At 31.9% G+C, this 285079-nt stretch overlaps 32 protein-coding genes, 3 long non-coding RNA genes and 3 pseudogenes across 54 annotated transcripts in view; 14 read left to right on the top strand and 24 right to left on the bottom strand.

Annotated features, from left to right (window-relative positions):
- Positions 1–9531: 9531 nt before the first annotated feature.
- Positions 9532–22609, top strand: LOC101257081 (zinc finger CCCH domain-containing protein 34-like). The gene is made up of 11 exons (XM_004241110.5): positions 9532–9661; positions 9738–9837; positions 9959–10104; positions 10364–10429; positions 12323–12442; positions 12590–12916; positions 13010–13410; positions 17127–17241; positions 18818–19064; positions 19291–19506; positions 21137–22609. Exons 1-8 carry the CDS (start codon positions 9620–9622, stop codon positions 17176–17178), a joined length of 1254 nt encoding a protein of 417 aa, XP_004241158.2. The 5' UTR covers positions 9532–9619; the 3' UTR covers positions 17179–17241; positions 18818–19064; positions 19291–19506; positions 21137–22609.
- Positions 21126–22282, bottom strand: LOC101256494 (zinc finger CCCH domain-containing protein 32). The gene is made up of 4 exons (XM_026031521.2): positions 22130–22282; positions 21773–21979; positions 21265–21568; positions 21126–21169 (listed from the first exon to the last, which is right to left on the bottom strand). The coding sequence occupies exons 1-4, from the start codon at positions 22280–22282 to the stop codon at positions 21126–21128; spliced, it is 708 nt and encodes a 235-aa protein (XP_025887306.2).
- Positions 22610–23735: 1126 nt separating the features above from the next.
- Positions 23736–25611, bottom strand: LOC101268287 (uncharacterized). 3 transcript variants are annotated; one of them, XM_010323972.4, is made up of 2 exons: positions 25495–25611; positions 23736–24300 (listed from the first exon to the last, which is right to left on the bottom strand). In XM_010323972.4, the coding sequence occupies exons 1-2, from the start codon at positions 25559–25561 to the stop codon at positions 23957–23959; spliced, it is 411 nt and encodes a 136-aa protein (XP_010322274.1). In that variant the 5' UTR covers positions 25562–25611; the 3' UTR covers positions 23736–23956. The 3 variants fall into 3 exon arrangements, with proteins under 3 accessions (XP_010322274.1, XP_004241074.1, XP_019070088.1); XM_004241026.5 differs by having other exon boundaries at positions 23736–24313; positions 25495–25608; XM_019214543.3 differs by having other exon boundaries at positions 23736–24360; positions 25495–25577.
- A 795-nt stretch (positions 25612–26406) lies between these two features.
- On the bottom strand, positions 26407–29768 carry LOC101268001 (uncharacterized). Its single transcript, XM_004241024.4, has 5 exons — positions 29326–29768; positions 29033–29170; positions 28838–28895; positions 28440–28675; positions 26407–27322 (listed from the first exon to the last, which is right to left on the bottom strand). Exons 1-5 carry the CDS (start codon positions 29640–29642, stop codon positions 27253–27255), a joined length of 819 nt encoding a protein of 272 aa, XP_004241072.1. The 5' UTR covers positions 29643–29768; the 3' UTR covers positions 26407–27252.
- Positions 29769–30907: 1139 nt separating this feature from the next.
- On the bottom strand, positions 30908–31423 carry LOC101267713 (monothiol glutaredoxin-S4-like). Its single transcript, XM_004241023.5, has one exon. It carries the CDS (start codon positions 31340–31342, stop codon positions 31031–31033), a length of 312 nt encoding a protein of 103 aa, XP_004241071.1. The 5' UTR covers positions 31343–31423; the 3' UTR covers positions 30908–31030.
- Positions 31424–36012: 4589 nt separating this feature from the next.
- Positions 36013–46463, bottom strand: LOC101267413 (ISWI chromatin-remodeling complex ATPase CHR11-like). 2 transcript variants are annotated; one of them, XM_069299246.1, is made up of 26 exons: positions 46333–46463; positions 45394–45832; positions 44820–44945; positions 44624–44730; positions 43769–43872; positions 43051–43148; positions 42762–42941; positions 42453–42674; positions 41921–42055; positions 41398–41680; positions 41225–41298; positions 40885–41105; positions 40714–40801; positions 40523–40616; positions 40241–40429; positions 40126–40157; positions 39948–40024; positions 39767–39856; positions 39526–39595; positions 39382–39433; positions 39210–39268; positions 38966–39131; positions 37096–37274; positions 36801–37016; positions 36622–36723; positions 36013–36537 (listed from the first exon to the last, which is right to left on the bottom strand). In XM_069299246.1, the coding sequence occupies exons 2-26, from the start codon at positions 45595–45597 to the stop codon at positions 36520–36522; spliced, it is 3186 nt and encodes a 1061-aa protein (XP_069155347.1). In that variant the 5' UTR covers positions 45598–45832; positions 46333–46463; the 3' UTR covers positions 36013–36519. The 2 variants fall into 2 exon arrangements, with proteins under 2 accessions (XP_069155347.1, XP_010322273.1); XM_010323971.4 differs by lacking the exon at positions 46333–46463 and having other exon boundaries at positions 45394–45891.
- LOC101267124 (lipase) lies at positions 46450–54206 on the top strand. The gene is made up of 10 exons (XM_010323970.4): positions 46450–46654; positions 47540–47613; positions 47988–48053; positions 48170–48217; positions 48300–48367; positions 51153–51225; positions 51319–51480; positions 51874–52068; positions 52472–52560; positions 53784–54206. The coding sequence occupies exons 1-10, from the start codon at positions 46588–46590 to the stop codon at positions 53995–53997; spliced, it is 1056 nt and encodes a 351-aa protein (XP_010322272.1). The 5' UTR covers positions 46450–46587; the 3' UTR covers positions 53998–54206.
- A 2042-nt stretch (positions 54207–56248) lies between these two features.
- Positions 56249–61171, top strand: LOC101266831 (E3 ubiquitin-protein ligase MIEL1). 2 transcript variants are annotated; one of them, XR_011221766.1, is made up of 13 exons: positions 56249–56506; positions 56740–56827; positions 56930–56986; positions 57070–57102; positions 57192–57269; positions 57409–57452; positions 57539–57579; positions 58947–59029; positions 59114–59205; positions 59306–59375; positions 60002–60043; positions 60302–60482; positions 60850–61171. XR_011221766.1 is itself a non-coding variant. In XM_004241020.4 (12 exons), exons 1-12 carry the CDS (start codon positions 56457–56459, stop codon positions 60425–60427), a joined length of 804 nt encoding a protein of 267 aa, XP_004241068.1. In that variant the 5' UTR covers positions 56249–56456; the 3' UTR covers positions 60428–60837. The 2 variants fall into 2 exon arrangements, 1 of the variants encoding a protein (XP_004241068.1); XM_004241020.4 differs by lacking the exon at positions 60850–61171 and having other exon boundaries at positions 60302–60837.
- A 163-nt stretch (positions 61172–61334) lies between these two features.
- LOC101266524 (uncharacterized) lies at positions 61335–64721 on the bottom strand. Its single transcript, XM_004241019.5, has 9 exons — positions 64429–64721; positions 63651–63763; positions 63234–63406; positions 62657–62750; positions 62311–62421; positions 62129–62218; positions 61928–62013; positions 61778–61842; positions 61335–61691 (listed from the first exon to the last, which is right to left on the bottom strand). The coding sequence occupies exons 1-9, from the start codon at positions 64469–64471 to the stop codon at positions 61582–61584; spliced, it is 885 nt and encodes a 294-aa protein (XP_004241067.1). The 5' UTR covers positions 64472–64721; the 3' UTR covers positions 61335–61581.
- Positions 64722–70166: 5445 nt separating this feature from the next.
- LOC101256187 (3-hydroxyisobutyryl-CoA hydrolase-like protein 5) lies at positions 70167–75533 on the bottom strand. Its single transcript, XM_069299245.1, has 15 exons — positions 75358–75533; positions 75141–75227; positions 74700–74768; positions 74541–74604; positions 74159–74232; positions 73924–74007; positions 72632–72716; positions 72378–72463; positions 72069–72196; positions 71693–71753; positions 71492–71590; positions 71114–71215; positions 70932–70973; positions 70680–70786; positions 70167–70546 (listed from the first exon to the last, which is right to left on the bottom strand). Exons 1-15 carry the CDS (start codon positions 75388–75390, stop codon positions 70429–70431), a joined length of 1239 nt encoding a protein of 412 aa, XP_069155346.1. The 5' UTR covers positions 75391–75533; the 3' UTR covers positions 70167–70428.
- An 8405-nt stretch (positions 75534–83938) lies between these two features.
- On the top strand, positions 83939–88021 carry LOC101266230 (acyl carrier protein 1, chloroplastic). 2 transcript variants are annotated; one of them, XM_010323969.4, is made up of 4 exons: positions 83939–84184; positions 85650–85760; positions 86846–86968; positions 87687–88021. In XM_010323969.4, exons 1-4 carry the CDS (start codon positions 84134–84136, stop codon positions 87810–87812), a joined length of 411 nt encoding a protein of 136 aa, XP_010322271.1. In that variant the 5' UTR covers positions 83939–84133; the 3' UTR covers positions 87813–88021. The 2 variants fall into 2 exon arrangements, with proteins under 2 accessions (XP_010322271.1, XP_004241066.1); XM_004241018.5 differs by having other exon boundaries at positions 83958–84193.
- Positions 88022–92690: 4669 nt separating this feature from the next.
- Positions 92691–96009, top strand: LOC101255893 (peroxidase 24). The gene is made up of 4 exons (XM_010323968.4): positions 92691–92995; positions 93591–93782; positions 94258–94423; positions 95502–96009. The coding sequence occupies exons 1-4, from the start codon at positions 92783–92785 to the stop codon at positions 95906–95908; spliced, it is 978 nt and encodes a 325-aa protein (XP_010322270.1). The 5' UTR covers positions 92691–92782; the 3' UTR covers positions 95909–96009.
- A 1216-nt stretch (positions 96010–97225) lies between these two features.
- LOC101265933 (probable prolyl 4-hydroxylase 4) lies at positions 97226–100148 on the bottom strand. Its single transcript, XM_004241017.5, has 7 exons — positions 99863–100148; positions 99730–99787; positions 99534–99638; positions 98882–98939; positions 98099–98274; positions 97818–97887; positions 97226–97723 (listed from the first exon to the last, which is right to left on the bottom strand). The coding sequence occupies exons 1-7, from the start codon at positions 99985–99987 to the stop codon at positions 97428–97430; spliced, it is 888 nt and encodes a 295-aa protein (XP_004241065.1). The 5' UTR covers positions 99988–100148; the 3' UTR covers positions 97226–97427.
- Positions 100149–103649: 3501 nt separating this feature from the next.
- On the bottom strand, positions 103650–107727 carry LOC101265650 (receptor-like cytosolic serine/threonine-protein kinase RBK2). Of its 3 annotated transcripts, none has more exons than XM_019214161.3 (9): positions 107591–107727; positions 106775–106869; positions 106222–106653; positions 105715–105966; positions 105470–105624; positions 104989–105068; positions 104768–104903; positions 104499–104648; positions 103650–104299 (listed from the first exon to the last, which is right to left on the bottom strand). In XM_019214161.3, exons 1-9 carry the CDS (start codon positions 107647–107649, stop codon positions 104102–104104), a joined length of 1557 nt encoding a protein of 518 aa, XP_019069706.1. In that variant the 5' UTR covers positions 107650–107727; the 3' UTR covers positions 103650–104101. The 3 variants fall into 3 exon arrangements, with proteins under 3 accessions (XP_019069706.1, XP_019069708.1, XP_019069707.1); XM_019214163.3 differs by lacking the exon at positions 107591–107727 and adding an exon at positions 107396–107555; XM_019214162.3 differs by lacking the exon at positions 107591–107727 and adding an exon at positions 107361–107499.
- Positions 107728–110249: 2522 nt separating this feature from the next.
- On the top strand, positions 110250–110801 carry LOC109120477 (uncharacterized). The gene has a single exon (XM_019214302.1). It carries the CDS (start codon positions 110250–110252, stop codon positions 110799–110801), a length of 552 nt encoding a protein of 183 aa, XP_019069847.1.
- An 8120-nt stretch (positions 110802–118921) lies between these two features.
- Positions 118922–120538, top strand: LOC101265343 (S-adenosylmethionine decarboxylase proenzyme 4-like). Its single transcript, XM_004241015.5, has one exon. It carries the CDS (start codon positions 119235–119237, stop codon positions 120249–120251), a length of 1017 nt encoding a protein of 338 aa, XP_004241063.1. The 5' UTR covers positions 118922–119234; the 3' UTR covers positions 120252–120538.
- A 97-nt stretch (positions 120539–120635) lies between these two features.
- LOC138349155 (uncharacterized) lies at positions 120636–125415 on the bottom strand. Its single transcript, XR_011221765.1, has 3 exons — positions 125277–125415; positions 124212–124320; positions 120636–121787 (listed from the first exon to the last, which is right to left on the bottom strand). It is a non-coding gene; the product is annotated as an uncharacterized lncRNA (long non-coding RNA).
- A 51-nt stretch (positions 125416–125466) lies between these two features.
- Positions 125467–127755, bottom strand: LOC101265037 (uncharacterized). The gene has a single exon (XM_004241014.5). The coding sequence runs from the start codon at positions 127672–127674 to the stop codon at positions 126808–126810; it is 867 nt and encodes a 288-aa protein (XP_004241062.1). The 5' UTR covers positions 127675–127755; the 3' UTR covers positions 125467–126807.
- A 1380-nt stretch (positions 127756–129135) lies between these two features.
- Positions 129136–140228, bottom strand: LOC101264732 (F-box/LRR-repeat protein 4). Of its 2 annotated transcripts, none has more exons than XM_004241013.5 (8): positions 139746–140228; positions 134421–134666; positions 133876–134282; positions 133308–133493; positions 131842–132034; positions 130705–130781; positions 130094–130244; positions 129136–129777 (listed from the first exon to the last, which is right to left on the bottom strand). In XM_004241013.5, exons 1-8 carry the CDS (start codon positions 140010–140012, stop codon positions 129481–129483), a joined length of 1824 nt encoding a protein of 607 aa, XP_004241061.1. In that variant the 5' UTR covers positions 140013–140228; the 3' UTR covers positions 129136–129480. The 2 variants fall into 2 exon arrangements, with proteins under 2 accessions (XP_004241061.1, XP_010322268.1); XM_010323966.4 differs by having other exon boundaries at positions 130109–130244; positions 139746–140219.
- A 4353-nt stretch (positions 140229–144581) lies between these two features.
- Positions 144582–149393, bottom strand: LOC101264433 (uncharacterized). The gene is made up of 6 exons (XM_010323964.4): positions 149069–149393; positions 146957–147193; positions 146231–146342; positions 145970–146144; positions 145437–145677; positions 144582–145091 (listed from the first exon to the last, which is right to left on the bottom strand). The coding sequence occupies exons 1-6, from the start codon at positions 149241–149243 to the stop codon at positions 144796–144798; spliced, it is 1236 nt and encodes a 411-aa protein (XP_010322266.1). The 5' UTR covers positions 149244–149393; the 3' UTR covers positions 144582–144795.
- A 4220-nt stretch (positions 149394–153613) lies between these two features.
- LOC101264129 (IAA-amino acid hydrolase ILR1-like 3) lies at positions 153614–158179 on the top strand. The gene is made up of 5 exons (XM_004241011.5): positions 153614–154481; positions 156379–156504; positions 156597–156911; positions 157020–157148; positions 157394–158179. Exons 1-5 carry the CDS (start codon positions 154110–154112, stop codon positions 157766–157768), a joined length of 1317 nt encoding a protein of 438 aa, XP_004241059.1. The 5' UTR covers positions 153614–154109; the 3' UTR covers positions 157769–158179.
- Positions 158180–158203: 24 nt separating this feature from the next.
- LOC101255599 (eukaryotic translation initiation factor 5B-like) lies at positions 158204–165869 on the bottom strand. Its single transcript, XM_004241106.5, has 12 exons — positions 165637–165869; positions 163118–165323; positions 162923–163030; positions 162733–162836; positions 162555–162641; positions 162357–162471; positions 162193–162258; positions 161030–161089; positions 159565–160122; positions 158933–159052; positions 158637–158756; positions 158204–158519 (listed from the first exon to the last, which is right to left on the bottom strand). The coding sequence occupies exons 2-12, from the start codon at positions 165248–165250 to the stop codon at positions 158454–158456; spliced, it is 3537 nt and encodes a 1178-aa protein (XP_004241154.1). The 5' UTR covers positions 165251–165323; positions 165637–165869; the 3' UTR covers positions 158204–158453.
- A 3899-nt stretch (positions 165870–169768) lies between these two features.
- On the bottom strand, positions 169769–174407 carry LOC101255304 (DUF21 domain-containing protein At4g14240-like). Of its 2 annotated transcripts, none has more exons than XM_004241105.5 (12): positions 173908–174407; positions 173592–173752; positions 173385–173498; positions 172990–173073; positions 172816–172887; positions 172372–172439; positions 171318–171405; positions 171166–171239; positions 170713–171076; positions 170580–170626; positions 170408–170489; positions 169769–170090 (listed from the first exon to the last, which is right to left on the bottom strand). In XM_004241105.5, exons 1-12 carry the CDS (start codon positions 174149–174151, stop codon positions 169980–169982), a joined length of 1509 nt encoding a protein of 502 aa, XP_004241153.1. In that variant the 5' UTR covers positions 174152–174407; the 3' UTR covers positions 169769–169979. The 2 variants fall into 2 exon arrangements, with proteins under 2 accessions (XP_004241153.1, XP_019070117.1); XM_019214572.3 differs by having other exon boundaries at positions 173880–174048.
- Positions 174408–175276: 869 nt separating this feature from the next.
- Positions 175277–177936, bottom strand: LOC101263820 (organelle RRM domain-containing protein 6, chloroplastic). Of its 2 annotated transcripts, none has more exons than XM_004241010.5 (4): positions 177529–177936; positions 176071–176139; positions 175731–175837; positions 175277–175654 (listed from the first exon to the last, which is right to left on the bottom strand). In XM_004241010.5, the coding sequence occupies exons 1-4, from the start codon at positions 177770–177772 to the stop codon at positions 175568–175570; spliced, it is 507 nt and encodes a 168-aa protein (XP_004241058.1). In that variant the 5' UTR covers positions 177773–177936; the 3' UTR covers positions 175277–175567. The 2 variants fall into 2 exon arrangements, with proteins under 2 accessions (XP_004241058.1, XP_010322265.1); XM_010323963.4 differs by having other exon boundaries at positions 175277–175647; positions 177529–177892.
- Positions 177937–179058: 1122 nt separating this feature from the next.
- On the top strand, positions 179059–182987 carry LOC101263522 (stem-specific protein TSJT1-like; annotated as a pseudogene).
- A 1421-nt stretch (positions 182988–184408) lies between these two features.
- Positions 184409–186969, bottom strand: LOC101255004 (uncharacterized; annotated as a pseudogene).
- A 2082-nt stretch (positions 186970–189051) lies between these two features.
- LOC101263034 (uncharacterized) lies at positions 189052–195087 on the bottom strand. The gene is made up of 4 exons (XR_742003.4): positions 194836–195087; positions 192053–192183; positions 189413–189481; positions 189052–189201 (listed from the first exon to the last, which is right to left on the bottom strand). It is a non-coding gene; the product is annotated as an uncharacterized lncRNA (long non-coding RNA).
- Positions 195088–196601: 1514 nt separating this feature from the next.
- On the top strand, positions 196602–207686 carry LOC101262727 (3-dehydrosphinganine reductase TSC10A). 2 transcript variants are annotated; one of them, XM_010323960.4, is made up of 4 exons: positions 196602–197232; positions 200374–201010; positions 205803–205950; positions 207011–207686. In XM_010323960.4, the coding sequence occupies exons 2-4, from the start codon at positions 200474–200476 to the stop codon at positions 207301–207303; spliced, it is 978 nt and encodes a 325-aa protein (XP_010322262.1). In that variant the 5' UTR covers positions 196602–197232; positions 200374–200473; the 3' UTR covers positions 207304–207686. The 2 variants fall into 2 exon arrangements, with proteins under 2 accessions (XP_010322262.1, XP_004241056.1); XM_004241008.5 differs by having other exon boundaries at positions 196734–197232; positions 200434–201010.
- Positions 207687–208144: 458 nt separating this feature from the next.
- Positions 208145–208699, bottom strand: LOC101262426 (dirigent protein 22). Its single transcript, XM_004241007.5, has one exon. It carries the CDS (start codon positions 208697–208699, stop codon positions 208145–208147), a length of 555 nt encoding a protein of 184 aa, XP_004241055.1.
- A 4339-nt stretch (positions 208700–213038) lies between these two features.
- LOC104647983 (uncharacterized) lies at positions 213039–220952 on the top strand. Of its 8 annotated transcripts, none has more exons than XR_741995.4 (9): positions 213039–213262; positions 214762–214847; positions 218359–218450; positions 218698–218761; positions 218841–218939; positions 219230–219416; positions 219488–219625; positions 220268–220395; positions 220566–220952. It is a non-coding gene; the product is annotated as an uncharacterized lncRNA (long non-coding RNA). The 8 variants fall into 8 exon arrangements; XR_011221761.1 differs by having other exon boundaries at positions 218698–218767; XR_741993.4 differs by having other exon boundaries at positions 218578–218761.
- An 8689-nt stretch (positions 220953–229641) lies between these two features.
- On the bottom strand, positions 229642–230253 carry LOC104647982 (protein FANTASTIC FOUR 3-like). Its single transcript, XM_010323959.4, has one exon. It carries the CDS (start codon positions 230251–230253, stop codon positions 229642–229644), a length of 612 nt encoding a protein of 203 aa, XP_010322261.2.
- Positions 230254–247022: 16769 nt separating this feature from the next.
- Positions 247023–248550, top strand: LOC101254700 (2-hydroxyisoflavanone dehydratase-like). The gene has a single exon (XM_004241104.5). It carries the CDS (start codon positions 247305–247307, stop codon positions 248334–248336), a length of 1032 nt encoding a protein of 343 aa, XP_004241152.2. The 5' UTR covers positions 247023–247304; the 3' UTR covers positions 248337–248550.
- A 974-nt stretch (positions 248551–249524) lies between these two features.
- LOC101254393 (2-hydroxyisoflavanone dehydratase-like) lies at positions 249525–250527 on the bottom strand (annotated as a pseudogene).
- Positions 250528–251276: 749 nt separating this feature from the next.
- Positions 251277–253596, bottom strand: LOC101254100 (uncharacterized). Its single transcript, XM_069299244.1, has one exon. The coding sequence runs from the start codon at positions 252161–252163 to the stop codon at positions 251468–251470; it is 696 nt and encodes a 231-aa protein (XP_069155345.1). The 5' UTR covers positions 252164–253596; the 3' UTR covers positions 251277–251467.
- Positions 253597–265004: 11408 nt separating this feature from the next.
- STP11 (sugar transport protein 8-like) lies at positions 265005–267169 on the top strand. The gene is given in 3 exon segments (NM_001302914.2): positions 265005–265354; positions 265425–265744; positions 265874–267169. Coding segments are annotated over 3 exon segments (1470 nt in total). The 5' UTR covers positions 265005–265245; the 3' UTR covers positions 266915–267169.
- A 2836-nt stretch (positions 267170–270005) lies between these two features.
- On the top strand, positions 270006–270817 carry LOC543978 (photosystem I reaction center subunit II, chloroplastic). The gene is given in 1 exon segment (NM_001308951.1): positions 270006–270817. A coding segment is annotated over 1 exon segment (627 nt). The 5' UTR covers positions 270006–270046; the 3' UTR covers positions 270674–270817.
- Positions 270818–271875: 1058 nt separating this feature from the next.
- Positions 271876–277691, bottom strand: LOC101261826 (uncharacterized). The gene is made up of 10 exons (XM_004241005.4): positions 277238–277691; positions 276127–276221; positions 275324–275388; positions 274335–274378; positions 274067–274144; positions 273821–273974; positions 273279–273461; positions 272622–272681; positions 272419–272534; positions 271876–272097 (listed from the first exon to the last, which is right to left on the bottom strand). The coding sequence occupies exons 1-9, from the start codon at positions 277375–277377 to the stop codon at positions 272448–272450; spliced, it is 906 nt and encodes a 301-aa protein (XP_004241053.1). The 5' UTR covers positions 277378–277691; the 3' UTR covers positions 271876–272097; positions 272419–272447.
- Positions 277692–281519: 3828 nt separating this feature from the next.
- The window catches only part of LOC101261528 (uncharacterized), a 4579-nt gene continuing 1019 nt past the window's right edge, over positions 281520–285079 (bottom strand). The window contains exons 3-9 of one of the 2 annotated variants that reach the window (XM_004241004.5): positions 284397–284461; positions 284067–284110; positions 283593–283679; positions 283358–283511; positions 282177–282365; positions 282001–282063; positions 281520–281917 (exon numbers count right to left, since the gene is read on the bottom strand). In XM_004241004.5, coding sequence (XP_004241052.1) covers positions 281798–281917; positions 282001–282063; positions 282177–282365; positions 283358–283511; positions 283593–283679; positions 284067–284110; positions 284397–284461 — 722 coding nt within the window. In that variant the 3' untranslated portion in view covers positions 281520–281797. The remainder of the gene's footprint in view (positions 281918–282000; positions 282064–282176; positions 282366–283357; positions 283512–283592; positions 283680–284066; positions 284111–284396; positions 284462–285079) is intronic. The other variant, XM_010323958.4, reaches the window with a different exon arrangement.

The raw sequence follows: 285079 nt of genomic DNA, 5'->3' as shown, positions 1-285079 counted from the left end.
AGGCTAACTCATAAGCCACCTCCCCTACTCGCTTAAGTATTTCAAAAGGACCAATATACCTTGGGCTTAATTTTCCCCTTTTACCAAAACGCATCACCCCTTTCATGGGTGAAACCTTCAGCAAGACCTGTTCACCCTCCATAAACTCCAAGTCTCTAACCTTTTGATCTGCATATTCCTTTTGCCTACTTTGCGCCGCTAATAGCCTTTCTTGAATAGATTTCACTTTATCTAACGATTCCCTCAGAAGGTCAGTACCCCAAGGTCTAACCTCAAATGCATCAAACCACCCAATGAGAGACCTACATCTTCTCCCATATAGTGCCTCAAATGGGGCCATATCAATGCTTGAGTGATAGCTATTGTTGTAAGAGAACTCTGCTAAGGGTAAGAAGCTATCCCACTGACCACCAAATTCTATCACACATGCTCGAAGCATATCCTCCAACACTTGAATCGTTCGCTCAGACTGACCATCGGTCTGAGGATGGAACGCAGTACTAAGGTCCAACCTAGTACCTAATTCCGCATGCAATATTTTCCAAAACTTAGAAGTAAACTGCGTACCTCTATCTGATATGATGGAGAGTGGAACCCCATGCAACCGAACAATTTCTGAGATATAGATTTTGGCTAATTTCTCTGCGTTGTAAGTCACCTTGACCGGAATGAAATGAGAAGACTTAGTTAACCTATCAACAATCACCCAAATAGAGTCATACTTACCCATTGTCTTTGGAAGACCAACCACGAAATCCATTGCAATCCTTTCCCACTTCCATTCAGGAATGGGCATTCTCTGAAGTGTTCCTCCGGGCATCTGGTGTTCATACTTTACTTGCTGACAGTTTGGACATTTGGCAATAAAATCAACAATATCACGCTTCATTCTACTCCACCAAAAGTGTTGCTTTAGGTCACGATACATCTTGGTTGCACCAGGATGTATAGAATACCTTGAACTATGAGCCTCTATCAGAATAGTGTTGATCAAATCATCGACATGGGGTACACATACCCTTCCCTTGATTCTCAAAACACCTTCCTCATTGATTTGTGCTTCCTTAGTCTCTCCTCGCAATACTTTATCTTGAATTCTGCATAGTTTCTCATCCTCAAACTATTTTCCCTTAATCTTGTCAAGAAAAGAAGATCTCGCCTCCACACAAGCCAACAATCCTCCCTTCTCATTTACTTCTAAATTCATCAAGTCGTTAGCCAGAGTCTGAACCTCTCTAGCCAATGGACGTCTAGAAACTTGCAAGTGAGCTAGACTTCCCATGCTCCCTGCCTTTCTACTTTAGGCGTCTGCCACAACATTAGCCTTTCCCAGATGATACAAGATAGTGATATCGTAGTCCTTCAGTAGTTCCATCCATCTCCTCTGTCTCTAATTCAAATCTTTTTGAGTAAAGACATACTGTAGGCTACGATGATCCGTGTATACTTCACACTTAACTCCATATAGATAGTGTCTCCATTGCTTTAAGGCAAACACTACCGCAGCCAATTCCAAATCATGGGTCAGATAGTTACGTTTGTGCACCTTTAATTGCCTCAAAGCATAAGCAATTACGTTCTTCTCTTGCATTAGCACTGCACCCAAACCTGAATAGGATTCATCACAATAGACAATGAAATTCTTACCTTCCACTGGCAAGGTAAGGATTGGTGCGGTAGTCAACAAAGTCTTGAGCTTCTGAAAGCTTTCTTCACATTCATCCGACCATACAAATGGAACATTCTGCTTAGTCAAGTTCGTCAATTGGGAAGCAATGGAAGAGAATCCCTTGACAAATCGACGGTAATAGCTAGCTAAACCAACAAAGCTCCTTATTTCTGACACATTAGTGTGTCTTGCCCAATTCTTCACTGCCTCAATCTTAGAAGGATCTACCATCACCCCATCCTTCGAAACCACATGCCCCAATAAGGACACTGCATCTAGCCAAAACTCACACTTGGAGAATTTGGCATAAAGCTTTTTCTCCCTCAACATTTCCAATACCATTCTCAAGTGCTCCTCATGTTCCTTCTTGCTCTTTGAGTATACTAATATATCATCAATAAATACGATCACAAATAGATTCATATATGGCTTAAAAATCCCGTTCATCAAGCTCATGAAAGTAGCAGGGGCATTCGTAAGACCAAAAGACATCACTACAAATTCGTAATGTCCATACCGGGTCCGAAAAGCAGTCTTTGGCACATTCATTGCCCGTATCTTCAATTGATGATAACCGGACCTCAAGTCAATCTTAGAGAAGACACAAACACCTTGTAACTAATCGAACAAGTCATCAATGCGAGGAATGAGATACTTGTTCTTAATAGTTACCTTGTTCAACTGTCTGTAGTCTATGCACATCCTAAAACTCCCATCCTTTTTCTTCACAAATAATACCGGAGCACCCCAAGGAGATGCAGTTGGTCTAATAAAGCCTTTGCTTAGCAACTCTTGAAGTTGTGCCTTTAACTCTCTTAACTCCGCGGGAGCCATTCTATAAGGGGGTATAGAAATGGGGCGAGTATCCGGTTCAAGATCGATGCAGAAGTCAATATCTCTATCCGGTGGCATACCCGGAAGGTCTGCGGGAAACACATATACAAACTCACGAACTATCGAGACCGACTCAATTGGAGGTACTTGGGTAGTATCATCCCTGAGATGTGCCAAGAATGCTAAACAACCCTTACTAACCATTTTCTTAGCACAAAGAAAGGAGATGATACGAACCGGATTGGAAGTGTAGTCACCCTCTCACACTAACGGATCTGTCCCAGGCTTGGCTACCGTCACAGTTTTAGCATTACAATCCAAGATCACAAAATTTGGAGAAAGCCAAGTCATACCCTGAATTACATCAAAATCAACCATTTCAAAGATAACTAAGTCTACATGAGTATTGCTTCCCATAAAAGTTACAAGACAAGACCTATACACCTTTTCAACTTTCACAGACTCACCCACCGGAGTAGAAACACGAATAGGCATGTCAAGCAATTCACAATGTAAATTAAGACCATTGTAAATGCGGAAGATACATATGAAAAGTAGAGCCAGGGTCAAATAATACAGAAGCCATACAATCACAAACCAAAAGATTATCTGTGATAACAGCATCTGATGTCTCTGCTTCCGACCGCCCAGGGAAAGCGTAACAATGGGCCCTATCACCTGTTTTCCCGTTGCCCCTACCATGTTGCGCTGCAGTAGTTCCCATTTTTCCGTCACTCCGGCCGTTTTGATGACCAACATTACCTCGGCCACCACGTCCTCCAGAATAACGGCCTCTACCATGACCACCTCTACCTCTAGTTATTGGGGGTCTATAACTCTGTTTTGGACATTCAATCGATTTGAAAATAGCACACTCATCTCGCTTTTCATTCATTTTCGCCACGAAAACATAGCCGCCATAATAAGAAGGCAAATTGAAGGCTTTGGGACAACATATTAGAATAGACAAACAAAGAAAGACAGAGATCATCCGGTTACCTTTGCGGATCTCCGCTGCCTGCTTTTGCGCTATTGTTACTTACGATGTCTCTTCTCTTACGCAATTCCTGACTAGTTGTAGTTTTTCTAAGGACCAAAATAAGAGGTTTCAATTTCTCCTAATGTGTCCAGTCTCCCCACATCCATAACACTCTTTGGAATCAAGCATGGGTCTCTTAGAGAAGTGTTGACCGGTCTGATGTGGACCCCCAACTACAGTCTGTAGTGAAGACTGAATTGGTCGAACTGAGTAACCCCCTGAACCCTGTCCTCTAGAGTAAGAACCATTAAAATCACCTCCCTTTCGAAACCTTTTTGATGTCGATGCCATGGTGAAGTCATCTGGCTTCACTCCTTCCACCTCTATCACGAAGTCTACCACTTCTTGAAAGGATTTTGTCGTAGCCGCTACCTGTAAGGCTGAAATCCGCAGTTCTGACCTCAACCCCTTCACAAAACGGCGAATCCGCTCTTGTGGACTGAAACAAAGTTGGGTGGCATACCGGGATAATGCAGGGAACTTAGCCTCATATGCAGTAACCGACATCCTACCTTGCTCTAGGCTCAAAAATTCATCTCTTTTCCTATCCCTCAAAGTCCGGGGGATATACTTCTCCATAAACAAGCTAGAGAATGATGCCCAAGTTATAGATGGTGCCTCCGTTGGTTGACACTCAACGTGTGACCGCCACCACATTTTGGCGTTCCCTTGAAACTGATAAGTCACAAACTCAACACCAAACCGTTCTACTATGCCCATCTTGTGTAGTAGCTCATGACAGTCAACCAGAAAATCGTAGGCATCCTCAGATTCAGCACCCTTGAAGACTAGAGGTTTCAATTTCAAGAACTTACTGAAAAGTTCATGTTGATCAATTGTCATTATAGGCCCTGTAGTCAGACGAGAAAACGTGCCTATTTCCAATGGAAAATCCATGCGGGGAGCCGCAATAGCCGCATGTTGTACCTCCGGAGCCTGAGGCGCTGGTGTAGAAAACACTGAAGGCGTTTGACCTTGATCAGATAACCCACTAAGATAAGCAAGAACCTGATTGATCATCTCTGGGGTAGGTTGGGGAGGCAATCCCTCATTCTGTACTTGTTCAGTTTCCCCTTCCTCACTCTCTCTTACTACTTCTTCAGTCGGTGGAGGAGTCACTGCCCTAGTATCAGATGGGCTAGGTGCTCGTCCTCTTCCTCTAGAGGACGTCCTCCCATGACCTCTACCACGACCTCTTGCCGCTGCTCTTCCTCGAGCTACAGCCCCAGTGGCTGGCTAAGATGTATCTTGTCTTGCCGATGTTGATGTTGGCGCGGTTGTTGCTCTAGTTCTAACCATCTGCGAAATAGAGTAAAGATGGTCAGATACCAATTTGTATCACCTAGATACCAATTGGATCCAAGTAATAGCATGAAAGAAAAAAAGAAAGAATGGAATTTTCCTAAAGTCTTATAGCCTCTCAAAGAAAAGTAAAGGCGTCCCCCTACCGTTCCTTAAGACTCTACTAGACTCGTTCTTGTGTGATGAGACCAACGAACCTAATGCTCTGATACCAAGTTTGTCACGACCCAAATCGGGCCGCGACTGGCACCCACACTTACCCTTCTATGTGAGCGAACCAACCAATCTAAACCTTAACATTTCAATATAATATCAACAGAAAGTAATGCGGAAGACTTAAACTCATTAATAAAAACCAATTCAATAACTTCTAAAAACTCAACAACTATTATTATCCCCAAAATCTGGAAGTCATCATCACAAGAACATCTACTTCAAATTACTAAAGCTAAGAGTATCTAGAAGCTAAAATACATAAAAAGCTAGTCCATGCCGGAACTTCAAGGCATCAAGACATGAAGAAGAAGATCCAGTCCAAGCTAGAGCATTAGCTCACCCTGAAATCCGGTGTAATGAAGACTGACTAGAGTTGCGGTTGAGTTGAAGACGACGGCACGTTTGCTACACTCCACAAATAACAAGGAAAGAAAACATACAAGTAGGGGTCAGTACAAACACGGGTACTGAGTAGATATCATCGGCCAACTCAAAATAAAAAACAGTATATATCAGATAATATCATAAATCAACTACAATACTCAACATGCGGCATTTACAATTACCATAACCCTTGGTCACAACACCAAGCTCATCAATGAGGACTCACGCCTCCCCATCATACTCATTTGGGAAATAGGTTCATTAAATTGAGTATATTGACATCTTTCAAGATTCATTATCTTTATTTCTCTTGTGTCGGTACGTGACACTCCGCTCCCCTACTACTATGTGCCGGAACGTGGCACTCCGATCCCCTAATTCTACGTGTCGGTTCGTGACACCCGATCCCCTAATACTACGTGTTGGTTCGTGACACCCGATCCCCTAATACTACGTGTCGGTTCGTGACACCCGATCCACTAATTCTACGTGTCGGTTCGTGACACCCGATCCCCTAATTCTACGTGTCGGTTCGTGACACCCGATCCCCTAATTCTACGTGTCGGTTCGTGACACCCGCTCCACTAATCTCATTCTATTAATTCATCAAGCCTTCTTTTATACCAAGGCATCATCAATCTCATTACTTTAGTTCATCAAACCTTCTTTTATACCAAGGCATCATCAATCTCATTACTTTAGTTCATCAAGCCTTCTTTTATACCAAGGCATAATCAATCTCATTACTTTAGTTCATCAAGCCTTCTTTTACACCAAGACATCATCATTAACAAGGGGTTTTCAAGATTTGGGATTCAATAGCTTCATCATGCTTAGTTCATCACAATTATATAATCACATTCATGCAAGCATACAATTAAGCACATAGAAGACTTTACAATACAACCCAACACATATCATTCGCTATTAAGAGTTAACTACAAATAGTGTAAAAACCATAACCTACCTTCACCGAAGATTTGTGATCAAGCAAGCAATTTTTCTCAAGGCTTTGTTTTCTCTTCGTTTTCCTCTTGTCTCGATCGATCCTCTCTCTCTTTGTTCTTTCTATTTTCTTTATTCAAACCCTCTTTCTTTTACCCTAATTAGCATATAATTAAGAATAAAAGATGGCAATAATAACACACTAATTTACTCAAGGTTACCTCTTTTAACCCCCAAGTAATTAGACTTATTAACATTAACCCACTAACTTTATAATTAAAGCAGGAATAGTCCAAAACGCCCCTTAAAACATTTAAAAGAAATCCGACCCAGCCTGGGATTACGCAGCCTGTGACGGGCCGTCGTGCCTGCGACGGTCCGTCCTGCTGCTCCATCACAGAGTTCAAAGACTCAATTCTCTGAAGAGTCTGTGAAGGTCCGTCAGGCATGTGACGGTCCGTCCTGCACTTTCGTCACGAAGTTCAGAGAGTCGATTTCAGGACCCATTTTCAGAATTTCTAAGTGTTTTGAAACGAGACCCCTCGACGGTCCGTCGTGCTCATGACGGTCCGTCATGGCCGTCGTCTCAGCCTGTTTTTCCAGAAATAAAATCTGCTGCTCAAAACGACTAAACAGGTCGTTACAGATACACTTTCAAATACTTCATTTTCGATGTAACAGACTGAACAATCATTGAATAAATCTTCACCAATTGTTTTGCGCATTTCATTTTTGATCTTTTTTCACAAAAGAGAATGATCTTTCCACACTTGCATCGGCAACAACTGGAAGAATCAAAGTCAACTTCAAAAGCAAATAAACCAATGGCCATGTTAAATGGAACTTTTTCTGAACAAACATCTTATAAAGATCATCAAGTCCCTTCAAGTTTGAGAACTTATTGTTACACTGTCGCATATAAACGATGTAATTATCAAGGTGGCAACTCAGTTCTTGAAGTTTGTCGTCACTAAATTCATTTGGATAATATTTCATTCCAGGAATGCTTCAAAACATTTCAAGTTCAACAATACAATAATTTAAATTGATAATTGATCCCAAAAAAAAAAAGAAAAAAGAATCAAGTTCTTTTTTTTACAAGCAGAACTAATGGTAACAAGTGTATTTTGACTAAAACAATGATCCAATCTTCACGGGATAAGGTGTGCATACTCGCTATCTTTCAAAACTGTGAAATTACACTAGATATATTGTTATTGTTGTTTGACATCAATAGAAATACTAAAAAGATGAGATCTATCAAAAACAATCTCGATAAAGTGTGTATAGCCGCTACCTTCCCCAGATTCCATTAGTAAAATTACACCGATATGTTGTTGATGTTGTTACAAATACTGAATAATTTCAAGTTATTTATTCTAACTTTCAGCCTTTACTTCTCATGAAACACATATTGAAAAATACTAAAAAGTCTAGGAAATATTTTCTCCATCTTCACAAGTAGGGATTATGTGTGCATACTAGCTATCTCTTAAAACTTTGCTTATGAAATTACATTAGATATATTGTTGCTGTTAAATGTGTTTGACATCACTTGAAATACTAAAAGGACGAGAGTTCTATAAAAAACAATCTCGATAAAGTGTGCATACTCACTACCTTCCCCAGATTCCACTTATAGAATTACACTAATATGTTGTTGATGTTGTTACAAATACTAAATAATTTCAGTTATTTATTCTAGCTTTCAACCTTTATTTCTCTCATGAAACATATTGAAAAATACTAAAAAAAAGTCTAGGGTCTCTCGGAAATATTTTCTCTATCTTCACAAGTAGGGATAATATGTGCCTACTAGCTATCTCTCAAAACTTTGCTTGTGAAATTACACTAGATATATTGTTGTTGTTAAGACATTACTTGAAATACCAAAAAGAGATGAGGGTTCTATCAAAATCAATCTCGATAAAGTGTGCATGGCCACTACCTTCTCCAGATTTCACTAGTAATTTTGGGCATTGAATAAAAGTCCCGCTTCTATGCAATAACTTACAAACCACATAGGAAAGGTAAGCTGTACTAGACAAGCCTGGTGCAACAAACTTGACCCAGAAGGCTAATCCACTTGTAAAATTACACCTATATATTGTTGACATCGTTACAAATCCTAAATAATTCCAAGTTATTTATTCCAACTTTCAGCCTTTACTTTTATCATGAAACACAGATTGAAAAATATATATCCTTTAATAAGAACGACAATGTAGAATAAAAGAGCAAAAAAATGGTACCAATTCGAGCTCGATGGTCGAAAGAGAACTTTCGTTTGCTGCTTCTCTTTGACGCCGTTGTGCGTCTATTTTTCTTCTTTGTTTTCCTATTACTATTTTTCTTTTTCCCCTTTTTGTCCCCCAATTAAAATGTTCAGATTTCCACTTGAACAAAAATACTATAGTAAAATTAACATTATTTGAAGTTAAAAAATAAAGACCCACAGAAGTGCTAAAAAAATACTAATGGATGTCGTTCATTGTTACATAGGACCGTGGGTATAATTTTTGAAGGTATTTTAGGAGTTTTTTTTTTTTTTAACATCTGTTTGGCTGTAGAATTTAGTTTGTTTAAAACATAAGCTAGTACGGTTTCGTATTAATTGGTTCGATTCGGTTTTAAAGTTTATCGGGTTATTAGCTATCGATTTGTAGAGATGCTAAACCGTTGTAGAAACATTAAGATATTGACTTATTGGTTATTGATTTATCGGTTTTTTATTGTTATGAGTTTAACTGTTAAGATTTGACACAAAAACACACACATTGAAAATCACTTGGAAACAAGATGACAAACCAAATAAATCATGCACTTGTGTTCACAAGTTACATCTTTTTCAAAAGCAAACACTTTTACATTGTAGAATAACTAAAAAAAGTCTGAGACAACCAAAAATAAACTAGAAAATCAAACTTTAAGTCGTAGACTTTATATACAAAATAGTATAAATATAATTATTTAATTTATTATCCGATTATTGGTTAACTCATTAAGAAAAAACTTCAAACTTTTAAGAACCAATAACCCGATAACAAATAAAATCAAAACCGTTATCAAAACCACTAAATCAATAATCCAATATTATAAACCAACAATTTTTTTTTTGGTCAATTCTGCTTATCAATAATATGGAACTTACACAGTATTTTGGTAAAAGAAGCAAAAGCCATTAAACGTCCCAAATCAAACGGCGCACACAGTATTCAGTAACTGACTGAATGAGAGAGAAAAAGATTTTTGTCATATTGCCAAAAGCTAAGGTCTCTTTTTTCCTCTAAAACAGAAGTGTAACGTATGAAATATGGTTTTATATTGATAAGTTTTTTTTTTCTTTAGTTCATTTGGGGGAAAATGGAGATGTTTAGAAGAGATCAGTCGACCGATGATGTTCCGGTGACGGAGCAAGCTTCTTCTAACGAGGAAACTGGACTGGAAGGTGAGTAAACTCTTACCTGTATCTTCTAATTTCATCTGTATTTCGCCGGAATTTCAGGACACTAGTTCATGTAATGTGGACTGTATCTGACTCAATTTTTCCCTCATTGGCTGTAATGCAGAGCCTATGCGGCAGTTGTCGGTTGGCACTGAAGCAGGATCTTACCCTGAACGGCCTAACGAGCCTGATTGTATTTATTACTTGAGGAACGGAATCTGTGGCTATGGCTCTCGTTGTCGGTTTAATCATCCTCGTGATCGGAGTTTGGTAATTTTTGTTATAAGCCACATAATAATCGTGTAGTTTTAGGGTTCATTTTGAGGTATTTGTGTTTATTATGATGTCTGATCACTTGATTTGCTTTGTTACTGTTCAATTAAGATTGATCTATTAAGAAATCATTTTTTTTTCAATCGTCAATCTGGATTTTTAAATGTCTATAGTTAATCCTTTAAAATTGCACTTCTTATCTTTATTGAAGTCAGCATGAAAGATTTGAAATTTCATGTATCTAAACTGATAACAGGCTGTGGGAGAAAGAAGAGCTACTGGAGGAGAATACCCTGAGAGAGCTGGCCAGTATGTTTGCCAGGTAGTTCCAGTAAATGTGATAGAAATCAGTTTGAAATTTGGTGTTAGTTTAATGATCAAGTTTGAGAGAGAAGATGTGTTTTTGGATTTGACTATCTTTTGTAAAATAGTTTTTTTACTTTATTTGCTGACCCTGTACTAATGGAGCTGCCTTTTTTGTTAAGAAATCAATATATGTGCTTTTCCGTTGTATCATATATCTAATATATGCTGAATGACATCAAATGTTGTCCTAGCATATAAGTAAGTGGCTTATAAAAATAATCATGTTTTAGTATCTAGTATGCTATTTATGATGTTGATCATGATGAGATTTCTCATCTTATCTTTCAAATGCTCTATGAATTAATCAGATTTGCTAGACTCTATCATACTATTCTTCATTTTTCTGTATCTTGTAAATGTTTCATCTCAGAAGTATTTAGCAGTGAATTATCTTTGAACCGTCCATTTTCCAATTTCATTGCTTATACTTGTATCATTTTCTTCCAATTATGATCGATCATTCTTGTACAATGTTGGTGCATGTGATGAACTAAAATAGAAAAATATGGTCAATATGAATTCATAGCTGACCCCAGCTTGAACTGAGGCATAGAAGTTGTTGTATGATAAATCACTTTTTTTTTTCAGAAGCTATGATTGATTACTATTTGGCATGTATCTCTTCCTTTAGCTCCCCATCTTATGACATACAAAAGCTTGCAGTTATTTGTTATCTATATTTCCAAAAATTTCTTGATTTCCCAGAATTGGGCACTTGGTTGACTCAGCCCTCTCACGAGTCGTCTGTTTGCTGTCTGCCCAAAGAGAAAGACCTCTTTCTCTGTTTTAATCTTGCGTATTCTTCCAAAGTCACTGCTAGAATGTTATAAGTTAATTTTTGGCATTCTGTTCTGCGTTCAATGTTATGTTACTAAGTTCATACTTCTGTTTTTTAATAATTATTTCTTTTGGTCTTTTGGAATAGACTGTTGAATTGGGCTACTCGTAAGTGCTTCAGTTTAAATAATCGGATTTAATTCTACTTTTTATCATGGGGATTCTAGTTTCAAGCTTCTGAGACTTTTCACCTTACCTTGATCACTGTTCACTTGGCGTGAGGTTATGATTTCCGTGTAGTGAATCCAGCACTTCTTTAATTCTATCTATTCAATTCTTAGTGGAAGTTTCCAGTGTCTTTATCTCTATTATGTTTAGTGTTCCAACACATGAAATGTTTGGTTTTGACGAGTTCATTTGTGTACAGTCCATTTTGAAAAGCGTTAAGTCTTCTGTTTCCTCTTCTAGTATTTGCACTAGGTTTGTCTGCATATGTTATATTTTCTAGACCCTACTTGTGGAATTACAATGGATCTGTTGTTATTTTTGTTGTTACCATTTTTTCATGTTATACGCTGAAGATGTTGTTCTTAAGAAATTTTTCCTTCTACTTTATGATTTAATTTTTAAAAATGTGAATGCTATTTCTACCTGAATGTGTGGTTTAGATAAGTATACAGTTGAAACCTACTATATTTTTTCTGATCTGTTAGTTGTCTTGATTTTAACAGATTTAGCTATTTTTTGGATTTTGCCTTGTATGTTACCTGTTGAAAAAAATTCCTCTGGTTTACTTTAATCACTAATCAAAGACAATAATGAAAATCATTCGTCTGCTATAATATTCCATTTCTTATCTTGTACTGTGTGATCTAGCATCTGAACCTATTTTATTCCGAACTGTGATTTACATTCTGAGGCTTTTTCTAATATATGAATTGCTGCTAATTAACTTAAGTCTGTAAAGTTAGATGGCTATATGTCATGCATTTGAAATTCTTGCAAAACTTTCATGTATAAGACTGTAATGTTCACTGTTATAATGCTAGTTGTTCCTGGTTATGATTTACAGTACTATATGAGGACGGGGATGTGCAGATTTGGTGCTTCCTGCAAATACCACCATCCAAGACAGGGAGAGGAATCTCCAAGCCTGGTGATACATAACATTTTTGGTTACCCGTTGCGACCGGTCTGTCTTCTTTTCATGTTCATTATGTTTCTGTCTCCTTGTATCGCTATCTCCATTCGCTTGTGTTTTTAATTCTTTTGTTGGTCTCCGTTGAAATGTTTGACCCTTAAATTATCTTTCTGATTTGGTTCATTGAGTTCGTCACAGAATGAAAAGGAATGCGCACACTATATGAAAACAGGGCACTGTAAATTTGGTATCATTTGTAAATTTAACCATCCACAACCAACTGGTGTGCAAGTTCCAGCATCAGCAGCTGGACCTTTTCCTTTGCCAGCGGTTGTTCCACCGCCGGCCACTTATCCAGAACTGCGACCTCTTCCTGTTGATTCAGCTGAACAATATGGAATAATTACTGGCAACTGGCCAGTTATAGGGCCTGCTCTGCTTTCAGATTCCTATACTCCTGACACATATGGTCCTATGTTTTTCCCCCCTGAAGTGGTTCCCGTGTCGGATTGGACTCATTATCTGGTATGTATATTATTAGTTTTTGTGGCAGCTGTTGATATAGATTTTTTCTGAAATGCATTATTTATCGGGCAAGTATTAAATTATCTGGTGCAGGGTTCTACTAGTCCAGTGCAATACCAAACTACTCAGTCTGCAGCTGGAGCAGGTCCAGTGCCATGCCAATCTTCTCACTCTGCAGCTGGAACAGGTCCAGTGCCATCCCAAACTACTCAGTCTGCAGCTGGAGCAGGTCCAATTTATGGTCATACTGGACTATCTGCTTCAGCACCTGCCTACGCAAGCCCATATGCATCTCTTACTGCTTCTCGTGGTGCGTCAAGCAGCATCCAGGATGGACTTGCATTTCCGGAAAGACCTGGGCAGCCTGAATGTCATTATTACATGAAGTATGGGGATTGCAAATTTGGATCTTCATGTAAATACCAGCATCCACCTGAGTCAAGTGGATCAAAGGCAGCTCTTATCCTCCGTGCTATGGGTCTTCCTCCTGACCTGTAAGCAACTTGCCATCTATTCCTTAGATTGAAATTCTTCACTGCAATTTAATGCTTTATCTTGTGGTCTTGCTTGTAAGTTCATATTATAACAAGTCATCTACCTACATTCCCTTAGTGTTTCTAAGTACAAATTTGCAATTTCCTGTTCTATTGGAAAATTATTGACAATGAAAGATAACTCAGATGTGCTCCTTTCGAAGTACAAATTTGCAATTTCCTGTTCTGTTGCGTGCAATTTCTGACAGTTGATGCAGGAGTTCTCTTTGTCAGTCTTCTGTCATTTTTATTGTGTTTATGATAGTGGAACCGGGCATGTGCTTAGTCCGGGCATAAACTACTTTAAAAATTATATTTGCAACTTCTTTTTGATAACATCAATGAAGTTAATCTATAAATAAAAATAGCATTTAAAATTAAATAATTAAGTCTTGACACAATACAAAAGGAATTGAAAGGTTAACGAAGTTATTTGTTTTTCTTACTTTAATCTTTCCTTCTCTTTAAAAAGTGCATGTTATGATATGATGTAGTTTTTAATTTTTCTTAATTTGATTTATTAAAAAGAAATCAATATTTTATTTCTTAAATGTGCATGGAGCTTTAATATTTTCATGCTTAACCATTTTTTCCTGAATTATATAAAACGTTGGAAATCTCATTCTTTCCTGAATTATATAAAACGTTGATTTCCATCTTTTAAAAACATTTCAATATCCAAAAGTGTGAACAATTGTTGTCGTTTGCCATTATTTCGTATTATCCTATTTGAAGAGTTAAATTGTAGTTTATATTTAATTTTTAAAATCATTTTTAGCTATTTTTAAAAAAAATAATTTAATGATTAAACATGTACTAAGGTAGAAACGGAATGTCTCCATAACTATTTTACTTGTCTATAGTAAATTTCTTAGGAAAAAAGACGATTTGAAATTAAGTTTAATAATCATTTCTATATAAATGAAGGACAACAAACTCTTGGAGCAATTTCAAATTTGGTTGTATAAATAGATCTTTTATGATGTCGCTATCCTCTCTTCCATAGCATCATCACTCCTTGTCTACATTGCTTGGATTTGTCACTTTTAATATCACACCCGTGTTGACACAGCTTGGGTGCATGTGGGATCCGTACCTGTTCTAGTCAATCGATTTTGGGTACTTTGTGCCATTATTCCAATCCTACTCATATAATTTTTCTTTTTCAGTAGGGTCGTGCCATCATTCTAACCTTACCCATATTATTTTTTTTAATGCGGTCGCTCCATCAATTTGAACTATTCTAAATAGTTTCTATTTTCAAGTTGGATCGTGCCATCATTTCCACCATACCTATATAATTTCATTTAGCCATCAAATCTAATACTCCGGCGTATTAGCATGTTTCGACAAATTTTTCGATGACTTTCTTGTTTAATATCGAATCATCTATTTATTCCTTACATGATCCATATACTTCATACTAGATTTTGAGCACTTTGTTGCTAGGGGGAGTTTAGTAGCCTTGTATGTCGATTGTGTAAGTCACTCTATAGTCTGAAACAGTCTTGGCAAGTTTGGTTCGGGAAGTTCAACACTGTAAATTGAGATTGACTTCAATTTTTTGAAGTCGACTGATCAACTTGCTGATAACTCACCAAGCCCCTCATCGGTCCTTGTATTAATTACATTTGTTACATGCTAGGTACATGAATTGTATGTACTAGTTTGCGGGGAAGTGTTAGAACATGAATAGGTTTATACAATCCTATTAGAATAGGAATAAATTTGTATATAATCATATTAGAATAGAAATAAGTTTATACAATTCTATTTGGAATAAGAATAGGAATACAAATTGAAATAGGGATAGTACATAGTATCTTGCTTGGAAAGGATTGTATTCTAATTTCTATAACTAGGGTCTCAATGTAATAATTTAGACACGACGACAATGCAATAATATTCTTTTTCAATATTTCTCACAAAAACGACAAAGAAAAGACCACGTGTCGATCAAAAACTAGTCAAATTTAGCTAATGTGAATCCTCACGGGTCATTTTCACTTCACTTGGGCCTATTTCATTCCAATATACATCATTTAGGTTCTTTAATAACTATGGTTCTCTACATTTTCCATTAATATAATCTTTAATAATACACGTTAATCATTGTGTTCTATGTTTTTGCGAAGTGTATAGATTTGAAAGCTTGTAGGTCCTTTGAGGCAAACTTCCTTCCTCGAGATTCTAGGTCTAGATGGTCCTTTTTTTTTTTTTTTTACATTTACCTTATAAAAGAAGGTCTAGCTCGTCTACACTTGTAACACTTTCAATCATCATGACTTCGCACAATAGATGGATGCATTTGTAGGCATACATAGGATGTAACTAAATCATATTGAGCGACATTTCCTTTTATCTCACTTATTGTCTTGTTCTCTTTGTGTATTTTTTGCACCTTTTATAGGAGGTAATCATTACAATATTGTCTAATCTTGTATTTGTGTTCATCCATCTCAACATTCTTATTTTCACATTAATGATCCCATTACAATGCCTAACAAAGTTATTTTTCAAGCAATAAATACTTGTACATCTTATTCTTCATTTTTGAGTGGCTACCTTGTCCATGAATGTAAAATAATGATATCTTTCTAAATTTAGAAAGCCTTACGCTTTACCCTTTGATGACATGATTTAATAGCCACAAGAATGTGTATGACATGTTTTAGAGCACAAATTTTAAAAATCAGTTTTTCTTTCTTAAACTTTGTGCTCAACCAAACACATAACGGTATATGCGATAGAGGGAGCAATAATTTTTCCGTGAGAATTTGTGCATCTCTTTAATGCCTAAAAATACCTGAAAACCTGGGAAGAGCTTTAAATGACCCCTGTGTTGTGGTCGTCTCAGGATTTTTCTTTCCAAATACTTGTTCAAGTGCAGAAAAAATGTTGAAACTTCGCATTTCTCGTAAAGCTAGACTAAAATGCAAGATGATATCTGTAAATATGTGATGTTATCTCAAGTTTCAGTTTTTTTTAGTGGCTTCTCTTTTGTTTATTGTGTTAAGAGAGTCAAAATTTGTATAGTTTGTTCAATATGTAAACTTGGATTATGGACTATATTTGGACCCTTCAATGATTAAAAAACATATTTCCTAACTTTATGATGCCATACTGTCTACGTGTACTCGATATTGGAACTTAAGAATGTATGTATCACTTGAAATCAATTAATTAGAAATTCAGTTGAAATGACGAAAACAAATTAATCTTTTTTGATACTGCAGATGCATGTTAACTTTTGAATTTTTGGTGTCAAATTCTGTAACAGACAGTATTATGCTATTACTTCCACTTTTGCATGAATTAATTGATGTGAGATTCTAATTTTTTTGGTACTTTTGCTTTTATTTACTTTCAGACATTTAATTTAGAATAATGAAATGCATTAGGGCCATCCTAATGTATATAATTAATAAATCTCAGAAACAAAAGAATAAACAAGAAATATGCCTGACATTTGAGCTAGCTTACTTTCAGGCATGTATTTCGATGGGAGGTATTTGTATCTTTTTTTTTGAGCAGACAGAGTCCTTGTGTGATTTTAGTTGGACGTTCTTTAAGCTATCGTTTCATTGTCACCATTACATTTTTGGATCTGATTTCTTTATTAAGTGACATTGCTTAAATACTTCTAATATTACTTACTATTATTATTCTTATGGCAGAGAGGAGGTTGAACATGTATTTTTAAGTCACTGTATCAAATATTGCTTTTAGAAGATCTGACACGGGTGCAACAACTATATTGGAGAGTCCGTGTAACATAGTTCATCAAGTCTGGTAAGTTTTTCTCTCCTTTTCGTTCTTTTTGCACTGATTTCTGGCTTATGGGAGGCATCTAGCTCAACCCAATTCCAAGGAGAGGTTCACTATGATGGGGATATTCTTTTTTGACCTTAAGGAAAAAATGAAATGCAAAGGGGACCATCCTTTTGTTGCAGAATGTTCCTCAGATCTATGAATTTGTAGGGGCCCTCGAGAAGGATTTATTATAGAGAAAATCTTAATAGTTAGTCCAATCACAACTACACGAAAGTTGTCCCTTTTTTATTGAGATTTACCCATCTAAGAGATGCACAGAGGAAGAGAACGATATTCATATATCCCTTTTCTACTCTACTCCTATTCTGGTTGTGCCATTACCAATCGCGGATAACCCCCTGGGGTCTGACCCCTCCAGACCTAAGAAGAACTACTATCCTTGTGACCAAACACTGATCAGCTTCTTACGTCTAGAGCAATAGTTCCCACGATCCCGACCAACTTCTTGGGAGTAGGGACACTTGATATCTTTGAGAGTTCATCAATTTTTGGTTCAATGGTAGTTTTTCATACTCTTTTAGAAAATTTGAGATTTTCATTCGGAGGTATCAAGTAATATCGATTCATACATGAAATAGACAATCAGAGGTTAGACAAAAGAGTTATTTTCATAACACCGACACCTTTTGTAGGCATACGCTAGAATAACATGATAAAAATTAAAAATTGTGTCCAATTTTAAATGATGCAAATTTTTTATTTCTATTGTTATGATGTTGCTGCTATATAATCTCTCAGGCCCTAGCTCCCTTGTCTTCCAATTCTTCTCCTATATTCTTTTTATTTTTTTGCTCCTTCTGGTCTTCACTTTTGGGTTTTCTTGTGGAGTTTCTCCATTTTCTGTTAAATTTTTTTCTGGTGGATCTTCATTCAGTTTTTGATAGTGAGTTTGGTTGGCGTATGTATGTTTTCTCTCTATTTTTCATGAATGTCATGATCTACTCATGCATGATTTTAGTAGTTTAGGTTCAAATAAATTGCAATAGATATGTTGGACTTAAGATTGGCTTGTACTGCTTTTTGCGTAATGACCTTTCCGTGATTATTGACTTCATACTATTAAGCAACGTAGAGAACTCGGGATGGTACTGTTTTGACAATGCTGTACTTCATGACACACTGACAACCTTGACATTGTTGCATTATGGCACTTCAGATACGCTTCTAGCCTGCTACAACCAAATACAGAGATTTTAAGAATTTATTAAATAATTTTTACCATGCATAAATGGCAGGTGATACTTCTTGTAGCAATCAAAACGTCAAAAGAAGATTTTTACATGTGAAAGACCTTAATTTCATGAACAAATAACAAAAAAATTAGCAAGAAGACACTTTAAAAATATAGCCAACTATGTATTTTGCAAGTTTGTTAAATTTTTCATACGTAATGCATATAGACCCCTTGTCCATGTCTATCCCCTTGTGACGTTTTATTGTTTTATGTACTCACTCTTAGAAGAGGCATTCAAATCTTACAATTTTTTGGTAGTTGGTATTTTTATTATGTTTTCATATTGGATATTTCTTGCAGTGTACAAGTATGGCAAAGAATGACATTCCATGTAGTTGCGTGCAGTGGTGGGACTGCTCCACCCTTAACAAGAGGTCTTGGGTTTGAGCCTATGGAGAAAATCCTATTGGGAGCATACCTCCGAATGAGCCCTGCAGTGCATCATCTGAATTTAGTCTGGGCTCCAATGCAGGCAGCGGATACCAAGTGGAAACAAAAAAAAAGAGAATATCAAAACTCACTCTCTTTTAGAGATATCTGATATACGGTAAGCTTTTGCTTTTCATGTTTCTCTTCTTTGATCATCTATTCACATCCTCATTTGAACAAGAATTTTAAGATTTATCATTTCCTACATCGAAGGAACAGGAAACAACTTAAAGGATTATACACACCTTACATGTGAGAAATAAAAAATAAATATAATGAAGAACATGTAAAAAAATGATAAATTAATGTGCTTCTTTCTCATTTTTATCGTTGCCTCATGACAGTTGATTGTTGAAGACATCTGTAGAACGAAGGGTTGTCCGTTCACCGTATGGACCGATCTAGATCCTGTACCTGATCCTGATGAAATTCAGGTTAAACCATGCTTTCATTCAATCACTTTGGGCTCATCATCTCAATGAAGAGGTGCTACTAAAACTGGAGCAAGTCCAAGAAGGCAGCCTTTATGGAATACTCCAAGAAATATGAGACTGATGAAGGTAAAAGAGATAACTTAGTTTTTATGTTTGTGTTATTCGCGAGTTGGCTCATACTCAGGTACTAAATTTGAATGTCATCCTTCATAGATTTTTTTTTTTGGACCGTGACTTGTATCTGCTCGCACTCCATATATAAAATGTATTTTTACAAAATAACTTCCCTTCTATCTCCAAAATGTTGTTTAGACCACCGTTCATGCTATGAGATACTAAGTATCTATATGCTATTTATGATGTCGATCATGATGAGATTTCTCATCTCATCTTTCAAATGCTCTATGGAGGAATCTAATTTGCTAGATATGCTTTGTCATAAGATTCCTCATTTTGCTGTATCTACTCAATGTTTTGCCTTAGAAGTATTTAGCAGTGAGTGAATTATCTTTCAACTGTCCATTTTCCAATTTCATTGCTTATACTTGTATCATTTTCTTCCAATTATGATTGATCATAGTTGTATAATGTTGGTGCATGAGATGAATTTAAATAGAGAAACATGGTCAATATAAATTCATAGCTGACCCCAACTTGAACTGAGGCATAGTAGTTGTATGATTGATCTTTATTTTTTTGCATAAGCTGTGATTGATTACTGCATGACATTTATCTCTTCCATTAGCTCCCCATTTTATGACATACGAAAGTTTGCAGTTATTTGTTCGATATATTTCCAAGATTTTTGTGATACTCAAAATTGCACACTTGACTCATTCAGCCCTTTCATGAGTCGTCTGTTTGCTGCCTTCTCAAGGAGAAAGACCTCTTTCTCTGTTTTAATTTTGCATTTTCTTTTAAAGCCACTGCTACAATGTTATAAGTTAATTTTTGGCATTCTGTTCTGCGTTCAATATTATGCTACATTGCTACTAAACTCATACTTCTGTTTTTTTTTTAAATTTCTTTTAGTCTTATTACTCGTTAGTGCTTCAGTAAAATAACCGCATTAATTTCTACTTTTTATCATGGGGGTGCTAGTTTTGAGCTTCTGAGACTTTTTACCTTACCTTGATTCATCTGTTCACTTGGCTGTCTAGAGTGAGGTTATGATTTCCTTGTTGTGAATCAATCACTTTATAAAGTCTGTCTATTCAATACTTAGTGGAAGTTTCCAGTGTCTTTATCTCTCTATTATGTTTAGTGTTACTTCTGATGCATATCAAATGTTTGGTTTTAAAGAGTTAAACTGTGTACAGTCCATTTTGAAAAGTGTAAAGCTTCTATCGCGTTTTCTAGTATTTACACTAGGTGTTCTGTGTATACACTATCCTTTCTAGACCCAACTTGTGGAATTACAATGGATTTGTTGTTGTTTTTGTTGTTACCATTTTTTAATGTCTCATACTGAAGATGTTGTTCTTAAGAAAATTTTCCTTCTACTTGGTGATTTAATTTTAGAATGTGATTGCTAATTCCTACTTAAATGTTTGGTTTAGATAAGTATGCAGTTGAAACCTACCATATTTTTTCTAATCTGTTAGTTGTCTTGATTTCGACAGATATAGCTATTTTTTTATTTGGCTTGTTAGTTACCTGTTGAAGAAAATTCTTTTGTTATACTTTAGGATCACTAATCAAAGAAAAATATGAATATCAGTTCTTTTGCTATAATATTTCCTTTCTTATCTTGTAGTGTGTGATCTAGCACCAGAATTCATTTTGGATGCTGTTCGAAGGAGCAAGAGAAGCAGTAAGAGACACATATGGCCCCGCGTAGGCAGGTGCTGAAGCAGATAGTTGTGTATGACCATAAAACTGAACCTGCTCCAGCTGCATACTGAGTAGTTTGGGATGGCACTGGACTAGTAGAACCCTGCACCAGATAATGACATTCAGGCTGCCCAGGTCTTTCCGGAAATGCAAGTCCATCCTGGATGCTGCTTGAAGCACCAAGAGAAGCAGTAAGAGATGCATATGGGTTTGCGTAGGCAGGTGCTGAAGCAGATATTCGTGTATGACCATAAACTGGACCTACTCCAGCTGCAGAGAGAGAAGTTTGGCATGGCACTGGACCTGCTCCAGCTGCAGATTGAGTAGTTTGGTATGGCACTGGACAAGTAGAACCCTGCACCAGATAATTTAATACTTGCCAGATAAATAATGCATTTCAGGAAAGATCTATATCAACAGCTGCCACAAACACTTATAATATCCAGATAAGGAGTCCAATCCGACACGGGAACCACTCTAGGGGGAAAAAGCATAGGACCATATGTGTCAGGAATATAGAAACCTGGAAGCAGAGCAGGCCCTATAACTGGCCAGTAACCATTCCATATTGTTCAGCTGAATCAACAGGAGGAAGAGGTTGCAGTTCTGGATAAGTGGCTGGCGGTGGAACAGCCGCTGGCAAAGGAAAAGGTCCAGCTGCTAATGCTGGAACTTGCACACCAGCTGGCTGTGGATGGTTAAATTTACAGGTGATACCAAATTTACAGTGCCCTGTTTTCATATAGTGTGCACATTCCTTTTCATTCTGTGAAACAAACTCAATGAACCAGATCAGAAAGATAATTTAATGGTCAAACATTTCAAAGGAGACGAGCAAAAGAATTGAAAACACAAATCAATGGAGATAGCGATACAAGGAGACAGAAGGAAAACATAATGAACATGAAAAGAAGACAGAGGGTCGCAGCGGGTAACCATAAATGTTATGTATCACCAGGCTTGGTGATTCCTCTCCCTGTCTTGGATGGTGATATTTGCATGAAGCACCAAACTTGCACATCCCCGTCCTCATATAGTACTGTAAATCATAACCAGGAACAACTAGCATTATAACATTACAGTCTTATACATGAAAGTTTTGCAAGAATTTCAAATGCATGACATATAGCCATATAACTTGTATTCAACAGTCACTTGGGTTAATTAGCAGCAAGTCCAATATTAGAAAACCTCACAATGTAAATCACAGTTTGGAATAGAAGACCTGGGCTACCGTCTACCTGAATGTCATTATTACATGAAGTATGGGGATTGCAATTTTGGATCTTTGTGTAAATACTCTTATCATCAGTGCTATGGGTCTCCTGACCTGTAAGCAACTTGCCATGTAATCCTTAGATTGAAATTCTTCACTGCAATTTAATGTTTTATCTTTTGGTCTTGCTTGTAATTTTATATGATAACAGGTTATCTGCTAACATTCCTTTAGTGTAAATTTGCAACGTTTTTTTGAGAATGTCAATGAAGTTAGTATATAAATAAAGATAGCATTTAAAATTGAATAATTAGAAGTCTTGATACAGCAATTACTTCTGTAGATTTCATTCAGATTAAACCATACAAAAGGAATTGGAAGGTTAATGAAGTTATTTTTTATTCTTACTTTAATATTTCTTTCTCTTAAGAAAGTGCATGTTAAGATATGGTGTATTTTTTTTAGTTATTTAACTTCTTTTTTAAAAAAACAAGAAATCAATATTGTTATTTCTTAAACGTGTATGGAGCTTTAATGTTTCATGTTTAACTTAACCATTTTGTCCTAAAATTATATAAAATTTTAATTCCAATCATTTTAATAACATTTCAATATCCAAAAGTGTGTACAATTACTCTCTGTTCACGTTATTTAGTATCATATTATGAGTAATATAAGAAAAAAATATAATGAATTGTGTATATACATTATTTACATAGAGATCCCACTTATAGAATTATAATACAATCCTTTACCATTCTATTACTATTCCTATTTTTATTTCTATTCTAAGTAGGACGGTATACATATTAATAAAGATAAAGAAAAAGTAAACATGAAATACACAATTTTTATTGCATATTATTATGTGACAATTAACAGTTTAGAAAAATATGACAGGTTAAAGCTCACATTTAAAAGCTAATATATCCACTCCTTTTGCTATGTCATCCTCCAACGGTGTAAGATACTTACTCTATCCGGATTTGTTTGTCATGTTGTGTTTATCGAAAGTCAATTTAACTAATTTTTGAAGATAAATTAGATATTTTAAAACTATATGAAAAGTATTATAAATTTCAATTTTTTGCATATCAATATGATAAAAAAATACATCTTAAAATATTAGTCAAGTTTTTATAATTTGACTCTAAAAATAGAAATTATGACAAATAATACCGTATCAGATTTCCAAGTTCAAAGAGAAATTAGATCAAATCTTTTACAAAACAATCGCATCAAACTATGCAGATAAATTCTAGAAAGAATATACGGCAGTGCCAAATTATTTTGGTGCAAAAGACGGTTTAGTTTTACCAAATTCAGTATACTCTATTATGTTGTACACAAGCGGATTTTCACAAAGAATGTGTCAAACAAATGCAAACTGCAGTATGTTATGTTGTTAACCAAGGGGCTTTTTCTCCATCAAGCCGCGATAATTGTGTGACCAACTGCAGTCATTGGTAACTCATTTTTTAAGCAAAATGTATAAAAACACAACTTCAACGAAAAGAGAAACACAAACTATCTTGTTGATTTATCACTAGATGAGGGTGCTTTGGTTACAGATGAACTTGTCGACTCTTCAGCTTGCACAAGTTTGCGAAGTCTGTCTTGAAGGACTCTAACTCTGTCTTCTGTTTTGCGGAGCCTTCGCCATCTATAGGCAAACCAGAGCCCCAATCCTCCGTATACAACAGTATAGGAACCCCAAACATAGGGGTAGGTTTCTGCATTCTCTTTCACTTTCTGGTACTGTTCTTGTATCTTACCTGCCCAAGTAGTGTATGAGTAACTTTCTGATTGTTTGTCTACTGTAGTTGGTGGTTCAATCACTTCACTCTTCTCCTGAGTCGCCATTGTTGGTCCTGTAACTCAAAACTTAAAAAATAGTCTCAATGGAGAACCAACCCCTGTGACATGTACAACTTGGTTGCAGCAAACACAAACAGTCCTCAGTTACTCGGAGCAATAAGAATTAAGATTATCGAATACAATAAAATATACTGTTACCCTAGCTAGGAGGTACATACTGCTCTTTAACACATTTAAACCATTTTTTTCTTGGAGAAGAAAAATAGCAAACATGATTTTTACTATGGCATGTAGAGGCAAATAAGATAACCATCTATCTAGAGAATGAGCACGAGTAATCTTTTGTAACAATGTTTCTAACATATGCTTTATTGATATCAAAAGACGTCACTTTTTGGTAGACAGGGATCCCGTAAAAAACTTCTTTCGAGGAATGGGCCAGACTGGGTCATTTCTCAAGAACAATAGCTAAAGGGCCTGATACTACCACTTGGATAACAGATGAAGCCAGGACTTATCTACATAGAAAATAAAATGGAAACAATCCAAAAGATATATCCTAGACTGAAAGAGTTCAATCATCCTTAAGAACACATTAACTTCAAGAGCTTGCTCCGTATGCTTCATTGGAACTCCAACAAAATCAAAAGGCCTTAGAATTTCTATCTAACTCACAATCCTTAAATCTTCCTCTAAAAATGAAAGGGCAGCCCAGTGCACTTAGCCCCCATTAAGTGGGGGGATCCAGGAAAAAGCTGGACCACAAGGGTCTATTGCGCACACACACACCAGCTCAAACCTGTGACCTTCTGGTCACGTCACATGGCAACAACTTTACCAGTTACACTAAGGATCCACTTCAATCCTTAGTCTGAACAATCAGTAGAACCAAATTAACCTAACCTAACAAACTTACGCATTCAGAATGTGTGTTTGTTTTCTATAAACAAATCGAATTACATTTATCAAAGAAAATTCTAATTGAACAGTAAAACGAAATTGTACATTTCCAGCTTTTGCAGATAATAGTAATAAATAATAAGCTGATAACTAAATCTTCCTGGATAAAGGATCAGTCTCCAATTAAGGCTTAAATATCTCGATCTAATTATCTTCTCCATGGAACTACAATACTACTTGGAAAGCACCATAGAAACTACATCAAAACAACTATTGGCATATGAAAAGTTCTACTTCGTTCTGAGCAATCAAAATCGATAAAAAAAAAAAGAGAGAATCGAACATACCGTTTGGGGGCAGATCCAGGAGGGTCACACCAGTCGTAGGGTTTATCCCGGGTTTCCACGATTGCATTTAAATCCACACCCTATATTCCTTTTATTAACTACAAACTTAAAAATAATGATTTTTAACTTATTTGTTTATATTTTATTTTATTCAAATATTATAAAAATATGTATAAAAAGAACTAATTTAATAAGATTAATTCTAACGTACTCTTGGATCGAAGGATATCAACTTATATTTACGATATTGTGCTCTACATTTTCTTGTGAGATAAAACTGAACTGATAACTTTTATTTATATTAAAAATTATATCAACTTTTGCAGCAACATATATATAAATAAGATTACAGATCAAGTACGAAATTCTGAAGTTAGTAAATGAGAATACGAGAAAATAAGAAGCCTCTTCAAAAAGGAAAAAGGCTTAAGTATGTTATTCAACTTTCAGAAAACGCTTATTTATATCATCAATTAAAAGTTTGACTCATTTATTTCATACCATTAAAGAAAAGACTCATTCATGTCATTATTTTTAATAGTGATTTTACAAAACCATTTTTAACACGTGATCAATTATAATTCGTCTACGTCATCAATTTTTTAATTAAAAAAATCATAATTTTGAAAAAAAAAATTGAATTAATTTTTTTTATTTTTTATTAAATAAATTGATGACATAACCAATTATAATTTGGCCACATCATCAATATTTTAAATAAAAAATCAAAATTCTAAATAAAAATTGAATTATTTTTTTCTGATTTTTTTATTTAAAAAATTGATAACGTGACCGAATTATAATTGGTCACGTGTGAAAAATGATTTTGCAAAATCACTGTTAAAAAGTAATGGCATGATTGAGCCTTTTCTTTGACAGTAATGAACCAAACTTTTAACTGATACAATTCAATGGCATATTTGGGTCTTTTCCCCTGAAAATATATATTTAAACAGTTATATTAATGGAAAATGTCACGTTTGGTGGCTGGTAAACATACATAAATTTTTGTCTATATTTGGGATTGCAATGAATTTCTCTTTTTATGCATGCATAATCTTTTGGTCCTATGTAGAAGAGTTAAGATTTTCCAGAGTCACGCATATCTTAACGACATAATTTAATATCGAAACATGTATACCATCTAATTTGGTACATGACACTGCGCAGTTAACATCTTTCCAACGATGTGCATTTCACACAAGAGATTCGCAACCCTGTACAGTTTCTATTTGAAAGGCTTATCATCCACTTCGCAAACTATCAACACAAGGTTCTTCTTCCTTCTTCAAAATGCGGACTTCACAGAGGATATAACTGGAAAAACTAGGTCCACCAACGTCGAACCGTACTTTTCAAACAGTGTCTTATTGAGCTCAAACAGGTCACTAGCACATCGTCTACCAAATGCTAACTCCTCAGGAACTCCTGTCACTCTTCTACTGTGTCTTGGACTTCACGAAAAAGGTCATTGAATATGCACAACAAATATGCTCATCCCTGCCTAGACAAAGCCAAGGCAACAAGACTTCATCCATAAGGAGCAGTGCATAGTGTGGGCTCTTCAACCAATCTTAACTGGCTATCAAGGAAGAAAAACTGGCGGCCTGCTCTTCCATTTGCTGCAAGAATTCAGATTCGAACATCCTTATGGTCATGATCAGATGACTATGCTGGAACACAACACTATCTTATCCCTCTCAATCCATTGTTATCCCCAGGAGTGTAGCCAACGCAGTGATGATTGGTACTGGTGAATTAGTCCAAGGAGTAGTACTCCACCACAGTATCATATGTTTGCATAGAGAAAGGGCTCTCGGCAAAGCATCTACAAAGAACATTATTTTAGGTCAAAGAATGAGGTATGCTTTACCAAAAAAAAAAAAAGGTCTGAACAGCAATGCTTTAAAGATTGAGAACGAGGAGCAGAAAGAGACTAAAATTTTATACATACAAATTTTTTTTCTTGAAAAGAACAAGAGTGAAACCAAAAGGTGGAAAAACAAACTAAAACAAAATATTTCTTAAAAAAGAAAGAAACCAAACGGCAAAAATAAAACAACAGGAACAAACATATTAGTTGAAAATAGCTACACAAAGAGCAACTTAAAAAATAGTGGATATCATTTCAAAAGAAAATATATTCACAGTTCCTGTTCTACTACTGTTACAATTGCAGCTCTGGCAGTTAGTTTAAACCAGGATAGCAGTTTCTAATTCTAAATAGATCATTGGTAAATATGGCATTGCCGGTATCTAACCTGGACGGACTTATTTAGAGCGCTAACTTGCCATAATCTAGTGAAAGTTTGACTGATAAACCTTGATGTACTATCTCCCTTTCTTTCTATGAGATGAATTCAATGAATGGTTAACGCCAGCAGGTCAGACAAAACTTTCTATTAGCCAATTATATTATATCCTAAGCCTCCTGCCTGTGGTGGCAATAAGTGAACTATACAAATTAGTTCATGGATGCTATCTCAGTATTCAAAGGTGGAAATTCAAAGACATAATCCACTGCCTTCAATGTTCATAAACGTTTGCTAAGACAGTTGACGGAATTGGATCTCACAGCTATAAATCTAGAGCACAAAGAAAAACTCAAAGTCTAACATGGGTTTACCTCGAAAAGGGTATGGCAGAGATTAATAAGATGGATGCATATCCTGGTGACCAGGATTCAAATCCCAGCAAATACAAAAAACTCTGATCACTTCACATGTGCCTAAACATTTATGAGTATGTACATGTGTGAGTTGTGGGTAGCAAGTATCCGGTGTAATAGTCGGTTTGTGCTCAAGCTAGATCCCACATGACCATTATAAAAAATAATCTGAAATTAATCAGCCTCTGCTTAATGTAGGCTTAGTGTAATAAAGTTATAAGTTAAGTATACCTTCGTGTGTTAAAGTAAAGACTCAATGAAGTAGAATGAGAGATACCTTAGTTCATGCCAAAACACTTCTGCACGTTCATGCAAGAAGGGCCGCAATGGAGCAAGAAATTCATTTCTGTCGCACCACTGTGTTGAATGTGTATTCTCAGTGATAAAAAGTGAGGTAGCAACATGGACGATAATGGATGGATCTGGATCACCCAGTATAGCCTGCAGCTCTCTTCTTATCCAAGGTTCTATTCTCTGTAACATCTTTTCTTTGGTACTCCTATTATCCATGTGCTATAAATTAAAACACAGTAATATTATAAGCAAATTTAGTCATCTCAAACAGAACCAATTAAGACAGGCAACTTCCAATCATCTGGTTCTTATTATCAAGATAGTAGATACAACAATAGCTATCTTTAGTGAAATGCATATATCCATTGGGCTAAGCATTACCTGCATAAGGCAATTTTTAGATGAAAAAGGAACAGCCTGCAATCTCTCTTCATAAATGCTGCAACAAAGTATGCATTTCCAGGTCAAACAAATATCATCTATTAGGATTTTCTAGACCAAATTCAGACACCTATAGATAGGTAAATGGAATAGCATATTAAGGAGAAATTACAAATAATTAGTAAGCATTTGTACCTGGAACGCCAGAGAATGATTCTCCTAGTAATATCATCTGGATTCAAAGCTCCTTTGTGATCAAAGGATCGCCGCCTTGGGAACGGCCTCGTTCTGGAGCCAAAAGTATTCAACTCTTCTCTCCTTCTCCTAATCACTCTGTCCAACATAAAAATCACAAACTCACTGGGGATAATTCGGAGCAACTTAGGGATATTTCAAATCAATTAGACTTCAACACTAAAAGTTAGTAGTACGATTTCGTTTTTTATGAGCTAAAACTGATAGATAATTTAAAGGACAAAAAAACTAACCTTCGGTCCGCCAATCGGTCTCTCAGCCTAGAGGGAACAAAACCTGAGTGTAACTTCTTAGTCTCGTTACGAGCTGATAATTGCTCTTTCTGGAAGGTCCGGGAGGAGAAGCTGATTCTGGAGAACCATGAATCAAAGTCGGCGTTGCAGAGAGGGCATTTTCTCTTCACATCGCTCCATCTGCGGATGCAAACGATGCAGTAGGCGTGCATACATGGGATAACAACCGCCGCGCTCCGATGGTGTATCTGGCAGAGGCATATCGGACATGATTGCCGGGCAACGGCAGCGGCAATTTCCTTAAATCTGGAGTCCATAAGAGAGACAATTTCAAGTCGGGTCAACTGGTTTAGACTTTGATGGCAGTTATATGGTTGGGCAAGAATTTATAATTTAAAATAAATTATAATTATTCATTAAAAGAAAAACTAAAATAAAATAACTTAATTACTAGCAAAATAAAAATATAATATTTTTAAAACGATTTCAAATGAAAATTGAAAAAAAAAAAATGTCATACAAATGGAAATTAATTGAGTACTTTTTTAATCCTTTTGTACGGGTTGAGCAAGCTTTGTATATATATATTTTTTTAGTTGGTCATTCAATGACATTTTATTTTTAATATTAAAATTTATTTAATTTATTCACATTACATAAAATTAAAAACTTTATATATGAGTGCGAATAACTCGGGAGTAGCGTGACATGCTGGTTGAGAGCTTTCTTGAAGTCGCTCCAACTCGTAGTGTTATTTCAATAAAATAATCTATAATAATAGTGTCCATGTGATAAAATTCAAAAAAAAAAAAGAGTTCATATGATAGATAAAAGTACTTAAAAATAGTGGCTAAAGTTCATAGAATTTAACTACAAACTAAAATTTCAATATTTCTTCGTTCAGTAATATATGTATTTATGGTGATAAAAATTTTTTTGATTGAATTGTTTTTTTTTCTCATTCAGTATTTAAAGTTTACATCAAAGTTTTAATTAAATTTAAATCGCATATTATATAATTCATTTGAAAATAATATTCCTAATATAATTTTTTTCATATCCAGAACTTAAACCAGAACATCTAATTAAAGATAAAACTTTTCCACTCCATAACTCATGTTGATTTTTTGATTAAATTGTCGAGACTTAGAGTTTATTTAGATTGGCTACGTATCTTTAGAAAAGACAAGGCAAGTAAATGCTTAACGAAAATTACAATAAAATAATAAATAAAATTGATACAACAATCTTTTACATAGTTAGTAGTACATGTAAGTTAGATTCTTACCCATTTTTATTTTTTCCTCTTATCATTTAAAAAAGAATGATTTTATTTTTTTTAGTTTATTTAAAAAATGTGTTTTTGGTAAAATTTAACTTAACTTTTTACATGTGCATGTTTAACATTACAAAATCAAAGAATATTTTAATATGTTTGACATAACTTTAATTTAAAATCACAAAATTAATTTTTTTTAAAATTCTGTTCCAAATCAAATAAAATTATCCTTTTTGAAACAAATGAAATACTTCGGTACATATTATCTTCCTTTTGGAAGTTTCACATTGGGATAAAAACCAATAGTAATAAAAGAGTATTCATTATTTCATTACAATTCATGTCGATCATTAAATGCCAACTAGGAGTATTATTCTTAAAAAAAAATGACCATTATCATTTTGATTATTTATATATAATTAAATTTTAAACCCATAAAGCGCCAGCGGTTTTGAGTTTAGGCTTTAAGGCCCCTTGTAAATGAAGACTCATGACTTCACTTTCTCCACCGACCATTTGGCCGCCGATGAACACCGCCGGCACCGTCGGATTGCAGCCGAGATTCGAAAGCACAGTCTCGATCTCACGGCCAGTTCTTAGCATCTCATCGAGCTCGTAAACTGCGGTGTTAACGCCGAGATCGGAGAAGAAAGACTTAATGGAGTGGCTCATGCAGCAACCAGTCTTGCTGAATATCACAACTGGCTTTTCTGTTACCATTTTGCTTAATTTATCCATAGAAAAATAAATATGAATTTAGAGGTCTGGTGATTTTTGTTGAAAGACTTTTTGAGTTTTTTTAAGGAAAAGGTCCAGTGAGATATGTATTTATAGATTTTACATGCATGTTTAATTTAAAGAAAAAGAATCCAAAAAATTAAAATAAAAAGTAGTACTAGTATCGTGGTTTCAATACGTTGATACAAAATGCTCCTATGGTTATTAAACGGATAAAAATGTCATTTTTTAAATAATATTTTATTTATTTATTTAAACACATCTTGTTTTCGGGTGAGAATATTACTTTTAGGAAACCTTATCCTTTTTTTAAAAAAAAAATCACTTCTAACTAATCGAAAAGTAGGAAATAATAAATTTTTTCTTGATATCATTTTACCAATTAAAATAGAAGTATTCTTTTAAGGATAATATAAATCATATATATAAGAGCCTAGTAAACTCATAATTCTATTTTCATATAGATAATTATAAAAAAATTATAATAAAACAAGATATTTTTTTCCAAATTAAACATTTGCTAAAATAAATATTATGAGGAAAAGAATGTGCTCAAAGAAAATAAAATAATTTATTTAGTTGAAAAAATGCATTTTAACAATAAAAATATTTTTTTATCGAATTATAAATGAAGGATATTTTTATTTATTTAACATAGTTTAAAGATATTTTGATCTTTTCTGTAATAATAGTAATATATTTTATTCCATACTCCATCTGTTCAATAATACTTGTCCATTATTGATTATACACACTTCTTAAGAAACTATAAATAGGAGAGTAATTTTACTATATAACACTTTAAATATAACAAATAAAATATTTTTGAAAATGTTATTGGGAAATGACTATAAAATGTAAGGATCAATTAGGAACTAAGTGTAAAATTATCAATTGATTTTATAAATAGATAAATATTATTGGACATTTTAAAATAATATAATGGACAAATATTGTTAGACATACCAAATTCTCATCTCGTAATCTTCTCTCCCATTTCTCTTTTCCCTGGCCCATCTTTTTAAAAATTATTTCCGCATCCTATTTATAAATATGAAAATTTCTTATATAAATTATTTACACTCAAAATAAATATATTTATTATAAAAGATACTACAAAACCAATTGACTCTATCAGCTAATACTATAACTCAATGTCCCATCATGTATAAGAATCTGAACAATTAACCAAAAACCTCTATAAATCATTTAAGAGCCATTATACTACAAAGAGAATATAATTCAAGTGGGAGTAATTAAACTTTACCAAATATCTATAAAAAAAATTTAAAAAAATGGTTAATTAAACATATGCATGGGTTTTTCATTATAATTAACACATTACACATAAATTGCACAGATATTATTAGACTGTATGATCTTATCACGAGGTGCCTAATTATGAATATTATTTTAAAGCCGTTTCCTTTATTTCGTTTTTCTATTTCTAGACAAATAAAATTAACAACGTAATTAGAAGATATATTTGGGTTGTGGTTGCAAAATTTTGTGAGTGAATAGTTCAGCTGATGCACATATATTAACACTAATGAAAATAAAAAAGTTTCACCATACACGATTAACTCATGATAACTACATATCAAAAATTGTGGTGAGTAAGCTTAGATATAGGCAGGATTTTGAGATGATAAATGTACTATTACGAAAAAGGTGAATTTAAGATATAAATTTGATCGGTTAGATATTTTGGTTTTTATCATTGAATATCATTAAAATTGTAAAATTATAGGTCCAACATCAATTCTTATATATATATATATATATATATATATATATAATAACTTAGGGAGGTATTACCCAATTTTAGAAAGAAAACTAAAACGAAATAGATAAAAAATTCAGATTTCTATCATCTCTTAGAGAGGTGCACCAAGTCATCATTAATTATATTATATGATTTTACGAGTGTGAGTTCACACATATATATTTTAATATTAATTTAAAAACATAATACTACCTATATAATTTCGAAAAAAACATGAGTTCACGTGAACCTAGTAACCTCCTCTCTTTGTGAGTATGTAACTAGTATCATTCCATCATTAATCTAAAATTTCAAACTAGAGCTCTAAAAATAAAATTAAGGATTTGAGATGTAATATAAAATCATGATACTAGATTGATATGAAAGTTGAAGTTTTGCATGGACATGTCATTTGTATTTTTTTCTCATAAACATGAAAATCTCACAGTTATGAAAATCATAAAAAGAAAAAAAATCAATTCTTATACAATCTTACCAAATGAGCAACTCATATTTCATAAATAATATATCCAAATATCCTAAGGCGTCATGGTGATATATAAATGACATATCTCCATGTTTCTTTTATAAATAAATGTTTGTGATTACAAACTTTCAAGTAAACATAGTTTTATGAAGATTCATTTGTCAAACCGTAGTAGAAAATAGTTAGATTTTAATATAATGTTTTATATGGCATAAACCATCGATTAATTTTTGAATGATGGATCTTTTATATATATATATATATATATATATATATATATATATATATATATAAACTTATTGATCTAAGTCTACATTTAAAAAAAAATTTAAAATCATGATTTGAAGATTATTTTTCTAAAAAAATTTTGAAATACGAGATCATGATTCCAAATTATAATATGAAATTACATGTTAAATTATTTTATAGAGAGCATTACTTTTAAAATTTTACTTTTCATGAATTAGAATTAATTAAGCTCTAAAGTCTAAAGTAAGCATAAAATGTGAAATGACAATTTAAAAAATAAATAAATTCTTATGGCATACGGAAAAAGGACGTGTCATTGTACGGTTTTAATTTCTCTTTTATGATAGTTCAGTCTCTCTTTTTTTTAATTTCTTTTATCCTATGGTTATATCATTAGCCATGAAATAAAGGAAAATATAATATGTATAAAGAATCAAGTGGGATAAGGAAAATCTTGATTAAAATTCCCAATTAGAGAAAGCGACTCATGTATCCATCTAGTACGAATTAAGCATCTGATGTGTTAAAAGTCGGACTAAAATCTATTTGAATTGATTTATTTTATATATTTTGTATTTAAATAATTTTTAAATTATTTTATTATTTAAATAAAATAAAAATAACAAAGTGATTCGAAATTTTTTATTTTTAATCTAAATAAATTATAAGTTAAAACTTATATTTATAATTTTTTAACTTATTAAACAAACTCTTATCCAATCAGGATATTTCTGTGGTCCAATATATAAATATTCGTATTTCATACAACCACGCAGAAAGGTAATTAGGAGAATGAGGATATAGAATTTTTGCAATCACTTTTATTGATAAGCACATGCTTATCTCTTTTGAGGACATCCAATAAACAAATAAATACCCAGTAAAATATAGAGTAAGTATTTTTTTAAAAACATTATCAGATCATATAAATTGAGATTTAAAATCTTAAAATTAAAATATACATACCAAAATAATACGATGGTGTAAAAGATCACCTGTTACATATTTAAACAGTTGCTGACAACACTTATCATGCACTTAGAGAAAATAAGTGAAGTGTTTGTTCCAGTTTTTAAGAGAAAATTATAAGTGTTTTTGTAAAGAATAGTAGAAAATTGTTTTCAAAAGCTTAAAAAAATATATTTCTTAAAAGCGGTCAAAGAAAAGAAAATCATACTTGAAAACATTTTTAAAAAAACTTAATCAGATACTAATTGATGCTTGAAAGTATACTTTTTTTTAAAAAATAATTAGTAAAGCACAAATAACACATCGCCAAAATTATTTTTTCAAAAAAATAAGTTAAAGGGTCACTGAACTAAATTTTGGGCAACTTACTTACTACCCATAAATGACCCTAGTACATTTCCAAAGGTCAGATTTTACCACTTGCTTGCTCGCAATGAAGTTCATTTTCATTTCATATCTATCTATAAAGAAATAATATTCCCTCTATTTATTTTAGAAGGCAGATAAAATATAGAATTTATCTAATTAAAAAAGATCTGATCCCAGTAAATATGATTCGTCATTTTATATGGTAGAAAAATTAACTCAAGTGACTAAAAGTGTGATACATACACGTATTGAAGTGCTTTCGATGCTCGAATAGAGGAAAACTGATTGGACATTAATTATCATCTCAAGATAAAATACCACCAAGAAAAAGGAAATTATTAAGAGATAGAACAGATGGTTTGGATCGGTTTTTCTCTAAAATAAAAACTAACTTAATCGATTTTTCATAGATTTAAATCAGGTCAATTTTTATCAGATATTTGGGTTTTGTTGGTTTATTTTTTAATAAATACATGATAATATTCTTCCATACACATGTTAGGTTGATTAATTTCAATATAACATTTCCAAATCAATCACTCGTTATGAAAAGAAGATAAACAAGACGTACCACTTTTTTAATCAAGTTATATACGTAACTTCCTCCAAAAATGACTTGAATGCATTGTATAATAATGTTTTCATTTTCAAGTGATATAATAATTCTTTGAGCAAAGACGAAAAAGTCGAAGGTATCTTGACTATATTTGAACTAAACAATGATGACTAGTTGAGAAACTCAAAAGGCAGTTATTTTCAACATAAAATTTGGCTATGACAACCTACAGGACACAATCACAAACTCATGAACTGCAAGAGAGCACCGATAAATGAACTGGAAAGAGACGGGTCAATTATCAGGTCGGATTGGTGATAGAATTGGTAAGTGTATATATGACAGAAAAGCACATAGATTGTGCATACGTTACATCCCAAAAACTAAACTAAAATTAACAAGTGTACCCCTGAGGCCATGACTATCTGCGTGGTGCTTCCACGAACTCTAGCAGGGATTATAAACGACAAACTGCTAAAAATGTCTCCTTTAGAGATTTGTAGCAGTACAGCTTCAGAAGTTTGGGAAAACTAATTACCTGCAATTTTGCATCGGACTAACAAATTATAGACTAAATATTTTTTCCTTTTTCCGCCAGTTAGCATCCTGGACAGAAAAGCTCAATGCCCTTGAGTCATGATTGGCAGGGCAAAGAGATGGAGCATCAAATGACATTCTGGGTAAAATACCAGATGATTAGATCAGTAAATGAATAAAATTTCCTTCCATTTTGAGGTCCTGACCAGCCAGCTAACCTCATCTTTTTACTCCAATTTCGAATCTCATTTTCTCCTCTTTCCCTGGAAAAAGGAACAAATTATGATTATACGCAAATCTGGAAATCATAAACGGTATTGTAATCGGAAGAAGAATGAAATACTTACTGAGCTGACATAGTCATCCATTGACAATTGCTTCCGCTTCTTCAGAGCAGAAGGGCTTTCAGCTGCCTGTCTTGCCAAAGTGCGCTTTGATGGGGTCGTGTTCTGTTCGAATAAAAAACAATTAGCATCACACTCTTATTTGTACCTGCAATACACGAGTCAAGAGATTGCTATTTAACCTTCGCATGCTTCTTTTCTTTGCGTGCCTGCCTTTCCCTCTCATCATATTCTTGATTTTCCCTCTCAATCAACCGAATAAGTGCATCACATCTTCTGGCAAGTTCTTGAGTGGTACGAGACTTCACAAACCAATCAAATTTGAACAAGGTTGATTGGCGAAATGCAGCCTTCAGCTCATCCCAATTTCCATGGCCAAGCTTGTGAACCATACATATCTATAAAAATAACCACGATAATCATTTTACCTGATAGTGGATTACCTATATGTTCAACCTTGAAATTCAGTCTACTCACCATGAAACGATCACACTCCTCGTTATACAGCTTTCCTTTGTTCTGACCATACTGGATCTTCAATTCCAACCATGGATTTTTATACCGATCCAGCTTCTTACCAATTGCTTTCATAATCTCATCTCTCCGCGAAATTCTAGCCTCTCCTCTTTCAATGTTCTTAATAATCCTATCATAATCTGCAGGTTTTATATCCATTAAACTAAAGTACAACTAAATGCTACAGGCTCAACATGTATGGAAACATTAACCCGTAAATAATTATAATTATTTGAAAAAGCCTAATTTTGCATGTAATGCAATTATCAAGAACTTTTTAAACAGTTCTCTAATCCTAGTTTTCAATCATCAATTAGCGGGGAATAATTTTTAAAGCCTTCTCTACCTAAACCAAGAAAATAAATATTACAAACAAACCTTTTATTTTTGACAAAGTACAAACAAACCTATTAATGCACTCACATCTCAAATTACAGCTCTGTACTCTTAATTGTCCTAAGCAGTGTTCACTTTCTTAAAAGGAAAAGCAAGTATTAAATAAAATGATACTAGAACAAAACAGTTGAACTGGACCCAATGACTATCCGATGCAACTCTCTTTTTCAATGGTGTTTGGATTGGACAGCTTCTTCAGAAATCAAAATCAAGTTTTGGGTTTTGGAAACCAACCATAACAAAAAGAGTGTTTCAAACGAACCATTTTCTTCCCCGATTGCCACTAACTAATCAACACTATCACTTCGACCCCTCCTAAAAATTTCATCTAGTTTTTCCACCTTCTCATTGTGACCAATATACTTCTGTTCCACTCATTCATCTTTTGCTATTGTCTCAAGATGTATAATAACTATTTACCTTTTTGTTGGATCTAGTTTTTATATTATCACCAAGGGTGTGGATAAGTGTTCAGTGACACAGAAAGAGAACCATGAAGCCATAGTTCAAGACTCATCGGCAGCAAAATACACTAGGTGATTTCTTTACATCTACTAAAGCCTTAGAAAGAGTTACCCGTACTTGTTGGTGGAAAGTAACAGGCACCCAGTGGGATAGTCAAGATGTGTGCAAATAGGTCTGGGTACCAATTTAAAAAAAACTAGTAGTTTTTATATTGCTATGGCACAATGTATTGTTAGTCCAAATGCATGCGATTCACATGAATTAATACAATATTCATAGTGGAGATGGAATTAATTATATGGCAGTCTGCTAGTTTTATAATATAATATGTTGCATATTGTTAGCTTTTTATTTGGTTGAAAAATATTTTCATGTTTTCCTAGAAAATGTATTTCTGAAAAAAGAGTGATCCTAAGATTGAGGTTGGGAGATCAAAATTTGGGTGTTGGGTTGGGGTCAAGAGTCAAATCCTAGGTCTGGACCCATTTCGGGTTGTGAGGTTTAAGGAAAGTTGAAAAGTATTTTCCTTACTTAATGAATAAAAGACATTTTGCCAGTATTTTCCTTACTTAATGAATAAAAAACATTTTGCCTAAATTAGAGGAATACAAGTACATTTGAAAAAAAAATCTAAACTATTTAAGCCAGCCAAAGTCAAACATGATAAAATTGATAAATATTTTTCTTCATACCAAACACACCCTTAATAAGTGTACTTTTTAGAGGCTCCTGCACCCGTACATACTTAAGGGGAGTGCAGTTTGTGGATACACATGAGTTATCCATATATTATGAGATGTATAAAATATGGGTTGATTCATATTTGACCCACTTTTAAATGGTTGGATAACCGATCCATTCAAAATGGGTTAAATCGAATTGATATCCATAAATACTATCCATTTTGCCAACCCAGGTAAAGTATAACCAATAGTTGTTACTTTAACCACAAATTAACCCACTGACTTACCATTTAGTTCTTTGTATCTTTCTTTGAAAACATAAGCATATCTTTCAACCTCCTCCTCTGTTTTCCCTTCCATTTCAGCAGCAATACTTTTTAAGTCATCGCGGCCATACTTCTCACAAGCCCTGATAAAAGTATTGAAGTCTCTTCTACTCCACATTGAAAATCCCTACATATCAAACTTGTCAACCCCCTCCTATAATAGAGGTAATTACAACCCCAGAATGAGTTAAGTTAGTAGACACACCTCTTCCAAAAGTTGCTCCTTTTCTTCCTGCTCTTCAGCCGTTAAAGGCTCTCCTGCATCTATACACATGAAACAACTTTGAGAACATTCAGAAGAAGCAGACCCCAATTATTTCCCATACAAATTTTTTTAAAAAAAAATTAAGCTGTTTAAAATGGTATTAAGAAAATACCTTCAGATTCTTCCATCTCTATAGTGTCTTTAACCTGATTCTTCTGGTGTGTCTGTTGGTATAAGTAACACCTCTATAAGCCATCAAAAAAACAACACAAAAGAGTAGCAATGGGAAAATTGAGAAATCCAAAACTTAACCAACCATGAGATAGCGCACTTCCTTCTCATACAACTCACTCAGTCTCTGTGTATTGAAGAACTGAAAGTCATGCCTACAAGTGGCAAGGATAACCAGAACTGTGGTTAGGGAAAAAAGTACTAAGGTTGCAGGAGACCTATGGTCACAGAACCTTCACTTTCAGATGCTAATACATATGACCCAATAAAATCAGGAGAGAACAAATTAGTACACAAAATAGAAAAATGTGCAAACAGAGACTTACAGCTGTGGCATCCGAGGAATCCGAGGCTCTCTAGGTCTTGCAGGGGCACTTTGACGCATGGTTTGCTTGAAGTATTCGGACTCTGAATAACTAACCACAAAGGAGAGTCATGTTTTAACTGATGATAAACTAAGTTTCAGTACATAAAAGGTAAAATTCAGCAACACAATATTATACATACTTGCGTTTTCTCTCTCTTTTAGGAGGTTCTATCCAATTGTCACTGACAATCTTCTTGAAATCCACCTTGTTTTCCTCCTTTATTGACACAATGCAAAGGCAGAAAGGCAATTTAAACACACAGATAGTAACTACTGAGCAAGGAGTCACCAAAAAACTGGACAAGTAAGCAATGTTACCTTCTCATCATCGAAGTCATACAATTCAGCAGCTGCATAAAGTCGGGAATCTAAAGTTAAGATGTACATAAGTTACAAAAGTCAAACAGAAATAATCAGGAAATAAAGTGCATACTGTCATCCATCTTAAACTTGATAGCATCTTCTGTAAACTTCTTCATCTTGGCATCAAGTTCAGCTGTTGCCTCTTCTCCTTTAGCTATTATTCTATCTATATCCTCATCAGTAATGGTGCTATCTTTAGCACTGAAAACCATTTCAGCACCAAACCGCACCATTTGCAGCAGCTCATCCTTGTTAACCGCTGTATCATGCATCACATCATCCTCAGTCAATGATTTCATATGCATCTCAAAAGTAATCAAGAGAAGGAATTTGTATGCAAAAATATCCTCACTTTTTTGTTCAGCTAGCCGCCCCTGCTGGATAACCAATGCATCAAGTGCAAGCTTTTTGTAAGCCCTTTCAATCACCTTTTCCTCAATAGTATACTGCATGAATAATTGAAAAGCATGTCTCAGCATACCACGGAAGATCAAAAAGCAGCATCTTTTCAGTGCATGAACATATTAGGGAAAGAAATTGAACCTCAGTGCAGAAGCGGAACACTTGGACTTCCTTCTTCTGTCCAATCCTATGGGCCCGGTCCTGAGCCTGCAAATCAACCTGCGGATTCCTGCAATTTAATCAATGCAAAGACAAGATCAGAAACCATCATGTTTCCTGGGTTTACAAATCTACAACGTTTAAGATCCTCACCAGTCACTATCATAAAGAATGACAATATCTGCTGTAGCAAGATTGATACCAAGACCACCAGCTCTGGTTGACAATAAGAAGGCAAATTTTTCACTCCCTGGTTTGTTAAAAGCCTCAATAGAAGCATCACGATCCTCACCACCAGTATTTCCATCAATCCGGCAATACTGGTGACCTCGGAACAACAAGTAGTCTTCAAGGATGTCCAATAGCCTTGTCATCTGAATTAAGAAATAAAAAAAAAAGAGTTATAAGAGTCTGAAAACTGAAAACTGAAGATCCAGAAAGCTGTTGAAACTTTGGATAGGGACAAGAAATGAAGATAATTAGAGGGCAAAACCTGTGAAAATATTAAAACCCTTGAGCCACGTTCCTTTAATTTAGGAAGCAACTTGTCTAGAAGAACCATTTTCCCTGCATCAAGTTACATATATTCTAAGGCATGTAAAAACTGCTACAGAAAATGGAAATTAGACACCAACCCAGATGTATTCAAAGATATCGAAATATTACCAGCATTTTCTACAAGATGCTCTCCTGTTGTATATGGGGGTCCTGGCTCAGCACCTTGAAAAAGATATGGATGGTTACAGCATTTTCGTAGCTGCATTGCTATATTGAGAAGACGCTTGCGCTCCCCTCCAGAATTGACAACCTCAAGATCTTTCTGCAGCAGAGCCTTGTAGTACTGCTTCTGCATCTGGGACATACCGACTTTAAGAATGGTTTCTTTTTTGGGAGGCAGACCTTTCTCCACATCAGACTTCAGCCTCCTAAGAAGAAATGGACGCAGGACCTGTCCAAGCAACCAAAGATGAAAAGTCGGTTTATGTTTACAAGGCTTCTCCCTCGAAGTTCAAAGCCAGTGTAAAGCTGAAATCTAAAAAAATAACACAGCAACTACTGTTCTATGTTCATCCTTTCAAACATAACCTTATCCTATACCCTTCCTCTATTTTTGAAGGGGGAAGAAAGGCTCAAACCACATGTACTGCTTGGTCTCAATTATAGAAACTACTATTAAAAAGTAACACACCTTATGAAGCTGTTGGACCACTTCCTGCTGGTCAGTCTCACCAGAAATCTGGAACCACTCATCAAAAGTCTCAGCTGAGCTAAAGATCTCAGGTAGCAGAAAGTTCAGCAGTGCCCAGAGTTCATGAAGATTATTCTGTGTAATATCATGGAACTCAAACATCAATTAGACTAAAAGTGCAAACCAAGGACTATCAAGATAAAAGGCTCACAAACATTGCAGCAAAGATGCAAAATAATGGATCAGAAAGTAATTTTTTTAAAAAGGAAAAGGGCTTGACTAGCACAACTAAAAGACATACATATTAACCAGGTTATTTATCAACATTAGTTGGAAATAGTTCAAGTATTCTTTGGTAGGAACAGTATTTGAAATCTGAAAGGTTGGGAGTGGCATTATATCATGCTACTATGAAAATTTTAGATAGGTAATTTGTATTTAGGGGAACTGGAGTAAATTATGCAAAATAAGAAGTCAAGAAAATCCAGAATTACAGCCCACAGTACAAGTAAAGTAACAAAATAAGCATCACCTGAAGCGGTGTCCCCGTGATAAGCAATCTATAATTAGTGTTGTAGAGCCTCATTGTTTTTGAAAGAAGTGAATTTTCATTCTTGATCCTATGTGCCTCATCAATTATGATGTAACGCCAACTAAAGCGTCGTAGAGCAGACTTCTCTTTGATAACCATCTCAAAGCTTGTGACACATACATCAAACTTCCCTGCAACAAGTAGTTCCTCGCGTATGTATCTCTGTAAATAAAAACAACATCATGGTTTGAACAGGCATTACAACGTGCAAAAGAAGAAAGCAAAGAGCCAATATAAGTTGTTGCTTACCCTTTCATCAGGATTTCCAAGGAACTTAACAGCACGTAAAACAGGACAGAAACGTTTGATTTCGTTCATCCAATTGCCAAGCGTGGATTTTGGAGCAACAACCATGTGAGGACCAGTTATTCCTCTAAATTCATGTAGGTAGCCCATCAAGGAGATGGTTTGCAACGTCTTACCAAGACCCTATGCAATATTAAGAAGATTAAATGACGATGCTTCTCCTTAAAAGTCATAATTCCAAAATGTAGGGAGAATGGAGCATCTCAATACAGTTGCATATGACCATACTAACCATTTCATCAGCAAGTATTCCATTTATTCCATTCTCATACAGTCGAATCAGCCAGTTTAAACCAGCCAGTTGATAATCCCTCATCTTCCCTTGAATACCTGACAAAGTATTTATGATGTGATAACCGATGCTTAAAGAAGAAGGAAATATGAAGGGAGTAACAGAGAAATTTGTCCCACATAGAAGCCTGTATCCCAAACTTCAACTGTTCAATATGACGTTATTTTCCGAAATACGCTTAAATTCAAAGCTTTGAGCAGGGCTACGATGTTTCATATAAAAGAAGTATAAGAGAATTCAACAAGTGAAAGCTCACCAACTTGGTTTTCTTTAAATTCACAGTTTTCAATAATGAGGCTCAATAACCTAAGGTGATTTAGAGGTATTGAAAACTCGCTTATTTCTTTAGCCACCTTATATAAAAAAAAATGCTAACAAAAATATCCCGATTCTGTGCAGCCATCAATCACTTACTCACATGTTTAACTAACACTATACTTGTAACAACAACTTGACTAAAGAACCTTGCACAGAGCTACTCAAACTATACACTTCACAGGATTATTGAATAAGTAACTTCTTTTTAAGTAGGAATTACACCCGGGTATCTGATCTCAGCCTTCTCAGGGTGGACCTACCAGTTTAGTAACAACTTCATAATACACAGTTCAGTAACAACATCATATTACAAATACACTTGCATCAAGATATATCTTACAGGAGGGTTGTGCCACTAGCCGTGTATTCCCAGAAAGTTCATCTTCATCTTTGAGATACTCTTCATCTTCTTCCTCTTCAGTTACCTTTGATGCATGACGACCCCTAAGAAAGAAAAGGTCATCAAATGGCCCATAATGAATCCACATACAGCAGTACCTCCAGTAAGTGAAAAATTCTCCTTTATATGAATAACATAAAGCATACTGGGTGAAGCATGTCCACCCAAATAATCATCTGAAATAACATGGTGTCATCCAACTCTAAAACCAAGTTGTATATGACTGTTACTTCAGGGCTTTAGTATATAACTTTATCTTATTATGATTAAGGAGAGCTTTTTATTCAATATTCACACTACAACGCCAGGAACTGCAGAACATGTAAAGAAAAGGAACCATGCCTCGTTTTTTAGATGACAACTCAATGAAGCCCATCAATGTCTCAACATCACTTATGTCATGAAAATGAAGCAACTTAAGAAACAAGCAAACAATATGTAAGTCCTTGCCAAGTTATATAAATAGCAATGTGTATGAATGTTATGTTGATCTCACGTTGCGAACACTTGCACTAAAGTCCCATTGATAGGCAAAGAAGGTCTCATACTATATTGTAAGGAAGAATCAGATAGATAAACTTAAAAAACTTAATGTTTTCTTTCCTCTTGCTTGAACCACAGTTCCATATCACTCACTCCATGCACCTTAACATCAACTATTGAATAACAAAGAAGTTCCAGCTGATTAGCCAAAAACGCACAAGTATTTAAGCTCTATAAGCCTCTGGGATCACAATAACCGCCTGTCATTCAGAAAAAACTAACAAATAAATGTTCAGATGAAGTTGCTCATACCTTCCTTTAGTCTTCTTTGGAGCGGTGGACTGTTCACCTTTGGCAAAATGTGCAAATAACTCAGTTTGCTGCAAGAGATACTTCAATCGCCCCTGTCCCTTGACATTCTGCCACAGATACATCAGCCTTGAGTATACCTTTTATGAACAATTAAACGAAAGAAAAGGGGCACCAACAAGTATTCTCACTAAGATACCATGTCAGCTTCAATGGCAGCATTCTGTGAATCCAACATGTCTTGTATTTTCTGCTTCTTCATCCTCTGCATCTCTTTCAACCTGGCCTTTTCGCGCTTCGAGATTTCATTGACTGCAACCCCTTCCTACAGGTAGTATAGCAGAACTAGTGAGTTGCAAAGTAAATGTCTTAAAAATTCTCAAAACATGAAAGCTGCTAAAACATAAACATTGTTATAGTTTGCTAAGTAATTCAATAAGGAAATTTCTCAGTGTTTCACTATAGTATGCCAGAAAAAAAATATGACTCGGTCCATATTAACTTCAGTTTCTCTGATTCAAAAGCTCCTCCCAGAACATACCCACATGCTTGAACAATTTCAGTCTAAATGACTAAACCCCCAGGCATTACCAACTTGGCCAGATATTAGCACAATGCGACATGCTATTGGCATTAATTCAGCAGAACAACGAAATCCAGAGAAACGTAACCCTAATATTAGAATCACCATAACAACTCCTAGCAAACACGTGAGATCGGCCGCATTACAACAAATTACTGATAAAAACTGACGTAAACAGCAATTAGCATACCTCATTATCCTCATCTTCTTGGTCCGCTCCATCGCTAGGAGCATCATCGTCTTCCTCTTCGTCGGAGTCCTCAGCGGCCCTCGCGACGGCCTGAAGTTCCTCTTCATCTTCGTCGTCATTGACCTGACCTCGAACTTGCTCCTCCTCGGAACTTTCCGATACAGACTCCTCCGACGATGATCTATCTCTCGACGGTTTCCCCATGGCGACGATGCTAGGGTTTCTCAATTGGGTCTCGTAAATGGGACTCGCCTACTAACTAGAGCGAGTTATTAGGTTTGGAATATATAACTAGCTCTCGCTAAAAGAACCAAATTATATGATTTTGCTGTTGATAAATATATATATATGATGAAATGTGAGTTCCCGCCAGTTGTGGGTGATGTACAATTTGGCGCCTTTTGTTATTGGGATGGAGTTTGATAGGTTTCGGGGAGATCTGCACAAATAGGATTATTTTCAGGGCAAGGGACGGAGTAAATATACGCACTTATTCTTAAAAAAATAAAATAAAAATAACGAGTTTTATAAAAGATTTTGAATATCGAAAATTTAAATTTATATATGTATTTTATTTTTAAAAAAATAATTAAACTTAAAAGATAAGAATTACAACTAATGATACTTTATTTAGATGATGATTATGTATTATTTTATAATATACTATTTAAAGGAGTATAACTTTTAAAATTGTACTGTTTTCTATCATTAAATATAGTTACATATAGTAATTTTTAAAAGTTAAATCAATAAAAAATTATAAGATACAATAAAATAAAATTACTTAAATAATAATTCAAAGAAATAATAACATAATAACACCAAATAAATTTTTACATAATATTTAAAATAAAAATTATATTTGAACTAACAATAAAAAAACATATATTCGTTTAAAAAATTAAAAAATATCTCTCAATTATGGTTGAAGAAAATTACCTTAGACCCAAACGGTTAAGGAAGACGCAAAAATTCTGTGGTTGTACCATCGCATCACATAGTTTTCCGAAGGCGACCGAGAAGTCTTTTTTTTTTTTTTTTTGTTCCTCTTCAATTAAAAAGTAAAGAGGAAATCCAGGAGCGCACGAAAAGCACCTATCGCCTACTGGGTCTAAATAATTGTCCTTGTTGACCCTTCTTCCTCGTTCTTTCTCCGCTCTAATTTTACTCCCTGAATTTTTCTCCGTATAGGTTATGGAGGGAAGAATTTTGTTGAAGGGTGTTATTTTTATGTGCTTAATTGCCTGTTCAACTGCTAGAGGTAATTTATAAATGCCATATACTACTATTGCTTGTTTTGGTTTTGCAAAATCTCATGGTAGTGTATTCTATCAGACTGTATTAAGATCATATATAGTTTAAAACTACATCGAAAAACTTGGAAGTTTTTTCAGTACAGTAGCAAGTGGAATTTGAAATTCTGGCTTTTGTCAAGCGAAACAGTTTCTATGTAAATTGTTGATCAATTTTTCTCTCTCTTGATCATTCTGGATTGATGTATAAACTCTAATCGAGACCCTTTCAAACAGTTGCTGTTAGACCAAAGGTTTATATTGCCTTTCATTGAGGTCTATACACATTTTAAGTATTCCTCTGGCTTAAATTAGGGATACTTGAATTTGTTTTCGGCCTTGGTTGTGCATTTTTAACCGAGATGAGACTATTTCATGACTGGGAAAAGAATGGGCTAGGAATGGTTTAGGATGCGAGAGGAAGACAAAACTCTAGTTAAGTTTATGACCAAGACTGATATTTTCAGCTGAGATAGCATTTTAAGCAGCCATATATGGATGTTTCATCTGAGACATTGGGCAAGTCTAAAATACTTTGTAAGCTTATAGTTGTGTTGAGTTATCGAGATGGACAAGGTAGTTCACTTCCCACCATGTATCAACAGATAAGTAGTGCTATCTGTGGATACTTTTTGAACTATCATTATGGACAAATGGAAATTAAAGCTTCAAGTGAAGCAACCTAGATAAGGTTGTACAGGCATTGTTTGCTTTGTTATGTATTTATATGTAATATTTTGTGTGCAAAAATAAATTCCCTGCAGATTCATTATATTTGCAAACTGATAATTGGCATGGTTGTTATGACAACTGATTTATAGATAGCTACTTACGGTTAAGCTTTTTGGCTGTAGAATTCAAAGTGAAGGATCAAGGGGCAATCTACAATCACACTCTTGCCACCATATTGGTGGAATATGCTGCATCGGTCAGTTTTTGTACATTTTAAACAAGCAAGTAGGGTCAGAAATCTTTTAATTGAAGGGTAATTGCTTACATTTGCTGATATATGGTTTATGATTTGGCTGGATATCATGATGGCCAAAAAATTGGACTTTACCAATCAATGGTGGACTGAAATCCCAATTTCCAATTTCTTTCTGTGTAGTTTTAATTTCTGTATTGGTTGAAGTCTTCTCACTCATTTTTGCTGCATCTGATTTGCAGTAATGTGGTTAATATATATTCCATATTTCACCGGTTCAAGCTGTTTTATTAGGGAACCAGTTACATCATACTTGTGATGTTCTTGCTGGACTTTTGTCACCTAGAGTATAACAAAAATGACCTCTGTGTTTGTAGGTCTATGTGTCAGATTTGACTGAACTATTTACTTGGACATGCCCAAAATGTAATGATTTGACAAAGGTATTTTGTTTGGATATGTTGTGAATATATTCTTCAGGTTGAAGAGAAGCCTTATGTAAATTTCATCCTGTGTTATTCTTATATGATTGATTTGTCCAAGCCTTCATCGTGTGCAGGGGTTTCAAATTTTAGAGCTCATTGTTGATGTGAAGCGATGTCTACAGGTGAAAATCAAATAGCACAAAATCGTGTGGTGCTCTCATTTTTAGGTGCTAATTTGGTTCTAACTATTGATATCAATTTCAGGCATTTGTGGGGGTGGCTCCAAATCTTAATGCCATTGTAATTGCTTTCCGAGGCACTCAGGGAACTAGGTTTCTTTCTACTCTGGGCTGTGCTCATCATCCATGTGGTCTCATGTTTAATTTGACTGTATGGTGAATAAAACATGTCTTGTTTTGCAAATAAGAAGTCTGACTAGTTTATTGAGATGGATATCTTGGTAGACATATCAGAGTTTTCATACATAAGTCCTGCTCAAAAAGCATAGAACTTTAGCTCTCTTAGTCTTTTGGTGTAAAAGTGAATATGTACAAGAAGTAGATAGGTCCTTAGTTCTTTTCCATGTAGCTAGTCGTACTAAGCGCATATCATTTTTTCCAATGCAAATTCACATCGAAATGCTTAAAAGGGTTAATTTAGTCAGTAGGTATTGTTTTATAGCCCAAACCATCTTTTTGATCTTTGGGAAGAATGAATCTTGTGAAAGATTTATAGAATAGACGAGATTGAGGGTAAGAATATAAATTTCCCATATTTGTAGGTCTCATTTGGATCTCTTTTAATCTTTTTTTTTGTAAGTCCCTTCTAATTTGATTCTATTTTCAAGGCAATCTCATTTAGAAATTAATATCAGTAATAACATTATCTATCTAAAAAATCAGTACTAGCATTCATCGTTTGCTTCAGCGTATATCCCTTGCATCGTTGCAAGTGAATGGCCTCATTGCACATTTTTTGCCTTTTAAACATTGGTCTTAACAAATTATAAACGGTTTTAAGAGAATTTTATCATTGGTTAAGTTTTTATAGGTTCGACAGCTGTCAATGATCACAATAAGTGGGTATATTTTTGGTACTTAAACGTAAGTCCAGACTGCTGGCTATTTTATGTGGATTCTCACCTGATGGAGCTGTTCGAACATTCACATTTTATGGAGCAGTGGCTTCTTTTGATGTTCTGGTTGAATTATGTGGACCTTATCTCTTGTTTTATCAAGCTTAAAGAATCACAGTGATTAAAGTAAATTGAATCTCTCTAGTTTGAGAAATAATACGGACCATCCCTCTAGCTTCACATGTACCTCCCCTACTTTTTATGTTAGTTAACACGGCCATTGAACTGGATAAGGTATGCAAAATATGCTTTTAAATGACCATTAGTACCCTTGAGCACAATGTCAATTTCCATGATATAATTCTTTTATGTTTTCAATATTATAATAATAATAATAATAATTAATTTTCTGATAACTGTGGTGTCTGCGCTAGCTTGCACACTCCTCCGCTAGTTTCACGATATGCTTGTCACCTCCTACCAACAATAATTACTAGGTCTGTATATCCCTAGGACAGATGGGAAGAAATCACCTAGTGCTTTTGTCTTTATTGAGATTTGAACTAGAGACTTCATGGTTCACCCACTTCATTGACCACTAGGTCACACCCTTGGGTGCTTTCAATTTTGCTTTTTGCCCCCAAAAAGAAAAGCTCCTGCAGTCATCAAGACCACCCTTTTCTTGCCCGTTGCCACTGCCGCCTTCCAGAGGCTGAGCTAGGATTTGAAATTTATGGGTTCCAAATTCTAGGATAGATATTAGGTGTTAGTAATTGGGTTTTAAATTTAAATTTTGTACATATTTAAGGTGTGTTTGGTATGAAGGAAAAATGTTTTCCTAGAAAATATTTCCTCGGAAATCAATTGGATTTCTTACTTATTTTCTAGTGTTTGTTAAGTAAACAATAATTATCTCAAAAATATATTTACATGTAATCTAGCAAACCATTTATAGAGGTGAGATGGGGTGGGGGTGGGGTTTCAAGGGTGACGGAGGGTGGGATGGTCAAGAGGTGGGGGTTGGGGGTGCTGGATGAGTAGGGAAGAGATGATGAACTTGGAATGTCTCTTATGGAACTTGTTTTCCCTACTTCCATTTAGGAAGTCATTTTCCCAGTTTTAAGAAAGTTATTTTCCTAAAGAAAATGTTTCCCAAAGCAAAAATATTTTCCTCCATACCAAGTACACCCTTTGTAAATTTCTTAATACAAATACATGATTTGAATTGAAGTTATTAGGTTCAGCCAAACCTGTACGTGGGCTTGTAGCTCCACCCATGTTGCCTTCCCTTTCCCAATCAAACTCAGCCAAAGAAAAAGGGCCACATAAAAAGTGAAGGAGTTTTTGGTTAGGTGGGCATTTGAAATTTTGCCATTAGCTTGAGATGATTGGGAAGATAAGTTTGTCATCGCTCAAAGTAGAGGAAGTGCATTTAGGTTTGCAAGTAGGCAGAAAGTTCAAGTAATTCAGCTTTCTTTCTTTAATGGAGGAAAATATTGTGAAAGTGAAGAGGCTGGGAAGCTGACCAGACCTTTCATGTCTAATAGCCTATTTGGCCAAGCTTTTGGAAAGCCGAAAGTGTTTTTATTTTATTTTAGGGAAGTGCTTCTTTTAGACAGTTGAGATGCTTGGCCAAGCTTTCATGAAAAAACTTAAGTGTGTCTGAGTAGTAGTAAATGTTGTTTTTTCTGTAGAAGAAAAAGTATTTTCTCCCAAGAAGGATTTTTGGAACCTTGGCCAAGCACAATTGGTGTTGCAACATTGCCTAGAGTGCTTTTCAAATTAATTAGCCAAACACAAACTGCTGCTCTCAATGTATTTCTTCATTAAACACTTATGACAAAAGAACCTTTTAGAATAAGCAGATTTTGTAAGATTTGGTCAGGCAGGCTATAAGTTGTGAAATGTAGCTCAAGAGATTCTTTTTTATCTTGCCTTGTGATTATGCCTAAAATCCACTAAGCACTGGTGGATCTGTTCATATAAAGTAGTATGCATCGCCAACATATGGATGACTAAGTTCATTTGCTTTTTTGATACAGCATACAGAATTGGATAGCAGATCTATACTGGAAGCAGCTTGATATAGAATATCCTGGAATGGAAGATGCAATGGTGAGTGCACAATATTTGGAATCTATTCTGCTTTGTTTTGTGTATCTATCATCTTTTCTGCAGGAAGATTAAAGTCAGTTTTGCATCTTGCAGGTACATCATGGATTTTATTCTGCTTACCACAACACAACATTACGCCCTGGAGTGCTAAGTGCTGTTGAAAGTGCAAAAGAACAGTATGGAGACATTCCTATTATGGTGACAGGACATTCAATGGGAGGGGCCATGGCTGCTTTTTGTGGATTGGATCTCACAGTATGTTTTAAACTTGCTGCTATTTATGACTTCCCATCGACTATATATTTTTGACCTGCTTTTCCAATTAGATAGTTCAGGTTATAGAATAACCTTATAAGCTGTACTGTGTTTGCACTCCCTGACGAATAGTAACATGTTTTAGTTTCCCACTTTGCTTCATGAATCATGAATTTATGATTTGACAACATGCATTTTATATCTCTTTTACTAATATTTTCTATTTATCAGTTGTAGATGTTCATACTTGTGATTAGAAAAAAGTGGAACTGTATGCTTGATTGATATTGTGACATAACAAGGCTTCACCTCTTCCCCATCCCCCCCCCCCCCAAAAAAAAAGAAAAATGAGCTAGTGTTTCTATTGATTTATTTTATGCATGCTTATTCCAGGTAAATTATGGCTCGCGGAATGTTTCAGTTATGACATTTGGACAACCTCGAATCGGGAATGCTGCATTTGCGTCCTACTATAGCAAATGGGTGCCAAATACAATTCGCGTCACACATGAACATGATATTGTTCCTCATTTGCCCCCGTACTATTACTATTTCCCTCAGAAAACTTATCATCATTTTCCTAGGGAGGTAACTATTCCACAAGCATAACTCAAATATTTTGTGCCTAATTTTAATCTGTTTGAAATCCAGCTGTCAATTCAGTACTTGGAAAAATTGTAAGGAATGAAATAGTAACCTTCCGTGTAGTGAATGTCTTGAGTACAGTGATTTAGCTATTCAAAAAAATTATTTATTCAATAAAACAGTGTAACAAATTGAAGAATGTTGACTTGTACTTGAGCTCTTACTATACATCAAAGATAATTATATATTTTTATACATCGTTATGTGTTGCTCGCAATCCCAGTTTCTGCATGAATAAATAGAAAGTATGTTGTCTTTTTTTTATGCAAGTTTCATCAATTTAATGGTTGTTGATATGTATTAATCGTCAGTTTTATTCTTGTATTTGAAATCTCCGATATTGCAGGTGTGGCTCCATAACCTAGGCTTTGGACTTCTTTCTTATACAGTTGAAAAGGTCTGTGATGATTCTGGGGAAGACCCTTCTTGTAGCAGGTAACTTCTCTGTCATGGGCTTATCTGTAATCAATTTACAAGAGAACTGCAGCTTGGTGTATATTAAACATAGTTTATGCTGGTCAGATTAAAAAAATAGAGGAGGAATCATTATAGTAAATTGGTATTAGTAAAGGGCACACTGCAATCTGCATCATTTTCACTATGCGGCTTCCTCCTTTACTTAATGGAGGTTTGGTTCGTTCCACAAAACTGTGTAGAATAAAAATGTAAAGTCTCGGTAAGCTCTAAGCTCTAAGCTCAAGAAGTTCACTGGATTAAAGAAAAAGGGACATAAAGGATAAAACCAAAAACAAAGTAATAAAAGGGTTACTCTTCGGGGTGGCCCAATGGTTTGAGCTTGGGACTTCCATGTTGGAGGTCTCAAGTTCGAAATGCCTTGCCAGCAAAAGCAAGGGGTTTGCCTTTTGGGTCGAACTCGTCGCACCAGGCTTGCCTAGTGCGGGTTACCTCTCCTATGTGGTTTGCGAGTTATTACATACGAGCGGGGTTTTACCCCGTGCGCACCCAAAGGATAGCGGCTGCAGGTTTCCGTTGTCATAAAAAAAAGTAATAGAAGATTTGGTACTTTGTCCGACTAAATTACGGGAAAAGACGGAAGGTTGTAGTTTCTCTGTTGAACAATCATATCTGTAAGAGCTTAATTGATTTTTCTAAGTACAGCTGTTTTACGCATCTCATTGTCAAATTCTAGAAAGAAATTTCCTCATTCTTATTTTGTTTGACCTAATTGTTATATATCTAGTAGATAACATTCTGCTTTCACCATGATCTTTTCAATTTTTCTTTTATCATTCTTTGATTCGATTATTTGTGTTTGGTCTTGTTTATAATCCTATTACCTTTATAGTTTGAAAATAATGCACTAATATCCATAGATAAAATTGAAGATTCATCAAGTCACCCCATTTGAACTGAAGTTTGGTCATACAAATCAGTTAGGAGATGGTAGTTCAAAATATTCGTAGAGAGAAACGAACTATTTTTTTTCACTTTCTTCTTACCAAAGGAATTATGATATCAATATTGATTTGAACTGTCTCATAGCCAAACGCTATACTCATATGTGAAACATGTCCGGTTACCAAAGGAGAGGCCTTACTAGCCCCCTTCCCTTTACTGATTGTCCTTTGTATTGTGGAGAACTCGCGGAATTTTGCTAGTGCTCTTGGCCTGTTTGCTAACTTTCTAAAATACTCCAGGTCAGTAACTGGTAGAAGTATTAAGGATCATCTGACGTATTATGGTGTAAGATTGGGAGGTGAGGAATCAGGATTCTGCAAAATTGTGATGGATGATCGTCTTGCAGCATATAGCAAAGTTGATATTGATGGAAATGTCCATCTATCCAGAGATTTTTCTGCTTCTGTTTTGAGGATGAATGTCGAATCTAATGAGGAAGGGTGGTCGATATAGTGGTTTTCTGGGATTATTTTTCTTGCCTTTGGGGAGGTGAATATAGGTCCTCCCTGGTAAGGCTAAATTTGAGATGTATCCCAATCAACTGTGCAGTTTGGTCATACACTGGGGAGATCATATATTTTAGTTGTTTCTTTTTTGTATGTACATAACATTTATGTAAATAATTCTTACACTATTATTATTAACTAAACCCAGTGAGAATAGTGTGACGTGCTCAACTCTGAAACAGAAGAGACCAAGTGAGTATTATCAATACAGTTCATTTAACCAAAAGTTAATTATTGATCAGAAAGCATGTACAACTCAACAAACCATATAATACTACAACAACAATATAACAAGTGGGGTTCTGGGGAGAGTGAGTGAGGTGTACACAGACTTTATCCGTACCTTATATACGGCAGAGAGATTATTTTCGAAAGATCAAACTGTGCTACAAGAATTATCCTTATATGAAGTAAAGTATAAACATTTGAATTAGTATGCTATCATTATTTAGTAAGAATATTCATGTTTTACACCATAAGGTTGTTTTTCTTCTTATTTTGAGGATAATATCATTCTTAAAATGACCTTAATATAACATATTTCTCAAGTAAGGGACTAAAACTACAGTATTACTTATACACATCGAGCTAAGTTGGTTTATATGATGGTTGAAATGAAAACTTACCAATAATGAGTGACTAGAAGTACAATTCTTCCATCACAGAGTTTGTGCTCCATTGTTTTGTTTTTTTAAATCAAGTGCTAGTAGGAATACAATTTAAATACTTATGCTGCATCGAGTCATATAAATTGATACAAATTATAGGTTCAATTAACGTACTCGTTTCGGAATACAAATTATATGTTCAATTTACTCCCTACTAGCCATTCCTCTTCTCCAATTTAGCTCCTTAATTATATTAAGTTGTTTTTCCAACATTTGACAACATAAAATTCAAAATTCTATAAATTTGTCTCTTCAAGAAAACATTACAAGTATTTTTCTTACTAAAACTATATTAAATAAAATTTCTAAATTAGTGTTACGATAGTTTATCCATCATTTTCCCCACCTGTCCAATGGAGGAGGCTAAAGGGGTTTTAACAAAGAGGGATCATATTCCGATCGTGGATCAACCTACACGAATGATCCATTAAGGATTGCGTAGAATAGTAAATACTTGTTCAGTCTTAAATCTTAATTAATAGCTTCAGATTTGAATGTCATAATATAAAATTGATTTTTTTTAATCAAGTAATCTATTTTTAACGTGAGATTTTCTAACATAAATTTAAATTTAATCGAATCCAAATACATACTATCTCCCCTTCAAAAAAGGAAAATAAAAAAGTAAATCATTGCAATATAAACAAACCATCGAAAAATAAATATTTGCATGCAGAGCTCGTACGAAATTATGCACTTTTGGTAGTATATTATTTATTACTTGGTTAAATTACACGTAATCTTACTTCATTTTAAAATAATAATAATAATAATAATAATAATAACAAGTTGAATCATTTTTTTTTTAAAGTTACGTAATGTCAACTGTCAACCAACTAACATGAAGGTCAAATGCCCAATAGATGCCCATAACGCCGTTATAACCTTTACTATCCCTAAATTAACGGTGCTTATCCGTTTCCTCTCCCATGCCCCACCCAACTAACTAGATCTTATCTTATCTCCCTCTCCCCACCCCACCCTTATACCTTCAAATACTATTTTTTTTTAATTCATATTTACTTGTTTGATATTTTAAAAAATAAATTTTATTTTTATTTGTTATTTTAATAAAATTTTACTAAATTAATAAATAAACTTTGAAATAACATTTTCCTTCAATTTCAACTTGGGTCCGATGAAAAAACTAATTCATTTCCATAGGATAATAAGATAATATATTTTCAGAAGATCGTTATATAATATATACGGTTTCATAAATATTATAAATTACTGATTCTTTAAAATTACAAATATATCTAAAAACAATTTAATGAAATATAATTCATTCTATTTTTTATTAAAATTTAAATTTAATTGAAGTTCTATCTCTAATTTTTCTTATTATATATAAAAGTTTTGATATTGTCTTTTTGATCAGTAACATAAATTGTGAAGAGATTTTCATTAAATGTAACTAGTTTTAAAAATATTGCATCATCTAAATAATTTAATATATTTATTTATAAAAATCAAAATAGATAATTTGAGACGGAGTATATATATCCTTATTTATTTCCATATATGGTATAAGTATTAACCACTCTTATCGTTGCAATATCCTAATGGGGTATGGCTGCATATAAAGATCGTTTGTCCCCTTATTATAACGAAATGTCATATTCACTTTGATTGAATTTTGGGTTTTCAGCCCATTCCCCTTTGTCTCCTCAGCCCTCCTCCCTCGGCTATCTTGGTCCCCGGGGGTGGTGGGTGTACTTTGTTTCCCTGCAAAAATATGGAAGGCTCCTGCAATGAACGCCTTTATTTTGGCAAAATGGGTTATGGGTATGGAAAAATAACGTATATTTATGTATTTTTTATTTATGTGTTCGGATTTAGGATAATGTGCATCTTAACTGTTGGATTAGTGAACTAAATGATGAAATGCCTTATTTAGCTGGTGGGTTTACTTTGATTTTATGTTTTGTTATGTGGGGTTATCTGAATAAGCTTCAAGATTGAAACTTTGTTAGTGTATGATTGGGATTTTAATTAATTGATTTGTGGGTATGTGATAGATGTGAGCACTATAGGAGAAGATGCAGGATTAGGGCGCCTTGCTGTAATGAGGTCTTTGATTGTCGTCATTGTCACAATGAAGCAACGGTAACTTTGTTAAAAGAATTCCCCTTTCATGATCTTGAAGTTACTCACTGTTAATTGTTGTGTTATCAATCTGATGACGATTTGTTGTGTTTGTTTGATTAGAGTTTGTTGCGCAATATATATGATCGGCATGAACTGGTTCGACATGATGTAAAGCAGGTACTGTTTTGGGGATTATTATTCTTTTTGGTATTATGGTTTACAAGTTCTTACATGAAGTATGGGTTGTTTTGGTATATCAGGTCATTTGCTCAGTTTGTGATACAGAACAGCCAGTAAGTGTCCCTTTATTTGGATTTGATTTTTTTCTTGGTTGGTGATATACGGAATCAAGTCTCTGATGTCTTTCTTTGTTTCAATTTAGGTTGCTCATGTTTGTACAAATTGTGGTGTAAATATGGGAGAATACTTCTGTGAAGTGTGCAAATTCTATGACGATGATGTAATCATACGATGCTTCTGCCGGATGAGATTCATTCATTGCCTCTAGCTTCATATAAGCCCAATGTCCTTTGTTCTTTAGGATCTAGACACTTTTATCTTGTATCAATGTATTTATTTTTATAACTCCATTTTTACAGACAGAAAAAGAGCAGTTTCATTGTGATGATTGTGGAATCTGCAGGTTAGTATACACATTGTATTGGTAGCTTTCCGAGAAGACTTTGGTGCTTCTGAAGTCTGCTAATTAGAATATATTTTTTTGTGTAGAGTCGGTGGCCATCAGAACTTTTTTCACTGCAAGAAGTGTGGTGCGCATTACAATTTCCTATTATTATATTTGAGACTCCATGGAAACTGCTCTCTTTTTCTTAAGTTTGTTATTTGTTACTTTAATTTTTCTTTGTTTGCTAAACTGTGAATGCATTGGTGATTCTGTACTATGGGACTCTATTGGATTTCTGATCCTTTAAAATATTCTTCTATTTTTTTCCTGTTGTCGACTTGTCTTCTATAGGACCGAAGAAAGAATTTACTATTTACTAACATCAATTGGGCAGTATATAGATACGTTCTCCTTTGGTTACATCGTAGTCTTAAAGACATACAAGATATGGATACTTCAATCCTGTTTCTTGATTACAAAATATGTTTGTATATTACAAGCATGGAACTTTCTTTTTTACTTTATTGTTTACGTACTTGTAAATTATCACAGTCAGTACAAAGATATTATTTACACATTCTATTCTAGTTGTAAACACAGTTGTACATTCATGGTTCATCGGTCTTATATAGATGTACTCCTTTTTGTTTGTTGTTGTTGCCCTTTTCTCCCTTTCAAAATGTGGAATATTGGAGTTCTGTCCAGTATTTCCTAGAGTTCTTATTCTGAAACTTCATCTAAGTGTGTTTGAGTGGTTGAAGCTTCCTGCTTTCTCATGCCACTGGTTAATTAGTTGGTTGGCAAACCTAGCAGAACAGTTACCAGCTTTTCAAGTTCTTTCCTCTTGCTTATAGCTGCCAAATGGGCCAGGCTGGTCCACTTAAACCCGAATCAGACTGGACCACTTAAGACCAAAAGGGGCCAGGCTTAAGGGGAAGGGTTACGGGTGCAGGAGGGGCTGGCTGGACCAGTTTTGGCCCCTAACTAGATTTTTTAATTTTTCTTTGAACACACTAGCAATTAGCACATTCTATTAAAAATATATAGTAGTTCGAAGTTATACTTGAACAAATTTAAAGCTTAAAAATGTGAGTTTTTTTTAAAAAAAATAATTTTGATCCTTTTGTATTTAACATGTAGAGTTAAATTTGAAGTAAAAGGGAAAATGTCAGGCTCACTTAAAGGGGTCGTGGGGTGGGCTGGTCTCACTAATGTTCCCCAAAACCCGCCCCCAGCCTGTCCTCCTTATCCAGCATCTGACTGCCCCTACCCCGAACCCATGTCCCCCTTCTCCTTGGTTCGTCACAGACTGGACTGTCCTTGTTGACAGACATACTCTTGCTAAGTTGGGAAATTTTCCAAATAAACTGAATATCTTACTTTCTTCCTTCTCTTTTTGATATACATCCTCTCAACAGTAGACATTCATACTATGTTGTGACATCTTCTATCTCTATCATTTCATTGCCGAAAATGTTGTAGCTTCTTCACCTTATCTTGTTCATTCTGTAGGCTCTTGCTATTCAGTTAATTTACGTAATAACCACTCGTGTGTGGAGAACTCCATGCGGCATCATTGTCCCATTTGTTATGAGGTATTGTATATGAAGTGTTATACCTTGCTGTGGATCCTGCCACCAATTATTTTAATTCATGCTGCGATAATTTTTGAAATGCAGTATCTCTTTGATTCTCTTAAAGACACAACAGTAATGAAATGTGGTCACACAATGCACACTGAGTGCTACCACGAGATGATAAAACGTGACAAGTAATCACTTAATCTTATATATTTATGCTGTTTGTTTGGTTCTTACTACATAAAAGGGTAAAAATTATGTTAGCTGACTATCATTCTATCTGGAACTCAGATGCTGCTGCCCCATATGTTCCAAATCAGTCATAGATATGTCGAGAGTTTGGAGAAGAATGGATGAGGAGGTATGTTTTTCTAACTGGTGCAAATAAAACTCTAGGAGGAGTCCAATTTCCAGAGGATGCATATTATCATGTAAAAGATTTCCATGCTTAAGAAACTTGTGCATGGTTGATTACCTCTTAAGCTGCTAAATTAATTGCTGTTACTTCTGAAGGGATCAAACTTATATAGTACGTAGAACGTTAGTTTTGCATTTTTAACTGTACGAGGTTGGTCTGGGTCCAATTTTTTGAGGATGCAGTCTCATCGTAGAAATTCTCTGCATACTTGAAAGCTTAGGGAAGGTTGATTACTTTTCCTACACATATTTCAAAATTCTCTGCATACTCAATTGTTCTGCTACTTCTGAAATTATTTATGTTCTTTCTACATTAGTTGTTCTTGCCGGGCACTCCTTCATGTCAATGGCCTTGTTTACTTTGTGAACTTAGCAACATTTTCATCTCAGGCTAGACATGCTGTTTCCGTTACATTGCAGTTTCACTTTAAAATGAGGATTCTGCGAACTTAAAACTTTTAAATTAACTTAGCTTTTGCTTAAATTTTATTTTTGGAACTTGTTTTCAAGAATCGTATACTACCAAGTTGAACTCATATTCTCCCTAAACTTCAAAATCTTCTTTTCCAGATTGAAGAAACAATCATGCCTGAAGGTCTCCGAGACAAGAAGGTATCATGCTTTTTTTCTTTATCCCATATTTTTGGCGCCGAACTGTTTAAGGTTCTGCTCTGTAGTACCTCAAAGAGATTTTTTAACTTCAATGAAGATATGATAAATGCAGAATTTTTGACTGATTCTTAGATTTATATATTAGAAATAATTGAAGTCCAAGCTGAACCACCTTACATTTCAATCTTTGTAATCTTTGGCACATCTTTGCTTCATACATTAACTATGCTTAACCCATCTAACTTGATAAATCTGCAGGTTTGGATTCTATGTAATGACTGTAATGATACAACCGAAGTATTCTTCCACATTATCGGGCAGAAATGCCGACACTGTGAATCATACAACACCCGCATGATTGCATCTCCAGTTCTTCCTCAATAACAATTTTCTTAATGGAAAAAACACTGATTGTTGCATGCTGGAACCCGGTGGGCAGGTAACAAGAGAATGATTTATGGTGTGATCTTCACCAAATGTGATTCTTTTTTCAATCCTTTCTACATGATTTCCCGCCTTTGCAACACAACTCAACTTGCATAGCGGATGCATTTATCATATTATTCTTTCTTCAATGATTTGGAGTAGAAATCCAACTGATCTGATACACCATATAGAATGCATAATTATTGTATCAGAACAAAGTACATTGTAGTGCTATTGTGTTAAGATTGCCAAGTGGATGAAGGTATTACAATTCATATATTTCGAACCCCGAAAGGGCTTGCTGTAACATGCACAAGATTTATAATCACTGTAAATATGTAGTATATAAAAGGAGCTTTTTGGTTGTACACATGTTTCAGGCCCTTTAAAGATCTTGCATTGTCTTATAGCTGATGTTTGCTGACAAGATGATAAAAATCAGACTGTGCTAAGTATACACACCCAAATTACATCAAATTACAATGGTTAAGTGATTAAATGAAGTGAAAATGAATGTTAATTAACCATGGATAAGTGAGAAATATTGCATATGCATATGCAAACAGAGTATATGTATTTATTGATTTGGTGCAAATACCACGTGCTTGTAAATTTTTATCATGATAACATTGTCGAGTGTCATTTTAAATGTACATCAAAAGGTTTGGAATGAAATTTTATATGTTATTTGCAAATTGCAAATGGTTGTAAATGTGATGACTATGGTATTTGTTCCACTTCGTTTAATTCATCAACAAGACCACTATTTTTATATGATCAATGAAACAGGGGAGAAAAGCGTAATACTAATTCATTTCCTTTAATTTCCATTTAGAGGTTTCGAATTCGAGCTGTAGGAACGCAATTGAGGTTTCAAATTCAAGTTATAGGAATAAAAAAAAGTGCAGTAGAGGCTGTACACAGATACCAATCTCATAATGTGCTATATATACTAGTCACAGATTGTAGCTAAATACACGCAGAAAAAAAGGGTCCTGTAGTTTTAGTATAAATATGATAGCAGCATAATGCATGCTGCATCAAAAAGTAACTGTGAAAATGGATGTCCTATGTACTCCAATTATTCGAAGAGGTTATAGATGTAGCAGCAATTATTCTGAAACTCCAAGGAACTGAGCAAAGCTTGGATATTTGGGCTCCCATCCTAGTTCAGCACGAGTCTTTGAGTTGTTTAACTTCTTCCCTAAAGGATCACTAGTTCCTGAGAGAAATTATACATAACCGTTTCATGCATGACTCTTTAGGCAAATAAGAGTAACTATAAAGCCAAAGGATAGAATCAGTTACCTGTGAAACCCTCAAATTTCTTATCAAACTTGCCACTTTTCTCGACTAAGTCCATCACCTCCTGCCTGCAATGAGCACAAGGTAATACAACATAGGTCTGAATATCTTAATTACTTGAACCAAACACGGAGAGTATTTAATTGGAATGACCTGGATACAGGGTGGTTGTCACAGCCCAAAAAGATCCGACCACGAAGTCTCTTCTTCAAGATGGTAACTGACAATGAAGCTGCATCCTGTTGGAAAGACAGGCCAAAACATCAATATTGCTGTAATTATACAAGCATGAAAAGCACAACAAAAGGGGAACCTCCGGACTGAACATGATGTAAAAGATAAATGCATAGTCACCTCATAATGAATAAGATTGAGGATGTGGTCAGGGCGAATATCACAGCTCCCTTTATGTAACCAGTATATATGTGCACCTCTATCTGCTTTGTGTTAATGGTTAAGGTAGGCACATAAACAATAAAGATCTAATAGCTCCACAGATAGGATCTATGTCAACTGAAGCACGTTTCAAAGGATATATAAAGGCCAGCCAATCTAACTACACAGCCATCAAAGTCCAGTGCTACTTTCTCTGCCTTGAGAAGTACATCGGTTCTAGGACTCCTCCCAATTGGAACTACAGGGCCATCCTATACATTGACATAGAAACGATGTTCAGCCAAAAAAAAGAAAAAACGAATACCTCTGGAATACACATGACTCGTTCTATCAAGTTATAAGCTTCATAAATTAAAATGCATTAGTTCCTCTACAAAGGCAATTCAAAACACTACATCTTAATGTTTAATACATAACATCCCACCTTGAGTTAATCAATCAGAACAAGAAACTGTTACTTGAATAATGTTCTATAAGATTTAGCACCTCATTTATTGCTCCATTGTCAAAGCAGTCATATGGTGCAGAGCTTGAAGTAAATAGGAAGGAACCTTCACCATTCCAATTTAATGCAGCCTCCCTGCTCATTTCACATGCAAAAGAGAACTTAATTACTGGTGGATTGAGCTTTTATATTAAAACCACATTAAATGATCAACTTGATCAACATCACCTAATCAAGTCAGAAGACGAAAAGCAAAAAGGCTGAGTAACTCGTACTAATGAAGAAATCTATTTGAAAAGAGATACTTATAAATTCCATAATAAAAGCGGTTTTGTCTCTAAACCCTATGACATGCAACACAACTTAATACCAAGTATATATAGTTCACCAAATAATATTACCCTTTTAGCAAAAAACCAGAAACACAGACACGGTTTTGCTCATTAGTGAACCATGAATTACCACAGTTTCTGATGTTCATCAAGAAACTATCCACCTTGTTATTGTTTCTTACAAGAAAGATTTTGATATCAGCATGACTAGTACTCCCCAGAAAAAATGAAATTTGATATCAAATGATGCCATTATAGATAGGGACTTGACCAATTATTAACCTACCTAATATCACCAGCATAGTCATCAGTCTGAGATGGAGGAGCACAGAATATAACATAAGGGAACTTGTAAGTCAGCTTGGTTTGTCTGGAACATGGATTAATTCCCATTTTAATCAGTTCATCATGGTGATTGGTGGTCACTGTCTGCCCATATATCTGACAGCCTGGGTATTCCTGCCACATTAAAGTATTCAAAACTCTTATCATCAAATTTCAAAAAGCACATTCCATAAGCAGCACAGAAATTCACTAGTTCGTTACAGTTACAAGGCGAGAGTCTCATGCTCTAAATACAATATATGCTTCCAACACCGATTCAACTTAAAAACAACAGGAAGTGGTTGGCTATGATCATGCTATTTTTGAACTGGAATACACAAACAGAAAACTTATGGTCCTTCTTTTAAAAGAACAATACCTCTCTCCATTTTTCAGCCACTAAACGACCAAGCACACCAGGTCCAACAATCAGCAGGTCGTTCGCTCCAATGTTACCCCTAGATGAAGCCCCCAATTCTTCACTTGGAGCATCTTCAATAACCAATAAGTCAGACAACATCAATCAAACTAGAGAAGACAATTTCAGAAAGAGATGCATATATTTTAGGACTTAGGAGTAAAGCATGAAACATTCTTCCTAAACATAAAGCCATCAGCATTTGAATTCAATTGTATAACTTTAGATTGCCAACAACTTATTTTGCCCAAAATATAAAAGCAGCCCGGTGCACAAAACATCCGGTAATCAAAGGGCCGGAGCCAAGGGATGTAATGTAGTCTATCCTAATGCAAACATTACTGAGGAGACAACTATATTTTGCATTAATTCCTTTCAACAAAACTAAGTCATTCTATAAGACTTGATCTAATTAGCAGAATAACAGCCTGTAAATATCTGAATGACGCACTTCAATGATGATCGCTGGAGGCACTGTTTTAAAATACTCGCAATTAGTTCGATCGGATTGCTAAGAAAGTAATCGAATATCCTCAGAATTTAGTAATCTAATGGTATCAAATACATCGAAATAGCCGTCAGTGACATCACTCATCAGCAAGTAGATGTGCAAATGAAACTCAATCGCATAAACAAAAAAGTAGAAGCAACAGTTAGTTGTTTTCGGTACTAAAATCAAGAGCTGATCAGCTAATTAGTAGTTTCAAATCGTAGTTCGATACAGTAGCGATTGGAGTACCAATGGCAGAGTAAGCGTTGACTTGGAGAGAATTGGCGGACATTGTTGGTGATGAATGCTTCAGGAGAGCGCAAGTTGAGAGGTTGTAAGGGAAAAAAAGTGAGGTTGAAGTTGGAGGTTTGAAGATGGCAGCCAATTCTGGTAGCAAAAGCAGTAGTAATAAAAGTAATGGTGCCCATGATGGATAATCGAGAGGAGATGATATTACTGTTCATAGCAAAATCAACTTTCTTTTAATGGGCCTCCACTCTTTCACTTGGGCTACGCTACCCATGTTACACTTCCACCTAATTGAAATCGGGAAAATTACGTGGTTAGAGCAAACTTATACTATTTAATACATATCATAGGTATAGTTTAGAGTTTTTGGTCAAAAACATCGTTAAACTATATCCAAAAATTAAACTACGTATTATTCTTAGCAGAAAACATCCTTCAAATATTTAAAAGTTAACAATTTTCATTCTTCAATTAAATATTGTCAAAAAACTAAAGGATCCTATAAAAACATGAGTAGTTCACATGACTATCAACAAAAGTTTTCCTGCATAGTTTCATTACCTGCTCTAAGAAGTTCCTAAAAAATTATTTAAAATCTTAGACACAATTACTTACTGAAACCAAAAAAAAAATGTTTGGAAGGTGTAAGGATACATGATTTGTTTTTTTCTCATTTAGTAACGGAAAGAAGTTGAAGCTTAATTATCTTTTTAACTTTTTCAAAGTCAAATTGTACTTAGATCAGTAAATTTTTGGGCCAATCAGATATTGAAGTAATCAAAATATTGATTATGTCTCGCATTTGAGTTTCATTCTACATTATTAGAAGTGAAATTCTCCAACAAACGCCACTTCTATGCTCTAGCATATTTAATTGAGAAGAAACATATTCAACTAATAATATTAATATCAAATTACATGAAAAATAAATGGAAAAAAAAGTCAAATTAAAAGATTTTTCATAATATTAAACTCAATTACCGAAAAAGTTCATGATAGTATTTTTGATGTATCTAAGAATAATAATTACGAAAAAATGCTTAATTTTTGTGGGATTTGTTAGTTTTTTGATAAATTCAAGTAGAATGATGAAAATTGTTTATTTTTAAATACTTGAAGGATGTTTTCTGCTAAGAATGATACTTTAAGGACGTAGGTTAAGTTTTGGGTATAGATTAAGGATGATTTTCGCCAAAAAAATCGTATAGTTTGTTGTAATTATCACTAGCGACTAACATTATACATTAATTACATGAGCTGACTTTGAGTTTGTATAATTAGTCACGTTTGTATATGTATAATTCACCAAAATATACAAATACATATGTATAATATACAATTATCTAATCAATATACATATACAATTCACCTCTCTCCCACTCTATCCTCTCTCGCTCGCCTCTCTCCTCCCTCTCCCAATCTCGTTTGCCATATATACAAATGCATATGTATAATATACAATTATATACATATAATTCACATCTCTTCCACTCTCCGCACTCTCTCGCTCACCTCTCTCCTCTCTCTCCCAATATCTCTCATCTCTCTCTTCGCTCTCCCAATCTCGTATGTCATATATATAAATACATATGTATAATATACAATCATCTAACCGACATATACAATTCACCTTTCTCCCACTTTTTCCCTCTCTCTCCTCTCTCTCTCTCTCAGTCTCACTCGCCTCTCTCATCCCTATAATATATAACCATGAATTGTAATTTTCAAAATATAGAAATTGGAGAGTAATTAAAAAGCTTTCTGTTTTATGATTTGTTTGAAGAAGAGAAAGCAGTAATAGAACAATGCAAGATATATATATATATATATATATATATATATATATATATATATATATATATATATATATTATTCTTCTAAGTATGTACTTATTAACAAATATATGACCAATTTGATACCAGATAATGTATTTATGTACTAACACACTTAGATACAATGTCTTTTTTATACTAAATAAATATATGAAACTGATGCCAGATACATTAGATATCTGATACCATGAAATTGTTATGCACAAATACATAAAACATATCTGTATATAGAAGATTGAGTAATTAAAACATATACTATACAGGGGCGGACCTAGGTTGCATCTATGGAGTTCACTCGAATCCTCTCAATCGAAAAATTAGTTATTATTCGTATCTATTAGTCATTTTATTTCAACATAATTTTATGTACAACTCTTTAAAAATGATGAATAATATATATAGAGTTAAATTAGATGTAATTGAATGAAGAAACTAAAAATCGTTAATATCCTTTTAATGATATATATTTAATAGAATTAATGGAATTTCTTTTCTATTTTTTCAATTCTAGTTTAGAGAGATGGAAACTAAACTTATTTGATTTATTTGTTATTTTTTTTCAACAAGTGATGATTAACCTAGTAAATTAAACTACATGAACTAAAAAATTGACAATGTCATTTATTTATCTTCTGAATATGCATTATAATATTAGTAAATCTATACTTACACACCTTTAGAAAATCTTGATAATTTTTCTAGTAATATGTGTTTGAATGGATACTAATTTAATAAATTTTAAAATGCAAAATAAAGTAAAACATCACAAGTATAAAAAGTACAAGAAATTTTAAGAATGTTCAATGGAGCAGGGTAAAACTAGGAAGCAATGCTTAATGTGATACGATAAGATAATACAAATTTAGTGGGTTAAGGTAAATCATTTTCTCCTCCGTCTCGCTTCCTTTTTCATCCTTTAACTTTTACGTATTTTAGGAATTAACTTATGTAATATAACTGATCAACTTTTTTTTTTAAATCAATGTAGCTTTATTCTTGATATATTTGATTAATTTGGTGTTATGAGATACCTTGTCCAAAAAGCATGTCGATGTTACTACGCTCACCGGACACTTACATTACCACATGAATTTCTTCTTTAAATTTCAAATCCACTAAGCTTAATTCTTGAATCCGAAATTACTAAAGATGACAAATCAAGAGAGGTGAGATACATTCATCTGAATTAGTTTATCGAGAATCAAACTTGGATACGATATGTAACTAAACAAGTCAAATTTGGATAAGATATGTAACTAAACAAACTATTTAGCACATATACTAGTGTGTCACTATGCAAGTTGCTCTAAAGCTTTCACGGGGTGTCATATTTGGTTGCTTTTAGTGGCGGATTCAGGATTTCTCTTCGGGAGGTTCGAAAAATAAAAATATAAACATATAAATAAGTCTTTTGAAATGGACTTTTTGATTTTTTTTGGGTTTAAAATTACACTTTTGGCACGTTTTTAAAATAAAAAATGCTTGAAAAATAGAACTGATTTTTTTAAACAAAAATAAACTGAAACTATAGAGGAAAATAAATAAATATTGTTGCAGTAATTCAAACTTGAGGCGTGCAACTTAATATTTAAGGGTCTTACCATTGAGTCATCTATTTTTGTTTGTTATTGAGAGGGTTCAAAATATATGCATATATAAAAGTACATAAAATTTACCTTATATATATTGTGTATTTTTTTATCGAGGGTGTTCACCCAATGTGGGTCCGCCCCCTGGTTGCCTCCATTTAACTTGTACTTTTACCTAATTTAGGTTAAAACTCATTCTTATTCTTCTCTCCTGTTCCTTCAATTTTATCCCTGTGCTCCTCTTATTATTCCTCTTGTTGAGTTGCCTTCACTTCCGTTATCTCAGGATTCTTCGAAAAAGCGCGGGCTGACTCGGAGACCTGGGACCCTGGCTTAGTAATGAATGAAGGGAAGCTGTTTTTTTTTTTGTTCACTTATTTTTATTTTTTTGGCTTCACATCCATTCAATCCAACAAAAATAAGACAAAATGAGGAGGAGGACATATCCACACTCAATATCATAAAGACTATAAAGACTGATAATTTTATTTAACTGATACCATATCAGTATGTATAGTGTATTGGTATAATTAAGGTTTCTTATTAAAAAATTACTCATTAGTCAGTGATAGTATATAAGTGTATATATGTATAAATATTGTTGTGGTATTATTAAGGTTTCTTGTTCAGAAATTACGCATTAGTAAATAATACTATAAGAGTATGTATTTGCATATTGTTGTGATATCATTAAGGTTTCTTGTTTCGAAATTACTCATTAATCAATGATAGTATAAGAGTATATACATGAGTCCGGAGCCTAAAGGGTATAAAATATTAACAAAAATTCCAAAACGGTATATAAAATTTTATATTAACTAAAACGGCAAAATCGCTAGAACAACAGCGATTTACTCCACCGGAAAAAGCAAAATCGCTGCTACTGCAGCGATTTTGCAAAATGTAATTTTTTTTAAAAAAAAATAAATTCAAATCGCTACCTAGGTAGCGATTTTCAATTTTGTTTTAATTTTTTTTTGTTTGCAGCGATTTGCAATTTTTTTAAACAATTTTTTTTATAAAATATTGAATTTCTTTTTTAAAAAAATTACTTTTTTTAAAAAAATAAAAATTGCTGCGTAGGCAGCGATTTTCTAAAAAAAATAATTTTTTAAAAAAAATTTGAAAATCGCTGCCAAGGTAGCAATTTGATTTTTTTTTTTAAAAAAAAAGAATCACATTTTGCAAAATCACTGCAGTAGCGATTTTGCTTTTTTCGGTGGAGTAAATCGTTGTTGTTCTAGTGATTTTGCCGTTTTGATTAATATAAAATTTTATATACCGTTTTGAAATTTTTGTTAATATTTTATACCTTTAGGCTCCGAACTCGTATATACATACTCTTATAGTATCATTGACTAATGAGTATTTTTTTAAACAAAAAACCTTAATGATATCAATACAATATATATATATATATATATATATATATATATATATAGTATTAATTGAAAAAAATTATCAGCCTTAATGATACCAATACAGTATATGATACTTATTTAATATTATTTAAGTGAAATTAGTTAGAGTATGTAGTGTAATTATTTAGTGAATTATGAATTTAAAGGAATATATATTTGTAATTATTTTACCAGTATTTGCTTAAGTTTCCCCTTTATTTTTCCTGTATTATTTATCCTTCAATTTTTTATTTTTTTTTATTATTTACCCTCCTCCTCCGCAACAATAACTTCATATCTTGTGCATACATGTGCCTCTACTAAACAAAACAAAAAAAGAGGACTCTTAATATCTTATTTCATATAATATTTTATATTAAATTTACTGGATCTTATTGTCTTTCAAGTCTCAACCTTTTTCTATGAATGAAGTCTTCACTTTTTATCTGTAGTATATAGTTTAACGGAACACGAGTATTTTGAAGAGATCTTACAAAATAAAAAAATACAAAAAAATTAAATAAATTCAAGGAAGGGATAAATAATGTGTAAAAATAAGTTTATGGGGAAAGTAAGATGAAAAAAAGTAAATTTAGAGGGGTATAATTAATATTTCATCTAGTGCAAGTGTATTATGTATAGCTCATAATTTCATATAGGTTTACGTGTATTTCTCTGTCTAATCTAGAAAAAGTTTTTTGAATATATTGATCAAACCCTTTTTTATTTGAATGTTGAATTTAAAGTGTCATTTTCCTCTAAGGATATAGGAGTATTGTTTTTATGGTTTTGATGAAATATCCCACACTTTTCCATACTCTTGAAATAATTTTTTTCAAATTGGGGTCTTAAATGTTGAAGAAAAAGAATGAATTTATTATGTTGAATTACGTGACCATCTCATTTAAAAACTTAAATTGTTACAGAAAACATATTTTTATTATTTAATTATATTTTCAACACATATGAAAATAGAATACAATGTTATTTAGCACGCGTAGTAAACATACTGTTTCACCCATCTTGACATATTTCCTCTCAAAATTGTTACATTGATTTCCAATAGAACTACAACAACAAAAAACTTTTAGCGACAACATATATATCGTTTCAAGATCTCTTGGTAAATTTTAGCTGATAAGTTATATTGTTTCAATGATGGAACTTTTGCTAATTATATCACAAGGCAGACTGTATAAGACCAATTCCAGGAGTTGTTGATGGCAACACTTTTTGAATCTTCATAGCTTGATTAATACGATAATAATGAGGTGAATTATCATATTTCCCTTTCCACCTGTTGATAAGTTGAGATGCAAAAATTAAAGTTACTCAACATTGTTACTTAGGTATAGACGATTTAAGACTTATATATAATATTAATGTAGAAATCATATATGAAAAAAGATTAAAAATCAATCGATTTGAACCTCTGCTCGTTCTTTTCTGGAATCTGGAGTTCCAAATGTTGTTCGAAATTTTTGAAAATCAAGTTGACTTGCTCATCCTTCACCTCCTCTAGAGTTGTAGGGCACCACTGAAAATTTGGATCGAGAATTCAATATAATTAATATAACGAATTTTAACATTTGAGATTGAGACGTAATTGTTATTATTATATTATATATTAAAACTGTGAAAGCATCTATAAATTATTGCACATGGATAAAAAAGGATAATACCTTGGGAGATTTCTTCTTGTTAATGACAATAGCGCTTATGCCCTTTATAATTAACAAAAAAAAAAAAAAGAATCAGCTAAGGTTTAAAAGTACCAAAAAGTTATTCAAAGTTAAATATTTGTAATAAAAATTAAAATAATTTCTATATACTTGAAATTATAGTTGAAAAGCTACGTTCATACCTCATAGAAATCATTAGATATTGTTTTCCTTAATATATTATTCGAGATTCTGAATTCTTTCTTCAAACACTCAGATAATGTCTGTTTCCTTCCTTCTCGAATCTACACAATAATTTTAAACATTAATTAGTGTACAATTTAAACATTTTTTTTGTTACGTTGTAATTTAATGTATTAAAACATAAGTTATAGTCCATTTTAAAAACATAAGTTATATATAGTTCACTACTTAATGTGGACAAAAATATTTTTGTGACTTTATAAGTAAATTTCAGCGATTATAAGTGAAATTATTTGTATAGTTCCATTCGGAAGAAGCATAATTGTTTTATCGCCTGATGGGGCGGATAGAGATTACTAGTTGAGAAATATAATTACCGATCTTAGTGTTATTTTTAGTCCTGTTGGGGATAATCTCTTTAGGTGTTTAAGCACTGGTTGAATCCAATCATTTCCTAATTTATGTGCCTCAGCTTCCTGAAAATTAAAAAAAATAATTAGTTATAACTTTTTTTTAATGATGATTGAATTAATTAATATGCTATAACACAACTAAAAAATAATTAATGATGATCTTACAAATGACATCAATATCTCCTCGACAGTATCCTTGGAAAAACATTCGTTGATTATGGACATCCTGCATTTGCATTGAATTTATTGATAACTTCGAAGAAAACGTGTAATACATAGATAGACATTTAAATTTAATCGTAATTAATAAATAAATAATATTTCAATTTTATGATTGTATATCTAGACATGTCAACTCATCTCCACCGTTATGTTTTGTCTAAATGATTATTTTGTAAGCTGAAGTATTGAGTTGAAATAGATAGTTGAGATGTCTAGATGTATATCGTCAAAATTGAAGTACTTACTTGTCAGTTAAGACTAAATTAATATTTGTCTATAAGTTGCATTAATTATTTAAGACAGAATATATATATATTACCTATTCAATTGCAAGATGCTATTTTCATGTATCTCAAAATCTGTCGAAAATTCCTTGATAACAGATTCAATAGCATTCTCATCACCACTGTTTAAGCTTAATAAACACTTCTCTAGCTCAACCAATTTCTGTAAACAAAAAAAAAGGTCAATATAATTTATTTAGAGAATATATATTTATATATTTATTTATTTATGTTGTGTTAATATACGAGTTTGGATATAAAACATTAGTATAGTTTTGTCATTTATAAATATTATACTTATAACTCAAAAGTTAAAAAATAAATAGTGTTGGAGTAGTCATAACCTGAGAAGGGACAATATGTGTGGCAAGTCCTGCAGCAACAACCTCTTTACCCTTTAGCCTTGCTCCTGTTAATCCCAAGTATTCTCCTATATATGCAACAAAATTTATATATATTTAGCGTTTGACTCGACAAAAAATTTAAAAACTAATAAAAGAGTTTTAGTATGGCCGGCATGACATTTATATGTTTTGTATATATTATAAGAGAATGTCAATGATAAAAAGTACATTTTAAAGTTAAAGTGTTTAATTACCTAATCGACCAGAAAGTCGCGAAAGCATGTATGAGAAACCACAATCTGGATGGAATCCTATAAGTGTTTCTGGAGTGGAAAATACCTATTCAATATATAATTTTATACAAAATTAAGTTAGATTCGAAAATCAAAATATTAATTAGAATAACACATGTTGGAGATGTATATATATTATAGGAAAATTGTATATAATTGCAAACTATTAATTTAAATTAAATGCTATAAATATATTTTGTTTTAATTGTACCCTATAGCTATTTTCGTCACTCTCCTTAGTGAAATCTCGCTTGCCACTGTCGTTTGGTGGCAGTCTCGCTCGCCTCTCTCGCTTTTTATACAAACATAAATGTATAAAATTCGTTTGTGTTTGTATAAAGCAATTGAAATTGTATATATACATATATTTTCGTTTCCCTCTCTCCCCTCTCCCAGATATCACTTGTCACTCTCCCTAATCTCGCTCGCAATCTCACCTCTCTCGCTTATACAAACAGAAGCGAAATGTATAAATTGCATTTCTATTTGTATAAAGCGAGAGAAAATCGTATATACACATGCAAATACATAAATTTTCGTCCTATACACTTATAATTATGCAATAAAAATACTCCACTGCCCAGTTTCTTTTGTCTTTCCCTCTTTCTCGTTTTATACAAATTCGAATTATATATAATTTTTCTCTTTCTCGTTTTATACAATGCGATTCAATTGTATATTCCCTGTCATGTCTCTTTTGCCTTTCTCTCTTTCTCATTTTATATAAATTTAAATTGTATATAATCGTTCTATACACTTATAATACAAATATTTTCCTGCCCAAGTCTCTTTTGCCTTTCTCTCTTTCTCGTTTTATACAAATTCAAATTGTATATAATTTCTCTCTTTCTCATTTTATACAGTTCGTTTTATATAATTCGCTTCAATTGTATATGTATAACGAATTATACATACATATATGTTTGCTATGGAACGTAATTATGTAAACTTTCTTATAGCATATAAATATGAATTTTGTATTTACTAAAATTGCACTATATTATACTTAGGGCGGAGCCAGAAATTTCACAGAGAGTGACCAAAAAAGTGAAAAAAATAAAAACTGTTACTCATAAGTGTCAAACACGTGAACACGCACTAACACTTTCAAGTGTCTAAACTACTGAGCTACAACACCTTATTGTATTAAAAGTGTCAAGAATATATTATTTAATCACTTTATATGTTATTTTACTATCAACGGTGTTTATTAGACACACTCACTATAACATAGCTACGCTAATTATACTCACAGTTTTTTCAGTGACAACTGAAAATTTCATTGGAGTCATCAAAGATGCACCTCCGCCCATTGACATTCCATGAACAAGAGCAACCTACAAATTGGTCATCGTTATGATTAATTAAACATAAAATTGACAGTAATTTAATACAAAATAGGCGAATATAAAAAAAATGGCTCAAACATCGTCATATAAAATAAAACGGATATTATTTTAAAGAATAGCATGAGAAAATAGAACGTACCAAGGGTTTTTTATATGTATGAATATGATAGCAAAGCCAATACATCCGATAAGTAGCTTCAAGGCACGAATCTCCTGAGAAATATATATAATTATCCAATATTTGTTATAATTCATTTCAATAGCCTTAAAAATGATAGAACTAAATCAAGTTAACATATCTTTAAGTTTCGAGAGTCAAACAGTTTAATTTAGATAGTGATTTTAGGCTATAAAATCTTTGACATTCTTTAAAAGTTTTATAAAAAAGTACTATAAATCGTAATAATTAATAATTTAATATATTTTTAAAATATAAATTATGGTAAAAAAATTACTTATTTAAATCTCGAATTCGAAAAGTGTCATATAAATTAAGATAGATAAAAGAAGCAAGTGTTTACTTGTTTTTTGACCATAATAGAACATTTTCAAATCCCCACCAGCAGAAAAAGCTTTTCCTGCTCCCTATATATTTACATCACAAAAATTAACTCCATATCTTATATATATATATATATACTACGAATTTGCTTCATTTTATTAGCAAGTAATATACATACCTTGATGATGACAAGCTTTGTACTATCATCTTTCTCTAATTTCTCGAGCTTCTCTCCCAGCAATAATATCTAATTTCGTACAACAAAAATTAGTATTCATTTAACAATTACGTATATAAGAAGAGATGCATGGCCTATTTGACAATCAAAGTCAGAATTCAAAGCATATGAATTGGAGATTCTAATCCTGACATGTACTACTATATAATAATTTTTACGTAATATGTTTATGATCACAAGATTAAAGATAAATTATTTTGATACATTTTATATAGAGAGAGTTTAAGATTCAAAAGTTTTTATTTGATTTTAAAAAAATCTGTACCAAATCAAAAGTAGATAATCGTATCAAAACAGTACTAACTCAGACTTTCTTTTATTCTTAAACCGTATATGATTAGTCAAATGAAAGAAGCATATAACATATGTATATATATTTACCACTTTGTTTGAAAGGACATTTAATTGTTTAGGCCGATTAATCGTAATCACTCCAACACCACCAATTTCTTCAGCAATAACCACATCCTGCAGATTAACAAAAAAAATAAATTTGCAGAAAGTACTAAACACTTCCTACATATGATTAATATTCCAACAAGTGAAAAGAACAACTAAAATTAATTCTTAGTTTCTAATTAAAACATTAGATAGTTACCTCTCTATCGAGCTTTACTATTTCTTGAGCCATCCGCGAAAAAATAGATAAATACTTGCGTACTTATGTTGTCGCAGTTTAATTTTGCCAACAATATCCAAAATTATACGATATATACTTGCAAAAATTTTAAAATTACGATATGAAAAGGATTCTGGAATTGACACAAAAAATATGAAACTAAATGGGCAAAAGAGACATAATATATAGTTGAAAATAACAATAAGGATCTCCGTTATCAACGTCTATTTGTTTTATTTTATTTTATTTTATAAAGTGTTTGGTACAAAGTAATAGGCGTGGAAGTTAACGCACGTTATGACAGCCTGAAAAAATCTTCCCAAATATTTCATTCTCATTTTTTTTTAAAAAAAAAAATAACGTGCTTAAAAAAATATGATAGGTTACTTGTTATCGTATTACTTTTTTATTGGTTGTTTGATTTGTTATTTGAAAAATAGTATCTTTTACGTTTGTATATAAAAATATCTTTTACCTACTTAGTAGAAAAAAGGTTAAAGAACTTCAAGGGTGTCTTTGCCATTTTCATACTAATTATTTCGATACTAATTATGATATAATATAATTTATTAGAATTAATAATCAAACAAAAATAAAATAATTCCGAGGCTTTTATTATTTATGCTTATCTAGCATATAAAATGAACCTTAATAACATGTACTTCTATAATGATTTAATTTACAAGTTATACATCTTATTTGAATCGTTATTACTATACATATAATATAATATGATCAAATTCATTGTTACATAATAACAAAAAATAACATTTTATATTTGATATTATCATGTTCTTACTTAATTAGTGAATTTCATTTAGTCGTTACTTTTCCATACAGACAAGTTACAACACTCCCAATAACTTTACAATTTATTTTAGCTGATTTTATAATTTTATGAGTTGCTTGTATTTTTATTTATCGTCATTTGGTGACAGCCCATCAGAATTATAAAAATGGAGTTGAGATTGGCAAAACATGGGTAACGATTTTCTTCGTTATTATTTTTATTTAATTACATTTTAATAATATTGCATGAGTAAGGTATGTGTATAATATATATATATATATATATATTAGAGACTAGATCGTTTTATTTAATACTTTTATAAAAGATTTATTTGTTTATTAATTTATTCTTATATTAATTTTTTAAGATCTAAGATAAATTATTTCTAATTGTAAAAGCATGGATTATTTTGTTAACAATTCTTCTAGATTTTTTTTAAAAATTTTATTTTGATATCGTATATGTTTCTTCTTCTTTTTTGTTTCCTTCGTAAAAATAAAAATAGATTTAATTCTGGTGTTTTTTTATGAAGTTGTGAACATCGAAACTTGAAAATTCAAAAATTCTATGATTTTTATTTTATGTACGTGCCTTACATTCACTATAATACTACTGAAATTTAAAACTCTTATGAACAAAATAATAAGTGGCGTTGAAATTGCGAAAACGTGGGATGATCTTCTCTAATATTATTGTTTTTAATTATTAATTAATTTTAAATAATTAATAATACTGAAGTAGAAGTAGCTAAACCACGTGTATAAGTAAATATGAGAGGTTGTGACATTTTCTTTTGTATTTATATAAAGACTTGTTATTTATTGTTAATTAATCTATTAATTTATTCTTAACTAAATAATATTTTTAATCAAAAGCATGGCTCATTTTGTTAATAATTTTTCAAGAGTTCTTTTATTTGTTATAACTTTTTATATGTTTCTATTTTCTTTTCTTTTTCTTTTTTAGAAAAATTACAGAAATGAGCCATAAATTCAAAATTATTACATATTAATAACCAAATCCAAAGTTATTTAAGAAACATCCATTTGCTCATAAATAATTACAATCCATACTCCTCTTCATTAAGATTGATAATTTTTGGTTATCTGATACTTAATTAGTATCATATATTGTATTGGTATTATTAAGAGTGACAATTTCGCTTATTAAATCGAATATATATATATATATATATATATATATATATATATTATTCATGTTTTTGTTCAGAAATTATTCATTAATCTATGATACTATAAGAGTATATTTATACTATTGTGTTATCATTAAGGTTCCTTGTTTGAAAATTACTTATTAGTTAATGTTACTGTAAGAGTAAATGTATATATTACTATGGTATCATTAAAGTTTCTTGTTCAGAAATTACTCATTAGTCAATGATATATATACTGATTTAATATCAATTAAGTAAAATTATTAACATTAATGATATCAATACAATATATGATACTTACTTAGTATTAAGTAAGCGAAACTAGTTAGGAATATATAAAGTAATTATTTAGTGGGGTACGAATATAAAAGAGTTGTATCTGTGCAAATTACTTTGCTTTTATGGGATATTAATTTGCTTTAGTTTCCCCTTATACCCCATAAAAATGGATTTAATTCTTATGTTTTTACGTGAAGTCGAACAATTAAATCAATTTCAAAAATTCATAAATTCCACAGTTTGATTTATCTTTATCTTTTAAGATAATTTTAAAAATATTAACTAAAATATAAATCAATGATCTATCCTTCTTTTTATAGAAAAAATGAAGTAAAAAAAATAAAAATAACTTATAAATGTAGAAAATCAAATCCGTTTTAATAAGAAAAAAATAACAACTGAACTATTAAAATTCTCGGAACAAACGATCTACATATGCACTAATTTTGCATATAGCAGCCGCCAACTATTTTTGATCAAATTCCAATTACATCCATCCACTTTGTTCAATCCTGAAGAAGAAGAAGAAAAAGCATTACTATATTTTATATATCACAAGATCTGGAATCAAATAAGGATACGACAATCCTAAATTTAAGGAAAAATACATAATTAATTACTATATACATATTTTATATATAGTTTAAACGTATTAGTTATAATATTACTTTTTAATAATTATATCATATATTTAAAAAAAATAAAATTAAATATACAAAATTAACTCTTAAATATGATATTAAATAATTATTTTAAAATTTTGAACTCCTTAATTAAAAGTACATTGACAATTCAAATTACTAACTCTCACATCCCCCACATATTTAACACACATCCACGATCTCTCTTTATTCCTTAATCATCTCAAGACTTGTTTTCATGTACTAATTTCAAAACTAATTCTTGATAATCAATCGTAAAAAGGTAAATTAAGATATCTTAATATATCTTGGGCTTCGTCACTTTCATGTATCTAAGTAGAGTTTCAATTTTTTTTTGAAATTCAATTTTAGAATTTACATTGTTCCACTTTGTTTCTCCAATTCATTTTAATGGTTAATAACTCACAAAATAGTATAATTCTTATTAAAGGTACTTCATATTAATAATTTTTTTCGATTTAAGCTCTTTTTTGTTTATTTGTTTTTGTTAACTATTTTAGAATGTTTGTAGAGTTTGAATTTTCATTCGCCAATGTCTTATACATTATGTGTCCGAAATATGCACTATAAAAATTAAGATATACGAGCAGAATATAATTAAAAAATTTTATCATGTTTGTGAGATACCACGGACTAGACCTTTGTTGGTTGCATTATCTCTTAAAAGTATTATTTCGTATTCAATTTTAGAGATCCACGAACCCGAGTTCCTCAATGATACTATTATATTAGCCAGTTGAAATAAATAGAAATTTGTATATACAATGGAAGAAATTGATGGAGATGATAAAGTTTACGATTTCAGAACTATTAAAGTTAATAATTTCTATATTTTATGAAAACTAGTTAGAGTTGATAGTGAATGATCCTCGAAATCGGTTTTGGTTGTTATTTACTCAGCATTAACTCTTTCATTAAGGAAATAAGAACTATTTAAATTTTTTTCATAAATAAATTATTTTTTGACTTCTTTTATTATAATTATTTGAGTTTCTTGTTCTTATTTTTATTTTTTCTTTCATTCCTTAGTTTAAAGAAAAAAAATTAAACTATTTTTTTTGTCTATATTTTAATTTGTTTTTTTTTTGTATTCAAAGAAAAAAGTTTAATTTTACAAGAATATTAGTGAAACATAAATAAATTTGATTATCAAAAGGGATAATGCACAAGTACCCCCTCAACCTATACCCGAAATCTCAGAGACACACTTATACTATATAAAGATCCTATTACACCCCTGAACTTATTTTATTAATAATTTTTTACCTCTTTTCGGCCTACGTGGCACTATCTTGTGGGTCCAACGCTGATTGACTTTTTTTAAAATTAGTATCACGTAGGGCCAAAAGGGGTATAAAATTACGTATAAAATAAGTTCAGGGGGGTAATATGACCTTAGTATAGTATAAGTGTGTCTCTGGGATTTCGGGCATAGGTTGAGGGGGTACTTGTGCATTTTCCTTATCAAAATAATAATTCTAAATTAGTCATTGAAACAAAAAAAAATCAAAAATATTATGTTTGACGAGGATTAAATTTACTAATATGGAAATATATTTTTTAGAAAAAAATAATAAAAAATTAGATTAAAATTATTATCTTTTTCATTTTCGTTAGAGAAAAAGGACATATGTGAGCCAATAAGTAGGGTATATGTGAATCACTTTCATAATAAGGAGTATATCAATTTCAAATGACAAAACTGTATATCAAACCCTTTTTCCTAAAATAGATAATGTGGATAAACTGTTCATTCATAAACGAAAGAAAAGCGATTGGGGATGGGTGGTAAAAAGCTTTTAATTTTTTTTAATAAAAAAATGTTTTTTTTTCCACATTTCTTTGGGATGGGAGTGTGGGTTGGTGTGAAAAAAGACTTTGTTGAATTTTTTAAATAATTTTTTTAAATTTATTTTTACATTTTATGGGGATGTATGTGGGGTGAAAAAAGACTTTTTTGATTTTTTAAAAAATTTATTTTTATATTTTTGGGATGGTAGGCGGGTGGGCCTGTAAGAGGATTGGGTTAAAAAAAGAACTTTTAAAAAAATGAATTTTTCTTTAAAAAAAAATAAATTACTTTTTTAAAATTCAAAAATTAATTTTTCGTTTTAAAGCTTTTAATAAGATCTCTACTATGATATGATTACTCATATTAATCATTCGGTAGCTTGTTTTTATTTATTTAAAATGTGAGTCAAGTCAAGTATATTATTCATTTTTATTTAACTCACTTTCAATCGATTCATATTCGACTCGACTCGTTCGTTTGTCACTTCTAAAAATATATGCACCGAAGGCCAAATGATACCAAAAGCAATACAAAAATCATCATAAATTCTAATAATTAGGGTCTAAAATAATAGAATTTATGTAATTTGTCCAATTTCATATCATAGGATCATCTATACTTGTCCAATATATCAAACAATACATTGTAGAGATGTGAGATGGCCCTATTCTGACCATTTTTCACGTTCTCTTTGATTTATCACACCTTTAAACATAAAAAATGTCTTCAAAATTTTCGCCAAATTCCTATTGTAGATGCGCCCATACTATTGCATGACGGTTAGAAAACAAATACCATAAATTACGTTAACTTTGCAATATCAAAAAGAAATATACATAATTGAAACAATTTCAAAAATCTAATTTTTTAATTATATAAACCAAAGTAATAAAACATTTAATGTGATATATAAAATTTATAGCATGCAAAAATCGAATTAATAAAACCCTAATTTTACCAGAAAATTGTGTCACGTGGATATACATTTTATTCCAGTTTTTTCTAAACCTACGATTGTAGGTGCAACCCACCTTAAGGTAGGTAAGCCAAAATGGCAGTGTTGCATTTGGTACTAGACTGATTTTTCTTATTAATCACACTATGTGATTATTTTGTTTAAATTAAATTATATTTTGAATTATGAGCCGGATTTTATATGAAAGTTAGTACACAGTGTTCAACTGTGTCAGAAATGTCAGGCCTTTCCAACCAATGGCTTGAATTTAAGGAAAGTGACTTTTCTATATATTGTTATCTTTTCACACATTGCTAGTCAATTTTTGTAACTTGAAAAAGCACATTTTAAAACTCTTGCAAAGACTTAGAAAATTAAGGAGAAAAATCATTCAAGAACAAACGAAACCCAGGCGTACATTGTGTAGTTGTTTGAGAATATATTCTTTCGATCTTACAATGTAAATTGATCCTAAATCTATAAAGGAATCATTGTAGTTTGATCTGAAATTCTAAGTTAGTTGAACTAATTTAGTGGGTAACCTTTGTGTTGCTTAGAAAATTCTAAGTTGTCTAGAGTAATAGCTAAGTGGGTAGAGTAACATCTACTTAGGCTAATCAAGCAATAAAGTTATTGCTTGATGGTGAGATTAAAAACTCTTTTCTCACATTTGTGTAACCGATTTTCTTTTGCTTGTGAAGATTAGTGAAACGATTGTGAAAATCCTGTAAGACATGTCTTGATTTTACTCCCTAGAGCAAGGAGGTGTCCACGTAAAACTCCTATGTTGTTAAACTATATTTACTTTCTGATATATCCTTATTTGTGTGTCAAGAGACCTAGTCCATTGACTGATAGTGGACACACAAATTCTAACAACTCCTATTATAGATGCACCCATACTCTTGCATGACGGTTAAAAAATAAATACCATAAATTACTTTAACTTTGCAATATCAAAAAGAAATATACATAATTGAAACAATTTCAAAAAATCTAATTTTTAATTATGTAAAATAAAGTAATAAAACATTTATTGTGATATATAAAATTTATAGCCGGCAAAAACAAATTAATAAAACTCTAATTTCACGAGAAAATTGTGTCACATGGATATACATTTTTTCCCCAGTTTTTTCTAAACCTACGATTGTAGGTGCATCCCACCTTAAGGTAGGTACGCCAAAATGGTATTGTTGCATTTGGTACGAGATTGATTTTTTTTAATTAATCACACTATGCGATTATTTTGTTTAAATTAAATTATTCTTGAATTATAAGCAACATTATTTCTACCTTTTATATGAATTAGATTAGATAATGTCATAATTATAATATAAAATATTTTTAATCAATACTCTCAATGAAAAATAAGTATGGGTTAATATTGAATATCGCAATTGTAGAACTAATTAACTGAACATAATATTTTTTTTTAAAAAAAATAATTGAACACAATAGTTTTAGGAAATGTTTTTTAAAAAAATATTAGTACTAAACAAATCATTTTTAGAAAATTGTCGAGGGCATCATCATGATAAAACCACATTGATTTATGAAAAGGGGCATACTCCGTAAATCGGTTTTATAACTTTGATTCAGCCTTGAACTTTTAATTCCGGAATTTAAACATTTAAGTTTGATAAAATTGATATAATAAACACATTTGTCATACATGATGTTGTATATGATAATTTTGTACTTTATATGGCAATCTACATGATAATATTATATTTTATATGTTGTTCTACATGTATTATGTCGCGTATGATGAATGTGTCTACTTATTCAATTTATACAAATTTAAATGTTTATTTGTGCATATCCAAAATTAAAGAACAATAATATCGGTGAAAGTCAAGTTAAATGACATATTTATGTATTAGGTTCATGAAAAGGAGAGAAGAACTTTTAGGGGTCATTTGGTAGAACGTATTGGAGAAAATATATTAATATATTTTAAAATTTGATAGTGTTTTAAATTTATGTTGATACGCCTTTTGTGTGAGTCATAACTTACCCTACAAGAAATTTTGCTATCTTAGGACCGTTATTGTTACGATCGCTAACAACAAATTTTAAAGTGACAAGAAATAAATTGTAATCACAAATAAAATATGAAGAAAAATAATTTCTTCATAATTATGTAGAGTCTCACAAAATTTCAATATCTACAAATGATTTCGATATGATTTTTTGTTATCACATTAATACATTAATCATTGTATTATATAAAAGAGAGTCTTAGGCTCGCCTATGTAGCGTCACTACAAATCAAATTTCACTTTGAATTTATTTAGCTACAAAACTAGCTCTCTCCTTTCATGAGAACTGTGAAATTTATGACAAGTTGTGACTTTTATAAAAAATCAAGACTTTAATGAATAGTTGCGACTTTAATGAAGAATCGAAATTTTAATGAAAAGTTATAACCTCTTCGAAGAGTTGCAACTTTTCCGAATAGTTGTAACCATTCTAATATTACATAATAAATATCTGTTCACACTATCTTTCGTTGTTAATAAATTGAGAATTTTTCTCTCATTTTAAAGCAATGAAAATTATGAATCTCTTCTTTTAAATCTTTTTTTCCTACACAATTAAATATTTGTGTATTTTTCTCTTATTGAGTGACTCATTGACACTATTATTTATATTACAGATCTTGATATGTATTTTTATAGTCATTAATTTATGCTTATATTATTAATAATAAATGATAAGATGTAACATTTTCCTTTAACATTATTAATATATTGTTTTAATTTTAATGACCTTCTATAATTTTCATGATATTAAATTTCGGGCTAAGTACTTGTAATTAAAGATTAAATTATAGTTAAAAATCCTCAAAATATATAAAATTGAAAGAATATAATTTTTAAAAGTAAATAATACCATAGGGTTAGTTGTCCAAACATTATTGTTCGATACAATTTATGCATCAATAATCCAACTAAATAAAACCTATAAGAAGGAGATCACTAAAAATAATCCTCTCCTTTCTCACTATTTAGGCACACTCATCGTGCTCTCCGCCACTTCTCAATTTGCATTATTTCAGATCTATTCCTCTTTTTCTTCGTTTCCTCTGCATCCATCAATGGCTTCCATTACAGGCTCATCAGCTACCGCCATGTCCTGCTCCTTCAAGGTAAATCAGGTTGTACCTTTCGATCAGCTTCTCCGATCCTTCAATCTTTTGATGTTATGATTTTATCGATTTCGTTTTCGAAACTCTTTGTTTTGTGTATCTGACATACAGTTTCTGGAGTATTGTTTATTGGAATTTGATTGCCTTTGAATGATTTTTGTGAATAAGACAGGTTGATTTTACACGAGTTTTAAAAAATTGTATAATGAGATGTGAAATCATGAAAATAAGATGTGTTGCTTACTGCTAGGGCGTTCACGGTTCAAGCTAACCGCAAACAAAACCAAACTTATTTAAGAAATAGACATTTTGTTTGGTTTTTGGATTTAAAAATCAATAATATTTGGTTTGGTTTGTTTGTTTTAATAAAAACCCATCAATAAATAAATAACCAAACTGATGAAGATTTTATAATTATTTGAACATTTTATGTTAGTATTTCATAAATTATTACAAATATTTTATAGTACCTTTTACTCATTAATTTGATCCATCATTAGCTTAGGATCTAAGTTGGGTTGAAGTGTGTGACCATCTCAAGCTTTTAAGCTTTTAGAGAGAATATACTTCTATCGGTTAAGGATATTCTCAACACAACCTTTCACGTGCAGCCTGATTTGTTTTCATGGGCCAAGCACGTGAAATTTTCTTTTAATTTTGGTTGCGGTGGGATTCGATCTCCGGACCTTTGCCTGTTCAGATACCATGTTGAAGTTTTGTGACCCATCTAATAGCTTAAGCTCTCATAGAGAGCACCCTTTTATTTGTTAATGATATTCTCAATAGGATATTATTTTTGTATATTGTCTCTACAGTTATGCAATTTAAATATGCCTAACTTTTTGGATAATGTTGAAAAATAGTACTTTGGATGTATTCTTTTTTGTGATAGTAGAGAGAAACTTATTGATTCATAATATTCATTTGAAACAGTTGTCTTGTGTCTCAATTATTTTACTATTATCAGTTTATCATGAGCTAGTTGTAAATTGAAATGTCGAACCAAACCAATGTTTTCTACATTTGGTTTGGTTTTAGAAATTTAAGAACAGATTAAATTGGTTTAATTTTGGATTTAATCAAAAACCGATCCATGAACACCCCTACATACTGCAACACGTAAAGACTAGTTGACGGTGTAAATATTATTGTATCTATAATTAAGCTCTACAATAGATTTTCTCTGTCAATTTGTTTGTTTCCTTGAAGTTACTTATCCTATTGTTTCTCTCGGGATTCCTAATTCTGTGGCTGATGAAAGGATGAGGAATCAAAATTCTCATGTAATTTTATTTTGAGGAAGTAATCAATGAAACACAAAAATTGTATAATTCTTTGCCATATATTAAATCCGTCATTCCAGGTAAATACTTGAGCTTCTACAAGAGTAGAGAACCAGTTTCCAACTCTCCCCCTAATCTGTGTGAGGGAAATAATTATACATTTTCTTCTCTTGTTTATGCAGGCACCTAACCGTGTATCGAATTTGAAAACATCTTCTCTTTCATTCAAGGGGATTAGCTACTCTTCCATCAGTGTGAATCCAGCCACTCGTCGCCTCAGTATTACTTGTGCGGTATTGTCTTGTAACCCAGCATTCTTTTTTATTGTGCAAATGTGTGTTCTAGTTGACCTCAAACCATAATTGTTGTGATCATTGCAATACGGCCTGTTTTGCAATGAGCAAAACTGATACTGTGTTTTATTTTTATCACCAACAATTAGTGGTTAAATTTGTGAATTAGATACTAAGTTATCTTAAATTGTTTTGTGGAGATCACTAACTAATCAGTAATAGCAATTATAAATATATAGAATGAGTAAATTAAAATAAAAAGGATACCACCCGACTTAGTATCTTATCATGGTAGGTTTCCTTATTCCGGGTAGTATCTTAGCTTGACTTTGTTTTGATCGTATATTTCTTAGTCTTCTACTGATAAATACACAAAAAGAGGAATTCGTTATAGGGAAAAAAGGTAATAATTAAAGAGATAGTTTGTTGTGACAAACCATATTTCATTCTGTAAATTCTCTTTTAAAATTATTTTTACTTCTAAAATAATGAAGGAAAAGGAACTTTCTTTCTAAAACATTAGCAAACTGACCAGGATCCTAACCTCATCAATACTGTGCAGCCATCCTCCATTTGTTCATTTTTGCTATCGCCCACTTTTCCCTTGCTACTCTACTAAATTTTTTACAGAAACCTAATAAAAGATATAAAAGGAACAAATGTAAAATTGAGAGACGAATGTTGCTTGCTCCTGAAAGGGGGTGTCCTTCTAGCTATTAAGGGAAGAATGGTTTTGTTAAACAAAAACTTATGAGGAATTCTTGTGATATTTCAGATCTCAGGTTGCATTTAGTGTAATTGAATTATCTATTGCCCAAGAAAAAGCAGGAGATTCTGCTTAGCTGATCTACAGCATTTGTGCACATTTTATGTTCACCGTCTCTTACATCAAACTATTTTCATCAGTACTGACACTATATTTATTGGGACTGTTGTGTGATTAACCTCTTTATCCTTGGATTATCTTTTTATTTTTTCTCACTTTCCTGTTCTACATGTGACATGGAATTTTATGGTCTGTAATTCAAATGTTTTTCTTTTTCATGTGCAAGTCATTAAAAATAATGAGAGTTGTATCTCTGCAGGCTAAGCCAGAGACTGTCAACAAAGTGTGTGACATTGTGAAGAAACAACTGGCTCTTTCTGCTGATACTGATGTCTGTGGAGATTCAAAGTTTGCTGCGCTTGGTGCTGATTCTCTTGATACGGTATGTAGTTTGGCACCAAGGCAATTTGTTGCAATGCATAGTAGTCCTTTCTGCAAAAATGGTTAGAACAATTAACTAATTTCAGTTTGGGCCTCAGCCAAATTAGTTACAAGGCTTAGTTAATGTCATTATGTCTAATATAGCATTTTGTCTCCCTGTATATGATCTTGAGGAATTTAAATTGATTACAAGGGATAAAAAGTAGTGAACTGTGGCAAGTTGCTAGATCTATAGGTTTGTCCTTCCTCCACATGATATAGTTTCATACACTTCTGTGATTAAAAACAAGTATGACGATATTTAAACACTGTATCTGGAGTTCTCGGACAAAAGGAGTATCCTTAATTACCAATTCAAAAAAAAAAGGAGCATCCTTGATATCCCTAGTGATGTGTTGACCTTTATGCTAGCATATTGGCACGGCTATTATAATTGTTATAAGCCATTTTGAATGTACCATCTAGTGAGTTCTCCCCCAAGAAAATAATACTAATAACGGCAGAAATGTTCTCTTGTTGCTCTTCCTGTAACTATGCCTCAATGGCCCTTCCCTTGGGGCATGACACTCAATTATATATGTGAACACATTTATTTATGACTGCAGAGGTTAACTGACATAGTTTTCATGTTATTATGCAATGTATACTCTGTAAATTTTGTCAATACAAGTTCACTGCCTTTGGCTATATCATTTATGTTGAATCTATTTTGCGTTCAGGTGGAGATTGTCATGGGACTTGAGGAAGAATTTGGCATCTCGGTGGAAGAAGACAGTGCTCAGAGTATTGCAACCGTTCAAGATGCTGCAGACCTGATTGAGGATCTCATTTCAAAGAAAGCTTGAGACTGAACTGAACTTTATTTAGAACCTCAGCTAGTTTGCTTATTAGGATTATCTCGTTTGGTTGTGTTTTACAGTTGAAGATGATGCAGTTTGCAATATTAAACTTTTGTCTAATTAAAGAACTCTGTTTCATCAGAGAGGAAGCCTCGTGAGCTGTCTTGTTTTCGCCGAATCCTGCAATGAAATCTAAAGATATATCTATTCCTTTATGCTACTGAGGTTTGGTGCATGAAATCCACACCATGTTGATGTAAATATCTCAAAAGATCCGCGTTGAAAAATAAAAATAAAAATCTCAGACCAATGAAGAGCGTTGTTCACATATAAAGTTTTGATCTTTTCCTAGGCTAAAACTAAGCACAGTGATGTTGAGGAAGGCTAAAACATTTGGTACGATTTCCTAGTAATTTTTTTTTTTGAATATTACGTTGACAAACAAGAATACTACACTAAAGTGGAGAATTGTTTTCAGCTAATAATTTATATTCTGTTTTATGTTGTACAGGAAGATTGAAGCAGCCAGAAAAATAGCCCAGACTATCTCACACTCTGCAAACAAGGTGTATATATATAGCTAAACTGATTGCCATTTCAACTTTCAACATTTTGTTTTCCTACGAGCCAACCACATCTTTACATAGTGACGACTTGATGGATGTTTTTCCTAGTTATTTCAACGACCCTTTCTTACCAATAAGCCGATCATATTTATTTGATGATCTAGTACAAATATAGAATCTGCAGAAAAGTCATTGGGTTACATTAGCCCAAACCTAGCTCCTTCTCTGGCCATTAAATATTACTTCCATAGGGTGGGAGGGAAGGGAGGACTTGCTACTGACTCCAATCCTAGGTAGGGCTCAACTTTGAGACCACGAGGATGGGGGGTGGGGGTATTGTTTTGCCCCCTTCCCCTCGAACTCTTCAGCGTAAATTCAACTTAATAATCAAACTACTAAACAAATATCAAAAACTAGATTGAAAAATGTTAAGAGAAAGAAACTTACAAGGATCATATGTTGCAATTGTTTTCGATCTGTGTTATCAAAATCAGAAATTACTGATTCTATTCAACTTGAAATGACTTATAATTATGTTATGGAAATAATGTTTTTTTTAATTGATTAAACATGAAAAAATTGAAAAAGAAATTTCATCTTCATACCAAACATATCCAAGAGAAAAATACAAAAATATTATCCGGAAAGAATATAACTTATAACAACTAATAGTATATCTGACAAAAACTTGTGAAGAATAAAAACACAAGGAAGCACAAAAATAAACTTTGCTTTGCCATTGATTTCTCTCTTATTAAGTTGTTTTTGGTAATGTTTTCTTATGCCAAGAAATGAGAATTTATATCTGTTAAATAGCATGGTTCATCTGTTTGAATGTAGAGCCTAGAAATAACAACTGGTTAATACTATCTAGTATTATTTTTGCCATATAATTACTTTCTGAAAGAAATGTTAAAGTTAGTTTAAAATCATTTTTCCTTAAAAGAAAAAAAAGGGGGAATTAAAATAGAAGAGGCAATATATATTCAGGATACATGGTAAATGGTATTGCTAAGCTGAATTTTGACAGGTCAAAAGAGACTAGTAAATAAATGATAAAAGATTATTGACTCGCTCAAAAGTTATTTTAGTTATTAAAAAAATAGGTTAAAATGTGAACTGACATTATATAATATATCGAATAATGTCACTTTTTGTTTTTTGAGAGTCAAACTATATAAATTTCGATTAATATATTGAGATATGTTTTTCATATATATTACTAACATATATGAGAAGGATAACAACTTATAATGTTTTTTTGTATAATTTTTAATATCTAAATAAGAAATATTAGATTCATTTATTTCAATTGAACTTTAAAGATTTTAACTTTATAAATTAGTTAAATAGATTCTGTGAAGCAAAATATGACAAATATAAATTAATGGTGACATAAATAATTTTGACTCATCGAGTCGGCTCAACCAACAGATTATTGGGGTAGGATTGAATTAGGATTTTTCAAGCCCATTTAAACATGGGCTTATAAGTCCGACCCGTTTAAGTCTTGGAGACTTGATTGGGGAGGAAATGACATATATATACGATAGTTATTATTAGCAACATTAATTAGCATTTAATAGACAAATAAAAAATAAGCACAAAATGATCAAATTAATAAATGACATTTTAATTATTTTTCTTTTTTGTTTTTCTTGTATAACCAATATCACTAAACAATAAAAATAGCGAAAACGTACAAACTAATACATACAATATTATAACCGCCTAAAAACATAAATTATATTTTTTTCACATATTTTTTCGTTCATTATTTGATAATAAAAAATTCAATTGTATACTTGATGATTGCATAGAGGTAGAAAAATGGTGTATTCATGAGTCCGAAGCCTAAAGGGTAAAAAGTGTTAACAAAAATTCTAAAACGGTATATGAAATTTCTTTTTAATCAAAATGGCAAAATTGCTCGCGAAGTAGCGATTTTGCCCTTTTGGTTAAAAGGAAATTTCATTCACTTATAATATGTATACATTGCATTGAAAAAAATACTTTAATAATGAACATCATGTATGTATTGCATTTATGTATGCATATCCGTGTATTCATTCTCTCAAAGTTTGTATACATTCTAGATTCGTTCATCAGAAAATGAGGATTGCACATGAAATATAAAATGTTCAATAGACAACACACAAGTTGAATCGGATAACAATAAGAACTTAGATAGCTATAAAATTTTAGAGATGGAGAATCCATAAAATTAGAGTCTGAATCTTCATTTTTATGAATAATCCCTAGGATAACTTTTTTAAACATGACAATTGATACGCACAATTAAAAATTATTACATAATTTTTTTTTACCTAAATTAGATATAACCTTCAATTCAAAATTAAACATCCCCCCACGGCCCCCCAAAAAACAATATAAGAGGGATCAAACATAGGCTAACATTTAGGAAAATTAACAGGTAAATATCAACAAATTATCAAGAATTTAGGAGCGAAAGAGAAAAAATATTCTATGACGAATGTTTTTAAGAGATATAATATGTAAAACTAATAAACAAGAAAGTAAATAATCTTTTATTCAAAATAATGAAGAAGATAATCAATAAATAAAAACATGATTCAAAAGAACTGTATATGGACGAAAAAGAAGAGAAAAAAACCACTTCCCAATAAAAAGGGACATCATGCTGCTACCTCTTTATTATTAATTTAATAAAAAAAATTCCTAATACGTGGGCTACTAATTGCAAAATTTGATTTTCAAAAAAAATAAAAGATGACTATATGTTGCCAATTAGTAAAAGGAGACGTCATGCTGTGCATTTTTTTGGGGCTGGGTTGCGTCACCCAAAGGCCAAAACTATTTACTTTATTTAAGGATAACTTACAATAATTTTATCAGTATATCAACTAATAGCTTAAATACATGTTATGTTATAATATACAAATCTTACCAAATGGCGATACATCTAGGATACATAGAGAAATCTCACGTCCTTGCCTCCCTCTCATCTCGCTTGTCACTCTCTTATCTCGCTCGTATATTTGGGAAGCATCACGCCAAATACATGTATCTCGCATATCTAGTATCCTAGATATATGCCAATCACACTAGATTTTTTGCTAGTGTTAATGAAACAACACCATTGTTTGCCATATTTGATTTGAAAATCTTCTCATTGTCTTGATGTTATAAAATTTTAAGTTTGAAAAGAAAAAAAAGTCTTCGACCCCTTCTAAAATTGGGATGGGTTGAGCATTTTCACGCCCTTCCATATGAAAGACCGGTCCGTCGTAGCTCATCAAATTCCTTGGCCCGCGAGGCTAGGACCGGATGGGGGTGGACCGACCCTTTTTTGACGACTCTACTGCTAGGTAACAACATCCTTATATATAACTTGAAGCTCATTTATTTTTGGGAAACTTTCAGATATAACCACTTAAAAATAATTAATTACTCTCCATAGCTATAGTTTGATAATTATAATTTGTAGCTACATGTTATATGGAGGAAAAAGGCAAGCAAGATTGGGAGAGAGGCGAGAGAGAGGGGGAAAAGAGTGGGAGAAAGGTGAATTGTATATATATATATATTGGTTAGATAATTGTATATTATACATATATATTTGTATATATGGCAAGAGAGATTGAGAGAGGGAGGAGAGAGGCGGGTGAGACTGGGAGAGGGAAGAGAGAAGCGAGCGAGATCGAGAGAGAGAGCAAAGAGGTGAATTGTATATGTATATATATAATTATATATTATACATATGTATTTATATATATAGCAAGCGAGATTGAGAGAGGGAGGAGATAGGCGAGCGAGAGAGGGCAGAGAGTGGGAGAGAGGCAAATTGTACACGTATATAGGTTAAATGATTGTATATTATACATATGTGTCTGTTTATCCTGGCGAATTATATATATATATATATACAAACTTGGCTAATTATACAAATTCGAAGTTAGCCCACATAATTAATGTATAATGTTAGTCACCGGTGGTAATTATAGCAAACTATAACTATGATGAGTAATTAAATAATATAAATTTGCCAAGACACGTAATTTCTCCTTTATTTTTTCTATATATCCTTGTCGAATAAAAATATGTTTCTTGGGTCAACGATTAATTAATACAAGAAATTAAATTATCATGCATAATTGAATGAACTACATATGATTAATTAAGAAGCACATGAATATCAAAACTATTCAGTTCATCTTCACGTATGAATTTTTCATTTGCTATGTACATAAAATCGTGCAAAGAAGTAGCTAATATAAAAAAGAGAAAAATAATAATAATCATCCTATAAATATAGTTCAAAGAAGCCTATTCAAACACCAACAATAGCATATTAATATTTGAGTTAGTATATAGTATACATTAATTGGGTAGCTCTTTGTGTATAGAAAGAAATTAAAGGGTAAAAAGATGAAGCCAATTATTTTTTTTCTATTTATAATTAGTGTTATGTTTTTGGGGATTTGCAATGCAGATAATAAAAAGCTGAAGATGAATTATTATCACAAAAGTTGCCCTTCAGTTGAAAAGATTGTTAAGGAAATAACATGGAGCAAAGTTGCTGCTGATCCAACCTTGGCTGCAAAGCTACTTCGACTTCACTATCATGACTGTTTTGTCAGGGTACGTATCTTCTTTTTTCTATCGATTATATTCAGTATGAAATTAGAAATTTACTAAAAGAATTCAAAATATGAAACGAAGAAGCTCAAGGTGTGTTATATACATAAAAAACTATTTTTAATCAGGTACAGTAGATAGAAGAAATATTTTATGTATAAGGGGGTTTCAAATCTGATATTCATATTAGGGTTCGATTAGTCATTTTATCCTACTTTGGGAGTATTAAAGCGTTTCCTATAAAAAATAATACCATTTGCATGACTTGGATACGAGCTCTCTAATTAATAACGATATAAAGAAAAATATAAGTACATAACACTGCGCAACATTTTTGCTGATCTTTTCTATCAACTCTATCGAGAACTTCTCCGAGAGTTAATTATTGTATATACACATCACGTCTTAGAAAGTAGAATTTAACTTCTGTACGATAACCATTTGGATATATATTGCACCATAAAAACATCTAAAAGATAACAATAGGTGCATGCATGGTTTCGTCCTCAATAAGTGTAATGCGTTACTTGAAAAACATATAACATGTTAAATTACATTGATTAATGTAATAAATTATACATTAAAAATATTATTGCAGGGATGTGATGCATCAATTCTACTTGATTCGACTCCAAATAATAGTGGAGAAAAAACAGCACTTCCGAATAGATCCGTAGGAGGTTATGAGGTTATCGACGATATAAAGAAGAAAGTAGAACAAGTATGCCCACATCAAGTTTCTTGTGCTGATATTCTAACCTTGGCAGCCCGAGATGCTGTTTCATACCAAGTAAGCACCTACATATATATACATTTCACAATTTTAACATTATGTGTTTATTTATCACAACTCATTCAATTTATTAAGTTCTAAATATATTATTTATACTTGATTTAATGAATCCATTACTAAAGCACTACATTTAGGAGTATTGGCTAGATGTTCGGCCTAAATATGTGTATGTTATCAACTTGAAATTCAGTAACTAAAAAATTAAAATTCAGAACTCATAAATTTCAAATTTTAGCTTCGCCGCTATTGATAAATATGTAAAGAAGTTTAAGGTGAGCATTAACGTACTCCTTCGATCTCATTTTATATATCGATATTTGATAAGTATAAGAAATTACAAAAAAAAAAAAACTTGTAACACAAAAAAAGTACGTTAGCAATTATATTAATACGTAATAATTAAAAAAAAGAGTATCATATAAAATAGAGTCACCAGAATACTAATTAAAGTTTATTATATTGTTAATAATAGTTTGGAAGGTCAATGTGGCAAGTTCCAACAGGGAGAAAAGATGGAAGGGTATCGATTGCATCTGAAGCATTAAATAATTTGCCTTCTGGTTTTGCAAACTTTTCCACTCTTTTGGGACAATTTGAAGACAACAACTTGGACATTGTTGATTTGGTCACTTTGTCAGGTAATAAAACTAATTTAAATTATTATCTCCAATTAATAACACTAACATGCATGGTTTCATTAAGGAAAGAAATGTAGTACTATCATTTTGTTGTTTTTTATTCTTTTAGATCATATACTTATTGATACGAAATTTAAGAAAATAAATTTTATTTTAATTTTTTACGCTAAGTATCAAGATTCTTTTTTAAGAGAGTGGTGATGAAAGTTTCATATGTGTGTTCATTTAAATGAGTAGTAGTGACGGTCTCATAAGGTCGTTTGGTAGCTAGATGAAAAATAAGATATTCATGTATTAGTTTTCATATGACTTACATGACACCTGATAGTTAGATTGGAAGTAAGTTATTCATGTATAAAGTTAAAGAAAAACTACCTAATTAGACAAAAATTCTAATCATATTTATTAATTCTCCTTATAGTTTGGTATAATTACATATTTTCCTCTAATTAATTATTTCATGCCAGATTTCAAGTCAGATAACCTAGATACATGTACTTTTACTACCAGATACACTAAAATAGGAATAGATCAGGTGAGCGAGATAGTATATGTATCCCAGATACATGTGAATCACACTAGATACATGTATCTGAGATACTAGATACAAGCATAGAGACAAGTTAGAGAGTCAGATACATGTGAATCCACTTGAATACAAAGTATATCCGAACGTATCCGAACGCACTTAATTTTGAATCTCATATATTTGAACGCGCCGGATACATGTATCCGAAGTCTAAAATCTCATAAATTTTGTAATATTGTAAACTAGTGCGAATCTAAGTAATTAGCTCTTAAATTTTGTGAGATTTCTGTAAGTTACCCTAAAATTAATATGACTTTTGGTTGATGATTTAGAAACCTACAAACTATTACATATTTAAGTTATGAGAGAATTTATGTTTATTTTATGTAGGATAGAAGGTGGAATAACTACTACTACATGAATAACTTATCTCTTGAATAAATAAAATATAAATTAACTCATAACGAATTTGTACATTACTAATATCTGCATGACTCTAACCAGTTAACAAACAATCCCGACTAATGATGAATTAATCATGATATGCAGGGGCACATACAATAGGAGTAACACATTGCACATTGGTTGCTAGAAGACTTTACAATTTCACAGGAAAGGGTGATGTTGATCCTTCATTGAATCCCAATTATGCTACAGCTTTGAGGAAATTATGTCCTAACCCTATTAATAGATCAACTATACTAGAATTGGATCCCAAAAGTTCTTTCTCCTTTGATAGCCATTATTTTGAGGCTCTCAATCAACATATGGGATTGCTTGGATCAGATGCTGCGTTAGTGACCAACTCCCTTTCTGCTCTGATTGTTAAAAAGATGCAAAATCCACATGTTTTCTTAGCATATTTTGGCCGTTCAATGAAGAAAATGGGCGGAATTAGAGTCCTTGTGGGTGGTGAAGGAGAAATAAGGAAGAATTGTAGAGTCGTAAATGCCTGAATTTCGATTTTTTTTTATGTTTGAATTAGGTATACATATGTTTAAACAAATGTATACATATAATAAGATCATATTCATTCTGAATCATCTAATTTCAAAAAGTTTGCAAGTGTTTTGCATTTAGGATTAAGGCAAGGGTTTTCTGGTTCATATCAACTCAATGCTTTTGACGTGAAATATAAATTTATATGTAAAAGTACATTTATATTGCGATAAATAGTAGGTCTAGAACCATAAGATTCAAAATACAATGAGAAACGGTTGAACCCGTTGAACTTAAATCATGGATCTGCCCTCTCCATTTTGTGTATGACCACTTAGGATTTGATCCAATTCATAAACTGTTAGTGAAAAACTTAGTAGATAACAAAAAATATAAGATTATAATTAAAAATAAAATGAAGAAAATAAATTTCTTCAAGGCTGAGGCGCGGATATCTCTCTCTTTAAGGTGATTCAAGCACACTGCAACAAACGTTTTCGATTCAGCAGTAGTTCTCTTTGACTTGTCCCCTCCAGGATACAACAACCTTTAAACAAAAAATAACTCAACAACTCTGGACAAGAGTTGAGTCTAAAGCCCCACAAAAAAGAACATCTCCCTTCAACTAATAAGAACTATATTTTTAACTAACCTTTTCACTCTATATTTTCTCTTGTATGTTGTGTGTTCCAAACCAAATGAAAACCACCACACTATTTATATTATAAGAAGTCTTCGTAGCAATGAATAGGAAGATAATGGAGATAGTAAATAGTGAAGATAATGGTCTTAGGAGTTTCATAGGTTACATCGATAGCAATGAATAGGAAGATAATGGAGGTAGCAAATGGTGAAGATAATGGCCTTAGGAATTTCATAGATTACATATGTTAAAATAAGAGTTACATAGGTTACAAAGAGTAATGGAGGAATTAAGAATGAAATAAAGTGATGGATAATCAATGCTAATGGATAATGTAGAAGTTATCCATTCCAACGGTCATTCTTATAACTCCAAAATAAAGCAATTTAATATGTTAAATATTACTATTAAAGTGCTAATAACCTAACATAAACAAAAGGTAAGATCAAAATTATATAATGTTCACGGTCTGGTTCTGTCATCGTCTTCTCCTTTTATACAAATAAATCCAAAACAGAAGAAAAATTAAAAACAGTTGATCCTATTATCGTCGATACACAATTCATTGTTGCGCAAAAAGTGTTCTTCCCATTTTCCTCCATCCTTTTGTTTTTCCTAAAAGGTCGTATTTTCTACTATCAGTGTTTGGTCAATCCAAATATTGATATATGTCTTAGTCCTAGCTATCATATTATATCAAATCTTTTGTTTCTTGCATGCTTGCACCTGTATGTGGAAGCAGATCAAAACAGAATATGCAATGTAGTGCACAAACGTCACTAGGAAAAGAGGAAGTTGAAGAAAGTTAACATAAAATACAAACAACTAAACCAAATTACTGTCACTGTCTCGACTCTCGACACTAATTTAGTGGGAGAGAGAAGCATACTGATTTAACATGCTTTGCAGCTCTTCCTACAATATCCTGGAAGGTCTGCACTTCCCAGCATATACTCAGGATTCTTGGTGCATTCGCCAAGAGCAGCCCATCTCTCACAATTCTCATCAGCATCGGTGCAATTTCCATCGGTACCCACAGTTTTGTCAAAGGAATCCACATGAATCCACTTTGTTGCTGACCATTTCTCACCTTGAAGTACAGGGCACCCACCATGGAGGCTAATAGGATCAGGAGTGGCATTTGGATAGAGACTAAAGAAAAGCAGGGCATCTCCTTTTCGTGGCTTCACTGATAAATTCCGAGAAGAGAAAGATGCACAATAAGTTTCAGCAAATACAACTATGCAACAATTCTGAGAGATTTTGAAATCGTATAGGTTTACCTGCTATGCCCTTCTTTGCACATTCAGACAAACTGTCATCTGCTGCCATTGACCTACGTCGATGAGATTCCTGTAGAAAGTTCCAATATTTGTTGAGTAAAGAATGTGTAATAAAATATTCAAAAACAAAGAAGAAGAAGAAGCCAAGATCAGACTGTAGTATAAATTTGGTGAAGCTAAATTGCAAATGCCATTTCATCAGTAGCATTCAATTTATAGAGAGACGAACAGAAAGACTTCTCTAATACACAAAGTAGAGAATCAAACCAAACTAAACTAACCTCTGCTTTTGGGAAGACAGTCTCACCTCCCTTTTCAACATCAGTGAGATACATAAGTACAGTAGCCAACCTGTGTCCACCTCGAGCAATATTAACCTTGTCTACAAAGTAATCATAATGCGGCTCATATTTCTGCCCCTCCTCATATCGTAGTACTTGTATTTCTTCTCCATTTTCTGTAAATAAGAAGTAACTATCATGTACTTGGGTATTTCTAATCAGAAGATATAGTGACAAACTTAATGGATAAAACAGGGAATTACTGTCAAAAAAGTTTGTTCATAATTGAATTCAAGGAGAATAATTCTTGTAATATAGGTAATTAATAACTTAAGTCTTACAGAATGAGTAGTTAAAAAGTTAACAGCTTTTATACTTTTAGTATAGCAGATATAGCATATCGGGTTTTTTCAATAAAAACATATCCATTGTAAACCAATAAAGAGTGAACAGAACAGATAATATTTTAAACCAAATATATTTCCTCTCATCTAGTAGGTTGCACTCTTTAATCAACACCACATTATGTCATTCTCAGTCTTGAAACTTAGTGAAACCCAACATCTGCAAAACCTCTTACAGTTCAACTTGTCAAATGATATTTAGTATAAAAGAAGGAATTATCATTTAATGTTCATACAGCTACAAACATTTTACTGAAGTGAGTTAACTTTGTACATGAGAAGACTGATAGACATATTAGAGAGAATCTTGAATATGCAACTAACTATTGATGAGTTCAGAAAAAATTCACATAGAAGTATCGTTTAGGGGATGCCACACCTTTGGGTAGAAAGGTCCAAGTTGCTATCTTATCCTCTATCCCTGAGACAATAGGATCCTGCGGCACGAGAATAGATTTCACAAAATCAAAGATGCAGAAGTTAAAAAGTGTGAAACAGTGAGTTTGTCTTTAAAACAAGTGATATCATCTGAAGCCTGTAATAAGTCATATGCTGAGAGCAATCATCGATTATTCAGATTAAAACAACAAGAACTATGTTGGAGATGGGCAGGTATGGAAAAGTGGATCAATAAGAAGTATTATGAATCCCAATCAAATCCATATCGTTCTCCATCAGTAATAGATCACGTGCTAAATGATGTGAACCTCATCTTGTTTTGCAGATGTTTAAGGTAGTTTGCGTCCCAAAAAGAAAAATGCGGAAACACAACAAAATTTGTTTTCTCCGAATAGAGAGATGAGAAAACTAACATATACAACCACTGTTAATACTTAAAGATCAAAAACCATTATTGCAGGATCATGTAAGTGATAGAACATGCTAAATTAAAGCTCGAAAAAAGTGAAGATCCAGATAATTACAAAACACTAGCTTGTGCCAATAGAAATATGAGTTGAATCATCACAACATTGAAAGATAAAATAAGTAAAAATGGTGAAATTATACATAAAAAGGTGTAGAAAACCAACCTTAGCTTTGGAAATGAACATTCCAGAGCTGGTCCTAACCTCACTGTGCTTACTCTCTCCAGACTCATTATCTGCCACAGCAGATCTCTTCAGCTCCGATTTCGCCTACAATACAATCCCCAAATTCAAACAAATCCACACACAAAAACTTCAATTTCCTACAAAAAAAAAATTAAAAAGAGGAAATAAGACTCACAAGTGATATCAAGTGATTGCATTCTTCATCCGTAAGAAATCCTTCATATACAAAAGCTCTGTAAACAATCAAAAATCAAATCCATTAAAAAAACAATAAACAGAGAATTAAGAAGTAGTAGAAGCAAAAATACCTAGGTTTCCATGAAATTTGCTTAGACTTAGATGGATTGATGATCGCTGAACTCGTCGATTCGTGTGTGAACGCTATGATGAAAATGAGGAAGAAGAAACTCGCCAGCTGAGAAGAGTTATTCATGAATTCACAGTAGAAAAAATGTAGCACAAAATTTGTGAGATGAAGTATTTCCAATTTTGCTCTCTAATTGTAAATCTAAATTCAGTTGACTTTGAAGCAGTAAACTGACAGAAGAACTAACAAAGGTGACAAATGTGGTGCTTGCTGTTGAAATTATACAGTCAGTTTGAATTTTTAATTGTAAAAATATTTTTACATACTGTAATATTTAAATAAAAATTACAAAAAAAAGTATTATAAAACACATTAGACTGTAAATTTAATTATATGAAATTACTTACTAAAATATAAGCCCTTCTAAGTTCTAACTTCATTTAATTTTGTGAGTGGTCATCTAACTTCAATTAAAATTTTATTTGTTTTTTACAATTTTTTTATTGTTTAATAATTTTTTATTATGACTATATAATATGTTTCAAATAAAAATATATTTTTATCATATTTTTTCTGAATTAATTTGAACTATATCTTTAGGAGTCGGAATTGATTGTGATAAAATGAATTTAATTGATAAATAGTAATCAATAGTCATTTAAACTTAAACCAATTGTACGAGTTAGATTTCCGTAAGTTAATTTTGTCATATACCGTACTACAAATTATTGCAATGTATAAGTAATTATTTATCTGTCTTTTTCATTGTAATTACATACCTCATTTGAAAAATCTTAATAGCTTAATTTGTTGACTATTTGAATTTTCCGGTGACATTTCATTTTATATATAGTAATCCCCTTGGGTATTTCTCCACCCCATTTTTTTTGAAATAAAATAAAAAATTACAGATCCCATTCTTGAAGCAGGGATTCGAAGCTTAAAAGGCCACAACAAAAATTTCAAATAGGCCACTTAATTTAGGAATCGATCAAAACGGACAAATTGTCCAAGTGCTGAGGTGCCATATGTATATATAGCAGACAGTAGTGGCCCGTGCTGAGCACGGGCTCGACATATCATGTCTTTGACGTAATATTTATCATAGTAATCCGACTTGATCAATTATGTATAGAATGACATTTTCATGTATATGGACGGAATAGACAAACTACTAAAGAAAGACCATTAGATAGTTTTAAGGAAAAGAGTTTGATATACCACTAAACTTTGTTATTTAGAGCTGATACACCCCTTGTTATGAAAGTGGCTCATATATACCTCTACTTGTAAACAAATGGCTCACATATACCCTTTCCTCTAACGAAAATGAAAAAAATAATAATTTTAATTTAAATTTTTATTATTTTTTTCAAAAAAATATAATCCTATATGAGTAAATTTAATCCTCGTCAAACATATTTTTTTGACTTTTTTTGTTTCAGTGACTAATTTATAATTATTATTTTGATAATTATATTTATTTATGTTTCACTAATATTCTTGTAAAACTTATTGTAGATGACCAAATTTTTTCTTCGAATACGAAATTAAATTACAATATATAAAAAAAAATAGTTTAATTTTTTTCTTTAAACTAAGGAAGGAAAGAAAAAAACAAAACAAGAATAAGAAACTCAAATAATTATAATAAAATAAGTCAAAAAATAATTGATGTATGAAAAAAATTAAAATATACCTTGAACTCTGATAGAAGAATCATATATACCACTAAATAATTTTTTTAAAAAAATTAGAAGTAATAAATATAAATTTAAAACTAATTTTTTAACTTCCGTTAAATGAAGGGTATATGTGAGCCGTTTGTATAACAGTAAGGGCATATATGAATCACTTTTATAACGAGGGGTATATCAGCTCTAAATGACAAAGTTGAGGGGTATATCAGACTCTTTTCCCTAGTTTTAATAATAGCTGATGTGTTATAAAGAATATATACATCATAAACATAATTACTCATTTTATTGATAATATTTGCATATTTTCTAACTCATCACAACCACATGTGAAATCATGATTTCCTCTGACCAGGAGTTATAGTCATTAGTCATCAGCTTGGTTGATTTTCGTACTTTTTGCCACTTCAAAAATTACAACAAGTTTTTGGAGTATCTACAAGAAACAAGAAAAACACCTATCAACTAAAATGATCTGTGAGAAGCAAAAAAGTAATTATGTAAACTGAAATAACATAATGCAAGAAATCAAATGAGAGAAGCATGGGAGATAGGAACCAAGGATCTACAAATCCATGAAAAGCAATAGGTCATAACAAATTAGAAGTAAAAGATATGACACACTTGTATCTAATTCAGATTTTAAGCAATAGGTCATTACAAATTAGAAGCAAGATGATAGGAATTTGTCCTGGTCACGCTCTAGCTATCTTTTCAGACCGCAGTTTAGCGCTTCAGCTTATTAATTTTTGTACAATTACCGAGTGATATCATTATCATATTATGTTTCGATATCTAATTGTGTTGTAACTTACTTTTAATTTTCCGTCCTGGAGAATATAATCAGAGTGGAGTAGTTCAGATTTGTGTAGATAATAACAAAAATGAGGTAATACTAATAATAATTCCTAAGATGTTTTTAGAACTATTTGATTTTCTTGTTATCATTTTTGGTAGATTTTTGCTTGCATGAGTTACATTTTTACCTTTGATCGTCATTCACTTCATATATAGAAAGATGTTTCTAAAATTATTAATTCTTGATAGATTTTTGTTAGAATGAAATTACATTTTTATTCTTGGTGATCTTTAATACAAATACATCATCGTATTCATTTTTATTTGTAAATTTACTTTTAACATCTTTTTCTTTAATTTCAATCTAATATACATTTTTGTCCTACATGGTGTCCTATGTGTATTGTGTCATGTTGGACTCATGTGTTAATTAATTTAAAAGTTGGATAGTTAAAGTGTTTGTTTGTGCATTAAGAAAGTTGAAGGTCAAAGTTAAAATTTGAAGTCAAGTTTAGTGTCCAATATATGTATTATGCCTAATAAAATAAATATCACAATAACTTACAAAAGAAATAAAAAGGAAATGAAGTAATAACAAAATAAGTTAATGGTAATAACAAAATTTAACATGTTTCTAGAACTATCATTCTTGGTAGATTTTTATAAGCGTGAAATTACGTTTTTTCCTTGATCATTATTCACTTCATATATAAAAAGATAATTCTAGAATTATTTATTATCTTTCTTCATAGATTTTTGTTATAGTGAAATTACATTTTTACCCTTTGTCATCCTCCCACTTCGCTCTTCTATCTATCTATCTCTTCTATCAATCTATCTATTTATATATATATATATCATTTTATAAGTTTATGCTTATATTTTATCTATTATATCCTTGATAGAGTAGTTAATTATCCTTGAAAAAAAATTCATTATTTATTATAAAGTTGACTTAATAAAACATTAAATAAAGGTAAAAAGGATAAAGTTATCTCATTTCTTATTGCAAGTGCAAAATAAAAAAGTGACATAAAATGGAACGGGGGAGTATCATTGACTCCAACTTCCAATGGGATTGATTTAAATCTTTAGTAGGAATCTAACCACTGATATTCGCACAACCTCTATTGCTAGATTTTTCCAAAAATATGTCATACTGGTGTCAAAGCAGTTGTTAATCCATGAATACAGGTGGTATGGTGGATCCACATTTGGAAGATCCAATATGTATCAGTCAACATTTTTGAGAAGTTCGAGCAACGTGCCAAAAAACAATCGAATAATAACACATTTGCCTTCCAATGCTTGAGTTAAATCCTATTAAAAAAGCAATCTGCACTTGCTGATATAAAGGATGTACTATACAAAATAATACAGGTAGTGTTAAGCTAGCCATGTCAAAATGCACAGGTTCAACCTATTTCTGGATGCACTCAAACAGAACAAGGATCTGCTAAGTGCTATGTACCCTATAATATGTTGAAATTTCAATGTTTAGTAGGGTCTAACATGTTTCAGCCAACGTCGCCAAACAAACCTGCTAAACTTTTCAAAACTTGAAAACACTGTTTGCCGCACTTCTCATTATGGATTTCTCAGTAGAAGTTCACCTGGATGCGGTGATTAGATCAGTTATGGTAGAATAAAACACGAATAACCTGTCATGTGTCTTGTGAATTCCGATAGTTCCATGGCAGTGAGATATTTGTCCTGAGTGTTCAGATCGATCACATAAGAGATCTTCATTGTAACAAGGGATTAACATTATATTTCTCTAACTCTGCCTGACTTTGCTGGTAATTTGGATCATCTTTACACTTTGGTGAGGGCATGTCAAGCAGTAAATTAACTTTTTGGGATATATCGTCTTGACGATTAGTACGTTGGAATGTTTTCTTTCTCTCAAGAATGCTTTTGGTACCTTTTAGCATCTCTTGAACCTGCATATCATGACATGCATCAAATTAGTGAAAGATGCATATATTTTTTTTTCTTTCTTGTGCCATGGTATGTTAATGTTATAGAATAAGAAACCAAGTTCTCTTGGAATTAGCTTAACATTCCAAGCACAGTTGGAAAAAGCTCTAGTTACTATAATTCATACTGGTTATGTAGCCCCTAAGATTTTAGATAACGTGCCTGGCTCATTTGAGGCCGATCTGTTGAAGCTTGCTGTATACATAAAGAGGCAACCATAACCATCCGATTCATTTGTTCTGAGTCATAGGCATCCCCAAGTGATGGATCGACTAACCCACTGTGATTCTTACTAAGCAGCATTGGCTTGGCCTGCAACAGGGGGTTATTATAGTAAGTTTTAGTATGATCCCTTGTCAGAAGAAATGGCAATTGTAATCTACATCTCCTTCCTAATCACTTAAGGACATACAATTGAGATGATTGCATACCCACATCACAACACTATTACGAGATTCATCCAAAGCTGGACGTCCAGAAATGAGCTCTAACAACAAAACGCCAAAGGCGTAGACGTCTGTTTTTTCATCCACAACACCATGCATGAAGAACTCAGGAGGGAGGTATCTGTCATGGAATTTAGAAAGATATATCATTATGGGAGATCATTACAGTATATAAGTTTTTTTGGTTGCGATTATGATCCACAGACCCAAATGTTCCTTCAAACTGAGATACAGTGAGGTGAGTCCATTGATCAGGAAGCCATTTTGCAAGTCCAAAATCAGATATCTGCAGAAAACTAATAGTTGAAAATCAAAATGCCACAAATTGATGTAAGAAAAATAAAACCCATGTAGATTTTATTTTAATAGAAGTCTATGGACCATGGATCTACTGAAGGGAAGAGTACAACTTAATTAGCGAATAAATGAAACAGAAAAAAATGACACAGTATTTTATCAGTAATGCACTAAATTGTTCTTGGACTACGTCTGTTTGAAGAAAACTTCATGTTTGGGACAAGTAAAAAAAAAAAAGGGTTCCATCAAGAGATTAGGTATTGAGTGAAAGGTATTCTTACAAATGACATTCAATTATTGCTGAAAGGTGTTCACATGCCAGACAACAAAGCGACTCTGAAACATAATACAATAGCTTTTAACTTCACAGGTACTTGTTCAAAGAGATACCTGAGCTTCAAAATCTTCCGTCAGCAAAACATTAGCTGTCTTGATATCTCTGTGGATGATTCTCCTCCGGCAACCCTCGTGGAGATATCCAAGGCCAGCAGCAGTGCCAAGAGAGATATTATACCTATAACACCAAGACAACTTACCCTTTTCCCCTGAAAAAGTAATGCATAATAGAGAAAACTAATTAACGGTTAAGAATCAACAGGAGAAATAAATTCAAAAGAAGCTAATGATGAACAGACCATTAAGCAGATTTGCTAAGCTCCCATGTGGAGACAGAGGAAGGACAAGGTGCATCCCTCCTTCAACTCCATATCCAATAACACCAGAAATGTTGGGATGGTTGACATGTACCAGAATTCCGAGCTCAGATAAGTAGTCCGCTGTCATCTCCTCTTGAGTTCCCCTGATCAGCCTTTTAACTGCCACCAGTTGGCCATCTTTAAGATGTCCCTTATATACTTCAGATGAACCTCCCTCACCAATCAGGTTTTCTTTGAGAATGACACAAAGAATAATGAGGACCACAATATGCTAATAGGGTAATTTGCTAAATAAAAGTACAAACTAAACATTTCGGAGATACAAATAAGCTCATCATACACACAAGCAGTTGAAAGTTGAAAAATTGAGTTGTTCTGAAGTTCAAAGTGATATTTTCCTTCAAGTTGGCAGCCTTAGTTGCAGATATTTGGATATAAATTAAATCGTCTAAAGATGAAATAGTAGAGATACGAAGAAACTCATACCACGGCTAAAGTTGCCGGTAGCTTTCTGAAGATCCGAGAGTGGGAAATTCTTCCAGTGCGCTTGAAAACAGTGACGTAAATCAGCATCTAGATTAGGAGAAGGCGCCATTGGAATGCTCTGTTCTGTATTCTTACTTTTCCATTTCGGTAGCATCTTAATAGAAGGCAGCGAAGGTATGCTAGGATGGAAAGTATGCAAATGCATTGCTGAAGTTATCTTTAGTCTTTTAATGAAACCTTTCCACTGGGATTGAAATTTTCCATCTGAATCTGAAGTGTTGCTGGACTTTGAAGTTGTAGACTCTGCATCATCTTCGGAAGCATCTCTGATAGAGTCCTCAGCTACGTCATCTCGTGATTGAACCTTGTCCAGGGGTTCTTCAGTTGAATCCTTTTCTATTTTTCCTTCATCCACAGTGAGACACCGCAATTCTAGCATAACATGATGATATGTTACATATTACAAAGATAAACATGCACACAGACTAACCAACATATCAAGATGAGTAGTATGATCTAAAAAGACATCCAAGGTAAAGAAATATAGTTTTACCTTCAGCGGAGATAGAAATGGAAGCACAAAAAAGTAGCTTATTTTGCCCCACCTTCGAGAGCCCCTTTTCCGTGATTCCATTGGAGGGGTTCTCACTGTAACACAGTAAGAACTATCAGTTATTTCGATAAGTCATTTACACATATATTGTAGTAGGGAGATTGTTGAAACATCAAGCTAATGGTTTCTTCGTCCATTTTCATTCAAATCTCAGGCCAACACTCAACTCATCCTCTCAGCTTCTATTCTCTTACACATATATGCTTTTGAATTCGATCTATCTGTAGCCCCCTTAGCAGAAACTACTCAAAGATCAATCCGAAGTTGTAAATACAGCAGTCCCATAAAATAAAAATACATTTGTTGTTCACGCATATACAGCAAAAAAGAAACATTTCTAATAAAAATTAATAAGCTTTTGTTCATATCATCCACAATTCATGTGCATATTTCATTGCATCATAACGACACAAATATATACATACATCTTGCATTATAAACAAAATTAATTACGTTGGCAACCTACATGGTAATGGTACAATATATACAAAAATAAGCTACAACATTTCCTCGTAAAAAGTCATACCAAGGGAAACTAAAATCAATCAGAATAGAAGATACCATGGGGCAGAAAATGGTTCACGAGTAGTTTTCATGGGGAAAACGACAATGAATTAGCCAAACAAAAATTGAACCCCGAGTGGCCTAAGCAGGGGAGAAGGGATCAGAGCCTCTTCCAGAGAAACCAAAAAATGAATGAGAGAGAGAAAATATTGAAGGAGATGAGAGGGAAATAGTGGTTGTCATGCTGTCTACCTGAATCTTGCCTCCTCTCTATGAGCAAAATTCGGAGTTTTCTCCATATTTACGTGCATGATTTCTTTTTGTCCCCTAACCTACGTGCATGAAAATAACAACTACTCTATTAAATTTTAGGAAATTTTTTTCCTCAACTACATTGTTAGTGCTATCACCTCACAATATATTTTTAAAAAATATGATGATTTTCGAACTCAATAATTTCATCGAGACCCCAACGTGGCAGGTATTATCAACAAAAACAAAAATTATAGATTTAATCGACGATAGCCTGAAGGAATGGAACACACGTCACCCTTAAATGAGAAATTTGAGCTCCACAAACAACCCACCCTCTCTTTTCTCTTTCTATTACAACCATAAAAAATATTTGTCTAAACACAAATTGCAACCAACTATTTTAGTTTATTAATTTATGAATATTATCAACTAATTATACATGAAAAATTATGTATCATGCACTTCAAGTACCATTTCATAGGAGGTACGACAAAAATTAATCTTACTATGGGATAACTCATCAATCCTTTGTCTTGTTGATATTAGTATTATATTTCTGGTGAAGTATTATCCTTTTAAAAAACTGAAATTTGTAATATGAAATAAGTTATAAATATTTTGTAGCTCTAAATCATTTATTAGAAGTAAAATTAATATAAAATTGTGTTTTTCTTTTTGAGACTAAAAAGATAAATCATATAAATTGAAATAAAAAGAATAAACACTTTAAAGGGGAAAAAGGATAAATATATTATAGAACTATCGTAAATGGTACGCAGATACATTCCGTTATACTTTTGGAATATTTATGCCCCTGTTGTTTAAAAACTAGAGCATATATTCCCTTCACTCTAATGGAAGACTAAATTGGGACACATGACACAGTCTTAGTATCGATTCGATATTTAATAAATATTGAGTCGGTGGATAAGATTATAACACATGTATGTTCGTTAGTGTAAATGACATATATACTCTAGTTTTGAACGATAGGGGCACCATGTCCGAAAAATATGACGGAGGGTATCTACATACCATTTACGATAGTTCATGGTATATTTACTATTTTTTCTATTTTAAAAATGAAAAAAAGGTCATATGCTAGTACTCTTAGAAAATATTTATATTTATTCTTCGCTATATTTTTTTTGATATATTTATCCTTATCATCCAACTTTGAGTACATATTTGTTTTTGGATGTTAACTCTCATTGTCACCACCCTTATTATCTTATGCGTATATTCAAAATTGAAGAACATAAATATAAAATGATGTCAATTTCAAAAAGCTTATGTCAAAAAAGTATAACCAAGATAAATATAACTATGGGAGATTTTCATTTACTTAAAATACTTGAAAATAAATTAGGAATTTTATGTTTATTAAAAGGGCAACTTTCACATATAACAAATAAAAGATTCATATTTGTATGCTATAGCAAAGTTTGCTTAATTGCGCTTCATAGCAAACATAGAAACTGTATAATTCGCTATATATATACAGTTGAAGCAAATTGTATAAAACGAAGTGTATAAAACAAGAAAGAGAAAGACACTTGGGCAGAGAACTGTATAAAAACGAAGTGTATAAAACGAATTATATTATTATAAGTGTATAGAACGATTATATACAATTTGAATTTGTATAAAATGAGAAAGAGAGAAAGACAAAAGAGACTTGACAAGGAATATACAATTAAATCGAATTGTATAAAACAAGAAAGGGAGAAATTAGATACAATTTGAAAATTATATAAAACGAGAAAGAGAGAAAGACAAAAGAAACCGGGCAGGGGAGTATTTATATTGTATAATTACAGGTGTATAGGACGGAAAATATATGTATTTGCATGTGTATATACAATTTTCTCACGCTTTATATACAAACAGAAATGCAATTTATACACTTCGCTTCTATTTGTATGAGTGAGAAAGGAGAGGGTGGCAAGCGAGATTTGGGAGAGTAGCGAGCGAGATCTGAAAGAGGGGAGAGATGAGAACAAAAATATATGTATTTATACAATTTTATTTGCTTTATACAATTAGAAACAATTTGTATACACTTGTGTTTGTATAAAAAAGGTGAGGAAGCGAGCGAGCGATTGGAGGAGAGTGGGGATCGAGATATTGACAATTTTTTGCAAACGTTTGCTATGGAACACAATTAAATCGAACCCTAGCTACTACATTTATTTTATATTATTAATTTGCTATTATATACAATTTTCCCTTATTAAAACTACTCAACCTAACGGATTAAAACTTAAAAAAAAAAAAAGCATACACCATTCTCCCAATAAAAAGAACCCATTATCCGCGCACCCCTCGCCCCCACATCTTCTCTATACTTTTTCTCTCTCCTCTTTGTATTTAAATCTTCTGTCCTCTAAAAAAAATTTCAAAATCAAAACCGAGCAACCAAAAGAAGATAAACTGTTTTTCCCTTTTCCTTGACAATTGAGAGAGATAAATAACAATACACCAAAAAAAAAAAAAACTATTTACCTCCTTCCCTTACAACAAGGAACAGGAAAAATCAGAAATTATTCAACCTTCTTTTTTCAATCCTGTTACCATTTTCAACAACTCTGTTGAATTTGTTTGTTCTCCTTCATGCTTTGAACGATTTGATTTTTTTTATTATACGAAAAAAATTATGGCAACAGAGATTTTGCGGCCACAGGATATATTAACTCAATGGTTCAGAGTTTCACCGTCGGTGTGTTATCGTCGGAGAAATAATTTTGGAAACGGAAATGAGTATATTAGCTCTAGGTCTTCTTATGGGAACCGGAAACAGGTGGTTAGAACGGAAAAGGAAAGATCTGAGAAGAAGAAGGTGAGAAACCAACCTGAGCCATTGATGAGGAGGAGATCTGCGAGTTCCGATGATTTGAGACCGACTCTCAACGCCGGTAAGTCTAACGGTGGCGTAGTTATGGGACAGGTAACGATATTGAGGAGAGGCGAGTCTTTGGATTCGCTGAACTCCGTTTATGGAACCGGACCGGGTCAACCCGAAAAGTTGCGCAAGCAGATCCAGGTCGGGTTATCTTCGGCCGATGTCTACGCCGGTTCAGCTTTTTCAAATTCACCGTCGCCTAGAGCTCTTCCGTTGCCTTCCTTTTTCAACAAAAAGCAAGAGGATTTCAAGTCTGATGACTTCGCCAGTAGAGATTTGAGGCGCTTGCTCCGGCTGGAACACTAGGAGGATCCGGTTATGACGTTCCCTTAAAATGATCCGACCCGACCCGATCTGATCCGAATCGACAATAATAGAATTTTCGGGATCTTAATTTCTCCATGATATTTTTTAGACATGTGGAGAAGATGAAAAGGTCTGAAAATTTGAGAAATTTAGAAAAAGAATTATATCTATCTTAAATTTTTTTTGTAAAATATGAGTTTATTTTTATTGATCCAAGCAATATTGGGAGGGTTTTGTTGTAAAATATGGGAATGGAATATTGTAATATATATATATGTATAGTACTAACTACTATATATGATAAAATATGGGAATGGGAATAATTATGGGAGAAATTAGTACAGTGGTTGGAGGGGAAGAAGATGTTGTGCTGCTCTGTTAATTAACTGACTGAAGATGATGTCGAATGAGCAAATTTTCAGTTTCTTCTTGTAAATCGTAAGATAATACTTATCAATACTATAAATATTCACTGAGTTTAATATTATTTAAGTTAATGGTCTATCTACTTTCAAACTTTAATCGACGATTGAAATCAGAATACAATCTTCAAATATTTTTAGAAGTGGACTAATTTTCGAAGTTTGATCTAATCGCATGTGCTATATATTTTGTCACATCAAATCCAAGAACGTTTCAGTTCATGTTCACTATTGTTTTTGGGCTGAATAGAGCTAGACACAAGATCCACATATTTTTATATAGTATTAGAGTTAAATTCGTTTCACCATTTTTACATGATTTAATGATGTTGGATCCTATTTATGATTTACTGATGTTAGGCTCCATTTAATGTCTAATCCTAAGCATAAGGTGGGGGTGTTGAGTCACAGGTGGGATGAGGAAAATATGGATTTTCTTATATAAAATTGGACGATCCTTGAATATAAGTTAACTTTTAAGGTTGAGTTACACCCGATTGCTATTTCTTTACAGATAGTTCAGCTAGTTCTACGAAGAGCTTGTTAATATTAGGAACCAGATTAACATCTATAACTTTAGGACATACTAAAATGGTGTAACACTGTCATGTTACAGAGATCATTCCTAACCCTTCTATTTCTTGTTTGATGTTAGTTTGGCTATAAAAAACACACTGTTGGAAGAGGTTTCATGACCTGGTAAAAGGAGAAAGAGAAATTCCTTCAACTTGATTTAATTTGTGGATTGTCATTCATATTCAGAATTTCGACATTTACACAAAATAATATCATGGACTTATATATTTCACTTTTATGAGGTGAACAATGTATATTTCTCCTTCCGTTAAAAAAAAAATTATTTTTATTTTCTTTTTAGTTTGTTTTTTCTAAAAAAATGACCCCTTTGCTTTTTGGCAATATTTTAACTTTAACTTTCCACATTGGCATGTTTAATTTTAACTTTAACTTTCCACATTGGCATGTTTAAGACCGCAAGATTAAAGAGCATTTTGACACATTTAACACAAAAGTGTGTTTCTCAAACTAAAAAGTGATAGTTTAAATATAAAACTCAAACTCTTAATAATTTAGATATGAAACTTAAAGAAAAAAAAAATTAAATGTGTTTGTAATAATTATCTCTATTTCAAATGATAAAATAATTGAAATATAGGCCATGTCAATGTTTTAAGAAGCGAAAACGAGGTGCGACCTTTTATCCTTAAATATTTCAACGAGATTTGAATATTTTTTTTTTTTTATCATGATTCATGATAATAAAAGCACTTATTAGTATTTACATGCATAGTAACTGATGCACTAAAATAATTCATATCTTCAAATACAAACGCCGACTTGAATAAATTAATTTATTCAACTCTAATCACCAATGCGACAAGTCGATTATGGAAGTATTATTAAGATAAATGTAAAATTATGGTTATTGGCTTATAAATAAATATAATCGGTGTATAATTAATTGTGATTAAACAAGATTATTATTTTTTTGGAATTTTTAATTGCATGATGTCGCTGTGGCTACTTAACATTAATATTAATACAAGCTGAACACACTCTCTCTATATACTATATATTAAATCGTGAACATTCTTATCGAGAAGTATCTGCATGCCTTGAGCCTATAACTAGTCGATGCTAAACCTAATTTTTATATATATGATTCAACAAATTAAAAAGCTAGCACATACATTTTCTTAATTACTTTTTGTTTCCACTAATGAAACACTAGGGGCCTAATAGAGAAAGAAAACCAAGAGAGGAATCATTTAGTTGTACTAGAATTACAAAGTAATAATAAAAATTCAGATTAAAAAGTATTCGATTCATGTCAAATTTTATGGCCCGAGATGTTTAATAATATATAATACTAATGAATTATAAAATGTATTACTAGTGTTGTTATTTTTTATCGACAGTTTGGTCTTGTTTGTTGTATTAAATGAATAGGATGTATATTAGAATATAAGAATAATACTAAATGAGGTGTATTATAATTAGGGATGTTTTTGTTTGATTTGAATTGATTATTTGATTAAAATTAAAATCAAATCAATTAAGTCGATATTTTTAATTTCTAAAATCAAATCAAACCAATAATTTAATCGTCGATTTGATTTAGTTTTTCCTGGTTTATTTGGTTTGAAAGTAACAATAATTTTTTTGAGGACTTACGCCGATAGACATAAACATTTAGCACATGAACAATCCATTGAAAAGATATTGTTGGTTCAATTAAGCAATTAACCAATATTAGAGCTGTCATTATACGAACAAAGTTTTTCAATTAAGAGAAAGTGTGACTATTTTATGTGAAGTAGACAAAAATGAATTTTAATTGACTTGGACTTGGATTTGGACTTAGGATTGTTATAGTTGAGCTAAAGTGTTAGGCTCGAGAAAATTGTAAACTTAAATACATTATGTTAATTAAAATTTAATAAAATATTTATATTTTATTTATGAATAATATATAAATAATTAAATTTATATATCTAATTTATTGGTTCGATTTAATTATTTATGCGGTTTATTTTAGGAAAATCAAAACCAAATCAATAATATTGACTTTCAAAATTTAGACCAAATCTAACTTTACCCAACCAAATATCAATTTTTAATCAATTTTTTTTCTAAAATTATAACCATGAACAACTCTAATTATAATAATCCTGTCAAACGATCCGAAGAGCATGATGTTGTTTGCATGTCTAGGTGGGGGGGGGGGGGGGATGAAGAAATAAGATTGTACTTGTAAATTAAGGACAATATAATATCGATACTACTTGAAAGGTCAAAACATGTCTTTGCCTGCTTCGATAAATCTACCACGTTTCTAACAATCATATCAATATATTGTTATATACAAAAGTTATGGGGATAGAGTCTAATTTTAATGATATGTCAAGTGTGTAATTCAAACTCCTAAAATTTTGCATCTGGTTTCAATAGTGTCTAGCATGGCATGAATATGCATAACAAGTCAGATTCGAACACATAAGCATTATTAAGCAATAACAAATTATTATGTTAAAGGTGCAGTTATATAATATTTAATCATTTTGTGTATTATTTTACATATATATATGGTATTCTTTTTTCGATGAAGGGTGTTCAATTAAACACTCTGCAACCATATAGCTACGCCACATATCCATCTATGTAACTTGCATCCAAATTCAATTACACTTTCCTCTCGTTTCAGTTTACGTGACATAACTAAATTTTTAAGATTTGAATTTTGAATTTTGTGTTATCAAAATAAACTAACTAGGCATAGATTACACTACTATTTAGTTTCACACGATATACTTTAAAATTATCATACTAAATCAGAATGCAAATGGAAATTAAACTATATATGGGGGAGGATATTAAATTTAATTAAAATAACAATTATTGTATGTTCTTTCGATAAATAATTTATGTTTAACAAAAATAAATCTAATACAATCAATTCTGAATTGAAACAATGCACAAATTAATTTGTGTTTGAGTTGATTTAAATTTTAAAATATGGCAATAACATGCTCATTTTTAGTATTAAATGTATATTTCAGTCATTTTAACACTTTTAACATTTTTTTTACTAAATACATCAACGGGTTTATTTTCATGTCAAATAGTTTTATTCAAACAAATTATATATTTAGGTAGCTCAAACACTTAAAAAGGTATTTTTTTTACCACTTAAATTCAATCTAATCAAATGAACTAGTTCTTCATAAACATAATTATCACTTAATCATGTTTACGTAGTTTTCATTTTGATTTTTTATTAAATTAGTTAATTTAATTAAGAAAATAAATTAATCTTATTAGCACATGCCAATCGATAGAGTGTGGGTACCACTGCACCAAATATGCGCGCATGAAACAGTAGTACTCATAAAATGCTGATGCTTGCTCCTTCTATATTTTTTAAAAAATATAATGCTTAGATATAAAAAATGACCCAATAGTTTTTTTTAATAATATAATCTTAAGTCAAATTTGAATATTTTGTTATATATAAATATGGGAAAATTTGCGCATGCAGCAATTACTCTCTCAGTCCGACCGTTTAACAATAATTATTTATTATACTATTTTGAAATGTTTAATAATATTTGTTCACTTGATGAAATCAATTGATAATTTTATACTTTTTAATTTACCCTTATCATTAGTTATAATCATTTCCCTATTACATTTATTCAAAACATTGTATTAAATTACATTCAAAGGGTGATGTATTAAAAGTACCAGTCAATTTATTTTTCTTATATAATGTACAAAATCAATAAAGTACAAGGATTTTCAATAAGGAGGTCCAAAATTCATAGAAATAGACACGCAGAGTAATCGAAGGGTATTCAATATTTACTATATATACATAAAATAATATTTTAACTATATATAAATAGTGTATTTTTCCGTCCATAATTGTTGGACACAAAGAGTTCATTAAATACGGCAGCTAAAGTGACTCTCGATCTCCAAAATCCATGTAATTATCTCCTTATCCATTTAAGCTAGAAGTCCATATATGAATTTGATCAAATTTAATAGTGTATTTTTATTAAAATATTTATTATTAGACATTTTAAAATAGTATATTAAACAATTATTATTGAATGCGTATTAAAAATCATGACTATTATAAAATTTAAAATTCATAAAATAAAATTCTGACTTTGCCTGCGTTGATTATGGTCAAACAAACATAGAAAGTATTAAAGGTTCCGTACGTATGGCCATTGGTGGGCTACGTAGTGTGTCGACACACATATACAAGAGTCAAGATGATGTCTCGTTTACGTGGTACAATGCACAATCCATGTCGGATTTATTTATTCCATATGTACCTAAAAAGAACCTATATACTAGGATAATAATAATCTAGAGAAATTATTCTCGATAAATTATTAATTTTTTAAAAAAATTATCCAAAGACATTCAAAAGAAAAAAACAATAGAGGTATATATAGTAACATGACAATAATTATGAGAAAACATTATGATGGTCAAATTACAAGAAATAAAACATAACAAAAATCGACTAGACAAGAAACTATCAGAGCAATACTATTAATATGTACTAATAATAGACATAACACAATAATTATTGTTTACAACATTCTACTATAATCTGCGTTCTTTACAATGTTCTATCTAAAATCATGTTCTTGATAAGCTGAAACTATGTCATGTCATGTCTAATTACTTTTTCTAAATTTGATCTATCTCTGCTTTTCCTAAAGCCATCAACGACCAAACCTCTCACATCTCCGCACAAAGACATCCAAACATCTCTGGTTAAGTTTTTTAAAAACCCTACACAGTCTTTAATTAAATTTAGTATAATAATAAAACAATATGTAGAAGAAAAAAGTTTGTAATTTGCTGGAGGGGATATATATATATGATTTTTTTCTTTAATTAATAGTTTACTTTTTGGTAGAGATGCAATTGGAAGATAAGTATATATTATAGTATGTTGTGGGTGATGGGTAATACGTGTAGATGTATGAGACTTGTAAGGGAGGTTTGTTGGTACGCATGCACAATAGAGTGGCTGGATGTGGTCACTAATATATGGGTAATATGCCACCCACCATGCCTTGTATATTGTTAGACAAAAATAATATATTTTTGTGGTTTTATAATCAAGGAAAGAGATTAGGGTGTAAATTAATATAGGATAAGAAGTAAGCTATAAATCACAAAATGCAAGCAAATTGCAAATTATTATAATTATATAATAGATATTTTCTAAATGATCTGATTATATAAAAAATTAAATTGGTAAAAAACAATTTTTTAATTATGTTTTTTTTCTAAAAAAGACGTTGTAAATGATAGCACTATAAAAAAAGATATTAATAGGCAAGCGATAAGCAGAGACAGAGCCTAGACTGAGAGTTCTAAATTTTAAGATAGAAGAGTAAATATTTTTATATCCAAAACACTAGTGGGGAAAACATTTTCATAACCCTTTCTTATTATTGAGCTATTAATCAATTTTATCAAGAGTTTCACAAATATATATATATATATATATATATATATATATATATATATATATATATATATATAAATAAGCTATTGAATTTTCTAAATCCACGAACTTTCACTTAGCTCCGTCTTTGAATGAATTGGCTTTATACTTCTATTTTTTTGTTTTCTAGCTTTATACTTAGTTTTTTGTTTTGTTTTCTAGTGCTTTGGCTAATTGCGTGTGTCCACTTGAGAACATCTAATATATAAGGCTTTGCATGCCTTGGCATAGCTTAATATATACAATAATTGTTGTCATGTATTCAAGCACTTTTGTTTATAATTGTGTCCCTCTTCTTCTAAGACACCACGTGATTTACGAGTGTACCTTGGTCTCTCTATAATTGTCAACCATATACAAATATATCTATTTATTTATTATAGAAAAAATGAATAAGTAATCTCTCAACCTATGCTTGAAATTTCAGAGACACATTTATATTATACTAAGATTCTATTATTTCCTGAACTTATTTTATAAGTAATTTTTTATTCCTTTTCGGCCTATGTAACACTAGCTTAAAAAAAAGTCAACCAACGTTGAACCCATAAGATAGTGTAACGTAGGCCGAAAAGGGGTACAAAATTATTAATAAAATAAGTTCAGAAAAACCTTAGTATAATATAATATGTCTCTGAAATTTCGGACATAGATTAAAGGGAAACTTGTGCATTATCCCTTTATTATACTGTCATAAGTTGGATAATATAACCAAATCCCCTTTAGTTTTACTTTTTGAGATATATATCATCATGGACGTTTTTTTTAAAAATAATTTTCTTTAAAGAATAGTTAATAATGTTATACTTGTCATTTTCATTTGAATGCACGGGTGAAGTACGGCAGTTGGGGTATTTTGACTTGTGCACCGTCTTTCTATTGTACTCCGAAAGATCATATTTATAATATTTGTGACATATTATACGAGCCTATTTATTCTAATATAAATTGTTTGAATTATAGGTGGGACGTAGATCGTAATTGAATTATGTTTGAATTTATTCTAATATAAATTGTTAATTTTTGTGATTGTAATTTTCGCATATATAAAATCTATTTCAAGAAACTTAAAGCTTTTGTGTCTAAATTCACGTTAAAGTTTAGAAATCTGAATGTAAAAAAAATTCCAATTGTTCCACATTGACAAATACAACAAAATATCCAGTGAAATTCTATTAAATACCACATCGATCAGATCAGATGAAGTTTTTTTATTTTTTATAAGAAAACAATCAAAACCAGAACCTTTCTAATATCTAATCAAAACCTTATTACCAATTAGTTTGTCGGGAAAGTTAAAAGTTGAGAGATGGAAATGTACTCAAGTATTAAAGTTGAATTAAAATTTACCTAGAATTATTGGTGGATGAGTAAATTTATTTCAAGTTTTAGCTCTAAGAAACAAAAATAATTTTTTTAATTGAAAACACTTTAATTGATGAGTCACTGCGACGCAAACTGCATGGCAACAGATGAGTAACTTTCAAAAAGAAAAAAAAGAACAAGAAAAATATGGATTCATGTTGTCTGAAAAAAGATCTCTCACGCAAAAAAATAACCATCATCTTGTATTCATTTTTTTGGCTTAAGATCATTATTCTTGGTTGCCTCGTCACCATGCCCTCCATCTCTCCTCTTTTTTTTTCCCTAGATTGAAGTCCGCATTGAAGTTTCGACTAAATTTGAATCGTATACATTAAAGCCCATCATTATGGGACTACAACTTATCGTGGTGCATGCCCCCATCTCAATCTCCCCCACCCCACCCCCACACAATCTTCTTCACCTATATATACTTACTTCCCTGTTCCAGTTTTAGTCATCTTCACTACCTACTCAAAAAAATAAGAAGTATAGCAGCATTTGTACAAAAATATTCACTACTAGAATCCCCTGTTTTCCAGCCAAAATCATTCGGGTTAATTTTAGTTGATTGGAAGTTTCATTCCATCAATGGCTGCTTCTGGATTTGAAGGATTTGAGAAGAGACTTGAGATACACTTCTCTGGCGATGATCCTGCGATCGAAATGGGAGGTCTCCGGCAACTAGATTTTGATTCCTTGGAGCAAGTACTACATGCTGTGCAGTGCACAGTGGTGTCAGCTGTTTCGAATCAATATTTTGATTCTTACGTACTATCAGAATCAAGCCTCTTTGTATATCCTACCAAAATAATCATCAAAACTTGTGGAACCACCCAGTTGTTGAAATCAATCCGTCCGTTCATCCATTTCGCGTGCCAAATGGGACTTATCATAACAGAGTGTAGGTACACTCGAGGAAATTACATTTTCCCCAAAGCACAGCCGTATCCACACACAAGTTTCAAAGAAGAAATCTCTTATTTGCAGGATCAATTACCTAATCATCTTTGCTACAGAAAAGCCTCTGTTATGCCATCGAAATTCACTTCACATTCATGGCATGTTTTCTCTGCTTGTGATAAGTTTTACCCAATCCCAATTCCCAACGATCAGTATACCGTGGAAATTTGTATGACGGATCTCGACCTGGTACTTGCCCGGAAGTTTTTTAAGAATCCGGATACAACCGGAAAACAGATGACGGAGGTGACCGGAATTGGAGAAATCATTCCGAGTGCTTTGATTTGTGAATTTGCTTTTGATCCTTGTGGATACTCCATGAATGGGATTGATGGAGATCGCTACTCTACGATTCATGTGACGCCGGAAGACGGTTTTAGTTACGCGAGCTATGAGTGTGTGGGATCAGTTTATGATGAGGACGACATTGATAGGATCTTGAAGAAGGTTGTTCAGGTTTTCCTACCGGGGACAATGTCAGTGTCCATTTCGTGTTCGAGCAGCAGCAGCAGCAGTGAGATTTCTACCAGAATTGTTAAAGCTGTCGAGCCACTGGGGATGAAACGGCGGAATTGCACCATTGATGAATTCCCAGCAGCCGGAACTGTGGTGTTTCAAACTTTTACGTTGACGGGAAATAGGTGAATTGTAATGCTTAATATATCGAGTTTAAATTCTGAATTCGTTATCTTAAAGTGGTGTGAGCGAGGAAAAGGTTTGAAAAAATATACGGTGGAAGTAAAGGACTACTATTTTTACTTGTCTTATTTATTTATAATGTTAATAATCATTTAGAGTTTAGATTGAAAAATTTAAGGTGAATTGATATATTATGATAATGCATATAGATATACACCACTTGTGTTTCACTCCTAGAGAAAATTTTGAACCTCTTATGAATCATTTATACAGTCATGTTTCTGTTTTATTTATTTGAGCTCTAGCGAAGTTTTCAATTTTTCAAAAGGAAATTCTCATCTCTATCTATTTTATTTTATTTTCAAATTTGAAAAGAGAGAGAAGAGGTTCGTATAACGTATTGATGAGGTAATAGAAATATAAAAATGCATGGGGCTACCTTCCCATGCCTAAGCGTGCTTCTAATGACACGACTATTATGACAGCATACGATTACGTCCAAACACTTATTATCTTTCTTTTTTTATTTTTATTTTCTTTCATCCGGTGTCTGGAGCCTGCATAGGAGCTCTGGCTAAATCCGGATCGCGCACTGCTGAGCCCAGTCAGGGTGGCGCTTACAACAAAATTTTCTCCTTACCCACGACTCGAACCCGAGATCTATTGTTGAGAGCGAAGCAGTTTCACCATTAATGCACCACAATCCATGTTGGTGACAGTCATAATCTTCATGCGTGGGTCAAATTGTATGAACCTACACAACACTAGGACTGTTCTATGGCGGATAAATTTTTATCTTAAACGGGCTATCTAACATAATAGTCTACACAGTTACAGAGATAGGAGATGAATGATTATGGATTCTTCTCTCCTTTTGGGTCCTTGGACTCACTTTCCATTTCTCTACAAGAAACTTGTTTATATTTGTGCAATTCGCTATCACCATGGCTATTCCAGTAGCGTTAACATCAGGGAAATAGACCGTGTAACAAATTTCCGACAAGGTACACTTGTTCACATAATAACTTTAACTCATTTTATTTGACGACAGAGCAACATCACAGTATCCATAATCAAGGGGCATCCTTCACCTAGTTCCACCAAGGCCATATCCCCCAAATCCTATCAAAATTTAGGTAGTTTCCGTGCTGAATGAAGATTCAAACACAAATTCTTTTTAAGTGAAGCAATACTTGCATGTGTTATACAAAGATTCCATCCACTTATCAACTGCTGGTATTCGTAAGGAATCAACCAGTTTAAGCTTATATCAATTAAGTACTGTAGTTGTAATGAAACTACAGTTGTTACCTGATCACCTTAAATCAATTTATGTAATTGCCTAATGAACTTAGATATGTTAAGCATACGCGCAGAGGCTTTGCATCAATGCAATGTTTATCAGACTGTAGAAGAGCAGGTATAAGTGGACATACCTGGAGAACACTCACATCCAAGCAACTGAATTCAAGGCATATCCCAATTTGGTCGCAGCCACCGACATTCAAATGATGCAGAGAGCAATTTTCACCATCCCCTACTCTGGCATATAAAATAGAGCTTAATGATTTCTTAAGAGCCAATAAAGCGGTACTTAAGTGCAAGCTTTAAATCAAAAAACAGTTCAAGATATCTGCCCTGGCAGATAGAACATTCAGGAACCAACTATATATATTTTCTTGCTGCGGTGTAGACCATTTTTCATTGGAGTCGGGGACAGGAGCATTAAAGCAGCAGATGAATATTATGCCTAGACAATCTTCATCCTTTTACAAACAAGCCATCTCTTAACAGTACCAGAGGCTACAAAAGGAGCACACATCTCAAAGAGAATTCACGTATAAATTCCATAAAACAGCAGAAGAAGAAAGTAATGCAAGAAAGGAAGAGGCTGTCTAACAGTTTTATCAGCACGAAAGTCGACGATTGAAAAACAAATTTTAAAATAAGGCAACGTTACCTATCTAAAATATCAAAGTCTGAGGTCTAAAGATTTAAGAGTATCAAAGTCTCCTTTAGGTTCCAGTCAAAGAGATCTAAACAGAGTCATCAATTCAATCATTCGAATGTTCTCCCCTCCGATTGACCTCTTTTCTAAATAATCTGAACCTCAATATCACATTCCGAATCAGATATTTAGATGAAAGCAGATCTTTTGTCCGTCCCTCATCATCGAAAGGAAGAATTGCTATATCTATCCACGTATTACTTATAAAGAAATGTGGTTCCAGGGATCAGTCAATTGCACATCAAAAGTTATAATTCCCTTATTTCAAAAGCTATCTAAAGATGAAAAAACCAGTATAATCAAACAAAACAATTGAGATTTGGTCATAAAGTGCAAAGATACTGCACAAGCCAGATTTCACTAACAAAAGAAATTACATCATTTGGGGACAATTAACAGCTGCTGAAAGTAATACTTCTTTCCAAATCGGATACGCCTCTTCAAGAAACCCAATTCCACAGCTAAAGTGGTTCTCAACAAAAAATTATAACAATAAAGCCTGTCTAAAAGATTCACCATCTGATGGGCAATTACAAGCAGTAAAATAAGTGAATGACATCATTAACCCAAAATATAGAGGATAGATGTTAGTGTTAGATTAAACTCTGAACCAAGAAATTCAACTTTTGATCCACAACTCCAAACTCAGAACTGTATACTATTTAAAATTCATTAAGCAATAAGCTCATTGTTTCGAAAACATTGAGATGCTTAATGAAAGAGCATTACTAATAAAAAATTGTCCATCTCAAAGAATAAGAAAACATCAAGAATTACATAAAAGCAACAAACAAATTTATAGAGAAACAGAGATATCCACTAAGAAAAATCTGATATGTTCATATTATCCTTTTTCAGTTTTTCTCCATATAACTGTTTCTACGTTCTTCATCATAGTTATATTATAACTATCTTCCACTTTAATTCTTTTGTATGTACAGCTGGGGGTGGAGGGGTGGGGGTTCACTCTCTGATTCAACTGCCTCAATTTTCTTCTGAAAGAGAATTAAGAAACACAAGCCTGGTTTGCTTTTTCCAACCCAACAATGTTCGATGTACAAGTCATACCCTATTTCTATTTCATTCCTCCCCAGTTATCTTCTATATCTTCCACTCAGAATCATGTCTAGCACCAAGACATATAGTCTCCTTCCACTTTAATTACAGTCAAGTCGGTACTTATCTTGTTTCTTAGAGTAGTGAACATGAGTGTTTTTTATTTTTTTTATAAAGTAAATTATTTTATCACTGTGGTAAAAACTCCTATATTCAAGATGTATACCAGGAAGTAGAGAACCTACACAAGAATATGGTTTTCTACATATGTTACCCAACAGTCAACGAGAGCTCTCTAGTTTCTTAAGGATTCTAAAGAGAGAAAGAGAGACGAGGAAGAACACATTGCACAAAAAAATATTTCTAGTCAGTTATGATATTGTTATTGATTGGAAAGAATATATGGTAAAGACGATGCTAAATTAGTGTGATGTTAGGCCTCCCATGGTCCAACTCAAGTCTGTTGAATGCTATCATAATAACCTAAAGAGAGGAAAGAAAAACAGTGATGTGTTCAGTTAGTTGTAGCAGTTATAAGGTCAAAATGGAGCTGTTGCAAATCTGTTATTCAGAAGAAGACAATGGCATAGAAATAAATTAGAGGGAAAAATATAACAAGGGGGTGATCCTGTGAACTTGAGCTAGCACAGATAAACGAGAATAGCATCTCTATTTTATGGGAGGAAGATGTTAAGAATCCTGATAAGACTCTGAATATAATTTGAACCTCAACTCCAAGCTACATGCAACTTTTTCCTTTTCCTCCAGAATATTTTTTAACTGTATCATACACCCCATCCACCCACACTCAGAAAAGAGATAACACGAAAACATTTTTTTTTAACAAGAAAATAACAGTCGCCGAACATTTAGAAAAGAAAACATTACTCAACAAATTATACCAGTTTTGTGAATGGAACTCATGGTAACAAAGTCTGAACAAAATAGTGCCACCAATTGGCTCTTTGGTTGGAAGATTGGTGCTCCTCAACAGTGTATTAGATGCATTTCCTACATATATGGTGTGATTATTCTGAATTAGGATGAAGATCGGAAAAAAGTTAAATAAATTAGAAAGTACAAGGTAACAAAGAAAGAAATATATTTCATTTGATTAGCTCACACAATGTAATCAAGATTCAAGGACACAAAAAGAGGGTCATTTAAGCATAAAAAATCTGAGGCTGCAAAACGAAAAATTTACAAATGAAATAGTTGTTGAGGTATTCAGGAGAGGGAGAAACATTTTGAAGATATTTAGGAGAGGAAGAAGCCCCCCTTGTGGGATCACACTAGGTATGTTGTTGTTGTTGAATGTACAAATGGAGAACCTCCATGAAACTGGTCGACATGGATATGGTATATGGAAGCACATAAGAGGTCAATGGCAAGAGTACTCATAACGCACCAGCTTTAAGGTATGGTAGAATAATTCCTTCTGGAATAGATCATGTATAGGGAATACTCCACTTAAGGAATGGTGACAGACTTCTTCCAGCTAGTGCAAGACACTGAAGCAAATGATCCACAGAAGCAGGATGGCAAATAAGTATGAGGAGAAAGCTAAATGATTGGGAAATTTAAAGATTGAACAATTTTCTTTTGTTATTGCAGATAAGTCAAGGGAGGATGATACAAATAGTCTCTTGGACACTTGACAGAAAGGTATATTTTCTGTTAAATCTTGCTGCAGGGTATGTTACTCAAACTCTCCAAAAATGCTGCCACACCCATGTCAGATCCTCCAAAAACAGTGTTCGACACGCACCCATCGGCATTTTTGAAGAGTCCTAGCAACATAGGTTACAAGAATCAAACATATCTTGAGATGCCTTGGAAGCAGATTTCACATGTTCCTCTCAATGTAGATGGACTTGAGTGGAAGCACATGAGGCTGGTTAAAACGAAAGATATACTCGTGCAACAGGTGCTACCATTGAGAGAAAGAGATGGAAAACAACTGTTACCTTTTTCTATGCTGCAATAGTACCCATGCAGCTATGGTAATGTTCTTTAAGCTGAAGCGGATGGCGCAAGGAACTTCCAGGGAGCTTTTTTTTCACGGGAATGGTAACATTGTATTCATCAGCATTAAGGAAATGCTGGGCACCATATTTACAGTTCAGAAAAGTAAAAAAAGTTGTTCTTCTTACAAGATTGCTACAAAGAAAACACTAGCATTGATTCAGTATCCTCTACATAGTTTTCTTTACACCAAAAATACAAAGACTGAATACAATTTATCGTAATTCTCTGTAAAGAGCTGCTCCTGTTTTAAAACACCTGCATTTCTCTCTCTCTCTCCATACAGTTCACTATATACAAGCTATAATAGACTTTCACCACTTCTTCTGCCTTCCCCTGCCCCCACATTGCTCCAGCATAAAAGTTTAGGCTCTGGCATGACCTATTTCAGGCCAATCTTACTCAAAAAGATCTGCCACAACTAACCTGTCATTTTACAGTGCAAAAGCAAATGGCTATAATTTTCTACATTCTCCTGAATAGGAAGCATCTTGAGCTTAACCGGATTCCCCTTCTTGGCAGATTTCCACAAGTTAAGCATGTTTTCTGACCATCAACGAGGAGAAACATATTACTTTAAAAGGAACTTTGACTAATATTCCTCCAAGGCCAGCATGTATTTTGTTGATCAGTAGAGCTTAATATGTTGCATGCTGAATTAACTATGCATCCCTTCGTACATTATTATTCCAAATCATGAAATCTTCATTATCAGTTGTCCCTTTGAAGTTTTCCAACACATTGAAGAACTTTGTAACTCTTACTATCTCCCAATCATTCAATAATCTCATAAAAGAAAGGACTTCCAAGAGTTTCCACTCAGTTGGAATGGATGAGGCATCAGTAAGAAACAGAAAGGGGCACAAACTCCAACTCCAACATGCATTTGGTGGACAATATGCAAGGAAATGAAGGGGCCTCCAATGTAGATGTACATTACAAAGCTTACATGAAAGGAGAAGTTACGATCATACCCAAGCTTGTAAATATTAAGATCGATAAGCTGCTCTAAGTAAAATAAATAAATCCAAATATGAAAGAAAACCAGAAAAAACAACCAACTTGTCCATAAATATTTGAAAACTTTAAAGACCCAACAAACTTCGAAGGCATTGCAGAGCATCATCTGAAATTGTCGCTTCAGAACCTTAATGAGGACATCCTTAGGCGACAGTAAGTACATCTTAGTCATGGATAAACTGTGAGTCTAATGACAAGGAATTCAACAATCTAAAATGAGATTCCTCACTAACTTCTCATAAACCTAAGGAACTATATGTATCTTAGTTTGACTGGCACAAAATTTTGAAAAAGCTAGGAATACTTTTCAATCTTATGGTCTTAAATATATCGTGTTGGATGTTGGAGTTAAAAGAATTACTAAATATATAAAGTGACATTGTTTCCAAAACAGACTAAAATGAAAGTAAGACACATATATTGAAAAAATATGGAGGAGGGAAATTCACCACACTACGCGCAGGGGCATAGCCTCTTCGTATGCTGATGCGAACCATCACAAGATAGCACGGACACTTGCGAGGTGTACAAGCAGGCTCCAGGGTTCAAATCTCTGGGAGCATCATCAATTACTTCAGCAGGCTGATCAGCTCCAACACTTGCCAAACATCCACCTTTACAGCTCAAGTACTTATGCATCGTTTCACACTGATTAAGCAACACAAATTTGTTCGGAACACAAGACTGACCACTAGATTTACACACCGAATCACACGATTCACCTTGTCTTCCTATCACAACATTTATACCAGCCAACCTCACTTCAGTTTGTACACCAGAACCACCGCCAGAAGAAGAATTAGACGGTATAGAAAAACAATGATGAAATTCACTGAGATAAGCGTTTTCATGAACCACACTTTCCGAATTATGACGACATCTTCCTGTACAAAAATCAAAAATACTTGAATACATCCCTGCTGTTATGGGCTTAGATATCTTCACATTTACCGCCAGATCCTTTTGTGTCCTGGACGGATTCAAACAGCAAGAGACACAAAATTCATAGGAATCGCAACATTGTGAAACGAGATTACAACCATTGCAAGAGAATCGCTCTGATTTCCCACGGCAGCAGCGAGTATGGGGATCAATGGAGAGTGCATCACAGACTTGACCCATATCATCGGCAATCAAATATCTTCCTTGAACGGTAGTTCTACAGGTATATGTGTTTTGAAGACTAACATCCCTCCTGATAGATAATACTGGAGAAGAAAATTGAAGTATGAATAGCAGAGATGCAAAGAAGGAGTATGCTATCAATTTTGACATTTTTCCGGTGGAAAATGGAAGTGCCGGTCTTCCAAATAGAGTCATGCCGGGTTGCGCCTGTTGAAATGGAGCCCCGTGCTCGGAATTAATTATCAGGTTTTTCCATCTCGCTATAATATGAATGGTGAAATTAATAATTCAAGATAAACCTAACATCTTAAATCAAACACATGATTAACAACATTTTATTTCTAATTAATATATTTTATAAAGATTGTGTTTGAATTTGCTTAAAAGTTGTTTAAATTTGTTTTTAAATTAATTTTTTAACTTTGAAAGTGTTTGACAAACATAAAAAATTACTTTTAAAAAGGATCAAAAATGATTTAACTAATTTAGAAAGTGTTACGCAAAGTAAAAAATGACTTCAAATCAATCAAAAAATCAAAAGTAAGTTTATTTAAGTTTTTATTTTTTATTTTTTAATTTAAAATTATTTTTTTAAGTCAATCTGAATAAGATGTTTTGAAATGGCATGAAGTTAAAAGTACAAATAAAGTTTTGAATTTTCTGATTTTAAATTAATGATAGGAATAATATACTAAAATATCATTTAATTTCATGATTTTGAAAAGTAAAAAATAAAAAATTATCAATATATATATTTATTAAACAAAACAAAAAAAAATGGTAATACAAGCAAATTGAGATAATTATTTTTTAAAAAGATAATTTGGAATTGAGAGACTAGAAATCCTCTGTTTCAAACTTTCCATTTAATCTAACTCATAATATTAATCTAGTTTTTCTTCTCTATAGTAGAAGTTTTAACTATCATACACCATTTAAGTAAGTCGTCTCAATAATTTTGTGAGTACAAATATGTGATAAAGAGTGAAACTCTATTTCCTGTAGCTAAAGAAACCAGATAAAATTTACTTTGTATTTAAAAAGAAGCTACCAAATTTACCCCTACATTTTATGTGTTTATCTAATAAAGGGGGTATATTTGGACAAAATAAAACTGCAAAGACAAAATGGAATTCACACAAAATACGAGTGTATATATGACCAAAAAATATAAGTGAAAGATAAATCTGAACACTTTTTAGGGAACCATTTTGGTGACGCATACAATTGGTGAATGAACATAGATCCTTCTTCCTGTAAATTGAAATACAGACGGATGACGTAACTGTGCTGGAGTTTTGAATTCGAACTCAGACATTGCCTAGAATTTTTCAAAAAAAGTTTTGATCTCTAACAGTCGCATAAGTTTGTCCAAATTTTATTTCCGCATTAAAAAGCAGTGTTGAAACTATGAATAATTCTGAAATACTGGCAAAAGCTTTTAACTTATGGTAAAAGAACCTGGATATTTGCTATCTTTCCCCAATAAAGTCAATCAACTAGCTCAAAACAACATTCAGAATCTTAAAATGAATTGTTTAGGCTTTTATTATTTTTGGCGTGAGCAAAAACTACTAGCTCAAACAGAAGATATATGTGATGTTTTTAACTTTTTGTAAGACACAGAACTGAATCACAAGTTGTAAGTTGTAATACTTTTTGAAGGGGTATGGTTGTAGTATATCTGTGGATATATATTAAAAAAAAAAAAAAAGAGTCAATCAACTAGCATATTCCTACACATCGGGAGATATACATACAAGACACCAATTAAGTCGATCTACCAGTACATTAGTGCGTGATTTTGACAAAAAAAGAAAAAGAAAAAAAGAACATTACAGAAAAAAGAGAAGAGCAACACAAGCTCTCACGACAACCCCTCTTTCTATGTCGGGGCAATTTGCGAATTAAACAGGTTATCCACAACGATTGTCTGTTTTACTGTTGCTGCTTTCGATTGGAGCTCCAAGGAATAGATTACACTAACTTGTGTACAGAGACTTACAGATCAACACAGAGATAGGAGATGATGGATCCTGCTCTCCTTTTCGTTCTTGGACTCACTTTCCACTTCTCCACAAGAACTTTCTTTATATTTGTGCAGCTTGTTATCATCGTGGCTACTCCAGCAGCGGTAATACCAGGGCAATAGACCATGTGGCTAGTTTCCAACAAGGTACACCTATTAGCAATATAACTTAAACCTACATCAGTTATTTGACGACAGTGAGACAACACAATATCCCTCAGCAAGGGACATCCTTCACCTAGCTCCACCATGGCCATATCACCCAAATCCTGTCAAAATTTGTGCTTTAGTATTCAGTGCGGAATGGAGATAAAAAAAGATACAGTTGTTTGGTCTATCATACATCTTGTATATGGGAGCAGTACGTGTGTGTGTGTTGCATATGGGACTTTATAATATGAGGTTCCTAATGCACTTGTTAAAAGGTGGACTCAGGAGGAAGCAACCATTTTAAGCTCTACCTACACTAATTAGTAAAGCAACTAATGTAATTATCCAATAAACTTGGTAAGCATATTCATACCGTCTATGCATCATATACAATGTTTGTTCCACTATAAAAAGAGCAAGTATAAGTGGACAAACCTGGAGTACACTCACATCCAAGTAACTGAGTTCAGGGCACCCCCTTGCTATGGCAATTATTCCAGCATCCCCAATTTGGTGGCAGCCACTGACATTTAAATGATGCAGAGAGCAACCTTCACCAATAGCCACAAGTGCTTCATCCCCTACTCTGGTAATTAAATAGAAGCTAAGACTTATTAGAGGCAAATTACCAGTAATACGGTAGTTAAGTAGCAAGCTTTGATAAAGAGGCAATTCAATGTATATGTTACTAAAGCAAGTAACCATCGAGACACAATTTTTTGTTGAAATTTGCAGTGTAGAACATTTTCCATCAACTCGGGGCCAGGAAGTTTTAAAGAAGTGGATGAAAAATGTACCTACACAATCTTCATCTTCAAATGGACAAGCTACCTCTTGCAGCACCAAAGGCGCCACAAGGAGCACAACAATTCCCATATCAAAAAAATGCTCATCTTAAAGAGCATTCAAGTATAATTTAAAGGACAATAGAACAAGTAATGCAAGCAAGGAAGAGGCTGTCTGACAATTTTATTAGCCGAGACTTGATGATTGAGAAACAAAAAAAATAGAAGGCAATATTAGTTGATAAAGAGAAAATCACGTACCTATCGCAGAATCGGAGGCTAAGGTCTGTAAGAAATTTACAGTTCTCGCCAACAGCTATAATTCCCTTATTTCCAACCTTCAAATCAGATGAAAAGAGCAGTATTATCAAATAAAAGAATATTTCCAACCTTCAAATCAGATGAAAAGAGCAGTATTATCAAATAAAAGAATTGAGTTTTGGGCATAAAGTGCAAAGGAGACGGCACAAATCAGATTTCACTTACAATAGATCGAAAAGAATGAAAAGGGAAACAAGGAGTGCTGTTAGGCCTTCAATGGACTACTCAGGTCTCTTGAATGCTATGGTAATATAGTCTACAGAGAAGGCACATAAGTGATGTGTTCAATTAAAGGGACTTAAAAGGGCAGGAAGTGAACATAACTTGAGATGGCCTTGGAAGCAGATTTCAAATGTTAAAGGAAGATTGACTCTTGTGGCAGCATATGAGGATAGTTAAATAAAGAAGATAAACTTATGCAACTGTCACATTTTTCTACATTGCATATTTCTCTCACAACCATACTAATGTTCCTGCACATCTTTAAGCTTATGTGGAGAATGCCAAGAACTCCCAGGGAGCTTCCACTCAGTAGGAATGGAAGAGGCATCAATAAGAAACAAAAAAGGGTACGAACTACAGTACCAGTATGCACTAGATGGGGCAATATGGAAGGAAAGGAACTTGTGTTAGCAAAATCAAATACTACTGTTTGTCTTTTACTCTCTTATTGTTGTAAAGTTGGATTCACGTCGGATGAGGTTCTATGTTTGGAGAATTGATTCATATCAGATGAGATTAGTCTCTTAGATTAATTCAGTGACTTCAGGTATAGAGAGTCTGATTTGTGTACATAGTAATACACTAGAACTGGAGGAATGCTCTTGCTTTTGTCAGCTGATGTATTAGAAAAGTTCAGCTGGTGCTTCTGGATCCCTAATGTACATGTGCAGCACCATCTCGGTGCTGTAACTAATGATATCTTAGAATCTTTACTGATCAAAAAAATGCATAGGCCTCCAGCATTATGCAACACCTCAACGTGTAAAGATATCCTGTAACTTTGACATCACTAGAGAACAAGATAGAAATCCATATTTAAGAGGAAGTAATGAGGGATAGAAATTATTAAAGCACCTCATAACATCGACGGATGTGGAGCCTTTTGAGGTTGCAGCATCCTCTGGCTATAGAACATATGGCTTCGTCCCCAATACTCGCACAATCTACCAAATGTAAAGCTTGCAAGAACTTGCATCCTTTGCCAATCTCAGACAATGCAAAATTACCAATTCTTTGACAATACAGCAAGGCCAACTCGGACAGATGCCTACATTACGAAGCCAAAACTCAAATTAGGACCCGTTGACTTCTTAGAAAAAGGAAGGACAAAAAACTCAAGATAGGACCAGGACAGAATTTTAAAGGGATGCAAACTGTATAATATTCATGAATTTCATAAATACTATTAATAAGATGAGCCGAGCATAACATAAAGAGCAGTAATCAATCAATTGGTGAAACCAATAAATACGGTTCAACAGTTTGCTAGTCATAATAGATTAGGTTTTCAGTCTTCATTTTTTAAGAAAAAGAGAAGAAAGAAATTGGAGGATACTAAACGATGAAAAAAGACAGAATTTCATTATAGACAATGAAATTACTGCCAATCGTCTATGAGCACAAACATAAATTTTACTGCCCACGTCTTCTTGAAAGAAATAGCATCATTTTCAGAGGAAGTATATATGCCGAAATCAATAAAACATAAGAGAACTACAATTTACCATTCTGATTCAGCATATTATCCTAATGCTAAAAGGTAGTTTCACACTTCTCTCTATCGAATTGTAATACTAGATCAGCCCACAGCCTACTGTAAGCCTCTTTGAAAGTGGTGGAACTTAAATGCATTCCGCATTAATTATCTAACTCAATAGATTCAGACATCTGGCTGTCAACATGGATAAAACCATTCCCTGGAGTTTGGAAAAGTACAGCATTTTGTTTCATGAAGTAATATTGACAGAAATAGAATAACATGATTGTCGCATGAGCTTTGGAATAACAGAGAACTCAATTTGGTCTAACTTGGGAGTAGAATACTCTTCTAAAGAATGTGTTCAAAGAAAATCACGTTAAAAATCCAATATAAGCACTCCATCAATAATCTGCTATAATTGTTCTATGAAGCATTTTTTCCTGTTACAAATTAAACTCAAGAAAGAGCACTGCAATTCTATTTGATAAAATAGCAAATTTTCCATTAACAGAGCGCCTAAAATCTTAGGTGCAAAAGTAGTTCCATCAGCACCAATTTTGAGCTGCTTCTTTTAATGCTTATTTGGAAACCTCTAACTGTAATTCTAAACATTTACTAAATACTCACATAATTGCTTCTCATACTAAACACACTCCTCAAATGCACCACACTCAATGCATATGGCCTTAAAAATATAAGCAGTTTACAAGAATCTATCTTGATTTCAGTGAACAAGGAGAAGGGGGAAAAGTAAACACTGGGTCTTTTTGCCTTCAACAACTAAAATTCAACATAAAGGTTGAAAAGAAATTCAAAATAAAGCACGAGGTGAAAAGCATACGTGCAAGATCTTGCAATAGACTCCAGTCCATATGTTCCTATATTGTGGCAGCCATTAACCTCAAGATGTGTGAGCCCAGTGCAACCAACTGCAACTGCTTCCAAGCCTTTGTCACTTAAGAAAGTACAATCATTCAAGGTAAGAGATTTCAACCGTTTGCACCCTTTACCAATAGCACACAGACTCCTGAAAAAATATGCATGAAGATATGCATAAAGATATAGGTCAGGTTGTGAAAACCAATCATCCCAGCACATGCTTTGATAAATTTTTGTTTGCAACTATTGCCAAAAAAAGACAGCCAGCAACACAGTTTAAATCAAGTTATTATCTGTTCTCTATATTCAGGAATTATTTTTTTAGCAAAGATGGAATTGAAAATTTAAAGAGTAGGTATTAACATTGCATAATCTGAACACTGGAAAAGCTATTGGTTAAGAGAAATTGTATTCATGCCTAAAATATAGATGCATATTAGAAAAGCTTACATGATAGAAGTTATGATCATGCTGCTGGTAAGTCAAAAAAAAAATTCAAATAGGGAAGACAACCGGAATAAACAACTAACTTGTCCGTAAATATTTGGAAACTGTAAAGAGCCAACAACTCCAGCGACAAACAGCAAGTGCCAACGCCTTGGAGAGCACCATCTGTAACATTGACGCATTGTAGCTTCAGAACCTTCAATTGAGGGCATCCTTGGGCAACAGCAAGTACACCTTTATCATGGATACACTCTGAGTCTAGTGACAAGGACTCCAAAGATCTACAATGAGATCCCACAGCTTCCAAGGATGTATCAGTTACTTTTGCACAGGCAGCCAAACTAATAGATTTCAACGTCTTCCCGGAACCATCTACCAATTTAATGAAGCCTGCGTCAGTTAGGCCTTCACAGAACCGCAAATTCAAATCTTCAAGTTGCTTAGAGAACTCTCCAACAGCTGCTAGACCTTGATCTCCAACATAACAGCCCTTTAAGAGGTACAGGAAACTAAAGCTTCTCAGACCTTTGATACAATCCACATCATATAGTTGAATTCCAAAACAGCTTGAAACAGATCAATAAAATAACCATCAGGAAACAATGTTCTAAAATGACCAGATATTTACCTGTAAATCCAAAGACTTCAAAAATATACACTTTTCAGCTATAGACCTCAGCCCTACATGTGTCACATTGGAGCACCATATTAAGCTCAGCTTTTCAAGCTTACTGAAGCCAGCAGCAACAGCAGCCAACCCAGCATCTGACAAACAGTAAGATTCTGTTTCATTGTCTTCCGTACCATTTGTTTCGGCCAGGGAATGGATCTTTAGAGCTGAAATCACGGAATGATCAGTGCCACGCCTTCTTCCCTGTAACGGGTATACAAAAGAAACATTAAGTTTAGACTTTCAAGACGAATGTAGCTTCCCGGTACAAGCTCGGAAATTCACCTGTGAGCTTAACAAATAATATAACACACAAACCTTTAGAAAATGCTTTTTTGGCACCACAAATTTGAAAAAAGCATAACCCATGTCTCACAAACAGAAGGCAGAGGAATTCGCTAGTGAACCTAAAAAATACTGGAGTCACTTATATTACCACTAAATGTGAAACTTTTTTTTTTGATAGGTATTAATGTGAATTTAATATGGTGATCGTTTTGCCCAGTGAAGTCAGATCTCCCTGCAGAATTAATACCAGTAAATGCGTCAAACTCAAATGAAACATACTCATTGCAAGGTGACACAACAATTAGCAGAGGCAGCTTATCACCAATAATCAAAGAAGGTGCATCGATTCTTTTTTTAGTCAAGGGAAATAGGTGCATCAATCTTTTTTTTTGAACTTAGTAACTTGGTATTACATCACAACCAGTACATGGGTTGTACTGAAACCTTATATACATATGTACTGCACATTTCACTGCCCTGAACCTAAATTGAGTCTAGAACATCAACTATAGAGACAGTTTCATTTGAGTATACCTGGGACACCAAAAACATAAGAAATAATGCAGTTTAGTTTAACCTTCTGCACACTATTCTCTATGCTCCCAAAACACCAAGAATTCCTCTCTTTCCAGGTTGACCACCATATAGCAGCAGGGATAATTCTCCAATCTATCTCTGTTTTTAGCATGTACTCCTGCTTTTAAACGCGCTCGTACAAGCTAGAGTAGGGAATAAAATTAATTCCAAGGGAAGATATTTGGATGGAGGACTTCCTTGAAAGCTTTATTCACTGGGCTATATCCTTTGTAGTTAATAAGGAAGCATATGGCTGATTACTTCACAGTCCGGAACTTTGCAGTTATGGGGCTATCATACTTAGAGTACCATCCAAAGATTGGAACACTTCCTAAATTGGAGTTACCCATCCACAATTTAAATTCTAAAGCTTCTCATAGTGATTTGCAGTTATTGGGCAGTGCAGAAAGGTTCTAGTTAATGTATTGGCAGTGCAGAAAGGGTCTAGTTAATGTATCTTTTCTTTTGGGTTCTTCTATACTTTTTCAATAAAGCTGATAAAAACCATCATCCGTCTGGACATCTGTGTGAAAGAATGAAGTCGCATAAAATTCAATATGCAGATGACATTCTAATAGTTTGTGAAGCGGAAGAGCGTCAAGTTATATACATGAGAGCCGTCCTTATACTTTTTGAAGCCATCTCTGGGCTCCACATCAAGGGGAGGAAAAGCCATATATTTCCAGTCAATGAGGTTCCAAACATTCAAATTTTGAAAGACATATTATGTATGTCATTGGGAGTCAAAAGCAAATCAATAAATATCTGGAATGGTGTACTAGAAAGATGTGAGAAGAAGATGACCATGTTGCTGATGTTCATACAATAGTGCTGCCTCATAACAAGCATGAGTTCTTCAGGCTACAAAACATGTATAGAATCCTACCATGGTCTTGCTTTTAGTATTAGTGGACTTACGGTTTACTTGGTCAATTTCTTTATTTTACTATGGGGACACATTTCCAATTGTTTCTCGATTAAGTGTTTATTGCTATCTATCAGCCTTAGCAGTTCAGCTGTAAGCTTATAAAACAGCATTAGGTCTTCTTGTTTTCAACAATTTGAATCAGGCAATAAAAAGTCTTCATTTCTCATAGCTCTGTCTATTGATTTTACTCTTGTTTACGACACAAAAATCGTGAAAATTTATAATCAAGCATCAAAAGTCTTGTATCGAGCACCATAATTTTACTAAAGATAAAATATAGCTTAATCTCACAGGTAGGGTCCGAGAAGGGTAGAGTGTACATAGACCACCTTACCCTACCTCACAAAGGTAGAGAGGTTGTTTCTGAAAGTCCTTTGACTCAGATAATGCATATCAAAGAACATACCCTAGAAAACAAGACATAACAAATACTAGAGGAAGCTTACATAGCATTCAAGAAAAAGGAACAATAACAACGAAATAATGTGATAACCAAACCAAATAAAACAACACAAGACAAGAAATTATGTAGAGTACCGCTAAAGGAGGAACAAGTACGGGCAACAAACTACCACCAAGCCTATCCTACGGAATAGCAAGACAATGCTCAACTACCTATGAACCTTCTACTCTAATTTGCGACCTCCATATTCTCCTATATAAGGTCATGTCCATTGTAAGTTGAAGATGTATTATATCCAATCTAATGACCTCTCCCAATACTTCTTCGGCCCACGTCTACCTCTTCTTAAACCCACTAGTGCAACCTCTCACACCTACTTATTGGAGCCTATGCACATCTCCTCTTCACGTGCTCAAACAATCTCAATCTTGCTTCCCTCATCTTGTCTACCACGGAGATCACTCTTGTCTTGTGTCGAATATCTTTTTTCCTAATCTTATCACTTCTAGTATATCCACATATTCACCTTAGCATCTTTATTTCCGTAACCCTCATCATCTGAACATGAGATTTCTTAATGGAGCAACACTCCACCCATACAACAAAGTCGACCTAACCATTACTTTGTAGAAATTACCTAACTTTATGTGATCCCTTCTTATCAAATACAATTCCAAAAGCGAGCCTCCATTTTGTCCATTCCACACCCATACGATGTGTGACATCATTGATTTCTTCATTACTTTGTATAAACAACCCAAGATACTTAAAACTATCTTTCTTGGGGACAACATGCATACCAAGCCTCACTTCCCCCAGCCTATTAAATTACATCACTAAACTTACACTTCAAGTGATACAATATCAAATGGGAAGAACAAAAGAAGCATTACGATCTAAGAACAAGGAAGTAAAAGCATAGAAAGCTAGACACGATAATGGAAGTATGGAACTAATAGGCAGTGTTGTGAAAGTTGCTCGCCTTTCGCCTTTGGCGACAAGGCGAGGCCCCATTGCCGATCTCCAGTGAGGCAATGCGATTTCAAAATGGCGAGCTATGGCAACGTAAAGGCAATAAGCGACATGGCGAGGCGAGGCAACTGGCTTCCCCTATTTAATTTTTTTTAGAAGGTCTGATGCCAAAATTAAGGTCTTTTGTGAACCTTCGCAAGTCTTCCAGCTTTTTGTGAGTCGCAACCGCTTCGAGACCTTCTTCGTGACTATTGCTCAACTCAGGTACTAGACCTTCTTTTTTTTTACTTCTTCAGTTCTTCTCTTCTAGTTCTTCTTTTCTTCTTCTTTCTCTTTTCTGATTTTCAGTAGTAGTGAGTGGTTGAGTGCTCTGTTTTCAGTGGTATTGTGGTAGTGACTAGTGAGCAATATAATCATGATGAAGCGGATATTGATCTTCAAGATTTGAATAATCTTGAAGAAGAAAAGACTTTTAGAGTTCTAGTATTGCTTGTCAATTGTCTTATGAATAATTGAGTCATTCAAATTCTAGACAATTAATACCTACTATTAGTTTTTGAATTGAAATATTTGCTTATATATGTTATTGCTCTCAAGATTTTGGATATTTATATATGCAATTAAAATTTCAAATATTTGGTATTGATTGGCACCTCAATTCAAAAAGGTGAGCGCCTCACCGCTCACCTTACCCTGTGGCGTGGCAGAAATTTGTCGCCTTTCGCCGTGAAAAACACTGCTATTAGGTAATAATGACTACATTAAAGTCAAAAAATACCAAATAAGCACCTAAACTATACTATACAGACGCCCTCAAGAAGAATGATCCTCAAGCAAGCATTCCATCAACATTTTCTAACAACTTGAGGGTGCCTCTATAGTTGCTGGAAAATATTGATGGAATTGCTTGCTTGAGGATCATTCCTTTTGACGTAAAAATGACTATATTAAAGTCAAAAAATACCAAATAAGCACCTAAACTATACTATAGAGACACCCTCAAGAAGAATGATCCTCAAGCAAGCATTCCATCAATATTTTCTAGCAACTTGAGGGTGTCTCTATAGTTGCTAGAAAATGTTGATGGAATGCTTGCTTGAGGATCATTCCTTTTGAGGGAGTCTCTATAGTTTAGGTGCTTCTTTGGTATTCTTAAAAAGAAGTTTTGACTTAAATATAGTCATTGTTGCCAATTAGGTCCATTCTTGTGTCTAGCTTTCTATATTTACTTCCTTATTCTTAGAGTATAGGGTTTCTTTTGTTCTCCGCATTCGATATCATCAGTGTAGGTCTTGCTCAACCTGAAGCCTTAAGTCACTTGGGTTCTTCTCCAAAACTCTACCTAGCATTAACTCAACCGCAAATCTCGTTAATCATTAGCATGGCACCTCACCTTGGATATAACATGTCAATTTATCCATCAACAAGGCAAATAGAAACTCTAAAAAGTTGATCCCTTATGCAATTCCAACACAACAGAGAAGTGCTTTGAGTCCTCATATGGGTCTTGACTCCATCACACATATCTGTAATCTCCCTAGTGTATGCCATCGGAACACCTCTAGCCTCCAAGCATCTCTATAAAACCTCCCTTGAGATTGAATATCCCTTTTTCTAGGTCAATGAACACTATATGTGAGCCCTTCTTCCTCTCCCTATACTGCTTCACTAAGTAGCTCACGAGATGGATGACTTTTGTAGCAGATTTAACTAAGATAAATGTCAATTTGATTTATTTCAGGAGAAAAAACTGAGGGTTAACATGAAACATCATGATCACCAGTTTCTAACTTGATGGTAAACTTTGAAGTCCCGATCTAGATTTTAGAGTTCCTATCCTCAATTGTCATATACATAATCTTTCACTATTTATATCTTGGAAGATATACACAATAATAACAGAAACGGATAACATTGTTAGGAAAGAAAAAAGAAAAAAACAATCATTTCCAAACAATTGAGAGCAAAACTAGAATTCTGAGCAGAACATTCCCAATTGGAATGCAATAGACATCCCAATCTTAAATTTGAGACCTAGACACTCAAAATATAGAGTTTGCATACAAGCTAATCAATAAATATGTGAAATCGTGGCATAGTGAATTCAAAAGCTTACAAGTGGAATCGGGAGAGAAATGGATAGTCTCTCGTCGACAAACACATTCCGGACATTGACGAAGCGGCGAGCGAGCAGTTTAATAAACACATCGGGGCAGCCAGAGGCACCAATTCGTAAAGTGAGACGACTGAGACGCTCGAGACGGAGCCAACGCTTGCAGACAAGTGCACAAGCGTCACGGCTTGATTTTGATTCCAGATGCCGGAAAATATCGAGAATAAGCTCATCCGGCAGGATTTGATTGATCCAATCACGCCCTCTCATTGAATTTACCTACTTCTTCTGGATCTATATGACCTTATAAATACACAAATTCGCAGCTGAATCTCGATTTCAAATACGTCAAACAGAGGAAATGAGAGATTCGATGAGTGAAGATATGGATGTGGTATCAGGTGAGTCGGGTCGGTAGAATTTGCCCGTCAGTTGTTGACAAGGAGCGATCGATCAATCAGCGAAGAGACATTTCCCATTTTAGCCATGAGAAATTTATAACTTATTGCAATATATAGGGGTATCTTTGTAATTTATGATATGGTGGCATTATCAGATGAGATCGGAGATCAACCATAAAAAAAGTACCGAAATGTGCATGTTAAGGTATTTTGTATTACCGTGCAGTGTTTTCACAAACGTTTTGCTGGGTTGGGCATATCAAAAGTGCTCCTAAAATGTAGATCGATTGCACGTAAATTTTAGACTTTGGGGAGTATAGAAGATTCAAGTATAAAAACTTAAGTTTTTTAGGCATAAAAACATAGCGTTTTTAATGAAAAAATTGAATCTTTTTTTACTTTAAATTATATTCATTATTATTGTTTTAATGATATTTCTCAAATAATAGTTGTAATACATTCAAGTTGTTAATTATTGTTTTAAATTTTTTTCATATATTCATCTTTTTATTTCACTTTATTCTTGAGTATCTGAGTTGAACGTGTTGAGTTGAGTACCTTTGAGTAGAGTAGAGTATCTTTGAGTTGAGTATCTTATTCTTGAATTGAGTTTAGTTGAGTGAGCGGAGAGAAGGTAAGTATGTTTCCTTTTTATCAAGTTCAAATTTATGTTTATGCTTTAGAATTTCCCTTACATGCTCGTACATTTCACGTATTGAGTCATTTGACATGTATCGTTTCTTGATGCAAATACAGATATTCAGGGTCATCAACACGAGTTTCGTTGATACCACATTGAGTTCGAGTTAGCTAAAATGGCATACATGAAGCTATAGCAGGGAGAGCAGGACAATATCCCCTATCCTGTTTTGTTTTTAATTTTTGCATTGTTTCAAATAATTAATTTCGGAGAGATCTACACTAAAAAATCAAAGATAAGCTTAATACACAAACCTAACATGCATTTATGATAATAGAGTTAAAAATTATCTTTTTGATGTGCAAACTTAAAAAGGGAAACAAAAAAGAAAACTATATAGAGAGAAATAAATATATATAACATGAAAAATTTATTATAGTGAAAAAATATCATGTCAATATAATAAAATTTTGATATATGAATGATCGTTCTAACAGAATTTGATTGTAGTACAAATTGTTTTAGTTCCATTTATGAATTAAAATAGTCTACTCTTTTTTTGAAATATAATTATGACTTTATTGTTGATGATTGATGCACAGATCGAATTTCACTAAATTAACTATCTTCGACTTTAATTAAATTTTAAAAAAATGAGAAAAACAAAATTTTGTTGATCTTTTACACTATAATTTTTTTTGAGGGGTGGGGGTGGGGGTGGAAAGTGGGGTAGGGGAATATATTTAAAATAACAATGGTGAAAAGCGTTCGTGACGTGTCATATAATTTCATGGCCAAAAGTTGGTATATTTGCTCACTAATAACATATGCAATTATTATATTGAAACAAGCTGATTGATTTAGATAATTTAAATTAACACAAAATATTTGATGAAAAAAACACGATAGACTCCAATCGAAATATAATTTTAAACAATCACCATGACTGACCAACAATTTAATAAAACAAAATAACAGACTCGCACTTTTTGATATTCTTCTATCAGACAAATCTACGAAATATATAACTAAACTAAAAGAAAAAAATTTCAAACTTAGCACATTTTTAGACCCTCCCCCACACCCGCAATGAAGATCCACATAAATTTTGCACTAGTTAAAATCTGAAGTTTAAATCCAAATAATTTTAAAGAAAAAAGAGTCAAAAAAACCTCCTAACTTTAATGCTCCTATATTGTATGCTCCTTGTGGTATTTGATCTACTTTTAAGATGGCCAATTTAATGAATGTTATATTTATCTTTGCACTTATTTTCCAAATCTTAACAACGGAAGATGATTTTACTTAAATTTGAGTCCTCGAAATGGAAAATAAGTCAAAAGCAGAGATTAGTAATACCTGGCTAGTTTCTCCTCCCTTGCTGATATACATAATTTAGAGACCATGTTTGTTAAATGGGTAAAGGAGATGTTGAGAATGGGGACGGCTTATTTTAAATGGGTTAGATTATTGGGTTAAAATAAGGAATAAGATTTTTTAAAAAATAATTTGGATTAATCGGTTAAATGGAGGGTAAATTTAGTGAAATTGGTAATGAAATGAGTAAAATTAACTCCATTTTAACAACGAGGATAAATTTAAACAATAAATTAAAGTTGGGGGATATTTTTGACCCTTTTCCCTTTAAATTATATAATCAAACAGAGGGGTGTCTTTAAGTCTGTCAATAGTTGCAAGACTGAAGTGATAATTCACGTCAAGTTTAGGGGTGATTTCAATACTTATCATGTCAAGTAAATTACAAAGTTGGTGTTGGATATCATATAAATAAGTGAAAACACTTTTAAGCGATATTTAAAATTTTAAGTCTATCTATTTAAAATATGTAAGTCATATATATCATTTTGCCTAAATTTTAGGTAATTTTGCCTGAAGTTCATTCACCATTTTTTGGCTTTCAGGTATCACATGTCTAAAGTTATCACGAAGTACATCAACGTGAAAAAAAATAAAAATTGAGTACAAATTTAAGTAATAATGTTCAAAAAAATTAAAATTTTATGGTATTTAAAGCTTAGTGAACCAACTAATTAGTAGTCGCAACAGGTAGGTCTACTAAGACAGTAGAAAATTACCTACTAAAAAGTTTGCATTTTCTACAATATTTTTATCGAACCCATCAAGCTAAAATGAATCGACAAACCAACTATAATCGAAGAAAAAAATCCTCTTATGATATGATTTAATTGATTTGCGTTGAAAAAATAATTCGATCATTCTTAAAGTAATTTATAGTTTTCAATGTTTAGAAATATTATTCTATAATTTTGGCTTGTAAAAATTTTATGTTGTATTTAGATCAGAAAATATAATTTCATTGTTATAATATTTTGTTTTGTATTCATTTTGATCGTAACCTTTAATCTTATAAATTTAACATATTGAATGTGGATTTTTCAATGAAAGTATTTTGCACTTATATGAACTTCTTATTCTTTTTGAAAATTCTTATTCAAAACATTTTAAGTTCTCGCATGTCATATAGATAAGTGAAAATATATTTGACATTATTTTCAATTACACTATAATTGTTTAAAAAAATCAGAAGAACCAAATAAAATCAAAACTGAAAAAATGACTTTATGTTGATTTGATTTATAGATTTAATAAAGGATAACTTTCACATATAGCAAACAAAAAATTCATATTTGTATAATATAGCAAACTTTGCATAATTGCGCTCCATAGCAAACATAAAACTGTATAATTTGCTATACATATACAATTGTATAATTCGCTGGCCTAAATTGTATAATTCGCTGACCTATTTCGTTGCAATTGTATAATTTGTTTTGCATACAGTTGAATCGAATTAAAATGTATGTATATTGCATAATTATAAGCGTATAGCAAGAAGATATATGTTTTTCTCGCTTTATACAAAAACAGAAACACAATATATACACTTCTGTTGTATAAAGCTAGAGAAAATTGTATTTCACTGCAATTGTATAATTCGCAATTGTATAATTCGTTGGCCTTTTTCTCTGCAATATTTGAAGTAAAATATTTGTAAATTATATAATTAAGTGTATAACACGAAGATATACATTTTTGCATGTGTATATACAATTTTCTCTCGCTTTATACAAAACAGAAACAGAATTATACACTTCTGTGTATAAAGCGAGAGAGGCGAGCAAGAATGGAGAGTGGCGAGCGAGATTTTTGGGAGAGAGATGCTGACAAATTTTAGCTAATGTTTGCTATGGAGCACAATTAAATCAAACCCTAGCTATTCCATTTAATTTAGGTTATTAGTTTGCTATTATATACAATTTTCCCTTTAATAAATTTAATTTATTTCCTAGCAATGGATATAAAAAATTAGGGTAAGATGATCGGTCATGTTTCTATCGTTCCAAAGTAGTAATATTATTATTTTATTATCTTATTTTTGAATTTATATTGTTACATATTGTTTCTTTAGCATCGTTATCTTATTATCTTGTTATTTCTTCTTCTTTTTATTTTTTATTTTATTTTCTCTGTCTCAAAGACTTATAGGAATTAATCTCAACCATTTCAATATAAGAATAAAATTTGTTTACACTCTAATTTACTCGTGCGATTACCATGAATTTATTATTATTGAGATCTATGGAATAATAGATTTTGTAGTCTTTTAAATTTTTTTTGGAAATAAGCAATAAAGTACCATCTTTTCTCTATTTACAAGGATAAGGAAAAGTTGGAAAACTAACAATTAAAATTGACATGTGTGATGTGTGATCACTTAAATGGATCTTCTGTTTTTGCTAATTAGGAGCAATTAACTGAAACCTGAAATTACACATCTATTATCATAAACTGTACATGCAAAGCTGGATACAAATTACTACAATTACATTACACATCTATTATCATAACTAGATCGTGCTCATTCAGTAGAAGCATTTTTAATATTTACATAACAAGCTTGATACCAGTTGAAGACACACAAACATCAACAGAGAGAGAGAGAACAACGTATTAATCACATTACATAGGATCAATAGAATTCGCGGTCAGGCAATAACAGTGGAGCCACAAGTGACCAAACATACAGTCCAGCAGTAACCCATTCCGTGCATATGCGAACCCAAAGTGATGTCCAGCCGACATCAATTAGCTCTGAACTCTCAGAACTGCTAGTCCACCCAGAAAGAAGCATCGCGGAATACATGCTAGCCAGAGCAAATATCAGATGGAAGAATGTGTAGGAGTAGCTCACTGGCCGTGCTTCTGGTGATCCTTTCCCAGATTCCAGCTCCTCGGAAGCAAGAAGAGATTTCTTCTCACCTACAACTGAAGACTGGTATTTGTAAATATGCAGATGAAGAAATTCTACAGCAAGTTATCAGCCGCATTATGGACGAGCCCTTTGATGACTGTTGCTCATGTATGGACAGATACAACAGCTCACGTGGTGTGGGGGACATACCAATACACTTTTGCTTTATATTAGAGTTTTGATATTTGATAGAAACAAGTGGGTGTTTCCTATGATTCTGAAGGAGTATTATCTCTACAAATTAGTTAACAATTTAACAATCTCAATTCACATAATCCCATACAAACTCTATGACAAATATTACATGCTAGAAGAAATTTACTGAGCTATGGAAGGAGAGCATCAAAAGGTTTTGGTACCTGATCTGGGAGAAGATGGTGGAGACATAAAAGTTGTTGCAGATCCAGCACGAAGAGCAGAATATAGGACTGAGAGAACAGTTGTAAGCATTCCAAGAACAAGGGTACTTGTTGTTACTGCCTTTGATTTGTTATGGAGCCCATTGCAGACATAATCTCGAGGCTCACTAGAGAGACCACTATAGCAAACATAAGCACAGTAAACAGATATCACAGAAGCTGGCAATAGGCTTCCATTTACCTGGACAATGTTAAAGGGGAAAATATGATTAGCATAAGTAAGAATACATTAATACAAAAGGCAGAATTTAGCTACCAAAATGATTTCTCTGGATGTATTGTAAAGGAGGTAACCCTAAGGGAGATGTTTCATGTATTCATCACATATAGATATATGTGCATGTAGTTAGCAAGAGATAATCGGCTTCATCATACATTATGTTTATGAAGAATTTCAAAAAACATCATGTAGAGGTTGTCCCACAGAGCAGAAGTGCCAGGATAAAAGAAAGCATAGCAGAGAGAGCATTTACCTTTGGGTGCAAAGCAATAACAGCAAATGCAAAAGCAAGAATCATGGTCATAACAATGAAGAACACGTTCAGTCCACAGTCATGTCCAGAAGGATTGAACCACATAAATAAAATTCCTGAAAAAACAAATGTTGCTATGTAGCACGCCACAGATACCACAAGTAGAGCAACATACCTGCAAAAGATATGCCAATTTAGTAGATAAAAGTTAAAACAAGGTCTGGGGATAAATAATTACAAAAGATAAGAAATTGAACCTACCACTTCTGCTCATCTTTTGCAACCCATGAATCATTCCACGAGTGTGTAGCATCTAATAATATTATTACTTGGATTAACAAAAAGAACCCTGCCCCAAATTTCGAAAGAAAACCTGTGAAGGCAGAAAAATAGACCAAACAGATAAAGTTAAATAAATACATACTTGACACACTACAAAAAAGTAGAACATGTTGAACTGAGAAGCTAGAGGAAAGTGTACTTATTGGAAGAAGTAACTGGAGAAAAAGTGAGCTGTCAAAACAAGCCGGTTATTTTTCCTAGTACATATTCTGTTCCATCACGTACTTACTACACATACTTATGTTTTCTTGAGAAGTCATCTGATAATTTGAAGAGGGATCCTTCTAAAGTTTGGTAGACTTGGGTGAGTTGAAATCCCGAGTCTTCTGAATTTCAGTTGATTTTATGTAGGTGTATATGAAAGAGAAAAAAATTAAAATGCTGAGCAGCAAATTAACTTCAGGAAGGCCCGCCGGGGTTTGGTAAAGTGGTAAGAGCAAAATGCTTTTTCCGTAATAGAAATTGCTAGTTGTTCACGTGATGTGTGGGCATGGCATGGATTCGAACCCTGCCGCAAATAAAAACCTGATATTTAAGTGAAGAAGGATAGAGGGGTGAGCCTAGTATCCATCGAGTTATGAACCATATGCCACTAGGGAATTTTTCTTATCAGAAAAAACTGCAGGTTAGGGGCGTAGAACTGACCATAAATTGTTATGACACCGTTCGGGAGGAAAAACATGAGTGCAACAAGCAACACCCAGATCACCAATTTAGCAACCCATCCACCATGATGCAAACAGTCGCGCCTATCATTTTGATCCTTGATACCAATCATTATAAGTGCAAGCACTCCAAAAAACAAGAAATTCCCCAAACTGACACGAAGAACAGCTTGTGCTTGAAACCATTCCTTCGATAAATTGTCCGAAGTGTTTATCCCTACAACCAACCAACCAACATATCAAATAATTAGTAAGATATGCAAGTATTATTTTCATCGCTGTAGATAACAGATTTGCATAACATTCTGAAACACTCTATAATTCTGTCCCATTTTCCTGACAGAGACTGCTATTTTTGGTACATTCATTGTTAGCCAAATTTACAGTCATGAGTCAACTCCTCTATTCTTTATTTAGACCTATAGTTTCTTAAAGATATCTCCCAACCAGCATTTTCAAACCTATAAAACATGATACAAAAGTATTTGATAATGCACTCTCATTAAACAAATACAAAAGAATCAAAAGTACTTTCTCGTTAACTAATTCCTTTTCCAATTTAGTTTATTCTTTTGGAGAATCAGTACTTAACCAAAACTCATATCTGTCACATCAATTGTACCATTACCTTTAAATAATTGTTGCAACTTAGATTTATCTTTTGCAACTTGAAGAAAAAAGTAGCAGTGTCTATATAACCATATTTTGAAATTCAGAAGGCATACTGTAAATGAAGAAAATTGAGGTTTTATTTTTTAAGTGCCAGGTAAGTCCAATATCAAAGGATGCACTGTGATATTCTTGTGACTGTACTGAACTGGATGGAGCATCTTAGCCTGGTGTAATTTACCGAAGAAGGAAACAGAAGTCCTGTACTTGGGCAAGATTCTTGCTTTGAAAGATCTCAAGTATATTAGTATATATTATTGAGTATCATATCAGGTAGAGTTTGGATGCATGTCAAAAAGCTAATTCCGGGAAAAAAATTGCAAGTAGAAATCAGCCAAAAGCAAAGAATTGAAATGACCAGTAACCGAAGCAAAGATGAAAACAACTTCACCACCAAATACGCAACCAAAAAAAGTTCTTAGTACATTCATAACCAGGTAAGGCATGATAACTAAATCAGTAAAGAGGAGTGATGATTTATGGTTTGAAAATAGTAAGTCTCCCAGAACTGAAAAGGTTTCTGGCCAGAAAGAAGCGTAGGAGATGAACAACAAAAGAGAGGAAAAGACTTTGTAACCCATTGTCATTCTATCTAAAGCTTCTTGATTTCTTCTACTCCTATCAATGCCAAGGAAACTTTGGCTATTATTCTGCCTACTGAATGGAAGTACAATCTAATGCAATTCAAAGACTATCCAAACATGTTCATCATCTCCTAAAGAAACTGCTGAACTGTATAACTACTTCCTAAACCAGAATAAAGTTTCATCATAGCATATTAACAATTTTCATCAATATGGTTCTGGCCTATATACAACTGAAGATGGACCATAAAAGTGAAAGGACACAGCCTAACCTAATAGCAATTGGTCTTAAGTACAATACTCCATTCATATTAACTTATATACCATTCTTTCCATTTTTGAAGTTCTGTTGAGTCCCACATCAGCTGATTAGGGATGACGAAGGTCTTCTTATATGGACTTGGGCAATCCTTACCTCACGATCTAGCTTTTGGAGTTGAATTAGGCCCAATATCCATTTCATTAAAATGCTCCAATACGTGCTCTGTGTTATTCTTTATACAATTTTCACTACACCTATTCAATATGAACTTTGATTTAATCTTATTCTCATACTAAACAAACATTTAGCAAAGTGATTGTGGACTTTCACTAATTCAATTTCAATAATCTATTCAATTTGAACTTCGATTCAATCATCTTCTCATACTAAACAAACATTTAGCAAAGTGATTGTGGACTACCAGCTACGTTCCAATAGTAACTAACATTTCTCTACCTGCGCAAACTTGATGCAATTCAAAATTCGAAACAATCCATAAAAAGCTAAATTAAAAACACAGAAAAGGCAATTAAACGCTATTTTGTGGAGAGGAACAGTTTAAAAAGAGGATATTTACATGAGAAATTCTTGAGGAGAGGAGAAGCGACTTCTCTGATAACCCAAGAGACGATCAAAGAAACACCAAATAGGCCACAATAAGCAAGTCTAGCTGAGCTCCTGGTTACACCGGAGGCTACCGATGTGCAGAGTCCGCATGTCAATGACGCACAGCACGATGCCAAGCACGACATCTCGCACTTCTCTCCTTCCGCGTGTGTTGCACTGCAGAGATCCACAAAGTACTCACTTCGTTTCGTTGAAAAATTAAAGAAAACGATGGATGTCGTATAATTTCAACTGGACTTCATTTTATTGGAAAATTTTAGAAATTGGCCCAAGTCAACTAATTATGTGTGGTTTGGCCCATTTTATAGTATGGTAAAAAGTTTTGAAATCTAATTAAGTTACATTCTTTTTTTTAATTAGTGATTAAGTTAATTAGAGTCTAAAATGTAATATTTAAAATTTTTAAACTTTTAAAAGTATTCAAAATAAACCTAATATTTCATTGTGTTTCTTGGGGGAATGAATTATAAGCGATAAAAAAGTTTTGAAATCTTAAAAGAGTAATCCTAGTTTTTATTATTAATTGTAGGTGATAAATTTTTAAAAATAGTCCTCAAATTTTTATTTTTACATTTTCACTTAAAATTAATTAAAATTCTAAATTTCTAAATAGGAAGATCCTCAAATTAGTTTTTTTATCCTCTTCCAATTAGGGTTGTGTATCGGCCAGTTCGGTTCGATTTTAAAGTCTATCGGGTTGGCTTATTGTTATCGGTTTGTAGAGATGCTAAACCGTTATAGAACCATTAAGATATTGGGCTATCGGTTATTTGTTTATCGATTTTTGATCGTTATCGGTTCGGTTATTGGTTTAACCGTTAAGATTTGACACAAAAGAAAAAATATTGAAAATCACTTAAAAACAAGGTGACAAACCAAATAAACCATGCACTTGAGTTCAGAAGTTACATCATGCTAAAAAACAAATACTTTTACATCATAGAATAATCAAGTGTTTGAGACAATCAAAAATAAAAGTAGGAAATTAAACTCTAAGTCGAGGACTTTATATACAAAAAGGTATAAATATAATTATTTAATTTACTATCGGGTTATCGGTTAACCCGTTAAGAAAAAATTTTAAACCGTTAAGAACCGATAACCCGATAACAAAAAAAATCAAATCCGTTATCAAAACCACTAAACCAATAACCCAATACTATAAACTAATAACTTTTTTATCAGTTTGGCTTATCGATTTCGGTTTGGTTTTGAACAGCCCTACTTTCAACTGCCGCTTTTTTCACATTTTCTTTTTGCTTCTAATCTTCATACTGCCTCTTCTTCATCCTCTTCTTTTTCTTCTTTTTGTATTTTTATTGGTGTTGCAACTTATTGTAGATTTCTTATTTGAAGAATTTGAGAAGGGAGAATCTCAAATTTTAATTTAACATGTGATTTGAAAAGGTCTAAAGCTTTAGAAATTACTTCTTAACTGGTAATTTTCAATCATTTTAACAAGTTAATAGTATTGTTTGTGTGTATTATTATTCATTTAAAAATTTGATTTTTGTGTTATTGTTCTTGCCACTAATGTATAATAAATTTCAGCAACTGATATGACTGTTTAAGTAATTTACAACAATTGTTGAATGATGTTGTTGAATAATTATCGTAATTGCTATATCTATTTCAGCACCTGCTGAATAACTTACAACAATTGTGATATTTTAATATAATTTTTGTTATGATCAATTTTTTAGTTTTAAGTTAAAATATTTTTAGATATCTTCAACATCATTAATGGAAGATAAAATAGTACTACCAGATGATTGTAATGATGAATGGGTTGAGTCCAACAATCGTTATATTTGGCGTTGAAAGAGTAAAAAGTTGTCCATGACAATTGCGATGATTTTGCATCGAGATATTGCATATGATGATTTTGCGAATAAAATCATTACTTGTTGTAAATTAATTTATGCGTTGAAAGATATTGTGATCACTATCCTGCATAGTTGTGGTGAAAAGCATTAGACTACTCTTTTTAAGATAAATGATCAACTTAGTTTAAGTACTTATTTGGAAGATGAACCTAGAGGTGTTTTAAGGATCTACATGGTTGAAAGAATGATGGAGAATCATAATTTATGCGCTGACCAACAAGTGTTGAACGGTGAATGTTGTAGGATAAATATGAATATTCCGAATGAAAAGCGTAGAGGTCAAGATACTCTTCCTTCTGAAGTTCGAAATCAAATGCCCATTATTGGTAAAGTTGCTAACAGGCAAGTACTATGAACTTATAAATTTACTTATTTTTAAAGTTTCATTCTTTTTGTACACTTAATTAATTTTTGTTATGGTTGATAATTAATTAACTCAATGCAGTCATGCTCAAGGAAATGGAACAACTTTTACAAAGATATGTCCTTTAAGAATAAAGAAGAATTAGATATTGCATTAAAAATTGCATGTGTAAAAAAATTTAGATTGAAGAAAGTAATTAATTGGTGTTCAGTATATTGTGTCAAACGTGAGCATCATGACTACAAGTGGTGGCTAAGGCGGTGAAAGTTGAAAATTCTGATAGATTTTATATTAAAAAGTATGAAAAGATGCATACATGTGGCTCTAAACATCTTATGAGTCATAATCCACACACCACAACAAAAGTCATTGGAGCATACTTCAAAGATAGATATCATGAATGTAAAGGTCCATCTACAAAAGATTTGAATAACTCTATCTGTATTGAATTGGAATGCAAGGTTAGTAATTGAAAAGTTTGGAGGGATAGCGAGATTGCAAAATCTTTGATAAGAGGGACACATGAACATGTTGATGTGTATATATGCTTAGGACATCAAATTCGGGAAGTAAAACGGCGTTGAAGATTGATGAAAATGACAGGTTCAAGTACTTTTTTATGGCATATGGAGCTTGGATTTTTAGTTTTGCACAAATGAGAAAAGTCATAATTGTTAATGGGACATTTTTGAGAAGTAAATACAGTAGTGTGTTGTTGTCTGTTGTTGCACAAGATGCGGAGAATAATGTTTTTCTGGTTGCGTAGTGGACTCTGAATGTGATGCTTCCTACCGATATTTATTCAAGCAATTGAAAAGTTTTGTACTTGATACTCTTGAATTGTGCATTATCTCTGATAGACATCAAAGTTTTGGAAAGATGGTTTCAATTGTGTTCCCTTCAGCTCATTATGGTTGTTGCATGAGGCACTTAGGAGAAAATATTCGAAATAATTTTCACAATGCTACTGTTGTTCCCCACTTTTATAAGGCGACAAAAACATATAATATTGATATGTTCAATGATCATTTTAATCAGATAAGAGATTTGGTTACACAGGCTGCCACACATCTTGAAAGCGTTGGATTTCATTGATGGAGCAAGGCATTCTTTCTCGGAAATAGGTAAACTACTGAATTGTCACTTATAATTCTTTCCCCAAGTGGCTCGGCATCTTTCATTATTAACAATAAAAATTTTGGGAAATTTACATAAATATTCTATATTTAAAAATATACTTATCACTTATAGGAATAAAAAAAATCACTTGATCACTTTTAATACATTTATAATACACTTTTAATATATATTACAAAAAATAATTATTATTCACATATTTTGATACACTTATAATACAATTTGTCAATTTCTTACCAAACACAATCATATTTTTTTAAACTCAGTTACATTACATATATATTCAGAAATAATTCACTTATGTATTGCAGATTTAACATAATATTGCAATAAATGATAATAAATAAAAATTATCATAAAATTCATAATTATTTATTAAAAGACACCCATCCAAATAATTTTTCCTAAAATTTTGACTTATTATATCTACAGAAGTAAGTTGCCCAATTTACATATAATTGATTTAAGAGTTTTCAAAAATTCAATCCTCATTTAACTTGATTTGCTTCTTTCTTTTATCTATCTCGTTTTATCTTACTCCTTATATTCAAGCTATGTGTATACTTTATAGAAAATTTTTTGGTCTTAATCTCCGGTTCATCCTAAAATCGAGTTAAAGTATATTACAATTTTCTAAATTTTTTTAATGCATATGTGAATTATCTTCTTCAAATTATTTACAAAGTTCTTTGATAAAGCTTTTATAACATGTTGCTAACTTCTTCACTTTTTTCTAGAGATTTGTTGAGAACTTTGATTCTTGAATATAGTACTCTATTTTTTCTTGTACATGAATTATCACTGATATAATATTTTTTTAATCATCAAATACCATATTAATAGATTTAGAGATCAAAACAACTTAACAAATACTTTTTTGGGGGGTCACACATCTCAACAATTACACCAAACTTTGAAATATAAAAAAGGGAAATAAAATAAAAATGAAGTATCTAAAATACAAACAATTGCAAATCCAACAATTATTGAAGTTGTGGGACCTGTTAATAAAACCTTGATACTTTTATTATCACTCTCTTTTTTTCAAAAACTATTGAAATCTCACCACAAAATACATGATTGGGTTTGTTCTACAAAACTGAAAATCAAAATAATGGTAAACATCTTAAACTGAAAATGAAATTATAATTTTTCCATTTAATTAAAAAGAAAAATCTTAAACTGAAAATTACAACTACAGCCGCCGTAAATCTTTAAAATAAAAAATCCAAAAATTGCAGCAAAACAAATATCAAGATATCGATATGGATTTTGGTGCACTAATAGTGCATCCCCTTAACCAGAAATCTCGCGTTTGAGCCTGGACATGGAGAAAATTCTGTTGGAAAAATATCTCCAAATGAGTTATGCCCGAATAAGCATGTACACAACAATCCAAATTTAGTCGAAGCTCCAAATCTGAACTCTGGGTGAAAAAAAAAATTGGGAGAAATAGATACTGTCCGACAGTATCAAAATTGAAGTTCTTATTTTAGATTTTTATTTTTTTTTGTAAAAGTTCGATCTTAAAAGTGAGTTTTGAAGCCAAAATCTCATAAAAGAAGAGCAATAAGGCTGATTACTTCATTCTCTTGTTTGCAGATATGGGTTCATTTTGCATAAACTTGACACTCATATTGGCTTTGCTATCCACTAGTTTTTCGTACAATTCATGGGCTGTAGATGTAGATACAAATTTGGGATCTGAAACTGAGTTACTAACTCGGGAGCTTATGGAATCGGCGAGGCAACCCGAGTTCTTGGATTGGTTGACAAGGACGAGAAGGAGAATCCATGAGTACCCGGAATTGTCTTTTCAGGAATACCAAACGAGTCAATTTATCCGAAATGAGTTGGATTCACTTGGGATCAAGTATTTGTGGCCAGTGGCTAAAACTGGTGTGGTGGGAACTATTGGGTCTGGTGCTCAACCTTGGTTTGGTTTGAGAGCTGACATGGATGCTCTCCCCATTCAGGTTTATTTCTTGCTTTTTGCCTCCATTAGCTAAAACTTAGGTTTATTGTTAGGTTGGGGGTGACAACTATTAGGAAAAGCTAACAACTTATAGTTGTATTGTGTTTCGATAAACATTTGCTGATAGTTTAGGTAAGGAAGTTACAACTCTGTTAGTTCAAGTTTGAAACTCAAAAGTTGAGATACTTTAGATGTGTTTTTGACCCGTCAGTCTTACAGTTATGTTAAAACTCAAAAACAATGAAATGATTATCATATTGTGCATTTCTGACAGTCAAGTCACTATCCAACAATAACATACTGGTATAATCTCACATGTGGGGCTCTGCAGAGTATACGACGTATGCAGACCAAACTTCTAACTTTGTGGGGGTAGAGAGGTTCAAGAAAAAAGAAAGTCAAATCACCATCAAATGATTGGTTATTTGTTAGATAACTGCATTGATGATGGAATTGGGGTAGTAATTGCTTTATTGAACAAGGGGTTAATTATTTGATAGTACCTTTGTTTGTGCAATAAAGATTATTTCAAAATTCTGAATGTTGAAATAACTTTTGATGGGATAGTTTAGGTGAAAAATCTCTCAGAACTCAGAATTAGTTAACTTTGCCTTTTAAGTAGCTTAGGATACTCAAAGTGACTGGGGATATTTTTTCTTTCAAGGAAAGACTTTAATAGTGACGAGTTTTCTCGACACTGTACAGACTTGGAGGGTAAATGATGTCCATCCAGCTGAGCTTTATAGAACAAGTAATGTTATTATTCAACCTCTGAACTCTATGTAGTGATTGAAGAGACACAAATCAGTCTCCTTGTGGTGTACGTGAGGGAGATTTTCAGTTTTCTGTAGTTAGAATTTGGAATGTCTTGCAATGTGCGAACTCTACTTAACATTTAAGGTTTAAACTGTTTGAAAACGTTATGTGCTACATGACTCGGAGAACAGATCGAGTCCACCCTTAAAAAGTTAAACCTGGTCTTCCTTAAAGAAGGTTACACTTATTCTCGTGGTGGAGACCAAACTACTGTATCATTTACTTCAGTGTCTGATACTGTATACCTTCTACTGCTTGAAATTACCATTAGTTTATCGTTTTGACTTCACTTACTATCTTATTGATATGTTTTGTTGTCCTCACCTCCCTCATTTTGAAGCCAATTCCCCAGTCTTGAGCTGCTATGATGTTGACATTGTGGACCTTGTCTTGTTAAAACTGCAATTGAGGAAATTTTAGGACATCTGTATGATGCTTGACTTAGCTTCTATTGGAAGATTCCACCACAAATACACTATATTATCAGTTACTCCCTCCGTTTAAAAAAAATGACCCTGTTTCCTTTATTGTCTGTTTAAAAAAGAAGGACCCCTTCACTTTTTTGGCAGCACTTTAACTTTAATCTTCCACGTGGCATGTTTAAGACCACAAGATTAAAGGGCATTTTGGTACATTTAACATAATTTTAATTTAGAACCACAAGATTAAAAAGTCTTATTTCTTTTCTTAAACTCCGTTCCAAGTCAAACTAGGTCATTCTTTTTGAAACAGAGGGAGTATTTCATACTTATGTACAAGGATAATGGGACATATCAGTGTAACATATTAGGATACAATTAAATCATAGATTTCTTTCACTAGCGGGTTACCAGAGATAGATTCAGATGGGAGGTTGATCGAAGAACTGCAAATTCGAGAGTTGAGAATATGTTTCTGAATTTAACTGTCATAGTTTGGTGAGCATTACTCGAAGTCACACTATGAGAATGGAAAAAGAATTGACCATAAAAGTCGCTCTTGTTTTCATATTTACTCAATCAGTGCTTCGTCAACTATCTGTGCTAAAAACAAGAGTTCCTGTACAATGAGCAGACTAGCTGATTCAAAGTGTGACTTTGAAGGAATTGGTAGATTGGGAGTGCAAAAGCAAGATCGATGGAAAAATGCATGCTTGTGGCCACGATGCTCATGTTACCATGTTACTTGGAGCAGCTAGACTGATACAGAACAGAAGGGACAAGTTAAAGGTAGGAGAAATATTATTATTTCTGATGAATTGAACATGATATCTTAAATTCTCAATAAACTGATTCGGGTAATACTTCACTCTGAACTGAAGGGCACTATTAAGCTTGTCTTCCAACCTGCAGAAGAAGGATATGCTGGTGCCTCATATATGTTAGAAGAAGGAGCTTTAGATGGGTTTCAAGCAATGTTTGGCTTGCATGTCTGGCCATTTATGCCCGTTGGCACTATTGCTTCAAAACCTGGTCCTATTATGGCTGGCTCTAGCAGGTTTACTGTAATAATGCAAGGGAAAGGCGGTCATGCAGCTACACCACATAACACAAGGGATCCAATATTGGCTGTTTCTATGACAGTTCTTGCACTACAGCAACTTGTATCTCGAGAAACTGATCCTTTAGAGCCTAGGGTAGTTGTCGTTTTTCCAAACAGTTAAAATATAGTTTTCCTTTTTGTTCAGAATCCTAAATTCAAGTAGAAATATCTAAAGATTTCTGTTGATTTGGAATACATGCAGGTGCTCACTGTTGCATTTGTAGATGGTGGTCAAGCCGGTAATGTAATCCCCGAAAGTGTAAGGTTTGGTGGCACCTTCCGGTTCATGACATTAGAAGGATATTCCTATCTTAAGCAGAGAATCAAAGAGGTACAGTTAAAATTGTCTAGGGACTATGTCCCTCCTCAAGTTCTGGAGCTTCTCTCTAACTGTAGCTTTAATAAGTTCATCTGAAATATCAGGCAACAGAAGGGTCAACATATAATATGTAAAACTAGTGGTTTACTTTTTCAGAATTTTCCATGTTGCTTACCATATACCAGTTCTCTAGTATCGTTTGCTATAATTAAACGTTATTGTCAACGAGTAACACCAACAATGCTGGCTACTGACAGATAATCGAGACTCAAGCTGGCGTACATCAGTGTTCTGCCACTGTCAATTTCATGGAGGAAATGAGGCCATATCCACCAACTATAAATGACCCCAAGATCTATGATCATAGTAAAAGAGTTGGAGAAATCTTGCTTGGCAATAATAACGTTCAGCATTCCCCAGCTTCGATGGCTGCAGAGGACTTCGGGTTCTATTCCCAGAGGATGGCAACTGCATTCTTTTTCATTGGAACACAAAATAAAACAACCTCATCTTCTGTTAAAGGTTTGCACTCCCCATACTTCACCATTGATGAAGAAGTTCTTCCTGTAGGAGCAGCTCTCCATGCTGCTGTTGCTATATCTTACTTGGATACACATTTGAAGTCGGAGTAACGCAATAGACATTCCCCATTGGTGATTGGTAATTGAACAATCATCTGCTCATAAACGTTGAGATTTGACTCTATTTATTAGCAGAAAAATCTGTAAGCTTGATATCCCTTTCTCCATCAAATGATGTTTTACTTTAGGAACTTTTTAAAATAAGAGGGGCTTCCTCACATGTTAACACCCTCCACATTCAATTTGTAAGCTCTCGGTTAGTATATTTATGTAAGTTTCTCATATGAATTAGGAGTGGCAAATGGGCCGATTGGCGGGTCAAAATAGTCTGAATCAATAGATGGATCTCAAGCCAAGCACTGTCAAATGCTTGTAAATTGAACTAGTAATTACTTGAGGAGTACGCTCATTGTTTTCTGTTGTGCTAATAAAGTGATGCCATATATCTCTTGCCTATTAAAATTGTCATATATATCACTAGTGATCTACTCTGAGAAAATTAAAAGAAATTTATTAGGAAAGCAATAACAAGAATTAGCAAGCCATGAACTCTTAACATACTCATCTCTGAGATTGGCCAACAGTCCCAACACTATCAAAATTCTCAGTGCATTTACATCCTTTATGATTATGAGTCCCAACAAAAGCAGTGTTTCTTGCAATGATGAACTGTTGAGCCCCAACGCAGTGCCACAAAAAGCCAAGCAGTAGCTACTTGAAAGCTTTGCAACGAATCTCACTGTATCTTGAATAAGTTCTTCAATGTTTTAACTAGCCTCCAATCTTCAATAGACAAGTCGTTCTGTAGAATTTCATAGACTCGTCAAGTAAATCTGAACATAAGCCCCAGGGAGAGGGAGTAAGGTTCTAAGGTGCCTGTGTGAAAGGGAGATTCACCATAAAGCTATTTTTTACATACCCGGAAATTGGCCTTGAGGATGTCAATGGATCTTCTCGAGACTTTGCTAACAAGCTCATCTTCGATTTCAAAATGCCTGCCAAACATCTTCTGTTGTTCCTCAGAGTTAGACCCAACTATCTGCAATTTAAGGCACAAGGTGAGTCGTCATATGCATAGAAGAAAATATCCAAGTCAATTTGCTTAGAACTCCTGATGCTGGCAACCAATAAAACTGATAATATCTTAAACATTACCACATTGTACATACAAGAGACATACAGACAATTGCAGATAGATATCAACCAGCTTCATACCTTAATGGCCACCCTCTGGCCTTTCTTGGCAGAGTCAACAGGCCTATGGTTGTTCTGGATGGACGCAATCCGACCAATATCAATGAATTCCCTCTGTGGAATACATATTGGAGTCCCGACCTATTCAAATTAAGCTCATTACCACATGGAATACAACATTAACAAGCATCTACAAATGAAGATTGATCAAAGAGCACTACTAACGCCAACAAAGAAATGAAATACGGAGGTGCGAGGGAGAACATTATTGCAATGCCACTAGAAAGGGTGGAGGGGGAGAGAGAGAGAATTAAGAAAATGACAACGTTAGAACTAGTATTCAAAAGCACTAACACAACATAGAAGAAAATCTGACAGTCCCCTTAAAATTAAAGATCTCTTAGCCAAAATAAAGTGGAAACCCATAGTTTTGACATACAAAATCAAGGTATAAAAGGACTATTAGGATGTGCCCAAAACATTTTGAAAGAGAACACCGTAACAATAAGAATATATAACAATCACATAATTACCACATTTAATAGAAAAAGTAATTTTCCCAAATGCAATTCAGAGAATGTGTTTTTTTGTTTGTTTGTGTGTTTGGTGAACAGATTCGATGAATCATGACATAAAGAAGCAATAGTTAATACCTTGGCAATGCCCTCAAGAACATCAACTCCTACGACAATTGGATCCTTCTTGTTGTACACATGGTTAGGTACAATCTTGAGAGAACAGGGGAAGACTGCTTCTTCAGCAACTTCCTTCTTTTTTTCTTCCTTGAGATTATCAATATAGGCCTTAAATTGATCGAATAGGTGATAAATAATATCAGCAATAAAAATTTTGACACCAGCCTCATCTGCAAGTTCTCGAGCTTCTTGTGTCACTTTCACGTCAAAGGCCAAGATTATTGCATACTCTTTCTTCTTCTCAAGCATGACAATTGCTTTCATGACATCTTTTTTGTGCACAGGGCCGATGCCAATTCCACTGACAGGTATTCTTACTTCGTCAGTCTTCAAGAACTCCAGCAAAGCTTCCAATGATCCAAGCGTAGAAGCTTGAACATGAACTCCCTCCCCACTTTTATCAATCCTGCTCATCACCGACCTCATATCTTCCATAGCTGCTTCTTTGACATTCTCCACGTCATCATCGGGCCCCACAACATATAAACTAGTGCCAGCAATTGCATGCTCAAGCCCCTGTACAAAATGAAAGAACCAAGGAGCAGAAGGGGGTTATTCCTTCACCACGCGACTTCTAGGGTAACGTACAACAATAACAAAGTATCATGGTGGAGCATGATGGCATCATGCATCAACACAAAAACTTATCAAAACACAACAAGAAGGTGAAAAAAAACAAAATCAACAAGAATTCCTATTTAGTGGGGCACTAGTTGGTCTTCAATGTCAAATTTCACTTGACTAACAAATCAGACACAAGAAAACTGAGCTTTGTCAAAATAAGGAGATTTCAAGTACAATCAGGTATTTATCAGACATATTTCAAAAAAACCCAACACAGAAAAATGAACATCCAGGACAATAATGAAAAATAAAGGCAATCTCTGCCCTAACCAGGATAACTTTTTCATGGAAAAAAGAAACCCAGCAGAAAGGGAAGAGGCTCCATCCATGATCCACCTACCGATTTACTGCAATTTACAACGCATCCTACGATTCCCTGTAAAGTTGCTTCAGAATTAAGCAATCCCCTTACCTCCCTGATTGGATCCAAAGTGCCCTCAAACTCAAGTAAGAAATCATATTGGAGAACCTCAGTGTCCCACGACGAGATATGGACAAAAGAACTCCAAGATAAGCTGCCTGGACTACAATAGACAATCAAAAAATGCTTTCTTCTTAAGGATGAACTGAATGGAAACGTCGCACAAATAATTCAATGTACTCGTCACAGTCATCGAAGATGAGTTGGATGTTAAGGAAAGTGGATCCTTCAAATTGAAGACAGAAGTAATGCTGAGCGAGTAAACAGTACATATTCTGTTCCAAATCACAGACATTGTTTTATGCAAACCAACCAAGAAAAAAGAAAACATTTCAAGGGTCTAAGCGTGACAAAAATACATGAACACACAGACGTTACCTGAGCATTAATCTTTATACTCTGTGCAGCCTTGATTTCTTTATGATGCAGATATGATCCCTGAATAAAAATATTACCAGAAAATAAAATCAATCATCACTTCATATGAAAATTAAACATCATGAGAATAATTTCATTCTTTAGTTTTTTAAAGTTCTGTTCACTAAAAAGTAGTGCTGAAAAGCAATTCTGAAAGTTTAAACCGAATAAGTGGATCTGACAATTGAGGACAAAGAAAGGTAACAAGGGCTGTTGGAGTTGGGAAAATAAATCTGACACCGTAGGTAAGCTTTTGTCTACCCTTTTCTATGAGAACTTTAAAGTGCAACTCCAAGTTCTGCAAATATGGCAGCAATTTTAACTTTTGAGGCACTTTAGCTCAAACAACCAAACCCATGAAAGTATCCAGGTTTATGAACACATTTATACAACTCAAAATCAACAGACCATAACCAGTACTTCGCAAGCCCTTCCACCAATTGGGGAGTAGAGAAAAAAGAAACAATGAGTACAGAAAAAACAAGACTCGTTGTACGTTTTTAGTGATTAAAAGTTAAAATAGCGACTATGAAGTCAACATGCCAGACAGCCATATCTCTTACTTGAGCTAAACCATCTGCAAGTCAACGTTCTACTTTTCATTTGCCATATCTTGCAATAGAGGATCACAATTAGTTTGGCACCAAGAAGATCTTAGATACCAAGTCAAGATATTACGAGCATGAACTCTATATCAGGTATACTAGACAAAGAGAAGTTGTGATGAAAATATCTACTGTTTTAAACATCTTCGAACCAGTTTTCACAATTAAAACACAAAACTTCTTTTTTTTCTTTAATGACAACAATTAAAGCTCAACACTTCCACCACCATTACTATGTGGACAGAACACATAGGTCAAGCAAAACAAACAAAAGAGATCACGTTGCATAGAAAAAGACCTAACTGTCTCCACTCTCCATCAAAAAAACCAAATCCCGATATTCTTTAAAAAAACCATTCCCCAGCAGCCACCATCCATTTTTTTTTCCGCTTTCTTTTAATAGTTGAAACGCGACAAACTGCTTAATCATCTATTGATTGCATTGTATAACGAGTTGAATTCCGGTAAAGTATCTCTACTCTCAAGGTAATCAAATGAGAATGCATCAAGAACACATACCTTTATTCGAAGTTCCTTCATTGGGTGAGGTGTCAATAACGCACGGATTGAGGTGACAATAGGGTCCTACACACAAAACAAGATGGAGAAAGAAAATGTTGAACATCAGACGTTCACATTACCCTAGGAATCTTACCACACCTATAAGAACAATAAAAGCTTGCCTGCATGCCACACACTATTATTTGGTCACCTTCATGGAGTATACCATTGATCAATACCACATCAATGGTTGTCCCGTGACCTTCAATAGCCTTAACCTCCAAAACAGTACACTGCCAGAGAATAACAACAATTAATCATAACATATTCCCCGTCTCCATGTAAGTAAAGTGGCGGTGGTATGTGAAATCATACTTGGGACTTCACTGCTGTAGGTAAGTCTATCAACCATCGTCTTTTGAGTCCATTGGACCAGTAATAGCAATAAATCAGGAATACCTTCACCGCTGTCAGAGTACACAGTAACGCTTAGCTAAAATCAACTGCAGTAGAGCATAACCCAACAAAAGAAAAATATCAGAAAGAATACACACACACCTGATTGCACTAGTTGGTATAATGCTAAAAGTATCCTTCCCCATTTCTTTGTTTTTATAGTATAATTCTGTATTTATACCCTGTTCCTTGAACTGGGTTACGATCTGCAACAAATGAATGAACGATTGATGATATGAGGACGCACAAAAAGAGGAAACTCTTAATTGAGACATCAGAGGTTATAAATGACCTGAGTAAGCCTGGTATTAAATTCAAACTGAACATCTTTGGACTGTTGCTTCATTGCCTTCACAATAGGTGCATTGCGGCACACTTTCCATCCATAAAGCCTATCTATCTGCATAAGTAAAACAAAATAAGAACTATATAAAAAAAAAATATTACCAAAGTTCAAAATAAAATATCGAACCCTAATAAACCTCACCTTGTTCAGAGCAACAACAAATTCTGTATTCCTCATCTTTAGAAGATTAAGCGACTCGATAGTCTGCGGTTCTAACCCATGCGTAATGTCCACAACCAAAATTGCAATATCACATAAACCTGAACCCCGAGAACGCAAATTAGTGAATGATTCATGGCCAGGTGTGTCTATGACCAACAATCCAGGCACCTTCAGCTTGGCATCAGCTTTTAGTTCCTTTGTTCTCTCCCTTATATTCTCAGCTGGAAAATAAGTTGCACCTATCTGCTGTGTAATCCCTCCAGCTTCACCTTCTTGGACATTAGTGCCTCGTATGCAGTCAAGAAGCTTGGTTTTACCAGTATCAACATGACCCATGATACAGCAAATAGGAGACCGGAGGCTGTCTTCACTCTTGCTTGAAGAAGCACCAGATTTTTCTGTTCCTTGCCCTGAAACCATAACCTCAGGCTCCCTCTTATTACTCCCATCATTCTTAGTGACAGCTGGTACACTTGCAACCGCTTTCTGAGTAGGAATTACAGACTTGGCAGCAAGAGGTCCTGTATCACTCACAACGGACCTTGCAGCTTTCTTAATGATAGGTTGGGGATCTGAATCTAGCTCTTCGTCTTCAAACACACTCTTTCCTGGAAGTTTGAGATCGGCATCATCCCAACTTCTCGCATCCCACTCCTCCTCATCTTCCTCTTCTTCAACTCTGTTTTCTTCAGCATCAGCTACTTCTGACTTCTCCTCTACACTTACCAAATTGATATCCTTGTCCTTCTCAGTTTCCAAGGACTCAACCTCAGAGACAATTTCCTGCTGATTTTCTTGCACTTCTGTACTTCCAACAGACTCTTCCTTGGCTTTGCCATTAACCCAAGCTTGCGCCTTTGATTTCTTTGATTGGTAAATAGGTCGTTTGGTTGCATCTTTTCTACTCTCCTCAGTTGAATGTGGCAAAGCCCCGCCACTAGCAAGAAATTGATTTCTCATTGCTTCTAATCTTCGAGCTTCTTCCTTTTGCTTTCCAGTAAGCAATTTTCCTTCAAGTTTCTTCTTCAAGAGCTTTTCCTTCTCCCTCTCTTTTTTCAAGTGTTTTTTCTCCTCTACAAGTCTTTTTAGTTCCTCCAGTCGAAGGTGTTCTTCTTCTTCCTTCCGTAATCTTTCCTCTTCTTCCTTCTTCTTGCTTTCTTCAGCTTCCTTCATTTTTTTAAGTCTCTCTTGTATCTCCCTAACCTGCTTCGACTGCTTTTTCTCTGCCAATTTTCCTTTGGTATCATTCTTTGTTGCTTCCTGTTTTTCCTCCATCTCAGAGACCGCTGCTGCCGCTGTAGCTGCCTTTTTCTTTTTCTCCTTCTCCTTCTTCTTTTTCTTCTTCTTTGCAGCAGCAGACTCCACAACTTCTTCCTCAACTACTTCTCTTTCCCCTGTATCATCTCCTAATTGAGACTGTTGTTGACTTTTCTCCTCTCGTGGAAGAGACGAATGAGCAGGTTGAGCAGGAGCAGTGATTGTTGACCCTTCACCAAGCTCTGCCAGAACGTTTGAAGCATGCCCACCCTTTTTTTTCTTAGTTTTGTTCTTTGAAGTTTCCAACACATCTGCTGTCTGCTTTTTGCCTATATTATCATCAGCATCTTCCCGATTAACCCCTAGGCTACAATGGTCTTGATCAGCGACATTGGTTGAATCATTTCCGTATGCAGTGTCCATAGATGCACTTCTGTTCTTTTTCTTGGATGACTTCTTTTTACCTGAAAAAATATTTCCTGGTGCATCATCTTCTTCAATTGTCTCTGCATTCGCATCATTTTCTTCGTCAAGAAGTGCAGTACTAAAAGAAATTCCACTACTCCTACCTGTAAAGGCAACTGTGGACTTCTCAGATACCTGCCCAGATTCGTTATCCTCATCATCAATGGCGTGAAATACAGCCCTGGATTTCTTACCTCTCTTCTCACTAATCTCTGGTACTAACTCAGCTTTGTCTTCCAGAACCACTGTCTCTTCAGACAATTCTGTCCCAACAGAGCAATCACCATCATCTATCACCCAATTCTTCCTCTTCGACTTTCCTCCACCACCACCACCCTGCTTGGAAGATTCAAAACTCTCTTTTTCACGCACAGGCTTCTTTCTCCCCATTGAATTCTACTTGTTTCAACTTATGTTATCCAAGAACAATTCAAACAAGATCAAATCTCCAAATCCCTGATTCCTAATTAACAAAAAGATATATCCAACAACAGTTCATCAGAAGACTAGCCAATATTGACACCAAACAAAGTAGTTAAGTAGCAAGTTACTAAATAAATCCCCAATTGTAACAGACCAATATATCAATTCAATCAATAAACCTCCACCCCAGTAATTGGACTTCAAAACATCACAAAAACTCATGATTATACATTAAATAAACATATATCATCATACACACACATATACCAATATTTTCCAGTAAAACCAAAGAAAAATTGGAAAAAAAATTAATTTTTTTTCTCTTAAATAACAACAAAAGCATATTGATTTACCTAAAATCGAGCGAATGATGAAAAAATACTGATACGAATACGTGTTTCAGCAATAGGTGTATGTGCATGTTGAGATTATACTAAAACTGAGAAGATTTTTCAGTGAATTTGATTCGTTTGGTTGAACTTCTGAAGAGAAGTAAGAGGAATACTGAACCAAAATTGGAAATTTTTATGTATATATAGAAAGTGAAGTTGAGAAAATTGTTAGGGTTCTGTTTTAGCGAAAATTTAAAAAATGTTAATATTTTGACATTTTAATAGGACTCATCATCAATATTTTTAATATTTAATAAAAATATTTAAAAAATGTTAAAAACATAAAGGAGAAATTAAAGGGAGAGAAAAATATTTAAAAAATAATTGATTAAAAGTATTATCAGTTACAAAAATTCAAAAATAAAGAACTAATTGATAATTTATCAAAATACTGAAATTATAATTTATCTTTGTAAATGTCTGAATTATGAAGTTATTTGGCTGTTATATTAAAGTTATAAAGTTTATGTTATGTATCTCATTTTAAGAAATTTTCCAGTATGCAGAATACAATACTCATATAAATATATATTCATGATATAGATATTCATCCATCTTAGGTATGTATTTTATTTTGCTTATTTCCAATATCACTTTGTATACCAAATAGTTTTTATTTAGATTTGATTCGAATTAATCCTAATGTATATCATAAAGTTTGTATTTAGATTTGATTTTGTATTCGTCTGAATGTATACCATGAATTTTTATATTTATATTTTGATTTCGTATTCATTCTCAACTATAAATAGCCAAAATACAGTTTATTTATGTATTCATCCTAATTGCATCAGTCAAATAGTTCTGTATTTTATTTTGCTCATTATATGTTTATATCAACTAGTTTATCTTTGATTTCGTATTCATTCACAATTTTAAATAATCAAAATATAGGTCTGTACTTAGATTATCATTTTGTAAAAATAAATTTGACTACAAACTACACAACATTCAAAATACTTTCAAATACTTTTGTGAAACAACTCAATGCCTAAATGCTAATGTGGATTCTACTAAATTTAATATATAAAAACAAATCATAAAAAAAGATCGACAAAAATTATTTTAAATACTAAAAATCTGAAATACATAAATATTTGATAAGTATATTAATAAACTCACATAAAAATTTTAAAAAATAACGGAAAATCCTCAATACATACAATCCGAAAATTTAACATAATGTGTGATTTTGAAAACAAATTCTCACAAAATAAATTATGAATTTAAAAAAATACCTTTATCAATTGAGAGATTTCTTGATTTATTGATAGATCTGAATAAATTATTACGAACTTGAATAATTAGTTCTTTTTCGACAATGAGAGAGAATAATAGTAAAATTTTGATGAAAGAAAAAAAATGAATAATGGGGATGATGATAATTGAAAAATTGATGAAAGATGAAAAATAAATTTAATGGTACTAAAGCATAGAAAGAATTGTAAATGAATAATGGATGTAGAATTTGATTCTAAGTTGAACTGTTTTGAAAAATAATATTTGAATAAAAATGACTTTCTAAAATATTGACATTTTAATATTTTCAATAATTATTTTAAAACATAGATATTTTTACTAATTAAGTTAGAAATTGTGGCTAGTTTACTAATTTTTCGTTTGTTTGGGAATATGCGACTATTTTCAGAAGTAGCCTACTTTTGCACACTATTGTTGTTGGAAAATAGCCGAATTTTCAGTACTAGTACAAAAAATAGCCGTTTCGAAACTCGGATTCCCAAGGGCTAACACTTTTATTGGTTACTTATTGTTTAAAAAAAACATTTTTATTTGTTCATTTTTGTCCAAAAAATAATTCGTTATTTTCTCTAACATTGAATACTTATTTTATAAATTATTTTTTAAGACCTAATTATATGTTCACTTTTGAATTAACATCTATTAACAAATTGACATAATGATTTTACTATTTTACCCCTATTTATGAAAATGGTGAATTAAAAATTTAAGTTTTTGAAAAACATACTTTTTTCAAAGTAATTGATTGAGGGTATAACAGCTAAATTTCTTTTGTCATTTTTTCATTTATCAAAATGGACAAGTAATTGAGGATAACTATAAAAGAAAAAATGACAAATAATTAGGGACGAAGAGAGTACCTACATAAATAATTATTTTCTAGTGGGTCAAAGTCTAACAATGAAAAGTTAATATAAATCATGGGAAAAAGGTCTGATATACCCCTCAACTTTGTCATTTAGAGCTGATATACCCCTCGTTATAAAAGTGGCTTATATATACCCCTACTTGTAAACAAATGGCTCACATATACCCTTTTCCTCTAACGGAAATGAAAAAAAAAATTTAATCTAAATTTTTATTTTTTTTTCTAAAAAATATAATCTCATATGAATAAATTTAATCCTCGTCAAACATATTTTTTTGACCTTTTTTGTTTCAATGACTAATTTATAATTATTATTTTGATAATCAAATTTATTTATGTTTCTCTAATATTCTTGTAAAACTTATTGTAGATGACCAAATTTTTTCTTCGAATACGAAATTAAATTACAATACACACAAAAGAAATAGTTTAATTTTTTATTCTTTAAACTAAGGAATGAAAGAAAAAAAAATAAAATAAGAATAAGAAATTCAAATAATTATAATAAAAGAAGTCAAAAAATAATTTATGTATGAAAAAAATTAAAATATATCTTGAACTTTGATAGAAGAATCATATATACCCCTAAATGATTTTTTTAAAAAAAAATTAGAAGCAATAAATATAAATTTAAAACTAATTTTTTAACTTCCGTTAAATGAAGGCTATATGTGAGTCATTTTGTAACGGCTGAGGTATATGTGAGCCGTTTGTATAACAGTAAGGGCATATATGAGTCACTTTTATAACGATGGGTATATCAGCTCCAAATGACAAAGTTGAGGGGTATATCAGACCCTTTTCCCATAAATCATTAAAGATGTTGGGACAAAAAAAAAACATCTTTGAATTTCAATTTTTCTAGCATAAGAGTCATCAAACTCTTTGTAATTTTGAAATTCACGAATATTTCCTACTCCCTCCGTCTCATATTATTTGATCATTTTTCTAAAAATAGTCATCTCATATTAGTTGTTCACTATAGTTACTTCTTGTTGAAAGAGTCTTATTTTTTTGTAAAATTTCTAAGAAGATTTTAAAGGGTGAATAAGTAAAATTATTATTTTATTTATGATTTCATAAGCCTAACAAAAAGAAAAATGGAGAGCAATTTTTCCAGTTGAAAATTCCTGAAATTCAAAAATGTTTACTGAATTTTTCCCTGAAACAAAAAAAAAAAAAAAAGAAGAAGAAAAGAAGTTCATATATCAAAAGCATGCAAAAATCAAGCAATATTTCAAAATCCTTGAATAAAACAGGCTATACAGAAGTCATTATTGTACTTCATTAGTAAACATATTATCAAAAACATTATTCAGACTCATTGAGCAATAACAGATTCACTGTTCTGATTCCCTCAACTCAATCGCCAATTGGTGTTTGAAGTAATACTTGAAACATAAAACATTATATCCAACTTTGATCAGTATTTTATTCTACCAAAATGTTATTATGGGAAACGATTCAACAGTATGCCGGAGACATCAAAAAGGCTGGCAAATCGGCGTTCACCCAGCTCATTCTCGATTTCCTGGATTTCTAGTGAAATTTGAGAAAGCCTTTCTGAAATTGCAAGAGCTGCCATCATAATAATTTTTCTTTTATTTTAGAGCTTTTGATGATTTATAGTACAATAGTAATGTTTTGGGGTCTTTCTCTATATCCACTAAAATTCTCTAAAATATTTTTGTTCTCTCCAGAAAGCATCATGGCGGCGTTATAACTCATATCAAGATAAGAAAACTGAACTTAACTCAACCTCAAAAGTTAGCTTGGAATATTGTCTAAGTTTATATAAACAAACCAGAAAATCACCGAGGTAGGACTCTAGTTTACTCTAACGCCCCTTCACGCCCAGGTCCAACTAAGTGTTTACCAAGAGTCCAAGTAGGTACGAATTTGACGATACTATGTTACTGACCAAGGTATTCTAGGAGAATTACAACGATTGAAATATAAGAGAGGTTAACAAATAAAATAGATATCTAAATCCCTAGAAATCAACTATGAATATTATATACAAGGAAACTTATAACTTTATGATTCTCTAACAACAAGAGGCCAAAGTTTTACAGAGAAGAATATGTTGTATATGCACTAACAAAACTATACATAGACTTCGTTATTTTCACTCTCAACATCACTGAGACTCTGAGATTACCTAACTAACAACTCTTTATCTCTTCTTCTCAAGAAGAGGCTCTCCGAGACTCCCTTGCGTCCTCCTTGATATGGAAGTGTCCTCGCCCGACTTCTTCAGGTTTTGTCCTTCCTTGCTTTGCACTCCCTGTGGAGTCCAATTAGAAACATCACTGATTTGGTCTCTAGCAGCTTTTAGTGAACAAGACGAAACAGAAAACTCAATTCACTAATGCAGCAAAAACATAGAACTCTCCTCTCCCATCAATATTTTAGAACAATCACAATGTAATGATCTAATCATACTATGCACTTGAAATCACAAAGTATACCGTTAACTATCAGATGATGCCACACAACGGATATATTTTCTTGCAACTACGTGTATAGAAATTATTGTGTTGACATTTTCAAAAATATTTCTATAATATATCAATGAATATAGTATAAAGTATGTGCACTTACGGTTCCCTTTTGGGCTGTTAACCTCCGGATTGATGGAGCTCGTGCCACTGATGAAGCTGCTGCTGCCGCAGCCACACGTATCCTGTTAGATTTTGGAAAAAGTTACAACCTGCTCTTCAACAATAGTTACTATATTGAGTAGGTGAAATTAAGTTGTCCAGCTCTCACCCACCTCTTATGTACATCAACATACTCATCAGTCTCGTCTACTATTTCCTCCTGCACCAATGATGGGAATTTACATCTGTTACAGTCAGATGTGTAAAAGAGGTACGTACAAAAACTAGAAGAACCCCAAAGATCACCTGTAAAAGTTCTTCAAAAACATCCTCCAAAGTAATAATACCTATTACTTCAGCATCCTCGATATCATCTGACCACTCAGGAACTCCATTTGTCACTGCATCAGCAGATGTTGGAGGTGTTACTACCGGTACTGTAGTCTTCTCGATGTCAACGACACACTCTGTCTTTTCACCCTTTGCCGTCAAATGAGGGGTAACTACATGAGGATTTTCACCAGCAACTGTGCTATCATCAGATTTCTCTTCATCAAGTACCAAGGGAGGTTTATTGTTTTTCCCTTTAAGCTTCACTACTGCAGCCATATGACTGCTACCCTTTTGGAACTCGTTTAGTATATCATATAGTGGCATATCAGCTGGAACTCTACAAAGAATTCAAGGAAAACAAGGTTTAGAACTTACTGATCAACACATGCATAGAAAAAAAGAAATGGAGTATTAAAAAGTCAATACCGTGGAATTCTGCGGATAGAAACAGCACTAACTGGTGTCTCAGTTTCTGGACGTACGGTAAGAAGACTTTTTACCTAAAATGATATTGAATCTATCAATTTCAACGGAATATCAAGATTACAAGTGTTCTGGAGGAGAGATCCAAAACTCACCAATAGAAGTCCAATAATATTCTTTGGACTACCTGAGTAGACTGGAACTCGGCTATGACCCCGAGCAATAATTTTACCCATTGCCTCCCTATGGGGCACAGAAAATCAGTTAGTCAACAACTGTAATTCATCTGGAGAATATTTCTAAGGTTAATATCCAAGAAATAGAGCTTCTTTCAGTTTACATGCATGGTCCATAAAGAATTTGAGAAGCAAAAACAAAATTAGAGCTTATTATACCAAGCAATTATTCGTGTATAATGAGGTAAGCCTTGCCAGGAATCTCACAAATAATAAATGACGGCACAAATATTTATACTGTATAAGTTCTGTAAGGATTAAGGATCTATCAAGAAGGTAGTACACCATATAGCTCATTTGAAAGAGTTCTTTTCTTTCTTTTCTTTTTTCTTGCGAAAGAGAATAAAAAATGGTGGTTGTAGCCCATAGGTCACACCTAAGGTTCAATTGGCAAGAGCAAGCCTTTAATTCAAATACTATGCAGTCCCATCCAAAGGAACAGGAAAGTTACGGAAAACATGAAGGAAAAGTTCCTCATTAAATATGGTTCAATACATATTAACCATAATATCACATGCCTGCATGCTGTGACCATTCAATTTGAAGATTCAAACATGATTATGTTACTGTTCAAAAATTTCATTGCAAGACTCCGACGGAGTAGTTCTGTCAGCTGAAATATTTTTTACCTTCAGCTATAGAACTAATAAAAATCTTTCTACAAGAAATTAACTATCAGCTGAACTTTGGCAGCCTAGCAAAAAAAATAACATAACTTTTTTATTGATAAGTCAAAGTTAGTAATTATCAGTCACTAGATCAACATAAGTTGCAGTCATGTTGGAAAAGAGAAAAAACAGTTAAACACTAGTTAGTCCAACACTGTAAGTTAAGCAAAGATTGTGTGCAGATATTTGATATCATGCCTTGGAACTAATGACTTCAGGATCAAAGAAGCTTTGCAGGACTTGAAGAAGAGAAAACTGGGCTTGAATAGTACAAAAGCTTGGAAGAATAATGGTACCACACTTACCAGTCCAGCTTTGAATTGACATCCAAAGAAAACGTTGACTCAATGGGTGTCATGGCCTCCTCAGCAGTCTATCAACATCCCAAAAGCCAAACAAAAGAGAGCACAGTCATCACTCTAACATCACAAGTTTATCAAATTCAAAAAATAGGAGAAAAGAGTCAATTAGGTAGTTCTTATCGAGTCAACTTATCCCACAAAAGAAAGGGCCAAGAGTAAGTACAATAGATAGGTCTGCCTTGAACCAAGAATTTCAGGATATTGATAAGTCAGAGCAAAAGATTCTAAATGACAAAAAAAACTTATCTTCTCATGATCTGGTCAATTTTCACATCTACAAGGAATTCAATTAGGAACAACGAATGTTTAAAAACCAAAGCGTTATTAATTGATAAACCTGGGGTCTGGAGAAGCATGGCTATGATAAGACTGCTTCAGTGTCCATACCTTCTCAGTTAAATCTAATGCTCCACTTATGATTGTTGTTTCATCATGTGTAAGTTCACCTCCCTTTCCAGCCTGCAGAACTTTCCCATTAAAAAGAAGCTAAAGGAATTAGAAGTAACAAACTACTAGCTCTACAGTCATATCAGTACTGAAAATTAAGGATACAACACTGACCTCTTGACTATGGATAGAAACAAGAGCTTTTAACTGAGCTCGTCTAAATAGTACTTCATGATGTCCTAATACGCAGTCTAGCATCTGAAATGCAGACCATCACAACACAATTTTGTAAGAGCTTAAAAGAACTTCACCATTAGTCAAGAGATGCACAAAAACAGAAGAACAAAGCTTCTCGGGTTACATATTTATTGATAAAGAGATTTCAATTCTTATCAGCTAAGAGTATTCTAAGGCTTCAACAAGAACTCAGAATCCATGATGCTTAAATTACAATACTCCTTTAAAGTGAAGAATGCATATGTTTGCCATCATTCATTGACTATTACTTTTAGGTACTTAGGATATACGTCCGACTTTGTCTTTAATTACTTCAAAACTACAATGATTACCTTCCCTATGGGAAACGCAATTGGGTAGCATATGACCATCAGAACACGAACAAGCCAAACAAAATTTGCACCCACCGCAAGTCCATACCTGGTACATATTGCTTGAGGAATAACCTGCAAAACCAAAATAGGAGGAAGATAAGATCATCACACAAGGTCTTAAATGTGGAGATCTTGATTGAATTAAAGTCAAGTGGTTCAATTTACCTCTCCAAATGCCAAGACAAAAGTCACCGATAGTATAACGGCCACATATTGATTGAACATTTTGTCCAGGTATAAGGGTAAGGCCTCCATTGCAGCAGCATTACATAGAAGTAAGGTCACCAGAAGCTGGTGTTGCTTCTGAACAACCGGAAGTATTACAGCTGAAAAGATGAACATTTCATTAAAGGTAGAAGTTATGCTTTGCTACTGATCAAAAGAAACACACAAACTCAAAGCTATTTCTACTTGAGATTCCAGAAACTAATTCACACAAAGCAAAGTGCAGACCTGAATTCACACAAAGCAAAGTGCAGACCTGCTTGCTTTTTCTCAGCGGGTGTTCCACTTTGCTGAAGGATCTCAAGCTCGACGATTCCCAAAGACATGAGACCCAATGTTAATCCGGACATAATTCCGGCGAAAAGTACCAAAAAACATGAAAATCCGGCATAGATGAACCATGTTACTGTGCCAAATGCTACTTCTGCTTCAATTGAATTATTGGGATCTCTCATTGCCATTCGAACTACTGCCACTGCATTCATCAAATTCTGCATCATTGTGTTTTTTTGCTACTGATTCTTCTTGTTCAAACTAGAACCTTCTTTCTTTTTTTTCTTTTCTTTCTACCTATCCAAGTTCCAATTTATATCTCGTAGTGAAATGTTATATAAAAAATTGAAAATAATTAAACATACATTAAAATTACAATCAAAATTTGAAAAATTTCACCTATATATTGAAACAGAGAAATAAAGACGGTGGAACTTGGACGACGGTCCCTTTCAGTTTCTATTTTGGTATACAGTACGGAAAACACTTTTGATCACCCAAAAGAATAATCCTATACTCCCTTCGTTTTTAGTATTATCCCATTCATTTTTATTTGTTAACTATAAAAATTTAAATTAAATTAATATTTTATAATGGATCTTTTTGTTATATTGATATGAACATTTAAATTTTTTATTTAAAAAATTAATATAATCTAATTTAATTTTAAAATAAATCAAATTAATTTTTTTAAAAATACAATATGACAAATAAAAGTGAACGAAGGTAGTAATTTTTTTTACCTTACCCTTTCTTAGCAATTCTTTTAGTATCAATTTTTATATAACATGTTTAAAATTATAAGATTAAATGACGTTTTGATAAATTTGACATATTTTTAATTTAAAATAATAAGATTAAAAAATATATACTCCCTTTGTCCCATTTTATTGACAATATTTGATCGAATACTAAATTTAAGAAATGATAAAGACTTTTTGAAATATTTATCAAATTACCTATCTTAAAAATTAAGTGAGACCAATACGGGTAAAAGATGAATTGTACCTTTAAATATTTACTTGTAAGAAAATGTGACATTCTTTTTTAGTGACCAAATAAAAAATATTGTCACATAAAATGAAAAGTAATTACTTTTTGCAAATTTCATAAAAAATTAATATAAATCAAACAAACTAAAATACGGTGAATAATTATTTTAAGGATGGTACAAACAAGATAACCCTGACACTGACTCATACACCTCAGTTATCACGAGGAGAAAACAAAGGTAAAAATGGTGTGCAAGAATTGGCCTTGATACATTTATCAAATCCTTTAAAACATAAGTAGCAAGCAGCAATATAGCAGTTTACATAAGGAGTTGGCAGCATTGATAAAAAACAGCAATATAGCAAAATACCAACTAGCTTTTTCTCTTATTTGTGTGTTAAAACTTGGCAGAGATTATACATTGTCAAAAGATACAGAATTTATAGGGTATACATATGCACAGCACAAACTAAAGTCTATATAGCAATCATAGCCTAGTTCAGCTATAGCATCGAATAGCTCCTTTTGATTGTCAACAAGGTTTGTTTGAGCGCTGCTGAATCATGGATTCATCCATGCCTGATAGGCTGAGTATCCTTTGTTCATGTCCATTGTCTGCTAATGCGAGCCAGAAGCTAGATCAGGGTTCACTAGAACTTGTAAGGCATTGACTTGACGTTTGGCTTGCAAGATCCAGGCTTTGCCATCTGAACCTGTATAAATCTGCCATCTAAGAACTTGACAGCAAAGATATTATCAGATGTGGATGTAGCGGTAGATCCAAACCAGGAGATATACGTATAGAAATGCTACCTTTCCATTCATCTCTCGGATAGCAGATTGGGCAGATTCATTATCGGGAAACCAGATATATGCAAACCCCAAAGATTCCTTACTTTTCTTGTCAGTTACGATCTTGACTGCAATACATGGAGGGGAAAAAGTACGACTTTAGCAGAAATGATGCAAACTCCAATGGTTGCTGAGTTTCTTTATTGATTATTATTTGATTGCAATACAGGGAGGAAAGAAAACATTGGAGCTTCTTAACACGAATAACTATCAACAAGTAATCTTATCACATGGTAGGATTTTTTTCAAGAAAAAGGCAAAGACAAATGTACATAGAAACTTCGTGATAAAGAATGTGCACCTCGGTTGACATTTCCAAATTGTGAAAAGACCACCTTCAATCTTCCCTCGGGTGTTGACTTTGCTAGTCCTGCATCAATCAAATTCTGGAATGTAATACCCAAACAAGGAGGAGAATCATCGTCTAAGGCTTGGAAAATCACAAAGCATTATCAAAAAGTTCCTGATCCATTTGCTGTTGACTGCTCGAACCAAGCTTTAAGCTAAAAGAGAAGACTAATAAACCACATAATTAATACATCAGCATAGTATCTATCTCATTTACTTTCAATCAAAGAGAAATTGGGGGTTCAAACTTGAGATTATAAAATAATATAACAACCTTCCCCAAACATAATGATCTCTTCAATCCCCTTTTATTTGCATAAAGCCTTTGTGCAGCTCAACAACACATCCTTTTATAAAACTTTATTGCCATACAAATCCACCAAAAATTAAGGGGGTTCGTGGTATGACAGAAAATATTTTCCGAACATTTTCAAGAAGAAAATTTGGGTCACTATCCAACAGTCTAAAATTTAGAAACTATTTCAAACAGATTATCAGGGGAAAACATAAGCAAGAAAGTTGTTTTTTCTCTTTTAGTAATTTTTTGGTGTTCGGTTGCCAGAAAAATGGCGTTCTCTGAAAAATATTTTCCTTCATACTAAAATACCCCTAAATATATATCTTCATAGTCTCATAGACATTCTAAAGACATGCCTGACCAAGTCTTCTCTCCTTTTACGGGCTGCCATTAATCGGCTCCAAAAACAACTGAAGGGTGTATTTCACATGCCATGTACCATCGTAATTACAGAATTGGAAATGATAGCACTGACTATACAAAATAATCAAGCATTTCATTCACTATATCCACAATTACATAGTGTTTTCACCTCTTCAAAAACTGATTACAACACACGTACATAAAATGTAAAGAGTAGACAAAAAAAATTCCCGACTACTGGAAAGTTTAAGGTTTAAGGGTGTGTTCAGAACAGAGAAATACAATTTTCCTATGTTCGTTGGTCAAAATTTTCTGTAGAAAAATTAACTTAGAAATGAGAAAAAACGATTTTTCAATGAACGCATATAAACAAGTTCCACGAGCAGCATTTCTCGGACAATAAAACATTCTCCTTCCCATCGAACACACCTAAGTTTTCCTTATATTATTACTTTTTAACTTGAAGTACGTGATCATCACATCTAAAAGTTTTAAATTATCAGAGAGAGCACATTATTTAATGATATTTTCAACACGCCTCTTCGGGTGGATTCGATCTCATGACCTCTATATGCTCTATACCATGTTGAAGTTAGAGAGAACATACTATTACTATTTAATGATAATTTTCAGCATTTAACTATTTTTTCTGCAACAAGACATGGAGTAATATATTTTTAATCATCCCCTCATTGCACAAAGTTATAGAAATCGAACATAAAATCGATTGTAGGGAATATCTCACTGTACCTTTGAGGAATATAATTGTAGTAGAATCATCATCATCATTTTGTTGCACAACTGATGAATCCGAGCACTTGGGGAAGTGAGATTTCTTCTGAGATAGGTCAGTTAAATAACTCTGCTTAAAACTAAAAATTGGTAGAGATAAAAATTGGGGTTTGAAAGCCGATACATGTCGAACTGCAGATGATGTAAACGATGGAGAAGGTGAAATTAAGGAATTATTACAGAGTGAGCAAAACAGAGCCATTGCAAAACCCTAAATTGAATTTGGGGGTTCCGAAGGAAGAGGCAAACACAGTGGTAAAAGGGCTGATCCGAATGAATATGGGTGGGTCAAAAACAAGTCTCATTCATATTTAACATTTAACACTAATAAAAAAAAGAATTGTTCATTCGAAAATATGTTATGCCAGGCAAGAATAAGATTTACATGTATATTATATACTATTATTTTTTAACATGTAAAATATTTTTTATATATAAATATACTTCTTTATAATATTTTAAATTTTGAATTCCTTTTCTATCACCTAACAAAGAACCATTTGAATATTACGTCAATAAAATTTAATTTCATCCTTTTGTAATATTTTTTTTAGCTTGGTTTTCTATAAGACATGTTAAAGAATTGTCTATCTTTAATGTTTTCAAAGATGACTTGGTAAAAATAATTATAACTTGAGTATATGACTTTTGAGTACGTATTTAATTTTCTTCTTAAATCTTTATTTAATTTATTGATATTTTGTATTTTTTTCTAAAATTCGTATTATTTTTTTCTTTTACTTTGCACCACAATTTAGTTAGATGTCTTTTTAAAAATATATTAAATCAATAATAATTAGATTGATCGTAATTTTTCTAATTCAAGTTCAACTCCTTTCTTCAATTTTTCAATCGTCTCTTTTTTATAATAGTTACATTTTTTATGAAAGTATTGTTCTGAAAAATATATTTTATTAAAAAAATATTTTTCAATCGTCTCTTTTTTATAAGAGTTACATTTTTTATGAAAGTATTGTTTTGAAAAATATATTTTATTAAAAAAAATATACTATAATTGTTTCCCAAAAATATAATTATATCTATCGTTAGAGTGAACTAAACTTATTTTTGAATTGTCTTGATAGGATTATCTTGAAATGGCTTACTGGCCACTTATAGGAAATATTCAAACACTAATTTTGAATGATAATCAAAACAATTCTTCGTAGCTTTATATTAAAAAAGCTTATTAAATGCTTATATTAAGTAAAATATCTTAAAAAATAATGTTTTCAAATACGTTTTAACCTGTAAAGAGTATCATATACATCATGATAAAGTATTATTCTTAAAAAGTTTGATTTGATGCTCACGTTTTTATTAATTTGACGTAAATATTTACCAAAACTCTTTACATCCCTCGTATCATTACGAACAAAACCAAATAAATCCGATCTCCACCTTCCATAAAAATACAAATTGAATGCAGTAAATAACCAAAATGCCCTCAACTATCTCCTAATATAAATTCGTTACACCTTGCCTTTCTTCTTCCCATTCTTCATAGACCGTAAATATTTACTTTTTTTTTTTTCTCTTCTAGTTTTGAAAATGTTGGGTGTTTTTAGCAGCTCCATTCTGCCACCGCCAAAAGAGCTGGTGGCAGCGGGAAGCCAAACTCCGTCACCTAAAATGACGGGGAACGCTCTGGTGAATTGGTTCGTTAAAATCGAATCGTCAGTCGTGTCGGTTCAGATCAACGATCTTGTCCAACTCGCCTACACTCACAACAATGAGTCTGCTTTACTGCCAAGGTACTATTTTACCAACTTTTATCTGTGTTTGTGTGTGTAACTGAAAGTACAAAAATAAATAAATTAAAAAAATAACTTAGAATTATTAATTATTGTGGTTCATGGTTCGTTCGTTTTATCTCATGTGGCATCATTTCCTACATTTCACAAAAATGACCTAGTTTGATTTGTCACGGAGTTTAAGAGTAAAAGAAGATTTTTGAATCTTGTAGTTCTAAATAAAAATTAGGTCAAATATATAAAATTATCTTTTAATTTTTGAAAAGTTGTTATCAAAAAAATTGAAAAGTTGTTATTAAAAAAAAGAAAGAGGTCATTTTTTTAAAACATACTAAAAAGAAAATGAGGTTATTCTTTTTGAAACGAAGAAAATAGAATTCCTATTTTATTCTTATTGGTCTTACTTGACTTTAAAGATAGTACTATGATATATTTATTACGACAGAGAGAAAAGTAAATATACTTTTAAAAAAGGTAATTCGTAAGTATTTTGAATATTTTTATTATTTCTTAAATTTTGTGTCCGACTAAATATTTTCAGGTAAAATGATATAGAGGAAGTAGTATGTTTTTGATGGTTTTCGAAAACGTAAATCTTATTTTAGAACACTTAATTATGTCCCTCTTTTTTTTGTAAGTTCATTTCCGCTTACGAATTTGTGCCTTGCTCTTTTCCTATTAATTACAAAATTAGGAGTGTGCATTACATGTAAATCATGAGATTTTGTATCGAAATACTAGCGAAGGTAAAAATATTACTATAATCTTCGGATAAAAATAAATTTATTCGATACATATATTACTCCTTTCATTTTTCAAAAAATTGATCTAGTTTGATTTGAAACAAAATTTAAAATAAAAAAGTTTTTAATTTTGTGGTTGTAAAATTACTTAAGCATACTACGCAGAAAGTTAAAAATTAAAGTATTAAAAAAAAATTATTCTTTTTTTTTTAACGGACTAAAAAAATAAAGATATTCTTTTTAAAATGATATGAGTATTAAATTAATCGAAATAAAATCGGCCTTAGTTAAAAAAATAAAAAGAAAGCATTAATTGGCTCCACTCACCTTGCATGGCTAACATGTGTTGGATCTCCTACACTGGGCCTTGGACCGTGTGATTTGTTCGGTACTCGGATTGATTTTTCATGGACACGTGGCAAATTCTTCTTGATTATATAAAAAATTTTAAAAGATTGAAATAGTAAAAAATTTGTCCACCAAGAGAAATACAGAATAGTAATCAGAGTGAGTCCAAAAATGTGGTTGGGCATTTGGATTTTCGAGAAAAGGCAAATGAATTCACAGTCATTTACGTAATTTATAAATTTAAAATTTTGAATTCGTTTGTTTTAATGATTGCGAAAAAATAACAGGTCATTTGGTGTTAAGGGATGAAATATTTTGCTTATTTGAGGGATGTGTTGACAACTTAGGGAGTTTAAGACAAGAATATGGGCTGGCCAAGAGTGCAAATGAGGTAGTATTGATGATTGAATCATACAAGGCGCTTCGTGATCGAGCACCTTACCCTCCAAGCCATGTTGTTAGTCACCTTCAAGGCAATTTTGCATTTATCGTTTTTGACAAATCCACTTCTACATTGTTTGTCGCTATCGTAAGTAACTGAGTTTGAATTTTCACTAATATGAATATATACATCTATCGTATTTATATATACTTGAAAAATTATGCGTATGATTTTATTTTTCCTCCTTGAGTCTCAATATTAAAAATTTATAAATAAAAAAGTTATTAAATTTTATTTGTACAAATAAAATCAGAGTCTAGAGCTAAAAGGGTAAAAATATTTATAAAAATTTTAAAAGGGTATTATCAAAAAACTTTTTAATCAAAACGGTATCAGTAGCTATTTATTTGGCCTGTGCAGCAATTTTAATTTAATTTTAAAAAAAATTGTGGTGTAAATTGCTGTCTTAACAGCGATTTTGCCGATTTACTTAAAAATAAATTAATTTTTTAAAGTAAATCGCTGTCTTTTGACAGTGATTTTTTTTAAATTATGTTGTAAACTTTGTAGCTATTTTACTTAAATTATTATCATTATTTTTTAATAGTAAATCGCTTCAATTCTCTTTTTTTTTTAATTTTTCAATTGTGTAATGTAAATTGAATTTTTTTTTTTAAAAAAGAAGAATTAAAGTGATTTACTATTAAAAGAATAATAATAATTTAAGTTAAATCTCTGCAAAGGAAGCGATTTTTACGATAATTTTTTTTTACAAAAAATCGCTTTCAAGCCAGCAATTTACCTACAAAAATTTTTTACAATTTTTTTTTAAAAAATAAGTAAATTGATAAAATTGTTGCTAAGGCAGCTATTTACTAAAGAAAATTTTAAAAAAGAAAGCAAGTTTGCTGCTTTGAAAGCAATTTACACCACAATTTAAGAAAAGTTCAAGTAAAATCTCCGCCAACGGAGCAATTAACTTCAAAAACTAATTAATTATTTTTTAAGTAAAATTGTTGCACATGCAATGATTTACAATTTCAAAAATAAAATCATTAAAAAATCGCTGTTTTGACAGCAATTTATTGGAATTTTTTTTTAAAAAAAACGCTGATAAGATAACGATTTCAAATTAAAAAAAATAAATTATATAAATCGCTGCTAAAATTGTGATTTTCCTTAACGCCAGTTAAATAAATTGTTACATTAATAGCGATTTTATATTTTGATAAAAAAGTTTTTAAATATACCTTTTAAATTTTTTATCAATAACTTTTATCCTTTAAGCTCCGAACTCAATAAAATCACTCAATTAAATTTATCGGACTATTTTTGACAGGATAAAGTGGGTAAGATACCTTTGTATTGGGGAATCACAGCTGATGGATATGTGGCCTTTGCTGATGATGCCAATTTGTTGAAAGGTGCCTGTGGCAAGTCACTTGCTTCTTTCCCTAAAGGTAAATTCACCAATTAAATTAAATTAAATTTTGTGCTTCAAATTTATTTGGGATTACACACTGAGCTTGATATTTTATTTTATTTTTAGAGTTGTCATGCCCAATTGAACATGTGAATTTATTAATTTGAGAAAATGACATTGATGAAGATTGGCTAAGTGAAAATTTAATCTGGATCGTGTGATTGATGAATAAGTTATATCAAAATTATAAGATAGAAATTAATTATTTTTTATGTATACGCGATTATGGGCAGACGATTTGTTCATTAGACTAGATATATAATAATATACAACATATGTTATATGTTTTAACTTAATAAATTCGGACAAACATCTATTTCCAATTTTATTAATATCGATATCTTAAGTAAAAGGTTTGGGAAAAAGCGCAGTTGGTGTAATTTTGTTTTCATAAAAAAAAATAAATTATCATTGTTATGATATAAACCGTCGTAATAGAAAAATTGTATCAAACATGAAATAAAATAATTTCATATGCACCAAATGTAGCTTATTATAATTTTTTTTTGTACAAATGTTTAATTATTGTTGTGATCTACTGGGTATTTCCTAGGCTGTTTCTTCTCCACAGCAGTAGGAGAACTGAGAAGCTATGAGAATTCCCAAAAAAAAGATTAGTGCTATGCCTGCAATCGAGGAAGAAATATGGGGTGCAAAGTTTATGGTAAGTTATAAATTTAATATTAATATGCAAATTATTACATATATATATATATATATATATATATATATATATATATATATATATATATATAACGGAGCTAATAAATAAGCTGATAAATGACTCTGTTAAGATTGAATCCACACACACTTGATGAATGAAAAATACAAGAACTTTCGAGAGAGAGATGAGAGATCTAGAGAGAAACCAATAGTTCGTGGTAATACTCTATGGGTAAACTTCCACGGTGATGAGGTGTATATTAATAATTCATAGTATGGACAGTTATAGAGAATAAATGGAAAATGAACAGTACAACCTAAAATTTAATATATGACAGTACATCAAATATTAATCAGTCTCCACAACCTTACAGACTCGTCCAAATATAAATAAATAGGGTTAATCATATTTTTATGGACTAATTTTTTTCACCCTGTTGTTGATATGTATCTGGTGGAAGGTGAAGTTGTTCTTACAGCCACAAAATAGAGATAATTTTCTTTTTAACAAAGAGATGAGCAGATTAAGGGCATGCATTATAAGTACTGAGATCCATGTAATGATGTCAATAAATGAATGGGAGTTAATTTGTATAAGAAATGTCTTTTGAGGCATTTTAATGATTTCAGTAACTTCTTCACCTATATATAATTAGTTCTAGTAATGAATTAAAGTATATATATACTCCCTCCGTATAATAGTAGTCGTATACTATACTAAAAATTTAGTTGTCCAATAACACTTGTTCAATTTTAAAAATTAAAAGATATTTAAGGTTTGATGTTTATTTACCCTTGCTATTAAATAGTCACTATTTGTCATCTAACACATTTTTCAAAGCATTAAATTTAATAATGTCAAAAAATAAAATAATAATTCATCTCTATTATTTATTGTTTTTTATGGGATGTGTTAAGAATACATATGTTAATCATCAGGGCTAACACTTCTTTTTTAATTTTTATTTTCTGACCTTCCTCATATCTTAATATTTCGATATGTATCGTAATATGTTATTTCAATTAATATTAGATCAACTCTTTTCTCATTTTAATGTTGTCAAGTATTCCTTTTAGTTCCAATTTTTTTGTGATAGAGTTACTATTTTAATGATCATCATTTTTTCAAATATATTAAATTGTTAATTATTATGACTTATTTCTAACATTTAAATAATAATGAAAAGATATTTGCTCAAACAACTTACATTATTACAATAAAACTTGCATTAGAAAACATTACAACCCTTACATACTGAAGAAGAAAAGAAGCATGATGAAAGAAGATCCTTCCCTATCTATAGGTTTCAAGAAGAAACCAATTAGATTGTTTTATTAAAACCAACTTAGCCTTATTATTACTTTGAAAAAGACCGTTCAGTGCACTAAGCTCTCATCAGGTGCAACATCTGAAAAAGAATCGCACCACAAAAGTCTATAAAACACGTAACAGTTCATATAAACTTCAAATAAAATTCTCAACTTTCCCAATCCTCAAATAAATTGGAAAAATGGCAGTCTTGTAGGGTTTTCCATCTTCATTCCAAGCACTTGTAAATTTCTCAACAACATCATCATTCAAAAGTTCCACACCTTTTTCTTTTGCATATTGATAAGCTGATAATGACTTTTAAGTAATTGAAATAAGAACCCAAATCCATCACTTTCTCTATTTTAAACTGATCAAATATTGGTACCACTCCATTATTTGTTGGGTTTTAAAAAAGGTGTGATTGAAAATTGAAGATTTGCGACTTTTATGAAGAGTTGTGACTTTAATGAAATGTTGCGACTTTTATGAAAAGTTGTGACTTTTATGAAAAATTGTGACTTTTATGGAAAACTGTGACTTTTATGAAAAGATGACGACCTTTCTGAAAGATTGTGACTTTTCCAAAGGTTTGTGGCATTTCCAGTAAGGCACAATAAGAATCTTTTCGCTCTACCCTTTGTTTTCTATAAATTGAGGGATTTCCTCTCATTTTAATATAGAATTCATAGGCTTCTTCTTCAACTACTAAATCTAGTATTCTAAGTGTACTTTACTGCCGTTGAGTGGTTCGCTGACACCGGAAATTTTTGGTATCTATACTCTGGTGATTGAGATCATTTTACCCTGGGAGGTTATATTCCATATCAAACCTTGGATACTAGAGGGGAATAATTTCCTTAAGGGGACACTGTGAGTTCAGTGAACTTTGATTTTTTTCCTATTAAAAATTTTCCAGATTCTGGTACGTGTTTTACAAATTTTAGATTTGTGAATTAATTTCAATTCTTCTATTCTTTTGTTCTTCACTGGTTTATTGAACTTGGTAACTTCGTGTTTCTGCAAAGTTTGTTGGAATCAGTAAGATTCTTTAGACGCATATTAACAACTATTCTTCTTTAAGAAAAATATTTCGTATATTTTTTTTAAAATTTATTTCTGATTTTAGTTTCGCTACTAATTTTAATTTTCTAATTGTAAAAATGTTCTTAAACTTTGTTGTCTTACAAAGATATTCAAAGTTTTATTCTAAATATGTTTGAAATACAAGATGAACAACATTATTATTATTGTCACATATTGGCTCAAATGGGAAATCAATAGTTTTATACTTGTCATCCACTGATTTTCTTGTTGGTTCCCAATCAGGTTGAACGTTATAATATTTGTTGAAAACTGAATCCACTGAATTATTTATATTTGGCAATTTGTAACACCATGTTGCAATTCCATTTGGTTTTTTTATTACTTGTTTGTAGAAATGTAGGCGATCATCAAACCAGTGTAATGCTTGAGCAATTGTAACTAAATCCACACTTGATTTTTTTCCAACTTTTTTCTCTAGTTCACATATTGACATCTTGGGATTAGTACATATATATTGAACATTTGGAACATTGGCTGCAAATTCTAGCTGTTTTGGACTTTTATCTGTTGCTATTACATCTTTGTAGAGCTTAGCCAACTGATGTAAGGAGAAAAAAAAGAGAGCAAAGGGTCAAAAATAAAAAATAAAATTGAGCTATTATCAATTACTTGCACTATTAGAAAATCACTATTTTTTCACTAAAAATGTTTAATAGTTATTCTCACGGATATTGTGTTTGAATAGGTGAGAAAAGAAAAAATAAGGAGTATAATGTTTTTAGAAAGTTTCTCACTATTTCATTGAGAATCTATTTTCTGCCCATTTGTTTCTAGTAGTGTTATCAAAACACATATCAATTATCAATTGTTCACTTAAAATATCACCACGGTTCATGTAGAAAAAGTGAACGTGTTTTGATAAATATTTGATGATAATTCACCTAGTAAACTCAAACACCTAATAATTCATGTATGATAGAACTTGAAAAAAAATCGAGATAAAATATGTTATTGACCATTAACTAAAGAAAAAAGTGTTAACATTTTGGACAATATTGGAAAACAATCGACATTTTATTTCAGAAAAGAAAAATATTTTAACAAATTATATATGTAAGCAATTTATATAGTTATTTTTTTAAAAAAAAAATTATTACTCCACATTTTGAATTTGTCTGTCTTACTTTTTTTTTTTTTTTATATATCCATTAAAAAAATATTCCTTTCCTTTCTCCTTGACTTCTTAATTCTAACTTCTCACCCAACAAGTTTAAAATGACAAAACTAAAAGACATTTTAATACATGATCCAAAAAAATCTGTTATTTTAAACTTTGTGTTAAAGTTAAATACGAATGTATAATAAATTGAATAAAGCAGTAACATTAAATTCTACGTACACCACGTAACATAACTATTAGTTAGAGAGGCTTACAGATTTTGCAGCCTGGCCATTACCAGTGCCAATGTCCCAAGCTAGGTTATGGGAAGGTGTCTTAGACGCAATGAAATTGAACAATTCTTCAATAAAGTTGTGCCTGTTGGATGAACAACCTTGCCATAATTTTTTTAATATAATAATTAACTAGCAGTAAGTATATATTTCTTCTTAGATACTATTTAAAAAAAGAGAATTTATTAGCTCCTCAACACATATATATAGTAATTTGTATGGACATGGTGGTAGGTAGGAAATAATATATGGCAGGTAGAAAGTAATTTAGATAGCCTGACCACTTCTTTTATTGCATTTAATTGGTGCACTAGTATTGAAACCGTTTAAACGTGATTTAAAAGTTAAAATTAACCGAAGAGGTTATTTCTTTAGTATATTTAAAAGAAAATTAAAATCATTAATAAATATTTGGGAAAATGGTCAAAAATATCTTCAACTTTGATTTACTGTTTGATTGTACCCTCGTCGTTAAAATAAAGTTAATTTTATCTCTCCCGTTATCAATTTCACCAAATTTACCCCATATTTAACGGAATCCCAAAATTAACCCAAATTGACCCGGATTTTAAATTTTTTTTTGGTTATTTTAACTCAATTGCCATCTGCTGTGGACTAATTTGATTCTCCTAATTTACTTAAATATCTATGTCCCTATCCACAAAGAAAATACATTATTGTTTAGGTGTAATCAATAAAAAGGATTAGAAGTTCCAATATCTTGATTCACTCTGAGGAAGGGATAGTAATGTGCTGAAAGGAGAGTTGCAGGAACAACCATGGAAAATTTGGGAGAAAAAGAGATTATCTTAATCAAAGAAAGAATGAATAAAGGAAACTTGAGAATAATCGGGTTATTTTAAATGGGATCGGATCATTGGATTAAAATAAAAAAATGGTTTTTTTTAAAACTCTGGTCAATTTGAGTCAATTTTGGGAATTCCGTTAAATGGGGGTAAATTTGGTGAAATTAATAACGAGAGGGATAAAATTAACTTTATTTTAACGGCGAGGATATAATCAAACAATAAATCAAAATTGAGGGATATTTTAGACTCTTTTTCCTAAATATTTTAGTAAATATATAAGGAATCCCATAGTGTAACATAATAATTACAACCTGTCTCGACTAATTAACTATTTGCATAAAATCCCTAAAAAATGCCGTCACGTGATACTTTACTACCAATTGATACATAGAAAGTGATACACGGTAATTAAATAATTGTTGGGATAAAAAAGGGAGAAAAAAACGAAGATTTAATTTGGTTATTTAAGTTAGCTTAAGTTACGGTAACTGATCATAAGAAATCCATAATTCAGCAGGTAATTGAATTACACCTTTCAAATTTCAAAATTCAAGATTATGTCATCTAGATTGAAGAAAATTTTATGAACATCCATTGAAAAGGCAAAAAATACGAATTAGATTTATGTTATTTTGACTGATACATGATGAATACACCAATTTTACTGAGGCATTCAGAAATTTGGGTGAGCAAATTGCAGTATGAAAGTTACAAAAGCAATGGAATTGTTGATGGAGATTCAATTTCGTTTTCGAATCTCAAAGCAGCAATTACAGCCGAGTTGGATATTGATGTATCAAGGAAAAATATTGAAATTCGTTATATTGTAGAAGGTAACTCCTTCCAATGAAGGTTAAGAACGATATGGGTGGTAAACTATATTTAGAAGTGAAAAAAATGAGCCAGGATTTGCAATGTATCCATCATGTATTGACACAATTGAAAAAATTGGAGGTATTGTACATAACTTTGATGGAACTTGTGGAGAAATAACATGTGTAGAAGGCACAACACAGGATCCAGTATATGTGATTCGCATGAAAATCCAGAATTTGGAGTTACAAATGTTATAATCGATTCAGAAAGTGTAGAGGTGAAGACATGTCAGATATATAAGGATAAAACAACACTTGTAGATGTGATGACGAAATATAAGATAAAGAACAACTTTAATTGCAAAGTAAAGACTGATCAACAAAGGTATGATAGTGTTTGGAATTTATAGATCAATACATGCTGATACATTAATTACATAAAAGTTTACTGATTTCTGTAGGAACATTCATGTAGCATTAGTTCGTTGATATTTTGAGTTAAATATGTTTTAATCTATGATTCACTATTTTGTTAAGATTACTGATACATTGAAAAAACTTTATTGATACTTTAATATACTACTGCTGATATATTAAGGACTTTATTAATTTCAACAATCATAATAAAAAATTATGATACGTGTAAAAATAATTTTCTTCAAAAACAGTTGATACATTCGTGTAATTCATTGTTTTATTACTTTAAACATTATTGTTTTGTATATTATACAATGTAATTGTTATATGTATTAATATGATGAAAAAATGTACACAACTATGTTTTGGTATGCTTTTCGGACGAATGTGGTTGGACTATGAAGGCTTCCTGCAGAAAAAAATATGATATTTTCATTGTTAGAAGTTTCAATAGTAAACATACGTGTCCGATGAGGGAGGGGGTATTAACCAAAGTCCAAGCAACAGTCGAATTTGTAAGTGGAGTTACTGCTCCAAAATTGGTCAACTATAAACGAATTTATACTCCGAAAGATATAATTGATGATATTAGAGAATTTTATGGGGTTCAAATATCTTACCAGCAAGCATGACGTGCTACAGAACGTGCACTAACCATGATTAGGAAAACATCATCTGCAGGATATAGACTGTTGATACATACACATGTTAAATAGCGTATATCCAAATTCTTATATAAGAATGCAGAAGACTGAGGAAGATGAATTTATGTATCTGTTCGTAGCTTTAAGACTATTCATTAGGGGGTTCAATTACTGCAGACCAATAGCTGTTGTCGATGGTGCACATCTGAGTGGAGCTTACAAAAGGACCTTTGTATCAGCAAGCACACTTGATGGCTCAGGTATGTATTTTTTTTATATTTGTGATGTGTTTGTACATGTTACGTATCAAATGATATAATGTGTGTCTGTAATCAGGTTGCATATTCCCATTGGCATATGGTGTTGTTGACACCAAAAATGACTGTTCGTGGACATGGTTTTTCGAACAATTCAAAAATGCATTTGGCGAGAGAAAAGATATATGTGTTATTTTAGATAGAAACGAGAGTATTATTAAGAGTATGAGGATTGTATTCCCAAATGTACCTCATTATGCATGCATATGACATCTTTGAAAGAATGTATGTGGCAACTTCAAAAGAAGCAGAAAGACCATAAGTGATCTATTGTACTCTATGGCCAATGCATATAGAAAGGAAGATTTTGATAAGTTGATGGCTAAGGTTGATAGAATTGATCACAGGGTTAAAGAGTACCTTGAGGATGCAGGGTATGAAAAGTGGTCAAGAGTTCATGCAACAGTAAATAGAGGTAGAATTCTTGGAAGAAGTCAGAAGTATATTTGGTTCTTGGCATTGCAAAAACAGAGAAGTAGTCTCATATACAAAGGACATATTAGAGAGAAAATTTGAGGAGTTGTTGATTATAAATACGGCTAAAAGTTCAAAGATGGAGGTATGTATCATTATATATTATTTTACATTATATGTATCTAATTCATTGTATCATTCTGCAGTTTGAACATGATTTATTTGGAAAAAATTATATATTTGAATTTTTTTAATGTACACAGGTTGTTCTATCGTCTGAATTTATTTTCTTGGTTTATGAACTGGAAGAAGGTACATTGTTTGTCTTGAGCGGAAAGTATGTTTTTATGGTAGATTTCAACTAGAAGAGATACCTTGTGCACATGCAATCGCTGTATTGAAAGAAAAAAATGTCACATATATGCATCCTTATTGTTGTGATTACTATAAGCCTGATGCATTGGGATGTGTTGGTATCTTTTTTATCTTGTACTTGAGTGGTTGCAAGTTGGAAAAAAAAATACAAATTTTAACGATATTGAATATAAATACTAAATAAAACAACTAATACCTTATTGATATATGATATCAGTTTTCAAAGATTCATACTACATAAAAAAACATCTGATACACATTTAATTCATGTATCATTGAATCGATTAAACACCATAACACACTGAATCGATATGTATCAAAGATATTGTCTGATACATGATAACAATTTTCAAAGACTCGTGATAAATAGAAAAACAACTGACACACAATTAATCCATGTATCATGAAATCGACTAAACACTATAACACACTATAACTATATGTATCAAACGTATTATAACTTTCGGAATATCTTTGTTTGGCTCCTTCCGAAAATTCAAAGGATTATGCAAATACTTTTTTCTATTTTCTTTCCAATCTTCACCATCAGAATCATACATCCTTCGACTCGTAATAGGATCCATATATATGATGTAATATAACAATGAACAAGAAGAAAAAGAAGAACCAGAGAACAGGATGATGGAGTAAGAAGAAGAAGAAGAAGAACTAGAGAACAGTGGTTGTTCCAGATTTCAGAAAGTTCAGTTTTTTTTTTAATTTTGAAATTCAAAATTGCATATTAATGTTGATGAACCACAGAAACGTGTTTGATTGAGATATTGATAATTTGAAATTCAAAAAATATCAGTTGATTGAATGTATTTGTGGAGAAAAAAAGGCATGATATTGAGGAAACATATGTCAGAGGAGAGAGAAAGTTATGTATCTCCAAATTTATGATTAAAATATAAAAAAAGAGATTTAGATTAAAAAAAGATTTAAAAAGGAAAAATTAGAAAATAATAAACTTATAGTTGTATATTTAAGTTATTTTTCCAATATTTTATAATGATTCTTTTTCAACTGATTATACTAACCAATTTATTTAATTTTTTTTTTTGAAGTATCTGCGTGGTCATGGTACGTAGTATCTGAGTTTTCAACAATTTTACCTATGTGCGACATGTTTCAATTGTACAAAAGCATGTGAAGTATTAATATTTAGTAACGTGACAAAGAGATGAATCACGGGAGCTTGCATCAAATTTTGTGCTTTTGTATAGTATAATTTGTAGTTTATGAAAGTTACCAATGAGTGTTGGAATTGGGACGGACATAATTATCTTATTTTTTAAAATTGAAGATTTGGGTTTGAGCCCTAGAAATTAACGGTGGCTCCACCTTTCCCCACCCGGCCTCGAGACAAGCCCCCCACTCCCTCGAGGCGAGGCCCAACAAACCCGGCCTCGAGCCGTTGTTGCTTAATGGCAACAGGCTAAATCAAAAGCAGGAAGAAAGCAAATGACACATAAATGCATGATGTTTCAAGAATTTGGAAAAATTTTACCTTCCATATTTACTGAATGCAGATCATGTGAACTGGTCCGTGAAGACAGGTGTCCCACATAGAGGTGAGTGCTATTTCCCATCCGATCATCATAACGAGGCATCTGTACACACAATTCTCAAACTGAAAACCTGCACAAAACGAAAATAATATAATTTTATAACTCAATCCGTTCACAAATATTTTAAATCACAACCTTGTGTCATTTGGTTACAAACTTCAACAATAACAATCTAATATCAATGAAAGAAGCTAATACATAAATATAATTAATCAATTATTATCTTCCCCAAGGGCGAAGGCCTAAGTTTGCTATATTTAGTCTAATAGTAGGCAAACGAAACAAGTAAAATTATTACCAATCAAACTTGAGACTTATGATTTCTCAAGAGGCATACTGTTAGACAACTTAAATGGAGTAATAACAAATTTTTAAGGGGGTCCCAAATATTTGGTAGGGGGTCAACGTGCATGTTCATGGTTCAATTCAAAATCACAAATAATAGTGAAAACTATATTCTTCCGTTTCAAAAAGGATGACATAGCTTGATTTGGAACGGAGTTTAAGAAAAGAAAGAAGACTTTTTAATCTTGTGGTTCTAAATTAAAGTTATGTCAAATGTATCAAAATGCCCTTTAATATTGTGGTTTTAACATGTCAAGTGGAAAGATAAAGTTAAAGTATTGCCAAAAAAGGAAAATAGTCATTCTGTTTGAAACAAACTAAAAAAGAAATAGAGTCATTCTTTTTTAAACGGAAGGAATAATATTTAATGACAAACACAGAAACGTGTGGCTTTTCAGATACCAAATACTCCAACGATTTGGGAATTGGGACAATACATTACATGGTGAAATCTAAACTATATGTGACTTAGTCTTATTTTCTTTACAGGTAATGTGGCTTCCACCAGGTTAACTGATCACTCACCAGCCACCCGTCGAACTCTAAAACCTATTTAGACACATTATTTAAAATTTATTTTAAAAAGTACACAAATTATTTCCTTTCAATTCAAGATTTATTTGATTAGAGATATGGTGTTGACTTTTTTCAATACATATATATAATGCATGTGAGATGGGTGATGAAGTACTAAGACTATACTCACCAGCACACAAATGTACAAAGGCAAGTTAGAGAAGACATTCAAGTGGATGACTTGGTCATTCCTAATGGAACAAATATGTGGATTGATGTGGTGTCCATGCACTTAGGGGTGAAGATGTGAATGAGTTCAAACCGGAAAGGTTTAAGGATGGCATATATGGTGGATGCAAACACAAGATGGGATTCATGCCTTTTGGCTTTGGAGGATGGGATTTGACTCTGATGGATTCTCCTTAATCTTGACAAGGTTCTCTTTTACCATCTCACCTAACTATAAACATTTTACCTCTATCATGCTTTCTCTTAGACCCACACTCTTATACTCCAACCTCTTTTTATTTAGCATCTTAGAATAATCATCAAACTAATACCTAGTTAAGCTATGAGAGGCAATCAAATTTGTCTGAATTTTGTTTTTGTACTCTACTATTCTACTACTTTTTTAACATTACTGGGAGAAAGAAGAACGAAGACTTACAGAAGTATACCTCATTTTCCATGAGCCGAATTTACGTACTGATTATATCATACAAAGTGAATACATAACAGTTGAATACCTACTCATGACAAGTGATACTGAGAGAGTGAGCATAACAAATGAATATTAAGTTGCAGTAAAATGATTTTCCTTAGAGATATTGAATCGTGAAAAAAATATATTGTGCAACCAAGTGATCAACAAACTGAGAGAACCATAAGATTTCAAGTTCCAACAAAACAAAAAATACTAGATAACTTCTTTCCATTCATATAAACCTTATATAAGTAGTACCCAATGAAATAATCGAAGTGCGCAAAAGCAATCCAGACACTATCGTCATTACCAAACGACAAACAAAAAAAAAGAATATTACAAATGAACATATAAGGAAAGAAAGCAGGTCAAACTCTTCCAACCTAATTGCAACCAATTAACTATGGACTCTATAGGCCGGACGTCTTCCTTTCTACCGTTTTACTACTAAAGTCGATCAGTTAAGCTCATACTGAACACTACAGAAGGAAAATAAGGATAAAGGGTCCATTCAGGCAGAAGTGAAATACACACTCACAAGAAATATAACAAATTTCTCAAGTAGTAACCCTTAGTGAATATAACGTGATTCCATTTGTACTGATTTTTTTTGAAAGAAATTAACCAAAAACCCTATGGTTTCCACACTCATTTTTTTTAATGAAGTAATTAATTCTCTTGCAGGCATCAAGTAGATGCATAATAGTTACAAAAACTTAGTAGCAAAAGATTAGCTCTCCTTTACACTGTTAATTGAGAATCAGGGAGCGGACATGATTCAGAAATGAATCAGGGCAATCTAGAGGGGATAAATAAACCAACTATACAAAAACATGAGGCAGTTCTACATGACTTGTGATCTAAATTCAGAGTAATTGTAATAATGAGCTATGCAGCATCTTAATTTCTCATATTTAGAAAGCCCTTTGGTACTCCTCTATACATCTAAAGATATAGTTAATGAGCAATAAAATAGTCTTTAGCTAACCTTATATCACTAAATCTGTATACAATCTCAAAGAAGGGAATGAATTAGGGCTATGAATTGGGGGGAAATAAGATAAAGGGCAAATTTGCAGTTCGAGATTCGAATTTCTTTTTAAGGGTAAACAATGTAGCAGAGATTATCAACAAATTGGAGTGGATCGATGAAAATACCCAGATTATCAACAAATTGGAATGGGTCGATGAAAATACCCAGATTATCAACAAATTGGAATGGGTCGATGAAAATACCCAGATTATCAACATCTGGAGCTCGTAGAGTTGACGGCATCTCTGGAAGAAGACGATCAACGTCACCGGGGAAGAAGAGATCAAACCGTCCCCGTGTATGCTTCTCTGTTGAACTTTGAATTGTTAAAATTTGAATGTTGTATGCAGACGCTATATATGGGTATTGTTGCAGCCGTTGGGATATTATGACGTTGGAGTAAATTTATTATTTTTTTTCTTTTGCATTCATTTATATAAAATGTATAAAGGAAATTCTTTTACAATAAGTATAAACAAATATTGATTTAGTAAGTATAACAAAATATCAACATTTAATAAATAGTTAAATGTGTTTGATTTTTTTTTAGTAATTTATATATTTATTACGTGATTTATATTTATTGATTTAGTTTAAAAGATCAATTCCTGAAATAAATTATTTAATTACTTCTAATAATATGATTAAAAGTGAGATATCCAGCTCCAAGACAAGGCCCCCGTCCGACACCCGCCCCAAGGCGAGGCCCTCACCCCCACCCCTAAATCCCGCTTGCCTCGATGTGGGCCCCCACCCCCTGCCTCGGCCTCGAGGCATCCCGCCCTGAAGCAAGGCCCCTTGCACCACCACCCCGGACTTCTATACCCTTTTAGGGGAACTTGTTAGATTATAAAAGACGCACCAACTATATATTTTCTATTTTAATTCGAGTTATCAAATCATTAAAAATTTCAAATTTATTTAAAATTGAGTTGAGGTTTACGTTTTACAAAGGAGCCCTAATTAATGAATATATAGATGGACAACTTTCACATATAGCAAACAAAAAATCCATATTTGTATGTTATAGCAAAGTTTGCATAATTGTGCTCCATAGCAAACATAAAACTGTATAATTCGCTATGCATATACAATTGTATAATTCGCTAGCTTAAATTGTATAATTCGCTGGTCTATTTCGCCGCAATTGTATAATTCGCTATTCTATTTCACTGCAATTGTATAATGCACAATTGTATAATTCACTGCTTATTTCGTTGTAATATTTTTATAAAATTTGCTTTGCATACAATTGAATCGAATTAAAATGTATGTATATTGCATTATTATAAGTGTATAGCAAGAAGATATATGTTTTTCTCTCGCTTTATACAAAAACAGAAACACAATATATACACTTCTGTTGTATAAAGCTAGAGAAAATTGTATTTCACTACAATTGTATAATTCGCAATCGTATAATTCGTTGACCCTTTTCTCTGCAATATTTGTATAAAATTTGCATTTGTCTACAATTGAATTGAAGTAAAATGTTTGTAAATTGTATAATTAAGTGTATAACACGAAGATATATATTTTTGCATGTGTATATATAATTTTTTCTCGCTTTATACAAAGCAGAAACAGAAATCATACACTTCTGTGTATAAAGCGAGAGAGGCGAGAATGGGAGAGTGGCGAGCGAGACTTTTGGGAGAGAGGCAAATTTTGGCTAACGTTTGCTATGGAGCACAAGTAAATTAAATCCTAGCTACTCTATTTGTATTAGGCTATTAATTTGCTATTATATACAATCCTATATAAATATCGTCGAAAGAGTCATTCTGGTTTAAGTTCATCTACTCCATGTATGCACTGTCGAGTATGTCAAAGAAAATAGCTTTTATGTCTTTTGTCAATGACATAAACTGGTATCTTTGTCATGTCAAATAAAATAATGACCAAGGAGTCTATTCCAACCCGAGGTGTCCTTCCCCGAGGCTAGCCCCCCATGTGGGCCTCGATGCGTCCTGCACAGAGTCGAGGCCAAATTATAAATGTAATTCTAAGTTATTTAATTTATAATTAAATTAATTATTCTTTTTAGAAAGTTATTAATTAATTAATATTAACTATATTTTAGCTAAACTCATCATTTATTCAATTTGGGTAATATTTCTAAGTTGAACAATACGACGCGAACAGCAAACCCAGAAAAATCGACTCGTCAATTAATAGCAGGTCCAAACGGCGACACTCGTACAGCCAGCAGCCGAACCCGATCTCATCGCTGTCCCCTTTTTCCCCCTTTTGGCAGAGTCTCAGAGCAACAACAGCTCCCCATTCCTTGTTACTGTTGCCTCGAAAAGGAACTAATAGATTGAAAAATCCAACGGATTTTACCTCTAAATCAATGTGGTTTTTGAGTTTGGTTATGAGGCAATAGTAGTTTTACACTTGAAAATTTTCAAACGATTCTCTAATCCTTGGTTCCGAGGAAATCTCTATTCGTAGCTAGTTTTGAACTTCTTGATCTGCTGTTCGTGTTCGAATTGCGTGGTAAAAGAATTGCCGCTCACAAGGTAATATTCATCTCAGTTCAGGTCTCTTTGTTCTTAATCGTGTTGATTATTTGCTTTTGACTATTTGAAGTGTTCCAATGTTGAGACTTTCAGAATATTACAGCTTACTTTTGACTGCAAATTGATGGTGACTTGTTTACTGTTCGAATGTTGGTGTTTTTTTTTCCCGAAGGCTTGATTGACGTCTGTTTAATCTCGAGTTCTTTTCTCCCTCTTACAGTTTTCTTTCATTTCTTTGTTGTCTCTTTTTGTTGGCTATGGAGTTATGAATCAGTCGAGGAATTTTGAATTGCGGTTAGAATTTGTGCTCGGCATTTCTCTTGTTGGTCGATTTTATATTATTGCTGATTATCATAATCCAGATATAGGTATCTGATTTGGGGTGATAACATTTCAATATGTTCTTATTATATATGTCCTGTTGTCAAGTATATCTCATCAATTCAATCATGTCTTCTCATTGAGTTGTTTTTGAATTGATCTTGTGACTTCTGGAGTTTCTTAGAGCCATATGTCTGCCTGATAATTGCTCTTCGTTCAGGTATTTGCTAAATTTGTCAAGAAAACTCTTTTAAGTGGTTTGATTATGGTTCATTGATCACTGTTTCTATACAAATCGTGAAATAGGTCTTGGTCTTGAATGCTGATAAGTTTTCTGAATTAAATTTCAGTTTGTATAGCTTAAGTTACCGATGGATCTATTTGATTAAAAAGGAGCATTTATTATTTTTGAAAGATCAATTCTTTGTCACTCTGTATGAAATTGTAATCATTGTCTTGACATGAGCATGAAAAGATTTTATCTAGCTAACTTTGATCTATATGACTTGCGGAATTTGTTATGCTGCATGGATCATCTCTATATATAGTTGGAGCTTCCTTCGAAAGGGGCCTATATCTGTTGTTTGTCATTTAGATTAGAAGAACCAAGTTTGGCCTTTCTATTTCCTTCATCATTTCCTTCCAGGAACTAATGTATATCTCCAGCCCCTGTTGTGTTTCTTCCCTTTCTCCTTGCAAATTATATTCAAAGCATCATTGTGTTTGCCATATATAGGAGTATTGACTTCCTTGCTCTCCCTGTTTTTCTTACTGTTTGTCATTTCTTGTTTAAAGAATGATAAATCAGTATCATTATCCCTTTAACTTTTGTTTAAGTCTTGTGTTATTAAATGGTGATTGTGGGATGTTATTTTTATTTATTTTATCATTTCATGTCTTCCCCCAAAAGTTAAAAATGCTAATTCTAATTATTTTGTTTAACATTCTTAACTTCATTTATTTAACTATTAGGGCATGAAAGTGTTTAGTACAATTGTTACATTTGAATAAGATCCATGGTCATTTTTTAATTTTACTGTTGCTTTATTGTTTCTTACTTTGCTCTGCAAAATGTGAGGTTGTTAATTTTAAACTAAAAGTTATTCACATTCCCTTTTTAGTGCTGTACTAGACCGTGCCTTGAAATTTCCTTGTGTATGATTTTCATTAGTTAAAATTAATTTTATAACCTCCTATCTTGTATTGAATTTAGTGCATTTTGGCCTTAATTTGGTCTAACAGTGATTGGGTGACATTTTTGGCTTAAAATGTTTAAGTTAATTTTATCCTAATTAAGTTACGTCTTAATTGTTCCTTAGTTCATATGCTAATTTTGTTTGTTATTCTTCTTGATTGTAAGTCGTTCAGATGTTTGAAATTTTTGAGAGTGTTTCGACCTATTGTTAGACTGTAAATCAGTGGTGTAACTTGTTTGCTATTTATGTTGTTTACTTGACTTTTGTCTCCTTGTAATCTTGATGATTTCGTTCCATCTCGAGTTCTTTTCTCCTTAGTAAGGTCCTCTTGTTTCACTTTTTTGGTTGGCTGTGAAAGTTGTGATTCAATGATGAAGTCCGAAATCATTTTCTATGGGTGATTTTGATTTTCATAATCTGATATAAAGGCTATTTCTTCCTTTTGTCATTCTAGTTAGTAAAATCGTATGAGCCGAGTCATTTTACTACTGCTTTATCCCTTTTCTCATGGTCTTTACTCCATCTATATTCAACTAATTGGTATAGTCTATCTATTAGTTGTTTGCATCTCTAGAACTTTTTTCTAAGTTCTAACATTAATGGTCTTACATGCCCTGTTATCCTAAGAAGTTGAGTTTAAACGAGTTGTAAATCTATCTGTTTCAAACTGCTGAAGTATTCTTTTGTGTTGTTTTCTTTGTTAAAGTAAGACAAAATTTAGTGTTTACGTCTAAGTTAAGTTCGATTTAATGTGCTCCAACTTTACTCTCCTTTCACTGCTCAGCTTTGCGTTTGAATCGAATTTAAGTCTCCATTTTGTTTAGATTATAGTCTGAAAATGCCTACCATTTTCAGTTTTTAGTATGAACTTCATAGCATGTTTTCCTTATCTTTGTCTTGTTTTGGTTTTCTTAAGGATATTGTTAATTCTCTTCAAATGTGTTTCATCCCTTCTCGAGTCTTGTGCTGGTATTCTTTTAGTCGTTAGCTATTTGTTTAACTTCGAGATGTATGCTAAAATATGATAGGTAGTTTCGTATTCCTCACAATTATATGATTGACTTTGGTTTGGAGATCTGTTATGATGTAAGCCTTTGCGTATATTTTAAAACAGCCTCGTTTTCATCTTAAGATTGCTCACTGATAACTACTAATATTCATTTTAATAATTAGCTCACTCTAATTATAGATGTTATTCTTATTGTATAAGGTATGGATGAGAATAAGTATCATCCTCTCTTTAGCAAGTCTTGATGAATGTGTATATTTGGAGTAGATCGGACTATTTTTCTCGTGATATTAATATGAACTTGATCATATCTATCCTTGTTCAATTCGATACCACCGTACAATGATCCCCTCTAAATTTTTCGTGGCATAATGATAGTACATCAGTTGTGTGTTGACCTATTTATTTATAATATGCATTTTCTATTTTAACATTATTTTTATCTAGAATTCTAGTTTATCAAGAAATAAGCTTACTGTATTTTCTCTATTTTAGTCTCTTGTTCTGATTTGCAAAGTACAAGTAATGATGTGTTGGAATTGTAATATTGATTCATCTTTAAAATTTTTGAAATCGTGAAATCCCCAATAGTTGATCTGAATTCATTGAAAACAGATTTGATCCAAAGTTGATATCCTGAATCGGGCGCTGATCCGAAGTCACTTCGTATTGTAGGTCCAAAGGCAACCTAAGATTTCTCTGCAACTAGTCGTCTATGGCGGACTTGAGCATTGCTTTTTTCTCTTTCCTCCTCCTTTTCTTCTCTCTATCCCTCCTAGTTTTTCTCGCCTTCATCGTCCGACCACGCCCCGTCAAAGTTCCAATTAAAAATCGCCATGTCTTCATCACTGGCGGCTCAAGCGGTATTGGGTTAGCTCTAGCTCAACAGGCTGCTTCAGAAGGTGCAAAAGTTTCAATACTTGCTCGTAACACTGGTAGACTCAAAGAGGCGAAGGAGTCAATTCGGCTTTCTACTGGCCGTGATGTGGCCATTTTCAGCGCTGATGTGAGAGATTACAAGGCTGTCAAGAAGGCTGTAGAAGAGGCAGGACCAATCGATGTGTTGGTGTGCAATCAGGGAGTTTTTGTACCTCAGGAATTGGAGACCCAAGATATTGAGGAAATCAAGTTCATGATTGATGTCAACTTGACTGGGACTTTTCATTTGATTAAAGCTGCTTTGCCTGGAATGAGGAACAGGTCTAACCGTGGACCTGGGTCCATTGCTATCATGTCTTCACAAGCTGGCCAGGTATGTTCTACCTTCGGTTAAAATATCAACTTCAATGATCTTTTATTCCACTCAGAATTGATTCCATCGGATAACTAGTTCACCACAGAGAGATGAAAAAGGTACATATTAGAGCTGATCAGAAAATGGTTGGCAAGACAGTAAGTGGTTTTAAGTATAGGTATTTTGTTCTCCAGTATGATGCTAATTGTGAGAGTTCATGTTTGTAGTATACCCAAGTGTGAGTTGCTGAGTTGGATTAGAAATAGTTGAGCTCCTAATGGGGCCTTCAGTCCAATCGAAGTTTAGTCCAAAATGCAATAAATTATCTTGCAGACATATTGTTTTATTCTATATGAGCATCATAGTCGACTGGAAAAAAGAAAAAGAAAAAGAAAAAAGGAAATGGTTGAAGATGAGCAAACATAATAGTGGGTTTAATGGACACTAAACCTTATTGCATACAGTTAATATAAGTCTATTTAACATTGGAAATAACTTCTCTTCAATTTTATGCAATTTTGCGCTATATTTAGACATTTATATGCATCTTCTGTTTAAATATTATCATACAACCTGATGGAATACATGATTTTGCATTTCTATTCATAGAATGGCATCTGTATGTATCTTGCAGTATATGTTTTAATTTAGGCATACATAAAAATATGAAAATAAAATTGAAATGTAATGTTTGATTTATATTGTTCTCGTGGTGTCTATACCCACTTGACAAATATTCTCCTACTTTTGATGTCATCTTGATTTTTGATTTATGTGATTAACTACATGCATCAAAAACCAAGAAAGGAGAATGAAGAAAGCCTTAGAGGGTGCTCGGATTGTCTTAAAAACTTGGCCAGGTTTTAAGCTCTTTTTAGTTTTATAGACCGACTATGTTATATGGTGCAAAGTGTTGGCCAATCAAGAAGTCCAATGCCCAGAAGATGAGAGTAACAGAGGCGAGATGCTAGGATGGTGTGGGCATAGTAAGAGAGATAAGATTGGAAATGAAGATACTCGAGCGAAGGTGGGAGTGGCCCACGTGGAAGATAAGATGCAGTAAGTGAGGTTGAGATGGTTTGGGCATGTGAAGAGAAGATGCGTGGATGCCCCAGTAAGGAGGTGTGAGATGTTGGCCGTAGAGAGCTTGAGGAGGGGACGAGGGGTAGGCCCAAAATAATTGGGGTGAGGGATTACACTGGGTTTATTGTTGCAATCATAAAATGTGTGCTGCCATCAGCAGTTTTAGATTCTTTAGGCACATCTACTTCATTAAAAAAAAGATTCTTTAGGCACATCCCATGGATCATTTGTTTGTTCTTTCTCAACAAGGTCAGCAGAAATGGAATCTGAAGGAAACATGCCAACTTCGAATTTGCTAATGTCGAAGCACTCAGTACACAAATCAAATCTTCATGTGTTTTGACTATGACACCATACTCTTGAGCAACCAGCTAAACAAGAATTGCAATGGTACCAGAAAGCTGATTTCTTCAGATTTTACCAGTAATTATGCCACTTATTTTCCATATTTGGCCAAATCATTTGAATCTCCGTTGTGTTGGTCTGGATATATCCTGAATAACCAGGAAATACACTCACATCTTCATGACACCATAAACCTCTGGTATAGCAGGAGATCATCGCTTTCCTGGAAATAATAATTTTGTGAGATGTTGTCCCAAACAATACAACTGCATAGTGCATCTGTTCATATTCACAGTAACCACCAAACAATGAATTACTAGAGGTTCTAGTAAGCACATTTTGACCAGGGTCAGATGGAAAATGGAACAAACACCTTGAGTTATCATGTCCCCACCTATCACACAATTCTTACATCCGCCACTGCTTTCAAGCATTTGGTCGAATGTGGTAAGAAATTGTTGTTCTTTCAACTTGATGCATGTTTGTAGGGATCTTAAAGTGAACAGTACTCAAATTAAACTCTCTAATCGATGAAGAATAGTAGAATCAAGTTCTACCTCAAATTTCTGATCAGATTTTTCATTTTCCCTAGTTTTCGATGACCGGACGGCTTTGAAGCCATTGCGAATGTGGAGAGCATTGATGAACTTTTGTTAGTTCAATGTTCTTACAGAAATTCATAGTGTTGCTGGCCCGATATATCTGCTAGAAATCCTTGGGTCATTCCTTCAAACATTTCACAATCGTTCATCTCTGAACTAGTTTCTCTAATTTTATTTAGTCCATCGATTTCGCTGGTAGAGACCGATCCAGCTTGAGATTACTTCTCAGTCTGCAAAATAGCTTCAGTGCTGCTCTTGGGGAGAAAGATCTTCTCTTTGTTTGTTCTGCAGGTGAAGGCCATTAATAGCCTCCTTCAGTTGACTTATCAATTTAAATGATTTGACAGACCTTGTTCCATCCGGTCTTTTTGATTCATTAATCTTCTGACTAGCAGCAGTCATAGCTGCAAGTCTTCAGCCAAATTCACCCGATTTCCATCATCTTAGGATCTCAGCTTGAGCTCGCAGTTGGTGTGTTCTTCTCCATGACAACAGCCCCAAGAGATCAATGTTTTGATACCATTTGATCAATAATTGTTGGTATCGAAGAACCGAGGAGATAGAAGAGAAGAAAGGAATGTAACACAAGTCTCTGTTGTTAGCTCAAAAGTCAAATGTACTCCCCTTTTGCTCATCTTCTTGATTCTTTCAATGGAACTTCTTACTTAATTAAAAAAGAAGAAGAGAAAAATGAGAGAAAAAGGCATACATGAGGAGAAGTTTAGGAAGAAAACTAGCAATTTGATTATCATTTATCATGATGCAATACAAGTGTTTGATTGATATTTTATACTTCCAGCTATGCTCACATGAAATGTGCTGAAAATGAAATAAAAGGAAATGGGAAGTTAACTTAGGATAAGAAAATGCCAATTTAACAAACTTTCCCACCAGAATTAGCTCTCACACACTTCAGGTAATTTCTTGCTTAGATACTAAATTCTGTATTAGTCAATTTCCCATATATTGGTGGATGTATCTGGGAGAATTGTATTTTTGTAAGGTAACCAAAAACCAAAAGAGGATTGCTTTTAAACTTTTTCTGTAGTGAAACAAATAGGAAAGTAATCTAGCATTGCCGCCAAATGGGTAGACCGGTGGACTCAAGGACATTAGGGGCTAATGTATTCTGGTGTGTAGTTTGCACTAAATCAAGAGCATGTTTGGCGGTAATTTACTAATTTATGAACATGCTTGATTGCATTATACTCTTTTGGGTAACTTGAGTACATCTCTTCAACCACTTCTGCTATCTGCCATATAAGATTTAGGTTGAGGTTAGATGTTAGTCAAAGAAAAATGCTTCATAATAGCTATAGTAAGCAGGAGAAGGAGTAGCTAGTTTTGAGATAAGGACATGAAAGGCTAAACTGCTGCAGAGTATATTTCTGTTGTGAGCTTAACCTGTCTTATTATTATATTAAAGATTTCCTCTGGTATGACTATCACAATACCTTGAGCTGAGAGCGTTGTTCAGAACCAAACTATGGTTTGAACTTGATAACAATGTAAATGACGTCGTGCTCTGATCACGGTTTATATTAGTGGTTTATTTTCAAAGATCTTACTCCCGTTTTCTGGTATAAATAGATTGAGAAATGAAGGTAAAATTAGTGTCATACAGTCTGAGATGATTAAAGAATAACAAAGCATTATAAAGTCTATCTCAATCTCTAAAATTCACCAGATTTATTCAAGATACAATTTGTGCTATTGGTTCTTAAATCTGGAGTCTGGAAAATGTTGGATGGTTTTCTATTTTCTACTTACTTTACCCATTTGCTTACAACCACCAAGGATATTGGAGTTTTCTTTTGTTAAATATCCTATTAACACTTTCAGCTTTAGCATCGCAGGTTCATTGACCATCTAATACTGTAATATTACTACCTTTTTGGAGGTCTCCAGCTTACCTTAATGCTGAGGAATACAACATTATCAGTTTCAAAAAAAAAAAAAATACTGTAAAATTTTAAAATGGAAGCACGCGGAGTAGTTGAGAGCTATAATACTATTATAAAAGTATCTGAACTCGTAACTACTGTGGTATCAACATTTGCAGAGACTGTAAACTTTTCATGCTAAAGTTACTAGCACAGCAAAAGACACTACTTGAAATGCATTTGCTAGTTTTGTCTCTTTATTTAGAATTAGAAAGAAGTAATTTTGTTATGTACCTGACTCACTTTAAGTTTGGAACTCATTATTCTTTGAGGATGGTAGTTTGAGAAAGTGTGGACAATCTTATGATTTTGCAGTACTCTCATTAGGACACAATTCATGTAGACTTTTTGCAAGGCGACACTTTCAGCAGGAGCTTTTTTCATCTTCTGTTCTGATTGATATCTAATCTCTATTGCATTTTTTTTAAATCTCATTCTAGGAGTTTTTGGAGAAACAATGAAAATAAGTTAGATTTGATCATCACAATTGCCCAATTTATTTAATTTCGTTTCCCTCTATGCATTCACATTTACGTGTATTCATCATAAAATATATAACTGAAAGACCCACCACGGCAAATGCTTCCTTAAATAGTAGTTTAACCTGAAGGACTGGAGCTTGGTCTGTGATGCTGACATAATAAAAAGATAATGTGTATCGTTAGCCACCACTGAAATATTTTCTTAAACAGTAGTTTAACCTGAAAGACTGGAAGCGGTCTGTGATAAAATATGGTAGAATCAGGTTAACTTCTTTTCCCACACAATTGCATTAATGTACTTTGAAATTTTTATTGTTAGGTGATTTGGTTTATTTGGTATGTTGTTTTGTCTTAGGTTGGGATATATGGTTATACAGCTTATTCGGCCAGTAAGTTCGGCCTCAGAGGACTGGCAGAAGCACTGCAGCAGGAAGTAATTGGTGAAAATATTCACGTATCACTAATATTTCCCCCGGACACTGAAACTCCTGGATTTGCTGAAGGTTGGACCTGAACAAATCCTACTCTGTTTCTTCTGGTTGTTATCACTACATGTCACAATGCACAAATTACTACATGTTTGGGGGACAAACACACTGCTTTCTGCTTGCATCATGTTTGTCTATCTTAAAAAAAGAAGGTTATCATAAATAAAATCTATGTAAAAGAAAAATTAATAATGTAATATCACCATACCCAGTTGGAATCCACTAATGCTAAATGCTATGATCTACCTCTGAATCTAAGTTGATATGTTAGTTATATATCCTTTTCCTTAAATCTCTTTTTCTTTATCCTCCTTCAGAGAGCACAAAATTGTCTGGATCAAGCAAGTTGATTAGTTGACAATAAAAATGATGATAGCACTGATCTTTTAACCAATTATTGAGAACTGCAGGGGATAGCATAAAATGTTTAGCCAATTTGTTCTTTATGTTTGTAGGAACAAAGCCAGAAAACATTTGTTGATGTACTGCACATATTAGCTATCCTTGTGGCAATTCAATAGGTTATGTAAAATTTTGAAATGCCATGAAGTGTTAAATGCTACATTTCGGTGTCTTTAGATCTATCTAGATAATACAGGTCTAGAACAGTTTGAAGCTTAATGTGTATAGTCTCTGCTTCGTTTTACTATAAAAGAATGTGATGTCAAGGGGTTGACATGCTTATGCGAGTTATAGAGTTCCTTTGTTATGATATTTAGGCTGTCATATTGTTTTCTGTTTCTTTTGTATATTTTGGTTTCTCAGTTTTTTCTTTATATTCTATTTAATACGGACTATATGTAACTGCATTTTTTTGTGCGAACCTGCTTAGTGCTCTTTCTATCTTAGTTAATAGTACATTATTTACCAATCCAAATAAAAAAAAAAACTTTGATAAATGCACATGGAGATCTGATGCACTAATATTGAACCTTGGGAGATATCAACATCGTTGTGTGTGTTGTACCCCCAAAAAGTCATGTGCACAATGTCGAATGTACCCGATAGGTGCTTGAACTTACCTGATTGATAATCAGTTTACATTTGCAATAATTTAAGTTTAATCCTTCTGCAGAGAACAAGAGGAGGCCAAAGTTGACTAGTATATTAGCAGCTTCTTCTGGTTCCATGAAAGCTGATGAAGTTGCAAAAAAAGCTTTGAATGGCCTTAAATCAGGAAACTTCATTGTCCCCTGCAACTTTGAGGGATTCTTTCTTTCCCTAGCAACCTCTGGTCTATCTCCTCAGAGATCATTCCTGATGGCATTTATCGAAGTGATAGCAGCTGGAATTTTACGTGTTGTTGGTCTATGTTTCCAGTGGAATTGGTATGGTAGCATCGAGAAATTCCTTGAAGAAAGGAAATAGAGAATAACTACTAAACAGATTCTAACAAATAATTCTATCAAGAATTGATAGTTTGATCGAACAAACGCATTTCAACCTGATAGTTATTACAGAAACCGAACTTTTTCATAATGTCTTGTGTACCCCTAGGCTGTCCAATTTCCATCTACTTCTGTGGAAGTGAACTAAAGAAGCAGTTTTGGTTCCTCTTTGATTTTATGCATCCAAGTGTTTGTGGATACTTTGTCCACTAATTGAGAAGTTTTTTCTATCTAGTGTACATGGAGTTCATAGATTTCTTGGTTAACTGATAGAACTGTATGTTATCTATCAACTGCTATTAGCTATGCTTATGTAACACCTCACAACTTTTCTCTTAGAATTTGAATCGTTCTTCTGAAGTATATGAGCTTGAACCAGGTGATATACTACTTATTCATGTGTTTAAAGGTGTGTTACCAAGTGTATCAAGGGTATCGGAAATGATTTATGGTCATTAGAGAACTTGAAATGACCATATTTTTCTGTATATAAAGAATTACGTGGACCATGACCAATCAAATTAAAGGTCTATGAGTCTAAAAAAACTGTCTTGAATTCCTCTTTAATTCTATACATTACCAAGTGTTTCTGGAAACTTTGTCCACTAATTGAGAAGTTTCTCTATCTACTGTGCTTGGAGTTGATAGATTTCTTGGTGAATTGATAAAACCTTTGTACCAAAACTCTTTGATAAAAATAAGACATCACTTTAGAACATTCATAAAAAGAAATTGAACAAGCTTGCTAAAGATGGAATAAATAAGAAAAAGAAGTAGTCATTGTGCCTGTGACTACTACTTTATAAGCACATATTCTTACTTCAATAATGTTGAACAAACACATTGTATTCCACAATAGCATCTCCAGTGTTGACATCAAACCAGAAAGTATGAGCCAATGCATAGCCTCTAGCAAACCTAAAGAGTCCAGTGCCTCCAACAATAGGCATCTCTCTAACATCTCTCATAAATGGATTCCTCCCAAGAATACTTATGCTGCTCCCATTATACTTGCCTTGTGTAAACTCAAAAATCATTGTCATAAGCAACACAGGTTCGCTCTGTGAAGCCATCGCGTAAATCCCTTGAGCCCTTCCAATAACCTCACTTGATGCATTAGGCCCTATGGTTAGTGCATCATCACACATGAAAGTTTTGCCAAAACCATATATTCCTCCGCCACCCGGTGAAACTATTTTGATTGCTGAAGGATGTTTTCCACCTTGGATATCATGGAAGTAGAAATGGAGGTGACTTGTTTTTTGACTTCTTAAATTCATGGCTTGAATATCAGAGATTTCTTCATGAAAAACTCCATTGGACAAGAGGATCAATGAAAAGATTATGGAAAGAATGTACACATGAAAATAAGCCATTTTTTGAAATAGGAAGTTAATTTGGTTAGATAAAAGAGCAAGTGAGGGAGATTTATATAGGGGAATTAGTAAAGCATGGTGATCATTATTTCTATTTTCTTGGTGAAGATGTTGATATTTTTGTATATCTCATTGTTGTTTGAGTACATGTGGACCTTTGAAAATTAAATTAAGTTTGCTTGATGTGAAAGAAGATAACATTCTTTCTCCACGTTTGATTTGATACACTCTAAAAAAAAATAGTAATAAAATAATAATGTTATTATATCGTCACGAATTAAAATTTGATAAAAAGGTAAAACAAGTATACCATGGTAAATTATTTTTAGTTTTTTTCAAATTAAATAAATAAAAGTGGCTATTTATTTTTTGATATAATGAAAAAGTAAAAATTGAAATTATATTTATGAGATGAAGTAAATTCTACTCTTAGCCAGGCGTGCCTGTGGCTTTCGTTACCAATAATTATAAATTAATAATGCATGTGTTTCGCCCTCCCAACAATTTCTCTTGAATGTTCATGTGTCCTCTCATCATTGATGTTGCAATGATCCACAGTTCAAACTTTTTGGGCAAGGAAAGGGAAACGTGGGAGGACATTATAAAGCGGAGAATAGCTCAGTGTATATGATCAGATTAGTTTGAGTTTTTCAAATATCAAATTAAATTATTTTTAAATTTATAAAATAAATTAAACTAATAAAATTTTGATTTTTTTGAGTTTTTCAACCTCGTATTAGTTCGGGGTTTTCAAATATCAAACCAAACCATTGTGCCGAATTTTTTATTTTTTAAATCAAATCAAATAATAAACCTTGATTTTTTTTTTCAATACCAAACCAAGTCAAATCAAACCACTAGTCAGATTTTTTTTCTATCGAATTGACTCGATATGTTGTTTTATTTGATTTTCGAGTGAGTCACGTCGCTTTTAAGCCAGTAGTATCATCAATAATGACTAGTGATGGTGACAGTTGACAACTAATCGTGGTGATTCACTATATGGTGGTTATCATATGTTATGGTTGAATTATGCAATATTTTTTATATCCATGTGGACACATATTAACCTTTAAAATACATTATTAAATAGTGCAGGAATGTAAAAGATCATTTTCAAAGTTTGATATAGTAATAATAATTTCGATTAAAATTCAAATAAATTTCAGATAATTTTACCTAAAAATTCAGAAGTAATTCCAAAAATGACTCAAAAATATTCTCTTTTACCTATAGTATCAAAAATTATTCCTCATATTTCTTTTCGGGCTTTGAAATTGCCTCTTCATTAATCACACAATTGTATTTAATTAATTTTTAGGAAAAATAACGAAAACTCCTCCCTTAGGTTCACTTATTACCCTTATCCTCTATTAGTTTTAAAAATATTTAAAATCTCTCATTTAAAAGTTAAATGAGGCGGATACAAAAATGTGATAAATAGAGGCGGATACAAAAATGTGACAAAAAATGAGGCGAATACAAAAATGTGATAAAAAATCAGACGGATACAAAAATATAAAAATGAGACGAATAAAAAAATGTGACAAAAAATGAGGCGGATACAAAAATGTGACAAAAAATATATAATCTATCTGACACCTTTTTATTGTATCAGCCCTATTATGTACCCGTGTTTTTGTATATTTTTGAGAAATTTTGGTCATTAGAAACTTATAAGGGACAAATGGTCATTTGGCCCTAAAAGTATGTCATTTGTCGTGATTTTTAATCGAACATGTGAATTTTTTTATTTGGTCTAAATAAAATCAGGGTTGTTCATGGTTATGGTTAACAACCAAATCAAACTGCATTTCAAACCAAATCGATTTAAAAAAAATCGATATTTGATTTAGTTTGGTTAGGTTTGATTTTTAAATTTTAAAAACCGATATTATTTGATTTGCTTTTGGTTTTACTAAATACAACCGCAAAAACAACCAAACCAAACCGATAAATTAGATATATAAATTTTATAATTATGTATATAATATTCATAAATAAATAAAAAATATATTGTTAAATTTTAGTCGACTTAAGTCTTTGACTTTACCAATTTCTCAAGCCCAATACTTTAGCCCAAGTATAACAATCTCAAATTCAAGTCCATCAAAATCCATTTTTGTCTTTACCTACTATACTTCACATAAAATAGTAACACTTTCTCTTAAATGAATCGCTTTGTTAGTGTAATGAATTGCTCAATTGCTTGACTAAATCAACATTATTTTTCTGTAGATTGTTCATGTACTTGGTGTTTGTATCTATCGAGATACGTACTTCGTTAAAAAAATTATTACTTTCAAATCGAATAAACCAGAAAAACTGCACCAAACTGAACTAAACCGACAATAACGAAATCGATGGTTATTTTTTCGTTTGGTTTGATTTGGTTTTAGAAATTTGAAAAATTGACTAGATTAATTTAGTTTTGATTTTAATCAATAACCAATCCAAACCGAACCACAAACACCCCAAAATAAAATGATAAAGATTTGAACTGACTTATCCACAATCCAATATAAAGAAAATATTTTGAATTAATATGGCTAAGTGATAAAATTATTATTTCATATCTCGTATTCAATTTTAATATTTATACAAATTTTCTCTTATTTAGAAGAAACATTTACAAAAGTTTCAACATGTATGCTTAATGTAATTTATTTTTAAATCAAGGATATTCTGGTCATTTAACCTATAATCAATATGTGTTAATTTGTCTTACGTGTCATGTATTGTATTCTTTTAATGGATACGTAACATTCTTTTTCATACTTGTATTACTTCTGTGTTCTGTCTGTGTCTCAATGTGCTCTCATCTCCATTTGCTCTCTTTTGTATAATTTTTTTTATTTTCTTTTGATTCTCTTCATTTGATAATTTCTTAGGAAAGAAGTCCCACTTTGATTATTGTGTCTCTAATTAAGCTTGATTGAGATACAAATCTGCAGAATTATTTTTCCCTTGTTATGAATAATGTCGGAATTTTATTATTTACATCTCTTTGATGATTTTTTTTCTAAGTAATTTTTATTTGATCTCAGAATTATTTTATTTTTGCGATTTTGAATTTGTGAAGTTGACTATTGATATTTTGTTGTTTATCCTTGTTTTTTTCTTGGCAATTGCAATTTTTACAGGCTAATTCTCTGTTCGTGTGACTATATAATATTTCAATTAGTAAGTACTATTTTCATATCAAAATTGGATTTGTACCGATATAGTACGTTTATAATTCCGTATGTTAACCAATGGTAAAAAGGTGATTTTAAAAAATGTGTAATAAAACAAAACAAATAGATCAAAGCTTGAAAAAAACAGTGAAAATGAAACAAGCTAAACGCCGTGAACTATAATACTATACAAGCTGATTGATGAGGAAAAAATTTCCTTTGTTGAAGCAAAAACAAATAAAGCTTAGTTGAATAGGACTTCAAGCAAGGAAAATAATTGGGGACTTCAAAAAAGGTACAACACAGTTTTAGAAAACAAAAAAAAAGAAAATATAATTGGAGATTAGATAATTAGTCCCTTTACATTATCTCAAATACTTTGCATATTTTAAGCTCAAACTCAAAGGAAATAATTAATTAGTATCTTAGTGACTTGAGGAAGAACCTCATTAGAAGATAATACACCACCAAAAGAATTGACTATTTTGTCAACAATGACTCATCAAAGGTTGAGTAAATCCTTTGCATTAGTATTTAGTAATGTAATATAGCTAAGTAAAATTTAGGTAGGTAAGTGAAAGCTAGATAGTTAAGTACTTCTCATGCTAGATATCGAATTTTTTTTAAAATGGAGCTCAAATATTTAATTTTTAGCTTATAGCTATTTTGTTTACATATCACTCTTTTGCTTACAATTACTCTTTGTATTTTAATTTCATTGTGGAATATGGATAGAGATACCTTTTGCTACGTTATCGAGGATATAATTGATTTATGTATATTTTTTTATGAACTTAAAAAAATCGAAATATTAAATCTATACTTATATTTACGCGTAACAACTAATCATGATTCAATCATTTTTTCAATCTAATATTTTTATGAATACTAATCTCTCTTCTCTAACCTAATGTAACAGATCTCAATGTTAGGATCAAAAGACCACATAACTAAGACTAAACGTTAGTTATCCTCCGAAGCATTCATTTTTTTTAATCATGTAATTGAAATGTATATACTTATTTTGTAAACTTGGCTCCTTAATATATCATCAAACAATTAAGTAATATGTACAAAATTTATCAATTATACGTCTTGCACTTTATGATACGGAATAATAATTTAATTTTTACTAAATATCAAATTTTGGTATAATATTTTTTATGTTGGGCCCGTATTACGATTTTGATATAATGTATTTCGATCCCCCAGTAAAGAAAGAAAAGAGTGATGAACAAATTAAGATGAAGTGAGTAGGAGTATTCTGCTGTATAATTCTTCTTCTGCTCTAAAAGTTGTAGCCAATTGCAAGATGCGGTGCTTTTGGAAGGGTTTATATGGGGGATGAATGTTGATTCCAGAGAGTTACCCACTCGCATAGTCGGAGGTAAAATTTCCGCTTTAACTTCTTCTTTGTCAACTTTTTTTTTTCCTTATCACTGTTGGAAAAGGAAATATGTGTTTTTATGCTGCTGAAATTCCGGATTTTCCAAATTGAATGTTATCTTTTGCTGCTAATGGTGTTTCAATGGGAAGTAAGAGATTTTGATTGACGTAATAGCTTAATGTTGTTTCTTATCTCTTTAGAACGAAAATTGAGTTAAATTGTTGCATAAATGTTAAACTAGTTAATTATGGATTGTGTTTGATCAATTTCTATTGTTCCGTTTTGTTATATTTTTCACTAAAGGTGATTGATTTCCATCAGATATGAATGAAATTCTTTTGCCTTCCAAATTGTGGTTTAGTTCAGTTAACAATTTTGGACGTTGTTCACAGCTTTTCACATCAGAAGTATCACCAAATATTCTCCTCATACCCTATATTCCACCTTGTACAATCATCATATGTCACTTACTATTTTACCCAACAAAGTATAGAAAGTGATCCAAAAATGATTTCTTAAGACAAAATTTAAAGAAGAAATTTCCCAATGCCAAGTACATTAGTTACTTTTTCCTGATAAATGACGTTGTGAGTTCTACGTCAAGGATCCTGGCTTCTTGCTTTAAGAAATCTCAGTGGGTGCAACCTGAGAACTTGACAATTTTAAGAGTCTGACTCATGTTTGGGGAGCTTGAAGAAGACCTGGATATTTTTAAGTTATGTTGCTCGGGCTCTTCCAAAATGTCGACGTGTGCGTGTCGGATCCTCCAAAGTAGTGTAACTCTGAAGTATCCGACACAGGTCCGGCATCATTTTCGGAGAGTCCGAGTAACTTAGTTTTTAAGAATCTCTCTCAAGTTAGGTAAGGTGTATGATGAAAGTCGTTTTACTGTTCTATTGCTTTTTGCTTCTCAGAGATCCCGTTATTTCTTTTTTCGGCTTGCTTTAAAATGTTTTTCCTTGTGTCGAGGGTCTACCAGAAACAATCTCTCCACCTCCCATGCAGGGGTAAGGTCTGCATACATTCTACCCTTTTCGGACGCAACTTTTGGAATTACACTGGGTATATTGCTGTTGTAGTATTGTTTCTCAGACATATCTGAGAACTGCAAGAGAGGCATAATCATTAAATATATTGCTAGAATTTGTTCCTGAGGGTTCAATCCTGTCATTTTTGGGAAAATTTGAATATTTCCCTGAATCTGTTAGTGCTTGCTACTATAGTCACTCAATGAAACAAGGGAGGTTAAACACCTGGTTTTGTTTCCTTTTTCTTATTTATTTAATAATAAACTTATTTTTGTGGGTTGTTTGGCTGATAAACTAGTGAACATCAACTTACCTTTCTGTGATCTTTCGCTTTCCATCTGTACCATTATTTGTTTATTTCCATATGCCTTAACATTATGCAACTGGAACTAGAATTATGCTTATTGGAACACAATGTTGCCTTTGAAATTCCTGAAATCTTCTTGTTCCATCTTTTGTTTGGCAAATCAGGTTATAAGAATGTATACGGTGCAATTATTAAGGACTAGAATACTTGCACTGTTGCACAAGAATGGAATTATGCACATAGATATTAGGTAATTCTTTCATTCAATATTGTTAATTATTGGATATCATAACTTGCTTTACTCCATTCAGGAATCTCCATTGCATACTGAATCAATGAGATGTGTGTTTCAATTCATTTAGGGAGCACACATACCAATTTACATTAAAGGTTGCCTTAAACTATCTTTGAATTTGGTGTATGAAAGAAGGTTGTTGAATTGGTACGGGCATTTCTGGCTTCGCTGCCTTATGCATTTTGTTTTTGCTTCTTAGAGATATTTATTGACAACTGAATTGCCTAACTGTTTTAGGCTTTCTATTTATATGACCCTTACAAAGTCAATGAGGGTACGCCATATTGGATGGCTCCTGAAGTTATTCTGCAGACTGTCCATAGCTTGTCAATTGAAGTACAATTATCAACTTATTTTTTCGTATCACCTAAAGCCATGAAAGTTCATATATATTGACAGTCTAGTGTAAATGCCCTTGCTAGTAGTGGTTTTTTGTTTGGGGGGTGGGAGTGGTTGTACATCATATTACTAATGGAGGCCTGCTTTTGTGAGTCAAACCCCTGACCCATATTTCACAATTAGGTGGTCTACATTTCTGTGCTAATCTTCCACCCTCATGTTTCAATACCTGGGACACATATGTCACTGAGGTTTTATTTAACAGCTTGAACTCCAAATATGATTCCCATATGCATCACAGTTAATAGTAGAATTGCATCATATTCAGAGGCATTGCACTGCTAGTTATCAACTATTAGGTTCTAAACCTTCGTCATATAAAAGAATGCAGGCATAAATAACTAGTTTATCAACAAAACTTGTCTGGTCCAAACTCCAAAGTGTTTTGACTGACAAGAAAATAGAAAGTACAACATGTTTGAAGTTTCTTGTATTTTTCTGAAGTTTGATTAAACTAGGAAGTACTAGGCAGTAGAGCGTAAGCCTACACTATTAAACTTCATTGATAACCATATTTCAAAAGAATTTTAGAACTTTGAAGGAAAATTTTGACTATTCACTTCTTATTATTGTTTTAGGTTTTCTTTTCCCATCCAAATGAAAAGGTGCAAGGTCATTTTATTAGTCTTAATAAATATGAATGATCAAGATATATTACAAAATGAACTCATATGTTCTTATTAAGATTAATCTAAATATTAATATGTACATTAGAATATAGAAGTATAATTCCTAATACATATCTAAATATTTGTAAATTAGGATATAGAAGTATGATTCCTAACACATATCTAAATGTTAAAATATGAATATTAAATAATTTAAGTTGTTTGTCTTCTCAACATCTGAATGTATAGAAGTTGTCTTTTATTTAAAATTATCCCCTCTGTCCCAATTTGTGGGACACAGTTTGAACTTCGAGAGCCAACTATTATATGGTGATGATAGTTGATGGTGATGATTATAAATGGTAGCTAGGGGTGATGACAGTTGACTGTGGTACACATAGTAAAAAAGCTACCACATCACTGGAAAAGTTGACTAAGGAAGCAAATAAATCTGAGCAAACAACTAAGGCTCTTGATTTTGTACCTTTGGAAATCATGGTGCCTTTAAGTAATGAGCAATTGGTTGGTGAAAAAGAAGCACATGAGAATAGCGGTGAATAGTCAGGCAAAGAAGAAAAAAATGAGTGCAACTGAACAGTCGCGTGAAGAAGAAGATAAAGACAACTATGGTTGATGATTTGAAGAAAACTTGATCATACTACAAGTGAGAATTCATCTAAAGGAGAAGAATAAAGAAATGACAGCACATCAGCAAAAAATATGGTTGAGGGTTCAATGGCAGCTACATTAGAAAGAACAGAAAACAGATAAAAACAACATGATTAAAAGGGATGTCCGATGAGCAGCTGTAATGATGTTGGTGGCTATGATAATTTTATAGGTACTGTGTACTCAAATGATGACTGTGATCCTGAGGCTCTTTCGCTTCCAGTAATGCATCAAGACTATTGACATGAAAAGTATGGATTTTAAGACCCACTTGAATGTGTCTATGCCTTATTATTCATGGTCACTGTGAGTGTCAACTTTGGAACTCGATTTGTTGAGTTTAAAAATGTTTTGATCAGTTAGGGTATTAAGAAGGATATTTAAAAAAAACTTGTTTTGGTCACTTTTTAGCCTTGAACAAAGATATGGAGCTACAACTCCCACAGAAGCTGATGTGTAGCCTTCTTCTTCGCGGAGTCTTTTGTGAAAAGAAATAGTAGATTTGGTGTGGTTACAGTGACTTGCATTTTTGGGATCAATGTATCATGATTGAACTCTTATGTGATTCTGTAACCCCTCCCTCCTTTAATTAGCAATTAACAAAGATTGGAAAAAAATATATGCAAATTTGGTTGATATAGTGGAGAAGTCTATTCAGCTCATTTTGAATAGAAAGGATCCAAAGCTGACAAAAAAGTAACCGATGGTAGTGAGCGGTTTGGTTCTTGCATAATATATTGTGTGCAAAAGATGCAAAAAAAAATAAATAGACATCAACGTGTAAAAGATGGCTTCGAATAAAAATATATTCGATAAAAATTCATGGGAATCAAATAAGTTTCAATCTTACTATTGAATATCTTTTTGAAAGAATTGAATCCATCCAAGATCTAATAGAAAGTGATCTACTTATACTCTTGGATGAATTCAGTTCTTCTAAATGATTTTCAATAGAAAGATTGAAGCGCATTTGACCCCATGGATATGAAACAAATACAGTTTTATTCGACACCACTTTTAACCAGTCGATGATTATCTTTTGCACATAATATGCTATGCAAGAACCAAACCACACTCACTGCCACCTTTTTTTTCATCATCCTTGGATTCATCATCTTTTCAACTAGTACAATAGACTTCCCCACTTATCGACCAAATTTGCACCCTCTTTTTTCAAAATTTCTGCTTACTGTTGACTAAGGGGTGTAGGGAGGGGAGAGTGAAATTGGAGTCTACTCATGACAATGAATTCGTTAATGCCAGAACAAATAACGGCAATCATTCTAGATTTTCTTTTTCTTTTCACAGAAGACTCAGCACAAAAAAATGCTATGCATCAACTTCAATGGAAGGAGCTACATCTTTTTTCAAGTTTAAAGTGACTAAAACAAGTTTTTCTAAATTTCTTCTCAACATCCTCACTGATCGAAACCTATTTAAACTCAACAAAGTGAGTTATAAGCAGACTCTCGCAGTGACCCTTGAATCATAAGGCCCAGACATGTTTAAGTGGGGTCTTAGACCCATACTTTTTTATGTCAATGATCTTTACGTATTACTGGAAGCAAAAGTGACTCGGGATCACTATTATCTTTTGATGATTACCCTTAGAATTCTTTTTGTTCTGCAGCTGAGTCCTTCCTTGTTGTATGTTCAATGCTTTCTTCTCTAACTTTGATCACCACCTATGTCATCCGTTTTCATCTTCTTCTTCACCTGACCACTCGTTGCAAATCCACCACTTTTTTTCTTCACCTGATTGCTCATTATCAACTGCTCATTTCTTATAGGCATCACAATTTCCAAAGGTACATGACCAAGAGCCTTAGTTAGCTTTTCAACGTGAAAGACCTCGGAATCACTATTATTTACATTTCCAAAGGTTCGTTTGCTCAATTCCTGTTTTACGTTATAATGACGTGATATTTTCTTGCAAAGAACCTTGATTTAAAGAAAACCCAGGATTGAGCCAATATATTTTTTTAAACTACAATTATACATTTACACAGGCCCAAGTTCTGATCATTCAATAGAATATAATAAAGATCATATAATGCACAAACAAGATATAGCAGTTAAGTACAGGCCAGATCTCAATTATAACAAAAATCAAATAATGTCACCAACAGAAGTACGAAAACATGGAGCACAAAGGACAGTTTTCAGGGCCTCAAAAGCATTTACTTTTCCTTTGTACGGGTATTTCAAGTCTTTTTCTTTAATCATCTCCTATTTTACTTATAGAAAATCTAAAGATGTGCTTATGCTGTAGAGTTAATCCTGACACGAGAACTGCCGAAGCTGGTTTGGAAGATATTTGCAAGTTTAGCAGTGAGAGGTGCTCTAGTGTGTAATCGGAGAACTTTTTAAGGTAAGAGTAACTATGGAATCAACCAATCTCAAAAAAAAGGGAACTTTGGAATCATGGAAATTCTGATAATGAAAAGTGTCAGTAGATGATGATATTATGTTTTGATGCATCTGTAAAGTTTGGTTCATATTTTCTTTCCTGTGATGATATTACTATATATATCGTTTCCCTTTGTCTCGGTAAAGAGTATGTTTGCGTGAATGACTAAGTGAACTAAAGTTGCATCTGCATATTTCTTGAACGTAGAGTTTTAACCCTACCTGTGAACCTGGTGATGATTGGTCCTGCAGATGTGATGAATGTTTGAGTTGACAAGAAGTTGATAAACATTCTTTATAGTCAAGCTATCAAGAAGCCTGGTTATAGTTCCACGTGTCAGACAAAAAAATAGATGCATTCACTGTTTCATGTCACTTATCAGCAGCTGAGGATGATGATTTAACAGTCATAAGTTAGAGCATCCCTGGATGTGAAAAGGTAGTTGTTTCGTCAATGTGTCTATTCATAATTTCACCAGCGATGAAACTAAAATTACTTGGGACTTTCAGATCTATTGTTTCTTCTACAAGGGGAAATACTGTTGCCTGTCTAGTGTTTCGCATTGCTGAAGTTCTCTAGGGGTAGACCTGAAGAAGTTACAAGCAGCATTGTGTGGAGAATTCTACATTTATTGAATGCCTCCACCAGTAAGTGTACCCTAAAGCGTCATCCTAATTAGTTTGGTATCGCTTATGTAATTCCTCTACTTACATTGTGTTATATTCTTTTGCTAAATCGCATGAATTCAAGAGATTATAGGTCTTTTTAGATAACTTTCCAACATGTATCTTAGGTTGAGCGTAATGCAAGTTATTTACCCAGAATACAACTCCATTAGCATCTAGCATCAACTTTAAAGATCCCAAGACTCAATATTATGTACAATGACATAGATAGCTCAGAGCCACTGACTGAATTTCAATCCGTTTCTCACCATCTAATCTCAGTCTTTACTTTCTTCTATTCTTGCATAATGATTTCATGAAGGGTGCTAGTATTCGTCAGAGTTCTTATTAATTTTAATTAGTTCTCACAATCTTATCTTATCCTGTAATATGGATGATAATGATTGCAAGGAATGATCAGAATTGTACTTACAACTGTCATGTATACTCGACTGTGTCTTGTGATCAGTGATTTTCTGTGTTTGGTATAAAAGTGTGATATTTAGTGATTGTACTCATTTCTTTGACCCTTTTATTCATGTGCTATCATATAGTGACTGACTGAATTTAAATATTTATCCATCCTGTAAGCTCCTTCCCTGAGATTTCATTTGCATTTTGCAGAAGCGACTTCCTTGATGAGAACTGTTTGATGGAGAAAGAAATTCCCTTCTTTCATCAACTGAACAGTATTGACAAACATTATCCTCCTCTTAGCAAGTTGTTATGATGGTGACTCCTTTTTAATCGAGGTACTCCATCTACTTAATAATTTTGGCAGACTGCATTTTGCTTTCTTGGAGTCACTCTATTGTTCTCATTTTCCCTGAAACTTCTGCAACCATATGCTCCCGCACCCTTATTGTGAAGGCTTACAATTTTGACGTATGAAGTTTCTAAGGTTCAACGTTTCATACTGCAGGGATCATGCGTCAGGCAGTGAGGATCCAGTTCTAAATTGATGCAGAAATAGATTCAGGTTTGCATCTCCGGGGAGATAAATGCATGCTGTACGCACTTGTGTATTATTTTTATTTAGTCTTGTAGCGTGAGTATAATGTTCTGAGGTTTCTCATTTTTCAATATGAGATTAGCCTAAAATCATGCATATTTGAAAGTTTACCACCCTAGAACCCTGCAAGTTCTTATCCTTAACCAAGTCTTGTTACATTGCATGAACCCCGTTTAGGGACCAACCTCTTCATTGAGGTTTGCCTCACTATTACACTGTTGCAGACCCTTTTTGATAACATATTGTCACATCCCAAGAAGATAGTACATATTATTTTCTTTGGCCCCTATTTGTCTATGCACTTTGTGTTTTATATAATGTATTTACTTTTCTCTGTTGAATTTGTTTAAAGCATCTTTCACACTCCTTATTCAAAAAATGCACCAACTTAAAAATGTGTTTAAGTCTTCCATTTTTTAACAGCCATCCGTCGGTGGTGAATATCCATATAAAGTTGCACAATAGACAAGTATGAATAAGAAGAGTATGAGACGGAGCACACGTTATCCCTTTTTTTGAGAAAAAAGTATTTTGTTCATATAGAAATAGGGGTATGTAAATTAAGGTTCAAGAAGAAAAAAGTATGATAATACTTTTGAGTTTTAAGCAAGTATAGTTATATGTTTGAATTGTTTTTAAAAACTTGAAACCAAAGTGAACTCATAAAAGCGAAATCTAATTAAATGTCTTTTAGATTACAATTCTAAAGTTAATAATCATGTGATTAGGAGGTCAAAGGTAAAAGCCTTGAAAACAACTTTTGACAGAAAGACAGGGCTAAGACTATGTACAATTAGGCTCTTGTGGTCACGCGCTTTCCAAGCTTGTGCATAGCGAAAACTTTAGTGCATCGCTGACTTAAAATAATAATTCTAAAAGTATTAGATTGAGATATTGATTTTTTTTTTCTACATGGTATCTGAGCCAAATTTAAGTAAGCTCACTTTCTCTTATGATGTTCTATGTCTTTTGACTTCTTTTTCTTTCAAGAAAAAAGGGAAAAGGGGTATAGCCTATAACATCTTATTACAATTGGCTTTCTTAGATATCTTCCTTTATGCAATTAGAAAATAAATTATAAAATTTGTCACACCTCCCTTTTGGGTTGTCAACAAAGTCTTAGGAAGTATGCTATACACATAAGCTTTGTCAAAAACCACCACCAAGAAAAAGAGAGGAAAAAAAGGAAATCTATATATTCTAAATCTACTTTTGATGTCCAAAATTAGTGGGAATAGTATATCTAAACTCATAATTTTAGAAATACGATAACCTTTGTTTATAAAGATGAAGATGAAATTAAAAAAAGAAGTTTAAATCATATATGTAAACGTTCCTAGAGAATTAAAAGGAGCAAAGCAATATCTCAAAAAGTTTTAACTTTTAAAAGTTGAAAAAGTTGTAGTTCAAACATCTTAATGAAGGAAAAATTAAAGGATTATTAAGTATCCTCATTTTTAATTTTAAAGTAATTAAAACAATATAGAGATGTGACGATTTCATTATATACTCTTGTTTTTTCGGTGGAGCACTTATTTCACATGCTAGTATTTGCTATCCCAAATCCTACTTTTATTTTAAAGCAGTTTCAAATTAATACACTATTATAAGAAGAGGTTGTTCGAATGATAATTATCTTTCATCTTTAATCTTAAGCAAGGGTGCAATTACCTTGTACGGGGTTCATCCGAACCCCTTTCGACGGAAAATTATATTATATATTTATATATGGTTGAAATAAGTTTATATGTATACATAGTAGATTTCGAATCCCTCTCGACTATCTATTTCTATAGATTTTGAACCCCTTATTAAAAATTCTGACTCTGCCTCTGATCTTAAGATTGTTGATTCAATTAACAATAAAAAAATGAATCTTTCGAAAGAGTAAAAGAAAGCTAGGTCAAAGGAGATATTTTAGTATGAGGTTACAAGAATCTCTAGTCATATTATTATTACTTTAATTTAGATACCACTCGTGATAATAAAGTGAGGCAATCACTAATTGTCCATTTAACAAAAATTCCAGTTACACCCCAAATTTTCCTGTTATTTGTTTGAAATTTTGAATCTATAAAGTATAAATACATCACAAGAAAAGTTGTGTTTCACATCCTACTTTTATTCCCTTTTTGAATCCTGTCTTGTTGGATTCTATAACATGTCTCTGTCCACTTCTATCGAATTCTAAGAGTTATGTGTCATAAACATATTTAAATTATTCTACTATTTTTTAATATCTGAACTATTAGGTTAGTTAGTTTTCTATCTGAACTATCATCAAATGTTTATCAATTACCAATTGTTCATTTTTCCTACTTTAAAACTGATGATATTCCATATAGAAAAAGTAAACAACTGATAGTCATTTCCAAAAATATTTGATGATACAGATCAGATACACACATGGTTGTTCGATATGAAACAAAAAAAAAACGTTCACACACTTGATTCATTATATGATTATTATGGTTTATCACTAATTGTTTGATATCCTCTATCGACCCGACTAATACGATTTTGATTTGCATAAAGATTTGAAAAACTAATAAATTCACTTATATAAATACGATTGTAAATTTCTTAAAGGGAAAAGGATCAAAAATGCTCTTAAGGTATTAGAAATGATTCAAAAATATCCTCTTTTCATCTATTGGATCAAAAATACCTTTCCATCCACCTATTTAGATAAAAAAAAAAGCGCTTAGGAAAAAGAGTGGCCCAAATCTTTTGCAATTAGACTTTACTTGTTGGCTGTGACATTTGTCTCAACCAAATAAAAATGAAATGTTCACACTTGTAAGTTTTAGTGTCTTGATATTTTCATGCTATAATATTCTTTTTAAGATCTCCTAATATTTTGCCATGTTGGGTGGTAATTTCCTTCTTTAAACTTTGATGGCGCCTAATAATGCTCCCAATTTTAGCATCATTTACGTTCTTTTGGTCCAACATTGACGCTAGAATATTCATCCAAGAATTATGCACCAACAACGACGTTTAACACACCATAGTACCGATATATATATATATATCAAATTATCGTTACGATATCAAATTTTATGAAGGACATTTTATTTCTGCATTATTTAATAGTGTTAAAGGTATATATGTGTCTGCGTGGACATCATAAATATTACATCATTTTAAATAGTAATGTGTCCACGTGGGCATATTTATACACGTCAACAAAAACAACTTTTAGCAGCATTAAATATTGACACTAATAAAGAGTGCTAACTTTTTTACAGACATTAGTTAAGTGTCATTAGAACCAATATCGCGAAATGTTTTAGGGACATATATAAAGAGTGACAATTGCAGCTAAAAATACATATTTAGCGGCAATTTTTAGATGCAATTATAAATCAAATGCCGCTAATGATCATTTTTGTTGTAGTGATACCTTTAAATACACTTATAAAAAGTGCCCGGAATAAAAGGTCCTCCATCAAATTTAGTATCGTATCAAAAATTTTGGTTTGATTGTCAAAGAAAATGGCAATTTTAATTAGAATTGGAATATTTTTCGGACTTTTTCCCCTTTTCAATACAATTTGCTCAGTTTATTACTTGGGTCGTGTCACACTCCAAAATAACCGTGGCAAGTTGGAAATAATTACTCTACTGCCTATAAGTTAGCCTATTTGGCCAAGATCAATAATAATAACATATTTAGTGAAAAATCTCACAATGTGAGTTCAGAAAAGTAGAGTGACACAGGTCTTATCATTATTTTGAGCAGATAGTGAGACTATTTCAAAAAATTCTCGACTAATGTATCAAATTCAAGTAATAGTAGAAAAATACTATAAAGAAACACATAGCAATGAAATAAAAAAAGCAATGTATAGTCGATAAAAGAAGCAATAAAATAGTATGATATTAATCGAAACTAAATGAACAACATATGACGATAGATACCAAAGCAAGAACTTGCTATAAATGTACGACTAATACTACGACAGGTATTAACAAATTGAGAGACATGAAGTAAACATTTAAAAGCAATTACAAGTCATAAAATGCGCACATTTCTCAGAAATATATATATATATATATATATATATATATATATATATATATATATATAAAAATTTGAATCAAGAATTGCTGATGTGGCATGCCTCTAAGGGCTGGATTTTTTATTTATTTATTGCAGATTTTTTGTGTAAAGTTTTTTTTTCATTTTAAAATATAAAATATTATTATAAAATATTAAAGCAAAGTATTTAATCACTCCCTCATTAAATCATACATAAAAGCTTCAGTTATCAAATTCTTACCTTAAAACCATTTTTCTTAATTGTAAAATTTAAGAAAATTTATTCTTTACACTTAATTAGAGAATTTGAAAAGTTTTTTAACGTTAACTTTTGAATACTATATAAACCATACCATTAGATTGCTACATGTTGGACATGAGATTGTTTGTAAAAGATGAAAGTCGGATGAATATGATGGTGTCGAGATAGCCATGGATTTCTGCGCTGCTGATCGAAGAAGACGACTGAATATGGAGTTTGAAAACCTCTGAAGCTTTTGTCATTCTTTTGCATTTGTTTATTTACTTTTCTTTTTTTAAATTTAGTTAGTGCTATAATTTATTTTCCTTTTTAATTATTGAGAATCGATCCACTTTTGTAATTGATAGTTGTACTATTTTTTAATTTTTATTGATTAATAAACCTTGATAGAACATTTGTGTTTTTTTTTAAAAAAAAGAAAATATTTCATGTAATATAATTAAAATTTAAGTTTAATTTGCAGTCATTTATTTTGTTACATATTTTAATTTTTTATTTTCTCTAATCTATGAAATCTGGAAAAAAAATCAAATTTCTCATCATTATTACAATTTATTAATTTTCATTTTTCTTTATCATTACTACAATTTATTATTTTTATTGAAATTCTTTTTTCTACCTTCTATTTTTATAAAAAAAGAAAATAAAAAAAAACAAAAAATCAATTATTAATTAATAATCAGTTATACTTTTCAAAAAATAAGAAATTCAAAAGCTACCGTTTTGCTTACATATAAAAATATATTTCTTAAATATTTATCAGAAATTTATTTATAACTTATTCTTTTTAATTTTTAAACTTCATCTTTTTTTTTTGAGTAGCAGGAGTTTAATTTTTTTTTTTTTATGTATATACTACAAAAATAAGAGGTAATAAGCAAAATATAAGGAAGAGAAATATTTAAGAAATATATTTTTATATGTAAGCAAAACGGTAGCTTTTGAATTTCTTATTTTTGGAAAAGTATAACTGATTATTAATTAATAATTGATTTTTTGTTTTTTTTTATTTTCTTTTTTTTCCCTTCATTTACAACTAAATTCTTTAATTATTATACTCCCTCCGTTTGGAATTGTTTGTCATGATTTTTATTTTAAGAGTCAAACTATAAAAACTTTTACTAACATTTTAAGATGTATTTTTTCATCATATTAATATGCAAAAAAATGTAATTTATAGTACTTTTCATGTAGTTTTAGAATATTTGATTTTTCTGTTTAAAATATCGAATTAATGTGATCTAATTTACCTTTGTAAGGGAGTATTAAATAAAATGTTAAGAAACTAAAAAGTTATTTCTTTGATATAAGTTTTAATGATATTTATTTTCATTACATTAACAACTTTTTATTTTTCTAATTTCTAAAGTAATTAATAATCACATTGATATTATATATTATAGTCGTATAAATAAAGATAGTTAAAATTTTATAAAAATCATCATTTTAATTTTTTTTTGTTGTTATGTTTTTGAGATATTGTTAGATTATGTAGAAATCATCACATTGATTTATTTATTTTTTTGTTGTTTTTTATATTCTTTATGTTTATTATTTGCATATTTTAGTTTGACTCAAAAAATTAAGATGCAAATTATTAAATTATGATTAACCTATGGAGTGGATGTCAGCAAAACTCGAAAGATTAATTATGCATTAAATTTATATATTATTCTTTGCTATAAAAAATCAAGGTCTAATAATTATATTACAAACACATCTTTATTTATATGTTAATAAAATTACTCATAACTTATCATTTTTTATAATCGCGCGAAGCGCGTATAAGTTCACTAGTTATAAATAAGCACGAAAGTAATACATACAATTTCAAAAATAGACAACATTAGTCGAGAACTCTACAAAATAGGATAATACAAATATGAAAAATATCAAATACATATTTAATCTGAAAGAAAAATAGATAGAAAATGTACAAGTATAAGTGAAGTCCAATACAAAAATGATCACTTGTATGTATATTCATTAAATTAAATTTTAACCTAAATATACAATATAATTTTCCGACAAATGGATATAACAAGTAGCTCATAGTCATAACCCGGAATCTCTGTTTATATATATCTAGCTCTCTTATACTCAGATCAAGATTTGCACTAAAAGCACATCAAGTGTAACATGACTATAAAAACAACGTATCTTTGTTTTTTTGAAAAAAATCTCTGAGGCTTAAAAATTCTTTAAAATCTCTGACATTAAAATACATTTTAAAAAATATTAGTCAAATATAAATTACTAACAAAAGAATACTTCTTAAATAATCACTGAAACTCCCGGTCTATTCTTGTAACGACCTGTTTAGTCGTTTTGAGCAACATATTTTATTTTTGGAAAAACAGGCTGAGGCGACGGACCCCACGACGGACCGTCATGGGCACGACGGACCGTCGCAGGGTCTCGTTTCAAAACACTTAGAAAATCTGAAAATTGGGTACTGAAATCGACTCTCTGAACTTCGTAACGGAATGGCAGGACGGACTGTCACAGGTGTGACGGACCGTCACAGACCCTTCAACTCAATAGTAATTCTAGCCAGTCTTCGTCACACCGGATCTTCAGGGTGAGCTAATGCTTCTAGCTTGGACTGGATCTTCCTCTTCATGTCTTGATGCCTTGAAGTTCCGGCATGGACTAGCTTTTATGTATTTTTAGCTTCTTAGAATACTCTTAGTTTAGTAATTTGATCATAGATGTTCTTGTGGTGATGACTTCCAGATTTTGGATAATAATAGTTATTGAATTGGTTTTTATTAATGAGTTTAAGTCTTCCACATTATTGTATGATGATATTACATTGAAATGTTAAGATTTAAATTGATTGGTTCGCTCACATAGGAGGGTAAGTGTGGGTGCCAGTCGCGGCCCAAATTTAGGTCATGACAATTCTAAATTAAAAATAGTCATTATTAAAACAGACTCTGACTACTCATCTTTCAAGTTATTTTATAACTATTAATAAGTGATACGGGCAAATAATTTTGATCCAAAATCATGAGTGAGAATATAAATAAATGTTAAACTGGACATGTGCACCTATTGTTCAAAATCCTTGAGCTAAATTATTGTACTTTAACGTGATCATGGTCCCATATATGCTCTTTGGGTTAATAGATACTCTCTCGATCCTTATTTATTTGTTTATTCTTGACTTAATAGTTAAAATATCTATTAATAAATAATAATTAACATAGTAAATTTATCATTTTATTTTTATTAATAATTGATAGAATTTTAAAATGAATTTAATTATTAAAGACTCTTCAGTCTTCTACCTTTTACAAAAATATTAACTCTTTAAATAAATTGTGGATATAATAGGTAAAAAAAATTTTTTTTTGATTTGTTAAAACTAACAACTTCTCCATCCGTTCACTTTTACTTGTTACACTTTAATTTAATACACATATAAATTTTTTTTATTGATATGTGTATTTTACCAAACTATCTCCTATTAAATAATATCTTAAACAATTATTTGAAAAATAAATACTTATATATATATATATATATTTTTATATATATATATATATATATATCAAAAATGACAAATAAAAATAAAAATTTATTTAAAAAAAAAAAAAGAATGAACGGAGCATATACTACCTTAATATATTTAAACTATGCGGTGAAAAGTAATATGGGAACTTGTGACAACTTTGGAAGGCTAGAAAAGTAAGCCTGCTTTCTATACCACTCCCACAGCCAAATTTTATGGTTCCACACGCTTGAATTATGGTCTTTTCGCTAAACTAACCCCTATATATTTTCTAAAATTGACCTAAGATTATTTGGTGATGTTCGTGTTGAAATATTTCATAATTACTTTGGGCCAAAGTAAGAAATAAAAATATTATGTAAGGTGATAAAATTAGAGATTTCGTTAAGAATGTTTAAAATTTAATATATATATATATATATGAAGAATGATATTTGATTTATATATATCGTATAATTTTTTATATGCATATGTAATTTTTGTATAATTTACATAAATTTTAGTGTTGAGAAATATATTATTTTTTAACTTTTTTTTCAAATTACAAAAGTTCATAAAAGATTATGAATTTCGAATACATCACTGGACTACTAAATACATTGCTGCACTTCTAAATTCGTAAGTGAGGGACGTATCAGAGAGGGGATAAGACATCGGAATACATAGAAGAGGTTTTATCGGAGAGAGGATAAAATATCTGAATACATAAAGGAGAGATATATCAAAGAGGAATATGATCCAGATACATAGAAGATGTATGTATCCGAGACAGAAGAAATATATCCAAGGAGATAGAAATGTATCATTCATTGTGAGGAAAGTTATATATCCAAAAGGAGAGTTCGAGATTTTTTCAAATGATAAGGAAATTTAGAAATTATAATTAAAAAATATATATATTTGAATAATTTTTCACGAAATAGTGTCCGATTGCCCTAAGCTATTTATGCCAACCACTAGCCCCCTAAGTATATATGATCAATTCTAGCTAAAACACTTTCTTTTTGTAAATATTTTTAATGTTATAGAAATCTTAGATTCAAGATATATAACATAATAAATATAAAGAGAGAGACATAAAAAGTTCAAAAACAAAAAATTAATGGATTTCTTTAATTTTTTTAAAAAAATTAGAAAATAATGTGTTCCAAAGACAAAAACTTTAAGAAGTAGCCACCCATAAAGGGTTCCTCCAATTACAAAATGTCTTTTTCCCTTGCCTTCCTTCTTTGCACCTACTTACCCTTTGACAATTCACTATTCCAATTTCACCCTCAACATCATGACTATTTCCATTCATGTCCCTTTTCATATACATGCCCTCCTCTTCCTCGTCGTTAATTTCACGTTCAAATACGTCATTTTCATCTCCCGATTCTCCGTCTTCTTCATCGATCGTTGAAACAGAGTTTTCATCATTCAGAAAACAGAGCGTAAGTCTGCCATTACTTCTTTCAGCATGAAAATACGTACGCATTTTCGGGGCCTCAATTGCTTTAATGACTAATCTACCCCCTTCTCTGTATGTTCGACATTGAAGAGAATTCGATCCTCTTAACGTCGTTAAAGGAGGTGGAAGTTTTCGAGAGGTTTGAGTATTTTTATAACTCATAGTTACCTTACTGTAATTTGATTGCTCTGTTTTCAACTCTCGCGATGATATTGAAAAATTGTTATTGTCAATGTTTTGATCAGTTCCTGTTTCGCTTCCCAAATTTTCAGTGCACAATGCAAGGCTATGTTCATTAAGCCTGTGTATGTAAGATTTTTCCATTTCATTCGAATAATTGATGGATGAGAGATTTTGAATGGAACTCCAGCATTTTTGGTTACTAGTATTGATATTTTCTACTATTGTAGTTGGAGTTCCTACTTTGAGCTTGAGCGTAGTTGTTTCAATGATATTCGAGTCAGAATATGACTGATAACCTTGATAGACTATAGTTGACATGTCGAATAATAAAAATCGATTGTAAGAAATAGGATGATAAGAGGAAAATATGTTGAAATTTTGTGGAATTCTAGAAGACGAAAAAGAAAGAATTTTGAAGTGTGAATAGGGAGTTTAGCTTCTTTTTTTTTTCTTGTTCTTTGTTTTTGGGAAGGACAAACAAAGAATGAAAGAAAATGAGGGGTTTGGTGTTGAATTTGTAGTGCTCAAAAGTAACCCATGGGTGTGTGTTGTGGGGGTGTTTGGGGGTGGGGGACATAAGGAGGTGGGGGTGGGGTGGGGGGTAGGGGCTTTTTTTTTTTTTGCACCACTTGAATTGTACAACTGTTAATTGGTGCCATACACTTGAGAAAAAAAAAGAATAATTTTCAAATGAATGAAAAATATTCTAGTGTACTATTTCATTTAATTGATTTATATTCTTTGCTTGATTATACTAAAAATAGTTATTACTTATTTAGTGTAGAAGTTAATAGATAAGTTATTACTTATTAAGTTTTTAATTTTTTCTTATTATCACAAATTTAGTACTCTTTCTTTTTGTTTTACTCAGTTTTTTATTGTCTTATTGACATAACATACTCAAAAAAAAAATGAAAATTTTATTATATAACCTTTTATATATATTAAATCAGTACTCTAGTAATAACTATAAAAAGTAATAAAAATAAATTAAAATTAAGTAATAAATTATCTTTTACTAATATTTAAAATTGGAAAATAAAAATAAACAATCATTTTTAGTGGTGAACAAGTTAAAATAAACGAGACAATATATCCAAAAAGTGATATAATAAAGTTATTTAAAAAATATGTCATATTAATACTGAATCAGCAAAAATAAGTAAAAAAATTAAAATAAAGAGCAAATAATAATATCAAAGAAGAAAAAAGATATAGAAATTGATACTACTTTTCTGCCGGCAATGTTTTTTTTTTTAATCGATCAATTAAATGTGGAGAGTGAAGTTCTTTATGAGAATATATCCAAACGAGTCATATTTTATTTTTTTTGTATTACACTATTATTGATAATAAAGGATGCATGAACGTTGATATTTACTCCTAAATTAAGCCACTTTTAATTTGTATATTTCCTATTTTACCAAATTAAATACTTGTTAAATATCCAGAAGAAGAAGAAAAAAATTAAAGATAGAGATTCTTCCACATAGTTTTTATTTGTATACAGATAAACAACTCTTCAACAACTTTTGGTTTTAAGTTAAATAAAGGAATAATACATTAAATAAGAAAAAAAAAAAGATCATTGTTTCATGCATGCATGATTCAGACTTGTTTTTCCATAGTCAACATAGGTGTTTCATGTCTATGTATCACCAAACACCACAGACCATGCTGTTTGACATTTCTTGGAAGCAACAACAAGGAGTCAGATTCGGAATCAGTACTTGAAATTTATAAATTTTTTATTTTAATTTTATTCAAAATAATAATATATATGTATTTATAAATTTTTGAGATAAATATAAGTATGAATCGAAATTACAAGCATTGAATTTGATCAAACTCATGATAAATGAAATCTTTTCATTTTTAATTATAAATCTCAAATGAGTCTTAAACAGCGAGAAAGTACATCCTCTTTTAACGAATCGTATATATCGACTAGGCTCTCTCGTGCAGGTTAACTTACAATATGCCAACCGTCGGTAGAAGAGTTAAATCTACGATTCTGACTTCATTGCTGGTGCAAAATTGTACAGAGAAAACATGGATGGGAGGACTACATTGATCAATGATAATAGTAAAATTGGTGCTCTTTATGTATATTGAATTGTTTGATGGTACGATAATATTTCACAGTTATTATAAAAAAAAATGAAATTTAAGTTATATTTAGTAAAAGAAAAATCTTGCAAGTGAAGTAATTAAGTCCAAGTAGAATTTATGTCATTCTTTCCTCCGCACTTATGCTTATTGACGAAACAAATCCACATAGTTTCCATGATTTGACTTTTGAGACTGAACAATTTAAAATATCATAAACATATCAAAATTTTATGGGACTTTATCAAACGATTTTAAAAATTATTTTACCTAAATCTTGAAAATATATATGAAATTAGTATATTTTTTTTTTAAAAAAGACAACTTTAAAAGTTTCATAAATTCATTAAATATTTATAAAAGAAGATTCACAAAATCATTTCTTACGAAAATAATCGATATAATTATAGTTTATTTTCTATCCATGTAAAATTTATGGCAGACAATATGAAACCTTTTAGAAAAATTGTCAATAGTATCACTAGCAAGATTATTCACGTCGGTGGACAAAGTCAAACCATATTGTTGGATTTTTGTTTTGTTTGTATTAGGATCTAAAATGCATATGATAATTTTATTAAGGAGTGGAGGGAGCTTATTGTGTCTCCTACGCAAAAAACACGAGTAAAAAAGCTAGTCAATTATTGTATTGGATTGAAATTAATTAATGAACATAAGAGTTGAGTGATGAAAACATTCAAAAATTTCTAGCCATTATATATATATATATATATATTTATTTCTTTCTCTTAGCTTTTGTTCCTAATTGCAGCATTCTTTAATCACACCGCGGATATGGTCATTCATAGTTCTATCTTAAAAACATTCAACATGACCTATCCGATTCTTAGGAATTTACAGGTTAATTCATCGATGCTTTTTAGGGGCTAAGAGACTAACCATATACTAAGTAACATAAATTCATGTTAAAGAAAACTATTAAACAGTTTTTACATATCCAAATAAACAAACATAATTTACATATATGAGAAGTTATTAGATCTTAAATATGAAAACTTACATAATTAACGAAGTGAAGTTTTTCTTTCGGAAAACCCAAATATATATATATATTAGAAAAAAGAAACTTATATTTTCGATAACAACATTGATGTATTTATATATTTATATATATAAGCTAGGATTTAAGAGAGTGAACTTGTTCAATTGATTATGTTGCCCATCATGCATAGGTTTTAAAAACTTTTTGTATACAAGTCACACGTTTAAGATATTTCAAGATAGTAAAATATGTTTAATTAATAACAATTCTGTCTCGTAGGCAAAAATTAAAACTTATTTTAATTTGTTCTAAATCGAATTAGCGTTAACGTTTTTCTTAGTCGAAGCGTTCATGTTTCTACTTCGTTTCCTATGATAATATGAATTTAATTATTATATAAGAGATCTCCTTAAATTAAAAGTTCTCTTAATTTCTTCTTGTTATTTCCTTGTTCATTTTTTGTGCTTAGCTCCAATTAAGCATCTCAAACAAGATTTTACCATGCTATTTTCCTTTCTTTTCTATGGACACTTTTTATCTTATATAGGTTGTCCTAATTGGTCCAATTCCTCTCTTCATATTTATCTGTAATTTACTGATTCGATTAATTTAAATATACGTTAGTAAAATCTATAAAAAAAAATACTTTTTTTTCATCCTCAAAAACTAGTCCTATATTAACATGTGATCATAAATGCGACAATTGAATTGTTATGCACATAATCAATTGTCCAGGTTTTATTATTTTATTCATAGATTGAAAGGATCATATTTACTTTTTTGAGAAAATAATTTAGTGAATGTTAAATTAGAATGTCTAAGTTTGAGCAAAAGAAGGATTAGGATTATTTTCTTGCACGATATGCCTTATAGGTTAATAAGTTTGTGACACGTATTATCAGGGACGGAGCTAGAATAAAGTTAGGGGTTCATTAGAATTCCTTCGACGGAAAATATTATTATTTGTATATAGTTAAAATTATTTTTTTACAATAGATATGGAATCTCCTTCAATTAATTCATAATTTACTCCTTAAGATTTTAAACATTAAAAATCCTAACTCCGTCACTGCGTATTACTACTTTCATATCGGATGATGAACACTTAATAAATCATTTTTCGTAAAGGTAAACTATAGCTGATTTGTTCATGTGATATAATAATCCTTAATTATTGCTTTAATGATGTGGTCCAAAAGGTAGAAAAAAATAGGTGTAACGATATAACATTTTGGGGTTGTATTATGTCAATTTGTCAATTGCTTAATATCGTGGCAAATGCTTACACAGACCAAATAAACTTTATTTTTTCGTAAAGTTCATGGATCCCGCTTTTCTTTATTTCTCTTTTCTTCAATTTTTCTCTAATTCAAGCATGAATTGAATATACATATAATATTTTAAAATTGATGATAGAGATCTAATTGATCAAAATAAAGTCCTAATCATAATTATTTACTTTTATATATTTGTTAAATATTTTTATATTCTATTATATTTTTCCTAAATATATAAAGCTTTTCCTTATTGCCCCGCATATATATGTAAAACTTTAAATTTAAACTAAGACATGTGTCTCCAATTCAATCTAAAACTTAGAGAAAATAAAGAGAAGAGAAATAAAGAGGAGAGATATCCGAGTATAATAGTAGGCAAAAGTTAAATATTGACATCAAGGAATTGCATTTTAGTTCAATCAACATTTTGACATCATAATGAATTAATAATAGTGTTTCTTGTTGTAGTTGTCTGTTAATTAGGCAAAAAAATTTTGTTCGATTCGATTTTTGGAAATGTTAAAATGGTATGTTGCAAAGTTTATTCGGAGGTAACACATTCAATATAATTTTTCTATATACAAAATTTAAGCTCAAAATCTTTAATTAAAGGTGAAATATTTCACTCATACCTGGTAATGCAAGGGAAGCCATCGAAAAGCTACTGAACATCGTGAACATTTTTAGCATTGAAATAGCTATTTTGCCCATTTCGTCAAGATAAACAAGACGGATTCTATCATAAGTTGTACCCGCCAAGAAAAAAAGTGCGCTACAAAAAATGTTGTTAATCAGGCAAAGTTATCACTATGTGGACTATTACCTTTCTGGTTCGACTTTTTAGAATGAAAAAAAATTATAATAATGAATATTTATCATGACCTCAAATTTGTTATATATTTAATTTTCGTTCGTTTAAAAAATAATATTTTTTTCTTATACGATAACTCTTTAATTTAAACTATTTATGATTTGATACGTTTAAAATCACAATATTAATTAAAAAATAGTTTGATAGATTTAACATATTTTTAGTTAAAACCACAATATTAGTTAAAAATTATTTTGATGCATTTGACCATCTTTATTTTTAAATCAAAAAATAAATAATGTTTCTTTTACTTTCTTAAACTATACCAAATTAAACAAGACAAACAAATTAATACAGAAAAAACACTACTTTCTATGCTCATATTTAAGTGAATTATTATAACTCTTTTCATAATTTAAAATAAGTGTATTATTTAATTTTTTTAAAAAAAAACAGTTAGGACTTTTTCCATATATCCTTCGTTTAATAAGGTTTAATTACTTCATATATTTTAGGAGAACATTTTAAAAGTAATCAATAGAATAATAATAACAAATTAACATTTAATTTAAGTTGCAATACAATTTTTTTCATATAGCTAGATCAGAGGAAGTACATAGAAATATATAAATTTATCGAAAGAAAATTTTAAATCTACCACTTTAAAACACGAAAACCAAGAAATCAAACAGGTACAACACTAGCTAGCTATAGTACGGCCGCTTATGCGAAAAAAATAAAATGGTTGTTACCTTTGCTTTTCAACAAATAATAAATACTAGTAATAATAATTGGTACATTCAAGATCTTCAAAAAGAAAGATGAAATCATCTTCCACTCAATCATGCATCTCTTTTTTTGCTTGTCAACTTTATGTTTTTTACCCATCATCATTCATATATTGTACCTTTTTTCTTTTATTTTTGGCCTAAGTCATTTTCAGCAATTCGAAGTTGTCTGCATAATTCATTTAGACACCTCAACTAATCCTTGTGCCAATTGAACACTTTATTTGTTCAAAAATCATTTCTATTAGACACAAAATGCTGACATGGCAAAAACGTGTAATTCACTTTCCTTGAGCGCGTTAATTTATTAAAAATAATATTTTTCTTTTTTTTCTTAATTTATACCCTTAAGTTAATTTTTTTTTAAAAAATAACAAAAAAGAAGAAGAACAGTTCTTCTTCTTCCTTGTTCCTATCAACCCCACCCCAACCCCCATACCCATATTTCAAAATTCTTAGTCTCAGTGTTTATCTTCTTCCCCCACCATTCTAAAGGTTTCAAAATTCTTAACATTTTGTTTCATTTATAAATTTTTTCGGAGAGATGTTTTTGCGCATCTTTCTCTACCTAAAAAACGAGATGAAGTAAAAAGTTATAAATAATAAAAAAGCTGATGAAAAAAAAAATTGTTGGGTTAAAGATGGAACTGTACAGGGAGGGGAGGGGAGGGTCGCCATTAATGGAGTTAGAGGAAATGTATGTTTTGTTCCAGTTGAAGGGGCAGGGAAGTGGGTGTTTAAGTTTTATTTTTTTTTCATTTTTTTTTACTTTAAAATAATTTTTTAAATTTTTTTACTTTATAATATAATGTTTAAATAATTTTTTGGATTAAAAAATAACACATGTCATTATTTAATTGGTCAAATTGACATGTCAGCGCGAGTGTATTTCACACATCCTCTATTTTTTGTTTATTCTCGAAAAAATGTTCAAATGGTTCAAATTCAGAATGATTGAAGTGTTTAATAGGTAGTACATCTAGTTGAGGTGTCTAAATGAATAATCGGGACAAGTTTGAGTGGCCGCATATGACTTTGGCCGTTATTTTTCGTTTCAAAAAAAAATCTTATTATTTTTTTAATATGTTTAAAAAAGATTAAGTTTTTTTTGTCGATAATATTTTAACTTTAATTTTTCATGTGGCATGTTTAAGACCACAAGATTAAAAGACATTTTAATACATTTGACATAACTTTAATATAGAATCACAAGATTAAAAAATCTTCTTTCTTTTTCTTAAATTCTGTTCCAAGTCGAACTAGACCATTATTTTTCAAACGGAAGAAATATTAATTCTTTTTTCCGTTTATTTTTATTTGTTATTATTTGACTTAGTATATGTATTAAAAAAATAATTATTGATATAGATATCTTATTAAATTATTCTTAGCTTGTTAACTGATGTTTAGTATTATGTCTTGGAAATGATTTAGAAAATAAATATTTAATGTTGAGGATAAAACATAAAAATATAATTGTGTTTTCTTAATACGTCAAAAATGACAAGTAAAAATGAAAATCTATTTAGGATTAAGTGACAACTAAAGTGAACCGATGGAGTACTTCATTTAAAATAGAATGAGTTATTTTTCTTTTTAGTTTTTTTGTAACATTTTAATTTTAATTTTCTACGTGATATATTTAATGTGCAAAATTAAAAATATTTAACATATTTGATATAACTTTAAATATTTAATTTAATATCATAGATTTGAAATTTTTTATTTATTTCTCTAAATTTAATGTCAAGAAAAACTATATCGTTTCTTTTTAACTTATTTCTGAAAGGAGTTTGATGGTTTGTGAATCATCCACTTTCAACCCCTAAGCTTCATGCCATGTGATATATGAGTAGACATTCTAACAATGATAACCTCCCAATAATACTGCGTAGATCGGTTATAAATTGGTTTTTTCAATTTTGATTTGGCTTCAAATTTAGGAAATAAAATAAAATTGTTAAATATTGGCGTATTAAATGATTATTAAATATTGTAATATTAAATTAAAAATATATGATAAAAAATTTCGGTGATTCTTTTTTTTTATTAAAAAAAGTTAACCCTCGGCATTATTCTAATTCCGTTCATACCTCGAGTTTCGATCACTACAACAAAAATAATTTTTAGTTGTATTAAATATTGACATTAATAAAGAGCGCTAAAGTCTTATCGGTATTAATTAAGTGTCATTGAATTCAATGTCGCTAAACGCTTTAGGGACATATACAAAGAGTGACAATTACCGTTAAAATTTATATTTAGCGACAATTAAGAATTAATGCCACTAATAATCATTTTTATTGTAGTGAACAGGAGGCTCCTTAGCTTTTAAAAAAGTAGTTTTCCATATCTAATCAAGATTCAATAAAATATATATTTTTTTAACGGAATTGCCCTAAAAACTGTTGTTTTTTTTATTAGTTTTAGTGTGATGTTATCATATATGTATAAGCAGATATAAAATTTTAAAAATCTAGAAGAAAATAATGAAGATAAGTTATAGCTGGCATTTAAAAGTAATCAATAGAATAATATATATATATATATATATATACATCAATTTCAACCAAGTTGTGTTATCCACAAACAAACCACTGAACTCTTTATTTGTTTTTCTTTCATCGGAGGTAAAGTATCCATGTTAAAATTTGGTTAATTGTTAAATTAGGTCTTAGTCCTAGTTTACACTCTCCGAAAGTTAATTTAAACGGAGGAGGATTGTCCAAGTTTTATAAGTAGTCCACTCATTTCATTAACCATCAATTTGAGACGTTTATCATTCTTTAATATCTCACCTCATCTCACACCTAGTCCTTATCATCTAGTACATGGACAATTTTTAAAGTATCTGGTGCGTTGTTATTTTTTGTGGGCCCCAGCATTGAGTAAGATAGGTCCTAGTCTGATACCATATTAAAATATTTTTAGGCCTAACTCACACTCCAAAAGTTAGTTATAAGGGTAGAAGATTGTCCAACTCTTATAAGGAATTTACTGATCTCATTAACCGCCAATGTATGACTTTTGTCATTCTTTAACACTAAGTCAAATTCCTGCCGCGTGGTACTCCATTTGAAGGAAGCTTTTCCATACTTGTTGCTCAACAAAAACCCCATATTAAGGGAGGAACAAAATGTGTCACATAAATTGAAATAGAGAGAGTGTTATTTAATTCGTAGTTTCAAGTATTGAAGCTTCTAGCTCATTGTTTTTAATACACAAAAAAAAAACCGTATTCGTGCAACTTGCAATATATATATAAAGAAATGAAGTGGATAATTCAAATTTGAAGCAATCTTACGATTCTTTATTATTTTTTCTCCATGCCTGTATAGACACACAACATAAAGAATTTAAAATTCGTACTGATCGTGATTCAACTGCTAAAGTATTGTTTCTCTTTGAGTGTAGGTCTATATGGATTTGTCCCTTAGAAAAAAGAAAATAAAAATAAACGTGTTTTTACCGTTAATTCAGAACTCATTCGTATAAGGTCTCTGAGTTTTTCTTTTCTCATTCTGATGTAAGATTCACTTAAAGTATAATATGCACCCCTTTTTTAGACGCTTGCACCCTCCACTCCTAACGTCACATGATCCCTCTCTGATCTTCACTCTGTCAATATAATTTCTAATATTATTAATAAATACACGCAATTATATATCTATTTTAACTTGACACAAAATTTTTTTAAAAAATAATTAACAATATGTGAAATATACTAAAAAATATAAAAGTTTGATACTTGCATATAACTATGTCATCAAAATGGAATCAAGCCTTTGACCTATTACTATTTAAAGTCATGCAACATGGATGAGAGCACTTGTATCGAATATTGAAAAAAATAAAATAATCATAAATATGGATTCTTTGTTGAAAGTGAATTTAACTTACTAAAAAAATGTTAGTGAGATGTATAATTCAAGTGATCTACTCTGAATAACCAGCTATATATATTATGGTGGTCCAAAGAATTAAAGTACAGTAGTACTCCCAATTAATAAACTAATTAATTAGAATAAATAATCTTAATAACCTTTGGTGACCCTAAATGAACAATGTTAGCTTTTCAATCCATGCAACATATTGCAAGTACAACTAAATGCTTTATTCTTCATAAGCAAGGGTTAAAGCAACTAATTAAATTACTGCAATTGATATTATACAACTAAAGTGCAAAGCAAAAAAATTAAAGAATCAAGAGTTAAGATTCTGAGTCAGTGGCATGGAGAATATTTTTGATCTTAGGCCAATTGGTCCTAGAGATGAATTATTTGTCAATGCCTAAAACACCATTTTTTTCACTCATTTCCTACCCAACCAACTTATTGGTGCTGCGCCAAAAATAATTATTAGCGATAATTAATATTTAATTATCGCTAAATATATATTTTTAGTGACAATTAATACTTAAAGTCTTTAACGACATCGATTCTAATGACACTACTAATGTCAATAAAGACTTTAGCACTCTTTATTAATATCAATATTTAATGTCGCGAAAATTTGTTTTTGTTATAGTTTGAAAAAATGTACGATGAAAAACTAATTCTTACTGAAATTATGGGAACTTACTCGTTATTATTATATCCGTTTATTTTTTTACTTGTTACTATTTGACTAAGCATATTCATCAAGAAAAAAATTGTATATATAGATATTTTACAATGATATCTCTATTAAATGATGTTAGCAACACTAGGACTTAAAAAAATACCAACAAAGATTGTGGTGTATTGGTGGAAGTGCTTCACCCTTAATCAGAGGACTCAAAATATCTTGTTGGAGCATCACCCCTAAATGAGTCCTGCAGAGCACGATCTGAATTTAGTCGGAGCTCTAATATGTTATCCGATGTCGGATGGAAAATAAAGAAAAATCTTAAAACATGATTTGAAGAATAATATTTAATACTAAATAAAATATAAAACTTTTGAATCTATTTGAAAAATAAATGACTAACATATAGAAAAATTATTAACAGAGGACAAAATTAGATATTTTCACGGTTTTCCCCAACTTTTTGAATCTTTTCTTTTGCTTTTAATTTGTTGTAGTTTGACTAGTTAATTAATTAAATAAGTTGAGAGCACATTATTTCAACATCAGAATCCATTTTATTTTTTTAGAGGTTGAATTAATTAAAGGCATTCCAATTGGAGAATAATATAAGTGAGAATACGTCATTTCCCCTTGTCCTAGTTTAAATTAATATTTGATACTTTGACATGAAGATATGCCCCCTTTAACTTTTTTTTTTAAAAATAAATAAATAAAGAAGAACCAGATTCATGGCTTAAAATAAGGTGTTTGTGATTTGATTTGAGTCGATATTTTTTTAAAAGATGATTAAATTAATTTAGTTAATTTTATTATAATTAATATAATTAATTCGATTTTTTTCCATTTATTTGAATTATGATGTTTCCATGAACAACCCTAGTTTTTACACACATTTAGGGTGTGATTGGCATATGATAGAAATATTTTCTAGAAAAATAAGTTTGTTTCTAACTTGTTTTCTTGTAATCGAAACGTAACTAAACATTCTTGTTTTAAAAGTATTTGTATATAATCTAGAGAAATAATATGAAAAGTCGGATGGTGATAGGTTGAAGATGAAATGTGTTTGTGTGGGAAGGATATAATCGATCGGAAGGTTCGTTGTGAATCTAGAAGGTCATTTCTTATTTTCAAGGAACTTATTTTTTTCAAAGAACATATTGATTAAACAAATATGAAAAAAGATTAAAAATATTTTCTTGTGTACCGAACACACATTAATTAAATTACTTCGTGATGCCCATCTTGCTACTCCCATGTTAGTGCTTATCTTTTGATACCATAATTAGCAATATTAGCATCAAAATTGATTTAACAATTTTAGGGGAAAAAAAAAAGCTTTGACATGAAGTACATGAAAAGACATTAAAAAACAATTTGGAATAATGATACCTAGTTGACATTAAAGGTCATATGTATGTTTTGCTTTACAGACAAATTATGTACTAGGTACTTTGATGGAATCTTATGTGCATTTTTTAATGTGTGGAATCTGCACTAGCTAGTAGCTTTACAATTACAAGAACCATATATGTATTTAAGTTTATAGATTTTATGCTAATTGAGTAATGATAGATTAAGGTAGAGATTTTTTTGATGCTATGCTTATTGCAAGTTGGCATTTTCAATCATATATAGTTAATAAATGATGGAACAATATATGAGAATAGAAATAGTTATTCTTTTGACTAGTGATCATGATTTGTACAACTATAACAAAAATATTTTGGTATATAAATTTGCATGGTCAGAGCTAACATTAAAAGTTTGGGGGTTCTAAATTTTATTTAAAAGGAAAAAGATCAGTGGGGATGGGTGGTTCCAACGCACAACTCCAACGTGAAAAATATTTTTATGGTCCCTGACTCCCTTTCTTACCATTGAGAATCATCGATGAATCTAGGGATTAACAAGTTAATATATATATGTATTTATTTAATTTTCTAGTACAAAATATAAGATCTACGAAATAGCTACCGAGTTCGTTCGAATTCACAAAACCCCTACTGCATCCTTCTCTGTCTACTATTAAGGTTTATTATTAGTAACATAGAATTTTATACTTGAGATGTCACCAAGAGGTTTCATTTTTGCACAACCTTTGGGCATGTTTTCTACGAAGCAAAATATATTTTAATCTGAAAATGTCACTGGATTATTTATTGTGTTTGATATGTAAGTAAAAAGGAAATATTCTGAAAAATACTTTAGTTTTGACGGAAATTAATTTTACGATATCAAATTTTATGAAAAATCTTTTACCTCTGCACTATTTAAAGGTATATATACACATATATATAATTCGGATTATTTCTATTTTTTGGTTTTATTTTTTAAATTTGAAATCAAATAAAAAAAACAAATAAAGTAATTTACTAATTCAAAATAAATCCGAAAATCAAAACAATGCAAATAAAAATTCAATTTGATTTTGTTTGATTATTCAATTTAATCTGTATAGTGCATACCGCTAATGTAGAGGGGTAAAAGATCATTTCTAAAATTTATTATTATAGTAATTTCAGTAAAGTTTAGATATATTTCAGATTTTTTGTCCTAAGTAAAAATATTTATTAAATATAATGAGAGGGTGATATCAAAGCCCAATGTGATTCTCAAAGAGATCATACATCAACCGTGAGTATGGGCAAGTTGAAGCAACCATTTTTGTAAATTGGGCCATTCAAATATCCATATCCTCTTGGTTTAACACATGTATGGACCCTTTCACAAAATAGGAGAAAATAATGATAGAACAACCAATAAATCTTATATTTACTTTTTAAAATTCTACTCTAAAATAATTATCTAATAAAGTTTATAGTGCTATTTTGTTAGCAAATTTATGCAGTTATACTCAAGTTATTATTTCACGCATGATTAAAAATTATATCTGACTAATCTTTTGTTTTTATTTTTCTCATTTATAATATATATTATCTGTATATTTCTCTTACACCTCGTGACTCAACCAATTTAGCATGTTTTTTCAAGTTTAAATTAAATTTTTTTCTAAATTTACACTTTTGTGTTTATTCATATTAGGCAAATATTTTAATTACTCTTTGCATTTCTTCTTTTTATGGCATGACGGTTACTGAAGAGAAGTCGTCCAAAAACATAAAATATCAAAGAGGTACGTAATTATTTTAACGCATACGATATATCACGATGCATCGTATATTGAAAAGACATCAGATACATCATATCAGAAAAGTATCATTATGTAATGTATCGGAAACATATCATGATACATCATATGTCAGAAAGGTATCATTATATGATGTATCGAAAATATATCATGATACATCTTTGTTGCGGAAATGTATAAAAAAATGTATCATATATAATGTATAAAAGATATACCATTATGTAATGTATTGAAAAGGTATCATGATACATCATGTATCAGAAAGATATCATGATGCATCATGTATCGGAAATCTATCATCATGTAAATGTATTAAAAATGTATCATTATGTAATGTATCAAGCATAGATTATTATGTAACACATTAAAAAGGTATCAAGATACATCATCTATCGGAAAGATATTAAGATATCATCAATTACACTATGTAATTGTTCTCTGTGTTTAGATCACGAAATATCGTATTAGAACTTGAATAGTTGATACACCACAACAATAGATTAACTTTGGTACTTCAATCTCCACCCCAATAAACAAAATGAAAATGAAGGCAATGGAATAAATAAAAATCGTCAAAATATGTTTTTTGAATTATTATTTTTTAGATAGATGGTTACGGAAATCTTGTTTATAATTCTTCAATAAATTAATAGTAAATTTCATAAAGTAATATAAGTGATCACATTATTACGTTAATTACTCACTTCGGTTAAGAAGTACTCTGATACAATTGCACTATTACAAAATAAGAATTTTAAAAAGAGTCTTTGAAATATATCCGAATTTTGATCGAAATTGTTGTTAGGATACCAAGCTTTAAAATGGACCTTTTACCCCCATGCACTATTTAAAGTGTATTTTAAAGATATATATATATCCACGTAGATATAAAAAATATTGCATAATTATAAATAGTAATGTGTCCACGTGGGCACATATATATTTTTAAAATACACTATTAAATAGTTAAAGAGTTAAAAATATACTATAAAATAGTTTAGGAGGTAAAATATCCTCCATAAAGTGTGATATCGTAACAACTATTTTGGCCGAAGCTATATACAGTAAAGGTAAGTTTTATATATAAGAAGTTTACAGATTATGCTTAAGACGCGATGCCAATTTGTTGATACGTCTCCAATAATATAATTTTGCTATATGTTAAGATTATCTCTCTGGTATTATATTTCCTTTTAGTTCAATTTTATTTATTGAAAGTTGGTTATACTAAATATTGATGCTCGTTTTGTTTTAATATTAAAAATCAATAAATATTTTATTATTTAGTTCTTGTATCTTCATTAATAATTATACTCATTTTAAAAATATATTTTCTAAATCATTGAATTTATCATAAGTTTACAATAACAATAATATATTAAGTGAAATATCACAAGTGGAGTTAGAACATGATAAAATGTATGCAGATCTTATCATTACCTCATAGAGATAGAAATAAAAAGAACATAATATCAATTATATTTAAAATCTAATATAACTAAATTAAATTATTTTATTTATTAAATTAAATTATTTTATTCATTAAATTGAATTAAAATACTCAACATAAAATGGAGAGTTATCCTCTCATCAATAAATTAGTATTTTACGTTATACACATGATCAACTGCGCGCCAATTTGATCTTGATTAAAATATAAATATAACGGTTTCACCAAATGCAATAATTCATGAATTATAAATAAATAAATAAAACTTTGGAATTAGAGGAAAACAATAAAGTAACCCCATATTTTTATTATTATCATGATTAATGTAATATGTATTAAAATGGATAGGTGTCCTCTCAATTTCTGTTACTTTCTACGGTTTTAATTTATTTTTTTGATTTTGATTTAACTTAAAACGTAAGAAAGTAAAAATAAATTAAATGTTATGATATTAAATTAAGAAAATGCGTGATGTATTAACACTACAAGAAAATATGAAATTAGCATGAATTTTTTATTATTTATCTATAAAATTTTTTGCATCGGTTATTAATTATTTGCTAATAGAGGGCAATATAATTTTTTTTAATAATTCGATGTTGAATAAGATTAACATGAAATTTTTGTTATTTATTTATAAAAAGAAAATTTCATCGCTAATATAAGTAGATCCCCGGCACAAATTCCAATATCATCCCTCCGGTGTTTTGATACGCAGGCCAATAATATTCGATGGATAATAATTTCATATTTTTTATTATTTTAGAAATGATTGAAGTGTTGTTTACGTATTTAAAATTTTTCCTATATCTATCCACAGGATCAAATATATTCTTATTATTTAAGCTATTGAATTCTTGGAAAATGTTAGATATATGAAAATGATTAAGACAATCTATACGATTGATTAGTTAGCTGACGACGGTATAAGTCTGTTAGTTAGCTAATAGTCTGAGTTTATTAAAATTAGTGAGTTGTCGTATAGTTAGTTATAAGAGTCAATTGTGAGTGACTACTAGCAATATGTCCACATTCAATGTAACACAAATTCATTTAATATAATTTTCTCTTTCTCTTTTCTAAACTTCTCTCTCAAACAGTGCTGCGATTACTATCTTATTATGAAATTTATAAATAATACCATTAATTTTAAACCTCATAAAACTATTGCTCCTGAAAATTTAGACCTTCTAAAAAATGGTTGATCTTACAAATGTTGAATCCCAAACTTGGAAGATGGATGAATTGAATAACCTTTTTTGCTAATTAAGTGATATTGACAATATTTTGACTATTCCTTTATCTACTGCATGCTCCAGGGATAAAATAATTGGGCACTTTACAAAATTGGAAAGTTATGAGCTAAGATCGAATTATCACGCCAAAAAAATTAAGCATAATTAGGAATATTAAGGGTAATATTGCTCAATCTAGTGATCACACTTTTCAAAAGTTTTTTGAGATTTTTTATGGGCAATGAAAATAAAAAATAAACATAAACATTTTTTAGGAATATCAAAAATGCTTTTTCACATATTACAAATTATTCAAAATAAAAAATCTCTCTCCCATTTATAAGATAAAAAATATTCTTTAACCTACTAAAAATCACTCAAGAAGGGAAAATTCGAATCATTTTAATAGATTAAGGACATTTTAATCTAATAAATGGAAGTATGACATTTTAAAATTATTTCTAATATGCTAAATAAATTTTGACCCAAATGCAAATTCGATTCAATCAATATTCAATAGTGAACGAAAAACATTTTAAAACCATTTCTAATACATTTTAAGCTACTAATTAGATTTTTGAGTAATACTTTTTCATTTTATTTTCGAGAAAATGAAATTTTTTACCCTTTTACAATTTAAATAAAAAAATAATAATCTTTCTGGATGTCTGATAACTACAAAACAAAAACAAAAAACTATAAACAACTATAGAAAAAAAAAAAGATTCGAATTACTAAAACAAGCAATAATGTACTTTAAAAAATATCTCTAGCTATAAAATCACAAAGGGTGACTTCAATGTTTGACATCCAAATTCTCATAAGTCTCTTCAACACTAATTATTTGGTCATCATGGAAAACAATGATGTTGTTAAAGATGTATATCCTTTCTTTCGAGTCTACAAAGACGGTCGAGTTGAACGTTTTTATGACGTACATGGTACATACTATCTCCCGCCATCACAGACATCTGATAACGTTTCCTCTAAAGACATTACCATCTCGCCTGACGTCTTTGCTAGGCTCTATCTTCCAAAAAACACTACTACTCCCAACCAAAAGCTCCCCATATTAGTCTATTACCACGGTGGAGGACTAGTTATCGAATCCCCCTTTACCAATTGGACTCATCGTTACGTAAATCTCTTAGCTTCACAGTTGAACACCATTATCGTATCCGTAAACTATAGGTTAGCCCCAGAGAATGACGTGTCAACGATCTATAATGATGGTTGGACCGCACTTCAATGGGTCACTTCTCATGCTAACAAAGACGACTCTGTTATGACCAGTACTTTTACCAATTATGACCCGTGGTTAAAAACCTATGGTGATTTTGATAAACTCTTCTTAGTTGGAGACAGTGCTGGTGGTAATATAGTTTTTACTATGACAATGAGAGCAGGTAAAGAAAGTTTAAATTGTGGTGTGGGGATATGTGGTTCAATTCTTGCTTTTCCATACTTCTTGATCGAAAATATCGATCAAGAGGGTATACCTTATAAGATTTGGATAAACATTTGTCCATCATTAGAACAAGGATTATTTGCTATTGATAGTCCAATGATTAATCCACTTGCTAAAAATGCACCTAGTTTGTCGGTGTTGGGTTGCTCGAGACTTTTGGTTTGTATCGCGGAGAGAGATGAGTATATTTCTAGAGAAACATTGATTCGATTCGTTGAAGGTGTGAAGAAAAGTGGATGGAAAGGAGAACTGAAGGTTATTGAACTTGAAGAAGTAGGTCATTCGTTTCAAATATATAAACCTGATTGTGAAAAAGCTAAAGATATGATGATGCATTATGCTTCGTTTATTCACAACAAGTGATTAGTAGAAATAAAAAATATAAAAATGTTATTTGCAACATATTGCAACTAGCTAGCCATTTAATTATCTTCCGTTTCAGATTGTTTGAAAATTATAATTTTAAATGTCGTGAATTTTGTGTTGTTGAGCTACTTTGTCTTATTGTGTTACGTAGGTGCATTATATTGTAATCTTTTCAAGTTCATAATGTGTGAAATTATTTAGTTGGTGTTGAGTTTAGAAATCTCCTTTGTCACCTTTCAGTTCAATTGTACGTTGTTATTTAAGAGAGGAGAAAAGAGGCAAATATGTCTTATAATTTTGCTATTTAGAGCCGATATTTTATAGTTCAAAAAATGACGCATATATATTATTGTTGTTTATCGAATAATATATACTAAATTGAAAGAAGAGTGTATAAATCCTTCATTTAATCATGATCATGCTGGAGTCTCATATCAGTGTGGGCTAAGTGGTACTTGATTTTGATCGCGAACAATGCTCCTATTTGTGCTAGTTCTTTTGGATTGAGTTAGGTCCAACTTAAAGTTTATATATTTACAAATTGTTCAACAATATAGTGGCTGAAGGAGTTCACCCCAAGCTAACAAGCTAAAAAATTATACGTGACTAATGAACCTCAACGATATATGCTATGAACAAGATACACGAGAATTGATGAATCTAATTATACTAAAGCAAAAGTGTTGGATTCACTTAAAAAGTCTTAGATTTACCCAAAAGAAATCTATCAATTCCCAATAAATAGTTGTTTAGTCCATTTTAATTTGGGGTAACAAAGTATACGAGAGATCCAAAGTACTAGCAACATGATAACAACAACTTGTTGTAGCTCAAATCTAGGTCGACAAGCTAGATCTCTAAGAATTACCAAGTTGCTCAAGGATTTTGCCTAATCAAGTTGTACGTACAACTAAGCTCCAAGTAAAAAAATCTAGATTTGAAGTTGAAATTAAAAAAAATGAGGTGTTGGAAATTTTGCTTGTATAGCCCGTGGTTTTGCATTATTCTCTTCGATATAGCTCATTTTTTTTTTTGTCTAAATCACTCGACTACAAAGAGTAAATGTTAAGTACACATAAAAAATTCGGAGTATGAGTCGACACTAATCCTAGACATGAAAGTTTCTTTTGATTGAAGGAACGGAACGTAACCACATGTTTCGCCCATTGAATTTGATCATATCTGTTCTATTTTCCGATCTGAATGGAGATATTATTACATTTAATTTCCTCAATACATAAACACACTTCGATGAAATTAGCAATATAATTAATCACATTTTTGGCTGTCACTTTCAGGATTCAAAATCTGAAAACAATGTCCTTCTCCTTCAACATCAATCACCTCAACTGATTTCCCAGTTTTCTCCATGGCTTGTGCATAACAAATCCCCAAATTTCTCAGCTCATCTTTCTCTGCTATACACACCAAAATCTTCAAACAACCCAACTTTGCTAATCTTGAAGGTTTTTCAATCCTTGGATCATCAATTCCATTCTCAGCTGATGGATTTACAAACCCCCAAATTTTACTGAACAAACAATCTCCCCTGTTTTCGCTTGACGATAGAAAATATGGGAACGAAAGAATCATACCCAAGATTTTAACTTCACCGTTCAATCCCTCAATCCCAGCTCTAAGAATTACATTATTAGCTATGTTTCCTCCGGCACTGTCGCCGCCGATGAAGATTTTATCAAAATCTCCATGGTCGATTAACCATGGTTCTTTTTCCATTTTGGGGTTTTCATCAGAATGAGAGACAACCAATTGAAGGACTTTCCAAGAATCTTCGTAAATTTCAGAAAAGGATGCTCTGGAGCAAGTGGGTGTTCTACAGAGAGGATAATAGCAGTAGATTCAGAGCTTAAGAGGTTCAGGTAACGTTGGGAGAGGAAAGAGAAAGTCGATCCAACACAGAAACCCGCCGCCGTGAAAATACACAACGATTGGGAGCTTTTGATTATTTGAGAGCTTTGGGAGAAAGATTCTGGCTTTTTAGGTTTGATGAAATGGTGATGTCGCCTGTGGTGGAATATTCCGGTGACGGAGGAACGTGAGGTGAACGGAGAATACGTTCAACATGGCCGTTTTTGTAGACGCGGATGATCGGAGAAAGATCAATTAGCTCATGATTTACTAAGAGACAACTCGATAGAAAAATGTCAGTTGTGATTATAGTTATAAGTTATAACAATAATACATTGAATGAAATTTTCTCAAGTGAAATTTGAGCAACCTTGGTGGAGTTGAACATTTGTAAGATGCAGTAAATGTCAATACCTACTACGTTCTGCCATCCCTCAATGACTCAAACACTGACTTCTCTTTAGGAATAATTTGAATTTGAAATTTCTATTAGATTGATTAGTTTGTTGACCCAACAATCTCACCTCACGACCTCCCTCAGCTTCTATCTTCTCTAAATATCAAATGACATCGTCGTGTCTGTTGATTATACACTCCAATGGCTAGCTTCATACGTACATAAAGAGTCAAATAGTGACCGGTGGTGATTTTAGCTGGAGGCAATATAGTGTTTACTATGACGATGAGAGCTGGTTGCGAAAACTTAATTGGAAACGTTAAGCCCAACTGTTTGTTCTCAAAATGTATTTTACTGTAATTCACCATGAAACTTATTTGAACTGAATTTTTTAGTTATTGTAACTCAATTGTATGCAGGTTTTCTTTGTTATATCCCGCACAGGGAAAAAATTTATAATGAAAGTGAACTAGACATAAGGTTCATAATGAACTCAAAACAACTATATGGTTCGCTTTTTCTTGTTTTGAAATAAAAAATATTAGATCGCAGTAGCTCAGTTGATTGACTGTCTATCTCTGAACTTTCATCTCTCGTTAATAAGGATTCCATTCTTCATTTTGTAATCTCCTTTCCTTACCTCCGATTTCCCATGTAATTAAAAAAAACAATTGAAAAGCTAAAAATGTGGGATTACAATGGAATAAGTTTTTAATACATTACAAGAAATGAAAACACAATCATAATATCCTTAGAAGGAACATTAATCTAAATCCAAATGAAATAAATTTTGAAAATTTTAAAAGGAAACAGTATAGACCATCTATACAAATTTGATGATAACCTGTAATGTCTTCTCTGATTATCTCTCTACTCTTCCTTTCTTAATAGGAAAAATTGGTGGTATTGCACTGTTTTTCCCCTGTCTGCAAATCGGCACATTAATCAAAGGCCTTACTCTTATTGTTGCTGATTTAGATCTCTCCAATCTTTTCTTAATCTTGTCCACTACATGTTTCTCTCTGCTTTCATCAGTGTGCAAAATTTCAGAATTCGCGCTCGAAGAAGATGAGGATGATGAAGATGAAGATGAAGGTGATAATGAGGAAGGCCTCTGTTTTTGTTTTTTCAATCTGAGTAACTCTTTCCATAATACAGTGCATGTTGGTGGTCTAGGAGATGGATCTTCATCAATAAACCAATTTACTGGCCTGCTCTGTTCTTCTTTACTACTCCCCTGTTTTTCATTCACTTGTTCCTCGACATGCTCTGTTTTGAGACTAATCTTGTTGAGTTTTTCAGCGTGGTGGATTTGCCAATAGGGAAGTAATTTGCCTTCGAAAATTAACTCATCGGCTGTTGTCATGTTTCCGTTTGTGAAATTGCTGGATAAGAACTCAAATTCTGCTGCATTAAGCTCTTTTTCGCGCTTTTTCTCTGGTTGAGAATTTGGACAAATGGATATGAAGTTTTTCTCGTCAAGAAATTCTGAGGAGAAGGAAATTCGAGGACCCGAATTCGGATCAACAGATGTAGATGCAGTTTCTAAAGACATCATTTTTTCAGTTGTATGAGTAAAAGAAGAAGAAAAAATGGAGTAGGCTAAAGGTAAGAACAAGAATAGTTCTGCTTTATAAGGGGGAGGAAGGTGGAGCTCAAAGGTAAATAAATGTATGAGTTTGATCGAACTCAATAATTTTAATTTAGAATTATATTTTTATAAGAAAATCATTAAATATATATATAAAAGTAAAATTTACAATTACTATTTCATGTTACTGTCCTAAACTTTAGAATCCATTGGAGTATTTCTTCTTTGCCAATAATTTTCTTTTGAGATCAAACTTGTCTCACATTTCAAATAGGACAAGATAACACCAAAGTTTGAAGTATGAATTTAGTTTTAGATATACTAGTAATATTATCAATTAAATAGAGTATGAATTAATTTTGAGATATTGCTTAATTAATAAACAATCTATATGGGTGTGTCCTCTATTAAGATATTTTTAATTATTTTTTATATATATTTGATTAATTAAAATACTTAGAAAATATTAATTTTTTTTTAAAAAAAAGTTTACTAAAATATCAATATGACCTTTTTTTTCCCAGCAAAAGTAGAGAAAACAGTATACTACCTCTATCTCCTAACCTCATCCCATTTGTGGCGAAAAGGGGTGTCAATAGTTATAGTAAAAGAAATTATAAATAGGCTAGTAGGACGTGTACACACGACCTCATATAGTGTTTGTAATCTCTAATCAATAGATTAAATCTTCGACTTGTTTCAAAAGGCGTCAATTTATGTATCTATATTAATAAAACTAAAATTTAATTACTATATACAACATAATTTTTCGACGATGAGACACTCCACCACCGCATCTCATCACCGCCGCATCCATACCAATCTCTATCTCGCACAATATTATCTAAATTATATACAAAATATTTTATAATAATATTTCTTTTACTTATGTATCATACACATAAAAAGAAAGTTATTTATTTTTTAAAAAAACATTTTCGTTCGTATCAACCGCGCCCTAAATCCTTGCTCCCCATCTCTGGGGCATCGTAGTGTTTTATTGAATTTTTGAACTCTTTTTAACGGTTCTTTAGTATATGCTAATAGTAAATATTTGGACGGTGAGAATATATATATTTAAACTAAGTGGTCTGGTGAAATAGAAACAAATGAGCTATTTGCTGTCTTTTTAAAAAAAAATATGGGAAAGGCACATGCATGGACAACTTTGGTACGTAAAGAGAGTTTTTTTCTAATAGTAAACATGGAATCTTATTATTGTCTTTAAAAGGATTCAATTTGTATATTATTTTATAATATAAGTATAGAAGACAATAAAACAATTCTTGAACCAAAAGACTTCCTTAGAATTTGATTATTTTTTTCTTCTTTGGACTTTCGCTGTCTCCTTGAAGTTTTTTGGATCTCTCAACTCTATAGCCTATCTAGCAGACCATAAAAAAAAATACTTCATCTATCTCGATTTACATGACGCATTTCAATTTATAAGAATCAAACAGTTTAAGTTTGACCAAAAATTTACTCGTAGAATTTTTAAATTATTTAAAATGAGGTTTATATATAATATAAGGCACAATAATTGACAATTTAAAATATTTAACGAAAAAATTATGGTGAAAGATAGATGTTCGAATCTTGAAATCTATATATTTATAGCTACGTAAAAAATATTATAAGTCATAATAATTGACAATTTAAAATATCTAAAATTATACAAAGAATTACGATAAAAAATAGATATTTGAATCTTAAAATTTAAAATGTGTCATCTAAATTAAAAAAAAAATAGATATTTGAATCTTAAAATTTAAAATGTGTCATCTAAATTAAAACAAAGAAAATAGTTAGAGTTGTCAAACCCAAAGTGAGGTCAGTTAGAAGTCAATAATGCATATAAGCAAATTTTTAGAGATCATGATTTAAAATAGTAAGTTACATTGGTAAAGAAAATGCATAAACATTGCTGATAGAGTTATTTGATATTTATATTAATCCGAACTCAATAGAATAGTCCAAATCTGCATGAATAATTAGCTCGAATATAACAATTAGTTATTAAAAAAGAAAAAGATGCAGTAGTTAATCAGTAGTGTCAATTAATTAGTGAGTAAATTAACAAATATTTTAGCAATTTGGCCCTACATAACCTAGCAGAGAGTTCATAATGACATTGGAGAAGTTATAGGCATGTGGGCACATGAGCCTAATTTTCAAACCATGTGATTGTTCACTTCCCAACAAAATTAAACAGAACATGCAGATCTTGGCTCTTCCTAAACTCCCTTTTAAGGGACTTCCTAATTATAACTAATTATATTTTATATCGTAATTCATGTGATACATATTTTAAATATATTTTAAATTTTTAAATTTAAATATGTATTATTATGTCAAAAGTTATAGCTGATAGCAAGTGTGCAATTTTATTATTTAACTAAGTCCATCAAGCAAGTGTCATGTTCGATCATGACTCCAATCTGAACTACCTAGCCCCTCGTGAACCTTGCCATAGGTAGAATGTTAACATTACTTGATAGAGTCGTTATCATTTTATCTTTACATCAACTATGATGAGTAAACATTTTTCTGAGGTAATTAATTATCCTTTAGCCAGTGTTCACAATGTGTTAGATATCAAGAAAAAAGCTGGCATTAAGATTTGTATTTTGAAGTCTTCCTGTATTAACCAATACAGCTAATGAGCATAACTAGGGTGATAATCCTATAGATTAGTATTTTTATTTGTATAGGTGTTATGACGAATGTTACTTGTATTTTTTTTTAATGTTACAAAGTATCTTGCACATAATGGTTGCACTTAATATCTGATTATTATTTATGGAAGTTAATAATGAGCGTCAGAATGAGCCTAATTGCAGATATTTTGCCTAATTCGCTCTGCCGGGTTAGACTCACGATAATTTTAAATGGGTTCATCTCAATTAATTTTAAGAAAATTCTCAATTAAATTTAATATCAATTTTCAATTTCAATTCGTTTTATGACTCTTTATTTACATTGATCGAATGTAAAGGGTAAATAACAATATATTAAAATTATTGATATTAAGCGAATCAAATTGTACGGTTCATGATACCGCACCAAAGTATTAGCTCATTTAAGCCCAAAGTAAACTTAAACAGTTCAATACCCAACCCATTTTTTATTTGAAAAAATTGTATGAAATAGCAAACTATTAATTCAAACTAAATAATATAGTCATAGTTAATTTTGATTGTAATTTGCAACAAATATTTCCGTTTTGCCATTTGATTTAATATACAATTAGTCATTTTCAGTATACAAGTAGTCAATTTATATTGGTATAAAATATGTTTGTGTTTGTATAAAACGAGAGAAAAGTGTGTAAACAAAAACAAATGCAAATATATATATTTTTGTCCTATATATTTATAATTATACAAATACTGATCTTAGTGTACAAAATTACAATGTATAAATAAATTTACACAGAACTGAATAATTTGTGTAAAACTGAATGTTTCCAGCGAATTATACAAATCAAAAGCTCCATAGCAAACATAAAATTTGTTATGGAACACAATTATGCAAACTCTAGTTATAACATACAAATATGATTTTGGGCAAAACACAAAAATCATATATTTTGAAGGCAAAATTACAATTTATCTATTAAAGTTTATATTACAGAAATCTCTCAAACGGATACAAAATATAAGCATTGATACATTAAAAAGATGATCGGATACATTAATGGCCAAAAAAATCAATGCGGTAATACATTAAAAGAGGGTTGAATACATGTGTTGATACATTAAAAAGAGGATCGGATACATAAATGGAGGGATCGGATATTAATGACCAAAAAATTAAAGCGCTGATACATTAAAAAGAGAATCGGATACATGTATCGATACATTAAAAAGAGGTTCGGATACATTAATGGAGAATCGATACATTAATGTCATTTTTGACTTAAAGAGAAAAATGAAAATTTTTAGAGATTTATAAAATTATACAGGATAATAATAATAAATAAATTAAAAGATAATATTTTTATAATTATTCTTATAATTTTTATATTCGCTACATGTGAAAGTTATTTATTTTTATATCAAACTCATTTTACCAGCAAATCCTTTGATACTCCTCACGACCATGGTCCTATAAATGAATACATGAGTGGCTCGAGGGCGAAGACATTAATTGGTATTACGGCCGCAAAATATTGCGAGACAAAAAAATTGTTTTTTATTTTCACTTGAGATAATAATGAAGAAAGTAGACAAAAGATTCAAAATTATATTATATAAAAAAAAAGTTATCTTATCTTTTATGAAAATTATTTTAGAACTTTTAATAAAAACATTCAAGATTTTATATTAATAAATATTTTTTTAATAATAACATCCCAGTTACTATATAGGAAATACATGACTAACATCTTTTTAACCAAAATTAATCTCTTGATTTTATATTACTCTCTGATGTTAATATAGAAGATTATATCATTTACTATTTACCTTAGAAATGACATCTAAGTAAAAATAAAGAAAAGACACGATTCTAATTATTAATTTTATGTGTTATTTTTATATATTTAAGAATATTATTTTAAGACATTAATTTTATTGATGGATACGATATAGAATATGATCCAAAGAAATGAAAAGAGTAGGATGAGAAGTTATTTACAATCGAAATTTCTAGAAAGTTGATCACGATGAATATTTTGAATCGTAGATAGAAATCATTTCAGTCTATTATTAAGAACTTCACATTTCATTGTCTTGGTGTTTGTTTGAGGCTATATACGGATTTCAAAATGATGAAATTTGTGAAAATTTCTATAAAATAAATAATGTGACAAGCGAGATGGAAAAAGTTATTGATAATTTACTGTTATCATTCAAATAATACCACTGCATTTCAATCTCAATTTTGTTAAAAATGCACGTTTATGATAGAAAAGGGGAAGATCTTGAAGTGTTTAATGTGTATGAGAATTCGTTGAGTATAATAGAGATAAAACACAAATTAATTTGTATTTATTGGAGCTTAAATTTGATCGTAAAAAAAATTCAGTATCCAAAATATATATTAATGTCAAATACAATTGAAATTTAAATTTCCAAAAGCTTAATTTTGATCATAAAACAAATCCCTCATACAATACTTTCACCATCGACTCATAATGTACCCTTAGCATTAGACTCATAAATCATAATGTACCCTTAGCATTAGAGGTTGTATTCAGGACGACTCTTGTCGCAAACACTTATATTATTTATGCTTTTAATTCCTTTTGCATTCTCTATCTTTAAATTTTTTATAGTTAGAGTAATATTCTGTCAAAAGCATGACTCAAATCGTCGAAAAGTGTTGAATAAAGTGAATGATAAATTCTTTTTCTATTACTTTATAAATTTTTATAATAGAGTCGGGTATACTAAGTTATCAACTTTTTATATCATATTCTATGAGTGCAACTCTTATCTTTATTTTAAAGTTTATCGACTCACTTCTTTTGTCCCAATTTATGTGATAGATTTAATTTTTGAAAATCAAACAATTTAAGTTTGTCCGAAAATTTGCTCATGGGATCTTCAAAGTTTTTAAAATGAAATTTATACTACTAAAAAGTAACTTAATTCACAATAATTTGTAATTCAAGATATTTAAAAGATACATGAAAAATTTAGGGTCAAAGATAAACTTGTTTGAATGTCGAAGTTCAAAATGTGTCACTTAAATTGAATAGAGGGAGTATTACTTATAAAATTATGTTGACAATTCATATAATAATTGTCACAATAAAATGATATTTTTTAATGTTGAATTAATAAAATCTAGTCTAATAATAATATTTTTTTTAAAAATGTATTTGAAAAAATCATTTATAAAAAAGATAGTATTAAGTAATAATTTACCTGAAAGAATTTACAAAAATAAGTAAATACAGATAACATTAATTTAAATTTTAAGCCTCTAATTAAAATTTCGCTTTAGACTTTTGTTTTGTTTGAAACCCTAAGTTCTAATTCATCTTACACGAGGCCTAGACTTAACTTGCATTGATAAGTAAAGTTTGATTATTTTTTTGTTTCAGTTCTATATGAATACATGCTGATGCTAGTGTATGTATCTACAACAAAATTTTTCTTTTTAAAAGGGTGATAAATATGTAAATTGAGTTGAATTTGAATGGATCAAAATGAGCTGGGTTAATAAATAATTTATCCAAAAGTTCTTGGATTGAAATGAGTTGGACTCAATGTTGGTCGAGACCCAACCTGCCCAGTTCTTGTTTAGTTTTAATTGCTTTATTTGTTCTTTTATAATTTTTAATATCTAATTAAAATTATAATTTTTCTATATTATGACTTTATAAAACAAATAGAAAAAATGTTTTTAAAAATTATTTTGACAAATTTTTTGATGAATCAATTTAGGCTAGATATTGTCCAAAACTTTGATGGGCTAAGATGATCAATGGAAGGATAAAAAATCAGGTCAAACTTACACGGATTGAATCGATTGTAAATTTTATGAGTCAATTTTATCATCTGTAATGATCCGGAAGGTCATTTTTGAAAATTTTAAATATTAGTGTAATTTGAGTTAATTAATCAATAGTTTATGGGCTAAAGTAATAATTTATTTAAGACCCTATACCATTTAGACTATATTTAATTAAATATGTGGGTAAAACCTATCACAATTAGTACTTAATTAATTCATAAAAGGAAAAGAAGGAAGGAGAAAGACGGAACGGACGAAGGGTTTCGGCATCTTGCGAACTACTACAGGTAATTGCATCAAGTCTACATGTTCTTCAATAATTTATACATATATATGCATGCCTGAAACTAATATTATATTAAAATGGGAGGGGAATGATTTGTCCATAAGGTTGTAGGCTAAATAGGTGTCAGATACCCATTACTCTTTACACTTAACTTTGTACCAATTTTTGTTTTTTTTTTGCCTTTAGTGTAGTGATGATTTGGCAGCAATTGCCTTTAGTTTAGAATTAATCCTTAGGAAATAAGAGTTTAGATATTATGTATAGGATACAGTATGGTATTGTGACGGAACATTTGTATGGTTCAAGATTTTATCTGAAGCTTAGTGTTGCCCGAATTGCTTTTCATCATTTAAAAGTCAAAAGACATATTTGTTTCAACTTGGCTTATTAAAAATAAAAATAATAATAATAATTAAAACTTGACCCTAGACTTGAAACTTGGAATTTTGATAATTGAAATATCAATTGACCTTAACATTAGGAGCTTGATTGTATACTTGAGTAAGTTTTTGAGTGAGTTTAGAGTCTAGACTAGAGACAAAGTGATGTAGATATCTTTTCGTCTTGAAATCTTATTATGGACAATTATTTGAATAGATTGCTTTGAATTGGAACTTCAAAGAAAGGGGAAGATTCAAGTTCCGAAGTGATTGTTCGACTACTTGATGCAAGTGGATTTCTAAACTCTTGTTAAGCGTACGAAATTCGTGTATTTCCTTGTGTGATGTTGAGAATGATTTGGAGACTTGATGTTTATTTGTTGGTGTTGTATTTCTTGTTGTAAATTGTGCTTTGTTATCAAATGGTTATCTCCTCATTTTCATTTGAGCATGTCAATTGCATTGTATCTGAGACATGATTATGGTATAAGGATGTATCATTTCGAGGGTCGTATCGCGCGCCGCGATGGATATTATATTTCGAGGGACTATCGCGCGCCGCGAAGGTTACTATTATCGAGGGTCGTGTCGTGCGCCGCGACAGATGCATGGACAGATATGTCCCCCATGGATCCCGGACTGAGAGACAGCGGGTGTGTATCGTTAGGGAAGACATGCATCACTATACTTGACATTGCATCTCATGGCATTACACATTTTATTATTGATGAACTTGAACACGTGTTTTGTTGATCTTGTGAGTGTTTCTCTGTGAAGCTTGTGACTGTTGAATATTGAGTTGTTATTGCGAATGTGTAAACTGATAGAGTGTGGTTATTGAGTTGTGTGTTTGGTAAACTGTAAACTATTAGACTGTAGCGTGGAGGTTTAGATATGGTGTAAGAAGTGCCCGTATTTTGTTCACTTAACTTGTGTTTAGAGGTTTGCTTGTTGGGTACCACGTGGTTTGGTACTCACCCCTTGCTTCTACAAATTTTTGTAGGATACGAGCCTGGATCTTTGTGATACCTGTCATTCTTTTCGTTTCCGAGGCATCTTGTGGAGGATTGTGAGGTAGCTGCTTGTCATCTCAGCGAACTTTCCTACTCCAGTTTATGACTTTGTTTTTACTTGAAAGACAACTTCATGTTAGACTCCTATTTTATTTCAATTCTAATATTTACATTAGAGGTTTGTGCACGTGACAACCTGATTTTGGGGATTGAATTAATATGACTTGGTTTCATAATAGGAATTGTAGTTGGATTGTCATTTACTTCCGCACTTTGTTAGATATTTGGTTTTAGGCTGACTTGTCTTGGTGGGATAAGACGAGTGCCATCACACCTATTTTTTGGATCGTGACATCATCACTAATTTTTTATTTTGTAAAATCACTGTCTTTTTTAAGGGGTTGTTTGTCTTACACATGAGGATTCAATCTAGCAATTCAGATTCGTTAAGCTGATATAAATTTTATTTTTATTTTTAGAAAAAAGATTTAATTGAACTGCAAGTATGGAGCAATAAGGATTATGCAAAAGTTGCATTCTCTAATTTGACAGATAATAATGAGCTAAAAGTTCGTTTGATGCAAATTAACATATAGATTAAAAGTTCTTTTTTTTAGCTCTACGACATTGAAAAAGGTTAGAATCATTTTAAGAAAATTATATAATTAGATATACCTCACTATTTATTATTACTTTCAAAATATTGTGTGTGTTATCTATCACCAATTAAGAGTTTTTTATGTATCGATATATGTATTTTTTTACAAGATACACAAAAATAGGGAGAGAGGTAAGCGAAATTCATATATATCTCAGAATTCAAATACAAATCATAATACATATATGTATTTGGAATATCAAATCGAAGAATGGCGATTGAGATTGAAGTGAGGTGAGAAAGGAGAGCGAGATTTGCTATGTATCCTAGATACATGCGAATCCACTTTGACACAATGTATGTAGAATAAATTATCCCTAAATTTGACCTGTGTATTTGTGTTACATATATCTGGACATTTCTGGAGGCACCAAAATTAAATAAGACGCATAATACTTCAAACTAGAGTATATCTAAACAATTAACATCTAAACTAGTGAAATTTATGTAAGTTCCTCCAAATTGATCATAAATTCTTATCTTATTCGATTTTTTTTATCTATATCTATATAGATGAATCGTAATTTAATCTATTTTTCCTTCATCCATTTTCAATTAGCCTAAATGGGATCCAAATCTAATCCACCCATTTGCTATATACACAATATTTGGTAACGGTAATGAATAGTAACTATCATTGGAAATAATGTTTACATATTTAGGAAAAATAGCTTTAAAAGCATTGTATGAAATACATATAATTTCTTAAATGAAAATAGTATTATTTTGGTTAGATGTTATTAATTGTTAAAATGTTCACTGGATGAATATTTAATAAAACTCCTAACTTAATTCTGACAATATAAAATCATAATTAAAAATTCATCTAGTGTATCGAGACATTATAAGCCTGACGTTACATAGTTAATGTGTTTATCCAACTTTTTATGCCGGAGAGAAAAGGGGAAAAAAAAAGTCAAAAATTTTGAAAAGATATATTAATTTTTTTAATTAAAAGGCTAAAATAGTTTTTAATAGAGCAATTTTGTTCTGATGATTTTTTTTAATATCACTGCGAGTACGACGTTTTTCAAAAAAAAAATTGAATAAAAAAAGTTAATAAAGGCAGGCATTTTGGTCCAACATTTGGTATGCCCCCTGCAACATCTGTTAACTTTTTTTTTTTGACAAATCGCTCTTAAATTTAAGGAAAAAGAATTTTTTAATAGAGAAATCACTGTCACAATAGCGAATTTTGTGTTCTTTTTTAAAAAAATTAACATATCAATTTTGTCACAAGAAAATTGTTTCGTCAGAAGCGATTAATATATCATTATTTTTGATAATTTTTTTTATCCTTTTGACTTCAAACTCCATAAATTCGTATGCATACAAATTTCATCAAGTTCAAACATTGGTACGTAGTCCGTTACTTCACATAAGATTATCGACATGATATATCATTATAATTTGTGAGCGATTAATCGATGTCACCCAACGCAAAACCGCCTTTTTATTGTAAAATTATATTTTGTTTATACAGTATAGTAACATATATATGTCTATATGGTGACTCTAGTTATTTCTTATCCATGTATATTTTTTATATCTAAACGTAGCTTAACAAATATCTAGCTATTTTCCCAACTCTTAAAATTTTAACATATTGTAAAGAATAATTTCACTTTTGCTCCCTAAATTATTTGTACATTATATTCTGATTTCTGTTCTTTGCAATATTCCATCAAATATTTTGTCTTTTAATTAATTTAAAAGGGATAATACATAAATGTGCCCTTTTAACTTGACTTCAAATTATATTTATGTCCTTTAAGTTTGAATGTGCACAAATAGACATTTAAACTTGTATAAAGTTAAATAAATAGACACATATGTCCTACATGTCATTTTTCGTCCTACGTGGTTTTCTACGTGTATTGTGTCATTTAGGACACATGTGTTTATTTATTTAAAAGTTTGATAGTTAAGGTATCTGTTTGTGCATTATAAAAGTTAGAGGTCAAAATTAAAATTTGAAATCAAATTTCAAGTCCAATATATATATATATATATTATGTCAATTTAAAATATCGATTTAATCCCATTACATAAGGAGTGTGTTAACTACCTGTGGATTATTTTTATATAAGCTATATTATCATAAAATGCAGAGTATTAATACCATAAACTTAATACAACACATAAATAAGTATATTGTATAAAATAGTGGAACAGTTGATAAATATGATAAAGTTATTAATATTCACGAGCAAAAGAAATTTAAAAAATACACATTTTAACTAATTAAAAATTAAATATACTTACTCAAATATCATGAAAGACTCTGAAAGGATCTCATCGACTCCTACAATTTACCTGTAATTGTCATATTTACAAACTATACTACATATTTAATTTGATCGTAATCAATTTAATAGAAAATTTTTATTATATTACTCTCAAAATGTAATATTAAAATAAGAGTAAGAATAAAAAAAGATAAGTAATTATTTTTCTAATAAAATGATAAAATTTTGGAGTAAATAATTTAAATAAAATTATGGCAAGTAATTTGAACAGAAGGAAGTACTCTCGTTCCAAAATAAGTCTCACTTGACAAATATCTCGTTCATTAAAAAACAATGTATAGCTTAATAAATTATCTTTATTTAATAGATCATAGATGGCTCTTTAAAATTAAACACTTCTTCCCACTACAAGAATATAGTTTTAAAAAAAAACAAAGTTTTTGTTTTGAATTTTTTTAGGTTATATTTATTTTAGTATTTTTCTTTTATTGATAATATTTCATATGTTTTATAAAAGAAGATCTGGTTTGATTTGACACGAACTTTAGAATATAAAAAAAATAAATTAAATCGTGTGGTTTTAAATTAAAGTTAGCTCAAATGTACAAAATTATTCTTTGATCTTATAACCTTAAATATGAAAAGCTGAAATTAAAATATTACCAAAAAAAAATATCATTCTTTTTAAGACAAACTAAAATAAAAATAAAATAATTTTTTTTAAACGGAGAAAGTATTTGTATTAAAACGAAAACGGATATAATACTATCCTTTTGATTAAAAGTAAGTATTCACTTCTGTATGTGCCAAATAATTGGTGTAACAGGTAACAACATAATCAGATAAGCCTACCTTATCCATTATCGATCGACTTATAGAAAGATAATTTAAGGATAAATATTTTTAAAAATTATTTAAAGTAAAAAAACGCTACATAAAAATCTTTTGGGTTCACATTTATTTTAAGAATCATTTTTAAACTATATGAAATAGTCAGAGAAATATGAATTTCGACTTTATCTAAAAAAAAATAATCGCCAAAAATATTTTTTAAAAAATAAATAAACAAACCAAAAACCACTTTATTATTATCTATTTCCATTTAGGTAACATTTTCCGATTCAAATAAATTTGACAATAAATAATTCATATATCTTTTGAATATTTTGAATTGCAGTTATTACAATTTATAATACTTTTTATTTAATTTATAAATATATAAATTTTATTTTTTAAAAAATTAAAAATTTTATACATAAATATTCAATTAAATTTAAATAGTTTGACTTTTCAAAAATAAAATATCCAAGTGGAATATTTATTATATAGAAATTACAGCTTTTATCTGTCATTTATACTTGATAATATATATATATATACTACATCTTAGCTGTCCAATTAATAAATATCATCCTATATTTTCACAAGAATCCTCTCATATAAAAAGTTTCTAAAATATGGATAAGATTTTTTTTTTTGCTCTAGAATAGATATACAAATCCTTTAAATTTGTGGAGTGTAAATGCATGACTGTCATCCCTTTAATTAATGAGTGGCCTTTAATAATAGATTAAGTCAAACACAACAATTTTTCATTATCCACCATGTATTAATTATTGTCATTTTCAACAAAAAAAATAAGGAAAACTAATTATAATTTTGATTAAATTAGTGGTAGATCCTATTTTACTGAGAAGAAGTAACAGAAATTTGATTAGTATAAAAAGGGATTCACTTTGTAAGTTCAAAATCATCATTCCAGCGAATAAATATTATCTGGAGAGTTCGAGGCAAAGATAAATACTAAGCTCTTTGTCTCTCCTCTCCCTATATATGTAAAAAATATATATGCTGGTTTTATCTCTATTAAAATAAAGAAAAACAAAAACCCAAAAATAGAGATTTTATTCCATCTTTATAAATCAGTTTTTATCTCGGAGGGTAATTTTTATTCATATAAAAACGAAAATATAAATAATTATATAAAAAAAGGCAAAAATGTCGACAATTCAACCAAATAACTCTAAGATTACCGTGTATGTGGTATCATGTTGGATCTTTGCTGCCTTTGGAGGGCTTATGTTTGGTTATGATATTGGTATTTCAGGTATGTATTTTTTTATTTTAATTTAAGGATATTTTGGACTTTGGATTTTGATTTGAATGAGTATTTTCAGGTGGAGTGTCTGGTATGGATGATTTCCTGCTTAAATTTTTCCCAAATGTTTACGAAAGGAAGCTTCACGCAAAGGAGAATAACTATTGTAAATATGATGATCAACTTCTTCAGCTATTCACCTCATCATTGTATCTATCAGCTTTGGTTTCGAGTTTCTTTGCATCCAAGGCGTGTTCAGCTTTAGGACGTAGGCCTACCATCTTCATGGCTTCCCTTTTCTTCATCGCTGGGGCTATTATAAGTGCTGCCTCAGAACACAGATGGATGCTCATTGTTGGTAGAATATTGTTTGGTGTTGGTGTTGGTTTCGGAAATGAGGTATTTTTTTTCATTTTCTTTTTCTTGCAAAATTTTTCATATACTAATTTCCCAACCAGCGTCACATTTTTTCTTTCATACTTTGTGGCAGACTGTTCCTCTGTTTTACTTTTTGTTTGTTTGTGGCAGACTGTTCCTCTGTTTTTGACAGAAGTGGCACCCATCCAACTCAGAGGAGCTGTTAACATTATGTTCCAACTTTTCGTAACGATTGGAATATTCATAGCAAATCTTGTGAATTATGCTACATCGAACATGCACCCCAACGGGTGGAGGGTGTCACTTGGCCTGGCAGCGGTTCCAGCTTTCATGCTGCTAATTGGTTGCTTCGTTATCACTGACACTCCTGCCAGTTTAATTGAACGTGGCAAAGACGAACAGGGCAAAGCTGCACTAAAGAAAGTTAGAGGGGTTGATGATGTTGAAGTTGAATTTAAGGAAATCGTTGCTGCTTGTGAACAAGCTAAAGCTGTGAAACATCCATTCAGAAACCTATTGAAATCTGCCAGTATCCCACCCCTTGTTATTGCTATATTGTTGCAGGTTTTCCAACAATTCACTGGAATTAACGCCATTATGTTCTACGCACCTGTCCTGTTCCAGACCATGGGATTCAAATCCGATGGTGCACTTTTATCCGCTGTCATTACTGGACTTGTTAATGTTGGAGCCACATTTGTTTCCATCTACGCCGTTGACAAGGTTGGAAGGAGAAAATTACTCCTCCAAGCTTGTTGCCAAATGTTGATCTCTCAATTGGCAATTGGTATCATCTTATCCGTCAGTTTGAAGGAAACAGGAACCTTGGACAGGACACTAGCAGCAGTGGTTGTGATCCTTGTGTGCACATATGTTATGTCATTTGCTTGGTCATGGGGACCTCTAGGATGGTTGATTCCAAGTGAAACATTCCCAATGGAAACAAGAACAGCCGGTTTCGCATTTGCAGTGAGCACAAACATGCTTTTCACTTCAATCATTGCTCAAGCATTCTTAACAATGCTTTGCAAAATGCAAGCAAACATATTCTTCTTCTTCTCTGGATGGATCGTCGTTATGGGACTATTCGTAGTCTTCTTAGTACCAGAGACTAAGGGAGTTCCCATTGATGGAATGGTTGATGTGTGGAAGAGCCATCCAGTATGGAAGAGATGCTTCAAGAATGAATAAGTAAAATCACAAGATTTAATTGATGATAATACAATTTTTCATATATATATAATATGTTATATGTATGTAAAAATAATTAAGTACCTCCAGCCCTCTACCCTCCTATATTTAAAATTGGTTTTGAAGTCTTTGGTTTGTGATCTAGCGCTTAAGTTTATGGCAATTATTGCCTACAGTCCCTATCCCACTATCAATTGTAAATTTATTTTTATTTTTATTTTTCCCTTTTATAATAATTCCTAAGTATTTTGCTTCCAAAATTTTGTTGCAAATGATATGAAATTCATTTTTCAATAATTGCAATGTGTCTCTCTCCTTTCCTTGTTCAATTCTTTATGGTTGCAATAAATAAATAAATATAACTGTTGCAAATTAACATTTTGGTCACTCAACTATAACATATTGTTCCGTACAATTATATTTATTTTAAATCCATAAAATTGATCAAATTTGTATTTCTTTTTTTCCAACAAAAGTCATTATAACCGAAAAGTCAAATGAATGGTTACATATATATATCCCTTCAATTTTGACCATATGATAAATATTATATTAGTTTTTCTTTTTTTATTGATTTTCAACAATTCATTTAACTTAATTACGATTTGTATTAATAAAAATATACATAATTTAACTTATTTTTACATTCATAATATATTTTTAAAACTAACTTTGTAAATATTATTTTTTCTGAAATAAATTTTAATTAGTACACCCCCACAAAGTGCGAGTGTTCACTTTTTTTCTTTAACTTTACATGGATCATTAGTTATCCTTGAATAGAGAGACAAGTAAATAAACAAAGATTAAAGAATAAGTATATTAATCAAATTATTCTCTTAATTAATTTTTTCCTTAGGGCTATGCAAAATCTTATCCTCCAACTAAATGGGAATGGAGAGAATATTCTTTTGGGTAACATTTGAAAACTGATTAATCCAAGTTCTACGAAATGGCTGCCATTTTTGCTTCTTGATGACTGCCAATTCCCATGATTCTCGTTAGTTTCATCAATTTAATTAACACAGATTACGTAAATACGTTTTTTAATTTGATATATATATTTTATTTATGTTTTTCGATTTTATATAAGTATACATTTATATTTGTATAAAGTTGAATAAGTCGACACAACATGAATTCAATGTAGCATACAACCATACACCACATAGGACATATTATGTAGGACGTGCCAGTATATTTGTTCAACTTTATACAAATACTGTCTACTTGTACATAATAAAAGTTTGATCGCATAAATGTGAAAATTAGGTCAAATTAAAAGGAAACATTTATATATTATAGGAAAAATGCACAAGTACTCCCCTAGACTATGATCGAAATTTCAGAGACACACCTTAACTAAACTAAGATCTTATTACCTCCCTGAACTTTTTTTTTTTTTGTAATTATCTCTCACGCGCCTCAAATGCGTGGAGTCATAGAGTGTACCACGTAAGACAAAAGGTGTATAAAATTACAAAAAAAAGTTTGGGGGGGAGGGTGGGGTTAATAGGACCTTAGTTTAGTTAGGATGTATCTCTAAAATTTCAGCTATAGTTTAGTGAGTATTTGGGCATTTTCCCTATATTATATCTTTTACCAAGTATCCGCTTTAGCTTTTATTCCATTTGTTCACTTTTTACTTGACAATTATTTCCAGCATAATTATTTATTTTTTTAAGCCTACGAGAAATAACATCAATTAATATGAATATTATGGTAAACACTCATACCAATCTTGTTTCTTAATTAACACCTTGTTTTAATGGTTGTTATCTATTGTATTGTTAATTTAAATACAATATTTATTTTGATTGTTATTTAAATTTTATTTTATCGTATTATCGCTTAAAAGTCATTCCTAGATAACAAAGAATTATCCTATTTTGTGTAATGATCGATTTAATATGATCGCGTTTGTTTGCATCAAGTTTTAAAGAGATAGGAAATAAATGCAATCACTAATAAAATATAGAGAAACATAATTTTATTCTTTAAGATTGTGAGTACAAATCTGTTGATCCCTTGATTCCTTTCTCATAAAATTTATCCATGACGCGAGGGACATATTTCTCGAAGTAAAATGATTGATTTTGATCTCTTTATGAATATTTTATGAATTTATAGAACATTTGAGATGTCTCTTAAAGGAAATATAATACCTTTTTATATAGACATGAACTAGAGTCCAAGGTTAAATTGAAAACACTTTTGATAGACAGTGTCACACAAAATTTCAATATCTACATCGTCGTTAAGTTAACATTTTCTTCTCAGTTTGTCTTTACTTATTATTTAATAATCTTATTATATCGTTTAGCTTACCTTTTTAAAGTAGCTCTATCATGTATCCTGCTTTTCTTTTGAGTTTATGATTTCAATTGTAAATGTGAGACATTACGAATAGAACAATACAATCTATTAAAATAATATAATGCAATATACTGTACTACAGTATGATACATTATGAAATAATGTATATAACCATTCAATCAAAGTAAAAAAACCGTGTAAAATACAAAATAAACAAGTAAAAATGGCAGAAGGATGGAGTATCTTCTAAACAAAATGAAGTTAGCTTAAAATATATGCATAATACACAAATATGTCATTTAATATATATGCATAATACACAAATATGCAGTTTAACTTTTTTATATTTATGTCCTTCAACTTAAAATTTTTACAAGTAGACACTTAAATTGTATAAAATTAAACAAATAGATACACGCGTCCTACGTTGCAACCTGAATTGTAATTTGTGTCCTACGTGGTATCCTTTGTGTATTATGCCACATAAAACTCATATATCTACTTGTTCAACTTTATATAAATTTATATGTCAATTTGTACACACGAATATAAATGTGAATTGAAATCAAGTTAAAAATGGAAGATATTACACCCAAAAACTAACAAAGGTCCATGCAAACACATGGCAAAAGAAAACAAATGTGAGTACTTGGGTCAGAATTGCATATCAAAATCAGACCTTCTAATTGGTGTAAATGTAAATACCCCTTATCCAATATCCTTATCTCCACCACATATATGTGAACAACAAATATGAATCTTGTTCAATCTCCACACATACAATACATTGCTCAATTTTCCCCCAATTCCTCAATAATGGCTATGGCAACTCAAGCTTCCCTCTTCACCCCTCCTCTCTCCGTCCCCAAATCCACCACCGCTCCATGGAAACAATCCCTCGTATCGTTCTCTACACCTAAGCAACTCAAATCCACCGTCTCAGTAACCCGACCTATCCGTGCCATGGCTGAAGAAGCCCCAGCTGCCACCGAAGAAAAACCCGCTCCAGCGGGATTTACCCCACCTCAATTGGACCCAAACACACCCTCCCCAATCTTCGGTGGCAGCACGGGTGGGCTTCTTCGAAAAGCCCAAGTGGAAGAATTCTACGTCATCACATGGGAATCACCAAAGGAACAGATCTTTGAGATGCCAACAGGTGGTGCTGCTATAATGAGACAAGGACCAAATTTGTTGAAATTGGCAAGGAAAGAACAGTGCTTAGCTCTTGGTACAAGGTTGAGATCTAAATACAAGATCAATTACCAGTTTTACAGGGTTTTCCCCAATGGCGAGGTGCAATATTTGCATCCCAAAGATGGTGTGTACCCTGAAAAAGTGAACCCTGGCCGTGAAGGAGTGGGTCAGAACTTCAGATCAATTGGGAAGAACAAGAGTGCTATTGAAGTCAAGTTTACTGGGAAACAAGTGTATGATATTTAAGTTTGTGCACTTTTTTTTCTTTTTTTTTTTTAAATTTATGATATTGTAATTGTTAATGGTTTTGTGATTATGTAGTGCATGTAACTTTTATTTGACACTACAAATACAGCATGGATCCTATTAAATATTTCTATCCTATTGATTACATACATGTCTCTTTTTATTTGTTCATGTTTGACTTGACACCGCAAAAATACAATAAATAAAAAAATAATTTTAATATATTGAACAAGTAAAGATAGATGCAGTAAGTATTTATTTTGCATCACAAAATAGAAATAAGAAAACGAACACACCATCCTCCCAAATCTAAACTTCACTTAACTGTAGTGAAACTTAATTCTAAAATTGTAATGATTTATAGTTTCATTCAATAATGTCTACATGTCACAACATTGTTAGGGGGGTTGTTTTGACAAAAGAGCATTAGACAAAATAATGTATGCATTAGTTTTGTGTATTAACTAGTGCGTTGATTGATCTCTTTTCCTTTTATCAATTACATCAATATGTCAATAATATTGAGATTAAACAGGTTAAATTGATGGGTAATGACTCAAACCCATTTTTAGGTCAATTTATCCAAAATGAATTTGGATGAATCATGATTCATTTTTCATTTTAATCTCTTTAGTTTCAGCCCAATTTACTCGTATATTCGACACCCCAGATAATATATGAAGCACTCTTGATGAAGCTTACATTGACATGTTGAAGTATCTTTTCTTTATGAGTTGCTTAATTCCTATCGTTAATACATGAAAATGTGTGTCATGTGGTACATATTTTGCTGAAACTCCATTATCTTTATCTTTAGCAAATGCCAAGCTTGTAGTTTTGGGGTGCCAATCACAAACCCTCCAGTTTTGGATCATGACAAACTCAAATATGGAATCTATCATGTTTACAATTGCATTACCTTCAAAACAGCTTTAACCAACACAAAGTTCTCGTTTAAGATGTTTGATACAAACGGCTGTTAAATAATGAAAATACACTACAGAATTATTATGAGATTATCGTCATCCGATTATTATTTGGTTAGCAAACTATAGCTGATATTACTCTATCTACAGATTTTCTTTACCTTTTTGGGGTTGGTTGTGTTTCTTCAGTCTGTCATATAGTCAGATGAACCTTCCAGGAACAAGGGACCAACAATTATGTTGAAACTAAAATAAGTATAGGAACAAAGCAGAAGCTATTATAAGAAACAGCTTTTCTTGATCTGGGAGTGCAGTTACACTAGAAATGGCATCGAAGAAAAATTACTACTAGTTCATTATGGTCTCATAAATTTGGAGTACAAGAACAAACATTTAACTGCGGAAGGACAATAGAGATAAGAATGAAAAGCATTTGCAAGACTTATGTAATGTATGGACTGATCAGCTGCAACTGCCTTGTTATAGCAGCATCCTCCGCTGAAACAAACAACAAAATTATCAGGAAGATGGAGCCGAGTAAAAGGAAGGAAATCTCTTCTAGTTGGATATACTTTAACCAGTGATGCTGACGGAACATGAAAATCTTGATCTAGAAATGAGAAAAAGAAATGGCTCCAAACACGCGCAAGAAATATTTCAGTTATTTAGGCTCCATGAATATCATACTCATATGTATGACCTTTAAGTCAATAGAGCAAAATGATATACGTAATATTTCAGCTTCAAACAGGCGCACATTAAGAAAAGGAACCTCAATATTGGTACATCTATAGGTTTTATGTAAATGGAGAAACTTACAGCAAATATTAAGCAGACGAAGAGACACGCTAGTGCACACCGGGCAGCCATCCTTCGAAGAATTCAACTCCATCCATCGGTGGAGGAGATAAGGTGCCAAGGGGTGTAACAGTTATCTGTAATTAAGGGTAATAACATGTTAATGATGAGTCATTAGCGAGAGTCATCAAAGAACTTCCATCAGTTAAATGAATTGTACATACATATCCTTGTCGAAGGAAAGAGTAATCATTATCACCTTCATCCATGTGTATTCCCCTAACCTGGGAAAGATAGCATAATAAATTTATTAGCTGTAGGTAGACATTTTACCAAAAAAAAAAAAAATGTACAAAGACAATTACAATGAAGCAATTTAGATTAATCAGAAAAGGAGTTGAACCCATAATATTCAAACTGTAAGACCTCAAACATACAAATATCAAGACTAGACTTTCCTTGTACAAATGTATTAGGTATATTAGCAACCCATTCTGTTCATCAAATGATTTTTTCTTCTAGACCTTTTGTTCGGAGAGAGAGAGAGAGAGAGAGAGAGACATGTAAAAGGCACGTGTAATCTACAGTGCACGGATTCAAAGAAGAAAACCTAGAAGAAAATGCTTCAAACCTCTCACCTCTCTCTCCTCCGAAAACAAGCAGACTGGAAAAAGAACTTTAACATAGAGAATATGCTGAAAAATAACATGAAGGGTAAGATGTCCAGTATTGCGAGTGAGACCAGAAAAGAGTATTCTGTAGCATGAGCAGGACAAATGATATGAAAAGGCATTGATTAGATCAAGGGATGAAATGCATTTGTGTGATAGCATAATCGAAAATTTAGCAAATACGTGCTATATAGAAAAAGAGATAATTACTTCTCTCTTAAATATTAGGTGTTCTTTTTCTGTGCTTAAGGTGCTCTCTTCCACAGATGCCTCTTTACTAGCTGATGAATCCATTGTCATTGTGGATAACATTCTTCCTCCTTCTGCTTCTGAAACAACTTGCCTCCATCCCATTTTGAAAATAGTCTTGCCTTGCTTCGTCAGACGATAACCCTATCAATAACAATGAATGTCTTTTTGAAGTCAGTAGCATATCTATTTTGGCAACTGTTGAACTGTGCGTCCATCTAAACTTAAAGCTTAAGTTGTTAGAGGTAGTACACTTAATTATATTATGTCCCAGCACGCCTTCTCACATGCAGGCTTGATTTATTTTTTTCATGAACCAAACATGTGGAATGACTACAAATATGTACAATCATCTTAGGGTTTCTATAAGGTAAATCAAGAAGATCTTTTATCTATAAGGTAAATCAAAAGATCTTCTATACTCCTTTCACTATTTTGAAATAATCTCCTATTTCTTCTTTCCAAAGTCTATGTTTATGGCAATGGTACAAAAGCTGGTTTACCTTGCAATTGGCAACATCGGCTGGTACGTCTATGTTAAGAAAGCAATTTTGAGGATAAGTATTATTCTTGATCTCAGTTGATATAGCTGTAATGATTGGCATGCAAGCTTCAGCGGCCAATACGAAATCATCATCCTTGCTTTTTCCAGCAATCCTGAAGTTGACAAATTACATTGAAAAAGGAAGAATTATAAAGTAACTTGTCTTTGTGCTAACCCCAAGACAGGATAATGTGATGTAATATACCATTCATATGACAATGAGACAGAAGGAACACCATTGAAGAAAGCCTCTCGCGCACCAGCCACTGTCCCTGAGTAAACACTGCATCACCAAAATGGATCCATTAACATTAAGCAGCCCCTCGTTTTACTATAATACAAAAAGGCAAGTCTGCTGAGATATTATTAAATTAGTACTAATAGCTGAATAGAGAAATACTGCAAATCGTAACAAGAGGTAATAATTGACAACTTCATCTAGGATGATCTAAAGGTTAGATATAATTACTTACATGTGATAACCGCAATTGCTACCCTTATTGATACCACTGACAACCTGCAAGCAGAAATTGACATAAGTACACATAGTGTAATGTGATGACACATATTAGGTTTTAGTACACACGTAGCCTGTAGGAAAAGCTCCAATGCAAGCTACTTAGACATCTATAGTATGGCGCAGCATTAAGTATCAGAAATAGGTCCAATAGAATTTAAAAACCCTATCAGCAAATTAATTGTTAGCTAGTTATCATAATATCAGAAATGGGTCTACATAGCTATAGAGGACCAAATGATATACAAAAATTCTGATCTCCCATTGTTTCTTTAACTAGACCTTTGTTCCTAATTTATTGAAGGAGTATCATCCCAGTAAGCGAGCTAGTTCACACATATTAGATACATCACTATGTATATTCGGAAGTTTTCTTCAATATTTTCATGGTTTACCCCTGTTTACAATAGTATTTTGCATTCATTTATTTGTATCTCTAAGTAAAATTCACTAGTGAAACCATGAATGGCAGGGAAAAATACTATTTCCTCTTGTTTAGCTGGAAACCAGTAAAATATGTTCATCTTTTTGAGAAATTAGGATAGTAAAAGAGGAAAAGAAGTTTCAGTAGCCAGTTTGTTTCTGAAAAAAGTATTTTCTTGATTTACTACACACACTGCACGTATTGACAGATAGTTTGAGCAACAAGTGTTGAAGCCAAGTAGTATGGAAAGATTCAAAGCAACTAAAAAGTTAAAGTCCTTCAACCTTGTGAACCCAACAAAAGCAAATCGGTTGCGTTATAAGGAAGAAGGAAACAAGAACTAAAAGAAACTTCCAGCTTTTGTTTTTACTGTGTGACCTTTAATGTAATATTGAGCTAAATGAACTTTCTCTGTTAAAATAGAAATTTCTGACGAACATATATGTGACGAATGAAGCTAAGTGCTATATGACTACATCATAGGGAGGCAGAATAATTTGTCAAGTATTATCAAACGCTACCAGATCAGGTACAAAAGGGAAGAGCACTTTGGAGAGCCCAATGGAAGTGGAGTCTGCTGGGGTTCCTGCCGAAAGGAAAACAAAACGACTATGAGGGAGAGAGAGAGAGTTACGAAAACAAGTTACGAGAGTATCCCAAAAACGTTATGCTGAGCAAGCAGTATCATTCTGAATAATAAGCAGTTATATTTTTCAAAGTAGAAAGATATGAAGGAACAAAAAAAAGGAGAGCAACAAAAAGTAGAAAGATGTCAATTTCCTCCCCCAACACCATACGAAAGAAAAGATGTCAATCCCCCATGTTTCATCCAGTAAGTTGAAGATCAGTAAAAAACAGTTGTTTGCACTTTTTTATCCTTCTGGTAGAGTAAAGCAAAAGAATTGTAAGACTCCCACCTGGAAGTGGTATTTGAACTTATAACTGCATTAACTGAAGAAAAAATTCAGAATCTTGGTAAATCAAAAGTAATCTCGTATATATTTGCGGATGACAACATGTTAATATAGTATGGCATTAAAGAAAAATGAATCATGAATACCAGATCTTTCTACCCAATAGTTCAACTTCAAGTTCACAACAAAAATGTACGAAATGATCTATGATTTTAAAGCATTGTGGTAACCCATCAAACAGCCCGTTAATAGCCACCATTCAACAAAGAACAGAACACAGGAGATAAAACTTCAACTATGCTAATTCTGAAAACATGAACCATGAGCCTGGAAATAACTAAAGTTGTCTACTATATTGGAGATTCAAACGGACTATGAAACTTATTAGCTTATTTACTACCCTGACTAACCAGAAACTGCAAAGGCTGTTGCTCCACTGATGTCCACCTTCTTGACAGAAAGAGGGTGTTGCCATGAGACACAATGGCTAACAGCTGATTTTTCACTGGGAGAACAGGAATAAGAATTCAATAAAAATCATTATACATCCAAATAGAGATTTATAGGAATAAGAAAATTAGTCTTAGACGTCAACAAATTACCAGAGAGAAGAAAGGGAGCACAACAACAATAACAAGTGGGGTTTGGGGAGGGTAATATGCACACAAACCTTATCCCCTACCTTTGTGGGGTAGAGAGGTTGTTTCCGATAGACTCTCAGTTAGAGAACAAAGGGAGCACATTGAAGTAAAGTAGCAGAGAATGAGCTTCCCAGAACTTTGATTTATATGTCAGGCTTCTAGTCTTTTCTTTTTTTCTTCTGATGAGTATTTAAATCAGATATTTAATTTCAAACTATAACTATGACTTCATATCAAGAGTTGTTGTAGAGAATATCAGATAAAATTAACGTTTTCAAAATGTTTGTTGATGATCATAATGATTGCAACTTGTAAGCAAATCATTAATGAATTTCCACAGTTGAACCATCAATTTCAATATAACAAGAGTAAGAGGCAGCTGGTCTTAACGTACACATTCACAAAAATACAAGCTAAATTACTATAGGTTGAGAGAGAGATACAAATCGGTACAAAAAAAATTAAGGAAACTATGTGGGATTAGTGTTGTAATATTCTAAAAGGAACATTCTAGAGCATAGTACTCCATAAACATGCTCCACTAAAACCTATAAGTAGAGGTTATCATTTAAGTTGCAGGCAAGAAGGAGATAGCAACAAAGATAACAGAGAGCAACTCGATAGAGTGAGTGCAGTAAAAATTGTAAAACTGAAGTAGGTCTTTATTTTGCTATAACAAAAAATTCTCAATATACAAAATAAATGACCAAACATCCTATTGTCATCCTATAAGTTTTCACCATGGGAATCAAATTATAGAAGTGAAAAAAAAACAAAACAACACCAAAAATTTAGCAATTTCAAAATAGACCAGTACAGCAATCAATCGTAAAATAGAAGCAAAATTAGTGTCGATTGCAAGAGAGATAGAAAACCGTACGAATCGGGAGCACAAACGAGGACATTGAAGAGATTAGAGGAGACAAGAACACGAACGAGAGATCTCAAGCCGGGAGCATCAATTCCATCGTCATTTGTGACCATCACCGACGGCTTACACTCGCTGCCGTTACTCTCCATTGAATTGTTTGGAGTTCAAACTGAATGCAAACAAAATTTTTGAATTGTTTGGGTAATAACAAGCCACCACTAGGCACTGATCGAAAAGGTTTACACAGATTGGTGGAAATCCTACGTATTCGTATGAGTAGTTGGAAAAAAAATATCTTTGTCTGATTGATTGAGCTGCTCTACCGTTACTTTTTTTAATCGAAAAAATTATTTAAATATACATTTTATTTTATCGTACTCTTTTTTAATTTTTTATAATTTAATAAAAATTTAAAAATCTCCTCCCGAATGCAACACTCTCTCTAGCATACATATATATATATACACATCTCGGATACATTCCTCTCTTATATAATCAGATTCTATTTCTTTTTGGATAATATTCCTCGGCTATGTATGCGAATGTTAACTGATATAGTCAAAATTTATAAATATTAAGGAATTTTTGTAATTTAAAAAAAGTATAAAGAAATAATATAATTACCTTTTAATAGAACGATATTTCAATAAATTATACTTTTTTTAAAAAAAAATCGATCAAACTGATGAATACTAAGGTCCTATCCGACTTTACTTTGCTTGCATAATTTTTTCTTTTTGTTTCGCTCATGACCTTCGAACAGTGAAGCAATCTCATTATTACAAAGATACAAAGAGTAGTTAGTTGCTTACCAACTCTGATGACCTAATTTTTTGCTTAATTTTTGATAACTCAACTTTTTTGCTGATTTTTAAGGAGTGACAAATTTTGATGATTTGACATTTTGCTTATTTTTAAGGGGCGTGTTGAAATTTTGCAGGTCCTTTATAATATATTTTATATTATTTAAAAGAGAATTTTTATTTTTATTCATAAAATAAATCTAAAAATTATTTTATAAATAATTAGCCTGTTCAAATAGACTTTTTTTAAAAAGTGATTTTCATGTAAAAAATAAATAGTTAAATTGAAATGACTATTAAGTCAAAAAATAAAAAGTAGAAATATATCTGTTTTTTATTTTTGACTTATTTTAAGATATTTACTTTTGAGTTTTTGACTTATTTTAAATTATTTTGAGTCATTTTTAAACTTGTCAAACTTTTTCTAATTTATTTTAAGTTTTTCTTTTATTTATTTTGAGTTATATTTTTATATTTATCAAACACCTTTAAAAATTTACAACTAATTTAAAAATATATTTAATTAACTTTTAATCCAATCCAAACATCGTGTAAGAATCTTTTAACTTTTTGATCGATGTAACTTCTGATTTAATAATTGTGATTTGGGTATTGCCAATTTTTTATCCTAATGAAAAGTGGTATCTTGAATAAAGTATGCTGATGCTTTATTTGGCCATACATTATAAAGGGATATCACTTGAATTATTTAGCAGAGAGTGCACAAGCCTTTTCTTTTCATAAATAATTCAAGATATTTAACTTTCCACGAGGATAAAAAATTTTGTGGAATGTGGATTATTATTAAAAATAGAAAGAAAAAAAAATTCTCTAGAATAAAAAGTGATTGCTTTGTTTATAAGTGCAAATGAAATAAGTGTGATTAGAAAATTAGTCTATTCCAAGGAAAATAAATTCTATGAAAAATGACAAAAGCAGTCTGCATACACCTGTAATTTTCAATTTTTTACAACAATAGAGAAAAAAATTAAGTAGTTATTATATTTATTAATATTTAAACATATAGTAATTATATAAATAAATTACTTTCTATGAATAACGTAATTGATTGAGTTGGTCTTTCCTTTCATACACGTACATTGAGATATAAAACCAAAAAAGAATCTGAAAAAAATTAAAGATACATATATAAATTATATTATAATAAAGAAATTATGCATAAAATAAATTGGCTTTCTTTAATTAAAATCAAATCATCTCAAAGTATTGTTGGACTTTTATCAATATGAAATCAAGTCAAACTAAATCACTAGTCCATTTTTTTTCTGATTCGACAATTTGCAGTTTGCTATTCATATTTTATTCACCTCTAAGAAAATATAATTAGAAAAAAAGTGGCAAATTACTTGGATTTAGTATTGCTTTTATCTTTAATTTACATCATTGTTTTAATTTTTCTTTATATGTAATTTTTTTAAAAAAATTCTTTGTAAATAATTGAAAAAGGAGATATTTCTGATTTTGCAAAAAAATTAAGGAGAGAAGGATATAAATCAGTAAATATAAAAAAATAATATGCAAGTTACAAAAAAGAGGTACATATATTAGGAATGCAAATAGCAAATTACTTGAATGAAAATTTTGAAATCCAAGAAGGTTATTAATTAATTTTTCCCCAAGTTATCATTCTCTAATGGGTTTTTTCAAATACAACGCGGATTATATTTAGTTTTAAATTATCAAATGACTATTTAATTAGTATGATTAATCATATATCATATATTTATATAAAAGAGAATTCTAATCCCGCCTAAGTGGTGTTACCAAAAGTAAGAATTTTTTTAAAAAAATTTATATAATTTCAGAATTAGTCATCCTCTTTCAAAAAAATTGTGATTTTTATGCAAAGTTGTGACTTTAATGAATAGTTGCAACTTTAATGAATAGTTGTGACTTTTATGAAAAGTTACGACTTTGATGAAGAGTTGCGATTTTTATGAAAAGTTACAACTTTGATGAAGGGTTGTGACTTTATGAAAAGTTGTGACTTTATGAAAAGTTGTGACTTTTATGAAATGTTGTGAACTTTTCGAAGGGTTGCAACTTTACCAAATAGTTGTAACCATTCTGTTAAGACACAATAAATAGTTGTTCACACTACCCTTTGTTGTATATAAATATAGGGATCTTCTCTTATTTTAAAACAACAAAAATTATAATCTTCTTCTTCTACTTTCACAAAATTAAATATTAGTGTACTTTGCTCCTATTGAGTGACTTACTATCACCATTATTTTTGTATCAATAAGTTGGTGAATAATATCGTTCCATCCTCAAAGGACGTAATTCTTTAAATCTCTGATATTGAGGGGAATAGTTTTCTCAAGGGGACATTGTGCATTCAGTGGATTCAATTTTTTTCTTTCTATTTCATTCTATTTTTATATATCCTGATATAATTTTTTTACACTAATTAATTTATATCTATGATATTAATTGTTATTTTTTAGTACATGTTTTAAACTCTGTTTTCATGTTTCTACAAAATTATTATCTCTGGTTATATTGAACATATACGCATATAGTACGTATAATGATTGTACAAAAAATATTTATTGTACTCAACTCCAAGATTTTTGATATTCTATATTGAATTTTATAACTTAAAAGTACTATGTATAAACTTACATATTATCTATTTTTACATAGATATGAAATTTCTCACTTATAATCTATGCAACTAAAATGTTTCTTTATATTACGAAATGTCTTTGTATATATATTCTAATTTTTTTTATTTTCCTTTTAATGTTGATTAAAGAGATCATGGTTTTCGTGAATAATTCATTCATTATAGGTTCTTAAGTTATGTGATTATAACAAATAATCAAATTCATTTTGGAATACTGCTATTTTTTTTAAGAATCTATTTTCCCATTATTTTTTATGTATGGATATTAATTTAAAAATTAATTACAAATGCAATGCAATTATTATTTATAATCGCGCGATCAAATTACCTACTTAACTCTATAAACAGGGAAAAAACGTATCCGCATCCAGTATTTACACCAAGCCAATACAATTTTCATTATTATGTGATTTAATGAAATACATGATATGCACGTATTGTTTGATGTAAACACACGGTGCGGATAAGTTTTACCCCTATAAGAAGTGTGTCAAACACCCCAATATAATTATAATCATCTCTCTTTTGTTAATGTAAGAATTCTTTAGTCAAGTCTGCTGACATCAAAATTTAAAATTTTGTTTGAACATGAAATTTAAGTTGTAATCATTATTAATAGACATAAATTTTTTGTAAATTGTGAATATTACCGAAGTTGCATCACTTCTTCTTTATATAATACCATCAAATGAAGCAAATAACAAAATTAATTTACACGATTATAAAGATATTCTAAAAAAATATGCATCAAATTTTTAGTTTAATAGATAAACTAAAATCAAACACGAGTTGTAGCATTTGCTAAATGCAATTTTCATACGTTAAAAGCTGAAGATGAGAAAAGGGAAGCAAATTTAATAGGATGTTTTAGCCAATGCCACTTAAAAAACAGCAGTATTGCAGTTGCAGGATACACCAAGTGCTTAAGAAAAAATGGAGGAAAAATTCGAGATCAAGATTACACTCAATGCATCCATCCAAAAGTCTATATGAGTAGGATGTTGTATTGAGATCAATATAATAAATTTGTGCTTCATGATGACTCAAATTTTTTTGACAATATAGTCGAAACATTTGAAGCATTAATCTTCGAACAGAAAGTACAGTCAGTAGTCAAATGGATAACTCACTCCTAATCAAAGAGTGCTCGCAGACACCAGAAAGCCATTTTTTGAAGAATGCAACACTATCTATCTCTGCAGGAGATAAGGCGGAAAGGGGAGTAACACTAATCTGTCATCAAAAGAAAGTGGAATGTCAATGTTCATGTCTGTTAGAATTTCAATTTCATTACATAATTACAGAGTTTTACATACATATCCTGCTTGAAGGGATGAGTAATCAGTATCGTCATTATCCACTGCTGGTGGTTCTGCAGTCTAGAAATTAACATACAATTGCATTTATTCAGTAGATAAATAGAAAAAAAGGAGCTAGAAGGAGGGGGCAGTATGTAGAATAAGCAACACAAATTAACAGAAAGAGATCTCACGTCTAACTTAAACACTAGATGTTCTTCTTTGTTGCTTAATGCGCTCTCTTCTGTACATACTTCTGTATTTTCTGGTGGTTTTATCTCCATTACTTTTGTTTGTGATGTTGTACCTTCTTGTGCTTCAGAAGTAACTTGTGTCCATCCCATTTTGTAAAAACAGTTCCCCTGCTTAGTCAGCCGATAGCCCTAGGAGTACAACAATCAAACATCTCTTGTTGGTGTACATAGTATCTATTAGGCATATAATGCTAACATTATATCCAACAAAGTGAGAATCTCTAAATCAAGCAGGGAAACATATTCTAAACATGCAGCCTTCTACGTCAACGACAGAAATGTACTTAACTTTGGAAGTATCAGGAATAACGACAAAAAAATGTCACAAAGAGCCTGCATATTCAACTTTAAGTTTTTGTCAGTTTTCCTGTCCTTATCTGCTGAATTTAAGTTTCATATTTCTCCTACCTGAAGTTGTTCAATCAGTCAATATCATTCTTGAATACAAATTTAGCGTTCATCAACTACTAGAGCTCACTTCAAACTCAACTTGGATTAGCATATGCTAGAATTTATGTCAAATTCGACTTGGGCGAGCAAGTAGCTATACAGAAAAAACTAAAATGCCATGGTAGTCCAGTTAGGCTTGTAATGCATTGATTGAAGCTACTCTTAGAATGTCAAGAACAAGATCCAATCAAGTCCTAAAGCTCATTGAAGAGTTATCGAAGCAAAATTTGAATTTGCTGCTTATTAAAGGTTTACTGAAGTAAATAACATAATATTCATGACAATCAAAACTATCTTAAATAATGTGTCTGGTTAAATGCTCCGAATCATGGTATCATAGGCATCCGTTAGCTCATCTTTCTGAATTCGAGATGTTGGTGGAAGGAAAGGCAGAAAGGCAAAAAGAAAAGAAGAAAAGTGGTACATCAATTTAAGCAAATAGAGAAGCCTATAAACAAATATGATCCTCCGATCAATGTTATGCAAGGACGTCCCAGGAAAATATGTTAAAAGAGGAAGCAAAGAAATATATGCAAGTGAAAACACCCACTACTGAAGGAATCAATAGACAATCATGATATCAGGACAAGATGCCACATCTAAATTGTGAGATCAGGTTTTATGTCCGTTTATAACTAAAAGGCAATGATCACAAAAATCCCACCGCTTACCTTGTTGTTGGCAACTTCTCGTGGTACATTTATATTCAGAAAGCAATTCTGAGGATAAGTCTTATTCTTGATCTCAGCCATCATAGCAGTGATGATGGGTATGGAAGCTTCAGCACACAACGTAAAATCATCAACATCGAGTTTTCGACCAACCCTGAAGTTGATAGGAGGTTAAATCAATGAAAAAGGATTAACAGAACTATTTTAAACTAATTGGTAGGATGATTAACTTTACATATTATAGCAGTCATATGATACAGCGACGGAAGGAATTCCATGGAAGAAAGCCTCTCGTGCACCACCCACTGTCCCTGAATAAACACTGCATTTCCAATATTAGATAAAATTTACACGGGTACGAACAATAAAAATAGCAGTCTCTCACCACTTAAGTGAAGTTCGGGAAATAATAACCAAGAAAGGATAAACTTAATACTCTGGCCAAAGTCCTACCAGAAAGAAGTAAAAAGTACTCTAGTGTAGCATTTGAAAGTACATAAGACAGTGTTTTCTATAATGTATCATGAATACCTAAGTGGTGCAAGGTTAAAAATGTGAAAATTGGTCAAATAACTAACTATAACTAATACAAATTGCACAACTAATAAAAAGAAAATAAGGAAATTGAAGGAGGGTATCAATTAAGCATTTCACAGAAAGGATCTAAAGGCTCAATAGAGATATTTTCTCAACAGAGATATTTACTTACATGTCATAACCACAATTGCAGCCTAAATTAATTCCACTGACAACCTGCAAGCATAAATTGATGAGAGTTAACATACTGTATTGTGACAAGCTCTATGAGGAAATAGCATGTATATACTGGCTGCAAGTACAACTAAAAGGAACGAAACAACCCAAAAGAAGATGTTTGTTTTGTGCTTGTATGTCCAAAGTGTATTTTTTTCATAAAAATGGAACAGAATATATGTACATGAAGTTAATGAAGATCATATGTAGTTCATACACAAATATGTGATAAGTGAAGCTACATGCTAAATCAATATATAAGCCGAGCATTAGTCTCCAAAGCTACCAGATTAGGTACTGAAGGAAATATCTTTTTGGAGATCCCTAGGGAAGTTGAGTCTGCTGGAGTTCCTGCCAAATGAAACCAGAGTGTTTGTGTGAGTGAAAAAGAGAAAAGAGCACAATTATCATTTAGGTTATAACTGAAGTCTGATAACAGTTTGTCGCTAAGGGAACTGTAAAAAGTCTGAATCAAACTGACTGGTGTTCGAATTAGAAGATATCACTTGCTTATGTTTAATTTACGAGATTGAAATTCAATATTAGAACTTCTGTTCTCAATTTTTCATTTTCCAGTAGTAGGATAGTGTAAGATAATCAGTCCAAATCGCATCAGTTTGCGGGAATATGAATAGATACAACTTACAAGCACAACATACTACAATTTCTTAAAGCTATGCGTGGTAACAACCTTTAAGAGACATTAGAGGCAATTGTTCTTTTCCTTAATTTAGGACAACATAGTGCTTCTGGCTTATGGAGGGTCAGTACTCAGTAGGATCTGAATAGTTTTGAAACTTACATTAGATAATACAACAAAAGATATTAGGTTGTTATTTTACTCTATCAAAATGGCAATAGAATATATTGAAGTACTATTGAACCAAAAGAAGAAGTGATTTGAAAGAAAGTAAGTACAGAAGAAATCAAATTAGCTTGTGCAGATCTTTTAACCATAAGTAAGTACAG

This window comes from Solanum lycopersicum, chromosome 6 (assembly GCF_036512215.1).
Source record: "Solanum lycopersicum chromosome 6, SLM_r2.1".
In the NCBI taxonomy this organism is placed as follows: Eukaryota; Viridiplantae; Streptophyta; class Magnoliopsida; order Solanales; family Solanaceae; genus Solanum; species Solanum lycopersicum.
Note: the sequence above shows the minus strand (reverse complement) of the source record. Positions and strands in the feature narration are given on the sequence as shown.

What these genes read in the sequence shown, in the direction of transcription:
- LOC101268001 (XM_004241024.4), bottom strand. Translation starts at nt 29,642, where the DNA reads ATGGACTCCAGATTTAAGGAAATTGCCGCTGCCGTTGCCCGGCAATCA. An exon ending in ATCATTCTCTGGCGTTCCAG is followed by an intron (nt 28,896 to 29,032) that starts GTACAAATGCTT and finishes ACTTTGTTGCAG; the next exon opens with CATTTATGAAGAGAGATTGC. An exon ending in GTGTTTTGGCATGAACTAAG is followed by an intron (nt 27,323 to 28,439) that starts GTATCTCTCATT and finishes TGTTCTTTGTAG; the next exon opens with ATGCTTTGCCGAGAGCCCTT.
- LOC101266831 (XM_004241020.4), top strand. Translation starts at nt 56,457, where the DNA reads ATGGAAGGCTCCTGCAATGAACGCCTTTATTTTGGCAAAATGGGTTAT. An exon ending in TTCGACATGATGTAAAGCAG is followed by an intron (nt 56,987 to 57,069) that starts GTACTGTTTTGG and finishes TTGGTATATCAG; the next exon opens with GTCATTTGCTCAGTTTGTGA. An exon ending in TTTTCACTGCAAGAAGTGTG is followed by an intron (nt 57,580 to 58,946) that starts GTGCGCATTACA and finishes TTCATTCTGTAG; the next exon opens with GCTCTTGCTATTCAGTTAAT.
- LOC109120477 (XM_019214302.1), top strand. Translation starts at nt 110,250, where the DNA reads ATGGCAACAGAGATTTTGCGGCCACAGGATATATTAACTCAATGGTTC.
- LOC101265037 (XM_004241014.5), bottom strand. Translation starts at nt 127,674, where the DNA reads ATGACTCTATTTGGAAGACCGGCACTTCCATTTTCCACCGGAAAAATG.
- LOC101267124 (XM_010323970.4), top strand. Translation starts at nt 46,588, where the DNA reads ATGGAGGGAAGAATTTTGTTGAAGGGTGTTATTTTTATGTGCTTAATT. An exon ending in TGCCTGTTCAACTGCTAGAG is followed by an intron (nt 46,655 to 47,539) that starts GTAATTTATAAA and finishes TTTTGGCTGTAG; the next exon opens with AATTCAAAGTGAAGGATCAA. An exon ending in AATGTAATGATTTGACAAAG is followed by an intron (nt 48,054 to 48,169) that starts GTATTTTGTTTG and finishes CATCGTGTGCAG; the next exon opens with GGGTTTCAAATTTTAGAGCT.
- LOC101268287 (XM_010323972.4), bottom strand. Translation starts at nt 25,561, where the DNA reads ATGCAATCGTGGAAACCCGGGATAAACCCTACGACTGGTGTGACCCTC. An exon ending in CCTGGATCTGCCCCCAAACG is followed by an intron (nt 24,301 to 25,494) that starts GTATGTTCGATT and finishes TTTGAGTTACAG; the next exon opens with GACCAACAATGGCGACTCAG.
- LOC101256187 (XM_069299245.1), bottom strand. Translation starts at nt 75,390, where the DNA reads ATGGCTCAAGAAATAGTAAAGCTCGATAGAGAG. An exon ending in CTATTATGGTCAAAAAACAA is followed by an intron (nt 74,233 to 74,540) that starts GTAAACACTTGC and finishes TATATTTCTCAG; the next exon opens with GAGATTCGTGCCTTGAAGCT. An exon ending in AGGAGATATTGATGTCATTT is followed by an intron (nt 71,591 to 71,692) that starts GTAAGATCATCA and finishes TTTAATTTTCAG; the next exon opens with GAAGCTGAGGCACATAAATT.
- LOC104647982 (XM_010323959.4), bottom strand. Translation starts at nt 230,253, where the DNA reads ATGGAAAAATCTTACATACACAGGCTTAATGAACATAGCCTTGCATTG.
- LOC101262727 (XM_010323960.4), top strand. Translation starts at nt 200,474, where the DNA reads ATGGCGGACTTGAGCATTGCTTTTTTCTCTTTCCTCCTCCTTTTCTTC. An exon ending in TGTCTTCACAAGCTGGCCAG is followed by an intron (nt 201,011 to 205,802) that starts GTATGTTCTACC and finishes GTTTTGTCTTAG; the next exon opens with GTTGGGATATATGGTTATAC. An exon ending in AACTCCTGGATTTGCTGAAG is followed by an intron (nt 205,951 to 207,010) that starts GTTGGACCTGAA and finishes ATCCTTCTGCAG; the next exon opens with AGAACAAGAGGAGGCCAAAG.
- LOC101255893 (XM_010323968.4), top strand. Translation starts at nt 92,783, where the DNA reads ATGAAGCCAATTATTTTTTTTCTATTTATAATTAGTGTTATGTTTTTG. An exon ending in GAGATGCTGTTTCATACCAA is followed by an intron (nt 93,783 to 94,257) that starts GTAAGCACCTAC and finishes TGTTAATAATAG; the next exon opens with TTTGGAAGGTCAATGTGGCA. An exon ending in TGATTTGGTCACTTTGTCAG is followed by an intron (nt 94,424 to 95,501) that starts GTAATAAAACTA and finishes CATGATATGCAG; the next exon opens with GGGCACATACAATAGGAGTA.
- LOC101265933 (XM_004241017.5), bottom strand. Translation starts at nt 99,987, where the DNA reads ATGAATAACTCTTCTCAGCTGGCGAGTTTCTTCTTCCTCATTTTCATC. An exon ending in CAAATTTCATGGAAACCTAG is followed by an intron (nt 99,788 to 99,862) that starts GTATTTTTGCTT and finishes GATTGTTTACAG; the next exon opens with AGCTTTTGTATATGAAGGAT. An exon ending in TGCAAAGAAGGGCATAGCAG is followed by an intron (nt 97,724 to 97,817) that starts GTAAACCTATAC and finishes GGAATTTATCAG; the next exon opens with TGAAGCCACGAAAAGGAGAT.
- LOC101266524 (XM_004241019.5), bottom strand. Translation starts at nt 64,471, where the DNA reads ATGTCCGCCAATTCTCTCCAAGTCAACGCTTACTCTGCCATTG. An exon ending in CAACGCTTACTCTGCCATTG is followed by an intron (nt 63,764 to 64,428) that starts GTACTCCAATCG and finishes TGGTTATTGAAG; the next exon opens with ATGCTCCAAGTGAAGAATTG. An exon ending in GAAATTTGAGGGTTTCACAG is followed by an intron (nt 61,692 to 61,777) that starts GTAACTGATTCT and finishes AATTTCTCTCAG; the next exon opens with GAACTAGTGATCCTTTAGGG.
- LOC101254100 (XM_069299244.1), bottom strand. Translation starts at nt 252,163, where the DNA reads ATGATGTCTTTAGAAACTGCATCTACATCTGTTGATCCGAATTCGGGT.
- LOC101266230 (XM_004241018.5), top strand. Translation starts at nt 84,134, where the DNA reads ATGGCTTCCATTACAGGCTCATCAGCTACCGCCATGTCCTGCTCCTTC. An exon ending in GCTCCTTCAAGGTAAATCAG is followed by an intron (nt 84,194 to 85,649) that starts GTTGTACCTTTC and finishes TTGTTTATGCAG; the next exon opens with GCACCTAACCGTGTATCGAA. An exon ending in GTGCTGATTCTCTTGATACG is followed by an intron (nt 86,969 to 87,686) that starts GTATGTAGTTTG and finishes TTTTGCGTTCAG; the next exon opens with GTGGAGATTGTCATGGGACT.
- LOC101267713 (XM_004241023.5), bottom strand. Translation starts at nt 31,342, where the DNA reads ATGGATAAATTAAGCAAAATGGTAACAGAAAAGCCAGTTGTGATATTC.
- LOC101261826 (XM_004241005.4), bottom strand. Translation starts at nt 277,377, where the DNA reads ATGGAGAGTAACGGCAGCGAGTGTAAGCCGTCGGTGATGGTCACAAAT. An exon ending in TCCCTTTTGTACCTGATCTG is followed by an intron (nt 274,379 to 275,323) that starts GTAGCGTTTGAT and finishes TTCTGCTTGCAG; the next exon opens with GTTGTCAGTGGTATCAATAA. An exon ending in GTCTCATTGTCATATGAATG is followed by an intron (nt 273,975 to 274,066) that starts GTATATTACATC and finishes TGTCAACTTCAG; the next exon opens with GATTGCTGGAAAAAGCAAGG.
- LOC101257081 (XM_004241110.5), top strand. Translation starts at nt 9,620, where the DNA reads ATGAGAGAGAAAAAGATTTTTGTCATATTGCCAAAAGCTAAG. An exon ending in ATCCTCGTGATCGGAGTTTG is followed by an intron (nt 10,105 to 10,363) that starts GTAATTTTTGTT and finishes AACTGATAACAG; the next exon opens with GCTGTGGGAGAAAGAAGAGC. An exon ending in ATGGGTCTTCCTCCTGACCT is followed by an intron (nt 13,411 to 17,126) that starts GTAAGCAACTTG and finishes TTCTTATGGCAG; the next exon opens with AGAGGAGGTTGAACATGTAT.
- LOC101262426 (XM_004241007.5), bottom strand. Translation starts at nt 208,699, where the DNA reads ATGGCTTATTTTCATGTGTACATTCTTTCCATAATCTTTTCATTGATC.
- LOC101265650 (XM_019214161.3), bottom strand. Translation starts at nt 107,649, where the DNA reads ATGCACGTAAATATGGAGAAAACTCCGAATTTTGCTCATAGAGAGGAG. An exon ending in CATTTCTATCTCCGCTGAAG is followed by an intron (nt 106,654 to 106,774) that starts GTAAAACTATAT and finishes ATGTTATGCTAG; the next exon opens with AATTGCGGTGTCTCACTGTG. An exon ending in GTAATAGTGTTGTGATGTGG is followed by an intron (nt 104,649 to 104,767) that starts GTATGCAATCAT and finishes CCCCTGTTGCAG; the next exon opens with GCCAAGCCAATGCTGCTTAG.
- LOC101256494 (XM_026031521.2), bottom strand. Translation starts at nt 22,282, where the DNA reads ATGCTAGTTGTTCCTGGTTATGATTTACAGTACTATATGAGGACGGGG. An exon ending in GTTACCCGCTGCGACCCTCT is followed by an intron (nt 21,980 to 22,129) that starts GTCTTCTTTTCA and finishes TTTGTTTCACAG; the next exon opens with AATGAAAAGGAATGTGCACA. An exon ending in TCAGTATGCAGCTGGAGCAG is followed by an intron (nt 21,170 to 21,264) that starts GTTCAGTTTTAT and finishes TCCTTCGAACAG; the next exon opens with CATCCAAAATGAATTCTGGT.
- LOC101264732 (XM_004241013.5), bottom strand. Translation starts at nt 140,012, where the DNA reads ATGAGAGGGCGTGATTGGATCAATCAAATCCTGCCGGATGAGCTTATT. An exon ending in TGAAGTCTTTGGATTTACAG is followed by an intron (nt 134,283 to 134,420) that starts GTAAATATCTGG and finishes TACCTCTTAAAG; the next exon opens with GGCTGTTATGTTGGAGATCA. An exon ending in TGGATGTGAGTGTACTCCAG is followed by an intron (nt 129,778 to 130,093) that starts GTTTGTCCACTT and finishes AAATTTTGACAG; the next exon opens with GATTTGGGTGATATGGCCAT.
- LOC101267413 (XM_069299246.1), bottom strand. Translation starts at nt 45,597, where the DNA reads ATGGGGAAACCGTCGAGAGATAGATCATCGTCGGAGGAGTCTGTATCG. An exon ending in GAATACTTGCTGATGAAATG is followed by an intron (nt 42,942 to 43,050) that starts GTTAGTATGGTC and finishes AATATTGCATAG; the next exon opens with GGTCTTGGTAAGACGTTGCA. An exon ending in AGAGATGGAAGAATCTGAAG is followed by an intron (nt 39,269 to 39,381) that starts GTATTTTCTTAA and finishes TCATGTGTATAG; the next exon opens with ATGCAGGAGAGCCTTTAACG.
- LOC101264433 (XM_010323964.4), bottom strand. Translation starts at nt 149,243, where the DNA reads ATGTCGTGCTTGGCATCGTGCTGTGCGTCATTGACATGCGGACTCTGC. An exon ending in CGGTGTCATAACAATTTATG is followed by an intron (nt 146,343 to 146,956) that starts GTCAGTTCTACG and finishes CTGCCTTCACAG; the next exon opens with GTTTTCTTTCGAAATTTGGG. An exon ending in ACCATCTTCTCCCAGATCAG is followed by an intron (nt 145,092 to 145,436) that starts GTACCAAAACCT and finishes ACCAGTCTTCAG; the next exon opens with TTGTAGGTGAGAAGAAATCT.
- LOC101254700 (XM_004241104.5), top strand. Translation starts at nt 247,305, where the DNA reads ATGTTTGACATCCAAATTCTCATAAGTCTCTTCAACACTAATTATTTG.
- LOC101264129 (XM_004241011.5), top strand. Translation starts at nt 154,110, where the DNA reads ATGGGTTCATTTTGCATAAACTTGACACTCATATTGGCTTTGCTATCC. An exon ending in CTGATCCTTTAGAGCCTAGG is followed by an intron (nt 156,912 to 157,019) that starts GTAGTTGTCGTT and finishes GAATACATGCAG; the next exon opens with GTGCTCACTGTTGCATTTGT. An exon ending in TTAAGCAGAGAATCAAAGAG is followed by an intron (nt 157,149 to 157,393) that starts GTACAGTTAAAA and finishes GGCTACTGACAG; the next exon opens with ATAATCGAGACTCAAGCTGG.
- LOC101255599 (XM_004241106.5), bottom strand. Translation starts at nt 165,250, where the DNA reads ATGGGGAGAAAGAAGCCTGTGCGTGAAAAAGAGAGTTTTGAATCTTCC. An exon ending in ATACCAACTAGTGCAATCAG is followed by an intron (nt 162,642 to 162,732) that starts GTGTGTGTGTAT and finishes GTACTCTGACAG; the next exon opens with CGGTGAAGGTATTCCTGATT. An exon ending in CTTACCTACAGCAGTGAAGT is followed by an intron (nt 162,472 to 162,554) that starts CCCAAGTATGAT and finishes TGTTATTCTCTG; the next exon opens with GCAGTGTACTGTTTTGGAGG.
- LOC101263820 (XM_010323963.4), bottom strand. Translation starts at nt 177,772, where the DNA reads ATGGCTCTGTTTTGCTCACTCTGTAATAATTCCTTAATTTCACCTTCT. An exon ending in ATTTGGAAATGTCAACCGAG is followed by an intron (nt 175,838 to 176,070) that starts GTGCACATTCTT and finishes CATGTATTGCAG; the next exon opens with TCAAGATCGTAACTGACAAG. An exon ending in TCCGAGAGATGAATGGAAAG is followed by an intron (nt 175,648 to 175,730) that starts GTAGCATTTCTA and finishes TCAAGTTCTTAG; the next exon opens with ATGGCAGATTTATACAGGTT.
- LOC101255304 (XM_004241105.5), bottom strand. Translation starts at nt 174,151, where the DNA reads ATGATGCAGAATTTGATGAATGCAGTGGCAGTAGTTCGAATGGCAATG. An exon ending in CATTAGATTTAACTGAGAAG is followed by an intron (nt 172,440 to 172,815) that starts GTATGGACACTG and finishes GGATGTTGATAG; the next exon opens with ACTGCTGAGGAGGCCATGAC. An exon ending in TATGTTGATGTACATAAGAG is followed by an intron (nt 170,490 to 170,579) that starts GTGGGTGAGAGC and finishes AAAATCTAACAG; the next exon opens with GATACGTGTGGCTGCGGCAG.
- LOC101265343 (XM_004241015.5), top strand. Translation starts at nt 119,235, where the DNA reads ATGGCTGCTTCTGGATTTGAAGGATTTGAGAAGAGACTTGAGATACAC.